Source organism: Pseudophryne corroboree, chromosome 1 (genome assembly GCF_028390025.1).
Source record: "Pseudophryne corroboree isolate aPseCor3 chromosome 1, aPseCor3.hap2, whole genome shotgun sequence".
NCBI classification, from domain to species: domain Eukaryota; kingdom Metazoa; phylum Chordata; class Amphibia; order Anura; family Myobatrachidae; genus Pseudophryne; species Pseudophryne corroboree.
Genome location: NC_086444.1, coordinates 1078532372 through 1078779499, shown reverse-complemented (window position 1 = coordinate 1078779499; position 247128 = coordinate 1078532372). Strand labels below are relative to the sequence as shown.

The window sequence follows — 247128 nt, the reverse complement described above, 5'->3', positions numbered from 1 at the left end:
GGAGTGGGGGCCATGCTGCATTCGGCAGCATGGCATCGCTAACGACAGCCCCAGATCTTCTTGCATGTTCAAAAGATATGGGGCTGTCGTTAGCAACCCGCGGGTGCACGTATCACCATTGTCATCGGGCGTACATATGGAACGATGTACACCATGTGTCATTCCAAATGATCGGGAACACCCATATTGTGGCTCTAAATGTTCTGTGTGTACCCACGGTCAGAATGTCAACATGGACATTAGGTTGACAAGCAAATTATCAACATTCACAAATGTTAACTTAATAATAAAAGTCAGCATGTTCATGTCGACAATTAACATGTTGACACCAGAATGTAGACATGCTAATTTTTGCATATTTTAACAAAAACCTAACACATAAAATAAACAAAATAAATGTACTGTTGACTTTTTGCTGTCAATATGTCAAATGTCGACATTTTGATACTGTTGATATTTTAACCATGTCAATAGTTTGCTTATCCGCCTTACATCCACGTCGACATTCACAATCTTGCAACATTCTGAATGTCAACATTCTGACTGGAGACTGTCTGCCACTCATTGGGACTGTTCATTGTTACTTTACAGTTCTCTCCACCTGACTTTGCTCCAATTGATACCAGATTAGGTACATACTACAGAATGAAAATCGGGGAATGATCGGGAGTAATGGTGGGTACACATGGTACGATGTATGCCCACCGATGCATCGAGCCGACATATCGGGCGGCCATATACACGGAGCGATCCTGTGCACAACTGCCCACTTGACGGTCCCGTCCCCCCCTCCCAGTGCGTTGCATGGGATCGGCAGCCGCTTCCCCTAATCTAGTTGAACATGTAGTAAGATCAGGGGAAGCGACTGACTGCCTCACGGGAGCGTGCCATGCACGATATTGCATACCTCCCAACATGACCCTCTCCAGGAGGGACACTATGCTCTGCTTCTGGAATACTCTGTTAATTTATGATTGCCGGAGCCTGTTTTGAACAGGTTAATGGATAAGAAAGGTGTTTCATCACAGGTGATGGCAATCACAAATTAAGAGGGAAGTCCAGGAGCAGAGCATTCTGTCCCTCCTGGAGAGGGTCATGTTGGGAGGTATAGCATTGTGATGTTAATCGCATATGTTAGTACATATGTGATCAACATCACTGCCGTAGGTGGCGAGGGGCGGCGATGTATTTTAATACACCCTGCCCATAGGGAGTTTCCACCCAATGTTATTCTTCAGTATTCTTGAGAATAAATTCTGGTGGCGTTTAGCGGTCTCACTGGCCCTCATTCCGAGTTGTTCGCTCGCTAGCTGCTTTTAGCAGCATTGCACATGCTAAGCCGCCACCCTCTGGGAGTGTATCGTAGCATAGCAGAATTGCGAACGAAAGATTCGCAAAATTGCGAATAGAAATTTCTTAGCAGTTTCTGAGTAGCTCGACACTTACTCTGCCACTGCGATCAGTTCAGTCAGTTTCGTTCCTGGTTTGACGTCACAAACACACCCAGCGTTCGCCCAGGCACTCCCCCGTTTCTCCAGCCACTCCCGCGTTTTTCCCAGAAACGGCAGCGTTTTTTCACACACACCCATAAAACGGCCAGTTTCTGCCCAGAAACACGCACTTCCTGTCAATCATACTCCGATCACCAGAACGAAGAAAAATCCTCGTAATGCCGTGAGCAAAATACCTAACTTTTGAGTAAAATAACTAAGCGCATGCGCTCTGCGAACATTACGCATGCGCAGTAAGCGACTAATCGCAATATAGCGAAATTCGGCAACGAGCGAACAACTCGGAATGAGGGCCTATCTCTCCCTATACTAGCTACCTTATGCTGGCACCCTGCACCGCTGAGAAGTCTCACTGTTATATGAAATGTTTTCATTATTTTTCATTTTGTACAGCACCACACACACTTTACTATACAGTGCAAATAGCTAAATAACCGGGTTGGGGCTGATATGCCGGTGGTCAGAATACCTACCGCGGTATCCTGATGGTTAGAAGTTCAACAGGGGGCGAATAAGTATGAAAACCCTCACTCCCTTCCCGTAGCCTAAACCCAACCCTTCCCCCAGCAGCCTAGCCCAGAGGTGCCTAAACCTAGCCTCCCCTTCCCGCAGCCTAACCCTAATCCTCCCTGGGAGTGCCTAAACCTAACCAATCCCTTCCTGAAGCATAAATCTAACCACACTCCCCACGGCCTAACCCTCACCCCACAGACTAAACCTAACCTGACCCTCTTCCCGTGCGGCTTACCTCTCCGGCAATGACTCGTTCGGTATCCTAGCTATCAGGGGCGCCAGGCTTGTGATCCTAGTCGGTATGCTGGTGCTGGCATTCCGAGCAGTGTCGGGATTCTGGCGGCAGTAGGGGTCATCGGCAGGATTCGGCGGACATTATGGCTGTAGTGCCTCACCAGCCACTGACCTCACCACACGCCACTGCTTTCTGGAGTGCAATATCAGCGGTCTGAGACTGCTACATCACTGCCAGGGGGCCAGGGCAGGGAATGTGCTTAATTGCAGAATTACAGCAGATGGCACAGTTGCATGGGATGCGTCCATCACAGTGATAGCCCAGTATGCAACCGTGCCAGGTAACAGGTTTAAAGAAAATACATGCATAACCATGTGAATTTAAAATAAATGATCAAAACATGTCCATATTATCTGAGCTACATTATATACTGGACAGCTAAACCCTGTATTATTGTGTTAGACAAATATACAAGAAGTAAATAATTGTCCAAAAAATATCAAAATGGTGAACTAGCTCTAGAACAGAGGTTCTCAAACTCGGTCCCCGGGGGCACACACAGTGCATGTTTTGCAGGTAACCCAGCAGGTGCACAGGTGTATTAATTACTCACTGACACATTTTCAAAGGTCCACAGGTGGAGCTAATTATTTCACTTGCGATTCTGTGAGGAGACCTGCAAAACATGCACTGTGTGTGCCCCCGAGGACCGAGTTTGAGAACCTCTGCTCTAGAACAAGAAACCTTCCAAATCCATGTAACTGTACCATTCGTCATATGTAAGTACACTAAAACTGCGAATGTCAAGAGGTACTTGTCACCCACTTTCCGGCGAGGTAAAAAAAGAAAAAGTAACCGCATGAAAAAATCACCGCTACTGATGTTGGAATGTGATGAGTGCAAATGTGAAAACTGACCTTAGCACAAGGGTGAGAAAACTCTCAGCAGTGAAAGGGTTAAATGCAACCTGTATTTAGGGAATTTAGAAAATGGTCAAGTTGTGGCCTAGATGTAACATGTTTACCGAAAGCTGCCCATAAATGCAGCAATGTAAGGAAAGTAATTTGTATGGGGCCAGTAATATAAATAAATATCATATTGTGACAACAAGGGCTGCATAAAAATAGAGACCGTTAATGACTGTGATCTGCCAATGTGCAATCATCAGCCAATCACACTCATCCTCATATATCATTGTGGTTCATACTGAGGGTTAAACAATTGTGTCCATTCAGTTTTACAACTACTGTATATGGCTAATGCAGAGTTGAAAGTTAAACCAGTGCAGTTTTTAGGGCAGGGCCAGCCATGCAACCACAGTACTTAATGCATCAGGACGCAGATCCAATGGCATCTGAACGAGGGCCAGTAAGCTTTTGAGGCTAACTGGATCTGACACTAGATCTGTTTCCAATGCTTGTGCCTAACTTGGGAACCCACACAGTGGGCGGCAACCAGCGTGTCGGGTGCAGCGAAGCTCAAACTCCCTTTGATGGGGTTCCTTCTAAAAACCACTGGCATGTTAGTACAGGGCTGCATCCGCATTATCTATCCAAGAGTTGTGACAGCTTTTTCCTTGGTTCCAGCAGTCATGTGACATGCAGTTCTGATGCAGATGCTTGAGGTGCAGCATTCCGCTAACTATTCTACCCATCCCCCCCACCCACACACACACAACCACCATGCAGCCTAACTCTAACCTCCCAAAGGGACTTAACCTTCTGTATTCTGAATATGTCGACATTTCACATGGCAACATTTCGATATTTTGAACATGTCGAAATTGTAGTGTTGACATTATAAATGTCTACATAGTCAAAGTCAACCATCTGACCAGATCAACCTAAAAAAAAGAGCCTTACTTTGAAAGAAGGAACTCCCCTCTTACATATGATGGTGCCCATAAGCTTATTGAAGCCAGGACAGGGAAGATTCAGGAGTCGGTAAACATGTATCTGAGTAACCCACCCTAGATGTCTCCTTGTCATGGCTTGCATCCACAGTACTCAGACATTAGTATACCAAGCGGGCTGTAATATCATACATTGTAATTTGTGACAGGAAATTGGGGCAGATGTATTAAGCCTGGAGACGGGATAAAGAAGTGATAGAGCAGCATACTTACCTACTTTGCTGCCCCCTCCTCCGGGAGGAGGCAGCGTTGTAGGTGCATGGGGGCGTGGCTGGCAGCAGGATGGTCGTTCTGGGGGCGTGGCCAATAGGGTAGCAGGCAGTCCGGAGGCGTGGCATCATGATCGCGTCATTGTGGCTCCACCCCTATTATGCAGTGCCGAGAAAAGAGGCGCTGTATAGCGGGGGGCGGAGCTACAATGACGCAATTCAGCGCGAATCGCGTCGTTGGACCCCCTTGGGCCGCCCACTTGTTCTCTGCTGCCGGCGGCCGAGGAGGGTCGTGGAGGGGCAGCACGGAAAGCGGGAGGCTTGCCCACCTTTCCGGGGGGCTGGGAGGGCCACCCGATTTTCGTGAGCCTCCCGGCCATTCTGGGAGTGTAGGCAAGTATGTAGAGCAGTGATAAATACAAGGTGATAAGCAGTGCCATAACTAGACATTTTAGAGCTGTGTGCAAGAAATGGCTTTTGGCGCCCCCCTTCCTTATGTAAAAATAGGATTTTGGTTACCTACCGGTAAATCCTTTTCTCGTAGTCCGTAGAGGATGCTGGGGTGCACATTAGTACCATGGGGGTATGGACGGGTTCACCAGGAGCCATTGGCACTTTAAGAGTTTTAGAGTGTGGGCTGGCTCCTCCCTCTATGCCCTTCCTACCAGACTCAGTCTAGAAACTATGCCCGAGGAGACGACATACATCGAGAGAAGGACTTAACATAGATAGTGGTGAGATTCATACCAGCTCACAAAGACAAGGCACGTCAAGACAACTAGCTTGAACTACTCAGCAACAGCTGAAACATTACTTAAAAAGTAACAATGCAGTACTCAACTAAAACGAAGTTATACTGAACCAAATAACATACTGAAGCACTGGGCGGGCGCCCAGCATCCTCTACGGACTACGAGAAAAGGATTTACCGGTAGGTAACCAAAATACTATTTTCTCTTACGTCCTAGAGGAGGCTGGGGTCCACATTAGTACCATGGTGATGTACCAAATCTCTCAGAATGGGAGGGAGAGTGCAGAGGCTCCTGCAGAACTGATTGACTGAACTTCAGATCATCAGAGGCCAAAGTATCGAACTTGTAAAACGTTGCAAACGTGTTCGACCAGACCAAGTAGCTGCTCGGTAAAGTTGCAACACCGAGACACCCCGGGCAGCCACTCAGGAAGACCCCACCTTACGAGTAGAGTGGGCCTTAACAGATTTTGGACACGGCAGTCCTGCCGTAGAATAAACGTGCTGGATAGTGAACCTGATCTAGCGAGAGATCGACTGCTTAGAAGTAGGACACCCAATTTTCTTGGGACCATATAGGACAAACAGAGAGTCCGACTTTCTGTGACGAGAAGTTCTCTCCACATATATCTTCAGAGCCCTTACGACATCCAAGGACTATTATGTGATTGAGGAGTCAGTAGCCACTGGCACCACAATAGGTTGGTTGATATGAAATGCAGAGACAACCTTCAGAAGAAACTGCTGACGAGTCCGGAGCTCAGCTCTATCTTCATTGAAGATCAAGTAAGGGCTTCTACATGATAAAGCCCCCAGCTCGGACACATGTCTAGCAGAAGCCAAGGCCAACAAAGTGATTGCCTTCCAAGTAAGAAACTTAAGCTCTACCTCCTGTAGGGGCTCAAACCAATCCGATTGAAGGAACTGCAACACCACGTTAAGGTCCCAAGGCGCCATAGGCGGTACAAAGGGAGGTTGGATATGCAGGACTCCCTTCAAAAAGGTCTGAATCTCAGGGAGGACAGACAATTGTCTTTGAAAGAAAATGGACAGGGCTGAGATCTGGACATTCACGGATCCCAACCGCAGACCCATATCCACTCTTGCTTGCAGAAAGAGGAGAAAACGTCCCAGTTGAAACTCCACCGCAGGAAACTTCTTGGACTCACACCCAAAAAAATATTTCTTCCAAATACGATGGTAATGCTTAGACGTTACCCCTTTCCTAGCCTGTATTAGGGTAGGAATGACTTTCTTCGGAATACCCTTCCGAGCAAGAATCAGGTGCTCAACTTCCATGCCGTCAAACGTAGCCGCGGTAAGTCTTGATAGGCGAACGGCCCCTGCTATAGCAGGTCCTCCTGAAGAGGAAGAGGTCTCGGCTCTTCTTGCAGTAGATTCAAGCCCTTCTTGGCCAGTCTGGGGCAATGAGGATCGCATGAACCCTTGTTCTCCTTATGAGTTTTAGGATGAGTAGGAATGGAGGAAACACGTACACTGACTGGAACACCCACGGAGACACCAGGGCGTCCACTGCCACTGCCTGTGTATCCCTCGACCTGGAACAATAACGCCGAAGCTTCTTGTTGAGATGAGAGGCTATCTATTTGGGGTAGGCCCCAAAGATCCGTTACCTCCCTGAACACCTCCGGATGGAGTCCCCACTCTCCTGGATGGAGATTGTGTCTGCTGAGGAAGTCTGCTTCCCAGTTATCTACTCCCAGAATGAAGATGGCTGACAGCGCCAACGCGTGCTTTTCTGTCCAGAGAAGTATTCTTGAAAAGAGAAATAATGTACACACAACTACAGCGCTCACCAAATACCATGACACCCCAAGTGCATGCCAAAAAACATGGTGGTATGAGATAAATACATTCACCCCAAATTGGATGATAGTCCTCAATATTTGAGAAAGCAGAATGGAAATATTGAGGACTATCATCCAATTTGGGGTGAATGTATTTATCTCATACCACCATGTTTTTTGGCATGCACATGTGGTGTCATGGTATTTGGTGAGCGCTGTAGTTGTGTGTACATTATTTCTCTTTTCACGTATAATCTTTGATGTGTGGGATACACCTCTGTTTGTACACATTATAGCTGAACACCAAGTTTTGTTGCGCATAGACACCAGGAACATCTGTCGTTGTTTTCAGAGAAGTATTCTTGACACCTCTGACATTGCCGCTCTGCTCTTTGTTCCGCCCTGTCGGTTTATGTAAGCCACTGTTGTTACGTTGTCCGACTGCACTTGAATGGCCCGGTTCTTAGAAAAGGGGCCGCCTGAAGAAGACCGTTGTAGTCGGCTCTTTGTTCCAGAATGTTGATGGGCAGGCCGGCTTCCAGGCTTGACCACCTTCCTTGGAAGGTCACCCCTTGAGTGACTGCTCCCCAGCCCCTGAGACTCGCATCCGTTGTTAGCAGGACCCAGTCCTGAATCCCGAACCTGCAGCCTTCCAGGAGGTTAGGCAATTGGAGCCACCAGAGGAGTGAAATCCTCGCACTTGGCGACAGACAAATTTTCTGATGCATGTGGAGGTGAGATCCCGACCACTTGTCCAGAAGATCCAGTTGGAAGGTCTGAGCATGGAACCTCCCATACTGGAGAGCCTCATAGGAGGCCACCATCTTTCCCAATAGGCGATTGCATTGATGAACCGACACCCGTGGTGGCTTCAAGACATCTCGGACCATGGTTTGGATCACCAATGCCTTGTCCAGTGGAAGAAACACCCGCTGCACTTCCGTATCCAGGATCATTCCCAGAAATGACAATCTTTGCGTTGGTTCCAAATCTGACTTTGGAAAATTCAGAATCCACCCGTGACTCTGGAGCAGTCGCGTTGTGAGAACAATGGACTGCAGCAGTTTCTCCTTGGACGACGCCTTTATCACTAGATCGTCCAGATATGGAATGATGTTCACACCCTGTTTGCAGAGCAGTATCATCATTTCCGTCATCACCTTGGTAAACGCACTTGGTGCATTGGAGAGGCCGAATGACAGGGCCTGGAACTGAAAATGACAGTCCAGCAATGCGAAGCGGAGATAAGCCTGATGCGGCAGCCAGATTGGAATGTGAAGGTACGCATCCTTGATATCCAGTGATACCAGGAATTCCCCCTCTTCCAGACCTGATATCACCGCCCTGAGAGACTCCATCTTGAACTTGAACTCCTTTAGAAAGGGGTTCAATGACTTTAGGTTCAGAATGGGCCTGACCGAACCATCCGGTTTCAGTACCACGAAAAGGTTCGATTAATAACCTTTGTTCAGCATGTGAGCAGGTACTGGCACAATGACCTGTGCCTCTACCAGCTTCTGGACAGCGTCTTGAAGCACTGCGCTGTCCTCCAACAGAGTTGGCAAGCCGACTTGAAGAAACGATGAGGAGGGAGACTTTGAAATTCCAGCCTGTATCCCTGAGACACAATATATACTACCCAGGGATCCAGGCCAGACAATACCCAGACATGACTGAAATGTCTGAGTCTCGCTCCCACAGGCCCCACCACAGGGGCGTCCAGTCCACCGTCATGCGGAGGACTTTGGCGTATCCGAAGCAGGCTTTTGTTCCTGGGAACCTGCAGTGGCAGGTTTCTTGGACTTAATCCGACCTCCCCTAAAGAAGGTATTGGATGTTCTGGCCTTTCTAGGCTTGTTAGGCCGACAGGACTGTGGTGCAGCTGAAGAGAATGATTTCTTCAGAGCAAGTGCTGCTGAGGGAAGAAACGGAGACTAACCCGCTGTAGCAGTGGATATCCACGCGTCTAGAGCTTCCCCAAAGACAGCCTGACCTGTATAGGGTAGGGACTCCACACTCAATCTGCATTCCGCGTCGGCCGACCACTGGCGCAGTCACAGACCCCGACGACCTGAAACAGACATGGAAGAAATTTCCGCAGCCATGGAACCCAGGTCTTTCATGGATTCTACCATAAAACCTGCAGAATCATGTATGTTGCGTAAATACAATGCAACGTCATCCCTATCCATCGTATCCAAATCCTCAAGTAAGGTTGCCAACCACTTCACTGTTGCTTTTGCAATCCATGCACTAGCAATAGTGGGACGTAATATGGCCCCAGAAGCAGTATCCATTGTTCTATCTGCCAGCTCCTGTAAGGCGGTAGATCCCGGAACAGGTAGAACCACCTTTTTTGAGAGTCTGGACACAGATGCGTCAACAATCGGAGGGTTTTCCCACCTTTGCCTATCCTCCTCAGGGAAAGGAAAAGCCACCAGAACCCTCTTAGGGATCTGAAACTTCTTTTCAGGGTTTACCCATGCCTTTTCAAAAATAGCATTCAACTGCTTTGACGCAGGGAAGGTTAGCGAGGCTTTTTTATTTTCAGTGAAAAAAGCCTCCTCAACCTGCTCAGGTCTGGTATCATCAACATTTAACACATCCCTGATAGCCTCTTTCACCAATTGCACCCCCCTTGCAAGAGATGCGGACCCCTGTAACACATCCCCATCACCATCTGTAGTGTCAGAATCGGTATCCGTGTCGTCTTGTGTGACATGCACAAGCGCACGTTTGTGGGGGTATATAGCGGGGTGTCCGGAGGTACCAGACATGGGCCATACAGCCATAGAGCTCTGTAATACTTGGGATGCAGATTCATTACTAGCAACCCTGTCAGAAATATGAGAAATCCAATTTTTTATAGAGAAAACCCACTCTGGTTCCCTTGCTGGTATCTGTGCTAAACCAGTGCTAATCTGATTACATGGAATGGGATCATCCTGGGAGGATAAATCCTCAGCAGCATATGACACAGTGTCCCTGGACATAGCTAAAGGAGACCACCAGACACTGCACACACACACAGGTGGGGCAGACAGAGTTTCCCCCCCAAGAAAGGCAAGAGAGACACAGAGATAGGAGCCAACCCACAACACAGCGCTTATAGTAAAAGGCAACCCCTTACCAGCGCAGACTGTGTCCCTTAAAATGAGACACAGTCGTTTTGCAGCCTCCCCTCCCTTCTACAACCCCCTGGTACCGTGTACAGTCAGTAGAGCTGCTGTGGAGGGACCTGATCTTCCATCCAGTGCTGTGCAGGCAGGAAAATGGCGCTGGAACGCTGCTGGGTCCGCTCTGAGGAGAAGACCCGCCCCTTAATGGCGCTGTCTTCCCGCTCTTCAGATGATTATACTGGCCTGAGGAAAGTTGCTGGCTGAGATCCTCGGACCCCGACAGGCTTGCTGACCAGTGTGGGGGGTAAGCGCTGGCCCAGGGCGCCCCTTACAGTGCCGCACTATGTGCCTCTGGCACCATCCCGGGAGTGCAGTTAATACCGCACTCCCGCCCCATTGCCGCCATCTTCACACCGGCCCCCCGCTTGCTAGGTGGGTCGGTGACTAACTCACCACTTTTTTCAGCTCTGTAAGGGGTTGGCGGCATTCTGCTGGGGCAAGCGGTTCCCCTGTGGCGGAGACCGATCTGACCCCTCTGGAGCTCAGTGTCCAGTCAGCGGAGTCAGTGGCTCAGACCCCGCAGGGCGGACACTGCTCCTCCCCTTAGTCCCACGCTGCAGGCAGGCTGTTGCCAACAGCCTCCTGTAAAAAAACAAACTCTAAAAAAAACTTTTACTAGAAAAGCTCAGGAGAGCTCCCCTAGCTGTGACCGGCTCCTCTGGGCACATACCGGCGTCAGGAGGCCGACCGCCGGCATACCGACAGCGTCCCCTTTTTACACATTACGGCAGACCGCATTCCCTTTTTTACACATTACGGCAGACAGAGTCTTTTCTCTTACGTCCTAGAGGATGCTGTGGACTCCGTAAGGACCATGGGGTATAGACGGGCTCCGCAGGAGACATGGGCAATACAAAGAACTTTAGAATGGGTGTGCCCTGGCTCCTCCCTCTATGCCCCTCCTCCAGACCTCAGTTAGATCCTGTGCCCAGAGGAGACTGGGTGCATTACAGGGGAGCTCTCCTGAGTTTCTCTGTAAAAAGAATTTTGTTAGGTTTTTTATTTTCAGGGAGCACTGCTGGCAACAGGCTCCCTGCATTGTGGGACTGAGGGGAGAGAGGCAGACCTACTTAAGTGATAGGCTCTGCTTCTTAGACTACTGGACACCATTAGCTCCAGAGGGTCGGAATGCAGGTCTCACCCTCGCCGTTCGTCCCAGAGCCGCGCCGCCGTCCTCCTCACAGAGCCGGAAGATAGAAGCCGGGTGAGTAGAAGAAGAAAGAAGACTTCAAAGGCGGCAGAAGACTTCAGTTCTTCAGTGAGGTAATGCGCAGCGGTAACGCTGCGCGCCATTGCTCCCACACACACACACAACAGCGGGCACTGTAAGGGTGCAGGGCGCAAGGGGGGGGGGGGGGGGTGCCCTGGGCAGCAATTAATAGCCTCAAGGGACACTGGCAGATGTAAATATACTGCGGAGGCAGTATATTATTAACCCCCGCCAGTTTTTTTATTATTTGAGCGGGACCGAAGCCCGCCACTGAGGGGGCGGGGCTTGATCCTCCAGCACTAACCAGCACCATTTTCTCCACAGCACACGCAGAGAAGCTGGCTCCCTGGACTCTCCCCTGCTGAACACGGTCACAGAGGGCAAAAAAGAGGGAGGGGCACTTTTTATTGGGTGTATATTTAAATATTTATATATAAGCGCTGTTTGTCTGGGAATTTGGTTTCCAGTGTCAGTTGGCGCTGGGTGTGTGCTGGCATACTCTCTCTCTGTCTCTCCAAAGGGCCTTATTGGGGAACTGTCTCCATATAGATATATCCCTGAGTTTGTGGGGGTGTCGGTACGCGTGTGTCGGCATGTCTGAAGCGGAAGGCTCATCTAAGGAGGAGAAGTAGCAGATGATTGTGGTGTCTCCGTCGGCAAATGTGGCTTTATTACATAAGAGATTGGACAAAGCAGAGTCCAGGGATAAAGCAGGGAGTCAATCCATGGCTTTGACTGTGTCACAGGGCCCTTCTGGGTCTCAGAAACGCCCACTGTCCCACGGATTCTGACTCCAGTGTCGACTACGATGATGCGAGGTTACACCCAAGGGTGGCCAAAAGTATTCATTATATGATTATTGCAATAAAAGATGTTTTACATATCACAGATGACCCCTCTGTCCCTGACATGAGGGTACACATGTTTAAGGAAAAGAAACCTGAGATAACTTTTCCCCATCTCATGAGCTGGATGAGTTATTTGAAAAAGCTTGGGAAACTCCAGACAAGAAACTGCAGATTCCCAAGAGAATTCTTATGGCGTATCCTTTCCCGGCAAAGGACAGGGTATGGTGGGAATCCTTGCCCAGGGTGGACAAGGCTTTAATGCGCTTGTCCAAAAAGGTGGCGCTGCCGTCTCCAGATACGGCAGCCCTCAGGGATCTGCGATCAGCAGGCAGGAAACTACCTTGAAGTCAATTTATACACTTACGGGTGCCTTGCTCAGACCGGCAATAGCGTCGGCTTGGGTTTGTAGCGCTGTGGCGGCTTGGACGGATACCTTGTCAGCTGACAGAGATACCCTGGATAGGGATACCATGTTATTGACCTTGGGTCACATTAAGGACGCAGTCCTATATATGAGAGATGCTCAGAGAGACGTTGGCCTGCTGGGTTCGAGAGCCAACGCCATGGCGATTTCTGTTAGGCGAGCCCTGTGGACCCGCCAATGGACGGGTGATGCCGAATCAAAGAGGCATATGGAGGTTTTGCCTTACAAAGGTGAGGACTTATTTGGGGAGGGTCTCACGGACCTGGTTTCCACAGCTACGGCAGGTAAATCTACTTTTTTGCCTTATGTTTCCTCACAGCAAAAGAAAACGCCACAATATTAGATGCAGTCCTTTCGGTCGCATAAGTCCAGAAGAGGTCGGGGATCTTCCTTCCTCGCCAGAGGTAAGGGTAGAGGGAAAAAACTGCCGGCTATGGCTAGTTCCCAGGAGCAGAAGTCCTCCCCGGCTTCTACTAAATACACCGCATGACGCTGGGGCTCCGCGGAGGGAGTCCGCTCCGGTGGGGGCACGTCTTCGACTCTTCAGCCACGTCTGGGCTCAATCAGAGGTGGATCCCTGGGCAATGGAAATTGTATCCCAGGGTTACAGGCTGGAATTCGAAGACGTGCCTCCTCGCCGGTTTTTCAAATCGGCTTTACCAGCTTCTTCCCCAGAAAGGAGTTTTAGCGGCAATTCAAAAACTGTGTCAACAGCAAGTGGTTGTCGAGGTTCCCCTAGTTCAACAGGGGAAGGGGTACTATTCAACCCTATTTGTGGTCCCGAAACCGGATGGCTCGGTCAGACCCATTCTAAATTTAAAATCCCTAAACCTGTACTTGAAAAAGTTCAAATTCAAGATGGAATCACTCAGGGTGGTTATCTCCAGCCTGGAAGGGGGGGATTTTATGGTCTCACTAGACATAAAGGATGCATACCTTCATGTCCCCATATATCCTCCTCGTCAGGCGTACCTGAGGTTCGCTGTACAGGACTGTCATTACCAGTTTCAGACGTTGCCGTTTGGGCTTTCCACGGCACCGAGGTTTTTCACCAAGGTAATGGCGGAAATGATGGTGCTCCTGCGCAGGCAGGGAGTCCCAATTATCCCGTACTTGGACGATCTCCTGATAAAAGCGAGATCGAGAGAACAGTTGCTACAAAGCGTGTCGCTCTCCCTAAGAGTGCTGCAGCAACACGGCTGGATTCTCAATCTACCAAAGTCACAGTTGGTTCCAACGACCCGGTTGACTTTCTTGGGCATGATTCTGGACACAGAACAAAGGAGGGATTTTCTCCCGATGGAAAAAGCCCAGGAACTCCAGAACATGGTCAGAGACCTGTTGAAACCGAAAAGTGTGTCGGTCCATCAATGCACTCAAGTACTGGGAAAAATGGTGGCGTCCTACGAGGCCATTCCCTTCGGCAGGTTTCATGCGAGGACTTTTCAGTGGGACCTTCTGGACAAGTGGTCCGGGTCCCATCTACACATTCATCAAAAAATCAGCCTGTCCCCCAGGGCCAGGGTGTCTCTCCTGTGGTGGCTGCAGAGTGCTCACCTTCTAGAGGGTCGCAGGTTCGGCATTCAGGACTGGGTTCTGGTGACCATGGACGCGAGCCTCCGAGGATGGGGAGCAGTCTCACAAGGAAGAAACTTCCAGGGACCATGGTCAAGCCAGGAGGCTTGTCTACACATCAACGTACTGGAATTGAGGGCCATATACAATGGCCTGCATCAAGCGGAGACTCTTCTTCGCGACCTACCGGTTCTGATTCAGTCAGACAAAGTCACAGCCGTGGCTCATGTAAACCGCCAAGACGGAACAAGGAGCAGAGTGGCGATGGCAGAAGCCACCAGGAATCTTCGCTGGGCGGAAAATCATGTAAGCGCTTTGACAGCAGTCTTCATTCCGGGAGTAGACAACTGGGAAGCAGACTTCCTCAGCAGACACGATCTCCATCCGGGGGAGTGGGGACTTCATCAAGAAGTTTTTGCAGAGATAACAAGTCATTGGGGACTTCCTCAAATAGACATGATGGCGTCACGCCTCAACAAGAAGCTTTGGAGGTATTGTGCTAGGTCAAGGGACCCTCAGGCAGTAGCAGTGGACGCCCTGGTGACACCGTGGGTGTTTCAGTTGGTCTATGTGTTCCCTCCTCTTCCACTCATCTCAAAAATATTGAGAATCATAAGACGAAAAAGAGTGCAAATAATACTCATTGTTCCAGATTGGCCTCGCAGGGCCTGGCATTCAGATCTTCAGGAAATGCTCACAGAAGATCCGTGGCCTCTTCCTCTCAGAGAGGACCTGTTGCAACAGGGGCCCTGTCTGTTCCAAGACTTACCGCGGTTGCGTTTGACAGCATGGCGATTGAACGCCGAATCCTAGCTGGTTAAAGGCATTCCGGAAGAAGTCATCCCTACTCTGATAAGGGCTAGGAAGGAGGTGACGGCAAAGCATTATCACCGTATCTGGAGAAAGTATGTATCTTGGTGTGAAGCCAAGAATGCTCCTGCGGAAGATTTCCATCTGGGCCGTTTTCTCCACTTTCTACAGACAGGAGTGGATATGGGCCTAAAATTAGGCTCCATTAAGGTACAGATTTCGGCCCTATCGATTTTCTTTCAGAAGGAATTGGCTTCTCTCCCAGAAGTCCAGACTTTTGTAAAGGGAGTGCTGCACATCCAGCCTCCTTTTGTGCCTCCAGTGGCACCATGGGACCTTAACGTGGTGTTACAGTTCCTGAAATCTCACTGGTTTGAGCCTCTTCAAATGGTGGAATTAAAATTTCTCACTTGGAAGGTGGTCATGTTGTTGGCCTTGGCATCTGCAAGGCGGGTGTCTGAATTGGCGGCTTTGTCTCACAAAAGCCCCTATCTGATTTTCCATGTGGATAGAGCAGAATTGCGGACTCGTCCTCAATTTTTGCCTAAGGTGGTTTCATCGTTTCATATGAACCAACCTATTGTGGTGCCTGTGGCTACAGGAGACTTGGAGGATTCCAAGTCCCTTGATGTAGTCAGGGCCTTAAAAATTTATGTAGCCAGGACGGCTCGGGTTAGGAAAACAGAGGCTCTGTTTGTCCTGTATGCAGCCAACAAGGTTGGCGCTCCTGCTTCTAAGCAGAATATTGCTCGCTGGATCTGTAACACGATTCAGCAGGCTCTTTCTACGGCGGGATTGCTGTTACCAAATTCGGTTAAGGCCCATTCCACTAGGAAGGTGGGCTCTTCTTGGGCGGCTGCCCGAGGCGTCTCGGCATTACAGCTTTGCCGAGCGGCGACTTGGTCGGGGTCAAATACTTTTGCAAAGTTCTACAAGTTTGATACCCTGGCTGATGAGGACCTACTGTTTGCTCAATCGGTGCTGCAGAGTCATCCGCACTCTCCCGCCCGGTCTGGAGCTTTGGTATAATCCCCATGGTCCTTACGGAGTCCCCAGCATCCTCTAGGACGTAAGAGAAAATAAGATTTTAAACCTACCGGTAAATCTTTTTCTCCTAGTCCGTAGAGGATGCTGGGCGCCCGTCCCTGTGCGGACAAATTTCTGCAAGACTTGTATATAGTTTTTGCTTACATAAGGGTTATGTTACAGTTTGGATCAGTCTCGGGCTGATGCTGTTTTGTTTCATGCTGTTCACAGGTTCGTATATTCCATGTTATACTGTGTGGATGGTGTGGGCTGGTATGAATCTTGCCCTTAGGTTAACAAAATCCTTTCCTCGTACTGTCCGTCTCCTCTGGGCACAGTTTCTCTAACTGAGGTCTGGAGGAGGGGCATAGAGGGAGGAGCCAGTGCACACCCATTCTAAAGTTCTTTGTAGTGCCCATGTCTCCTGCGGAGCCCGTCTATACCCCATGGTCCTTACGGAGTCCCCAGCATCCTCTACGGACTATGAGAAAAAGATTTACCGGTAGGTTTAAAATCTTATTTTTACACATTACGACAGATTCCTCTTTTTACACATTATGGCAGACAGGATAGATAGATAGATAGATAGATAGATAGATAGATAGATAGATAGATAGATAGATAGATAGATAGATAGATAGATAGATAGATAGATAGATTTTACTGCTGCAGGGTACACTGGGCTCCACAAGGATTGACATTGGGTGTAGAGCAGGATCTTGATCCGAGGCACCAACAGGCTCAAAGCTTTGACTGTTCCCAGAATGCACAGTGCCGCCTCCTCTATAACCCCACCTCCCTGCACAGGAGCTCAGTTTTGTAGTTGGTGCTGCAGTAAGCAGGCACATAACAGAGGGGCTGCTCCAGGCAGCCCTAAGAAGAGCTTTTTGTGGAGAAAAAAGTGAAGACTACAAGGGCAGCAGTGGTGGTAAATGTCAGAAGACATTCACTGCTGCAGCTCCAGCTCTCCCCAGCGGCGCTGTACACTCCCGAGCCCTGGTTGCCGGGTAACTACAGCAGGAGGCCCCTTTTTTCTTCACAGTCAGGCACACACGACGGGGGCTCTCCGGGATCGCGTGGCCATGCTTCGGGGGACCCGGTCTTTATCGCGATCCAGCGCGGTCAGTGGGAGGCGAGCCGCGCGCGCTGGCGGTGGACACTGTGGCAGTACAGGCGATCCCACTAGATCACCAGGGCATGGGTGCAGGTCAGGTTTTCTTTCTAAACCATTTTCAGTAGCCCACAGTACCCAGTGGTTTTGCCAGCAGGGGGATAAGGCTTAGACCTGAAGCCCCTTCCCCAACCCCAGGGCGCCATTTCCCGCAAATGTTCCCGCCCTGGAGCTGCATATCTGCCTCTCCCTCACTCCCTGTCAGTGTCTGGGCGCCATTATCTCTCAGCTTCACTGTTCCTGGGACTGCTTGGGCAAATCCTCCTGTGTAAAGCCGCCTGGTTGTCAGTGCTGTGACTTTAAATGACACTTAAGTATTCTACCTGCCTTTTTAGACAGTGCTAGTTAAGTGCATTTAGTCAGGGTTTTATAGTACAATTACCCTGTGATATACATCCAGTTCTTACTGTGCAGTGTTATATCTATTGACTACACAGCTATATATATAAGCTAGTCCAATGCAGTATTATTGTTAGTAATAATAACCTCTGCATTGTACAAACTGACTATCTGTGTGTGCATTAGCTAGCTGAGTGGTGTCCATTTCGTGTCTTTCACTCAACTTGCTATCCCTATATTCTATAACCTGAGGGGGCTTGGTGCGTCAGGTTTTATATTTTATAGGATTTTCACAAAGATACACTTTAATACGTATTTTTCTCTGTGATTTAGTCACCATATCTCTCCTTTATCTCTGCTAGTGCTGACTACACTGTGCAGGAGTTTGGGTAAGAGGTATTGTGCTGCTGATAATTGTACTGTGTTACCTGATACTGCAAGTTATATCATGTCTGCTTCTGAGGGTAACGGTTCTGGGGCTGAACGCACTACAGGTGTTGCTGAAGCCACAGACCCCTATGAGGAAAATATAGCAGCTGGGGGCTCTGGTTCTGGGGGCTCCTTGCCCCCCAGTGGGACTGTGGCAATGGGGGTACATAATGACTCACCATGCGCCGCTTTTCCACGCTTCTACATACGCTAGTTAATAAACTAACACCCCCTATGGGACCCCCTATGCTGTAACAGGCGTATGTGGTCCCTGCAGCTAACCCGCCGTGGGCGGACGATTTATCTGCCAATTGAGGAAGTTGAACCAGTCCCTGACTACTAAAAAGTCTGACCATCGCTCGCCTAAGCCCAAGGGGTCCTCTAAGCAAGCTCTTGTCTCCTCACGATCCACTGCTGTCACTGACACCTCGTCTGATGAAGATGGCACTTACACTGACCCCACAGGTTCTGACTCATATACGGCTGATGGGGAGGGTAGTTCACATGTGGATGTTCCTGATCTTTTGGAGGCTATTAAGTTGATTCTGCAGATTACGGATGATCCCGAGCCATCCGTCCCTCCTAAGAAACCAGATAGATTCAAGTGTCAGAAGGTGGTTAAACAAGTTTTACCTCACTCTGACCACCTAGTGGATATACGTCAGGAACCCTGAGAAAACCCGGGTACGAAGTTTGTGCCTCAAAAGAAGATGCTGGCTCGCTATCCCCTCGCACCAGAGCTGTCTAAGAATTGGGAAACGCCTCCTCCAGTAGACTCACATGTGGCTAGGATGGTGGTTTCCTCAGCTCTACCTGTCACTACCGCCACGTCTCTAAAAGAGCCTACGGATAAACGTGTGGAGGGTTGTCTGAAAGCGATTTACACCCTCACGGGTGCTGCACAAAGGCCCACTATTGCAGCAACATGGGCTGCAGAGGCTATTGAAGCATGGGCCTTGGAGTTAGAAGCTGAAATCTCTTCTGACCATGCTAGACAATGCTTGTCATATATTGTCACAGCTTCTCGCTATATTAAAGAGGCGGCTTCTGATGCCGGTATCCTAGCAGCCAAGGCCTCTACTACATCAGTCCTGGCTCGCCGGATATTGTGGCTGAGATCCTGGTCTGTGGATCTGGACTCTAGGAAGATATTCTGTTTGGGGAGGACTTAAATAAGATAGTGGCTGACTTGGCTACTGCCAAAACTGCCTGTCTGCCAAGTACCGCTCCTTCTGTGTCGAAGGCTAAAGGTACTTCCTTGCGCCCCTTTCGTCCTTCGGGTAAAGCAAAAGGTCAGGCGTACAACAAGCAGGCCCGTACTTCCAAACCTGGTAAGCCAAAGCCCAAAAGAGCTTGGGCAGCCTGTCAGCCAGCTTCCAAGGCCGATAAGCCTGCTGCGTGACGGGGTGGGCCTCCCCCTGGGGGATCCCAGGGTGGGGAGCCGGCTTCTAGGGTATACCCAGGAATGGTTGAAGACCACTTCAGATGCCTGGGTATGGGAAGTCGTCACTCGAGGTTACGCCATAGCCTTCAAAAACCGACCCCCTCATCGATTTTGCTGGACAGATGGACCGTTGGACCAGACAAAGGCAAACACTCTACATTCGGTGGTACAGACCCTCCTGGATACAGGAGTCGTAGTACAGGTGCCTCTTGCGCAGAGGGGCCGGGGGTACTATTCTCCGCTGTTTCTAGTCCCGAAACCGAATGAGTTCTCCCGGACCATTCTCAACCTCAAGGCATTGAACAGGTTTGTGAAGGTTTCTATGTTCCGTATGGAAACCCTTCGCTCTATAGCTCTGGCCTTGGAACCTGGGGACTACATGGTCTCCCTGGATATACAGTAGGGGTGGGCAACATGCGGCCCGCGGGTCGGATGCGGCCCGCGGACCGATCCTACCTGGCCCGCTGTGCCCCACCAGAGTGCAATGACAAGAGGCCCGACAGGCCGCTTGTCATTGCACTGCTCGCAGACGCGGCGCCGCTGAGGAAATCCCGGTCACGTCACATGGTCAGCTGACCGGGATTTCCTTTATCTCATGCGCTGGGCGTCACGGGGGGCGGCGCTGGGCGTCACGGGGGCGGCGCTGGGCGGGCACTGCAGAGTGGGACTCGGAGCAGAACGAAGCGGCCAGTCGGGAGCACAAGCGGAGGCCAGTGGGGAGAAGAAACGGCGGCCAGCGGGGAGAAGCAGCATCAGCATCAGCAGCGCGGATCATCACTGACAGTGGGGACCGTCACTGACAAATAGGTAAACCCCCTGGATAAAGCTAAAGCTGCCCTATAAGTTATGGGGAGGGGAGTTAAAAACGGTTGTATGGGTTTAGGGGAGTGGGGGGGGGGGGGGAGGGTAAGGACTGCTATATAGGTTTAGGGGAGGGTGGGGAAAGGGGGGTAGGGACTGCCATATAGGTTTAGGAGAGAGGGGAAGATAGACTGCTATATGGGTCCAGGGGGGGGGGGGGGGGGTAGAGGCTGCAGCATTACACAGGGTGCTGTTTGTTTTCAGCCCCGTTTTTTTTTTTTTTTTATTACTGGATTACTGTGTTTATTGGACATATGTATTGTGCCTGTAAAAAAAACGATGTATTCTACTATGTATGTATTGTATATTGTATTGTGGTGTGTGTTTTTTTTATAGTTATATGTACTATGTTTTTATAGTTATATACATAACTATGGGCCTTATTCAGACCTGATCGCTAGCAGGCGATTTTTGCACTGCTGCGATCAGGTAGTCGCCGCCTACAGGGGGAGGGGGTAATCGCTGTATCGGGGTTGCGATCGCATGTGCAAGAGAGCTGCACAAACAGAAATTTGTGCAGTCTCTGCGCAGCCCAGGACTTACTCAGCCGCTGCGATGATCGGGGCCGGAGCTGACGTCAGATAACCCTCCCTCGAAATGCCTAGTGCCTCCTGCGTTTTTCCGGACACTCCTCTAAAACGGTCAATTGCCATCCACAAACGTCCTCTTCCTGTCAATCGGCTTGCGATCACCTGTGCGATCGCTTTGTTCGCACCATCCCGGCGCTGCAGACTGACGTGCCTGCACATTGCAGTGTATGCACAGTTCAAAGCCGATCATCTGCTGTGCAAAAATGCACAGCAGTGATCGTGTCTGACTTGGGCCCTATAACGGGTCTTATTTTGAGTTGGTTGCATATGCATTTTGCTGCAACTGCTGATTAAAGGGCTGATGCAGACTTGATCACTGTGCTGCAAATTTTGCTGTCCTGCGTTCGGGTAGTTGCCGCCCCCAGGGGGAGTGTAAATTCGCCTATGCAAGTGTGCGATCGTATGTGTACGAAGAGCTGCAAAAATCTACTGTGTGCAGTCTCTGCGCAGCCCAGGACTTACTCCTACAAATATTTGTCATTCATATCAGTCCCCTCCTTTTTGACGCTTACAGTATGAATTCCGCAACACCTCCCAGTATATTTTTGTGGTGTGGGAGGAAAGCCATACAAACATCGGAGAACAAACATCGGAGAACATAAAAACATCATACAGATGTCAGTAATGCGCACCACTGTGTGAGTCTTGTTTATATTTATTGCCTAAATTTTGATTTTGATTTAAAATCAACAGACTAAGAAATGAGTTTCACAAAGAAAAGAAAGATAGACGGTGAATGCAGAAAATTCAACAAAGAATGGACTCCTAAATATTTCTTTTTCCTTGTTGGTGAAAAAGCAGTGTGCTTAGTTTGTAAGGAATCCGTGGCAGTATTCAAAGAATATAATTTAAATCGCCATTTCGAGACAAAGCATGCTTTGAAGTATAAAAATTTATCTGCTGAAGACAAATTGGAGAAAGCCAATGAGATGGTTGCTCGAATCCAAAAAGAGCAAACATTTTTCACAAAATTGTCATCTGCACAGGATGGAATTACAAAGGTGAGCTATTTAATAGCACACAAAATCGCCAAGAACAGTAAGCCGTTCACCGAAGGAGAATTTATAAAGGAATGTATGGTTGACTCTGCTGCAATATTGTGCCCAGACAAGAAAAAAATGTTTGAAAATATTAGCTTGTCACGGCGAACTGTTGTGAGGCGCATCGAGGACATATCCGAGAATATGGAACTGCAATTAAAAAAGAAAGTCAACAATATGTCATATTTTGCGTTAGCACTGGATGAAAGTTGTGATGTCAAAGACACAGCCCAGTTGATGATTTTCATTCGAGGTATCAATGAAAATTTTGATATTACAGAAGAACTGGCATCAATGCAGTCCATGAAAGATACAACAACTGGAAAGGATTTATTGGAGGCTGTAAATCAGTGTGTATCCAAACTTGGAGTGGAGTGGGAAAAATTGGCTGGTGTGACAACTGACGGAAGCCCCAATCTAACAGGAAAAAATATTGGATTGCTAAAAAGAATTCAAGACCAAGTCAGTGAAAAGAATCCAGAACTCAAAATTGTCTTTCTACATTGCATCATACATCAAGAGGTCCTTTGTAAAAGTGTTTTAAAATTAAGCAACGTTGTGGACACAGTTACAAAAGTGGTCAACTACATTCGCACAAGAGGATTAAATCACAGACAATTTGTAGCTCTGCTAGAGGAGACTGAAGCTGAGCACACAGATATCCTGTATCATACCAATGTGAGATGGCTTAGCTTGGGGAATGTTTTGAAAAGAGTGTGGGAGCTGAGAGAGCAGATTGGGGTGTTTCTAAACATGAAAGGAAAAGAACCCGATTTTCCCCAGCTGAAAAATAAGGATTGGCTATCTGATTTCGCATTTGCTGTTGATGTTATGGGCCACATGAATGAATTAAATCTAAGATTGCAAGGGAAGGGGCTTTTTGCTCATGATCTGCATTTCAGCGTGAAGTCATTTATGACCAAATTGCTGCTTTTCTCCCGTCATTTAAGGAACAAGCAGTTCACTCATTTCTGCACTTTGCATCAAGTTGCTGTTTCAGATGAAAATCTGGAAAAATATGCATCATCAGTACTCGATTTACATGGGGAGTTTTCACGGAGATTCAATGATTTCAAAACAATAGAAAAAGATTTATCTTTGGTCTCCTCACCTTTCACATTTGATGTCGACAATGCTCCTTGTGATCTTCAACTTGAGCTTATTGACCTGCAGTGTGATGCTTTGCTTAAAGAGCAATTCAAATCAGAACCTCTTCCACGGTTTTATGCCTCTCTCAATGGTCAAAACTTTCCAGAGATCAAGGCTCATGCGCGGAAGATGCTTGTGCTATTTGGTTCAACCTACATATGCGAGCAGGCATTTTCTGTGATGAAATTTAACAAGTCAAAACACAGATCTTCCATGAATGATGAGCACCTTGCAGCTGTGCTTCGGATTGCGACAACAGAGATGATGCCTGACTTCGCTTCTCTGGTTAATGCGCATCAGAGGTTTCAATCATCTCACTGACTCTTTTATGTAATTGTTAATTCCACCTTTGATTGTTAGTCTTTTTTTTTTTTAAACGGACACTCCATTTGATTGTACGAAGGCTTGAGTGTTTGTTATTTTTTCTCTCTCTTGTTTTCTGTCTTCTTTCTGTCTTCTCCTCTTCCTCCATTTCTGTTCCTTTTACTCCTACCTAGACATTTACTGTGTTCTATATTGTATCAGTGTTCACTTTCTTATTCTGTTTGCTTCGTATAATAAAATATTTTTTTATCAAAATCTAACAGCATTTTTGTGATAGATATTGTATATACAAGATATTTTGTATGTGGCCCTCGAATATTCGCTAGAAGTGTTAAGCGGCCCCCCAGCTGAAATAATTGCCCACCCCTGATATACAGGATGCTTTCCTGTATATTCCTATAACAGCGTCACATCAGCAATACCTGAGGTTTGCAATTGGCAACCTCCATTACCAGTTTCGGGCGTTACCTTTTGGTATAACAACGGCTCCGTGAGTCTTCACCAAGGTCATGGCAGTGATGACGGTGGTTCTCCGCCGTCAAGGGGTCAGGATACTGCCGTATCTGGATGACTTGTTAATCCTGGCAAATTCCCCAGAACTTCTCCTACGTCATCTGGATATGACGGTCCGGTTTCTACAAGCCCACGGGTGGCTCATCAACTGGAAGAAATCCTCCCTGGTCCCTGCTCAGAGCATAGTGCATCTGGGAGCGCTGTTGGACACTCACAACCAGAGGTTGTTCTTGTGTCAGGAGAAAGTCCTGAAGCTTCAGGACAGTATTCGTTGCTTCCTTTCTCGTCCGCAAGTGTCGATACATTCGGCGATGCAGGTGCTGGGCCTCATGGTGTCAGCATTCGACATGGTGGAGTATGCTCAATTCCATTCTCGCCCCCTCCAGAGGCTGATTCTAGCCAAGTGGGACGGCCTGCCTCACCGGATCAAGTCTCAAATGATCTCATTGACTCCGGAGGTCCGTCTGTCGCTGCTCTGGTGGCTCCAGGACCAACAATTGTGCAGGGGCCGTCCCTTCTGGATATCCAACTGGGTCCTGTTGATGACAGATGCCAGTCTAAGAGGTTGGGGCGCGGTGCTGGAGCAACACTTTCTTCAGGGTCGGTGGACCAAGGAGGAGTCCCTCCTCTCAATCAACATTCTGGAATTGCCGACGGTCTTCAATGCATTGAACCTAGCCCAGCATTTAATTCAGAACCATCCTGTTCAAGTGCAGTCAGACAACGCCACCACAGTGGCTTACATAAATCATCAAGGCGGCACTCGAAGCCGTCTGGCAATGAAGAAAGTCTCACGGATTCTACATTGGACGGAACGCCATCTACTGGCCATATCGGCAATCTTCATTCCGGGAGTCCTGAATTGGGAAGCAGACTTTCTCAGTCGTCAGGACGTACATGCCGGCGAGTGGGGCCTCCATCCAGAAGTGTTTCGACTCCTAGTGGAAAGGTGGGGCCTTCCAGACGTAGATCTGATGGCGTCTCGACACAATCACAAGGTTTCGGTCTTCGGAGCAAGGACAAGGGATCCTCAAGCAGCAGTCGTGGATGTGCTGGCGGTGCCGTGGAGGTTTCGGCTGCCGTACGTGTTCCCTCCCATGTCACTACTGCCCAGGGTAATTCGGAAGTTCAAGCAAAAAAGAGGGATTCTGCTCCTCATAGCTCCGGCGTGGCCCAGACGGCACTGGTTCTCAGACCTGCAGGGTCTATCGTCAGAGCATCCAATTCTACTTCCTCATCGCCCAGACCTTCTCGTTCAGGGCCCCTGTGTCTTCCAGGACCTAGCCCGGCTGTCTTTGACGGCTTAGCTCTTGAAGCTTCCGTCTTGAGGGCTAAGGGGTTTTCTGAGGCGGTCATTCAAACTATGTTGCGGGCCCGGAAACCGGCTTCTGCCCGGATTTACTATAGGGTCTGGCATTCTTACTTTGTTTGGTGCACATCCAACAATTATGACGCTTCCAAGTTTAGTACAGCCAAGTTGTTGGCTTTTCTTCAGCAGGGCCTGGACTTAGGCCTGCGTCTGGCCTCCCTCAAGGTTCATATTTCTGCCTTGTCGGTGTGGTTTCAGAGAAAAATTACGACCTTACCTGATGTGCATACCTTTACTCAGGGTGTGTTGCGTATTCAACCTCCCTATGTCCCGCCTGTGGCTCCTTGGGACTTGTCGGTGGTTTTGGAGGCGTTACAAGAGTCTCCGTTTGAACCTCTTGCTTCAGCTGATCTTAAGTGGCTTTCCCTTAAGGTGGTGTTTCTGCTGGCTATTGCTTCAGCTAGAAGAGTGTCGGATTTGGGTACCTTGTCCTGTAGTTCCCCATATCTGATATTTCACCGTGACCGGGCAGTTCTTAGGACTCGTCCCGGATATTTACCTAAGGTGGTTTCCTCATTCCACCTTAATCAGGAGATTGTGGTTCCGGCACTTGTTTCTCCTGATCTGTCTCCCAAAGAGAGGTCTTTGGATGTGGTATGGGCTCTCCGTATCTATGTGAAGAGAACTACTTCTATTAGGAAATCTGATTCTCTCTTTGTACTGTTTGGATTTCACAAACGTGGCTGGCCTGCTCACAAGCAAACTTTGGCCAGGTGGATTAGAATGGTGATTGCACATGCTTATGTGAAGGCTGGTCTGTCAGCTCCTGCTCACATTACGGCCCATTCTACTCGGTCTGTTGGACCTTCTTGGGCGGCCGCCATGGTGCGACCCTTGAACAATTGTGCAAGGCGGCTACGTGGTCCTCAGTGAACACGTTCATAAGGTTCTATGCCTTCGATACTGCCGCTTCCCAGGATGCTTCCTTTGGACGCCGGGTTCTTGTGCCCGCTACAGTGCATCCCCTCCCATAAGGAACTGCTTTAGGACATCCCCAATGTCTATCCTTGTGGAGCCCAGTGTACCCTGTAGCAGAAAACGAGATTTATGGTAAGAACTTACCTTTGTTAAATCTCTTTCTGCGAGGTACACTGGGCTCCACAAGGCGCCCACCCTGACGCACTTAGCTTCTTTGGGTTGGTATGGCATTAGCCGCTGACACTTCTCTTGTCGTGAGAGTGTGGTGTATGTGGCTACTAACCGTTGTCGTTTCTTTTCCTGCTACTGCATTGGGCTGGTTAACTAAAAATAAGAATTTACTCACCGGTAATTCTATTTCTCGTAGTCCGTAGTGGATGCTGGAACTCCGTAAGGACCATGGGGAATAGCGGCTCCGCAGGAGACTGGGCACAACTATAAAGAAAGCTTTAGGTCTAACTGGTGTGCACTGGCTCCTCCCACTATGACTAATTCCATTCTTGCCCCCTCCAGAGGCTGATTCTAGCCAAGTGGGACGGCCTGCCTCACCGGATCAAGTCTCAAATGATCTCATTGACTCCGGAGGTCCGTCTGTCGCTGCTCTGGTGGCTCCAGGACCAACAATTGTGCAGGGGCCGTCCCTTCTGGATATCCAACTGGGTCCTGTTGATGACAGATGCCAGTCTAAGAGGTTGGGGCGCGGTGCTGGAGCAACACTTTCTTCAGGGTCGGTGGACCAAGGAGGAGTCCCTCCTCTCAATCAACATTCTGGAATTGCCGACGGTCTTTAATGCATTGAACCTAGCCCAGCATTTAATTCAGAACCATCCTGTTCAAGTGCAGTCAGACAACGCCACCACAGTGGCTTACATAAATCATCAAGGGGGCACTCGAAGCCGTCTGGCAATGAAGAAAGTCTCACGGATTTTACATTGGACGGAACGCCATCTACTGGCCATATCGGCAATCTTCATTCCGGGAGTCCTGAATTGGGAAGCGGACTTTCTCAGTCGTCAGGACGTACATGCCGGCGAGTGGGGCCTCCATCCAGAAGTGTTTCGACTCCTAGTGGAAAGGTGGGGCCTTCCAGACGTAGATCTGATGGTGTCTCGACACAATCACAAGGTTTCGGTCTTCGGAGCAAGGACAAGGGATCCTCAAGCAGCAGTCGTGGATGTGCTGGCGGTGCCGTGGAGGTTTCGGCTGCCGTACGTGTTCCCTCCCATGTCACTACTGCCCAGGGTAATTCGGAAGTTCAAGCAAGAAAGAGGGATTCTGCTCCTCATAGCTCCGGCGTGGCCCAGACGGCACTGGTTCTCAGACCTGCAGGGTCTATCGTCAGAGCGTCCAATTCTACTTCCTCATCGCCCAGACCTTCTCGTTCAGGGCCCCTGTGTCTTCCAGGACCTAGCCCGGCTGTCTTTGACGGCTTAGCTCTTGAAGCTTCCGTCTTGAGGGCTAAGGGGTTTTCTGAGGCGGTCATTCAAACTATGTTGCGGGCCCGGAAACCGGCTTCTGCCCGGATTTACTATAGGGTCTGGCATTCTTACTTTGTTTGGTGCACATCCAACAATTATGACGCTTCCAAGTTTAGTACAGCCAAGTTGTTGGCTTTTCTTCAGCAGGGCCTGGACTTAGGCCTGCGTCTGGCCTCCCTCAAGGTTCATATTTCTGCCTTGTCGGTGTGGTTTCAGAGAAAAATTACGACCTTACCTGATGTGCATACCTTTACTCAGGGTGTGTTGCGTATTCAACCTCCCTATGTCCCGCCTGTGGCTCCTTGGGACTTGTCGGTGGTTTTGGAGGCGTTACAAGAGTCTCCGTTTGAACCTCTTGCTTCAGCTGATCTTAAGTGGCTTTCCCTTAAGGTGGTGTTTCTGCTGGCTATTGCTTCAGCTAGAAGAGTGTCGGATTTGGGTACCTTGTCCTGTAGTTCCCCATATCTGATATTTCACCGTGACCGGGCAGTTCTTAGGACTCGTCCCGGATATTTACCTAAGGTGGTTTCCTCATTCCACCTTAATCAGGAGATTGTGGTTCCGGCACTTGTTTCTCCTGATCTGTCTCCCAAAGAGAGGTCTTTGGATGTGGTACGGGCTCTCCATATCTATGTGAAGAGAACTACTTCTATTAGGAAATCTGATTCTCTCTTTGTACTGTTTGGATTTCACAAACGTGGCTGGCCTGCTCACAAGCAAACTTTGGCCAGGTGGATTAGAATGGTGATTGCACATGCTTATGTGAAGGCTGGTCTGTCAGCTCCTGCTCACATTACGGCCCATTCTACTCGGTCTGTTGGACCTTCTTGGGCGGCCGCCATGGTGCGACCCTTGAACAATTGTGCAAGGCGGCTACGTGGTCCTCAGTGAACACGTTCATAAGGTTCTATGCCTTCGATGCTTCCTTTGGACGCCGGGTTCTTGTGCCCGCTACAGTGCGTCCCCTCCCATAAGGAACTGCTTTAGGACATCCCCAATGTCTATCCTTGTGGAGCCCAGTGTACCCTGTAGCAGAAAACGAGATTTATGGTAAGAACTTACCTTTGTTAAATCTCTTTCTGCGAGGTACACTGGGCTCCACAAGGCGCCCATCCTGACGCACTTAGCTTCTTTGGGTTGGTATGGCATTAGCCGCTGACACTTCTCTTGTCGTGAGAGTGTGGTGTATGTGGCTACTAACCGTTGTCGTCTCTTTTCCTGCTACTGCATTGGGCTGGTTAACTAAAAATAAGAATTTACTCACCGGTAATTCTATTTCTCGTAGTCCGTAGTGGATGCTGGAACTCCGTAAGGACCATGGGGAATAGCGGCTCCGCAGGAGACTGGGCACAACTATAAAGAAAGCTTTAGGTCTAACTGGTGTGCACTGGCTCCTCCCACTATGACCCCTCCTCCAGACTTCAGTTAGGATACTGTGCCCGGAAGAGCTGACACAATAAGGAAGGATTTTAAATCCCGGGTAAGACTCATACCAGCCACACCAATCACACCGTATAACTCGTGATACAATACCCAGTTAACAGTATGATAACAACTGAGCCTCTCAACAGATGGCTCAACAATAACCCTTTAGTTAAGCAATAACTATATACAAGTATTGCAGACAATCCGCACTTGGGATGGGCGCCCAGCATCCACTACGGACTACGAGAAATAGAATTACCGGTGAGTAAATTCTTATTTTCTCTGACGTCCTAAGTGGATGCTGGGACTCCGTAAGGACCATGGGGATTATACCAAAGCTCCCAAACGGGCGGGAGAGTGCGGATGACTCTGCAGCACCGAATGGGCAAACTCTAGGTCCTCCTCAGCCAGGGTGTCAAACTTGTAGAATTTAGCAAACGTGTTTGACCCCGACCAAGTAGCTGCTCGGCAAAGTTGAAGAGCCGAGACCCCTCGGGCAGCCGCCCAAGAAGAGCCCACCTTCCTCGTGGAATGGGCTTTCACTGATTTAGGATGCGGCAGTCCAGCCGCAGAATGTGCAAGCTGAATCGTACTACAGATCCAGCGAGCAATAGTCTGCTTTGAAGCAGGTGCACCCAACTTGTTGGGCGCATACAGGATAAATAGCGAGTCAGTCTTTCTGACTCCAGGTGTCCTGGAAACATATATTTTCAGGGCCCTGACTACGTCCAACAACTTGGAAGCCTCCAAGTCTTTTGTAGCCGCAGGCACCACGATAGGTTGGTTCAGATGAAAAGCTGATACCACTTTAGGGAGAAACTGGGGACGAGTCTGCCCTATCCATATGGAAAATCAGATAAGGGCTTTTACATGACAAAGCCGCCAATTCTGATACACGCCTGGCCGAAGCCAAGGCCAACAACATGACCACTTTCCACGTGAGATATTTTAAATCCACGGTTTTCAGTGGCTCAAACAATGTGACTTTAGGAAATCCAACACCACGTTGAGATCCCAAGGTGCCACTGGAGGCACAAAAGGGGGCTGAATATGCAGCACTCCCTTAACAAAAGTCTGAACTTCAGGTAGTGAAGCCAGTTCTCTCTGGAAGAAAATCGATAGAGCCGAAATCTGGACCTTAATGGAACCCAATTTAAGGCCCATAGTCACCCCTGACTGTAGGAAGTGCAGGAAACGGCCCAGCTGAAATTCCTCCGTTGGGGCCTTCCTGGCCTCACACCACGCAACATATTTTCGCCATATGCGGTGATAATGGTTTGCGGTTACTTCTTTCCTAGCCTTAATCAGCGTAGGAATGACTTCCTCCGGAATGCCCTTTTCCTTCAGGATCCGGTGTTCAACCGCCATGCCGTCAAACGCAGCCGCGGTAAGTCTTGGAACAGACAGGGCCCCTGCAGCAGCAGGTCTTGTCTGAGCGGTAGAGGCCATGGGTCCTCTGAGATCATTTCTTGAAGTTACGGGTACCAAGCTCTTCTTGGCCAATCCGGAACAATGAGTATAGTTCTTACTCCTCTTCTCCGTATTATCCTCAGTACCTTTGGTATGAGAGGAAGAGGAGGGAACACATAAACCGACCGGTACACCCACGGTGTCACTAGAGCGTCCAGAGCTATCGCCTGCGGGTCTCTTGACCTGGCGCAATACTTTTCTAGCTTTTTGTTTAGGCGGGACGCCATCATGTCCACCTGTGGCCTTTCCCAACGGTTTACAATCATTTGGAAGACTTCTGGATGAAGTCCCCACTCTCCCGGGTGGAGGTCGTGCCTGCTGAGGAAGTCTGCTTCCCAGTTGTCCACTCCCGGAATGAACACTGCTGACAGTGCTAACACGTGATTTTCAGCCCATCGGAGAATCCTTGTGGCTTCTGCCATTGCCGTCCTGCTTCTCGTGCCGCCCTGTCGGTTTACATGGGCGACCGCCGTGATGTTGTCTGACTGGATCAGTACCGGCTGGTTTTGAAGCAGGGGTTTTGCCTGACTTAGGGCATTGTAAATGGCCCTCAGTTCCAGAATATTTATGTGCAGGGAAGTCTCCTGACTTGACCATAGTCCTTGGAAGTTTCTTCCCTGTGTGACTGCCCCCCAGCCTCGAAGGCTGGCATCCGTGGTCACCAGGACCCAGTCCTGTATGCCGAATCTGCGGCCCTCTTGAAGATGAGCACTCTGCAGCCACCACAGCAGAGACACCCTTGTCCTTGGAGACAGGGTTATCAGACAATGCATCTGAAGATGCGATCCGGACCACTTGTCCAACAGGTCCCACTGAAAGGTTCTTGCATGAAACCTACCGAATGGAATCGCTTCGTAGGAAGCTACCATTTTTCCCAGGATCCGCGTGCAGTGATGCATCGACACCTGTTTTGGTTTTAGGAGGCCTCTGACTAGAGATGACAGCTCCTTGGCCTTCTCCTCCGGGAGAAACACTTTTTTCTGTTCTGTGTCCAGAACCATCCCCAGGAACAGTAGACATGTCGTAGGGACCAGCTGTGACTTTGGAATGTTTAGAATCCAGCCGTGCTGTTGTAGCACTTCCCGAGATAGTGCTACCCCGACCAACAACTGCTCTCTGGACCTCGCCTTTATCAGGAGATCGTCCAAGTACGGGATAATTAAAACTCCCTTCTTTCGAAGGAGTATCATCATTTCGGCCATTACCTTGGTAAAGACCCTCGGAGCCGTGGATAGACCGAACGGCAACGTCTGGAATTGGTAATGACAATCCTGTACCACAAATCTGAGGTACTCCTGGTGAGGATGGTAAATGGGGACATGCAGGTAAGCATCCTTGATGTCCAGTGATACCATGTAATCCCCCTCGTCCAGGCTTGCAATAACCGCCCTGAACGATTCCATCTTGAACTTGAATTTTTTTATATATGTGTTCAAGGATTTCAAATTTAAAATGGGTCTCACCGAACCGTCCGGTTTCGGTACCACAAACATTGTGGAATAGTAACCCCTTCCTTGTTGAAGTAGGGGTACCTTTACTATCACCTGTTGTGAATACAGCTTGTGAATTGCCTGTAACACTGCCTCCCTGCCTGAGGGAGTGGTTGGCAAGGCAGATTTGAGGAAACGGCGGGGAGGAGACGTCTCGAATTCCAGCTTGTACCCCTGAGATACTATCTGAAAAATCCAGGGATCCACCCATGAGCGAGCCCACTGATTGCTGAAATATTTAAGACGGGCTCCCACCGTACCTGGCTCCGCCTGTGGAGCCCCAGCGTCATGCTGTGGACTTAGAGGAAGCGGGGGAGGACTTTTGCTCCTGGGACCTGGCTGTATGCTGCAGCTTCTTTCCCCTACCTCTGCCTCTGGGCAGAAAGGACGCGCCTTTAACCCGCTTACCCCTATTGGGCCGAAAGGACTGTACCTGATAATACGGTGCTTTCTTTGGTTGTGAGGGAACATGGGGTAAAAATGTAGACTTCCCAGCTGTTGCTGTGGAAACGAGGTCCGAGAGACCATCCCCGAACAACTCCTCACCCTTATAAGGCAGAACTTCCATGTGTCTTTTGGAATCTGCATCTCCTGTCCACTGCCGAGTCCATAACTCTCTCCTGGCAGAAATGGACATTGCACTAATTTTGGATGCCAGCCGGCAAATATCCCTCTGTGCATCCCTCATGTATAAAAGTGCGTCTTTTATATGCTCTACGGTTAGCAATATAGTGTCCCTGTCTAGGGTATCTATATTTTCTGACAGGGAATCTGACCACGCAGCAGCAGCACTGCACATCCAGGCTGAAGCAATAGCCGGTCTCAGTATAACACCTGTGTGTGTATATATAGATTTCAGGATAGCCTCCTGCTCTCTATCAGCAGATTCCTTCAGGGCGGCCGTATCCGGAGACGGTAGTGCCACCTTCTTTGACAAGCGTGTGAGCGCTTTATCCACCCTAGGGGATGTTTCCCAGCGTGACCTATCCTCTGGCGGGAAAGGGTACGCCATTAGTAACCTCTTAGAAATTACCAGCTTTTTATCAGGGGAAGCCCACGCTTCTTCACACACTTCATTTAACTCCTCAGATGGAGGAAAAGCTACTGGTAGTTTTTTCTCTCCAAACATAATACCCTCTTTTTGTGGTACCGGGGGTAACATCAGAAATGTGCAACACATTTTTCATTGCCTCAATCATGTAACGTGTGGCCCTACTGGAAGTTACATTAGTCTCATCGTCGTCGACACTGGAGTCAGTATCCGTGTCGACATCTGTGTCTGCCATCTGAGGTAGCGGGCGTTTTAGAGCCCCTGATTGCTTTTGAGACGCCTGGGCAGGCACAGGCTGAGAAGCCGGCTGTCCCACATTAGGTATGTAGTCAAACCTTTTATGTAAGGAGTCGACACTGTCGCGTAAGGGATCCCACTATAAATGAGTGTTTTCCCTTATAGCTGCTTTTTATATATCAATATATATATATCTATCCTGCGCCTAAATTTAGTGCCCCCCCCTCTCTTTTTTACCCTTCTGTAGTGTTCAGACTGCAGGGGAGAGCCAGGGAGCTTCCTTCCAGCGGAGCTGTGAGGGAAAAATGGTGCCAGTGTGCTGAGGGAGATGGCCCCGCCCCTTTTCCGGCGGACTTCTCCCGCTTTTTCTGGAATACTGGCAGGGGTATTTTTACATCTATATAGCCTCTAGGACTATATATGATGTAGATTTGCCAGCCAAGGTGTCATATATTGCCCTCAGGGCGCCCCCCCCCCCCCCAGCGCCCTGCACCCATCAGTGACCGGAGTGTGAGGTGTATATGAGGAGCAATGGCGCACAGCTGCAGTGCTGTGCGCTACCTTGGTGAAGACCGAAGTCTTCTGCCGCCGATTTTCCGGACCTCTTCATGCTTCTGGCTCTGTAAGGGGGACGGCGGCGCGGCTCCGGGAACGAACACCAAGGTCGGGTCCTGCGGTCGATCCCTCTGGAGCTAATGGTGTCCAGTAGCCTAAGAAGCCCAAACTACCACCTGTTAGGTAGGTTCGCTTCTTCTCCCCTTAGTCCCTCGCTGCAGTGAGTCTGTTGCCAGCAGATCTCACTGTAAAATAAAAAACCTAAATATATTTTCTTTCTAGGAGCTCAGGAGGTGTGCATCCAGCTCAGCCGGGCACAAGATTCTAACTGAAGTCTGGAGGAGGGTCATAGTGGGAGGAGCCAGTGCACACCAGTTAGACCTAAAGCTTTCTTTATAGTTGTGCCCAGTCTCCTGCGGAGCCGCTATTCCCCATGGTCCTTACGGAGTCCCAGCATCCACTTAGGACGTCAGAGAAAACTGAGCTCCTGTGCAGGGAGGCGGGGTTATAGAGGAGGTGGCGCTGTGCATTCTGGGAACAGTCAAAGCGTTGAGCCTATTGGTGCCTCGGATCAAGATCCTACTCTACACCCAATGTATATCCTTGTGGAGCCCAGTGAACCTCGCAGAATGAGATTTAACAAAGGTAAGTTCTTACCATAAATCTCATTTTACTCTCCCCGCTGGCTCAGGCAGTCAGGCTCCTTGGTGCAGCAGCTGCTAGCAGATCCCAGGCAGGGGAGGAGGAGGAGGGAGGGGGACTCGGGAACCGCAGCAGCGCACTGTAATTGGTGGTGGCGGCGCCACTGCAGCTGTCCCTCTCCTTCCACATTGGCTGTCCGCCGCCAGTGGTGCACCTAGGGGGGGGTATCCGAGCACCCAGAAACCCCCCTCCACCAAAAATCAATATATATATATTTTTTTTTTTTTTTTGCAGCATGAGTATTATTAATGGCTGTCTAGCATCCTCTGCAGCCTGCTGTCTTCCTGGTGGCACTTGTAAGTGCTTAATAAAAGTTAACTTTATTTTAATTATAGTACATATATATCCATGTGCATACATATATACACACACATGTATATACATACATGTAAACACACACACATATGATATATATACACATGCGTATATATATATATACTGTATGTATATATATATGTATGCATGTTTAATATGCTATGTGTATATGTATGTGTGTGTGTGTGTGTGTGTGTGTGTGTGTGTATATATGTGTATATACGGTATATATATATATTTGTGTGTGTAAATAATATGTGTATATACGGTATATATATATATTTGTGTGTGTAAATATATATATATATACACACACACACAGACACACTAGTTTTACGGACCCAGCATATACTGGGTCACCTCAGTCCCCACCCCCGTGCTTGGCTCCACCCAGTTTTGGAAACCCCCTCATGCAAATCCTGCGTTTGCCACTGGCCGCTGTGAATGCTGGTATGAGGGAAGCTCATCCCAGCATTCACAGCAGCGGCGGCCAGCCTATGGGGAAGGAAAGGGACACCTGCAGCAGCTCCGCCACCACCAATTACAATGCGTTGCTGCATCTCCCGAGTCTCCCTCCCTCTTCCTCCTTCTCCCCTGCCCCCGAAGCTGCTGCTCCTCTCCTTGCACACACAGGCGGCTTGTAATGAGCCAGTTTGACTCATTACAATGCTGCTGACTAAAGTCCCCTAGGAACAGGGATGCAACCAGTTGCGCCCTCAGGGCGACTGCGCTGTGTGCCAGGCACACCTGGCATACACGTAGTTACGGCCCTGGTGATAACGCACCAGCCAGTCAGCTCCTGTCATTTTTCAAATGCGTAATGACTGCCTGGTGCGTTATCACCTTGCACTTATCACTGGTTTATCACTTCTTTATCCCTTCTCCAGGTTAATACATCTGCCCCATCATTTTAAAGGCCTCACATGTTAATCACCACCAGGTTTGAAATATACACTCTACTGTGCTCCCTGCTTTGTGTGTTGGTAAGCTAGTACAACAATACTCTCTGGAGTATATAGAAGCTGTTGTTTTAGTGCTGAACAATTTTAATTTGTACCAAGGTGATATAATTGAAACCCAAAGGATCCTATTTGTTTACAGAGTGCTAGAAATCTCAGTACTCTTACACATAGTTCCCAAAAGACATAATTTAAATTTGTATTATCCAAATGACTACTGTTTACAATAGTGTATCAATTCAAATAAGCAATCTATGTATGCAATTGAAAATATTAATTGTCAATTGAACCAGAGGCGGATTGGCCATAGGGGTTACAGGGAAGATTCCCGGTGGGCCGACGCACCCGTGGGGCCTGTTTTGTTTGAGGACATGTGGTCCTTTTTATAGACATAATGAATAAGATGCAAAATAATCTGCATATATGAGAATTACTTTGCCACTTAGCCTGTGATTGCAGATGATCTAGTGTATGCTCTGTTTGCCTGCTTGGCTGACATATAAGATTGAGTGAATAGTGATTGGGATACGGTTGGTGTAGTAGTGATGAGCGGGTTTGGATCCTCGGGATCCGAACCCGCCCGAACTTCACCTTTTTTTGCACGGGTCCGAGCAACTCGGATCCTCCCGCCTTGCTCGGTTAACCCGAGCGCGCCCGAACGTCATCATCCCGCGGTCGGATTCTCGCGAGATTCATATTCTATATAAGGAGCCGGGCGTCGCCGCCATTTTTCACTCGTGCATTGGAGATGATCGTGAGAGGACGTGGCTGGCGTCCTCTCAGTTTCTATGTTCAGTGGGCTGCAAATATCTGTGCTCATTGTGCTGCAAATATCTGTGCTCAGTGTGCTGCAAGTTCAAATATCTACGTTCTCTGCCTGAAAAACGCTCCATATCTGTGCTCAGTGTGCTGAAAATATCTGTGCTCAGTGTGCTAATTGCTTTATTGTGGGGACTGGGGACCAGCAGTATTATATAGTAGGAGGACAGTTCAGAGTTTTGCTGACCAGTGACCACCAGTATTATACGTTCTCTGCCTGAAAAACGCTCCATATCTGTGCTGCATTGTAGTATATCGTAGGAGGACAGTGCAGAATTTTGCTGACCACCAGTGTCGTCAAGTATACTATCCATCCATACCTGTGGTGCATTTCAGTTTTGCACAGTTTCTGACCACCAGTATATAATATATAGCAGTACGGTACAGTAGGACACTGCTCTACCTACCTCTGTGTCGTCAAGTATACTATCCATCCATACCTGTGGTGCATTTCAGTTTTGCACAGTTTGCTGACCACCAGTATATATAATATATAGCAGTACGGTACAGTAGGCCACTGCTCTACCTACCTCTGTGTCGTCAAGTATACTATCCATCCATACCTGTGGTGCATTTCAGTTTTGCACAGTTTGCTGACCACCAGTATATAATATATAGCAGTACGGTACAGAAGGCCACTGCTCTACCTACCTCTGTGTCGTCAAGTATACTATCCATCCATACCTGTGGTGCATTTCAGTTTTGCACAGTTTGCTGACCACCAGTATATATAATATATAGCAGTACGGTACAGTAGGCCACTGCTCTACCTACCTCTGTGTCGTCAAGTATACTATCCATCCATACCTGTGGTGCATTTCAGTTTTGCACAGTTTGCTGACCACCAGTATATAATATATAGCAGTACGGTACAGAAGGCCACTGCTCTACCTACCTCTGTGTCGTCAAGTATACTATCCATCCATACCTGTGGTGCATTTCAGTTTTGCACAGTTTGCTGACCACCAGTATATATAATATATAGCAGTACGGTACAGAAGGCCACTGCTCTACCTACCTCTGTGTCGTAAAGTATACTATCCATCCATACCTGTGGTGCATTTCAGTTTTGCACAGTTTGCTGACCACCAGTATATAATATATAGCAGTACGGTACAGAAGGCCACTGCTCTACCTACCTCTGTGTCGTCAAGTATACTATCCATCCATACCTGTGGTGCATTTCAGTTTTGCACAGTTTGCTGACCACCAGTATATATAATATATAGCAGTACGGTACAGAAGGCCACTGCTCTACCTACCTCTGTGTCGTCAAGTATACTATCCATCCATACCTGTGGTGCATTTCAGTTTTGCACAGCTTGCTGACCACCAGTATATAATATATAGCAGTATGGTACAGTAGGCCACTGCTCTATCTACCTCTGTGTCGTCAAGTATACTATCCATCCATACCTGTGGTGCATTTCAGTTTTTGTGCGCAGTATATATAGTAGTAGGCCATTGCTATTGATAAATATATTACTGGCATATAATTCCATACATTAAAAAATGGAGAACAAAAATGTGGAGGGTAAAATAGGGAAAGATCAAGATCCACTTCCACCTCATGCTGAAGCTGCTGCCACTAGTCATGGCCGAGACGATGAAATGCCATCAACATCGTCTGCCAAGGCCGATGCCCAATGTCATAGTAGAGAGCATGTAAAATCCCAAAAAACAAAAGTTCAGTAAAATGACCCAAAAATTTAAATTAAAATCGTCTGAGGAGAAGAGTAAACTTGCCAATATGCCATTTACGACACGGAGTGGCAAGGAACGGCTGAGGCCCTCTCCTATGTTCCTCATGACTAGTGGGTCAGCTTCACATGAGGATGGAAGCACTCATCCTCCTACTAGAAAACTTATAAGACTTAAGATGGCAAAAGCACAGCAAAGAACTGTGCGTTCTTCTAAATCACAAATCCCCAAGGAGAGTCCAATTGTGTCGGTTGCGATGCCTGACCTTTCCAACACTGGACGGGAAGAGGTGGCGCCTTCCACCATTTGCATGTCCCCTGCAAGTGCTGGAAGGAGCACCCGCAGTCCAGTTCCTGATAGTCAAATTGAAGATGTCACTGTTGAAGTACACCAGGATGAGGATATGGGTGTTGCTGGCGCTGGGGAGTAAATTGACAAGGAGGATTCTGATGGTGAGGTGGTTTGTTTAAGTCAGGCACCCGGGGAGACACCTGTTGTCCGTGGGACGAATATGGCCATTGACATGCCTGGTCAAAATACAAAAAAATCACCTCTTCGGTGTGGAATTATTTCAACAGAAATGCGGACAACTGGTGTCAAGCCGTGTGTTGCCTTTGTCAAGCTGTAATAAGTAGGGGTAAGGACGTTAACCACCTAGGAACATCCTCCCTTATACGTCACCTGGAGCGCATTCATCAGAAGTCATTGACAAGTTCAAAAACTTTGGGTGACAGCGGAAGCAGTCCACTGCCAACTAAATCCCTTCCTCTTGTAACCAAGCTCCTGAAAACCACACCACCAACTCCCTCAGTGTCAATTTCCTCCTTAGACAGGAAAGCCAATAGTCCTGCAGGCCATGTCACTGTCAAGTCTGACGAGTCCTCTCCTGTCTGGGATTCCTCCGATGCATCCTTGAGTGTAACGCCTACTTGTTAGGGTCTCCTGCCCTGTGCTGCCACGTCGTCATGGCAACCGGGAGACAAGTGCTAGTGGTGTAACCTGAGCGCAGCTGATACTCCGGTTCGGGTCTTTTGCTGTGCAGTGGTTATAGGCTCTGTGCACGGCAGGGGATCCGGTGCTGGTTTTTGTGCTCACAGTCTGTGAGGTCTGAGTGGGGCGTGGACAGCACCTGCTTTATAAGGCCTCTTTTCAGGGTAAGCAGATACTGCTGAATCTTTGTTGGTTAGTCAGTTCATGAAAGTTAGCCAGTACTGTGTAGCTTTGTATTTGTTTGTTGCTTACTGCAAATAGGCCTGGGGATTTGGTATTACACTCTGCCAATCCAGACCTAGCAGTAAGACTGGAGTCAGTCTTTTAGCTTGCTGGGGTTCTGTTACTACTCTGTGAACTTAGCAAGTTTGCGGCTGTATTCTAAGACTTGCCTGTCTAATCCTGTCTCACTGTGCTAGGTGTCAGGGGTCAGTTTAGTGGCAGTAAGCTAAAACCTGTGCACTGCAAGTGAGAATTAGGATTGTGGAGATTCTCCTTGTGTCTATCATTCCATCTCTGACCAAGGAGTTTACTGCCACACCCGTTGGTAACCCTTTAGGGTTTTGCTGTTGCCCTTAGCAACAGCATTTCGGGTTCTCTACGTATTAAAACACAACATCTTGCTTTTCCATCTGAGCAGTTCTAATACAAGGGAGATACCCAGTTCCTTAGCCTCTGGGCTTCTCTGTTCACTTTGTGTGTAATTTGTTACCCTATCACCTTCTGTGTACATTATGTCATATCCCCCAGTTTGTCTGTGAGTCCATCTGTTTTGCATAACAGTTCAAACACCAGTACATTCCTGCAGACACTGGAGTGCATAACAGTTCTGACACCAGTACTTTCCTGCAGGCACTGGTGTGCATAACATATTCAGCAGCCTAATACTCCTGTTGAAATTTTGTGGGAATATGGAGCATACCCCTCAAAATACGTTGCAACAGGTGGTCGATCAGGTGCAGGTCCTGACTCGACAATTTAATGATTTGTCCATTAAAATGCACACCTCCCAGGCTGCTGGCGGAGCTCCCGCAGCAGCAGCACCTGCAGGGGTTAAGGAGCCGAAAGTAAATCTCCCAGATCGTTTTTCTGGAGATCGCTCGCAGTTCTTTTGTTTCAAGGAGAGCTGCAAGCTATACTTCCGGCTTAGGCCTCAGTCTTCTGGGTCGGAGATTCAGCGGGTGGGCATAGTGATTTCCTTGCTACAAGGAGACCCACAGGTCTGGGCATATGGGTTGCAGCCTGACTGTCCGTCGCTTAAAAGTGTTGATGCTTTTTTTACGGCACTGGGCATGTTGTATGATGACCCTGACAAGACGGCCTCAGCCGAGGCTCAGATTTCGATCCTTAAGCAAGGGCGAAGGCCAGTTGAGGTTTACTGTACGGAGTTTCGGAGGTTGGCCCATGATACCCAGTGGAATGACCCAGCCCTGAGACACCAGTACCGAAGAGGTCTTTCTAACCAGATAAAGGACCAACTGGTACAATATCCCTTGCCTGATAGCTTGGATCAGCTCATGCAGTTATCCATCCGGGTGGATAGACGGCTGAGAGAGCGTAGGCTTGAAAGGGAGACTGAGATTTCCTTCCTTCCCAAGGGAACCTCAGACTCTGAGGAATTTTCTGAGTAGCCTATGCAGATTGGGGCTACCCGCCTCTCCTCGCGTGAGAAGACGCGGAGGAGACAGCAGGGGTTGTGTTTGTACTGTGGGAATAAAGGTCATGTGGTAGTATCATGCCCAGAAAAGCCGGAAAACTTCAGGGCCTGAGGGTGATGGGAAATATCCTGTCAGGCCAGAAGTCAGAATTTCCCAAGAAGACTTTTATCATTCCGGTGACCTTGAAGATCCTCGGTCAAACTGTCAAGACTGAGGCCTTTGTGGACAGTGGGGCCGACGGGGTTTTTATGGACCGCCAATTCGCCCTGAAACACTCTGTTCCCTTAGTACCCTTGGCATCGGAAATTGAGATTTGTGGGTTAAACGGGGAACCATTATCCCAAGGTAAAATTACCTCTTGCACTAGCCAGATTTCTTTGTTTATTGGAGCCACACACTCTGAAAAATTGTCCTTTTATGTGACTGTCTGTACTTTTGCCCCATTGGTGTTGGGGTTACCCTGGTTAAGGGCCCACAATCCTCAATTTGACTGGGTCTCTGGGGAGATTCTTAATTGGGGTACTGATTGTTTCAGGAGTTGCTTGAGCCTTCCAGTCAGGCTCTCGCAGCTAAGTTTGCCAGGATTGCCAGGGTGTTATGTAGATTTTGCGGACGTGTTCTCCAAAAAAGTTGCAGAGGTACTACCTCCCCATCGCCCCTATGACTGTGCCATTGATTTGTTGCCAAATGCTAAGCTTCCCAAGAGCAGGTTGTACTCCCTGTCACGTCCTGAGACTCAGGCTATGGCAGAGTACATTCAGGAGAACTTGGCTAAGGGATTTATCAGACCTTCACAGTCTCCAGTTGGGTCGGGGTTCTTCTTCGTGGGTAAAAAGGACGGTTCGTTGCGACCCTGCATCGACTTCAGGGAATTGAACCGTATCACGATTAAAAACTCATACCCACTGCCTCTCATTTCGGTCTTGTTTGACCAGCTTCGTACTGCCACCATTTTTTCTAAGATTGACCTACGCGGTGCGTACAATCTAATCCGAATAAGAGAGGGGGATGAATGGAAGACTGCCTTTAATACCCACTCAGGGCATTATGAATATTTGGTGATGCCTTTTGGGCTCTGTAATGCCCCGGCAGTCTTCCAGGATTTCATGAATGATGTGCTCAGGGAATATTTGGATAGATTCTTAGTTGTATACTTAGATGACATCCTAATCTTCTCCCATTCCCTGGAGGAACATCGGAAGCATGTACGCTTAGTCCTCCAGAAACTCAGAGACCACCGGCTTGGGGAGAAACTGGAGAAGTGCGAATTTGAAGTTCAGCAAATCGCATTTCTAGGATATATTATCTCCCCAGAAGGTTTCCAAATGGAGGGTTCCAAGGTACAGGCAGTCCTGGATTGGGTGCAGCCCACTAGTTTGAAGGCGCTTCAGCGTTTCCTGGGCTTTGCGAATTTTTATAGACGATTTATCGCTGGATTTTCGTCTATAGTGGCGCCCTTGGTGGCACTCACTAAGAAAGGGGCGGATGTTGCTCACTGGTCTTGTGAGGCTAAAGCGGCTTTTGCCCGTCTCAAAAGGGCATTTGTTTCGGCCAAGGTGCTGCGACACCCAGATCCAGAGCGTCCTTTTGTGGTGGAGGTGGATGCCTCTGAGATGGGTATTGGGGCAGTGCTTTCTCAGATGGGAGTGTCTGATAATCGCCTTCATCCCTGTGCTTACTTTTCCCGTAAATTTTCGCCTGCCGAGATGAATTATGACGTGGGTAACCGGGAATTGTTGGCTATTAAGGATGCACTCGAGGAGTGGAGATACTGGCTTGAGGGGGCTAAGTTTGTGGTCTCAATTCTCACTGACCATAAGAATCTGGCATATTTAGAGTCAGCGAAGCGTCTCAATGCCAGGCAGGCACGATGGGCTTTGTTTTTTGCTCGCTTTAATTTTTTGATAACATATCGCCCTGGGTCAAAAAACATCAAGGCTGATGCGCTCTCGCAGAGTTTTGCTCCAATCCAGGAGACCACCGAGGAGCCGTTGCCCATTGTTTCCCCATCATGTATTAAAGTGGGCATTACCCAGGACCTCTTATCATTAGTCCTTAGAGCACAGGAGCAGGCTCCTCCAGACCTTCCGGTAGGTCTTTTGTTTGTGCCTCCTAGGTTAAGACAGCGAGTGTTCCTGAAATTCCATGCCAAGAAGTCGGCAGGTCACCCGGGTATTGCCAGAACTCGGGAGTTGCTATCTAGGGCGGTGTGGTGGCCCTCGGTGGCTAAGGATGTGGATCAGTGGGTTCGGGCATGTGACATCTGTGCCCGAAATAAGACTCCTAGAGGGGTTCCTGTTGGCCCATTACATCCACTCTCTATCCCATCTAAGCCATGGACCCACATTTCAATGGATTTTGTGGTGGACTTGCCCAAATCCTCGGGGATGACAGCCATCTGGGTTGTCGTTGACAGGTTTTCGAAGATGGCGCACTTCGTTCCACTGGTTGGGCTGCCATCAGCCAGACGCCTGTCTGAATTATTTATGCTGCATGTTGTGCGTCTCCACGGGTTGCCACTTGATGTGGTCTCTGACCGCGGATCCCAGTTTGTGGCCAAATTCTGGAGGGCATTTTGTTCCGATCTCCAGATTTCTGTCAGCTTGTCGTCAGGCTACCATCCGCAGTCTAATGGGCAGACTGAAAGGGTGAACCAGTCCTTGGAGCAGTTCCTCAGGTGTTATGTCTCCAAGTGTCAGACTGACTGGGTTGCTCATCTGTCCATGGCGGAGTTTGCCTATAACAACGCGGCTCACTCTGCTACAGGGATCTCTCCCTTCCTTTGTGTGTATGGGCATCATCCTAAGGCCAATTCTTTTGACCCCCTGGACTCCACGCCTGGTGGTTCCTCTGTGGTTTCGGTCCTTAGAGGTATTTGGCGGAAAGTGAAGAAAGCCCTTGTGTCTGTGTCATTAGTGACCAAAAGGGTTTTTGATAAGCGGAAAAGACCCTGCAGCTTCAAATTAGGAGACTTCGTCTGGTTGTCTACCAAGAATTTGAAGTTGAGACAGCCATCTCATAAGTTAGGGCCCCGGTTCATCGGCCCTTATAAGATCACCAGGGTTATCAATCCGGTGGCATTTCAGTTAGATCTGCCCCGTTCTTTGGGTATCAATAAAACATTTCATTGTTCCCTTTTAAAACGGGCGATTAGTAATCCTTCTTCCAGTGGAAGACCTTCCCCTCTTCTGATACGTGGCCAGAGGGAGTTTGTTGTTGAAAGGATTCTTGACTCCAAGGTGGTTCGGGGTCGGCTGTCATTTTTGGTGCACTGGAAGGGGTATGGCCCGGAGGAGCGGTCGTGGGTGCGCAGTTGTGATCTTCATGCCCCCAGACTGATACGCTCTTTCTTCTCGCAGTTCCCCGATAAACCCGGTGGTAGGGGTTCTTTGACCCCTCGTCAGAGGGGGGGTACTGTTAGGGTCTCCTGCCCTGTGCTGCCACGTCGTCATGGCAACCGGGAGACAAGTGCTAGTGGTGTAACCTGAGCGCAGCTGATACTCCGGTTCGGGTCTTTTGCTGTGCAGTGGTTATAGGCTCTGTGCACGGCAGGGGATCCGGTGCTGGTTTTTGTGCTCACAGTCTGTGAGGTCTGAGTGGGGCGTGGACAGCACCTGCTTTATAAGGCCTCTTTTCAGGGTAAGCAGATGCTGCTGAATCTTTGTTGGTTAGTCAGTTCATGAAAGTTAGCCAGTACTGTGTAGCTTTGTATTTGTTTGTTGCTTACTGCAAATAGGCCTGGGGATTTGGTATTACACTCTGCCAATCCAGACCTAGCAGTAAGACTGGAGTCAGTCTTTTAGCTTGCTGGGGTTCTGTTACTACTCTGTGAACTTAGCAAGTTTGCGGCTGTATTCTAAGACTTGCCTGTCTAATCCTGTCTCACTGTGCTAGGTGTCAGGGGTCAGTTTAGTGGCAGTAAGCTAAAACCTGTGCACTGCAAGTGAGAATTAGGATTGTGGAGATTCTCCTTGTGTCTATCATTCCATCTCTGACCAAGGAGTTTACTGCCACACCCGTTGGTAACCCTTTAGGGTTTTGCTGTTGCCCTTAGCAACAGCATTTCGGGTTCTCTACGTATTAAAACACAACATCTTGCTTTTCCATCTGAGCAGTTCTAATACAAGGGAGATACCCAGTTCCTTAGCCTCTGGGCTTCTCTGTTCACTTTGTGTGTATTTTGTTACCCTATCACCTTCTGTGTACATTATGTCATATCCCCCAGTTTGTCTGTGAGTCCATCTGTTTTGCATAACAGTTCAAACACCAGTACATTCCTGCAGACACTGGAGTGCATAACAGTTCTGACACCAGTACTTTCCTGCAGGCACTGGTGTGCATAACACTACTGCTGCTGGCGCTGCTGTTGTTGCTGCTGGGAGTCGATCGTCATCCCAGAGGGGAAGTCGGAAGACCACTTGTACTACTTCCAGTAAGCAATTGACAGTCCTACAGTCCTTTGCGAGGAAGATGAAATATCACAGCAGTCATCCTGCTGCAAAGCGGATAACTCAGGCCTTGGCAGCCTGGGTGGTGAGAAACGTGGGAACTAGAGAATTGATTGAGGTACTGTGTCCCCAGTACCAAATACCATCTAGGTTCCATTTCTCTAGGCAGGCGATACCGAAAATGTACACAGACGTCAGAAAAAGAGTCACCAGTATCCTAAAAAATGCAGTTGTACCCAATGTCCACTTAACCACGGACATGTGGACAAGTGGACCAGGGCAGACTCAGGACTATATGACTGTGACAGCCCACTGGGTAGATGTATTGCCTCCTGCAGCAAGAACAGCAGCGGCGGCACCAGTAGCAGCATCTCGCAAACGCCAACTCGTTCCTAGGCAGGCTACGCTTTGTATCACCGCTTTCCATAAAAGGCACATAGCTGACAACCTCTTACGGAAACTGAGGAACATCATCGCAGAATGGCTTACCCCAATTGGACTCTCCTGGGGATTTGTGACAACGGACAACGCCACCAATATTGTGCGTGCATTACATCTGGGCAAATTCCAGCATGTCCCATGTTTTGCACATACATTGAATTTGGTGGTGCAGAATTATTTAAAAAACGACAGGGGCGTGCAAGAGATGCTGTCGGTGGCCCGAAGAATTGCGGGCCACTTTCGGCATTCAGCCACCGCGTGCCGAAGACTGGAACACCAGCAAACACTCCTGAACCTGCCATGCCATCATCTTAAGCAAAAGGTGGTAATGAGGTGGAATTCAACCCTCTATATGCTTCAGAGGATGGAGGAGCAGCAAAAGGCCATTCAAGCCTATACAGCTACCTACGATATAGGCAAAGGAGGGGGAATGCACCTGACTCAAGTGCAGTGGAGAATGATTTCAACGTTGTGCAAGGTTCTGCAACCCTTTGAACTTGCCACACGTGAAGTCAGTTCAGACACTGCCAGCCTGAGTCAGGTCATTCCCCTCATCAGGCTTTTGCAGAAGAAGCTGGAGAGATTGACGGAGGAGCTAAAACAGAGCGATTCCGCTAGGCATGTGGGACTTGTGGATGGAGCCCTTAATTCGCTAAACCAGGATTCACGGGTGGTCAATCTGTTGAAATCAGAGCACTACATTTTGGCCACCGTGCTCGATCCTAGATTTAAAACCTACGTTGTATCTTTCTCTCCGGCAGACACAAGTCTGCAGAGGTTCAAAGACCTGCTGGTGAGAAAATTGTCAAGTCAAATGGAACGTGACCCGTCAACAGCTCCTCCTTCACATTCTACCGCAACTGGGGCTGCAAGGAAAAGGCTAAGAATTCCGAGCCCACCCGCTGGCGGTGATGCAGGGCAGTCTGGAGCGAGTGCTGACATCTGGTCCGGACTGAAGGACCTGCCAACGATTACTGACATGTCGTCTACTGTCACTGCATATGATTCTGTCACCATTGAAAGAATGGTGGAGGATTATATGAGTGACCGCATCCAAGTAGGCACGTCAGACAGTCCGTACGTATACTGGCGGGAAAAAGAGGCAATTTGGAGGCCCTTGCACAAACTGGCTTTATTTTACCTAAGTTGCCCCCCCTCCAGTGTGTACTCCGAAAGAGTGTTTAGTGCAGCCGCTCACCTTGTCAGCAATCGGCGTACGAGGTTACTTCCAGAAAATGTGGAGAAGATGATGTTCATCAAAATGAATTATAATCAATTCCTCCATGGAGACATTCACCAGCAATTGGGTGGGAGGGCCCAAGGACAATTCCATCTTGCACCTCTTTTTTCTTTCATTTTTCTTTGCATCATGTGCTGTTTGGGGACTATTTTTTTAAGTGCCATCCTATTTAACACTGCAGTGCCACTCCTAGATGGGCCAGGTGTTTGTGTCGGCCACTTGGGTCGCTTAGCTTAGTCACACAGCTACCTCATTGCGCCTCTTTTTTTCTTTGCATCATGTGCTGTTTGGGGACTATTTTTTTAATCTGCCATCCTGTCTGACACTGCAGTGCCACTCCTAGATGGGCCAGGCGTTTGTGGGTGGTATTCATGTGACCGCCGGTCAGCTGACCGACAGTCACATGACCTCCTCCGTGAGCCCGACGGCTCACTATCCCGATGGTCGGCATGCCGACCAACAGGGACTATTTCCACTCGTGGGTGTCCACGACACCCATAGAGTGGGAATAGAACCCGTGGCGACCGCAGGTCGCCACCGAGCCCGCAATGGGCTTGCTGCACTCGCCCCTCCCCGCCGGGATCCCGGCGTCGGTATGCTGCCGGGATCCCGGCGTCGGTAAGGTGACCGGCGGTCAGGAGACCGCCGGTCACCAGTACTACACCCGGCGTTTGTGTCGGCCACTTGGGTCGCTTAGCTTAGTCACACAGCTACCTCATTGCGCCTCTTTTTTTCTTTGCATCATGTGCTGTTTGGGGACTATTTTTTTAATCTGCCATCCTGTCTGACACTGCAGTGCCACTCCTAGATGGGCCAGGTGTTTGTGTCGGCCACTTGGGTCGCTTAGCTTAGTCACACAGCTACCTCATTGCGCCTCTATTTTTCTTTGCATCATGTGCTGTTTGGGGACTATTTTTTTGAAGTGCCATCCTGTCTGACACTGCAGTGCCACTCCTAGATGGGCCAGGTGTTTGTGTCGTCCACTTGGGTCACTTAGCTTAGTCACACAGCTACCTCATTGCGCCTATTTTTTTCTTTGCATCATGTGCTGTTTGGGGACAATTTTTTTAATCTGCCATCCTGTATGACACTGCAGTGCCACTCCTAGATGGGCCAGGTGTTTGTGTCGGCCACTTGGGTCGCTTAGCTTAGTCATCCAGTGGCCTCGTGCAAATTTTAGGACTAAAAATAATATTGTGAGGTGTTCAGAATAGACTGGAAATGAGTGGAAATTATGGTTATTGAGGTCAATAATACTATGGGATCAAAATGACCCCCAAATTCTATGATTTAAGCTGTTTTTGAGGGTTTTTTGTAAAAAAAACACCCGAATCCAAAACACACCCGAATCCGACAAAAAAATTTCAGGGAGGTTTTGCCAAAACGCGTCCGAATCCAAAACACGGCCGCGGAACTGAATCCAAAACCAAAACACAAAACCCGAAAAATTTCCGGTGCACATCACTAGTAATAAGCAATAAAATATACCTTTCTAAAGAATGATATAGTTTCCTAAATTCTGAAGGTGTATCATATAATGTGCTCATAATATTTAATTTTATTTCTTTTTAACTTCCCCCTTGATGCTGGACATGCCCACTATCTGGAAAGTGTTGGGGGGAGGGTGCTGCTGCCATGGCCCATGGCTAGACCTTACACCTCTGGTGCTGCCCATGTGGGACCACTAGTACAAATTTTTCCAGGGCCGCTTTTTGTTCCCAATCCGCCCCTGTATTCAATAGTTCCATGCTAAATGTTAGGTCAAAGTAATAAGCCTAGAATCATACTTGCCTACATTAGATTTCTCCTCTCCGGGAGAAGCCCGGAGAAGAGACGCTGCAGGAGTCTTCGGGGGGCGGACTGTGACATCATCAAGTCCCGCCCCCACATTGGAAAACACTGCGATTCGCGGGGCTGCGGGAAGTGCTTGTTGCTAAAATGACGCGATTTGCATAATTTTAACCCCTTCCCAACCCGACAGACCCGCGAATACAGGAGATCTTCTCTCCATCCTGCCCGCATCACTAGGGTGCGAGTGGGATGCGGGAGACCTGCCTACTCTTCGGGGGGTGCGGGGGGCTACCGCAAAAAAACGGGAGCCTCCCGCAGCTTCCGGGAGAGTAGGCAGTGTGCTAGAATGCACCATGGTTACACATAGGATTATTAGCACTGTCCCTTCTATTTCTGAGGTTCAGGGTTTGTTATCAGCAAATGATTGCTGCTACCGTAGATAAAGCCCCATACACACGGGGAGAGATGTGTACTGAGCGATGTCACAGACCGCACAGCACACATCTCTCCCCCCGCTCAGCACACAGCGCGATGTGTGCTGAGCGAGGGGGGGTGGGAAGGACAGACCGCTCATTTCACCCAGCGGTGAAATTAGTGACCTGCTAGATTGTGCCTCGCTATCGCTGTGGGGCATACACATGGAGAGATCTGTGCTTAACTTCTAAGCAGTCTAGTCAGATAGCTTAGAATTTATGCACGGATCTCTCCGTGTGTACCCCCCTTTAATTAGATTTCTCATACGTCCTAGAGGATGCTGGGGTCCACTTCAGTACCATGGGGTATAGACGGTTCCACAGGAGCCATGGGCACTTTAAGACTTTTTCAGAGTGTGAACTGGCTCCTCCCTCTAGGCCCCTCCTCCAGACCTCAGTTTAGAAAATGTGCCCAGGCAGACTGGAGCTCTACTTAGTTTCACTGAAAGACTTTATGTTAGGTTTTTATTTTCAGGGAGACTGCTGGCAACAGTCTCCCTGCTTCGTGGGACTTAGGGGGAAAAAGTAGGAACCAACTTCCTAAAGAGTTTCATGGCTCTGCTTCTTGCTGACAGGACACTATCAGCTCCTGAAGGGTACTGAACACTAGCTGCGGCTATGCGCTCACTCCCACAGCACGTCGTCACCCCCAGGGCCGGAGCAAGGTTTCTCAGCATCCTAGGCAAAATTTCAGCCTGCTGCCCGCCCCCCCCCCCCCCCCCCCCCAAAAAAAACCCCCCCCCCAAAAAAAACCACACACCGAGTCTTAATGCATACAGGATATGCAGTAAAACCCAGGAAACAGGTTTTATCTAGTACATCCCATCCAGCTGACTCTTAAGGTGCATACACACTGGGCATAGCAGGACACTATGGAAAGCCGCTCACCTCGCTGTTCATCTACTGGTAATACCAGCTATGAAGCGGGAGTGCGCATTAGCGCTCACCGCTCATCGCCGGGGCATATACACTGGGCGGTTTTGAACTGAAAGCAGCTCAACACACCAAAAGTGAGCTGCTTTCAGCTCAAAATCACCCAGTGTGTATGGGCCTTAAGTGGGAACTTCAGCACATGGTATGAGATTAAATTCACATTATAGCACGCGGTATGAGCCGAAATTCACATTATAGCACACGGTATGAGTCCGAAATTCACATTACAGCACACAGAATGAGCCGAAATTCACATTATAGCACACAGTATGAGATGAAATTCACATTATAGCACATGGTATGAGACGAAAATCACATTATAGCAGATGGTATGAGACGAAAGTCACATTATAGCACATGGTATGAGATGAAATTCACATTATAGCACGCGGTATGAGCCGAAATTCACATTACAGCACACGGTATGAGACGAAATTCACATTATAGCACACGAATGAGCCAAAATTCACATTATAGCACACGGTATGAGACGAAATTCACATTATAGCACATGGTTTGAGCCAAAATTAACACTATAGCACACAGAATGAGCCGAAATTCACATTATAGCACACGGTATGAGACGAAACATGGGGGACAGGGTGTCACACACGCAGGGGGTGTACAGAGCACCATAAGGGCACAGGTTGTCATCACACAGGGCAACAAGGGTAGGGGAGCACTGGGTGACACACACACACATAGGCAGCGGGGGGGCGGGGGCAGGGGGGCACAAGGTGTCATACACAGAGGCAAGGTCCACACACATGGGCTCTCCAGCAGTCACTCACCACCACCATGTCGTCAACCTTAGCTTGAGCTGCAGGGTGTCACTGTCAACAAAGGAGTCCTGCGGCGTGGACCCAGGCACAGCCCGAAGAGGAGGCCGGCAGCGGGAGGATCCGAGCGCCAGCGTCTATGTAGCCCCATGGTGACGCGGCCGCCCGGTTGAGTAATTGGAGAAATCGAGGCACTCTGCACGAGCGGCTGCTGGAGGAGGGAGGGGGAGTGTGTGTCCGCCGTAACTGCTGGGGAGTAGTGTGGCTCACAGCTCCGGCACCAACCGCCGTGACTGGGAGCAGCGGTGGAAAGAACATGAGCACGATCGGCCATAGAAGGAGTTGATTAAAAAAAAAAAAAAACTTCCTGGTCTGTGGAGAAGTGCCGGTATGCCATACCGCCGCACACCGGCCCACTTCGACCACTCTATATATATATATATATATATATATATATATATATACACACACCCACTATGTGATAAAATACCAATGCTGCTCCTCATCTGTGCAGGGGAAATAAAGTGTTTTGCGTGACTATATGGTGCACACAGCCACCGGTAACTATATATATATATATATATATATATATATAATTATTTTCCCCCTCCCAGCAACCTCTACCTTTTATATATTTAAATCCCCCCCCCCCCTTCACTATACTGTATAAATTTACTGCTCCCCCACCCTGATCCTTTATACATTTAGTGAAGTTCTTACAATTGCACGGGCTTCATGGCAGTCTGTTTTTGTGGTGCGGGGCGGGAGTATGACGGGCGTTACCACGGAGAGGAGCGGAAGACAGTTGCTATAGCAACTGTAACAATATCCGGCAGCGCTGCTTCTTACTCTATGTGCATAGAGCCGCTGCCGACAGGTTACACAGCCGCTCACACTGTCCTTGCTAAAGGGATGCCGCGGCGCGCAGTCGCCCAACTGTTATCAGCCGCCAGCACGGACAGTGTGAATGTACAGACCCCATCGGCAGCGGCTCTATGCATATAGAGTAAGCAGCGCCCTGCCGGATATTGTTACAGTTGCTATAGCAACTGTCTTCCGCTCCTCTCCGCAGTAATGCTCGTCATATTCCTCTTCAGAGGAGAAGCATTCATCGGCAGCGTGAGCTGCCGCCCGCAAGTGGCCGGCGCCCATAGGCAGCTGCCTTAAGCTGCCCAGTGGTGGCGCTGGCCCTGGTCACCCCTCTAACAGAGCCAGAAGTCTGAAGAGTGGTGAGTGTATTACCGGAGATCTGCAGAGAGGGATCTCCGGTCATCGTGACGGCTTAAGGTACCGCGCAGCGAGCGGGAACGCTGCGCGAACATGCTCTCCATAACACAGTGCACAGCAGGGTGCGGGGGGGGGGCACTCTGGGCAGCATGAAACCTACTCTCACTGGCAAAAGGTAGCATATGATGCTGTGGCACAGTCCTACACCCCCACCAGTATAAATATCTAGTTCAATAGCTGAGGAAAAACGCGCCATTGCAGGGGGCGGGGCTTCTTCCTCAGGCAGCCAGCACACTGCTCAGCGCCATTTTCTTCCAGCACACAGCAGGGGAAGAAACGCTGATCCTCCTCTCCACTTCTAAATCAACTATCAGGGTGCTAAAGGGGTGGGGGGGTGGGGAGTGTATATTGTGGTTCTATAACCTATTGTTGACAATGGCCCTCATTCCGAGTTCAGGGCCGTTTCTAGACAATTTGGCTCCCAGTGCGAGATTTCAAAATGTGCCCCCCCCCCCCCCCATTGCTATAAAAAAAAATTGCGTGCCCCCCCCCCCATATAGCCAGAAAAAAAGCATGCGCGCGCCTAAGGCGCGCGCGCTCCCGACAAGGCTGTGTGGCCTGATTAAAAATAAGAATTTACTTACCGATAATTCTATTTCTCATAGTCCGTAGTGGATGCTGGGGACTCCGTAAGGACCATGGGGAATAGCGGCTCCGCAGGAGACTGGGCACATCTAAAGAAAGCTTTAGGACTATCTGGTGTGCACTGGCTCCTCCCCCTATGACCCTCCTCCAAGCCTCAGTTAGGATACTGTGCCCGGACGAGCGTACACAATAAGGAAGGATTTTGAATCCCGGGTAAGACTCATACCAGCCACACCAATCACACCGTATAACCTGTGATCTGAACCCAGTTAACAGCATGATAACAGAGGAGCCTCTGAAAGATGGCTCACAACAATAATAACCCGATTTTTGTAACAATAACTATGTACAAGTATTGCAGACAATCCGCACTTGGGATGGGCGCCCAGCATCCACTACGGACTATGAGAAATAGAATTATCGGTAAGTAAATTCTTATTTTCTCTAACGTCCTAAGTGGATGCTGGGGACTCCGTAAGGACCATGGGGATTATACCAAAGCTCCCAAACGGGCGGGAGAGTGCGGATGACTCTGCAGCACCAATGAGAGAACTCCAGGTCCTCCTCAGCCAGGATATCAATTTTGTAGAATTTTACAAACGTATTTGCTCCTGACCAAGTAGCTGCTCGGCAAAGTTGTAAAGCCGAGACCCCTCGGGCAGCCGCCCAAGATGAGCCCACCTTCCTTGCGGAGTGGGCATTTACAGATTTTTGGCTGTGGCAGGCCTGCCACCGAATGTGCAAGCTGAATTGTACTACAAATCCAACAAGCAATAGTCTGCTTAGAAGCAGGAGCACCCAGCTTGTTGGGTGCATACAGGATAAACAGCGAGTCAGATTTCCTGACTCCAGCCGTCCTGGAAACATATATTTTCAGGGCACTGACAACGTCTAGCAACTTGGAGGCCTCCAAGTCCCTAGTAGCCGCAGGCACCACCAATAGGTTGGTTCAGGTGAAACGCTGAAACCACCTTGGGGAGAAACTGAGGACGAGTCCTCAATTCCGCCCTGTCCGAATGGAAAATCAGATAAGGGCTTTTTCATTGACAGGGCCGAAATTTGAATCTTAATGGACCCCAATTTCAGGCCCATAGACACTCCTGTTTGCAGGAAATGTAGGAATCGACCCAGTTGAATTTCCTCCGTCGGGCCTTACTGGCCTCGCACCACGCAACATATTTTCGCCAATTGCGGTGATAATGTTTTTTGCGGTTACATCGTTCCTGGCTTTGATCAGGATAGGGATGACTTCATCCGGAATGCCTTTTTTTTTTCCTTCAGGATCCGGCGTTCAACCGCCATGCCGTCAAACGCAGCCGCGGTAAGTCTTGGAACAGACAGGGTCCTTGCTGGAGCAGGTCCCTTCTTAGAGGTAGAGGCCACGGATCCTCCGTGAGCATCTCTTGAAGTTCCGGTTACCAAGTCCTTCTTGGCCAATCCGGAACCACGAATATAGTGCTTACTCCTCTCCATCTTATCAATCTCAGTACCTTGGGTATGAGAGGCAGAGGAGGGAACACATACCCTGACTGGTACACCCACGGTGATACCAGAGCGTCTACAGCTTATTGCCTGAGGGTCCCTGGACCTGGCGCAATACCTGTTGAGTTTTTAATCATGTGGAAGACTTCTGGGTGAAGTCCCCACTCTCCCGGGTGGAGGTCGTGCTGAGGAAGTCTGCTTCCCAGTTGTCCACTCCCGGAATGAATACTGCTGACAGTGCTATCACATGATTTTCCGCCCAGCGAAGAATCCTTGCAGCTTCTGCCATTGCCCTCCTGCTTCTTGTGCCACCCTGTCTGTTTACGTGGGTGACTGCCGTGATGTTGTCCGACTGGATCAACACCGGCTGACCTTGAAGCAGAGGTCTTGCTTAGCTTAGAGCATTGTAAATGTCCCTTAGCTTCAGGATATTTATGTGAAGTGATGTCTCCAGGCTTGACCATAAGCCCTGGATATTCCTTCCCTGTGTGACTGCTCCCCAGCCTCGCAGGCTGGCATCCGTGGTCACCAGGACCCAGTCCTGAATGCCTAATCTGCGGCCCTCTAGAAGATGAGCACTCTGCAACCACCACAGGAGGGACACCCTTGTCCTTGGTGACAGGGTTATCCGCTGATGCATCTGACGATGCGACCCGGACCAATTGTCCAGCAGGTCCCACTGGAAAGTTCTTGCGTGGAATCTGCCGAATGGGATTGCTTCGTAGGAAGCCACCATTTTACTCAGAACCCTTGTGCATTGATACACTGAGACTTGGCTCGGTTTTAGGAGGTTCCTGACTAGCTCGGATAACTCCCTGGCTTTCTCCTCCGGGAGAAACACCTTTTTCTGGACTGTGTCCAGGATCATCCCTAGGAACAGAAGACACGTCGTCGGAACCAGGTGCGATTTTGGAATATTGAGAATCCAATCGTGCTGCCGCAACACTACCTGAGATAGTGCTACACCGACCTCCAACTGTTCCCTGGATCTTACCCTTATCAGGGAATTGTCCAAGTAAGGAATAACTAAAATTCACTTCCTTCGAAGGAATATCATTATTTCGGCCATTACCTTGGTAAAGACCCGGGGTGCCGTGGACCATCCATACGGCAGCGTCTGAACTGATAGTGACAGTTCTGTACCATAAACCTGAGGTACCCTTGGTGAGAAGGGTAAATTATTGACATGAAGGTAAGCATCCTTGATGTCCCGAGACATCATGTAGTCCCCTTCTTCCAGGTTCGCAATCACTGCTCTGAGTGACTCAATCTTGAATTTGAACCTCTGTATGTAAGTGTTCAAAGATTTTAGATTTAGAATCGGTCTCACCGAGCCGTCTGGCTTCGGTACCACAACAGTGTGGAATAATACCCCGTTCACTGTTGCAGGAGGGGTATCTTGATTATCACCTGCTGGGAATACAGCTTGTGAATGGCTTCCAAAACTGTCTCCCTGTCAGAAGGAGACATCGGTAAAGCCGACTTTAGGAAACGGCGAGGGGGAGACGTCTCGAATTCTAATTTGTACCCCTGAGATATCACCTGAAGGATCCAGGGGTCTACTTGCGAGTGAGCCCACTGCGCGCTGAAATTCATTGAGACGGGCCCCCCACCGTGCCTGATTCTGCTTGTAAAGCCCCAGCGTATACTGAGGGCTTGGCAGAGGCGGGAGAGGGTTTCTGTTCCTGGGAACTGGCTGATTTCTGCAGCCTTTTTCCTCTCCCTCTGTCACGGGGCAGAAATGAGGAACCTTTTGCCCGCTTGTCCACGAAAAGACTGCGCCTGATAATACGGCGTCTTCTCATGTTGAGAGGCGACCTGGGGTACAAACGTGGAATTCCCAGCTGTTGCCGTGGCCACCAGGTCTGAAAGACCGACCCCAAATAACTCCTCTTAATAAAGCAATACTTCCAAATGCCGTTTGGAATACGCATCACCTGACCACTGACGTGTCCATAACCCTCTACTGGTAGAAATGGACAACGCGTTTAGACTTGATGCCAGTCGGCAATTATTCCGCTGTGCATCACGCATATATAGAAATGCATCTTTTAAATGCTCTATAGGCAAAAATATACTGTCCCTATCTAGGGTATCAATATTTTCAGTCAGGGAATCCGACCACGCCAACCCAGCACTGCACATCCAGGCTGAGGCGATTGCTGGTCGCAGTATAACACCAGTATGTGTGTAAATACCTTTTAGGATACCCTCCTGCTTTCTATCAGCAGGATCCTTAAGGGCGGCCATCTCAGGCGAAGGTAGAGCCCTTACAAGCGTGTGAGCGCTTTATCCACCCTAGGGGGTGTTTCCCAACGCACCCTAACCTCTGGCGGGAAAGGATATAATGCCAATAACATTTAGAAAATATCAGTTGTTATCGGGGGAAACCCACGCATCATCACACGCCTCATTTAATTTCTCAGATTCAGGAAAACTACAGGTAGTTTTTCCTCACCGAACATAATACCCCTTTTTTTGGTGGTACTCGTATTATCAGAAATGTGTAAAACATTTTTCATTGCCTCAATCATGTAACGTGTGGCCCTACTGGAAGTCACATTCGTCTCTTCACCGTCGACACTGGAGTCAGTATCCGTGTCGGCGTCTATCTGCCATCTGAGGTAACGGGCGCTTTAGAGCCCCTGACGGCCTATGAGACGTCTGGACAGGCACAAGCTGAGTAGCCGGCTGTCTCATGTCAACCACTGTCTTTTATACAGAGCTGACACTGTCACGTAATTCCTTCCAACAGTTCATCCACACAGGTGTCGACCCCCTAGGGGGTGACATCACTATTACAGGCAATCTGCTCCGTCTCCACATCATTTTTCTCCTCATACATGTCGACACAAAAGTACCGACATACAGCACACACACAGGGAATGCTCTGATAGAGGACAGGACCCCACTAGCCCTTTGGGGAGACAGAGGGAGAGTTTGCCAGCACACACCAGAGCGCTATATATATAGGGATAACCTTATATAAGTGTTTTTCCCCTTATAGCTGCTGTATAGTTAATACTGCGCCTAATTAGTGCCCCCCTCTCTTTTTTAACCCTTTCTGTAGTGTAGTGACTGCAGGGGAGAGCCAGGGAGCTTCCCTCCAACGGAGCTGTGAGGGAAAATGGCGCCAGTGTGCTGAGGAGATAGGCTCCGCCCCCTTATCGGCGGCCTTATCCCCCGTTTTTCTATGTATTCTGGCAGGGGTTAAATGCATCCATATAGCCCAGGAGCTATATGTGATGCATTTTTTTGCCATCCAAGGTGTTTTTATTGCGTCTCAGGGCGCCCCCACCCAGCGCCCTGCACCCTCAGTGACCGAAGTGTGAAGTGTGCTGAGAGAAATGGCGCACAGCTGCAGTGCTGTGCGCTACCTTGTTGAAGACAGGACGTCTTCTGCCGCCGATTTTCCGGACCTCTTCTGCCTTCTGGCTCTGTAAGGGGGCCGGCGGCGCGGCTCTGGGACCCATCCAAGCTGGGCCTGTGATCGTCCCTCTGGAGCTAATGTCCAGTAGCCTAAGAAGCCCAATCCACTCTGCACGCAGGTGAGTTCGCTTCTTCTCCCCTTAGTCCCTCGATGCAGTGAGCCTGTTGCCAGCAGGTCTCACTGAAAATAAAAAACCTAAACTAAAACTTTCACTAAGAAGCTCAGGAGAGCCACTAGTGTGCACCCTTCTCGTTCGGGCACAGAGATCTAACTGAGGCTTGGAGGAGGGTCATAGGGGGAGGAGCCAGTGCACACCAGATAGTCCTAAAGCTTTCTTTAGATGTGCCCAGTCTCCTGCGGAGCCGCTATTCCCCATGGTCCTTACGGAGTCCCCAGCATCCACTTAGGACGTTAGAGAAATGGGCGTGGCCTCATTACAGTGGGCGTGGCCTCGTCTGATATCACACCCACCACAGGGGGGAAAAATAAAATAGTCCCCTTTTTACACATTACACCAGGCAAGTGTCCCCATATTACACAGCGCGACAGGCAGGTGTCCCCATTTTACAAAGTGCGGCAGGCAGGTGTCCCCATTTTACACAGTACGGTAGGCAGGTGTCCCCATTTAACAAAGTGCGGCAGGCAGGTGTCCCCATTTTACACAGTACGCAGGCAGGTGTCCCATTTTACACAGTACGCAGGCAGGTGCCCCCATTTTACACAGTGCGGCAGGTGCCCCCATTTTACACAGTGCGGCAGGTATCCCCATTTTACACAGTGCGGCAGGTGTCCCCATTTTACACAGTGCGGCAGGTGCCCCCATTTTACACAGTGCGGCAGGTATCCCCATTTTACACAGTGCGGCAGGCAAGTGTCCCTATTTACAAAGTGCGGCAGGCAGGTGTCCCCATTTTACACAGTGCGGCAGGTGTCCCCATTTTACACAGTGCGGCAGGTGTCCCCATTTTACACAGTGCGGCAGGTATCCCCAGGTGTCAAGTGGGAGGAGGGAGGGAGAGAGAGAGAGAGAGAGAGAGAGAGAATACTTACAACTTGCCGCTCTTCGGGTCCCGCGCGCCGGCCGCCTCCTCCGTCGATGGTTATCTCCAGTCCTCTCCTCCCTCTCTCTTCCCCCCGAGCGCTCCTGCTCGGGGGGCGGAGCTTCGCGGAATGACGCAAACACGTCATTCCGCAAAGCCCCGCCCCCCAAGCAGGAGCGCTCGGGGGGAGAGAGAGGGAGGAGAGGAGTAGTCACAAAGTGCCGCGGCGGGCGCCCCGTGCGGTTGCACGGCTCGCCCGCCGCTAGAAACGGCACTGTCCGAGTTGTTCGCTCGCAAGCTGTTTTTAGCAGCATTGCACACGCTAAGCCGCCGCCTACTGGGAGTGAATCTTAGCATAGTAAAATTGCGAACGAAAGATTCGCAATATTGCGATTACACAAGTCTTAGCAGTTTCAGAGTAGCTCCAGACTTACTCGGCATCTGCGATCAGTTCAGTGCTTGTCGTTCCTGTTTTGACGTCACAAACACACCCAGCGTTCGCCCAGACACTCCTCCGTTTCTCCAGCCACTCCCGCGTTTTTCCCAGAAACGGTAGCGTTTTTTCACACACACCCATAAAACGGCCAGTTTCCGCCCAGAAACACCCACTTCCTGTCAATCACATTACGATCGCCTGAACGAAGAAAAAGCCGTGAGTAAAATTCCTAACTTCATAGCAAATTTACTTGGCGCAGTCGCAGTGCGAACATTGGGCATGCGCACTAAGCGGAAAATCGCTGCGATGCGAAGAAATTTACCGAGCGAACAACTCGGAATGACCCCCAATATATATAGCGCGGAAAGTCGCAGGGATTTTTTGTTTAGGCGCTGAGTTGTGGACTGGCAATTCCTTTCTGTGTCCCTCTGACAGATTTTACTGTGGGTCTGTCCCCTATAAGCCCCGGAGTCATAGCCAGATTAAGGGGGGAAAGCAGGGCATACTGTACCCTGGGCCCCCCTTTGTCAGAGGGCCCCCCGGCCAGAGTACACTGACATCAGTAGCGTTCCCTCTTAAGCAGCAGCAGAACCAGCAGCCAGAATGTGAGCAGGACAGTATGCAGTGCGGGCACAGACACAGGAATATTATGTTTCATGAGCTACCGGCAGAGCATTCTGACCAGAGGAGAGATAGAAAGGTGGAGAGAGCTGTAAGTGACACAGGGATCCCAGCTTCTCTTCCTCTCTACCTGGGTGTCTGAGTCCTGTGTAAACTGCTATGCAACTAAACCATTTGGGTCTAGGGATATAGACACACAAAGAGTCCTCCTGAGTCCTGTCCCAGTGTGTAAGTAGTACAGAGACTGCTGCTATTCTTGCATGTGACAAGATAAATTATTTTATTTTTCTCATATGTCCTAGAGGATGCTGGGGATGACATCAAGACCATGGGGTATAGAGGGGATCCTCAGGAGACATGGGCACTAGAAAGACTTTTCATTGGGTGTGAACTGGCTCCTCCCTCTATGCCATTCCTCCAGACCTCAGTTTAAGAAATGTGCCCAGGTCGACTGGATGCACTCTGAGGAGCTCTACTGAGTTTCTCTGAACAGACTTATGTTAGGTTTTTTATTTTCAGGGAGATCTGCTGGCATCAGACTCCCTGCATCGTGGGACTGAGGGGGCAGAAGCAGAACCAACTTCCTCAGAGTTTCATGGCTCTGTTTCTGGCTGACAGGACACCATTAGCTCCTGAAGGGAACTGAACGCTAGCCGTGTCTAGATGCTCACTCCCACAGCACGCTGTCACCCCCTCACAGAGCCAGAAGTCAGAAGACAGGTGAGTATGAGAAGAATGATCTTCAATCAAGTAAGTGACGGCTGAGGTGCGGCGCGGCTGGCAGGAGCACAGCGCGCCATTGCTGCCCACACACACAGGCACTGCAGGGTGCAATGCCGGGGGGGGGGGCCGCCCTGGGCAGCAAGAAAAATACCTCAAACTGGATAAAAGGGGGCATAAGATGCCGCTGGCACAGCCCTACCACCGCCAGTATAAATATTGTCATGGATACTGAGGGGCGGAGCTTCTTCCTCAGGCAGCCAGCACACTACTTAGCACCATTTTCTCTCTCTCCTCAGGCTGCAGAGAACACGCTGGTCCTCTCCTCCACTTCTGACAAGTACAGGGTACTATAAAGGGGGGGCACAAAGCAATTGTGGTGAATTTAATAGTGTATATTACTATTTAAAAGCGCTTTTGGGCTGCGGACATACTGTGTTCACAGGCAATACTGGCGCTGGGTTTGTGAACTGGCTGCTCCTATCCTGTGTCCCTCTGACAGATTTTACTGTTGGTCTGTCCCCAAAATAAGTCACAGTGTGTCTGTAAGTGTGGTGTACACGTGTGAGGCATGTCTGAGGCAGGGAGTTCCTCCCCGAAGGAAGCCATTTTAGGGACACAGAGTTGTAATGTGGTGGCGCTACCGGCACACCAAGAGCCTGCATGGGTGAAAGAGCTACGTGACAGTATGCATCTGATTAACCGTAGATTAGAGAAGTCTGAATCTAAGGCTGCATGCTGGAGAAAATCTGTGGAAGATGTGATTTTTCAGGATGCTGTTATTCCTTATGCGGGCAGCCCCTCTGGGTCACATAAGAGACCATTTGCAAATGTTGTAAACACTGATACCGACACGGATTCTGATTCTTGTGTCAACAATAGTGAATCCAGAGAGATAGATCATAAATTGGCAAAAAGTATACAATATATGATTGTGGCTATAAAGGACGTGTTAGAGGTTACAGAATGCACTCCTGTACCCAGAGCCGTAACTAGACTTTTTGGTGCCCTGTGCCAGAGAGAGGATTGGTGCCCCTTCCTCCCCTCCAATTTTCCAATAGGGACATAAGGCACATGCCTCATCGGGAACGGTCATGACTAGATTGATCCCAGAGAAAGCCCATGCCATGAATGCCCCTTCATATATATATATATATATATATATATATATACACACACACACATTCATAGACCACTACAAATCCTCTTTACGCCACATTCATGCACTTAACTTGAGAGCTCGTTATTATTTAGTTACAACAATACCCTTTATTAAATAACACATTTCAATATACTGCCATACCCAGGATTCAAACCTATAACCTATTGAATTCTAATCACACACCCTACTCAGAAGAAATCTCAAGTTGTGTTCATGAATGTTGTATAGGTATTAGCGACAGAAGGGGTCAGGGTAGGAGACAGCTGCGGTCAGGATATGCTGGGCTTCAAAAAGGGGGGAAGCTGCAAGTGAAAGTAATTAAAACAGATCATTGACAAGTGCTGCCAACAGCGCCCCCTACCCTGCAGCGCTATGTGCGGTGCCCCTTCCGCACACACCTAGTTACGGCCCTGCCTGTACCTCAGGAGAAAGCTTATTTATGTAAGGAAAAGAAAACCAAAGTCACGTTCCCTCCTTCACACGAACTAAATGCTCTGTTTGAAGGGATGTGGGTGAATCCTGATAAAAAAAATTGTATTCCCAAAAGGATTCACATAGCTTATCCTTTTCCGGTTGAAAACAGGAAAAAATGGGAGTCACCCCACTTTCCAGGTTGACAAAGAAGGTAATTCTACCTGCTCCTGGCACGGCTTCTCTTAAAGAGCCGGCAGACCGCAAAATGGAAACGACATTGAAATCCATTTATGTTACCAATGGTACACTGCTCAGGCCCACTATTGCCTGCGCATGGGTGAGTCGCGCTATTGAAAAATGGTCAGAAAGCGTGTCATCAGAAATTGACACAATTGATAAAGATGAGATACTCCTTAAGTTAGGGAATATCAAGGACGCTGCCGCCTACATGCTGGAAGCAATGAAGGATATTGGACTCTTGAGTTCACAAGCCGCTACCATGGCAGTATCGGCTAGGCGGGCGTTATGGATTCGCCAGTGGAACGCGGATGCAGATTACAAAAGAAACATGGAGGCTCTCCCATATCATATAACGGTGAGGCCTTATTTGGCGATGGCCTGGATGCGTTAGTCACGGTGGCTACCGCAGGTAAGTCAACATTTTTGCCCTCTGCGCCTGCACTGGCAAAAAAGACCTATCACCTGCAAATGCAGTCCTTTCGGCCCAATAAATACAAAAAGGCGAGAGGTTCCCCCTTCTTTGCAGGTAGGGGAAGGGGAAAGAAGCCCACACCGGCTCCAGGTTCCCAAGAGCAGAAGTCTACTCCTAATTCTGCCAAATCCCCAGCATGACGCTGGAACTCCCCTGCAGGAGGCAACTCGGGTGGGGGCACATCTCAAACTCTTCAGCCAGGATTGGATTCTGTCTGGCCTGGATCCCTGGGTGTTGCAAATAGTATCCCAGGGATACAAACTAGAGTTTCAAGACGTTCCCCCATGCCGATTTTTGAAATCGACCTTGCCAGCTTCTCCGCCAGAGAGAGAAGCAGTAACAGCAGCAATCCAAAAATGATGTCAAGACCAGGTAATAGTCCTGGTACCGTTGTCACAACAAGGGCCGGGTTTTTATTCAAGCCTATTGGTTGTTCCGAAGCCGGACGGCTCGGTCAGACCGATCCTAAATCTAAAAGATCTGAATTTCTTCCTGAAAAGATTCAAGTTCAAGATGGAATCACTTTGGGCGGTGATTGCCAGTCTGGAAGGGTGTGGTATGGTATGCCGGCGGTCGGGCCCTCGGCGACCAGCATAGCGGCGCCAGGAGCCCGACCGCTGGCTTACCGACAGTGTGGCGAGCGCATATGAGCCCCTTGCGGGCTCGCTGCGGGCACGGTGGTGCGCTACGCGCGCCACGCTATTTTATTCTCCCTCCAGGGGGGTCGTGGACCCCCACGAGGGAGAATAAGTGTCGGTATGCCGGCTGTCGGGATTCCGGCGCCGGTATACTGTGCGCCGGGATCCTGACAGCCGGCATACTGAAGACCACCCGTCTGGAGGAGGGGGACTACTTAGTGTTGGTGGACATAAAGGAAGCTTACCTGCATGTTCCCATTTATCCTCCTCACCAGGATTATCTGAGATTTGCGGTTCAGGATTGCCATTACCAATTCCAGACATTACCTTTCGGTCTCTCCACGGTGCCGAGGGTATTCACCAAGGTGATGGCGGAAATGATGGTCCTCCTTCGTCAGAAAGGAGTAAATATAATCCCTTATCTGGACGACCTCCTGATAAAGGCGCAGTGGAGCAGGGAGCAGTTATTACAAAACATATCCCTCTCCCTGTCAATACTCCAACAACACGGGTGGATCATAAATTACCCAAAGTCACAGTTGGAACCGACGACAAGGTTGTCTTTCCTCGGGATGATTCTGGACACAGAAGTTCAGAGAGTATTTCTTCCGCTGGAAAAGGCTCTGGAAATCCAGAAAATGGTAAAACAGATATTGAAACCATCAAGTGTGTCGATCCATCAGTGCATTCGGTTGTTGGGGAAGATGGTGGCGGCCTACGAGGCCATACAGTTTGGTAGGTTCCATGCAAGGGTATTCCAGTGGGACCTGTTGGACAAGTGGTCGGGGTCACACCTGCACATGCACAGAAAGATAATCCTGTCGTCAAAAAACAGGATTTCGCTCCTGTGGTGGTTGCACAGCTCTTACCTGCTAGAGGGACGCAGGTTCAGGATTCAGGACTGGGTCCTAGTAACCACGGATGCAAGTCTCTGAGGCTGGGGAGCAGTCTCTCAGGTAGAAAACTTCCAGGGACGTTGGTCACAACAGGAAGCCTGCCTTCACATAAACTTTCTGGAGCTAAGAGCCATGTACAACGGCCTTCAACAAGCGGTACATATTCTTCAAGACCGTTCCATGCAGATCCAGACAGACAATGTAACAGCAGTCGCATACATAAACAGGCAGGGCAGAACGAAAAGCAGAGCGGCAATGGCAGAGGCGACAAAAATCCTCTGCTGGGCAGAAAAACATCTACAAGCTCTGTCGGCAATATTCATTCCGGGAGTAGACAACTGGGAAGCAGACTTTCTCAGCAGACACAAAAGGAAAATTGAAGCGCTGATTGGTCATATATGAGAGAAGAAGCAGACACGATCTCCATCCAGGAGAGTGGGGCCTCCACCAAGAAGTCTTCGCAGAGGTGACAAGTCTTTGGGGAGTTCCTCAAATAGACATGATGGCGTCTCGTCTCAACAAGAAGCTTCAGAGATACTGTTCCAGGTCGAGAGACCCTCAAGCAGTAGCAGTGGATGCACTGGTGACCCAGTGGGTGTTTCCGTCAGTGTATGTTTTCCCTCCACTTCCGCTGATCCCAAAAGTTCTCATGATCATAAGAAAGACAAGGGTTCGAGCAATCTTCATTGCCCCAGACTGGCCAAGAAGTTCTTGGTACCCAGATCTTCAGCAGTTACTCATAGGAGATCCTCGGCCTCTTCCTCCTCGGGAGGACCTGCTGCAGCAGGGGCCATGTGTGTACCAAGACTTACCGCGGCTACGTTTGACGGCATGGCTGTTGAGCGCCGTATCCTAGCCAGGAAGGGTATTCCTAAGGAGGTCATCCCCACCCTTATTCAGGCCAGAAAGGGAGTAACGTCAAAACATTACCACCATATTTGGAGAAAATATGTGTATTGGTGTAAATCCAAGAAAGCTCCTATGGAAGAGTTTCACTTAGGACGTTTACTCCATTTTTTGCAGGATGGGGTGGAGACGGGCCTACGATTGGGATCAATCAAGGTCCAGATTTCGGCCTTGTCAGTGTTCTTCCAAAAACAATTAGCCTCTCTTCCAGAGGTTCAGACCTTCGTGAAAGGGGTTTTGCACATCCAGCCTCCATTCGTGCCTCCAGTGGCACCATGGGACCTTAACGTGGTATTGCAGTTCCTTCAATCGGATTTGTTTGAGCCTCTACAAAAGATAGAGTTGAAGTTTCTCACTTGGAAAGTGGTGATGCTTTTGGCATTGACATCCGCAAGGCGGGTGTCGGAATTGGGGGCCTTGTCTCACAAGAGCCCTTACCTGATTTTCCATGAAGATAGGGCAGAGTTGCGAACTCGCCAACATTTTCTTCCAAAGGTGGTTTCTGCTTTTCACATAAACCAACCTATTGTGGTGCCAGTAGTTACTGACACATTCACTGATTCAAAGTCTCTAGATGTGGTTAGAGCTTTGAAAAGCTATGTTGCTAGAACAGCTCGTATATGGAAAACAGAGGCTCTGTTTGTCCTGTATGATCACAACAAGATTGGCTGTCCTGCTTCCAAGCAGACTATTGCACGTTGGATTAGAAATACGATTCAGCAAGCTCATACTATGGCTGGATTGCCGTTACCGATGTCGGTAAAGGCCCACTCCACTGGGAAGGTGGGCTCATCCTGGGTGGCTGCCCGGGGGGTCTCGGCATTACAACTTTGCCGAGCAGCTACTTGGTCAGGGTCAAACACATTTGCTAAGTTCTACAAGTTTGACACCTTGGCCGATGAGGACTTAAAGTTTGTTCAATTGGTGCTGCAGGGTCATCCGCACTCTCCCGCCCGTACTAGAGCTTTGGTATAGACCCCATGGTCTTGATGTCATCCCCAGCATCCTCTAGGACATATGAGAAAATAGGATTTTGATAACCTACCGGTAAATCCTTTTCTCCTAGTCCGTAGAGGATGCTGGGCGCCCGTCCCAGTGTGTACTTTACCTGCAGTTTAGTTACTACAGTTACACAAGTTGTGTTATCTTGGTTTCAGCATGTTGCTGCAATTAGTTCATGCCTGTTGGCGTGTGTTATGTTGAATGCCATGTGTGCGGCATGGTTGAGGGTGTGAGTATGTAGATATCTCACCACTAGTTAAGTAATTACTTTCCTCAAAATGTCAGTTTCCCTGGGCACAGTTCCTACAACTGGGGTTTGGAGGAGGGGCATAGAGGGAGGAGCCAGTTCACACCCAATGAAAAGTCTTTGGAGTGCCCATGTCTCCTGTGGATCCCCTCTATACCCCATGGTCTTGATGTCATCCCCAGCATCCTCTGCGGACTAGGAGAAAAGGATTTACCGGTAGGTTATCAAAATCCTATTTTCTATGTGTATTTTAAGGTTAAGTTGTCTTTGTTCCACTACAAGAAAAGTTTATAAAATAGTTGTCTTTCAATTAGGTGGAGTTATAAACACTACTCAGGCATTATTAAACTATTAGTTAAAACTAATATACACCATTGGTTTAAAATTCGTATACACAATCTATACATCCCACCATGACCCATTTCAGGCGGGACAAAATGCTCTCTACCCGAACTTCCTTCTTAATTTATGATTGCAATCACCTGTGTTGAAGTACCTTTCTTATCAATTAAATAGTTCAACACATGTGACGCCAATCATATATTAAGTGGGAAGTCCAGGTAGAGAGCATTTGTCCCTCCTGGAATGGGACATGTTGGGAGGTATGTACAATTTAATATACATCCCCCACCTTCCATCGTGGCCCCCCTGTCTTATATGCCCAGGGCACCCCCAAGGCTTAATCCGGCCATGCTCGGAGTGTCTGAGGTGTGATTGTGCACGTGTGAGACATGTCTGAGGCAGGGAGCTCTTCCCCTGAGGGAGCCATTTTAGGGACACAGAGGTGTAATGTGGTGGCGCTGCCGACACACCAAGAGCCTGAATGGGTGAAAGAATTACGTGATAGTGTGAATCATATCAGTAAGAGATTAGATAAGTCTGAGTCTCATGCAGAGAGCTGGAGAAAATCAGTGGAAGATTTGATTTTTAATAGTGCTGCATTTTCATCCACAGGGGATCCCTCTGGTACACATAAAAGGTCATTTTCACAAATAGTACAAACTGATACCGACACGGACTCTGATTCCTGTGTCGAGACTAGTGATTCCAGGGGAATAGATCCAAAGTTAGCAAAGAACATTCAATACATGATTGTTGCTATAAAGGAGGTGTTAGAAGTTACGGAGGCCCCTCCTTTACCACAGGAAAAGGCTTATTTCTGTAAGGAAAAGAAAGTTAATGTAACTTTTCTTCCATCTCATGAGCTGAACAGTGTCTTTGAGGGAGTTTGGTCAAATCCTGAAAAGAAATTCCAGATTCCCAAAAGAATTCAGGCAGCTTATCCCTTTCCTGCAGAGGATAGGAAGAAGTGGGAGTCACCCCCTGTTTTAGACAGTGCTCTGTCGAGGTTAACAAAAAAGGTGATTCTCCCTGCGCCTGGGACAGCTTCACTTAAGAAGCCGGCAGACTGCAAGTTGGAGACTACGTTGAAATCTATTTATGTGGCCTATGGGACATTACTCAGACCTACCATTGCCTGTGCGTGGGTGAGTAATGCTATTGAAAAGTGGTCAGAAAACTTGTCATCAGACATTGACACAATAGATAGAGATGAGATACTCCTAACGTTAGGTCATACTAAAGACGCTGCTGCGTATATGCTAGAAGCCATGAAAGATATTGGTCTCTTGGGATCAAGAGCCGCTACCATGGCAATCTCAGCATGGAGGACGTTGTGGATTCGCCAATGGAATGCAGACGCAGATTCCAAAAGGAACATGGAGGGTCTCCCATACAAAGGTGAGGCCTTGTTTGGAGATAGGCTGGATGCTTTAGTTTCTACGGCTACCGCGGGTAAGTCGACATTCTTGCCTGCACCGGCGAAAAATACACATCACTCTTAGATGCAGTCGTTTCGGCCCAATAGATACAAAAAGGGTAAAGGTTCCCCTTTCTTTGCTGGTAGAGTAAAGGGGAAAGGAAAAAAGCCCACAGTGTCTCCGGGATCACAGGAGCAGAAATCAACCTCTGCTTCTGCCAAATCTTCAGCATGGTGGCACGTCTGCAATGCTTCAGTCACTTCTGGGTTCAATCGGGCCTGGACCCGTGGGTCATACAACTAGTGTCCCAAGGGTACAAACTGGAGTTTCAAGACGTTCCCCCATGCCGATTTTTCAAATCGACCTTACCAGCTTCTGTCCTGGACGGGGAAGTGGTAGCGGCAGCAATACAAAAATTGTGTCAGGATCAAGTCATTGTCCTGGTTCCCTTGTTACAACAAGGAGAAGGGTTTTATTCAAGCCTATTTGTAGTTCCGAAGCCGGACGGCTCCGTCAGACCGATTCTAAACCTGAAGAATCTGAATCTCCACCTGCAAAGGTTCAAGTTCAAGATGGAATCTCTGAAGGCAGTGATTTCCAGTCTGGAGGAGGGGGAATTCATGGTGTCAGTGGACATAAAAGATGCCTACTTACATGTTCCCATTTATCCTCCGCATCAAGCTTATCTGAGATTCGCAGTGCAGGATTGTCATTACCAATTTCAGACGTTGCCATTCGGACTCTCCACGGCACCGAGGGTGTTCACCAAGGTGATGGCAGAGATGATGGTCCTCCTTCGACAACAAGGAGTCAATATAATTCCTTACCTGGACGATCTCCTGATAAAAGCGAGCTCCAAGGAAAGGTTGGTGCAGAACATTGCACTCTCCCTGACAGTACTTCAACATCATGGTTGGATGATAAATTTTCCAAAGTCACAATTGGAACCGATGACAAGATTGTCCCCTCTGGGGATGATACTGGACACAGAAGTACAGAGGGTATTTATTCCAGTAGAAAAGGTTCTGGAAATATAGAGAATGGTCAGACAAATTCTGAAACCAACAAGAGTGTCGATTCATCAATGCATTCGGTTGTTGGGAAAGATGGTAGCGGTCTACGAGGCCATACAGTTTGGTCGATTCCATGCCAGAGTATTCCAATGGGACTTATTGGAAAAGTGGTCCGAATCCCATCTACACATGCATCAGAGGATAATCCTGTCATCCAAAGCTAGAATTTCGCTCCTGTGGTGGCTACACAGTTCTCACCTCCTAGAAGGACGCAGGTTCGGGATTCAAGACTGGATCCTGGTGACCACGGATGCAAGTCTCCAAGGCTGGGGAGCAGTCACACAGGGGGAGAGCTTCCAAGGAAGATGGCCAAGTCAAGAAACTCGTCTTCACATAAACGTTCTGAAGTTGAGAGCCATTTACAACGGCCTTCTACAAGCGGTGCATCTTCTTCAAGATCAACCCGTACAGATCCAGTCAGACAATGTAACAGCAGTCGCGTACATAAACCGTTAGGGTGGAATGAAAAGCAGAGCGGCAATGGCAGAGGTGTCAAAGATCCTCCTCTGGGCAGAAAGACATGCAAGAGCTCTGTCGGCAATTTTTATTCCGGGAGTGGACATCTGCGAAGCAGACTTCCTCAGCAGAGACGATCTCCATCCAGGAGAATGGGGCCTCCACCAAGAAGTCTTCGCAGAGGTGACAGGTCTTTGGGGAGTTCCTCAAGTAGACATGATGGCATCTCGTGTCAACAAGAAGCTTCAGAGATATTGTTCCAGGTCGAGAGACCCTCAAGCAATAGCAGTGGATGCACTAGTGACCCAGTGGGTGTTTCGGTTGGTATATGTCTTCCCTCCACTTCCACTCATTCCGAAAGTTCTCAAGCTCATAAGAAGACCAGGCATTCGAGTGATCCTCATTGTCACAGACTGGCCAAGGAGGGCTTGGTATCCAGATCTTCAGGAGTTGCTCATAGAAGATCCTCGTCCTCTTCCTCTTCGTGAGGACCTGCTGCAGCAGGGACCATGCGTGTATCAAGACTTACCGTGGCTATGTTTGACGGCATGGCTGTTGAGCGCCAGATCCTAGCCCGAAAGGGTATTCCCAAAGAAGTCATTCCCACTCTTATTCAGGCCAGGAAAGGAGTAACGTCTAAACATTACTACCGAATTTGGAGAAAACATGTGTCTTGGTGTGAAACCAAGAAGGCTCCAACGGAAGAGTTTCAGTTAGGACATTTTCTCCATTTTCTCCAGGCGGGTGTGGATGCGGGCCTACGATTGGGTTCAAACAAGGTCCAGATTTCGGCCTTGTCCGTTTTCTTTCAGAAACAATTGGCTTCCCTCCAGAAGTTCAGACATTCGTGAAAGGGGTTCTGCACATCCAATCTCCGTTTGTGCCTCCTGTGGCACCATGGGATCTTAACGTGGTGTTGCAGTTCCTTAAATCGGATTGGTTTGAACCTCTCCAGGAGATAGAGTTGAAGTTTCTCACTTGGAAAGTGGTCATGCTGTTGGCCTTGGCATCCGCAAGAAGGGTGCCTGAGTTAGGGGCCTTGTCTCACAAGAGCCCTTACTTGGTTTTCCATGAAGATAAGGCTGAGTTAAGAACTCGTCAGCAATTTCTTCCAAAGGTGGTTTCTTCTTTCCATATAAACCAACCTATTGTGGTGCCAGTGGCTACTGACACCATCACTACTTCAAAGTCCCTAGATGTGGTCAGGGCTTTGAGAATCTACGTCACAAGAACGGCTCGGATAAGAAAAACAGAGGCTCTGTTTGTCCTGTACGCTCTCAACAAGATTGGGTGTCCTGCTTCTAAGCAGACTATTGCGCGCTGGATCAGAGGTACGATTCAGCACGCTCATTCTACGGCAGGATTGCCGATACCGAATTCAGTGACTGCCCATTCTACTAGGAAGGTGGGCTCATCCTGGGCGGCTGCCCGGGGGGGTCTCAGAATTACAACTTTGCGGAGCAGCTACTTGGTCAGGGGCAAACACGTTTGCTAAATTTTACAAGTTTGACACCTTGGCCGATGAGGACCTACAGTTTGGTCAATCGGTGCTGCAGGGTCATCCGCACTCTCCCACCCATACTGGAGCTTTGGTATAACCCCATGGTACTGAAGTGGACCCCAGCATCCTCTAGGACATATGAGAAAACAGGATTTTAATACCTACCGGTAAATCCTTTTCTCCTAGTCCGTAGAGGATGCTGGGCACCCAACCCAGTGCGTACTTTACCTGCAGTTGTTAATTTGATAAAAATGTTTTCAGCACGGTTGCTGTACTGTTCATGCCCGTTGGCATGTGTTTTGTTGAATGCCATGTGTGCGGCATGGTTGAAGTGAAGTAAATCCTTTTCTCGAAATGTCCGTCTCCCTGGGCACATTTCCTATACTGAGGTCTGGAGGAGGGGCATAGAGGGAGGAGCCAGTTCACACTTTGAAAAAGTCTTAAAGTGCCCATGGCTCCTGCGGAACCGTCTATACCCCATGGTACTGAAGTGGACCCCAGCATCCTCTACGGACTAGGAGAAAAGGATTTACCGGTAGGTATTAAAATCCTGTTTTTATAGATGGATATCTATGAGCAACTCAGCATTTCACCTAAAGGAATGATACCCAGTAGGTAAGCATACTTAATTCTCTCACAGAACCACCACAAAAGCCATATGTATGTATGAATATACAGTGCCTTGCTAAAGTATTCACCCCCTTGGCTCTTTATTTTATTTTGTTACATTGCAACCTGTAATTTACATTTATTTTTTTAATCTGAATTTTATGTGATGGAACTGCACAAAATAGTCTTAAATTGGTGAAGTGAAATTAGAACAATTTATATAAAAAAAGATTTTTTATAAATAAAAATTTGAAAATTGGCATGTGCATATGTATTCACCCCCTTTGCTATGAAGCTCCTCAAAAGTTCTGGTGCAACTAATCACCTTCAGAAGTCACATTACATAATTAGTGAAATGAAGTCCACCTGTATGTAATCTAAGTGTCACATGATCTGTCAGTATAAACACACCTTTTCTGAAAGGCCCCAGAGGCTGCAACACCACTATGCAAGAGGCATCACACCATGAAGACCAAGGAGCTCTCCAAACAAGTTAGGGACAAAGTTGATGAGAAGTACAAGCACAGGCGTGCGCAGAGACTGACTGGCGGGTGCCGCTCCGGACTTCCCCCCCTCCATGGCATTATAGTGTTCTCTCACCTCCCCTGTCCTGGATATAGACTGCTCACCTGGGCCGCCCAGGTGAGCATTCTATATCCAGGACAGGGGAGGTGAGAGAACACTATAATGCCGTGGAGGGGGGGAAGTCCGGAGCGGCGCCCGCCAGTCAGTCTCTGCGCACGCCTGTGAGTACAAGTCAGGGTTGGGTTATAAAAAAATATCCAAATCTTTGATGATCCCCCGGAGCACCATCAAATCCATCATCTTCAAACGGAAAGAACATGGTACCACAACAAACCTGCCAAGAGTGGCCGGCCACCAAAACTCATAGACCGAGTAAGGAGGGCATTAATCAGAGAGGCAGCACAGAGACCAAAGGTAACCCTGAAGGAGCTGAAGAGTTCCATAGCAGAGACTGGTGTATCTGTGCATGTGATCACAATAAGCCGTACACTCCATAGATCTGGGCTTATGGAAGAGTGGCCAGAAAAAAATAAGAATTTACTTACCGATAATTCTATTTCTCGTAGTCCGTAGTGGATGCTGGGAACTCCGTAAGGACCATGGGGAATAGCGGCTCCGCAGGAGACTGGGCACAAAAGTAAAACTTTAGGACTACCTGGTGTGCACTGGCTCCTCCCCCTATGACCCTCCTCCAAGCCTCAGTTAGGATACTGTGCCCGGACGAGCGTACACAATAAGGAAGGATTTATGAATCCCGGGTAAGACTCATACCAGCCACACCAATCACACCGTACAACTTGTGATCTGAACCCAGTTAACAGCATGATAACAGAGGAGCCTCTGGATAGATGGCTCACAACAATAACCCGATTTAGTTAACAATAACTATGTACAAGTATTGCAGACAATCCGCACTTGGGATGGGCGCCCAGCATCCACTACGGACTACGAGAAATAGAATTATCGGTAAGTAAATTCTTATTTTCTCTGACGTCCTAGTGGATGCTGGGAACTCCGTAAGGACCATGGGGATTATACCAAAGCTCCCAAACGGGCGGGAGAGTGCGGATGACTCTGCAGCACCGAATGAGAGAACTCCAGGTCCTCCTCAGCCAGGGTATCAAATTTGTAGAATTTAGCAAACGTGTTTTCCCCTGACCAAGTAGCTGCTCGGCAAAGTTGTAAAGCCGAGACCCCTCGGGCAGCCGCCCAAGATGAGCCCACCTTCCTTGTGGAATGGGCTTTTACAGATTTTGGCTGTGGCAGGCCTGCCACAGAATGTGCAAGCTGAATTGTATTACAAATCCAACGAGCAATAGTCTGCTTAGAAGCAGGAGCACCCAGCTTGTTGGGTGCATACAGGATAAACAGCGAGTCAGATTTTCTGACTCCAGCCGTCCTGGAAACATATATTTTCAAGGCCCTGACTACGTCCAACAACTTGGAGTCCTCCAAGTCACTAGTAGCCGCAGGTACCACAATAGGTTGGTTCAGATGAAACACTGAAAACACCTTAGGGAGAAAATGAGGACGAGTCCTCAATTCCGCCCTGTCTGAATGGAAGATCAGATAAGGGCTTTTACAGGATAAAGCCCGCCAATTCTGACACGCGCCTGGCCGAGGCCAGGGCCAACAACATGACCACTTTCCATGTGAGATATTTTAACTCCACAGATTCAAGTGGTTCAAACCAATGTGACTTTAGGAACCCCAAAACTACATTGAGATCCCAAGGTGCCACTGGAGGCACAAAAGGAGGCTGTATATGCAGTACCCCTTTTACAAACGTCTGAACTTCAGGAACTGAAGCTAGTTCTTTCTGGAAGAAAATTGACAGGGCCGAAATTTGAACCTTAATGGACCCCAATTTTAGGCCCATAGACACTCCTGTTTACAGGAAATGCAGGAATCGACCTAGTTGAAATTCCTCCATCGGGGCCTTACTGGCCTCGCACCACGCAACATATTTTTGCCAAATGCGGTGATAATGCTTTGCGGTTACATCCTTCCTGGCTTGATCAGGGTAGGGATGACTTCATCCGGAATGCCTTTTTCCTTCAGGATCCGGCGTTCAACCGCCCTGCCGTCAAACGCAGCCGCGGTAAGTCTTGGAATAGACAAAGTCCTTGCTGGAGCAGGTCCCTTCTTAGAGGTAGAGGCCACGGGTCCTCCGTGAGCATCTCTTGAAGTTCCGGGTACCAAGTCCTTCTTGGCCAATCCGGAGCCACGAGTATAGTTCTTACTCCCCTCCGTCTTATAATTCTCAGTACTTTTGGTATGAGAGGAAGAGGAGGGAACACATACACTGACTGGTACACCCACGGTGTTACCAGAGCGTCCACAGCTATTGCCTGAGGGTCCCTTGACCTGGCGCAATACCTGTCCAATTTTTTGTTTAGGCGGGACGCCATCATGTCCACCTTTGGTTTTTCCCAACGGTTTACAATCATGTGGAAGACTTCTGGGTGAAGTCCCCACTCTCCCGGGTGGAGGTCGTGCCTGCTGAGGAAGTCTGCTTCCCAGTTGTCCACTCCCGGAATGAACACTGCTGACAATGCTACCACATGATTTTCCGCCCAGCGAAAAATCCTTGCAGCTTCTGCCATTGCCCTCCTGCTTCTTGTGCCGCCCTGTCTGTTTACGTGGGCGACTGCCGTGATGTTGTCCGACTGGATCAGCACCGGCTGACCTTGAAGCAGAGGTCTTGCTTGGCTTAGGGCATTGTAAATGGCCCTTAGCTCCAAAATATTTATGTGAAGTGATGTCTCCAGGCTTGACCACAAGCCCTGGAAATTTCTTCCCTGTGTGACTGCTCCCCAGCCTCGCAGGCTGGCATCCGTGGTCACCAAGACCCAGTCCTGAATGCCGAATCTGCGGCCCTCTAGAAGATGAGCACTCTGCAACCACCACAGGAGAGACACCCTTGTCTTTGGTGACAGGGTTATCCGCTGATGCATCTGAAGATGCGATCTGGACCATTTGTCCAGCAGGTCCCACTGGAAAGTTCTTGCGTGGAATCTGCCGAATGGAATTGCTTCGTAGGAAGCCACCATTTTTCCCAGGACCCTTGTGCACTGATGCACTGACACTTGGCCTGGTTTTAGGAGGTTTCTGACTAGTTCGGATAACTCCCTCGCTTTCTCCTCCGGGAGAAACACCTTTTTCTGGACTGTGTCCAGGATCATCCCTAGGAATAGAAGACGTGTCGTCGGGATCAGCTGCGATTTTGGAATATTGAGAATCCAACCGTGCTGCCGCAACACTACTTGAGATAGTGCTATCCCGACTACCAACTGTTCCCGGATCTTGCCCTTATCAGGAGATCGTCCAAGTAAGGGATAACTAAAACTCCCTTCCTTCGAAGGAGTATCATCATTTCGGCCATTACTTTGGTAAAGACCCGGGGTGCCGTGGACAAACCAAACGGCAGCGTCTGAAACTGTACCACAAACCTGAGGTACCCTTGGTGAGAAGGGTAAATTGGGACATGGAGATAAGCATCCTTGATGTCCAGAGACACCATATAATCCCCTTCTTCCAGGTTCGCAATCACCGCTCTGAGTGACTCCATCTTGAATTTGAACCTTTGTATGTAAGTGTTCAAGGATTTCAGATTTAAAATAAGTCTCACCGAGCCGTCCGGCTTCGGTACCACAAACAGCGTGGAATAATACCCCTTTCCCTGTTGTAGGAGGGGTACCTTGATTATCACCTGCTGGGAATACAGCTTGTGAATGGCTTCTGTGCAGCCTTTTTCCTCTCCCTCTGCCACGGGGCAGAAATGAGGAGTCTTTTGCCCGCTTGCCCTTATGGGGCCTAAAGGACTGCGCCTGATAATACGGCGTCTTCTTATGTTGAGAGGCTACCTGGGGTAAAAATGTGGATTTCCCAGCCGTTGCCGTTGCCACCAGGTCTGTTAGACCTACCCCAAATAACTCCTCCCTTTTATAAGGCGATACTTCCATATGCCTTTTGGAATCAGCATCACCTGACCACTGTCTTGTCCATAACCCTCTTCTGGCAGAAATGGACAGCGCACTTACTCTTGATGCCAGTCGGCAAATATCCCTCTGTGCATCACGCATATATATATATAGAAATGCATCTTTTAAATGCTCTATAGTCAGTAATGTACTGTCCCTATCTAGGGTATCAATATTGTCAGTCAGGGAATCCGACCAAGCCACCCCAGCACTGCACATCCAGGCTGAGGCGATTGCTGGTCGCAGTATCACACCCGTGTGAGTGTATATACATTTTTAGGATATTTTCCTGCTTTCTGTCAGCAGGTTCCTTAAGGGCGGCCGTATCCGGGGACGGTAGTGCCACCTGTTTAGACAAGCGTGTGAGCGCTTTATCCACCCTAGGGGGTGTTTCCCAACGTGCCCTATCCTCTGGCGGGAAGGGGTATGATGCTAATAACTTTTTAGAAATTAACAGTTTCTATCGGGGGAAACCCACGCATCATCACACACTTCATTTAATTCCTCAGATGCAGGAAAAACTACAGGCAGTTTTTTCTCACCCAACATAATACCCTTTTTAGTGGTACTGGTATTATCAGAAATATGTAAAACATTTTCCATAGCCTCAATCATGTAACGTGTGGCCCTACTGGAAGTCACATTCGTCTCTTAATCGTCGACACTGGAGTCAGTATCCGTGTCGGCGTCTGTATCTGCCATCTGAGGTAACGGGCGTTTTAGAGCCCCTGATGGCTTTTGAGACACCTGGGCAGGCACAGGCTGAGTAGCCGGCTGTCTCATGTCATCAATCTTTTGTAAAGAGCTGACACTGTCACGTAATTCCTTCCATAAGCTCAGCCACTCAGGTGTCGACTCCCTAGGGGGTGACATCTCCATTACAGGCAATTGCTCCGCCTCCACACCATTTTCCTCCTCATACATGTCGACACAATCGTACCGACACACAGCACACACACAGGGAATGCTCTGATAGAGGACAGGACCCCACTAGCCCTTTAGGGAGACAGAGGGAGAGTATGCCAGCACACACCAGAGCGCTATATATATACAGGGATAACCTTATAGAAGTGTTTTTCCCCTTATAGCTGCTGTTTTATTAATACTGCGCCTAATTAGTGCCCCCCTCTCTTTTTTAACCCCTTTCTGTAGTGTAGTAACTGCAAGGGAGAGCCAGGGAGCTTCCCTCCAACGGAGCTGTGAGAGAAAATGGCGCCAGTGTGCTGAGGAGATAGGCTCCGCCCCTTTTTCGCGGACTTTTCTCCTGCATTTTTATGGATTCTGGCAGGGGTAAAAATACATCCATATAGCCCTGGGGGTTATATGTGATGTATGTTTGCCAGCCAAGGTGTTTTTATTGCTGCTCAGGGCGCCCCCCCCCCAGCGCCCTGCACCCTCAGTGACTGCAGTGTGAGGTGTGTATGAGGAACAATGGCGCACAGCTGCAGTGCTGTGCGCTACCTTGGTGAAGACTGATGTCTTCTGCCGCCGATTTTCCGGACCTCTTCTTGCTTCTGGCTCTGTAAGGGGGCCGGCGGCGCGGCTCTGGGACCGGACTCCGAGGCTGGGCCTGTGTTCGGTCCCTCTGGAGCTAATGGTGTCCAGTAGCCAAGAAGCCCAAGCTGGCTGCAAGCAGGCAGGTTCGCTTCTTCTCCCCTTAGTCCCTCGATGCAGTGAGCCTGTTGCCAGCAGGTCTCACTGAAAATAAAAAACCTAAAACTAAACTTTCACTAAGAAGCTCAGGAGAGCCCCTAGTGTGCACCCTTCTCGGCCGGGCACAAAAATCTAACTGAGGCTTGGAGGAGGGTCATAGGGGGAGGAGCCAGTGCACACCAGGTAGTCCTAAAGCTTTACTTTTGTGCCCAGTCTCCTGCGGAGCCGCTATTCCCCATGGTCCTTACGGAGTTCCCAGCATCCACTAAGACGTCAGAGAAAAAAGGATTTTAATACCTACCGGTAAATCCTTTTCTCTTAGTCCGTAGAGGATGCTGGGGTCCACTTCAGTACCATGGGGTATAGACGGTTCCGCAGGAGCCATGGGCACTTTAAGACTTTTTCAGAATGTGAACTGACTCCTCCCTCTATGCCCCTCCTCCAGACCTCAGTATAGGAATTGTGCCCAGGGAGACGGACATTTCGAGGAAAGGATTTACTTTTAAGTTAATGGTGAGATTCCTACCAGCTCACACTTCCACCATGCAGCACAACATGGTATTCAACAAAACACATGCCAATGGCATGAACATTACAGCAAACGAGCTGAAAACATTTTCAACAAATTAACAACTGCAGCTAAAGTACGCACTGGGTTGGGTGCCCAGCATCCTCTATGGACTAGGAGAAAAGGATTTACCGGTAGGTATTAAAATCCTGTTTTCTCATACGTCCTAGAGGATGCTGGGGTCCACTTGAGTACCATGGGGTTAAACCATAGCTCCAGTACGGGCGGGAGAGTGAGGATGACCCTGCAGCACCGATTGACCAACAGTAGGTCCTCATCGGCCAAGGTGTCAAACTTGTAAAACTTAGCAAACGTGTTTGCCCCTGACCAAGTAGCTGCTCCGCAAAGTTGTAATTCTGAGACCCCCCCGGGCAGCCGCCCAGGATGAGCCCACCTTCCTAGTAGAATGGGCAGTCACTGAATTCGGTATCGGCAATCCTGCCGTAGAATGAGCGTGCTGAATCGTACCTCTGATCCAGCGCGCAATAGTCTACTTAGAAGCAGGACACCCAATCTTGTTGAGAGCGTACAGGACAAACAGAGCCTCTGTTTTCCTTATCCGAGCTGTTCTTGTGACGTAGATTCTCAAAGCCCTGACCACATCTAGGGACTTTGAAGTAGTGATGGTGTCAGTAGCCACTGGCACCACAATAGGTTGGTTTATATGGAAAGAAGAAACCACCTTTGGAAGAAATTGCTGACGAGTTCTAAACTCAGCCCTATCTTCATGGAAAACCAAGTAAGAACTCTTGTGAGACAAGGCCACTAACTCAGACACCCTTCTTGCGGATGCCAAGGCCAACAGCATGACCACTTTCCAAGTGAGAAATTTCAACTCAATCTCCTGGAGAGGTTCAAACCAATCCGATTGAAGGAATCACAACACCACATTAAGATCCCATGGTGCCACAGGAGGCACAAACGGAGGTTGGATGTGTAGCACCCCTTTCATGAATGTCTGAACGTCTGGAAGGGAAGCCAATTGTTTCTGAAAGAAAACGGACAATGCTGAAATCTGGACCTTGGTTGAACCCAATCGTAGGCCCGTATCCACACCCGCCTGGAGAAATTGGAGAAAACGTCCTAACTGAAACTCTTCCGTTGAAGTCTTCTTGGTTTCACACCAAGACACATATTTTCTCCAAATACGGTGGTAATGTTTAGACGTTACTCCTTTCCTGGCCTGAATAAGAGTGGGAATGACTTCTTTGGGAATACCCTTTCGGGCTAGGATTCGGCGCTCAACAGCCATGCCGTCAAACGTAGACGCGGTAAGTCTTGATACATGCACGGCCCCTGCTGCAGCAGGTCCTCGCGGAGAGGAAGAGGCCGAGGATCTTCTATGAGCAACTCCTGAAGATCTGGATACCAAGCCCTCGTTGGCCAGTCTGGGACAATGAGGATCGCTCGAACTCCTGTTCTTTTTATGATTTTGAGAACTTTTGGTATCAGTGGAAGTGGAGGGAAGACATATACTGACCGAAACACCCTCTGGCTCACCAGTGCATCCACTGCTACTGCTTGAGGGTCTCTCGACCTGGAAAAATATCTCTGAAGCTACTTGTTGCGACGAGATGCCATCATGTCTATTTAAGGAATTCCCCAAAGACCTGTCACCTCTGCGAAGACTTCTTGGTGGAGGCCCCATTCTCCTGGATGGAGATTGTGTCTGCTGAGGAAGTCTGTTTCATAGTTGTCTACTCCCGAAATGAAAATTGCCAACAGAGCTCTTGCATGTCTTTCTGCCCAGCAGAGGATCTTTGACACCTCTGCCATTGCCGCTCTGCTTTTCGTTCCGCCCTGACAGTTTATGTACGCGACTGCTGTTACATTTTCCGACTGGATCTGTATGGGTTGATCTTGAAGAAGATGCACCACTTGTAGAAGGCCGTTGTAAATGGCTCTCAACTCCAGAACGTTTATGTGAAGGCAAGTTTCTTGACTTGACCATCTTCCTTGGAAGCTCTCCCCCTGTGTGACTGCTCCCAGCCTCGGAGACTTGCAACCGTGGTTACTAGGACCCAGTCCTGAATCCCGAACCTGCGTCCCTCTAGGAGGTGAGAACTGTGTAGCCACCACAGGAGCGAAATTCTGGCTTTGGATGACAGGATTATCCTCTGATGCATGTGCAGATGGGATCCAGACCACCTGTCCAATAAGTCCCACTGGAATACTCTGGCATGGAATCGGCCAAACTGTATGGCCTCGTAGGCCGCTACCATCTTTCCCAGCAACCGAATGCATTGATGAATCGATACTGTTGTTGGTTTCAGAACTTGTTTGACCATTGTCTGGATTTCCAGAGCCTTTTCTACTGGAAGAAATACCCTCTGTACTTCTGTGTCCAGTATCATTCCCAGAAAAGACAATCTTGTCGTCGGTTCCAATTGTGACTTTGGAAAATTTATGATCCAACCGTGATGTTGAAGTATTGTCAGGGAGAGTGCAATATTCTGCACCAACTTTTCCCTGGACCTCGCTTTTATCAGGAGATCGTCCAGGTAAGGAATTATATTGACTCCTTGCTGTCGAAGGAGGACCATCATCTCCGCCATTACCTTGGTGAACACCCTCAGTGCTGTGGAGAGTCCGAACAGCAACGTCTGAAATTGGTATTGACAATCCTGCACTGCGAATCTCAGATAAGCTTGATGCGGGGCATAAATGGGAACATGTAAGTAGGCATCTTTTATGTCCACTGACACCATGAATTCCCCCTCCTCCAGACTGGAAATCACTGCCCTCAGAAATTCCATCTTGAACTTGAACCTTTTCAGGTAGAGATTCAGATTTTTCAGGTTTAGAAGTGGTCTGACCGAGCCGTCCAGCATCGGAACTACAAATAGGCTTGAATAAAACCCTTCTCCTTGTTGTAACAAGGGAACCAGGACAATGACTTGATCCTGACATAATTTTTGTATTGCAGCTGCTACCACTTCCCTGTCTGGGATAGAAGCTGGTAAGGTCGATTTGAAAATACGGCCTGGGGAAATTTCTTGAAACTCCAGTTTATACCTGTGGGACTCTATTGTATGACCCATGGGTCTAGGCCAGATTGAACCCAGAACTGACTGAAGAGTTTCAGACGTGCCCCCACCTGAGCCGACTCCTGCAAGGGAGCCCCAGCGTCATGCTGAAGATTTGGCAGAAGCAGAGGTTGATTTCTGCTCTTGTGATCCTGGAGACACTGTGGGCTTTATTTCCTTTTCCCCTTCCTTTATCCACAAAGAAAGGGGAACCTTTACCCTTTTTGTATTTATTGGGCCGAAAGGACTGCATCTGAGAGTGATGTGTCTTTTTCGCCGGCGCAGGAGCATTAGGCAAGAATGCCAACTTACCTGCGGTAGCCGCATAAACTAAAGCATCCAGCCCATCTCCAAATAAGGCCTCACCTTTATACGGGAGAGCCTCCATATTCCTTTTGGAATCTACGTTAGCATTCCATTGGCGAATCCACAATGCCCTCCATGCTGAGATTGCCATGGTAGCGGCTCTTGATCCCAAGAGACCAATATCTTTTATGGTTTCTAGCATGTACGCAGCAGCGTCTTTGATATGACCTAACGTTAGGAGTATCTCATCTCTATCTATTGTGTCAATGTCTGATGACAAGTTTTCTGACCACTTTTCAATAGCACTACTCACCCACGCACAGGCAATGGTAGGCCTTAGTGTCCCATTGGGCACATCAATAGATTACAACGTAGTCTCCAACTTGCGGGCTGCTGGCTCCTTAAGTGAAGCCGTCCCAGGCGCAGGGAGAAACACCTTTTTTCTTTAACCGTGACAGGGCACTGTCCAAAACGGGGGGTGACTCCCACCTTTTCTGGAAAAAATGTAAGCTGCCTGAATTCTTTTTGGAATCTGAAATTTCTTTTCGGATTAAACCAGACTCCCTCCAAGAGACTGTTCCGCTCATGAGGTGGAGGGAAAGTTACATTACTTCTTTACTAAATTAAGCCTTCTCCTGTGATAAAGGAGGGGCTCTGTAACTTCTAACACCTCTTTTATAGCAACCAACATGTTTTGAATGGTTTTCGCTAATTTAGGACGTATTCCCCTGGAATCACTAGTGTCGACACAGGAATCAGAGTCCGTGTCGGTATCAGTTTGTACTACTTGAGCAAATGTTTATGTGACCCAGAGGGGTCCCCTGTGGATGAAAGGCAGATCTATTAAAAATCACATCTTCAACAGATTATTTTCAGTTTTCTGCATGAGACTCAGACTTATCCAATCTCTTACTAATATGATTCACACTATCACGTAAATCTTTCACCCAGTCAGGCTCTTGGTGTCACATTACAACTCTGTGTCCCTAACATGGCTCCCACAGAGGAAGAGCTCCCTGCCTCAGACATGTCACACACGTGCACAATCACACCACAGACACTCCGGGGCTTATAGGGGACAGACCCACAGTAAAATCTGTCAGAGGGACACAGAAATGAATTGCCAGTCCACAACTCAGCGCTTAAATAAAAAATCCCTTTGTCATGTAATTTGTACACAGAGACTTTCCGCTCTATATATATTGTCAATAATAGGTTACAATACCACAATATACACTCCCCCCCCCCCCCCCCCCCCCTTTTTGTACTCTGATACTAAAATTGGAAGTTGAGAGGAGGATCAGCGTTTCTTCCCCTGCTTTTTGCTGGAAGAAAATGGCACTGAGCAGTGTGCTGGCTGCCTGAGGAAGAAGCCCCGCCCCCTGTAATGGCGCGTTTCTCCTCAGAAATTTTCACAATTTTTTTTATACTGGCGGGGGCGTAGGACTGTGCCTCGGCTTCATATGCTACATTTAGCCAGTTAGAGTAGGTTTCATGCTGCCCAGGGCGCCCCCCCTCCCCCGCGCCCTGCACCTTGCTGTGCCTGTTATGGATAGCATGCTCGCGCAGCTTTCCCGCCTGCTGCGCGGTACCTTTTGCCGTCACGAAGACCGGAGATCCTCTCTTCTGCAGACCTCCGGTAATATACTCACCACTCTTCTGACTTCTGGCTCTGTTAGGGGGGTGACGGCGTGCTGTGGTAGTGAGCGCATAGCAGTAGCTAGTGTTCAGTACCCTTCAGGAGCTAACAGTGTCCTGTCAGCAAGAAGCAGAGCCATGAAACTATTCAGGAAGTTGGTTCTTACTTCTTCCCCCTAAGTCCCACGAAGCAGGGAGACTGTTGCCAGCAGTCTCCCTGAAAATAAAAAACCTAACATAAAGTCTTTTTCAGTGAAACTCAGTAGAGCTCCACTAGAGTGCAACCAGTCTGCCTGGGCACATTTTCTAAACTGAGGTCTGGAGGAGGGGCATAGAGGGAGGAGCCAGTTCACACTCTGCAAAGTCTTAAAGTGCCCATGGTTCCTGTGGAACCGTCTATACCCCATGGTACTGAAGTGGACCCCAGCATCCTCTAGGACGTATGAGAAAAGCCATTACTTAGTGTTAAAAATAAGAAGGCATGTTTTGAGTTTGCAAAAGGCATGTGGACAACTCCACAAATGTATGGAGGAAGGTGCTCTGGTCAGATGAGACTAAAATTGAAGTTTTCAGACACCAAAGAAAACACTATGTCTGACGCAAACCCAACACATCCCATCACCCCAAGAACACCATCCCCACAGTGAAACATGGTGGTGGCAGCATCATGCTGTGGGGATGTTTTTCAGCAGCAGGGACTGGTAAACTGTTTTGAGTCGAGGAAAAGACGGATGGTGCTAATTACAGGGATATTATTGATTAAAACTTGTTTCAGTCTGCCTGTGATTTGAGACTGGGACGGAGGTTCACCTTCCAGCAGGACAATGACCCGAAGCATACTGCTAAAGCAACACTCGAGTGGTTTAAGGGGAAACATTTAAATGTGTTGGAATGGCCTAGTCAAAGCCCTTATCTCAATCCAACTGAGAATCTGTGGTCAAACTTGAAGATTGCTGTTCACAAGCGGAAAACATCCAACATGAAGGAGCTGGAGCAATTTTGCCTTGAGGAATGGGCAAAAATTCCAGCGGCAAGATGTGGCAAGCTTGGGTATGGGTCATTAGGTCAACAAGAGTTAGGATGACAGTCATTAGGTCGACCACTATTGGTCGACATTCACTAAGTCGACAGGGTGACATGGTCGACATGGTCATTAGGTCGACATGAAGAAGGTTGACATGGAAAAAGGCTTTTTTGGGTGTTGTTTTCTTTGTAAAGTGATGGGGAACCCCAATTAGTGCACCGTGTCCCCTCGCATGGCTCGCTTTGCACCGTTCCCAATTGTACTCCACCTGGATTGTAAAATATGAAAAAGTTCAAAAAATGAAAAAAAGGTGACACTCATGTCGACCTTTTTCCATGTCGAGCTTGTTCATGTTGACCTAATGCCCATGTCGACTTAGTGCATGTCGCCTAATAGTGGTCATTAATTCTTGTTGACCTAATCACCGTAAGACGGCAAGCTCATAGAGATTTATCAAAAAGCAACTTGCAGCTGTAATTGCCGCAAAGGGTGGCTCTATGAAGTACTGACTTTAGGGGGGTGAATAGTTATGCACGCTGAAGTTTTCTGTTATTCTGTCCTATTTGTTGTTTGCTTCACAATAAAAAAAACCAAACATCTTCAAAGTTGTAGGCATGGTCTGTGAATTAAATGATGCAAACCTTCAAACAATCCATTTTATTCCAGGTTGTGAGGCAACAAAACATGAAAAATGCAAAGGGGTGAATACTTTAGCAAGGCACTCTATCTATCTATCTATCTATCTATCTATCTATCTATCTATCTATCTATCTATCTATCTATCTATCATGTACCAAACCCCAGAAGTGAATTTTAGGCTACAAAAGCCCAGTGAGAGGGAGCTTATGATGCTGCTTCCGTTCCCTCTGAGAGCGGCAGCTGCAGGAGGTTTTTCTTCCCCGCAGCTGCACGCACTGTGTATCTAACTGGTTGCTTCCTGTGCGACCAGAACAGCTCAAACACTTGCTGGTGTGGTCATATCTGATGAGACCATGTGGTTATGGCTTTTTGATATATATGAAGAAGACTCTGTTGGAAATTTAGCAACATTGTTGTCATTATTACATATTTTTCTACACTGTGTGAGTTGTTGCTCAAATCAGGACTTCGCAACAAATTAAAATGAAGTAGGGTGATTTTCACAGTGGCATTCCTGCATGCAGAATTTTTATTTTACTCTTCTTTCTTTACTTCCACAAAAATATGTTATTATTTTGTAGTTTTTAAATACCATCATTTTAAATAAGTGAAATTAAAAGTTACATTTAATTGTATCTTCTTTCTGTGGCACGATATAAATCTTTGTCTTGTTTTTCTTGAATTAAATCTTTGTCTTGTTTTTCTTGAATTCATTTTTTGTTTAGTGGTAACACCCCCGAGCCTTTTCTAGTATATACAAGAATCTTCCAATATGGCAATAGGGGTTGTGTAATCTTTATGATACAATCTATTTCTTGTGTGATTAATCTTTTCTCTAAAACCCCTTTCTCTGACGTCCTAAGTGGATGCTGGGGACTCCGTCAGGACCATGGGGATTAGCGGCTCCGCAGGAGACAGGGCACAAAACTAAAGCTTTAGGATCAGGTGGTGTGTACTGGCTCCTCCCCCTATGACCCTCCTCCAAGCCTCAGTTAGGTTTTTGTGCCCGTCCGAGCAGGGTGCAATCTAGGTGGCTCTCTTAAGGAGCTGCTTAGAAAAAGTTTTTAGGTTTCTTATTTTCAGTGAGTCCTGCTGGCAACAGGCTCACTGCATCGAGGGACTTAGGGGAGAGAAGTTCAACTCACCTGCGTGCAGGATGGATTGGCTTCTTAGGCTACTGGACACCATTAGCTCCAGAGGGAGTCGGAACACAGGTCTCACCCTGGGGTTCGTCCCGGAGCCGCGCCGCCGACCCCCCTTGCAGATGCTGAAGATTGAAGGTCCAGAAACCGGCGGCAGAAGGCTTTTCAGTCTTCATGAAGGTAGCGCACAGCACTGCAGCTGTGCGCCATTGTTGTCACACACTTCACACCAACGGTCACGGAGGGTGCAGGGCGTTGCTGGGGGCGCCCTGGGCAGCAATGTATAATACCTTATTCTGGCTAAAAATACATCACATATAGCCCCTGGAGGCTATATGGATGTATTTAACCCCTGCCAGGTCTCAGAAAAACGGGAGAAGAAGCCCGCCGAAAAGGGGGCGGGGCCTATTCTCCTCAGCACACAGCGCCATTTTCCCTCACAGAAATGCTGGTGGGAAGGCTCCCAGGCTCTCCCCTGCACTGCACTACAGAAACAGGGTTAAAACAGAGAGGGGGGGCACTTATTTGGCGATATGTATATATATATTAAAATGCTATAAGGGAAAAACACTTCTATAAAGGTTGTCCCTGTATAATATAGCGTTTTTGGTGTGTGCTGGCAAACTCTCCCTCTGTCTCCCCAAAGGGCTAGTGGGGTCCTGTCCTCTATCAGAGCATTCCCTGTGTGTGTGCTGTGTGTCGGTACTTGTATGTCGACATGTATGAGGACGATGTTGGTGAGGAGGCGGAGCAATTGCCGGTAATGGTGATGTCACTCTCTAGGGAGTCGACACCGGAATGGATGGCTTATTTAAGGAATTACGTGATAATGTCAACACGCTGCAAGGTCGGTTGACGACATGAGACGGCCGGCAAACCAATTAGTACCTGTCCAGGCGTCTAAAACACCGTCAGGGGCGTTAAAACGTCCTTTTACCTCAGTCGGTCGACACAGACACAGACACGGACACTGACTCCAGTGTCGACGGTGAAGAAACAAACGTATTTTCCTTTAGGGCCACACGTTACTTGTTAAGGGCAATGAAGGAGATGTTACATATTTCTGATACTACAAGTACCACAAAAAAGGGTATTATGTGGAGTGTGAAAAAACTACATGTGGTTTTTCCTGAATCAGATAAATTAAATGAAGTGTGTGATGATGCGTGGGTTTCCCCCGATAGAAAATTATTGGCGGTATACCCTTTCCCGCCAGAAGTTATGGCGCGTTGGGAAACACACCTTAGGGTGGATAAGGCGCTCACACGCTTATAAAAACAAGTGGCGTTACCGTCTCCAGATACGGACGCCCTCAAGGAGCCAACTGATAGGAGGTTGGAAAATATCCTAAAAAGTATATACACACATACTGGTGTTATACTGCGACCAGCGATCGCCTCAGCCTGGATGGGCAGCGCTGGGGTGGCTTGGTCGGATTCCCTGACTGGAAATATTGATACCCTTGACAGGGACAGTATTTTATTGACTATAGAGCATTTAAAAGATGCATTTCTATATATGCGAAACTCTGGCATCAAGAGTAAGTGCGATGTCCATATCTGCCAGACGATGTTTATGGACACGACAGTGGTCAGGTGATGCAGATTCCAAACGGCACATGGAAGTATTGCCGTATAAAGGGGAGGAGTTATTTGGGGTCGGTCCATCGGACCTGGTGGCCACGGCAACAGCTAGAAAATCCACCTTTTTTACCCCAAGTCACATCTCAGCAGAAAAAGACATAGTCTTTTCAGCCTCAGTCCTTTCGTCCCCATAATATCTGCCCAGGGATAGAGGTAAGGGAAGAAGACTGCAGCAGGTAGCCCATTCCCAGGAACAGAAGCCTTCCACCGCTTCTGCCAAGTCCTCAGCATGACGCTGGGGCCGTACAAACAGGTGCGGTGGGGGGTCGTCTCAAGAGTTTCAGCACGCAGTGGGCTCACTCGCAAGTGGACCCCTGGATCCTACAAGTAGTATCCCAGGGATACAGATTGGAAATTCGAGACGTCTCCCCCTCGCAGGTTCCTGAAGTTTGCTTTACCAACGTCTACCTCCGACAGGGAGGCAGTATTGGAAACAATTCACAAGCTGTATTCCCAGCAGGTGATAATCAAAGTACCCCTCCTACAACAAGTAAAGGGGTATTATTCCACACTATATTGTGGTACTGAAGCCAGACGGCTCGGTGAGACCTATTCTAAATGGAGTCACTCAGAGCAGTGATAGCGAACCAGGAAGAAGGGGACTATATGGTGTCCCTGGACATCAAGGATGCTTACCTCCATGTCCCAATTTGCCCTTCTCACCAAGGGTACCTCAGGTTCGTGGTACAAAACTGTCACTATCAGTTTCAGACGCTGCCGTTTGGATTGTCCACGGCACCCCGGGTCTTTACCAAGGTAATGGCCAAAATGATGATTCCTCTTCAAAGAAAAGGCGTCTTAATTATCCCTTACTTGGACGATCTCCTGATAAGGGCAAGGTCCAGAGAACAGTTGGAGGTCGGAGTAGCACTATCTCAAGTAGTTCTACGACAGCACGGGTGGATTCTAAATATTCCAAAATCGCAGCTGTCTCCGACGACACGTCTGCTGTCCCTAGGGATGATTCTGGACACCGTCCAGAAAAAGGTGTTTCTCCTGGAGGAGAAAGCCAGGGAGTTATCCGAGCTAGTCAGGAACCTCCAAAAAACCAGGAAAAGTGTCAGTGCATCATTGCACAAGGGTCCTGGGAAAAATGGTGGCTTCTTACGAAGCGATTCCATTCGGCAGATTTCACGCAAGAACTTTTCAGTGGGATCTGCTGGACAAATGGTCCGGATCGCATCTTCAGATGCATCAGCGGATAACCCTGTCTCCAAGGACAAGGGTGTCTCTTCTGTGGTGGCTGCAGAGTGCTCATCTACTAAAGTGCCACAGTTATGCATTCAGGACTGGGTCCTGGTGACCACGGATTCCAGCTTGAAAGGCTGGGGAGCAGTCACACAGGAAAAAAAAAAAAAAAAAATTTCCAGGGAGTGTGATCAAGTCTGGGGACTTCTCTCCGCATAAATATACTGGAGCTAAGAGCAATTTACAATGCTCTAAGCTTAGCAAGACCTCTGCTTCAAGGTCAGCCGGTATTGATCCAGTGGGACAACATCACGGCAGTCGCCCACGTAAACAGACAGGGCGGCACAAGAAGCAGGAGGACAATGGCAGAAACTGCAAGGATTCTTCGCTGGGCGGAAAATCATGTGATAGCACTGTCAGCAGTTTTCATTCCGGGAGTGGACAACTGGGAAGCAGACTTCCTCAGCACGACCTCCACCGGGAGAGTGGGGACTTCATCGAAAAGTTTTTTCCACATGATTGTGCACCGTTGGGAAAGACCAAAGGTGGACATGATGGCGTCCCGCCTGAACAAAAAAACTGGACAGGTATTGCGCCAGGTCAAGAGACCCTCAGGCAATAGCTGTGGACGTTCTGGTAACACCATGGGTGTACCAGTCGGTATATGTGTTCCCTCCTCTGCTTCTCATACCAAAGGTACTGAGAATTATAAGACGTAGAGGAGTAAGAACTATACTCGTGGCTCCGGATGGGCCAAGAAGGACTTGGTACCCGGAACTTCAAGATGCTCACAGAGGACTCAGGGCCTCTGCCGATAAGAAGGGACTTGCTTCAGCAAGTACCATGTCTGTTCCAAGACTTACCGCGGCTACGTTTGACGGCATGGCGGTTGAACGCCGGATCCTAAGGGAAAAATAAGAATTTACTTACCGATAATTCTATTTCTCGGAGTCCGTAGTGGATGCTGGGGTTCCTGAAAGGACCATGGGGAATAGCGGCTCCGCAGGAGACAGGGCACAAAAAGTAAAGCTTTAGGATCAGGTGGTGTGCACTGGCTCCTCCCCCTATGACCCTCCTCCAAGCCTCAGTTAGGATACTGTGCCCGGACGAGCGTACACAATAAGGAAGGATTTTGAATCCCGGGTAAGACTCATACCAGCCACACCAATCACACTGTACAACCTGTGATCTGAACCCAGTTAACAGTATGATAACAGCGGAGCCTCTGAAAAGATGGCTCACAACAATAATAACCCGATTTTTGTAACTATGTACAAGTAATGCAGATAATCCGCACTTGGGATGGGCGCCCAGCATCCACTACGGACTCCGAGAAATAGAATTATCGGTAAGTAAATTCTTATTTTCTCTATCGTCCTAGTGGATGCTGGGGTTCCTGAAAGGACCATGGGGATTATACCAAAGCTCCCAAACGGGCGGGAGAGTGCGGATGACTCTGCAGCACCGAATGAGAGAACTCCAGGTCCTCCTTAGCCAGGGTATCAAATTTGTAGGATTTTACAAACGTGTTTGCCCCTGACTAAATAGCCGCTCGGCAAAGTTGTAAAGCCGAGACCCCTCGGGCAGCCGCCCAAGATGAGCCCACCTTCCTTGTGGAATGGGCATTTACATATTTTGGCTGTGGCAGGCCTGCCACAGAATGTGCAAGCTGAATTGTATTACACATCCAACTAGCAATAGTCTGCTTAGAAGCAAGAGCACCCAGTTTGTTGGGTACATACAGGATAACAGCAAGTCAGTTTTCCTGACTCCAGCCGTCCTGGAACCTATACTTTCAGGGCCCTGACAACATCCAGCAACTTGGAGTCCTCCAAGTCCCTAGTAGGCGCAAGGCACCACAATAAGCTGGTTCAGGTGAAACACTGACACCACCTTAGGGAGAGAACTGGGGACGAGTCCGCAGCTCTGCCCTGTCCGAATGGACAAACAGATATGGGCTTTTTTGAGAAAAAACCCACCAATTTGACACTCGCCTGGCCCAGGCCAGGGCCAAGAGCATGGTCACTTTTCATGTGAGATGCTTCAAATCCACAGATTTGACTGGTTTTAAACCAATGTGATTTGAGGAATCCCAGAACTACGTTGAGATCCCACAGTGCCACTGGAGGCACAAAAGGGGGTTGTATATGCAATACTCCCTTGACAAACTTCTGGACTTCAGGAACTGAAGCCAATTCTTTCTGGAAGAAAATCGACAGGGCCGAAATTTGAACCTTAATGGGCCCCAATTTGAGGCCCATAGACACTCCTGTTTGCAGGAAATGCAGGAATCGACCGAGTTGAAATTTCTTCGTGGGGCCTTCCTGGCCTCACACCACGCAACATATTTTCGCCACATGTGGTGATAATGTTGTGCGGTCACCTCCTTCCTGGCTTTGACCAGGGTAGGAATGACCTCTTCCGGAATGCCTTTTTCCCTTAGGATCCGGCGTTCCACCGCCATGCCGTCAAACGCAGCTGCGGTAAGTCTTGGAACAGACATGGTACTTGCTGAAGCAAGTCCCTTCTTAGCGGCAGAGGCCATAAGTCCTCTGAGCATCTCTTGAAGTTCCGGGTACCAAGTCCTTCTTGGCCAATCCGGAGCCATGAGTATAGTTCTTACTCCTCTACGTCTTATAATTCTCAGTACCTTAGGTATGAGAAGCAGAGGAGGGAACACATACACCGACTGGTACACCCACGGTGTTACCAGAACGTCCACAGCTATTGCCTGAGGGTCTCTTGACCTGGCGCAATACCTGTCCCGTTTTTTGTTCAGACGGGACGCCATCATGTCCACCTTTGGTATTTCCCAACGGTTCACAATCATGTGGAAAAACTTCCCGATGAAGTTTCCACTCTCCCGGGTGGAGGTCGTGCCTGCTGAGGAAGTCTGCTTCCCAGTTTCCACTCCCGGAATGAAACACTGCTGACAGTGCTATCACATGATTTTCCGCCCAGCGAAAAGTCCTTGCAGTTTTTGCCATTGCCCTCCTGCTTCTTGTGCCGCCCTGTCTGTTTACGTGGGCGACTGCCGTGATGTTTTTCCCACTGGATCAATACCGGCTGACCTTGAAGCAGAGGTCTTGCTAAGCTTAGAGCATTATAAATTTACCCTTAGCTCCAGTATATTTATGTGGAGAAAAGTCTCCAGACTTGATCACACTCCCTGGAAATTTTTTCCTTGTGTGACTGCTCCCCAGCCTCTCGGGCTGGCCTCCGTGGTCACCAGCATCCAATCCTGAATGCCGAATCTGCGGCCCTCTAGAAGATGAGCACTCTGTAACCACCACAGGAGAGACACCCTTGTCCTTGGATATAGGGTTATCCGCTGATGCATCTGAAGATGCGATCCGGACCATTTGTCCAGCAGATCCCACTGAAAAGTTCTTGCGTGAAATCTGCCGAATGGAATTGCTTCGTAGGAAGCCACCATTTTTACCAGGACCCTTGTGCAGTGATGCACTGACACTTTTCCTGGTTTTAGGAGGTTCTTGACTAGCTCGGATAACTCCCTGGCTTTCTCTTCCGGGAGAAACACCTTTTTCTGGACTGTGTCCAGAATCATCCCTAGGCACAGCAGACGTGTCGTCAGGATCAGCTGCGATTTTGGAATATTTAGAATCCATCCGTGCTGTTGTAGCAGTATCCGAGATAGTGCTACTCCGACCTCCAACTGTTCCCTGGACTTTGCCCTTATCAGGAGATCGTCCAAGTAAGGGGTAATTAAGACGCCTTTTCTTCGAAGAAGAATCATCATTTTCGGCCATTACCTTGGTAAAGACCCGGGGTGCCGTGGACAATCCAAACGGCAGCGTCTGAAACTGACAGTGACAGTTCTATACCACGAACCTGAGGTACCCTTAGTGAGAAGGGCAAATTTGGGACATGGAGGTAAGCATCCCTGATGTCCCGGGACACTATATAGTCCCCTTCTTCCTGGTTCGTTATCACTGCTCTGAGTGACTCCATCTTGATTTGAACCTTTGAAAGTGTTCAAATTTTTTTAGATTTAGAATAGGTCTCACCTAGCCTTCTGGCTTCAGTACCACAATATAGTGTGGAATAATACCCCTTTCCTTGTTGTAGGAGGGGTAATTTGATTATCACCTGCTGGGAATACAGCTTGTGAATTTTTTTCCCATACTGCCTCCTTGTCGGAGGGATACCTTGGTAAAGCAGACTTCAGGAGCCTGCGAGGGGGAAACGTTTCGACATTCCAATCTGTACCCCTGGGATACTACTTGTAGGATCCAGGGGTCCTGTACGGTCCCAGCGTCATGCTGAGAGCTTGGCAGAAGCGGTGGAAGGCTTCTGTTCCTGGGAATGGGCTGCCTGCTGCAGTCTTCTTCCCTTTCCTCTATCCCTGGGCAAATATGACTCTTATAGGGACGAAAGGACTGAGGCTGAAAAGACGGTGTCTTTTTCTGCAGAGATGTGACTTAGGGTAAAAACTGTGGATTTTCCAGCAGTTGCCGTGGCCACCAGGTCCGATGGACCGACCCCAAATAACTCCTCTTCCTTTATACGGCAATACACCTTTGTGCCGTTTGGAATCTGCATCACCTGACCACTGTCGTGTCCATAAACATCTTCTGGCAGATATGGACATCGCACTTACTCTTGATGCCAGAGTGCAAATATCCCTCTGTGCATCTCGCATATATAGAAATGCATCCTTTAAATGCTCTATAGTCAATAAAATACTGTCCCTGTCAAGGGTATCAATATTTTTAGTCAGGGAATCCGACCAAGCCACCCCAGTTCTGCACATCCAGGCTGAGGCGATCGCTGGTCGCAGTATAACACCAGTATGTGTGTATATACTTTTATATGATATTTTCCAGCCTCCTGTCAGCTGGCTCCTTGAGGACGGCCCTATCTATAGACGGTACCGCCACTTGTTTTGATAAGCGTGTGAGCGCCTTATCCACCCTAAGGGGTGTTTCCCAACGCGCCCTAACTTCTGGCGGGAAAGGGTATACCGCCAATAATTTTCTATCGGGGGGAACCCACGCATCATCACACACTTCATTTAATTTATCTGATTCAGGAAAAACTACAGGTAGTTTTTTCACATCCCACATAATACCCTCTTTTGTGGTACTTGTAGTATCAGAAATATGTAACACCTCCTTCATTGCCCTTAACGTGTGGCCCTAATAAGGAATACGTTTGTTTATTCACCGTCGACACTGGATTCAGTGTCCGTGTCTGTGTCGACCGACTAAGGTAAACGGGCGTTTTAAAACCCCTGACGGTGTTTTTGAGACGTCTGGACCGGTACTAATTGTTTGTCGGCCGTCTCATGTCGTCAACCGACCTTGCAGCGTGTTGACATTATCACGTAATTCCCTAAATAAGCCATCCATTCCGGTGTCGACTCCCTAGAGAGTGACATCACCATTACAGGCAATTGCTCCGCCTCCTCACCAACATCGTCCTCATACATGTCGACACACACGTACCGACATATAGCACACACACACAGGGAATGCTCTGATAGAGGACAGGACCCACTAGCCCTTTGGAGAGACAGAGGGAGAGTTTTGCCAGCACACACCAAAAAACGCTATAATTATATAGGGACAACCTTATATAAGTGTTTTCCCTTATAGCATCTTTTTATATATTTCTAACGCCAAATTAGTGCCCCCCCTCTCTGTTTTAACCCTGTTTCTGTAGTGCAGTGCAGGGGAGAGCCTGGGAGCCTTCCCTCCAGCCTTTCTGTGAGGGAAAATGGCGCTGTGTGCTGAGGAGATAGGCCCCGCCCCTTTTTCGGCGGGCTCGTCTCCCGCTCTTCAACGGATTCTGGCAGGGGTTAAATATCTCCATATAGCCCCCGGAGGCTATATGTGAGGTATTTTTTGCCAAAAAATAGGTTTACATTGCCTCCCAGGGCGCCCCCCTCCAAGCGCCCTGCACCCTCAGTGACTGCCGTGTGAAGTGTGCTGAGAGCAATGGCGCACAGCTGCAGTGCTGTGCGCTACCTTAAGAAGACTGAGGAGTCTTCTGCCGCCGATTCTGGACCTTCTTCTCTTTTCAGCATCTGCAAGGGGGCCGGCGGCGAGGCTCCGGTGACCATCCAGGCTGTACCTGTGATCGTCCCTCTGGAGCTAATGTCCAGTAGCCAAAGAAGCCAATCCATCCTGCACGCAGGTGAGTTCACTTCTTCTCCCCTAAGTCCCTCGTTGCAGTGATCCTGTTGCCAGCAGGACTCACTGTAAAATAAAAAACCTAAGCTAAACTTTTCTAAGCAGCTCTTTAGGAGAGCCACCTAGATTGCACCCTTCTCGGCCGGGCACAAAAATCTAACTGAGGCTTGGAGGAGGGTCATAGGGGGAGGAGCCAGTGCACACCACCTGATCCTAAAGCTTTACTTTTTGTGTCCTGTCTCCTGCGGAGCCGCTATTCCCCATGGTCCTTTCAGGAACCCCAGCATCCACTAGGACGATAGAGAAAAGGCATTCCGGAAGAGGTCATTCCTACCCTGGTCAAAGCCAGGAAGGAGGTGACCGCACAACATTATCACCACATGTGGCGAAAATATGTTGCGTGGTGTGAGGCCAGGAAGGCCCCACGAAGAAATTTCAACTCGGTCGATTCCTGCATTTCCTGCAAACAGGAGTGTCTATGGGCCTCAAATTGGGGTCCATTAAGGTTCAAATTTCGGCCCTGTCGATTTTCTTCCAGAAAGAATTGGCTTCAGTTCCTGAAGTCCAGAAATTTGACAAGGGAGTACTGCATATACAACCCCCTTTTGTGCCTCCAGTGGCACTGTGGGATCTCAACGTAGTCCTGGGATTCCTCAAATCACGTTGGTTTAAACCGCTCAAATCTGTGGATTTGAAATATCTCACATGGAAAGTGACCATGATGTTGGCCCTGGCCTCAGCCAGGCGAGTGTCAGAATTGGCGGCTTTGTCTCACAAAAGCCCATATCTGATTGTCCATTCGGACAGGGCAGAGCTGCGGACTCGTCCCCAGTTTCTCCCTAAGGTGGTGTCAGCGTTTCATCTGAACCAGCTTATTGTGGTACCTGCGGCTACTAGAGACTTGGAGGACTCCAAGTTGCTAGATGTTGTCAGGGCCCTGAAAATATAGATTTCCAGGACGGCTGGAGTCAGGAAAACTGACTTGCTGTTATCCTGTATGCACCCAAAAAATAAGAATTTACTTACCGATAATTCTATTTCTCGGAGTCCGTAGTGGATGCTGGGGTTCCTGAAAGGACCATGGGGATAGCGGCTCCGCAGGAGACAGGGCACAAAAAAGTAAAGCTTTTACCAGATCAGGTGGTGTGCACTGGCTCCTCCCCCTATGACCCTCCTCCAGACTCCAGTTAGGTACTGTGCCCGGACGAGCGTACACAATAAGGGAGGCAATTTGAATCCCGGGTAAGACTCATACCAGCCACACCAATCACACCGTACAACTTGTGATCTAAACCCAGTTAACAGTATGATAACAGAAAGAGCCTCTTAAAGATGGCTCCTTAACAATATAACCCGAATTTGTTAACAATAACTATGTACAGTATTGCAGATAATCCGCACTTGGGATGGGCGCCCAGCATCCACTACGGACTCCGAGAAATAGAATTATCGGTAAGTAAATTCTTATTTTCTCTATCGTCCTAAGTGGATGCTGGGGTTCCTGAAAGGACCATGGGGATTATACCAAAGCTCCCAAACGGGCGGGAGAGTGCGGATGACTCTGCAGCACCGAATGAGAGAATTCCAAGTCCTCTTTTGCCAGGGTATCAAATTTGTAGAATTTTACAAACGTGTTTTCCCCCGACCACGTAGCTGCTCGGCAGAATTGTAATGCCGAGACCCCTCGGGCAGCCGCCCAAGATGAGCCCACCTTCCTTGTGGAATGGGCCTTAACAGATTTAGGCTGTGGCAGGCCTGCCACAGAATGAGCAAGTTGAATTGTGTTACAAATCCAACGAGCAATCGTCTGCTTAGAAGCAGGGGCACCCAACTTGTTGGGTGCATATAGTATCAACAGCGAGTCAGATTTTCTGACTTCAGCCGTCCTTGAAATGTATATTTTTAAGGCTCTGACAACGTCCAACAACTTGGAGTCCTCCAAGTCGCCAGTGGCCGCAGGCACCACAATAGGTTGGTTCAGGTGAAACGCTGATACCACCTTAGGGAGAAAATGCGGACGAGTCCTCAGTTCTGCCCTATCCGAATGGAAGATTAGATAAGGGCTTTTATAAGATAAAGCCGCCAATTCAGATACTCTCCTGGCGGAAGCCAGGGCCAGTAACATAGTCACTTTCCATGTGAGATATTTAAAATCCACCTTTTTCAATGGTTCAAACCAATGGGATTTGAGGAAATCTAAAACTACATTTAGATCCCACGGTGCCACCGGAGGCACCACAGGAGGCTGTATATGCAGTACTCCTTTAACAAAAGTCTGTACCTCAGGAACTGAGGCCAATTCTTTTTGGAAGAATATTGACAGGGCCGAAATTTGAACCTTAATAGATCTCAATTTGAGACCCCTAGACAATCCTGATTGTAGGAAATGTAGGAAACGACCCAGTTGAAATTCCTCCGTCGGAACACTCCGATCCTCGCACCACGCGACATATTTTCGCCAAATGCGGTGATAATGTTTCGCGGTGACTTCCTTCCTTGCCTTAATCAAGGTAGGAATGACTTCTTCTGGAATGCCTTTCCCTTTTAGGATCTGGCGTTCAACCGCCATGCCGTCAAACGCAGCCGCGGTAAGTCTTGAAAGAGACAGGGACCCTGTTGTAGCAGGTCCCTTCTCAGAAGTAGAGGGCACGGGTCGTCCGTGACCAACTCTTGAAGTTCCGGGTACCAAGTCCTTCTTGGCCAATCCGGAGCCACTAGTATTTCTTACTCCTCCTCACCGTATAATCTTCAATACCTTTGGTATGAGAGGCAGAGGAGGAAACACATATACTGATTTGTACACCCAAGGTGTTACCAGTGCGTCCACAGCTATTGCCTGTGGATCTCTTGACCTGGCGCAATACTTGTCCAGTTTCTTGTTGAGGCGAGACGCCATCATGTCTACCATTGGTCTTTCCCAACAGTTTATTAGCATGTGGAAGACTTCTGGATGAAGACCCCCCTCTCCCGGGTGTATATCGTGTCTGCTGAGGAAGTCTGCTTCCCAGTTGTCCACGCCCGGGAAGAACACTGCTGACAGTGCTATTACGTGATTCTCCGCCCAGCGAAGAATCTTGGCAGCTTCTGCCATTGCACTCCTGCTTCTTGTGCCGCCCTGTCTGTTTACATGGGCGACCGCCGTGATGTTGTCCGACTGAATCAACACCGGTTTTCCTTGCAGGAGTGGTTCCGCCTGGCTTAGAGCATTTTAGATTGCTCTTAGTACCAGAATGTTTATGTGAATAGACTTTTCCAGGTTCGTCCATACCCCCTGGAAGTTTCTTCCTTGTGTGACTGCTCCCCAACCTCTCAGGCTGGCGTCCGTGGTCACCAGGATCAAATCCTGTATGCCGAATCTGCGGCCCTCCAATAGATGAGCCTTTTGCAACCACCACAGAAGATATACCCTTGTCCTTGGCGACAGGGTTATTCGCAGGTGCATCTGAGGATGCGACCCTGACCATTTGTCCAACAGATCCCTTTGGAAAATTCTTGCATGGAATCTGCCGAATGGAATTGCTTCGTAAAAAGCCACCATTTTTCCCAGGACTCTTGTGCATTGATGTACAGACACCTTTCCTGGTTTTAGGAGGTTCCTGACAGGTCGGATAACTCCTTGGCTTTTTCCTCGGGAAGAAAAACCTTTTTCTGAACCGTGTCCAGAATCATACCTAGGAACAGCAGACGTATCGTCGGAAAACAGCTGCGATTCTTGGAATATTTAGAATCCAGTCGTGCCGTCGAAGAACTACTTTAGATAGTGCTCTTCCGACCTCCAACTGTTCTCTGGAACTTGCCCTTTTTAGGTCGTGCAAGTAAGGGATAATTTAGATGCCTTTTTTCTTTGAAGAAACATCTTTTCGGCCATTACCTTGGTAAAAAGGCCCGGGGTGCCGTGGATAATTCAAACGGCATCGTCTGAAACTGATATTGACAGTTCTGTACCACGAACCAGAGGTACCCTTGATGAGAAGGACAAATTTTGGACATGGAGGTAATCCTTGATGTCCAGGGACACCATATAGTCCCCTTTTTTCCGGTTCGCTATCACTGCTCTGAGTGACTTTATCTCGATTTGAACCTTTTATGTAAGTGTTCAAAACATTTTAGATTTAGACTATGTGTCACCAAGCCGTCTGGCTTCAGTACCACAATATAGTGTGGAAAAATAATACCCTTTTCCTTGTCGTAGGAGGGGTACTTTGATTATCACCTGCTGGATATACAGCTTGTGAATTGTTTCCAATGCTGCCTCCATGTCGGAGGGAGCCGTTGGTAAAGCAGACTTCAGGAAGCTGCGAGGAGAAGATGTCTCGACTCTCCAATCTTTACCCCTGGGATAATACTCGTACGATCTAGGGGTCAACTTGCGAGTGATCCCACTGCGCCCTGAGACTCTTGAGACTACCCCCCCACCTTGAGTCCGCTTGCACGGCCCCAGCGTCATGCTGAGGACTTGGCAGACGCGGTGGAGGGCTTCTTTTCCTGGGAAAGGGCTGCCTGCTGCAGTCTACTTCCCTTACCTCTATGTCTGGGCAGATATGACTGGCCTTTTGCCTGCATGCCCTCATGGGAAAGGAAAGATTGAGGCTGAAAAGACGGTGTCTTTTTTAGCTGAGATGTAACTTGGGGTAAAAAAAGGTTGGATTTCCCAGCTGTTGCTGTGGTCCCCAGGTCCGATGGACCGACCCCCAAATAACTCCTTCCCTTTATACAGCAATACTTCCATCTGCCGTATGGGATCTGTATCACCTGACCACTGTCGTGTCCCTGACATCTTCTGGGAGATATGGACAACGCACTTATCTTGATGCCAGAGAGCAAATATCCCTCTGTGCATCTCACATACATATATATAGAATGCATCCTATTAAATGCTCTACATGAATAAAATATTTTCAGTCAGGGAATCCGACCAAGCCAACCCAGCACTGCATCTCCAGGCTGATGGCGATCGCTGGTCGCAGTATAACCACCGTATGTGTGTATATACTTTTTAGGATATTTTTCCAGCTTCCTATCAGCTGGCTCCTTGAGGGCGGCCGTATCTGGAGACGGTAACGCCACTTGATAAGCGTGTGAGCGCCTTATCACCCTAAGGGGTGTTTCCCAACGTACCCTAATTTCTGGCGGGAAAGGGTATAACGCCAATATTTGCTATCGGGGTAACCCTACGCATCATCACACACTTCATTTTATTTTATCTGATTCAGGAAAAACTACAGGTAGTTTTTTCACTCCCACATAATACCCTTTCTTGTGGTACTTGTAGTATCAGAAACACGTAACACCTCCTTCATTGCCCTTAACGTGTGGCCCTAATGAGAAATACGTTTGTTTATTCACCGTCGACACTGTATTCAGTGTCCGTGTCTGTGTCTGTGTCGACCGACTGAGGTAAATGGGCGTTTTTAAAACCCCTGACGGTGTTTCTGAGACGCCTGGACCGGTCCTAATAGATTGTCGGCCGTCTCATGTCGTCAACCGACCTTGCAGCGTGTTGACATTCTCACGTAATTCTCTAAATAAGCCATCCATTCCGGTGTCGACTCCCTAGAGAGTGACATCACCATTACAGGCAATTTCTCCGCCTCCTCACCAACATCGTCCTCATACATGTCGACACACACGTACCGACACACAGCACACACACCGGGAATGCTCTGACAGAGGACAGGACCCACTAGCCCTTTGGGGAGACAGAGGGAGAGTCTGCCAGCACACACCAAAAACGCTATAATTATATAGGGACAACCTTATATAAGTGTTTCTCCCTTATAGCATCTTTTATATATATACAATATCGCCAAAATCAGTGCCCCCCCTCTCTGTTTTAACCCTGTTTCTGTAGTGCAGTGCAGGGGAGAGCCTGGGAGCCTTCTCTCCAGCTTTTCTGTGAGAGAAAATGGCGCTGTGTGCTGAGGAGATAGGCCCCGCCCCTTTTTCGGCGGCCTCGTCTCCCGCTATTTTTGAAGTTAGGCAGGGGTTAAATATCTCCATATAGCCTCTGTGGGCTATATGTGAGGTATTTTTTGCCTCTAATAAGGTTTTTATTTGCCTCTCAGAGCGCCCCCCCCAGCGCTCTGCACCCTCAGTGACTGTTGTGTGAAGTGTGCTGAGAGGAAAATGGCGCACAGCTGCAGTGCTGTGCGCTACCTTTATGAAGACTCAGGAGTCTTCAGCCGCCGATTTTGGACCTCTTCTCTCTTCAGCGTCTGCAAGGGGGCCGGCGGCGCGGCTCCGGTGACCATCCAGGCTGTACCTGTGATCGTCCCTCTGGAGCTAGTGTCCAGTAGCCAAGCAGCAAATCCACTCTGCACGCAGGTGAGTTCACTACTTCTCCCCTAAGTCCCTCGTTGCAGTGATCCTGTTGCCAGCAGGACTCACTGTAAAGTAAAAAAACCTAAGCTAAACTTTCTCTAAGCAGCTCTTTAGGAGAGCCACCTAGATTGCACCCTTCTCGTTCGGGCACAAAATCTAACTGGAGTCTGGAGGAGGGTCATAGGGGGAGGAGCCAGTGCACACCACCTGATCTGGTAAAAGCTTTACTTTTTTGTGCCCTGTCTCCTGCGGAGCCGCTATCCCCATGGTCCTTTCAGGAACCCCAGCATCCACTTAGGACGATAGAGAAAACTGGGTGCTCTTGCTTCTAAGCAGACGATTGCTAGTTGAATGTGTAGTACAATTCAGCTTGCACATTCTGTGGCAGGACTGCCACAGCCAAAATATATAAATGCCCATTCCACAAGGAAGGTGGGCTCATCTTGGGCGACTGCCCGAGGGGTCTCGGCTTTACAACTTTGCCGAGCTGCTACTTGGTCAGGGGCACACCCTGGCTGAGGAGGACCTGGAGTTCTCTCACTCGGTGCTGCAGAGTCATCCGCACTCTCCCGCCCGTTTGGGAGCTTTGGTATAATCCCCATGGTCCTGACGGAGTCCCCAGCATCCACTTAGGACGTCAGAGAAAATAAGATTTTACTTACCGATAAATCTATTTCTCGTAGTCCGTAGTGGATGCTGGGCGCCCATCCCAAGTGCGGATTGTCTGCAATACTTGTACATAGTTATTGTTACAAAAAAATCGGGTTGTTATTGTTGTGAGCCGTCTGTTCAGAGGCTCCTACGTTTGTCATACTGTTAACTGGGTTTAGATCACAAGTTATACGGTGTGATTGGTGTGGCTGGTATGAGTCTTACCCGGGATTCAATATCCTTCCTTATTGTGTACGCTCGTCCGGGCACAGTATCCTAACTGAGGCTTGGAGGAGGGTCATAGGGGGAGGAGCCAGTACACACCACCTGATCCTAAAGCTTTAGTTTTGTGCCCTGTCTCCTGCGGAGCCGCTAATCCCCATGGTCCTGACGGAGTCCCCAGCATCCACTACGGACTACGAGAAATAGATTTATCGGTAAGTAAAATCTTATTTTTACACCTAAAACGCGGTGTCAGCCCCCTTTCCTTCTGCAGTCACCAACCCCAGCATATTGCCGGGTTGGTGACGTTGCCGGTGACGCGGCTGGGGCAGCGCAGGGAGATCACATGATCTCCCAGCGCTGCCCTTCCATACACATCGACCCGGCTTCCGTTTACACAGCACAGCTTGCCGGGTTGAACCCATGTTCAACCCTGCAAGCTACCCCAGTTGGAATACCAGGTCACTCGACCTGGATTATTCCAACTCGGCCCTTTTACACCAACCAGCAACACAGGTTATGCACGTTCATGTGCAATAACCCGTGTTATATGCTGGTTGGTGTAAAAAGGGTATTAGACTGTAAGCTCCACTGGGGCAGGGACTGATGTGAATGGCCAAATCTTCTCTGTAAAGAGCTGCGGAATATGGGCTTTATTCAGAGATGGATGCAGATTGCTACATACGCAGCCAGATCTGCGTCCATCTCCTCTCATGCTGGGGGTTGACCAGCATGTATGAGGCCGCCTCTCAAATAATTGCGGACGCATCAAAACTAAGGTTGACTCCTTGCAGCTCAGCCCTGACGCCGTATTTTAATCGGACCGGCTGAGTGTGACATCATGCAGCCACCGCAAAAACGGTTCCGGCCCACACGTTCAGCCTGCCTCGCCCCCCCCCCCCCCCCCCCCCCCCGCGAAGACCCACCACTGTCAATCACAATGCGATTGCATTCATCAGGGATGCGACCACAGTGTGTGTGCCCACACAGCCTCCATCAGCAAACTGCGCTGTGGGCCGCCGGCCTGGTCTGAATGACCCCCTATGTGTGCGCTATAAAAATAACTGATAGTAATAAGAAGTGAAGGTAATCATAAATTAAGAGCAGCAGCAAATTATTTGGCAACTCATGTATATAAAACGGGTGTGATATGGAGGGTCGACAGTAACTAGGTCGATAGTGTCTAGGTCGACCACTATTGGTCGACAGTAACTAGGTCGACATGGTTTCTAGGGCGACATGGTCTAGCGCTCGGCACAGGTCCGCGTGGACCGTTAAGTTTGAAAAAGTGGGGAGAAAAAAAAGTGAAAAACTCATGTCGACCTTTGACTTGTCGACCTAGAACATGTCGACCTAGAAACCCTGTTGACCTAGAGACCGGATACCATATAAAACATAGCAGCCTTACACAGGTGCGCAGCCATTACTGTCCACCTGAGCGCTCACAGTAACCAAGCAGCATGTTTACTGCAACAGAAAAAATGGCGTTATTGCACTCGGACCAGACTGCGACCACCACGGCCTTCGCTTTATCATGCCATCACAGCAACACAGCAGCACTGACTGGTCCACAGCATTTGGCAGAACATTCCAGAAAGCCCGCCCCACTCGCTGCTGCCATTGCGCCCCCTTACTGTCAGTCACCGCAGCTCTGCCGCGCCCCTCTCCGCGCTCTACCTGCAGGTATTGGCTGAGCTGCCGGTGACGTCAGTGTCGCTGCCGGTCGCAGTCACTACCGGAGACGCAGCGGAGTCAGGTGCCGGGATATAGGTGAGGAATGGCCGGTGCTCCCGGGCGGGGCGCTGTGTCTGTGGGGTTTGTGAGCGACACGGCATGCTCGTCAACCGGGGTTGCACTCCTGCGGTGGTCGGCCTGGACACCGGTAGAATGAATGGGGATGGCAGCCATAGTGCTGGAGGCCGGGAAGTGATTCCTAGTGATACGGTTGGCATGGCGGCCTGCGTGTCCCTGTGTGGCGCAGCCTGGGGCTCTGACGTTACATGCTGTGCGCATTACCTCTGCCTGTGTGATAGCGTTGTGTCACCGCCGTCTGCCCGTGATATCCCCTCGGTGACTGCCGCACCATTGCTGCTTACTCATCTCATCATTTCCCAAGTACACACATACCCCTAGGGACTAGCCTAGGTGCTTCCTCATTGAGACAGAGTAATTGGCTTTTGCCCGTATGTTTGTAATATAATAGGTTGAATTATCTGGATCTCCTCAGCAATAATAAAGCTGAGTGTATTTTATTTGGGATATTCTTTAATAATAATAATAATAATAATAAAAAATTGCTAGAACCCTTGAAAATGTACACATCGTTCATCAGGTATGCTGTCATGATACCAACACTCGCTATGGGGGCCGGGGAAGGATCCAATTAGGTGCGAGGATTGCTGCAAAAATCCTTGCGCCCAGTTTTGGATTACTGCGGGTAAGCATGCTCCTGATACCTGCGGGGAGAGAGGGGGAAGAAAAAAACAGCCGGTGACGCATCTGTTTTGTATGTGTGTTTATAATACCCCTTTCAGACCGCCAGCTATGAACACGGGTTATGGGCACATGAACGCTCATAGCCCGTGTTCATGTGCGGTCTGAAGGGTGCCAGGGTTGAAATACCGTATCGAGCGACCCGGTATTCCAACTCGGGTAACGAGCAGGGTTGAACACATATGTTCAACCCGGCTCGCTGTGCGGTGTAAACGGGAGCTGGGTCGATGCGACTCGTTTCCCGTTACCTGTGTGTGGACAGGTGGCACTTGGAGATCATTTGATCTCCAAGCGCCTACCCGTCGTGTCACCGCTGACGTCACCAACCTGGCAATATGCCTAGGTTGCTAACAGCGGCAGTGGGTCGCACCCTGGGAGCTCCTGGGTGCGACCCACCTTAGGCGATGTGAAATGGGGTATAACATAACATTCTTTCTCTGATGTCCTAGTGGATGCTGGGGACTCCGTAAGGACCATGGGGAATAGCGGCTCCGCAGGAGACTGGGCACAACTAAGAAAGATTTAGGACTACCTGGTGTGCACTGGCTCCTCCCTCTATGCCCCTCCTCCAGACCTCAGTTAGAATTTTGTGCCCGGCCGAGCTGGTTGCACACTAGGGGCTCTCCTGAGCTCTTAGAAAAGAAAGTATATTTAGGTTTTTTATTTTCAGTGAGATCTGCTGGCAACAGACTCACTGCTTCGAGGGACTGAGGGCAGAAGAAGCGAACCTACCTGCTTGCAGCTAGCTTGGGCTTCTTAGGCTACTGGACACCATTAGCTCCAGAGGGATCGAACACAGGCCCAGCCTCGGTCGTCCGGTCCCGAAGCTGGGCCGCCGCCCCCCTTGCAGAGCCAGAAGCAAGAAGCAAGAAGAACGTCCAGAAAATCGGCGGCTGAAGACTCCGGTCTTCATTAAGGTAGCGCACAGCACTGCAGCTTGGGGGGGGGGGGGGGGGGGGGGGGGGCGGCGCGCCCTGGGCTGCAATATATATACCTTAGCTTGGCAAAAAAACACATAATATAGTCAGTAAGACTATATATGTGTAAAATCCCCTGCCAAAAATTTCCTGACAAAAGCGGGAGAAGTCTGCCGTGAAGGGGGCGGGGCTATCTCCCTCAGCACACTGGCGCCATTTCCTCTCACAGCTCCGCTGGAAGGACGCTCCCCAGGCTCTCCCCTGCAGTTTCCAGGCTCAATAGGGTAAAAAAGTGAGGGGGGGCACTAAATTTAGGCGCAAATTGTGTATTATAGCAGCTATAGGGGAAAAATCACTGTGTGTAGTGTGTATCCCTGTATTATATAGTGCTCTGGTGTGTGCTGGCATACTCTCTCTCTGTCTCCCCAAAGGACTTTGTGGGGTCCTGTCCTCAGTCAGAGCATTCCCTGTGTGTGTGCGGTGTGTCGGTACGGCTGTGTCGACATGTTTGATAAGGAGGCTTATGTGGAGGCGGAGCAGGTGCCGATAAATGTGATGTCACCCCCTGCGGGGTCGACACCTGAATGGATGGACATGTGGAAAGAATTACGCGACAGTGTCAACTCCTTACATAAAAGGTTTGACGACATAGCAGATGTGGGACAGCCGGCTGCTCAGCCCGTGCCTGCCCAGGCGTCTCAAAAGCCATCAGGGGCTCTAAAACGCCCACTACCTCAGATGGCAGACACCGATGTCGACACGGATACTGACTCCAGTGTCGACGACGATGAGACTAGTGTACATTCCAATAGAGCCATTCTTTATATGATTACGGCAATGAAAAATGTGTTGCACATTTCTGATATTACCCCAGGTACCACAAAAAAGGGTATTATGTTTGGGGAGAAAAAGCTACCAGTGGTGTTTCCCCCATCTGATGAATTAAATGAAGTGTGTGAAGAAGCGTGGGCTTCCCCCGATAAGAAACTGGTAATTTCAAAAAAGTTACTAATGGCGTACCCTTTCCCGCCAGAGGACAGGTCACGTTGGGAGACATCCCCTAGGGTGGATAAAGCGCTCACACGTCTGTCAAAAAAGGTGGCACTACCGTCTCCGGACACGGCCGCCCTAAAGGAACCTGCGGATAGAAAGCAGGAGGCTATCCTGAAGTCTGTATATACACACACTCAGGAATTATACTGAGACCGGCTATTGCTTCAGCATGGATGTGCAGTGCTGCAGCTGCGTGGTCAGATTCCCTGTCGGAAAACATTGATACCCTAGATAGGGACACTATATTGCTAACCGTAGAGCATATTAAAGACGCTGTCTTATACATGAGAGATGCACAGAGGGATATTTGCCGGCTGGCATCTAAAATAAACGCAATGTCTATTTCTGCCAGGAGAGGATTGTGGACTCGGCAGTGGACAGGAGATGCAGATTCTAAAAGGCACATGGAAGTTTTGCCTTACAAGGGTGAGGAGTTGTTTGGGGATGGTCTCTCGGACCTCGTTTCCACAGCGACAGCTGGGAAGTCAGCATTTTTACCCCATGTTCCCTCACAGCCAAGGAAAGCACCGTATTATCAGGTACAGTCCTTTCGGCCCCAGAAAGGCAAGCGGGTTAGAGGCGCGTCCTTTCTGCCCAGAGGCAGAGGTAGAGGGAAAAAGCTGCAACATACAGCCAGTTCCCAGGAACAAAAGTCCTCTCCCGCTTCCTCTAAGTCCACCGCATGACGCTGGGGCTCCACAGGCGGAGCCAGGTACGGTGGGGGGCCGTCTCAAGAACTTCAGCGACCAGTGGGCTCGCTCACGGGTGGATCCCTGGATTCTACAAGTAGTATCTCAGGGGTACAAGCTGGAATTCGAGACGTCTCCCCCTCGCCGTTTCCTCAAATCTGCCTTGCCGACAGCTCCCCCGGACAGGGAGGCAGTGCTGGAGGCGATTCACAAGCTGTTTTCTCAGCAGGTGATAATCAAGGTACCCCTCCTTCAACAAGGACGGGGTTACTATTCCACAATGTTTGTGGTACCGAAACCGGACGGTTCGGTGAGACCCATTTTAAATTTAAAATCCTTGAACACTTATATAAGAAGGTTCAAGTTCAAGATGGAATCACTCAGGGCGGTGATTGCAAGCCTGGACGAGGGGGATTACATGGTATCACTGGACATCAAGGATGCTTACCTGCATGTCCCCATTTACCCTCCTCACCAGGAGTACCTCAGATTTGTGGTACAGGACTGTCATTACCAATTCCAGACGTTGCCGTTTGGTCTGTCCACGGCACCGAGGGTCTTTACCAAGGTAATGGCCGAAATGATGATACTCCTTCGAATAAAGGGAGTGTTAATTATCCCGTACTTGGACGATCTCCTTATAAAGGCGAGGTCCAGGGAACAGTTGTTGATCGGAGTGGCACTTGCTCGGGAAGTGCTACAACAGCACGGCTGGATCCTGAATTTTCCAAAGTCGCAGCTGGTTCCTACAACGCGTCTACTGTTCCTGGGGATGGTTCTGGATACGGAACAGAAAAAAGTGTTTCTCCCGGAGGAGAAGGCCAAGGAGTTGTCATCTCTAGTCAGAGACCTCCTAAAACCAAAACAGGTGTCGGTGCACCATTGCACGCGAGTCCTGGGAAAGATGGTGGCTTCTTACGAAGCAATTCCTTTCGGAAGGTTCCATGCAAGGATCTTTCAGTGGGATCTGTTGGACAAATGGTCCGGATCGCATCTTCAGATGCATCGGCTGATAACCCTGTCTCCAAGGACCAGGGTGTCGCTATTGTGGTGGCTGCAGAGTGCTCATCTTCTTGAGGGCCGCAGATTCGGCATACAGGACTGGGTCCTGGTGACCACGGATGCCAGCCTTCGAGGATGGGGGGCAGTCACACAGGGAAGAAACTTCCAAGGACTATGGACGGGTCAGGAGACTTCCCTACACATAAATATTCTGGAACTAAGGGCCATTTACAGTGCCCTAAGTCAGGCAAGACCCCTGCTTCAACACCAGCCGGTGCTGATCCAGTCAGACAACATCACGGCGGTCGCCCATGTAAACCGACAGGGCGGCACAAGAAGCAGGATGGCGATGGCAGAAGCCACAAGGATTCTCCGATTGGCGGAAAATCACGTGATAGCACTGTCAGCTGTGTTCATTCCGGGAGTGAACAACTGGGAAGCAGACTTCCTCAGCAGGCACGACCTCCACCCGGGAGAGTGGGGACTTCATCCAGAAGTCGTCAAGCTGATTGTAAATCGCTGGGAACGGCCACAGGTGGACATGATGGCGTCCCGCCTCAACAAAAAGCTAAAAAGATATTGCGCCAGGTCAAGGGACCCTCAGGCGATAGCTGTGGACGCTCTAGTGACACCGTGGGTGTACCAGTCGGTTTATGTGTTCCCTCCTCTGCCTCTCATACCCAAGGTACTGAGAATAATAAGGAGAGAGGAGTAAGAACTATACTTGTGGTTCCGGATTGGCCAAGAAGAGCTTGGTACCCAGAACTTCAAGAAATGATCTCAGAGAACCCATGGCCTCTGCCGCTCAGACAGGACCTGCTGCAGCAGGGACCCTGTCTGTTCCAAGACTTACCGCGGCTGCGTTTGACGGCATGGCGGTTGAACGCCGGTTCCTGAAGGAAAAGGGCATTCCGGAGGAAGTCATCCCTACGCTGATTAAAGCTAGGAAGGAGGTGACCGCAAACCATTATCACCGCATATGGCGAAAATATGTTGCGTGGTGTGAGGGCAAAAGGGCCCCAACGGAGGAATTTCAGCTGGGTCGATTTCTGCACTTCCTACAGTCAGGGGTGACTATGGGCCTCAAATTGGGTTCCATTAAGGTCCAGATTTCGGCTCTGTCGATTTTCTTCCAAAAAGAACTGGCTTCACTGCCTGAAGTTCAGACGTTTGTTAAAGGAGTGCTGCATATTCAGCCCCCTTTTGTGCCTCCAGTGGCACCTTGGGATCTCAACGTGGTGTTGAATTTCCTTAAGTCACATTGGTTTGAGCCACTTAAAACCGTGGAACTAAAATATCTCACGTGGAAAGTGGTCATGCTGTTGGCCTTGGCTTCGGCCAGGCGTGTGTCAGAATTGGCGGCTTTGTCATGTAAAAGCCCTTATCTGATTTTCCATATGGATAGGGCGGAATTGAGGACTCGTCCCCAATTTCTTCCTAAGGTGGTATCAGCTTTTCATTTGAACCAACCTATTGTGGTGCCTGCGGCTACTAAGGACTTGGAGGATTCCAAGTTGCTGGACGTAGTCAGGGCCCTGAAAATCTATGTTTCCAGGACGGCTGGAGTCAGGAAAACTGACTCGCTATTTATCCTGTATGCGCCCAACAAGCTGGGTGCTCCTGCTTCAAAGCAGTCTATTGCTCGCTGGATCTGTAGTACGATTCAACTTGCACATTCTGCGGCTGGACTGCCGCATCCTAAATCTGTAAAAGCCCATTCCACGAGGAAAGTGGGCTCTTCTTGGGCGGCTGCCCGAGGGGTTTCGGCTTTACAACTTTGCCGAGCTGCTACTTGGTCGGGTTCAAACACATTTGCTAAATTTTACAAGTTTGATACCCTGGCTGAGGAGGACCTTGAGTTTGCTCATTCGGTGCTGCAGAGTCATCCGCACTCTCCCGCCCGTTTGGGAGCTTTTGTATAATCCCCATGGTCCTTACGGAGTCCCCAGCATCCACTAGGACGTCAGAGAAAATAAGAATTTACTCACCGGTAATTCTATTTCTCGTAGTCCGTAGTGGATGCTGGGCGCCCATCCCAAGTGCGGATTGTCTGCAATACTTGTATATAGTTATTGCCTAACTAAAGGGTTATTGTTTGGAGCCATCTGTTTGAGAGGCTCAGTTGTTATTCATACTGTTCACTGGGTATAGTATCACGAGTTGTACGGTGTGATTGGTGTGGCTGGTATGAGTCTTACCTGGGATTCCAAAATCCTTTCCTTATTGTGTCAGCTCTTCCGGGCACAGTTTCCTAACTGAGGTCTGGAGGAGGGGCATAGAGGGAGGAGCCAGTGCACACCAGGTAGTCCTAAATCTTTCTTAGTTGTGCCCAGTCTCCTGCGGAGCCGCTGTTCCCCATGGTCCTTACGGAGTCCCCAGCATCCACTACGGACTACGAGAAATAGAATTACCGGTGAGTAAATTCTTATTTTTAATTTATTTAGCACTGGTAGTGTGCACTTTAGAATACAATATTGGGAATAGCACCATCACATTTTAATTGTATTATTATGTGTAAATAGAAAAAACAATAAAATGAATGTGAATACACCCAAAATTGCAGCATAAATGCTCCTCGCTTTTGCCATACTGCATCTGCCTTCACTGGGAAGCCCATGGTATTACAGACGGGTGGTATTCATGTGACCGCCGGTCAGCTGACCGGCAGTCACATGACCTCCTCCACCAGCCCGACGGGTCACTGTCCCGATGGTCGGCATGCCGACCAACAGGGACTATTTCCACTCGTGGGTGTCCACGACACCCATAGAGTGGGAATAGAACCCGTGGCGACCGCAGGTCGCCACCGAGCTCGCAGCGTGGCGAGCGCAGCGAGCCCGCAAGGGGCTTGCTGCACTCGCCCCTCCCCGCCGGGATCCCGGCGTCGGTATGCTGCCGGGATCCCGGCGTCGGTAAGCTGACCGGCGGTCAGGAGACCGCCGGTCAGCCGTACTACACCCTTACAGACAAGATGCCATTAAACGCAGGCATGCAGAAGTGTGCACTCTCTGCTTGGAGAAGTGTGACGCAATCCTTGCTGAGTACATTCTAGAAATATTATTGTATCTGCTTTTGAACCAACTTTTAAAAGCAAGTTTTCTTTTAGGGCAAGATATAAATTCGATAAAAGGAAGAGGGTATATTTGTAAGGGCATTATCTGCTGTGCTCAAGGGTACATACAATGGTGCTATGAAGTTTGTGACCCCCTTAAGAATCTTCATCTAAATCATAAAAATTGATAATCCAGTAAATCAAATAACACAGAAAATTATAAACTAGCGTTCATTTAACCTAAAGAGGACAATTGGCGAATTTTCCCACAGCAACCAAAATACTTCCAGCTATCTTTTGTTAACTACTTTCTATAAAATGATAGGTTATAAGATGATTGGTTGCTATGGGCAACTTCTCTGCTTCCGTACATCTCCCTCTACGTGCCTGATAGTGGATTGGTAAAGGACAAAGTGGGGTATTCAGACCCATCCGCAATAGTAGCACACAGTGCAGCTTGCCGGTGGCGGCACACTGTGCATGCACAGTTGCTGCGGGGCCATACACATTGCGGTTGCATCCCCGATGGATGCCACCGCAATATGATTGAGTGGCGAGGCTGTTGCGCGGATGGGAATTCGGCATTGCGGGCAGTGCTCTGAAAACGGGGGGTGACTCAGGACAGTTTTCGGGGCGGCTGCATGATGTCACATATAGCCGCTTCAAAAACAAATGGCCACTGACAGCATGGCAGCGCAGCCAGGGTTCAACCTTAGATCCCATGCGTTCGCAATTAGATTGTGGAAGCGTCGGGAGGCGGGCCCACGCATACTGGGTGGCCTTGCCTTGTGCTGGGCTGCCCTCACCATGTTCAGAGATGAACGCAGATCTGGCTGCATATGCAGCAATCTGCATTCATCTCTGAATAGCCCCCAAAGTCTTTAGAAATGGTTTTGTAACATTCTCCAGCCAGAAGAACAGCGACAGCTCTTTATCTGAAGTCCTCAGAAATCTCCATTGATGGGGAGGCATGACGTAGACCTGTGTGGTGAAGAATCTGAAAGGGCAGGGCCACCCAAACACACTCCGGACTGTCATCACAGTCATTTAGATTCCTGACTAATTATGCCCCTAACTGAACTGACTAGCCTAGAGGTGCACCAACATTTTCAGATAAAGTAATGTAAAACTGAATCCTTTTGATAAATAAGTAAGAAAGTATATTCTTTTGTGTTATTTCTCTAACGTCCTAGTGGATGCTTGGGACTCCGTAAGGACCATGGGGAATAGACGGGCTCCGCAGGAGACATGGGCACTTTAAGAAAGAATTTATATTCTGGTGTGCTCTGGCTCCTCCCTCTATGTCCCTCCTCCAGACCTCAGTTTGAATCTGTAACCGGACGAGCTGGGTGCTGTTCAGTGAGCTCTCCTGAGCTTGCTGTAAGAAAGTATTTTGTTAGGTTTTTTATTTTCAGGGAGCTCTGCTGGCAACAGACTCCCTGCATAATGGGACAGAGGGGAGAGAAGCAGCCCTACTCTCTGAAGATAGGTCCTGCTTCTTAGGCTACTGGACACCATTAGCTCCAGAGGGATCGTACACAGGATCTCACCCTCGTCGTCCGATCCCAGAGCCGCGCCGCCGTCCCCCTCGCAGAGCCGGAAGACAGAAGCCGGGTGAGCATAAGAAGCAAGAAGACTTCGAAATCGGCGGCAGAAGACTCCAGTCTTCACTGAGGTAGCGCACAGCACTGCAGCTGTGCGCCATTGCTCCCACACACACCTCACATACTCCGGTCACTGTAAGGGTGCAGGGCGCAGGGGGGGGAGCCCTGGGCAGCAATTGGGACCTCTTTGGCAAAAAGTACACATATATACAGTTGGGCACTGTATATATGTATGAGCCCCCTGCCAAAAAATTGTACATTGAAGCGGGACAGAAGCCCGCCGCTGAGGGGGCGGGGCTTCTTCCTCAGCACTCACCAGCGCCATTTTTTCTCCACAGCTCCGCTGAGAGGAAGCTACCCAGACTCTCCCCTACAGATACACGGTAGAAGAGGGTAAAAAGAGAGGGGGGGGCACATAATTAGGCGCAAAAATCATTATAAACAGTGGCTACTGGGCTAACATTAAGTTACTGTGTTTTCTCTATCGTCCTAAGTGGATGCTGGGGTTCCTGAAAGGACCATGGGGAACAGCGGCTCCGCAGGAGACAGGGCACAAAAAAGTAAAGCTTTACTAGGTCAGGTGGTGTGCACTGGCTCCTCCCCCCACGACCCCCCCCCAGACTCCAGTTAGATTTTGTGCCCGAACGAGAAGGGTGCAATCTAGGTGGCTCTCCTAAAGAGCTGCTTAGAGAAAGTTTAGTTTAGGTTTTTTTCTTTACAGTGAGTCCTGCTGGCAACAGGATCACTGCAACGTGGGACTTAGGGGGAAAGTAGTAAACTCACCTGCATGCAGAGTGGATTTGCTGCTTGGCTACTGGACACCATTAGCTCCAGAGGGATCGAACACAGGCCCAGCCGTGGAGTCCGGTCCCGGAGCCGCGCCGCCGACCCCCTTGCAGATGCTGAAGCGTGAAGAGGTCCGGAAACCGGCGGCTGAAGACTCCTCAGTCTTCATAAGGTAGCGCACAGCACTGCAGCTGTGCGCCATTTTCCTCTCAGCACACTTCACTGGGCAGTCACTGAGGGTGCAGAGCGCTGGGGGGGGGCGCTCTGAGAGGCAAATATAAACCTTATACAAGGCTAAAAATACCTCACATATAGCCCATAGGGGCTATATGGAGATATTTAACCCCTGCCTGACTGGAAAAATAGCGGGAGAAGAACCCGCCGAAAAAGGGGCGGGGCCTATCTCCTCAGCACACGGCGCCATTTTCTGTCACAGCTCCGCTGGTCAGAACGGCTCCCAGGTCTCTCCCCTGCACTGCACTACAGAAACAGGGTAAAACAGAGAGGGGGGGCACATTAATGGCTATATATATATATATATATTAAAGCAGCTATAAGGGAGCACTTAATATAAGGATATCCCTTGTATATATAGCGCTTTGTGGTGTGTGCTGGCAGACTCTCCCTCTGTCTCCCCAAAAGGGCTAGTGGGTCCTGTCTTCATTAGAGCATTCCCTGTGAGTTTGCGGTGTGTGTCGGTACGTGGTGTCGACATGTATGAGGACGATATTGGTGTGGAGGCGGAGCAATTGCCAAATATGCAGATGTCACCCCCCAGGGGGTCGACACCAGAATGGATGCCTTTATTTGTGGAATTACGTGATGGTTTATCTTCCCTTAAACAGTCAGTTGAGGACATGAGGCGGCCGGACAATCAATTAATGCCTGTCCAGGCGCCTCAAACACCGTCAGGGGCTGTAAAACGCCCTTTGCCTCAGTCGGTCGACACAGACCCAGACACGGGCACTGATTCCAGTGACGACGGTAGAAATTCAAACGTATTTTCCAGTAGGGCCACACGTTATATGATTTTGGCAATGAAGGAGACGTTACATTTAGCTGATACTACAGATACCGTAAAACAGGGTATTATGTATGGTGTGAAAAAACTACAAACAGTTTTTCCTGAATCAGAAGAATTAAATGACGTGTGTGATGAAGCGTGGGTTGCTCCTGATAAAAAGTTGATAATTTCAAAAAAGTTATTGGCATTATACCCTTTCCCGCCAGAGGTTAGGGCGCGCTGGGAAACACCCCCTAAGGTGGACAAGGCGCTCACACGCTTATCCAAACAAGTGGCGTTACCCTCTCCTGAGACGGCCGCACTTAAGGATCCATCAGATAGAAAGATGGAAGTTATTCAAAAGAATATATACACACATGCAGGTGTTATACTACGACCAGCTATAGCAACTGCCTGGATGTGCAGTGCTGGAGTAGTTTGGTCAGAATCCCTGATTGAAAATATTGATACCCTAGATAGGGACAATGTTTTACTGTCGTTAGAACAAATAAAGGATGCATTTATCTATATGCGTGATGCACAGAGGGATATTTGCACACTGGCATCTCGGGTGAGTGCTATGTCCATTTCAGCCAGAAGAGCCTTATGGACACGACAGTGGACAGGCGATGCGGATTCAAAACGTCACATGGAGGTTTTGCCGTATAAAGGGGAGGAGTTATTTGGAGTTGGTCTATCAGACTTGGTGGCCACGGCTACTGCCGGGAAATCCACTTTTTTACCTCAAGTCACTCCCCAACAGAGAAAGGCACCGACCTTTCAACCGCAGCCTTTTCGCTCCTACAAAAATAAGAGAGCAAAGGGCTTGTCGTACCTGCCACGAGGCAGAGGAAGAGGGAAGAGACACCAACAGGCAGCTCCTTCCCAGGAACAGAAGCCCTCCCCGGCTCCTGCAAAAACCTCAGCATGACGCTGGGGCCTCTCAAGCGGACTCGGGGACAGTGGGGGGCCGTCTCAAAAATTACAGCGCGCAGTGGGCTCACTCGCAGGTAGACCCCTGGATCCTGCAGATAATATCTCAGGGGTACAGGTTGGAATTAGAGACGGATCCTCCTCATCGTTTCCTGAAGTCTGCCTTACCAACCGTCTCTTCCGAAAGGGAGAGGGTGTTGGAAGCCATTCACAAGCTGTACGCTCAGCAGGTGATAGTCAAAGTACCCCTATTACAACAAGGAAAGGGGTATTATTCCACTCTATTTGTGGTACCGAAGCCGGATGGCTCGGTAAGGCCTATTCTAAATCTGAAGTCCTTGAACCTCTACATAAAAAAGTTCAAGTTCAAGATGGAGTCACTCAGAGCAGTGATAGCGAACCTGGAAGAAGGGGACTTTATGGTATCCTTGGACATCAAGGATGCGTATCTACACGTTCCGATTTACCCCGCACACCAGGGGTACCTCAGGTTCATTGTTCAAAACTGTCACTATCAGTTTCAGACGCTGCCGTTCGGATTGTCCACGGCGCCTCGGGTCTTTACCAAGGTAATGGCCGAGATGATGATTCTTCTTCGAAGAAAAGGCGTATTAGTTATCCCATACTTGGACGATCTCCTAATAAGGGCAAGGTCCAGAGAACAGCTGGAGACAGCTTTAGCACTATCTCAAGAGGTGCTAAGACAACACGGGTGGATTCTGAATATTCCAAAATCCCATTTAATCCCGACAACTCGTCTGCTGTTCCTAGGAATGATTCTGGACACGGTTCAGAAAAAGGTTTTCCTTCCAGAGGAAAAAGCCAAGGAGTTATCCGATCTGGTCAGGAACCTCCTAAAACCAGGAAAAGTGTCAGTACATCAATGCACAAGAGTCCTGGGAAAAATGGTGGCTTCTTACGAAGCAATTCCATTCGGCAGATTCCATGCAAGAATATTCCAAAGGGATCTGTTGGACAAATGGTCAGGGTCGCATCTGCAGATGCACCTGCGAATAACCCTGTCACCAAAGACAAGGGTGTCACTTCTGTGGTGGTTGCAGAAGGCTCACCTATTAGAAGGCCGCAGATTCGGCATTCAGGATTGGATCCTGGTGACCACGGACGCCAGCCTGAGAGGCTGGGGAGCAGTCACACAAGGAAGAAACTTCCAGGGAGTATGGACGAGTCTGGAAAAGTCTCTTCACATAAACATTCTGGAACTAAGAGCAATCTACAATGCTCTAAGCCAGGCGGAACTTCTCCTGCAAGGAAAGCCGGTGTTGATTCAGTCGGACAACATCACGGCGGTCGCCCATGTAAACAGGCAGGGCGGCACAAGAAGCAGGAGTGCAATGGCAGAAGCTGCCAAGATTCTTCGCTGGGCGGAGAATCACGTGATAGCACTGTCAGCAGTGTTCATCCCGGGCGTGGACAACTGGGAAGCAGACTTCCTCAGCAGACACGATCTTCATCCGGGAGAGTGGGGTCTACATCCAGAAGTCTTCAACATGTTAATAGACCGTTGGGAAAGACCAATTGTAGACATGATGGCGTCTCGCCTCAACAAGAAACTGGACAAATATTGCGCCAGGTCAAGAGATCCACAGGCAATAGCTGTGGACGCACTGGTAACTCCTTGGGTGTACCAGTCAGTGTATGTGTTTCCTCCTCTGCCGCTCATACCAAAGGTATTGAAGATCATACGGCAAAGAAGAGTAAGAACAATACTAGTGGTTCCGGATTGGCCGAGAAGGACTTGGTATCCGGAACTTCAAGAGATGCTCACGGACGAACCGTGGCCTCTACCTCTGAGAAGGGACCTGCTACAGCAGGGTCCCTGTCTTTTTCAAGACTTACCGCGGCTGCGTTTGACGGCATGGCGGTTGAACGCCAGATCCTAAAAGGGAAAGGCATTCCAGAAGAAGTCATTCCTACCTTGATTAAGGCACGGAAGGAAGTCACCGTGAAACATTATCACCGCATTTGGCGAAAATATGTAGCGTGGTGCGAGGACTATGGGTCTCAAATTGGGATCCATTAAGGTTCAAATTTCGGCCCTGTCAATATTCTTCCAAAAAGAATTGGCCTCTGTCCCTGAGGTCCAGACCTTTGTCAAGGGAGTACTGCATATACAGCCTCCTGTGGTGCCTCCGGTGGCACCGTGGGATCTAAATGTAGTTTTAGATTTCCTCAAATCCCATTGGTTTGAACCATTGAAAAAGGTGGATTTGAAATATCTCACATTGAAAGTGACTATGTTACTAGCCCTGGCCTCTGCCAGGAGAGTATCTGAATTGGCGGCTTTATCTTATAAAAGTCCTTATCTAATCTTCCATTCGGATAGGGCAGAACTGCGGACTCGTCCGCATTTTCTCCCTAAAGTGGTATCAGCATTTCATCTGAACCAACCTATTGTGGTGCCTGCGGCCACTAGCGACTTGGAGGACTCCAAGTTGTTGGACGTTGTCAGAGCCTTAAAAATATACATTGCAAGGACGGCTGGAGTCAGAAAATCTGACTCGCTGTTTATATTGTATGCACCCAACAAGTTGGGCGCACCTGCTTCTAAGCAGTCGATTGCTCGTTGGATTTGTAACACAATTCAACTTGCACATTCTGTGGCAGGCCTGCCACAGCCTAAAACTGTAAAAGCCCACTCCACAAGGAAGGTGGGCTCATCTTGGGCGGCTGCCCGAGGGGTCTCGGCATTACAACTCTGCCGAGCAGCTACGTGGTCGGGGGAGAACACGTTTGTAAAATTTTACAAATTTGATACCCTGGCAAAGGAGGACCTGGAGTTCTCTCATTCGGTGCTGCAGAGTCATCCGCACTCTCCCGCCCGTTTGGGAGCTTTGGTATAATCCCCATGGTCCTTTCAGGAACCCCAGCATCCACTTAGGACGATAGAGAAAATAAGAATTTACTTACCGATAATTCTATTTCTCGGAGTCCGTAGTGGATGCTGGGCGCCCATCCCAAGTGCGGATTATCTGCAATACTTGTACATAGTTATTGTTAACTAATTCGGGTTATTGTTAAGGAGCCATCTTTAAGAGGCCCTTTCTGTTGTCATACTGTTAACTGGGTTTAGATCACAAGTTGTACGGTGTGATTGGTGTGGCTGGTATGAGTCTTACCCGGGATTCAAAATGCCTCCCTTATTGTGTATGCTCGTCCGGGCACGGTGCCTGACTGGAGTCTGGGGGGGGGGTCGTGGGGGGAGGAGCCAGTGCACACCACCTGACCTAGTAAAGCTTTACTTTTTTGTGCCCTGTCTCCTGCGGAGCCGCTGTTCCCCATGGTCCTTTCAGGAACCCCAGCATCCACTACGGACTCCGAGAAATAGAATTATCGGTAAGTAAATTCTTATTATTCCTGGGTTATATAGCGCTGGGTTGTGTGCTGGCATACTCTCTCTCTGTCTCTCCAAAGGGCCTTGTGGGGGAACTGTCTTCAAAAAGAGCATTCCCTGTGTGTGTGGTGTGTCGGTACGCTTGTGTCGACATGTTTGACGAGGAAGGCTATGTGGAAACAGAGCGGGAGCAAATGAATGTGGTGTCTCCGACGACGGCGCCGACACCTGATTGGATGGATATGTGGAAGGTTTTAAATTATAATGTTAATTCCTTGCATAAAAGGTTGGATAAAGCTGAAGCCTTAGGACAGTCAGGGTCTCAGCCCGTGCCTGATCCTATGTCGCAGAGGCCGTCAGGGTCTCAGAAGCGCCCACTATCCCAAATTGTTGACACAGATACCGACATGGATTCTGACTCCAGTGTCGATTACGATGATGCAAAGTTACAGCCTAAATTGGCTAAATCCATCCGTTATATGATTATAGCAATTAAGGATGTGTTGCACATCACAGAGGAAACCCCAGTCCCTGACAAGAGGGTTCATATGTATGGGGAAAAAAGGCAGGTGGTGACCTTTCCCCCTTCACACGAGCTAAATGAGTTATGTGAAAAGGCTTGGGAATCTCCAGATAAAAAACTGCAGATTTCCAAACTGATGCTTATGGCGTATCCTTTCCCGCCAACGGACAGGCTACGCTGGGAATCCTCCCCTAGGGTGGACAAAGCTTTAACACGCTTATCCAAGAGGGTAGCCCTGCCGTCACAGGATACGGCCACCATCAAAGATGCTGCGGATAGAAAGCAAGAGGGTACCCTCAAGTCGATTTATACACATTCAGGTACCTTACTGAGGCCATCGATCGCGTCGGCCTGGGTGTGTAGTGCTGTAGCAGCATGGACAGACACCCTGTCTGCTCAAAGAGACATTAGTCTACTGGGTTCTAGAATTAATGTTATGTCGATTTCTGCCAGAAGGGTCCTGTGGACTCGGCAATGGACAGGTGATGCCGACTCAAAAAGGCACATGGAGGTTTTACCTTACAAGGGTGAGGAATTGTTTGGGGAGGGTCTCTCGGACCTGGTCTCCACAGCTACTGCTGGAAAGTCAAATTTTTTGCCATATGTTTCCTCACAACCTAAGAAAGCACCGTATTACCAAATGCAGTCCTTTCGATCACAAAGAGGCAAGAAAGTCCGAGGTGCGTCCTTTCTTGCCAGGGGCAGAGGAAGGAAGCTGCACAACGCAGCTAGTTCCCAGGAACAGAAGTCCTCCCCGGCTTCCACTAAATCCACCGCATGACGCTGGGGCTCCACAGGCGGAGCTAGGCCCGGTGGGGGCACGTCTCCGAAATTTCAGCCACAAGTGGGTTCACTCCCAGTTGGATCCCTGGGCAATAGATATTGTATCTCAGGGATACAAGCTGGAATTCGAAGAGATGCCCCCTCACCGATACCTCAAATCGGCCCTGCCAGCTTCTCCCCTCGAGAGGGAAATAGTGTTAACTGCAATTCACAAATTGTACCTTCAACAGGTGGTGGTCAAGGTTCCCCTCCTTCAACAAGGAAGGGGTTATTATTCGACCATGTTTGTAGTACCGAAACCGGACGGTTCGGTCAGACCCATATTGAATTTAAAATCCCTGAACAAATACCTGAAAAGGTTCAAGTTCAAGATGGAATCGCTTAGAGCGGTCATCGCAAGCCTGGAAGGGGGGGATTTTATGGTGTCTCTGGACATAAAGGATGCATACCTTCATGTCCCCATTTCTCTATCGTCCTAGTGGATGCTGGGGTTCCTGAAAGGACCATGGGGAATAGCGGCTCCGCAGGAGACAGGGCACAAAAAGTAAAGCTTTTCCAGATCAGGTGGTGTGCACTGGCTCCTCCCCCTATGACCCTCCTCCAGACTCCAGTTAGATTTTTGTGCCCGGCTGAGAAGGGTGCAATCTAGGTGGCTCTCCTAAAGAGCTGCTTAGAAAAAGTTTAGCTTAGGTTTTTTATTTTACAGTGAGTCCTGCTGGCAACAGGATCACTGCAACGAGGGACTGAGGGGAGAAGAAGTGAACTCACCTGCGTGCAGGATGGATTGGCTTCTTGGCTACTGGACATCAGCTCCAGAGGGACGATCACAGGTACAGCCTGGATGGTCACCGGAGCCGCGCCGCCGGCCCCCTTGCAGATGCTGAAGTCAGAAGAGGTCCAGAATCGGCGGCTGAAGACTCCTGCAGTCTTCTAAAGGTAGCGCACAGCACTGCAGCTGTGCGCCATTTTCCTCTCAGCACACTTCACACGCAGTCACTGAGGGTGCAGGGCGCTGGGGGGGGGCGCCCTGGGAGGCAAATGTAACCTATATAAAGGCTAAAAATACCTCACATATAGCCCCCAGAGGCTATATGGAGATATTTAACCCCTGCCTGGATTCACTAAATAGCGGGAGACGAGCCCGCCGGAAAAGGGGCGGGGCCTATCTCCTCAGCACACGGCACCATTTCCTCTCACAGCTCCGCTGGTCAGGACGGCTCCCAGGTCTCTCCCCTGCACTGCACTGCACTGCAGAAACAGGGTAAAACAGAGAGGGGGGGCAAATGTATGGCGATATTTTGATATATATAAAGCAGCTATAAGGGAGCACTTATTATAAGGCTATCCCTGTTATATATAGCGCTTTTGGTGTGTGCTGGCAAACTCTCCCTCTGTCTCCCCAAAGGGCTAGTGGGTCCTGTCTTCGTTAGGAGCATTCCCTGTGTGTCTGCTGTGTGTCGGTACGTGTGTGTCGACATGTATGAGGACGATATTGGTGTGGAGGCGGAGCAATTGCCAAATATGAGGATGTCACCCCCTAGGGAGTCGACACCAGAATGGATGCCTTTATTTATGGAACTACGGGATAGTGTCAACACGCTAAAGCAGTCGTTTGACGACATGAGACGGCCGGACAATCAATTAGTGCCTGTCCAGGCGACTCAAACACCGTCAGGGGCTGTGAAACGCCCTTTGCCTCAGTCGGTCGACACAGACCCAGACACAAGCACTGACTCCAGTGGTGACGGTGACGAATCAACCGTATTTTCCAGTAGGGCCACACGTTATATGATTTTGGCAATGAAGGAGGCGTTCCATTTAGCTGATACTACAGGTACCACTAAACAGGGTATTATGTGGGGTGTGAAAAAACTACCTATAGTTTTTCCTGAATCAGAAGAATTAAATGACGTGTGTAATGAAGCGTGGGTTGCCCCTGATAAAAAGCTGATAATTTCAAAGAAATTATTGGCATTATACCCTTTCCCGCCAGAGGTTAGGGAGCGCTGGGAAACACCTCCTAGGGTGGACAAGGCGCTAACACGCTTATCTAAACAAGTGGCGTTACCCTCTCCTGAGACGGCCGCACTTAAAGATCCATCAGATAGGAGGATGGAAAATATCCAAAAAAGTATATACACACATGCAGGTGTTATACTACGACCAGCTATAGCGACTGCCTGGATGTGCAGTGCTGGGGTAGTTTGGTCAGAGTCCCTGATTGAAAATATTGATACCCTGGACAGGGACAATATTTTACTGTCGTTAGAACAAATAAAGGATGCATTTCTTTATATGCGTGATGCACAGAGGGATATCTGCACACTGGCATCACGGGTAAGTGCTATGTCCATTTCGGCCAGAAGAGCTTTATGGACGCGACAGTGGACAGGCGATGCGGATTCAAAACGACATATGGAAGTTTTGCCGTATAAAGGGGAGGAGTTATTTGGAGTCGGTCTATCAGATTTGGTGGCCACGGCTACAGCCGGGAAATCCACCTTTCTACCTCAAGTCACTCCCCAACAGAAAAAGGCACCGACTTTTCAACCGCAGCCCTTTCGTTCCTTTAAAAATAAGAGAGCAAAGGGCTATTCATATCTGCCACGAGGCAGAGGTCGAGGGAAGAGACAGCAACAGGCAGCTCCTTCCCAGGAACAGAAGCCTTCCCCGGCTTCTACAAAAGCCTCAGCATGACGCTGGGGCTTCTCAAGCGGACTCGGGGACGGTGGGTGGTCGTCTCAAAAATTACAACGCGCAGTGGGCTCACTCGCAGGTAGATCCCTGGATCCTGCAGATAATATCTCAGGGGTACAGGTTGGAATTAGAGACAGATCCACCTCGCCGTTTCCTGAAGTCTGCTTTACCAACGTCCCCCTCCGAAAGGGAGACGGTTTTGGAAGCCATTCACAAGCTGTACTCTCAGCAGGTGATAGTCAAGGTACCTCTTCTACAACAAGGGAAGGGGTATTATTCCACTCTTTTTGTGGTACCGAAGCCGGATGGCTCGGTAAGGCCTATTCTAAATCTGAAGTCCTTGAACCTGTACATAAAGAATTTCAAGTTCAAGATGGAGTCACTCAGAGCAGTGATAGCGAACCTGGAAGAGGGGGACTTTATGGTATCCTTGGACATCAAGGATGCGTATCTCCACGTTCCAATTTACCCCTCACACCAGGGGTACCTCAGGTTCGTTGTACAAAACTGTCACTATCAGTTTCAGACGCTGCCGTTCGGATTGTCCACGGCACCTCGGGTCTTTACAAAGGTAATGGCCGAGATGATGATTCTTCTTCGAAGAAAAGGCATATTAATTATCCCATACTTGGACGATCTCCTAATAAGGGCAAGGTCCAGAGAACAGCTAGAGATGGGATTAGCACTGTCGCAAGAAGTGCTAAAACAGCACGGGTGGATTCTGAATATTCCAAAATCCCAGTTAATGCCGACAACTCGTCTGCTGTTCCTAGGGATGATTCTGGACACGGTTCAGAAAAAGGTTTTTCTCCCGGAGGAAAAAGCCAAGGAGTTATCCGAGCTTGTCAGGAACCTCCTAAAACCAGGAAAGGTGTCTGTACATCAATGCACAAGAGTCCTGGGAAAAATGGTGGCTTCTTACGAAGCAATTCCATTCGGCAGATTCCACGCAAGAATTTTCCAAAGGGATCTGTTGGACAAATGGTCAGGGTCGCATCTTCAGATGCACCTGCGGATAACCCTGTCTCCAAGGACAAGGGTGTCTCTTCTGTGGTGGTTGCAGAGTGCTCATCTATTGGAGGGCCGCAGATTCGGCATACAGGATTGGATCCTGGTGACCACGGACGCCAGCCTGAGAGGCTGGGGAGCAGTCACACAAGGAAGAAACTTCCAGGGAGTATGGACGAGCCTGGAAACGTCTCTTCACATAAACATTCTGGAACTAAGAGCAATATACAATGCTCTAAGCCAGGCAGAACCTCTGCTTCAGGGAAAACCGGTGTTGATCCAGTCGGACAACATCACGGCAGTCGCCCATGTGAACAGACAGGGCGGCACAAGAAGCAGGAGTGCAATGGCAGAAGCTGCAAGGATTCTTCGCTGGGCAGAGAATCATGTGATAGCACTGTCAGCAGTGTTCATCCCGGGAGTGGACAACTGGGAAGCAGACTTCCTCAGCAGACACGATCTTCACCCGGGAGAGTGGGGACTTCATCCAGAAGTCTTCCACTTGCTGGTAACCCGTTGGGAAAGACCAATGGTGGACATGATGGCGTCTCGCCTCAACAAAAAACTGGACAGGTATTGCGCCAGGTCAAGAGATCCGCAGGCAATAGCTGTGGACGCGCTGGTAACGCCTTGGGTGTACCAGTCGGTGTATGTGTTTCCTCCTCTGCCTCTCATACCAAAAGTATTGAGAATTATACGGCAAAGAGGCGTAAGGACGATACTAGTGGTTCCGGATTGGCCAAGAAGGACTTGGTACCCGGAACTTCAAGAGATGATCACGGAAGATCCGTGGCCTCTACCTCTAAGGAGGGACTTGCTTCAGCAGGGTCCCTGTCTGTTTCAAGACTTACCGCGGCTGCGTTTGACGGCATGGCGGTTGAACGCCGGATCCTAAAGGAAAAAGGCATGCCGGAAGAAGTCATTCCTACTTTGATTAAAGCAAGGAAGGAAGTAACCGTGCAACATTATCACCGAATTTGGCGAAAATATGTTGCGTGGTGCGAAGATCGGAGTGCTCCGACGGAGGAATTTCAACTGGGTCGATTCCTACATTTCCTGCAATCAGGATTGTCTATGGGTCTCAAATTGGGATCTATTAAGGTTCAAATTTCGGCCCTGTCGATTTTCTTTCAAAAAGAATTGGCTTCAGTCCCTGAAGTCCAGACCTTTGTTAAGGGAGTGCTACATATACAGCCTCCTGTGGTGCCTCCAGTGGCACCGTGGGATCTCAATGTGGTTTTGGACTTTCTAAAATCTCATTGGTTTGAACCACTAAAGAAGGTGGATTTGAAATATCTCACATGGAAAGTGACCATGCTTCTAGCCCTGGCTTCGGCCAGGAGAGTGTCAGAACTGGCAGCTTTATCTTACAAAAGCCCATATCTGATTTTCCATTCGGACAGGGCAGAACTGCGGACTCGTCCGCATTTTCTCCCTAAGGTGGTGTCAGCATTTCATCTGAACCAGCCTATTGTAGTGCCTGCGGCTACAAGTGACTTGGAGGACTCCAAGTTACTGGACGTTGTCAGAGCATTAAAAATATATTTCTCTATCGTCCTAGTGGATGCTGGGGTTCCTGAAAGGACCATGGGGAACAGCGGCTCCGCAGGAGACAGGGAACAGCGGCTCCGCAGGAGACAGGGCACAAAAAGTAAAGCTTTTCCAGATCAGGTGGTGTGCACTGGCTCCTCCCCCTATGACCCTCCTCCAGACTCCAGTTAGATTTTTGTGCCCGGCCGAGAAGGGTGCAATCTAGGTGGCTCTCCTAAAGAGCTGCTTAGAAAAAGTTTAGCTAGGTTTTTTATTTTACAGTGATTCCTGCTGGCAACAGGATCACTGCAGCGAGGGACTGAGGGGAGAAGGAGTCAACTCACCTGCGTGCAGGATGGATTGGCTTCTTGGCTACTGGACATCAAGCTCCAGAGGGACGATCACAGGTACAGCCTGGATGGTCACCGGAGCCGCGCCGCCGGCCCCCTTGCAGATGCTGAAGTCAGAAGAGGTCCAGAATCGGCGGCTGAAGACTCCTGCAGTCTTCTAAAGGTAGCGCACAGCACTGCAGCTGTGCGCCATTTTCCTCTCAGCACACTTCACACGCGGTCACTGAGGGTGCAGGGCGCTGGGGGGGGGCGCCCTGGGAGGCAAATGTAACCTATATAAAGGCTAAAAATACCTCACATATAGCCCCTAGAGGCTATATGGAGATATTTAACCCCTGCCTGATTTCTCTAAATAGCGGGAGACGAGCCCGCCAGAAAAGGGGCGGGGCCTATCTCCTCAGCACACGGCGCCATTTCCTCTCACAGCTCCGCTGGTCAGGACGGCTCCCAAGTCTCTCCCCTGCACTGCACTACAGAAACAGGGTAAAACAGAGAGGGGGGGGCAAATTTATGCCGATATTTTGATATAACAAAGCAGCTATAAGGGAGCACTTATTATAAGGCTATCCCTGATATATATATATAGCGCTTTTGGTGTGTGCTGGCAAACTCTCCCTCTGTCTCCCCAAAGGGCTAGTGGGTCCTGTCTTCGTTAGGAGCATTCCCTGTGTGTCTGCTGTGTGTCGGTACGTGTGTGTCGACATGTATGAGGACGATATTGGTGTGGAGGCGGAGCAATTGCCAAATATGAGGATGTCACCCCCTAGGGAGTCGACACCAGAATGGATGCCTTTATTTATGGAACTACGGGATAGTGTCAACACGCTAAAGCAGTCGTTTGACGACATGAGGCGGCCGGACAATCAATTAGTGCCTGTCCAGGCGACTCAAACACCGTCAGGGGCTGTGAAACGCCCTTTGCCTCAGTCGGTCGACACAGACCCAGACGCAGGCACTGACTCCAGTGGTGACGGTGACGAATCAACCGTATTTTCCAGTAGGGCCACACGTTATATGATTTTGGCAATGAAGGAGGCGTTACATTTAGCTGATACTACAGGTACCACTAAACAGGGTATTATGTGGGGTGTGAAAAAACTACCTATAGTTTTTCCTGAATCAGAAGAATTAAATGACGTGTGTAATGAAGCGTGGGTTGCCCCTGATAAAAAGCTGATAATTTCAAAGAAATTATTGGCATTATACCCTTTCCCGCCAGAGGTTAGGGAGCGCTGGGAAACACCTCCTAGGGTGGACAAGGCGCTAACACGCTTATCTAAACAAGTGGCGTTACCCTCTCCTGAGACGGCCGCACTTAAAGATCCATCAGATAGGAGGATGGAAAATATCCAAAAAAGTATATACACACATGCAGGTGTTATACTACGACCAGCTGTAGCGACTGCCTGGATGGGCAGTGCTGGGGTAGTTTGGTCAGAGTCCCTGATTGAAAATATTGATACCCTGGACAGGGACAATATTTTACTGTCGTTAGAACAAATAAAGGATGCATTTCTTTATATGCGTCATGCACAGAGGGATATCTGCACACTGGCATCACGGGTAAGTGCTATGTCCATTTCGGCCAGAAGAGCTTTATGGACGCGACAGTGGACAGGCGATGCGGATTCAAAACGGCATATGGAAGTTTTGCCGTATAAAGGGGAGGAGTTATTTGGAGTCGGTCTATCAGATTTGGTGGCCACGGCTACAGCCGGGAAATCCACCTTTCTACCTCAAGTCACTCCCCAACAGAAAAAGGCACCGACTTTTCAACCGCAGCCCTTTCGTTCCTTTAAAAATAAGAGAGCAAAGGGCTATTCATATCTGCCACGAGGCAGAGGTCGAGGGAAGAGACAGCAACACGCAGCTCCTTCCCAGGAACAGAAGCCCTCCCCGGCTTCTACAAAAGCCTCAGCATGACGCTGGGGCTTCTCAAGCGGACTCGGGGACGGTGGGCGGTCGTCTCAAAAATTACAGCGCACAGTGGGCTCACTCGCAGGTAGATCCCTGGATCCTGCAGATAATATCTCAAGGGTACAGGTTGGAATTAGAGACAGATCCACCTCGCCGTTTCCTGAAGTCTGCTTTACCAACGTACCCCTCCGAAAGGGAGACGGTTTTGGAAGCCATTCACAAGCTGTACTCTCAGCAGGTGATAGTCAAGGTACCTCTTCTACAACAAGGGAAGGGGTATTATTCCACTCTTTTTGTGGTACCGAAGCCGGATGGCTCGGTAAGGCCTATTCTAAATCTGAAGTCCTTGAACCTGTACATAAAGAAGTTCAAGTTCAAGATGGAGTCACTCAGAGCAGTGATAGCGAACCTGGAAGAGGGGGACTTTATGGTATCCTTGGACATCAAGGATGCGTATCTCCACGTTCCAATTTACCCCTCACACCAGGGGTACCTCAGGTTCGTTGTACAAAACTGTCACCAGTGATCGCGCTGAGCCCCCCAAAAAGTGGGTCCCAGGGACCCCTCACTTTTAAAAATTGGGGTCCAACCGGTCCTTTTCTGGGTCCCATTGGGTTAAAGGTTCTTATTGATCTTAATCTTATTTGGACACCACAAAATAGAGTTGCAAGGGGGAAGGGGGGTGTGGGGGTTTGGGGTGACAATGCTGCTGGGTTGTGTAGCATGCAGGACACCTTGCACCAGAGCTGTAACTAGACATTTTGGTGTCCTCTGGCAGAAAGTGAAATGCTGCCCCACCTCCAAGACACCAGTCTACAGGCAGTGCGCGCCGCAGGCGCGCCACAAAAATTTAGGGGCGTGGCTTCATGGGGAAGGGACGCGGCCACACAATAGTGCCGCTTATACACATTGCACCAGGTAGAACCTCTTATACACACTGCGCCAGTTAGAGCACATTATACACATTGCTCCAGATAGAACACATCATACACAATGCGACAGGTAGAGCACATTACACACATTGCACCAGATAGAGCACATTATACACAATGCGATAGGTAGAGCACGTTACACACAATGCGCCAGATAGAGCACGTTACACACAATGCGCCAGATAGAGCACGTTATACACAATGCGCCAAGTAGAGCACGTTATACACAATGCGCCAGGTAGAGCACGTTATACACATTGCACCAGGTAGAGCACGTTATACACAATGCGCCAGGTACAGCACGTTATACACATTGCACCAGGTAGAGCACGTTATACACAATGCGCCAGGTACAGCACGTTATACACATTGCGCCAGGTACAGCACGTTATACACATTGCGCCAGGTACAGCACGTTATACACATTGCGCCAGGTAGAGCACGTTATACACAATGCGCCAAGTAGAGCACGTTATACACATTGCAGCAGGTAGAGCACGTTATACACATTGCAGCAGGTAGAGCACGTTAGACACATTGCAGCAGGTAGAGCACGTTATACACATTGCAGCAGGTAGAGCACGTTAGACACAGTGCGCCAGGTAGAGCACGTTACACACAATGCGCCAGGTACAGCACGTTATACACATTGCGCCAGGTAGAGCACGTTATACAGATTGCACCAGGTAGAGGATCACTTACACACTGCAGACACCACCTCAGACCCCCACTACTGGATGTGTAGGCTAGAGATGGTGTAATATCACCAGGGAGAGAGAGAGGGGACAGGATACAACCTGCTGTTGCTAGTGGCTACTATTACATGTCTCCCTGCAGCTCAGCCTCTTGGGCTCCACGAGCTGAACGTTCAGAGCAGCCTCACCCCTGGCTTGTGCCTAGCCCTGTCCTATGCTGGGAGCTGGCTGCACATAGTAATAACTGTATGGACACTGCAGCCCTCCCCACCACCTCCGAGCTCCGCTCACAGCACAGCCTAATAAATCAAGCAGAGGGCGGCTGCCGCTGATCTCCATAAATCCCGGGTGGTAAGGGAATGTGTACAGTGAGAGCTACGTGATGGATTACATAGAGAGGATCAAGGACGGACTTTGCTAGGGGATGTGAACACTAGCAATGACGTGCGGTAGTGCACTGTAGCCGCCCTTTCCCTCCTTCACTGCCAGATCCTCCTGTGCGGTGTGCGCCTGGAACATACTCCCCAACCCCATCCCCGCTGCGCTTACTGAAGCATGCAGGATTTCAGAGGTGCGTGGCCCCCCTCCCCCATGTGATTCGTATCTAAAACAGCGCATCAGCCGATCAGAACTGCAGCAGCGCCAGCACTGAACATGCTGGTAGCTGCTGGGTTATGAATACACAGACGGTCACTCACTGTCGCGGCCAGCCAGAGCGCCCGGGAAGCAGGGAAGAGTCAAATACACTTTTTCTGAAGGGGTGTGTCCCTGGGGACGCGCTCCACTCAGATTGGCTAGAGGTGTAATGATTGATGTCTCCCTTGACCAAGAGGCTCCTTCTCCACATATTTAGTTCTCTCTGCAGCCGGACAAGGTAGAAATCAATCATTAAACCTCCAGCCAATCCCAGTGGAGCGCGTCCCCGGGGACCCACCCATTTAGAAAAAGTGAGTCCCTGGACCTTAATATTGGGTAAAATACGCGCTATGCCGCGTTTTTGCGATCACTGTGTCACTATCAGTTTCAGACGCTGCCGTTCGGATTGTCCACGGCACCTCGGATCTTTACAAAGGTAATGGCCGAGATGATGATTCTTCTTCGAAGAAAAGGCATATTAATTATCCCATACTTGGACGATCTCCTAATAAGGGCAAGGTCCAGAGAACAGCTAGAGATGGGATTAGCACTGTCTCAAGAAGTGCTAAAACAGCACGGGTGGATTCTGAATATTCCAAAATCCCAGTTAATGCCGACAACTCGTCTGCTGTTCCTAGGGATGATTCTGGACACGGTTCAGAAAAAGGTTTTTCTCCCGGAGGAAAAAGCCAAGGAGTTATCCGAGCTTGTCAGGAACCTCCTAAAACCAGGAAAGGTGTCTGTACATCAATGCACAAGAGTCCTGGGAAAAATGGTGGCTTCTTACGAAGCAATTCCATTCGGCAGATTCCACGCAAGAATTTTCCAAAGGGATCTGTTGGACAAATGGTCAGGGTCGCATCTTCAGATGCACCTACGGATAACCCTGTCTCCAAGGACAAGGGTGTCTCTTCTGTGGTGGTTGCAGAGTCCTCATCTATTGGAGGGCCGCAGATTCGGCATACAGGATTGGATCCTGGTGACCACGGACGCCAGCCTGAGAGGCTGGGGAGCAGTCACACAAGGAAGAAACTTCCAGGGAGTATGGACGAGTCTGGAAACGTCTCTTCACATAAACATTCTGGAACTAAGAGCAATATACAATGCTCTAAGCCAGGCAGAACCTCTGCTTCAGGGAAAACCGGTGTTGATCCAGTCGGACAACATCACGGCAGTCGCCCATGTGAACAGACAGGGCGGCACAAGAAGCAGGAGTGCAATGGCAGAAGCTGCAAGGATTCTTCGCTGGGCAGAGAATCATGTGATAGCACTGTCAGCAGTGTTCATCCCGGGAGTGGACAACTGGGAAGCAGACTTCCTCAGCAGACACGATCTTCACCCGGGAGAGTGGGGACTTCATCCAGAAGTCTTCCACATGCTGGTAACCCGTTGGGAAAGACCAATGGTGGACATGATGGCGTCTCGCCTCAACAAAAAACTGGACAGGTATTGCGCCAGGTCAAGAGATCCGCAGGCAAGAGCTGTGGACGCGCTGGTAACGCCTTGGGTGTACCAGTCGGTGTATGTGTTTCCTCCTCTGCCTCTCATACCAAAAGTATTGAGAATTATACGGCAAAGAGGCGTAAGAACGATACTAGTGGTTCCGGATTGGCCAAGAAGGACTTGGTACCCGGAACTTCAAGAGATGATCACGGAAGATCCGTGGCCTCTACCTCTAAGGAGGGACTTGCTTCAGCAGGGTCCCTGTCTGTTTCAAGACTTACCGCGGCTGCGTTTGACGGCATGGCGGTTGAACGCCGGATCCTAAAGGAAAAAGGCATGCCGGAAGAAGTCATTCCTACTTTGATTAAAGCAAGGAAGGAAGTAACCGTGCAACATTATCACCGAATTTGGCGAAAATATGTTGCGTGGTGCGAAGATCGGAGTGCTCCGACGGAGGAATTTCAACTGGGTCGATTCCTACATTTCCTGCAATCAGGATTGTCTATGGGTCTCAAATTGGGATCTATTAAGGTTCAAATTTCGGCCCTGTCGATTTTCTTTCAAAAAGAATTGGCTTCAGTCCCTGAAGTCCAGACCTTTGTTAAGGGAGTGCTGCATATACAGCCTCCTGTGGTGCCTCCAGTGGCACCGTGGGATCTCAATGTGGTTTTGGACTTTCTAAAATCTCCTTGGTTTGAACCACTAAATAAGGTGGATTTGAAATATCTCACTTGGAAAGTGACCATGCTTCTAGCCCTGGCTTCTGCCAGGAGAGTGTCAGAACTGGCAGCTTTATCTTACAAAAGCCCATATCTGATTTTCCATTCGGACAGGGCAGAACTGCGGACTCGTCCGCATTTTCTCCCTAAGGTGGTGTCAGCATTTCATCTGAACCAGCCTATTGTAGTGCCTGCGGCTACAAGTGACTTGGAGGACTCCAAGTTACTGGACGTTGTCAGAGCATTAAAAATATATATTGCAAGGACAGCTGGAGTCAGAAAATCTGACTCGTTGTTTATATTGTATGCACCCAACAAGATGGGTGCTCCTGCGTCTAAGCAGACGATTGCTCGTTGGATCTGTAGCACAATCCAACTTGCACATTCTGTGGCAGGCCTGCCACAGCCTAAATCTGTAAAGGCCCACTCCACAAGGAAGGTGGGCTCATCTTGGGCGGCTGCCCGAGGGGTCTCGGCATTACAACTTTGCCGAGCAGCTACGTGGTCAGGGGAGAACACGTTTGTAAAATTTTACAAATTTGATACTCTGGCTAAGGAGGACCTGGAGTTCTCTCATTCGGTGCTGCAGAGTCATCCGCACTCTCCCGCCCGTTTGGGAGCTTTGGTATAATCCCCATGGTCCTTTCAGGAACCCCAGCATCCACTAGGACGATAGAGAAAATAAGATTTTACTTACCGATAAATCTATTTCTCGGAGTCCGTAGTGGATGCTGGGCGCCCATCCCAAGTGCGGATTATCTGCATAAATTGTACATAGTTATTGTTAACTAATTCGGGTTATTGTTGAAGGAAGCCATCTTTCAGAGGCTCCGCTGTTATCATACTGTTAACTGGGTTTAGATCACAGGTTGTACGGTGTGATTGGTGTGGCTGGTATGAGTCTTACCCGGGATTCAAAATCCTCCCTTATTGTGTACGCTCGTCCGGGCACAGTACCTAACTGGAGTCTGGAGGAGGGTCATAGGGGGAGGAGCCAGTGCACACCACCTGATCTGGAAAAGCTTTACTTTTTGTGCCCTGTCTCCTGCGGAGCCGCTGTTCCCTGTCTCCTGCGGAGCCGCTGTTCCCCATGGTCCTTTCAGGAACCCCAGCATCCACTACGGACTCCGAGAAATAGATTTATCGGTAAGTAAAATCTTATTATTGCAAGGACAGCTGGAGTCAGAAAATCTGACTCGTTGTTTATATTGTATGCACCCAACAAGATGGGTGCTCCTGCGTCTAAGCAGACGATTGCTCGTTGGATCTGTAGCACAATCCAACTTGCACATTCTGTGGCAGGCCTGCCACAGCCTAAATCTGTAAAGGCCCACTCCACAAGGAAGGTGGGCTCATCTTGGGCGGCTGCCCGAGGGGTCTCGGCATTACAACTTTGCCGAGCAGCTACGTGGTCAGGGGAGAACACGTTTGTAAAATTTTACAAATTTGATACTCTGGCTAAGGAGGACCTGGAGTTCTCTCATTCGGTGCTGCAGAGTCATCCGCACTCTCCCGCCCGTTTGGGAGCTTTGGTATAATCCCCATGGTCCTTTCAGGAACCCCAGCATCCACTAGGACGATAGAGAAAATAAGATTTTACTTACCGATAAATCTATTTCTCGGAGTCCGTAGTGGATGCTGGGCGCCCATCCCAAGTGCGGATTATCTGCAATAATTGTACATAGTTATTGTTAACTAATTCGGGTTATTGTTGAAGGAAGCCATCTTTCAGAGGCTCCGCTGTTATCATACTGTTAACTGGGTTTAGATCACAAGTTGTACGGTGTGATTGGTGTGGCTGGTATGAGTCTTACCCGGGATTCAAAATCCTCCCTTATTGTGTACGCTCGTCCGGGCACAGTACCTAACTGGAGTCTGGAGGAGGGTCATAGGGGGAGGAGCCAGTGCACACCACCTGATCTGGAAAAGCTTTACTTTTTGTGCCCTGTCTCCTGCGGAGCCGCTATTCCCCATGGTCCTTTCAGGAACCCCAGCATCCACTACGGACTCCGAGAAATAGATTTATCGGTAAGTAAAATCTTATTTTTTCCACCTCATCAGGCGTACCTCAGATTTGTGGTACAGGATTGTCATTACCAATTTCAGACGTTGCCGTTTGATCTCTCCACGGCACCGAGAATATTTACCAAGGTAATGGCGGAAATGATGGTACTCCTGCGGAAGCAAGGGGTCCCATACTTGGACGATCTCCTCATAAAAGCGAGATCAAAAGAGCAGTTGCTGATCAGCGTAGCACGCTCTCTGGAAGTGTTACGACAACACAGCTGGATTCTAAATATTCCAAAGTCGCAGTTGATTCCTACGACTCGTCTGCCTTTCCTCGGCATGATTCTGGACACAGACCAGAAAAGGGTTTATCTCCCAATGGAGAAGACTCAGGAACTCATGACACTGGTCAGAAACCTATTAAAACCAAAACAGGTGTCGGTGCATCACTGCACGCGAGTCCTGGGAAAGATGGTGGCATCATACGAGGCCATTCCCTTCGGCAGGTTCCATGCGAGGACCTTTCAATGGGATTTACTGGACAAATGGTCCGGATCACATCTTCAAATGCATTGGTTAATCGCCCTATCTCCCAGGGCCAGGGTGTCTCTCCTGTGGTGGCTGCAGAGTGCTCACCTTCTCGAGGGCCGCAGATTCGGCATTCAGGACTGGGTCCTGGTGACCACGGATGCAAGCCTCCGAGGGTGGGGGGGCAGGCACACAGGGAAAAAATTTCCAAGGTCTGTGGTCAAGTCAGGAGACTTGCCTTCACATCAACATCCTGGAACTAAGGGCCCTATACAACGCCCTACGTCAAGCGGAGACCCTGCTTCGTGACCAACCGGTTCTGATTCAGTCAGACAACATCACCGCAGTGGCTCATGTAAACCGCCAAGGCGGCACAAGGAGCAGGGTGGCGATGGTGGAAGCCACCAGAATTCTTCGCTGGGCGGAGAATCATGTAAGCGCACTGTCAGCAGTGTTCATTCCAGGAGTGGACAACTGGGAAGCAGACTTCCTCAGCAGGCACGACCTCCACCCGGGAGAGTGGGGACTTCATCAAGAAGTCTTCACGCAGATTGCAAGTCGGTGGGAACTGCCACAGGTGGACATGATGCCATCCCGCCTCAACAAAAAGCTACAGAGCTATTGCGCCAGGTCAAGAGACCCTCAGGCGATAGCTGTGGACGCACTGGTGACACCGTGGGTGTTCCAGTCGGTCTATGTATTTCCTCCTCTTCCTCTCATACCCAAGGTGCTGAGAATCGTAAGAAAAAGAGGAGTGAGAACAATACTCATTGTTCCGGATTGGCCAAGAAGGACTTGGTATCCAGATCTGCAAGAAATGCTCACAGAGGACCCGTGGCCTCTGCCTCTAAGACAGGACTTGTTGCAACAGGGGCCCTGTCTGTTCCAAGACTTACCGCGGCTGCGTTTGACGGCATGGCGGTTGAACGCCGGATCCTAGCAGAAAAAGGCATTCCGGATGAGGTTATTCCTACGCTGATAAAGGCTAGGAAGGACGTGACGGCTCAACATTATCACCGTATATGGCGAAAATATGTTGCTTGGTGTGAGGTCAGGAATGCCCCTACGGAGGAATTCCAGCTGGGCCGTTTCCTTCACTTCCTACAGTCGGGAGTGACTTTGGGACTAAAATTGGGTTCCATTAAGGTCCAGATTTCGGCCCTGTCCATTTTCTTTCAAAAAGAACTGGCTTCTCTGCCTGAAGTTCAGACGTTTGTAAAGGGAGTGCTGCATATTCAGCCCCCTTTTGTGCCTCCAGTAGCACCTTGGGATCTTAACGTGGTGTTGAGTTTCCTGAAATCACACTGGTTTGAACCACTTAAAACGGTGGAGTTAAAATATCTCACGTGGAAGGTGGTCATGCTATTAGCCTTGGCTTCGGCTAGGCGTGTGTCAGAATTAGCGGCTTTGTCACATAAAAGCCCCTATCTGGTTTTCCATATGGATAGAGCAGAATTGCGGACCCGTCCACAATTTCTGCCAAAAGTGGTGTCATCTTTTCATATGAACCAACCTATTGTGGTGCCTGTGGCTACTCGTGATTTGGAGGATTCTGAGTTACTGGATGTGGTCAGGGCTTTGAAGGTTTATGTAGCCAGAACGGCTAGGGTCAGGAAAACTGAGTCGCTGTTTATCCTGTATGCATCCAACAAGCTGGGTGCTCCTGCTTCAGAGCAAACTATTGCTCGCTGGATCTGTAACACGATTCAGCAGGCTCATTCTGCGGCTGGATTGCCGCTGCCAAAATCAGTTAAAGCCCATTCCACAAGGAAGGTGGGCTCTTCTTGGGCGGCTGCCCGAGGGGTCTCGGCATTACAGCTTTGCCGAGCAGCTACTTGGTCAGGTTCAAACACCTTTGCAAAGTTCTACAAGTTTGATACCCTGGCTGAGGAGGACCTTGTGTTTGCTCAATCGGTGCTGCAGAGTCATCCGCACTCTCCCGCCCGTTTGGGAGCTTTGGTATAATCCCCATGGTACTTACGGAGTCCCCAGTATCCACTAGGACGTTAGAGAAAATAAGATTTTACTTTTCGGTAAATCAATTTCTCGTAGTCCGTAGTGGATGCTGGGCGCCCGTCCCAAGTGCGGACTTCTTCTGCAATGCTTGTATATAGTTATTGCTTGAATAAGGGTTATGTTATAGTTGCATCAGGGTTGAACTGATGCTCTGTTGTTGTTCATACTGTTAACTGGGTAAGGTTATCACAAGTTATACGGTGTGGCTGTTATGAGTCTTGCCCTGGATGATCAAAATCCTTTCCTTGTACTGTCAGCTCTTCCGGGCACAGTTTCTCTAACTGAGGTCTGGAGGAGGGACATAGAGGGAGGAGCCAGAGCACACCAGAATATAAATTATTTCTTAAAGTGCCCATGTCTCCTGCGGAGCCCGTCTATTCCCCATGGTCCTTATGGAGTCCCCAGCATCCACTACGGACTACGAGAAATAGATTTACCGGTAAGTAAAATCTTATTTCTCTAACGTCCTAGTGGATGCTGGGAACTCCGAAAGGACCATGGGGAATAGCGGGCTCCGAAGGAGGCTGGGCACTCTAGAAAGATTTAGGACTACCTGGTGTGCACTGGCTCCTCCCACTATGACCCTCCTCCAAGCCTCAGTTAGATTTGTGCCCGGCCAAGGTTGGATGCACACTAGGTGCTCTCCTGAGCTCTTAGAAGAAAGATAGTCTTAGGTTTATTATTTTCAGTGAGACCTGCTGGCAACAGGCTCACTGCAGCGAGGGACTAAGGGGAGAAGAAGCGAACTCGCCTGCTTGCAGCCGGATTGGGCTTCTTAGGCTACTGGACACCATTAGCTCCAGAGGGATCAACCGCAGGCCCAGCCTTGATGTTCGGTCCCGGAGCCGCGCCGCCGTCCCCCTTACAGAGCCAGAAGCAAGAAGATGGTCCGGAAAATCGGCGGCATGAAGACATCAGTCTTCACCAAGGTAGCGCACAGCACTGCAGCTGTGCGCCATTGCTCCTCTCACACTTCACACTCCGGTCACTGAGGGTGCAGGGCGCTGGGGGGGGGCGCCCTGAGGCAGCAATAAAAACACCTTGGCTGGCAAAAATACCTCAATATATAGCTCCAGGGGCTATATATGAGGTAAATACCCTTGCCAGATTCCATAAAAAAGCGGGAGAATAGGCCGCGGAAAAGGGGCGGAGCTATCTCCCTCAGCACACTGGGCGCCATTTTCCCTCACAGTTCCGCTGGAAGGAAGCTCCCTGGCTCTCCCCTGCAGACTACTCTACAGAAAAGGGTAAAAAAGAGAGAGGGGGGGCATTTAATTTGGCGCAGTATATAGTTATATTAAAAAGCAGCTATAAGGGACATAACTCGGTTAGTCCCTGCCTTATATAGCGCTCTGGTGTGTGCTGGCATACTCTCACTCTGTCCCCCCAAAGGGCTTTTGTGGGTCCTGTCCTCTATATAGAGCATTCCCTGTGTGTGTGGAGTGTGTCGGTACGGCTGTGTCGACATGTTTGATGAGGATAATGAGGTGGAGGCGGAGCAGATGCCTTTAGAAGGGATGTCACCCCCTGGGGGGCAGACACCTGAGTGGATGTGCTTATGGAAAGAAATGAGTGCACGTATAGACTCATTACATAAGAAATTTGACGACATGCCGACTGCGGGACAGCCGAGTTCTCAGCTCGTGCCTGTCCAGGTGTCTCAAAAGTCATCAGGGGCTCTGAAACGCCCGCTATCTCAGATGGCACAAGTAGATGTCGACACGGATACTGACACCAGTGTCGACGACGAGGAGTCAAATTTAATGCCCATTAAGGCCATTCACTGCATGATTGAGGCAATGAAAGAGGTGTTAAATATCTCTGATTTACATCCAGGTACCACAAAAAAGGGTATTATGTTTGGGGAGAAAAAACTACCTGTAGTTTTTCCCCCGTCAGATGAATGAAATGAAGTGTGTGAAGAAGCGTGGGCTTCCCCTGATAAGAAATTGGTAATTCCTAAGAAGGTACTAATGGCGTTCCCTTTCCCGCCAGAGGATAGGTTACGTTGGGAAACACCTCCTAGGGTGGATAAAGCGCTCACACGTTTGTCTAAAAAGGTGGCACTACCGTCTCAGGATACGGCCGCCCTTAAGGAACCTGCTGATAGAAAGCAGGAGGCGATCCTGAAGTCTGTATATACACACTCAGGCATTATACTTAGACCAGCTATTGCGTCAGCATGGATGTGCAGTGCTGCCGCTGCGTGGTCGGATAAACTGTCAGAAAATATTGACACACTAGACAGAGACACGATTCTGCTAACAATTGACCGTATCAAAGACTCAGTCTTATATATGAGAGATGCACAGAGGGAAGTCTGCCGGCTGGCATCTAAAATAAGTGCATTGTCCATCTCTGCTAGGAGATGCTTATGGACTCGCCAGTGGACTGGAGATGCAGATTCCAAAAGGCACATGGAAGTTTTGCCTTATAAGGGGGAGGAATTATTTGGGGATGGTCTCTCCGACCTAGTTTCCACAGCAACGTCTGGGAAGTCAGCATTTTTACCCCATGTCCCCTCACAGCCTAAGAAGGCGCCATTTTATCAGGTTCAGTCCTTTCGGACCCAGAAAAACAAGCGGGGAAAAGGAGGGTCTTTTCTCTCTAGAGGCAGAGGTAGGGGAAAAAGGCTGCAACAAACAGCAGGTTCCCAGGAGCAAAAGTCCTCCCCCGCTTCCTCTTCCAAGTCCGCCGCATGACGGTGGGGCTCCACAGGCGGAGCCAGGTACGGTGGGGGCCCGCCTCATGAATTTCAGCGATCAGTGGGCTCGCTCACAGGTGGATCCCTGGATCCTTCAAATAGTATCTCAGGGGTACAAGCTGGAATTCGAGGCGGCTCCACCCCACCGGTTCCTAAAATCTGCCTTGCCGATTGCTCCCTCAGGCAGGGAGGCGGTGCTAGCTGCGATTCACAAGCTGTATTCCCAGCAGGTGATAATCAAGGTACCCCTACTTCAACAAGGCCGGGGTTACTATTCCACACTATTTGTGGTGCCGAAACCGGACGGTTCGGTGAGACCCATTTTAAATTTGAAATCCTTGAACACATACATAAAAAAAATTCAAGTTCAAGATGGAATCGCTCAGGGTGGTTATTTCAAGCCTGGAGGAGGGGGATTACATGGTATCCCTGGACATCAAGGATGCTTACCTGCATGTCCCCATTTACCATCCTCACCAGGAGTACCTCAGATTTGTGGTACAGGATTGCCATTACCAATTCCAGATGCTGCCGTTTGGACTCTCCACGGCACCGAGGGTATTTACCAAGGTTATGGCGGAAATGATGATACTCCTTCGAAAAAAGGGGAGTTTTAATTAATCAGAGACCTCCTAAAACCAAAACAGGTATCGGTGCATCACTGCACGCGGGTCCTGGGAAAGATGGTAGCTTCTTACGAAGCAATTCCATTCGGCAGATTCCATGCCAGGATTTTTCAGTGGGACCTGTTGGACAAGTGGTCCGGATCGCATCTTCAGATGCATCGCTTGATAACCCTGTCCCCAAGAACCAGGGTGTCTCTTCTGTGGTGGCTGCAGAGTGCTCATCTTTTGGAGGGCCGCAGATTCGGCATACAGGACTGGGTCCTGGTGACCACGGATGCCAGCCTACGAGGCTGGGGGGGGGCAGTCACAAAGGGAAGAAACTTCCAAGGCCTATGGTCAAGTCAGGAGACTTCCCTTCACATAAATATTCTGGAACTAAGGGCCATTTACAATGCCTTAAGTCAAGCAAAATCCCTGCTCCAACACCAGCCGGTGCTGATCCAGTCAGATAACATCACGGCAGTCGCCCATGTGAATCGACAGGGCGGCACAAGAAGCAGGATGGCAATGGCAGAAGCCACAAGGATTCTCCGATGGGCGGAAAATCATGTACTAGCACTGTCAGCAGTGTTCATCCCGGGAGTGGACAACTGGGAAGCAGACTTTCTCAGCAGGCACGACCTCCACCCGGGAGAGTGGGGACTTCATCCAGAAGTCTTCCAAATGATTGTAAATCAGTGGGGTCGTCCACAGGTGGACATGATGGCGTCCCGCCTAAACAAAAAACTAGAGAGGTATTGCGCCAGGTCAAGAGACCCTCAGGCGATAGCTGTGGACGCTCTAGTGACACCGTGGGTGTACCAGTCAGTTTATGTGTTCCCTCCTCTACCTCTCATACCAAAGGTATTGAGAATAATAAGAAAGCGAGGTGTAAACACAATTCTCGTGGTTCCGGATTGGCCAAGAAGAGCGTGGTACCCGGAACTTCAAGAGATGATCTCAGAGGACCCGTGGTCTCTGCCGCTCGGACAAGACCTGCTACAGCAGGGGACCTGTCTGTTCCAAGACTTACCGCGGCTGCGTTTGACGGCATGGCGGTTGAACGCCGGATCCTGAAGGAAAAGGGCATTCCGGAGGAAGGCATTCCTACGCTTATTAAAGCTAGGAAAGAGGTTACAGCAAATCATTATCACCGCATATGGCGGAAGTATGTTGCATGGTGTGAGGCCGAAAAGGCCCCAACAGAGGAATTTCAACTAGGTCGTTTTCTGCATTTCCTGCAAGCAGGAGTTAATATGGGCCTAAAACTAGGCTCCATTAAAGTACAGATCTCGGCTCTGTCGATTTTCTTTCAAAAAGAACTAGCTTCAGTACCTGAAGTTCAGACATTTGTGAAAGGAGTGCTGCATATTCAGCCCCCATTTGTGCCTCCTGTGGCACCTTGGGATCTCAACGTGATGTTGAGTTTCTTAAAATCACATTGGTTTGAGCCACTAAAAACCGTGGATCTGAAATATCTCACGTGGAAAGTGGTCATGTTATTGGCTTTGGCTTCAGCCAGGCGTGTGTCAGAATTGGCGGCTTTATCATGTAAAAGCCCTTATCTGATTTTCCATATGGATAGGGCAGAATTGAGGACTCGTCCCCAATTTCTCCCAAAGGTGGTGTCAGCGTTTCACCTGAACCAGCCTATTGTGGTGCCTGCGGCTACTAGGGACTTGGAGGACTCCAAGTTGCTAGACGTTGTCAGGGCCCTGAAAATATATTTCTCTAACGTCCTAGTGGATGCTGGGGACTCCGTCAGGACCATGGGGAATAGCGGCTCCGCAGGAGACAGGGCACAAAAAGTAAGCTTTTAGGATCACATGGTGTGTACTGGCTCCTCCCCCTATGACCCTCCTCCAAGCCTCAGTTAGGTTTTTGTGCCCGTCCGAGCAGGGTGCAATCTAGGTGGCTCTCATAAAGAGCTGCTTAGAAAAAGTTTTTTAGGTTTCTTATTTTCAGTGAGTCCTGCTGGCAACAGGCTCACTGCTACGAGGGACTTAGGGGAGAGAAGTGAACTCACCTGCGTGCAGGATGGATTTGCTTCTTAGGCTACTGGACACCATTAGCTCCAGAGGGATCGAACACAGGCCCAGCCATGGAGTCCGGTCCCGGAGCCGTGCCGCCGACCCCCCTTGCAGATGCCGAAGTTGAAGAGGTCCAGAGGTCCGGAAACAGGCGGCAGAAGACTTTCAGTCTTCATAAGGTAGCGCACAGCACTGCAGCTGTGCGCCATTGTTGTCGGCACACTTCACACCAGCGGTCACTGAGGGTGCAGGGCGCTGGGGGGGGCGCCCTGGGCAGCAATGTATAATACCTTTTTCTATGGCTAAAATACATCACATATAGCCCTTGAGGCTATATGGATGTATTTAACCCCTGCCATATATCGCAAACTCCGGGAGAAGAGCCCGCCGTTTTAGGGGGCGGGGCCTATTCTCCTCAGCACACAGCGCCATTTTCCTGCTCAGCTCCGCTGTGAGGAAGGCTCCCAGGACTCTCCCCTGCACTGCACTACAGAAACAGGGTAAAACAGAGAAGGGGGGCATATTTTGGCGATATTTTTATATATATTAAGCGCATATAACAGAAACAACACCTTTTAGGGTTGTTTATATACATTTTTATAGCGCTTTGGTGTGTGCTGGCAAACTCTCCCTCTGTCTCCCCAAAGGGCTAGTGGGGTCCTGTCTTCGATAAGAGCATTCCCTGTGTGTCTGCTGTGTGTCGGTACGTGTGTGTCGACATGTATGAGGACGATGTTAGTGTGGAGGCGGAGCAATTGCCGGTAATGGTGATGTCACCCCCTAGGGAGTCGACACCGGAATGGATTGCTTTAATTATGGAATTACGTGATAATGTTAGCACGCTGCAAAAGTCAGTTGACGACATGAGACGGCCGGAAAACCAGTTAGTACCTGTCCAGGCGTCTCAGGCACCGTCAGGGGCTGTAAAACGTCCCTTACCTCAGTCAGTCGACACAGGTACCGACACAGATGAATCTAGTGTCGACGGTGAAGAAAGAAACGTATTTTCCAATAGGGCCACACGTTATATGATCACGGCAATGAAGGAGGCTTTGCATATCTCTGATACTGCAGGTACCTCAAAGGGGGGTATTATGTGGGGTGTGAAAAAACTACCTGTAGCTTTTCCAGAATCAGAGGAATTGAATCACGTGTGTGATGAAGCGTGGGTTAGCCCCGATAGAAAACTGCTAATTTCAAAGAAGTTATTGGCATTATACCCTTTCCCACCAGAGGTTAGGGCGCGCTGGGAAACACCCCCTAGGGTGGATAAGGCGCTCACACGCTTATCAAAACAAGTGGCGTTACCGTCTCCTGATACGGCCGCCCTCAAGGATCCAGCTGATAGGAGGCTGGAAACTACCATGAAGAGTATATACACACATACTGGTGTTATACTGCGACCAGCAATAGCCTCAGCCTGGATGTGCAGTGCTGGGGTGGTGTGGTCGGATTCCCTGACTGAAAATATTGATACCCTGGATAGGGACAGTATTTTATTGACTATAGAGCAATTAAAGGATGCTTTTCTTTATATGCGAGATGCTCAGAGGGATATTTGCACTCTGGCATCGAGAGTAAGTGCGATGTCCATATCTGCCAGAAGAAGTTTATGGACGCGACAGTGGTCAGGTGATGCGGATTCCAAACGGCATATGGAAGTATTGCCGTATAAAGGAGAGGAATTATTTGGGGTCGGTCTATCGGATCTGGTGGCCACGGCAACAGCCGGAAAATCCACTTTTTTTACCTCAGGTCACCTCCCAACAGAAAAAGACACCGTCTTTTCAGCCGCAGTCCTTTCGTTCCTATAAGAACAAGCGGGCAAAAGGACAGTCATATTTGCCCAGAGGCAAAGGAAGGGGTAAGAGGGTGCAGCAAGCAACTACTTCCCACGAACAGAAGCCCTCCCCGGCTTCTACAAAGCCCTCAGCATGACGCTGGGGCTGTGCAAGCGGACTCAGGGGCGGTGGGGGGTCGACTAAAGATTTTCAGCACACAGTGGGCGCGCTCACAGGTGGACCCTTGGATCCTGCAGGTAGTATCTCAGGGTTACAAGTTGGAATTCGAAAAGTCTCCCCCTCGCCGGTTCCTAAAGTCTGCTTTACCAACGTCTCCCTCAGAAAGGGCGACGGTATTGGAAGCCATTCACAAGCTGTATTCTCAGCAGGTGATAGTCAAGGTACCCCTCCTACAACAGGGAAAGGGGTATTATTCCACACTATTTGTGGTACCGAAGCCGGACGGTTCGGTAAGACCTATTCTAAATCTGAAATCCTTGAACCTGTACATACAGAAATTCAAGTTCAAGATGGAGTCACTCAGAGCAGTGATAGCGAATCTGGAAGAAGGGGACTTCATGGTGTCCCTGGACATAAAAGATGCTTATCTGCATGTCCCAATTTACCCTTCACACCAAGGGTATCTCAGGTTCGTGATACAAAACTGTCATTATCAGTTTCAAACGCTGCCGTTTGGTTTGTCCACGGCACCTCGGGTCTTTACCAAGGTAATGGCCGAAATGATGGTTCTTCTACGAAGAAAAGGCGTATTAATTATCCCTTACTTGGACGATCTCCTGATAAGGGCAAGGTCCAGAGAACAGCTGGAAGTCGGAGTAGCACTAACCCAAGTAGTGCTTCAACAACACGGGTGGATTCTGAATCTTCCAAAATCTCAATTGACCCAGACGACACGTCTGCTGTTCCTGGGAATGATTCTGGACACTGTTCAGAAAAAGGTGTTTCTCCCGGAGGAGAAAGCAAGGGAGTTATCCGAACTTGTCAGGAACCTCCTAAAACCAGGAAATGTGTCAGTACATCAATGCACAAGAGTCCTGGGAAAGATGGTGGCTTCTTACGAAGCAATTCCATTCGGCAGATTCCACGCACGAATATTTCAGTGGGATCTGCTGGACAAATGGTCCGGATCGCATCTGCACATGCATCAGCGGATAACACTGTCACCAAGAACAAGGGTGTCTCTTCTGTGGTGGTTGCAGAGTGCCCATCTGTTAGAGGGCCGCAGATTCGGCATACAGGACTGGGTCCTGGTGACTACGGATGCCAGCCTACGAGGCTGGGGAGCAGTCACACAGGGAAGAAACTTCCAGGGCGTGTGGTCAAACCTGGAGACGTCTCTTCACATAAATATACTGGAGCTAAGAGCGATTTACAATGCTCTAAGCCTGGCAAAACCGCTGCTTCAGGGTCAGCCGGTGTTGATCCAGTCGGACAACATCACGGCAGTCGCCCACGTAAACAGACAGGGCGGCACGAGAAGCAGAAGAGCAATGACAGAAGCTGCAAAGATTCTTCGCTGGGCGGAAAATCATGTCATAGCACTGTCAGCAGTGTTCATTCCGGGAGTGGACAACTGGGAAGCAGACTTCCTCAGCAGACACGACCTCCACCCGGGAGAGTGGGGACTTCATCCAGAAGTCTTCCACATGATTGTGAACCGTTGGGAAAAACCAAAGGTGGACATGATGGCGTCCCGCCTCAACAAGAAACTGGACAGATATTGCGCCAGGTCAAGAGACCCTCAGGCAATAGCTGTGGACGCTCTGGTAACACCGTGGGTGTACCAGTCCGTGTATGTGTTTCCTCCTCTGCCTCTCATACCAAAGGTACTGAGAATTATACGGCTACGGGGAGTAAGAACAATACTCGTGGCTCCGGATTGGCCGAGAAGGACTTGGTACCCGGAACTTCAAGAGATGCTCACGGAAGAGCCGTGGCCTCTACCGTTAAGAAGGGATCTGCTTCAGCAGGGACCTTGTATGTTCCAAGACTTACCGCGACTGCGTTTGACGGCATGGCGGTTGAACGCCGGATTCTAAAAGAAAAGGGCATTCCAGAGGAAGTTATTCCTACCTTGATTAAAGCCAGGAAGGAAGTGACCGCACAACATTATCACCGCATTTGGAGAAAATATGTTGCGTGGTGTGAGGCCAAGAAGGCCCCAACGGAGGAATTTCAATTGGGTCGATTCCTACATTTCCTGCAGGCAGGATTGTCTATGGGCCTCAAATTGGGGTCTATTAAGGTTCAAATTTCGGCCTTATCGATTTTCTTCCAGAAAGAATTGGCTTCAGTGCCTGAAGTACAAACCTTTGTCAAAGGTGTACTACATATACAGCCCCCGATTGTGCCTCCAGTGGCACCGTGGGATCTCAACGTAGTTTTGGATTTTCTCAAATCCCATTGGTTTGAGCCGCTCAAATCGGTAGATTTGAAGTATCTTACATGGAAAGTAACCATGCTACTGGCCCTGGCTTCAGCCAGGAGAGTATCAGAGTTGGCGGTTTTATCGTACAAAAGCCCATATCTGATTTTCCATTCGGACAGGGCAGAACTGCGGACGCGTCCTCAGTTTCTGCCTAAGGTGGTTTCGGCTTTTCACTTGAACCAGCCTATTGTGGTGCCTGCGGCTACTAGCGACTTGGAGGACTCCAAGTTGCTGGACGTTGTCAGAGCATTGAAAATATATATTTCAAGGACGGCTGGAGTCAGAAAATCTGACTCGCTGTTTATCCTGTATGCACCCAACAAGATGGGTGCTCCTGCGTCTAAGCAGACGATTGCTCGTTGGATCTGTAGCACAATCCAACTTGCACATTCTGTGGCAGGCCTGCCACAGCCTAAATCTGTAAATGCCCACTCCACAAGGAAGGTGGGCTCATCTTGGGCGGCTGCCCGAGGGGTCTCGGCATTAGAACTTTGCCGAGCAGCTACGTGGTCAGGGGAGAACACGTTTGTAAAATTTTACAAATTTGATACTCTGGCTGAGGAGGACCTGGAGTTCTCTCATTCGGTGCTGCAGAGTCATCCGCACTCTCCCGCCCGTTTGGGAGCGTTGGTATAATCCCCATGGTCCTGACGGAGTCCCCAGCATCCACTAGGACGTTAGAGAAAATAAGAATTTACTTACCGATAATTCTATTTCTCATAGTCCGTAGTGGATGCTGGGCGCCCATCCCAAGTGCGGATTGTCTGCAATACTTGTACATAGTTATTGTTACAAAAATCGGGTTATTATTGTTGTGAGCCATCTTTTCAGAGGCTTCTTCGTTGTTATCATACTGTTAACTGGGTTCAAATCACAAGTTGTACGGTGTGATTGGTGTGGCTGGTATGAGTCTTACCCGGGATTCAAGATCCTTATTGTGTACGCTCGTCCGGGCACAGTACCTAACTGAGGCTTGGAGGAGGGTCATAGGGGGAGGAGCCAGTACACACCATGTGATCCTAAAAGCTTACTTTTTGTGCCCTGTCTCCTGCGGAGCCGCTATTCCCCATGGTCCTGACGGAGTCCCCAGCATCCACTACGGACTATGAGAAATAGAATTATCGGTAAGTAAATTCTTATTGTTTCCAGGACGGCTGGAGTCAGAAAATCGGACTCGCTGTTTATCCTGTATGCACCCAACAAGCTGGGTGCTCCTGCTTCTAAGCAGACTATTGCTCGCTGGATTTGTAGTACAATTCAGCTTGCTCATTCTGTGGCAGGCCTGCCACAGCCAAAATCTGTAAATGCCCATTCCACTAGGAAGGTGGGCTCATCTTGGGCGGCTGCCCGAGGGGTCTCGGCTTTACAACTTTGCCGAGCAGCTACTTGGTCAGGGGCAAACACGTTTGCAAAATTCTACAAATTTGATACCCTGGCTGAGGAGGACCTGGAGTTCTCTCATTCGGTGCTGCAGAGTCATCCGCACTCTCCCGCCCGTTTGGGAGCTTTGGTATAATCCCCATGGTCCTTTCGGAGTTCCCAGCATCCACTAGGACGTTAGAGAAAATAAGAATTTACTCACCGGTAATTCTATTTCTCGTAGTCCGTAGTGGATGCTGGGCGCCCATCCCAAGTGCGGTTTATCTGCAATACTTGTACATAGTTATTGTTAACTAAATCGGGTTATTGTTGAGCCATCTGTTGAGAGGCTCAGTTGTTTCATACTGTTAACTGGGATTCATATCACGAGTTGTACGGTGTGATTGGTGTGGCTGGTATGAGTCTTACCCGGGATTCAAAATCCTTCCTTATTGTGTACGCTCGTCCGGGCACAGTGTCCTAACTGAGGCTTGGAGGAGGGTCATAGTGGGAGGAGCCAGTGCACACCAGGTAGTCCTAAATCTTTCTAGAGTGCCCAGCCTCCTTCGGAGCCCGCTATTCCCCATGGTCCTTTCGGAGTTCCCAGCATCCACTACGGACTACGAGAAATAGAATTACCGGTGAGTAAATTCTTATTTTTTTCTTTATTGGGTTTTATACTCCTCTTTCGGTTCTTCAGCCTCTGTATGCTTGGTTCATTACCCATCTCATTAGGTCATTTACACCAGCCATATTTGATACAAATAGTACACATTCCTCCAACTCTGCCTAGCCTGCAGTTCCACACTCACTGAACCTTGCCTGCATGAGAACACTCGTCACATCCCAGTTGTGCCTCAGTTGCAAGTGAAGGTGTGGTCTTCAGGTTGCCGACTGTCAGGATCCCAGCGCACAGTATACCGGCGCCGGAATCCCGACAGCCGGCATACCGTCAGTTTTTCTCCCTCTTGGGGGTCCACGACCCCCCTGGAGGGAGAATAAATAGCATGGCGCGCGTAGCGAGCCCGCAAGGGGCTCATTTGCGCTCGCCACGCTGTCGATATGCCGGCGGTCGGGCTTCCGGCGCCGGTATGCTGGTCGCCGGGAGCCCAGCCGCCGGCATACCATACCACACCCAAGTGAAGATGTGAATGAAATGTATCCAGCTTTGCATCGCCTGCACTTGGGTATGCTCCGTTCTTGAGCATGTGCACTGCAGAAACATGCAAGATATGCTTTGCATACAGTCATGCAGTCTCCTCAGATCCTTTGTTTTTCACATTAAGTAAGATGTTAACACATTATAGGGGTTCTTTATGCAGAAATACAGAAACTTAATTTTGTTTTTCATCATAAGAATCCCTGAAATCTCAGTTGCTTCTAAGGGTGTGTACATACTAGGATGACATCGCAAATGATGTGATATTGTCCGCGTTGGGATCCGACATCAGCAAGTGCATACGCACTTTCCGATGTCAGGAGCGACGATGCAGTGGGGGCGGCCATGCTGCATTCGACAACATGGCCCATGTCTGCGCTATCAATGGGTGACGTCACAGACAGCCCCAGGGAGTGCGCATCACGTGATATATCGTCTGTACACATGACCTGATCCTACACGATATCGCATATTGTGTGCGCACCCTTAGTTCCCGAAGACCATAGATCACCCTGTACGTCTAATGGTCTGCATTTTGCACCATTCAGATGTACTTCTGCTGAAACCATATTTCTGCCTGCACTTCAACCATAATTAACCACTTAACTGGCTAATATTTAGGTAAATGTATTATAGCGGCACTCATTGTGCCGCTGTAACTCTTTATGCTTTGCCTCATTACCGAGGCAAATCAGGAAGGGACATCGACACCATGTATTAACCTCTTGTCTACCGAAGCCCCTCCGGCGATGTCCCTCGAGCACACAGCGCATGAGCTTAGTACTGACGCGATGTGTGTCACTGGCCGGCCGGCTCCTCTGCGCATGTGTGAGATCTTGCTACCCACGTGAGAAATCCCCAGCACAGTGCGGAGCCGGCACCCGCCACAGGCAGGGACAACTCTGTCCCTGCTGTAGCCTATGGGTATCATTAACCCATACATTGCCCAAGCATATCGGCCTGCTGTCTTTTAGATAGCAACGCCGATATGGACAGACACATAGCGCCCCTGTCACTGTGCTCGCACCGCAGCCATCATACATGGGGGAGAAGCGGTATAGCATACATAACGTGCGCTGATACTGCTTCTCCTCCATATCGCCAGTTCCTACAATTACCCCGTTGTTTCCAAAATATCCCCATGATGTGCATATAGAAGTTATCTAAACCCAATTCAGTATAACTTTATTAACGAATATGCAGATTTGTGAATAGAATTCTACAAAATTAGGGTTACATAACTCTTATGTACATAATTTGATCACTTAAAAGATCAAGTTATTGCTACCTTAAGTTTGTTTTTCTGCATAACAAAAAAGCATTTATTACTAAGTAAACATTGTCAGGTCATTCAACTTCCTTCCTAGGGTGACATGATAAGATAATATTGGGAAGTCACAGGATGAAGAGGTTGTTAAATTGAGTTTTCTGTAATTATAAAACATAAGTCTCGATGTCTGTGTAGCAGTGTTTCCAGATGCGTAGAACTGAATTCCCCCCCAGTCGCACCCCAGTGGGGAGAGAATGACTTGCAGGGTTTCAATGTAGAGTATTTAACCAGCACTAATTAAACCAACTAAGATGGGGGATATCCAATTACCCGCGATTCATTACCACGGGTAATGATATCGCCCGGGGCTATCCTATTAGCCCCGATGCGCTGGCACGAGCTGCGACTTATCAGGGTTTTTCTGCTGCTGCATCGAGTGCCGTCTCCTGACAGCTCCTGGTGCAGCGCAGCACCTCTGACTTCCCCCGGTCACATGAATGCTCCCCTTCATGTGACCGGGGGCGGGGAAAGAGGGGGGATGCGGGTCACTGCACTGCCCTGGTTTCCCCCGCCGGGAATAACAGCGCTGAGTGCTGGCTCCCAGGCTGCCGCGCTCTCACTGCGGCTTATTGGGGATTTTGTTCATCTGCCTCGGGCAGGCGAAACCAAATCTCCGGAAACAGCCCCGTTTTCAAGCGAAAACGGGGCTGTTTCCAGAAGGAAAGCTGTTGATTTATGGGCGATCCTAATTGGATAGCCTCAGTAAATAAACAAAATATCAGTAAAACATCGGAAAAAAGTGCAATGTTTTATCTCCTGTAATAGGATATCGCCCTAAGTGGTTTTTACTAAAGGTGGGTACACACTAGGCTATGAGCGACGTCGCCTCGTGTGTTCCCTTCCCTGCCGGGGTGGTCGGCGGCAGTGCGTATACACGGAGCGATATGCAAATTATATCACTTACTGACATGATGCTTGCGGCCGGGCTGTGCATGCAGCTTTTGGATGACAGTCCCAATTGAGCTGCATGCACGGCCGACAGCGAGGGTTGTTAACGACCCGCGGGGCTGCGGATCGCTCATCGGCGGTGGCATACACACTGGCCAATATAGTAAACAACGTCGCTCAGGATGGGCAAAATGAGAGATGTTGTTTACTATTATCAACTAGTGTGTATGCACCTTTAGGCTTTTGCCTGGGAACATAGGGCCTAATTCTGAGTTGATCGCAGCAGCAATTTTGTTAGCAGTTGGGCAAAACCATGTGCACTGCAGGGGGGGGGGGGGGGGGGGGCAGATATAACATGTGCAGTGACAGTTAGATTTGGGTGGGGTGTGTTCAAACTGAAATCTAAATTGCAGTGTAAAAATAAAGCAGCCAGTATTTACCCTGCACAGAAACAAAATAAACCACCCAAATCTAACTCTCTCTGCACATGTTATATCTGCCTCCCCTGCAGTGCACATGGTTTTGCCCAACTGCTAACAAACATGCTGCTGCGATCAACTCCGAATTACCCCCATAGTCAGAGGCAGAACACGGCATCACTGGGACTTGTATCAAAGTTTTAGAAGGGTCTGACAATATGACTAAAGGGGGGTACTGACGGGAGAGATGTGAGCTGAGCGATCTTAACACAGACCGCTCAGTACACATCTCTCTCCCCCCCCCCCCCCCCCCCCCCCTGCTCAGCACAGTGCGATGTGCTGAGCGAGGGGGGTCGACAACGGGGGTCCGCTCACTTCACATAGCGCTGAAGTGAGCGACCCGGTAGATTGAGCACCGGCGACAGTCCCGCGCATCGCTATCGCAGGGGCTCATACACACGGCAGATCCGTGCTTAAAATCTAAGCAATCTAGTTGGATTTCTCAGTGTACCCCCCTTAACTCTTCCTGCCAGACCCTCCCATAGTTTGAAGAAGTTCCTGCTATGTTATGCTGGGGAGTAGTGAAGAGTATAGTTGAGGCCTCTTCCAAGCATGTGGGGCAACTGGGGCTTCACTGTGCATGTTCACAGTAGCTGCCACGGGAAGGTGAACAAACCTAGCAGACATTCCTCACTTCCAGGCGCCATAGTGACTGCCTTTCTTGCAGTGACAATATGGCAATAGTTCCCTATAATACAGGGTGATTCAAAAGTTGCAGTACACCCTTGTGTTTCAAAAACTGTGCAGGAAATGGGAAAACTGAATACTCCAGTAAGGTATAGGTGAGGTGGGCTATCTTTTAGGGTATGTACCGAACACGGGCGCCATCTTGAATCTAAGTATTTTTTCAAATGGAAAGGGGGTCATGTAACATGTCAAACAACATCAGAATTTGCGGAAAGGTTTATTGCTGCAAACAGATTTGAAATAGCAGTTATGATTCAAAAGTTACAGCACTTTTTACACAGTTTTTGAAACAAGGGTGCACTGCAACTTTTGAATCACTCTGTAGTTCTTGACAATTTCTTCAGCATTTGGATGCAATGGTGACATTGATTTTAGGAAAACAGATGTATGTATGTATATGTATATATATATATATATATATATATATATATATATTTCTCTGACGTCCTAAGTGGATGCTGGGGACTCCGTAAGGACCATGGGGAATAGCGGCTCCGCAGGAGACAGGGCACAAAAGTAAAAGCTTTAGGATCAGGTGGTGTGCACTGGCTCCTCCCCCTATGACCCTCCTCCAAGCCTCAGTTAGGTTTTTGTGCCCGGCCGAGAAGGGTGCAATCTAGGTGGCTCTCCTAAAGAGCTGCTTAGAGTAAAAGTTTTGTTAGGTTTTTTATTTTCAGTGAGTCCTGCTGGCAACAGGCTCACTGCAACGAGGGACTTAGGGGAGAAGAAGTGAACTCACCTGCGTGCAGGATGGATTGGCTTTTTAGGCTACTGGACACTAGCTCCAGAGGGACGATCACAGGTACAGCCTGGATGGGTCACCGGAGCCGCGCCGCCGACCCCCTTGCAGATGCCGAAGAGAGAAGAGGTCCAGAAACCGGCGGCTGAAGACTTCTCAGTCTTCATGAGGTAGCGCACAGCACTGCAGCTGTGCGCCATTGCTCTCAGCACACTTCACACCAACGGTCACTGAGGGTGCAGGGCGCTGGGGGGGGCGCCCTGGGCAGCAATGAAAGTACCTATGCTGGCTAAAAATACATCACATATAGCCTCTGGGGCTATATGGATGTATTTAACCCCTGCCAGGTTGTCAGAAAAACGGGAGAAGAAGCCCGCCGAAAAGGGGGCGGGGCCTATTCTCCTCAGCACACAGCGCCATTTTCCTACACAGCTCCGCTGCTAGGAAGGCTCCCAGGCTCTCCCCTGCACTGCACTACAGAAACAGGGTTAAAACAGAGAGGGGGGGCATTTTATGTGGCGATATTATTATATATTAAGATGCTATAAGGGAAAACACTTATATAAGGTTGTCCCTGTATAATTATAGCGTTTTGGTGTGTGCTGGCAAACTCTCCCTCTGTCTCCCCAAAGGGCTAGTGGGGTCCTGTCCTCTATCAGAGCATTCCCTGTGTGTGTGCTGTGTGTCGGTACGTGTGTGTCGACATGTATGAGGACGATGTTGGTGAGGAGGCGGAGCAATTGCCTGTAATGGTGATGTCACTCTCTAGGGAGTCGACACCGGAATGGATGGCTTATTTAGGGAATTACGTGATAATGTCAACACGCTGCAAGGTCGGTTGACGACATGAGACGGCCGGCAAACCAATTAGTACCTGTCCAGGCGTCTCAAACACCGTCAGGGGCTTTAAAACGCTCATTACCTCAGTCGGTCGACACAGACACGGACACTGACTCCAGTGTCGACGGTGAAGAAACATAGAAACATAGAATTTGACGGCAGATAAGAACCACTTGGCCCATCTAGTCTGCCCCTTTTTTATTTTATCCTTTAGGCAATCTCAACCCTTTTTTAACCTTGATTCTTTGTAAGGATATTCATATGCCTGTCCCAAGCATGTTTAAATTGCCCTACAGTCTTAGCCTCTACCACCTCTGATGGGAGGCTATTCCACTTATCCACTACCCTTTCTGTGAAGTAATTTTTCCTTAAATTTCCCCTGAACCTCCCCCCCTCCAGTCTCAATGTATGCCCTCGAGTTCTAATACTTCTTTTCCTTTGAAGAATGTTTCCCTCCTGAACTTTGTTAAGACCCTTTATATATTTGAAAGTTTCTATCATGTCTCCCCTTTCCCTTCTCTCCTCCAAACTATACATGTTAAGATCTTTTAGCCTTTCCGGGTAAGTTTTGTGATGTAGGCCATGCACCATTTTAGTTGCCCTTCTTTGTACACTCTCTAATGTATTTATATCCTTCTGGAGATAGGGTCTCCAGAACTGGACACAGTATTCCAGATGGGGCCTTACCAATGACCTATACAGTGGCATTATCACTTCTTTTTTCCTGCTACTGATTCCTCTCCCAATGCAACCAAGCATCTGACTTGCCTTTCTCATTGCTTTGTTGCATTGCTTTCCTGCCTTCAAGTCACTTGAAATAGTGACTCCTAAATCTCTTTCCTCCTCAGTAGTTTCCATTATAGTACCCTTGATACTATACTTAGCCTTTGGGTTTTTGAGACCCAAGTGCATGATTTTGCATTTTTTAGCATTAAACTGTAGTTGCCACGTTCTTGACCATTTCTCAAGCCTACCTAGGTCATCAATCATTTGTTTGACCCCTCCCGGTGTGTCTACCCTGTTGCATATCTTTGTATCATCTGCAAAAAGGCATATCTTCCCTTCAATACCATCTGCAATGTCACCAACAAAGATATTAAAGAGAACTGGACCTAGTACAGATCCCTGGGGTACTCCACTGGTAACATTTCCCTCCATAGATTGCACTCCATTAACTACAACTGTCTGTTTCCTATCCTGCAACCAGGTTCTTATCCATTTCACTAATTTATAATCCACCCCCAGGCTTTCAAGTTTATTTAGCAGTCTGTGATGTGGGACAGTGTCAAATGCCTTACTAAAGTCTAGATATGCTACATCTACAGCTCCCCCTTGATCTATTATTTTCATCACAGAGTCAAAAAAGTCAATAAGATTTGTTTGGCATGATCTCCCACCAGTAAATCCATGCTGTTTTGGATCCTGTAAGTTGTTTGATTTAAGACATTCCACTACTCTTTCTTTTAATAGTTTTTCCATTACTTTCCCTACTACTGATGTAAGGCTTACTGGTCTGTAGTTACTTGCTTCTTCCTTGCTTCCACTTTTGTGCAGTGGAACTACATTTGCTCTTTTCCAGTCCTCTGGAATATCACCTGTATTTAGTGACTGGTTAAATAATTCTGTTAAAGGTGTAACCAGGACATCTTTTAGCTCTTTGAGTATCCTTGGGTGTATTCCATCTGGTCCCATTGATTTATCCACTTTTAGTTTTGAAAGTTCTGTTAGGACCTTCTCCTCTGTAAATGTATTTTCATCTACCTTATTTTTATGAATGTCCTTGCAATTTAACTGTGGCCCCATCCCTTCTTCTGTAGTAAATACTGAGCAAAAATAATTATTTAGGTGATCTGCTATTGCCTTGTCTCCCTCCACCAAATGCCCACTCTCTGTCTTAAGTCTTATTATTCCTCCATTTGATTTTCTCCTTTCACTTATATACTTAAAAAAAGTTTTGCCCCCTTTATCTACTGACTGGGCCATTTTCTCCTCAGCTTCTGCCTTTGCACGTCTGATCACTTTCTTAGCATCCTTCCGTCTGTCCAGATACTCCTCTTTGTCGTTATTATTTTGAGTCTGTTTGTATTTCCTAAAAGCCATCTTTTTTGCTTTCACACTAGTTGATACTACTTTTGTGAACCACACTGGCTTCCTTTTCCTGGTGCTTTTCCTAACCATTTTGATACAAAGGTCTGTTACACTTAGTAATGCACTTTTAATTTTTTTCCACCTCTCCTGCACCCCTTCCAAGTTCCTCCAGTCTGCCAATGAATCACTTAAACATCTCCCCATTTTTGCAAAGTCTGCATTTCTAAAATCCAACACCTTTGTTTTTGTGTGAGAGGAGTTGGATCCTGTCTTTATACTAAACCATACTGCTTGATGATCACTGGATCCCAGGTGCTCACCCACATATATATCAGATATTCTATCACCATTTGTAAGAATTAGATCTAATATTGAGTCTTTGCGAAGAAACAAACGTATTTTCCATTAGGGCCACACGTTACATGTTAAGGGCAATGAAGGAGGTGTTACATATTTCTGATACTACAAGTACCACAAAAAAGGGTATTATGTGGGGTGTGAAAAAACTACCTGTAGTTTTTCCTGAATCAGATAAATTAAATGAAGTGTGTGATGATGCGTGGGTTTCCCCCGATAGAAAATTATTGGCGTTATACCCTTTCCCGTCAGAAGTTAGGGCGCGTTGGGAAACACCCCCTAGGGTGGATAAGGCGCTCACACGCTTATCAAAACAAGTGGCGTTACCGTCTCCAGATACGGCCGCCCTCAAGGAGCCAGCTGATAGGAGGCTGGAAAATATCCTAAAAAGTATATACACACATACTGGTGTTATACTGCGACCAGCGATCGCCTCAGCCTGGATGTGCAGCGCTGGGGTGGCTTGGTCGGATTCCCTGACTGAAAATATTGATACCCTTGACAGGGACAGTATTTTATTGACTATAGAGCATTTAAAGGATGCATTTCTATATATGCGAGATGCACAGAGGGATATTTGCACTCTGGCATCAAGAGTAAGTGCGATGTCCATGTCTGCCAGAAGATGTTTATGGACACGACAGTGGTCAGGTGATGCAGATTCCAAACGGCACATGGAAGTATTGCCGTATAAAGGGGAGGAGTTATTTGGGGTCGGTCCATCGGACCTGGTGGCCACGGCAACAGCTGGAAAATCCACCTTTTTTACCCCAAGTCACATCTCAGCAGAAAAAGACACCGTCTTTTCAGCCTCAGTCCTTTCGTCCCCATAAGGGCAAGCGGGCAAAGGCCAGTCATATCTGCCCAGGGGTAGAGGAAAGGGAAGAAGACTGCAGCAGGCAGCCCCTTCCCAGGAACAGAAGCCCTCCACCGCTTCTGCCAAGTCCTCAGCATGACGCTGGGGCCCTACAAGCGGACTCAGGTGCGGTGGGGGGTCGTCTCAAGAGTTTCAGCACGCAGTGGGCTCACTCGCAAGTGGACCCCTGGATCCTACAAGTAGTATCCCAGGGGTACAGATTGGAAATTCGAGACGTCTCCCCCTCGCAGGTTCCTGAAGTCTGCTTTACCAACGTCTCCCTTTGACAGGGAGGCAGTATTGGAAACAATTCACAAGCTGTATTCCCAGCAGGTGATAATCAAAGTACCCCTCCTACAACAAGGAAAGGGGTATTATTCCACACTATTTGTGGTACTGAAGCCAGACGGCTCGGTGAGACCTATTCTAAATCTGAAATCTTTGAACACTTACATACAAAGGTTCAAATCAAGATGGAGTCACTCAGAGCAGTGATAGCGAACCAGGAAGAAGGGGACTATATGGTGTCCCTGGACATCAAGGATGCTTACCTCCATGTCCCAATTTGCCCTTCTCACCAAGGGTACCTCAGGTTCGTGGTACAGAACTGTCACTATCAGTTTCAGACGCTGCCGTTTGGATTGTCCACGGCACCCCGGGTCTTTACCAAGGTAATGGCCGAAATGATGATTCTTCTTCAAAGAAAAGGCGTCTTAATTATCCCTTACTTGGACGATCTCCTGATAAGGGCAAGGTCCAGAGAACAGTTGGAGGTCGGAGTAGCACTATCTCAAGTAGTTCTACGACAGCACGGGTGGATTCTAAATATTCCAAAATCGCAGCTGATTCCGACGACACGTCTGCTGTTCCTAGGGATGATTCTGGACACAGTCCAGAAAAAGGTATTTCTCCCGGAGGAGAAAGCCAGGGAGTTATCCGAGCTAGTCAGAAACCTCCTAAAACCAGGCCAAGTGTCAGTGCATCAATGCACAAGGGTCCTGGGAAAAATGGTGGCTTCTTACGAAGCGATTCCATTCGGCAGATTTCACGCAAGAATTTTTCAGTGGGATCTGTTGGACGAATGGTCCGGATCGCATCTTCAGATGCATCAGCGGATAATCCTGTCTCCAAGGACAAGGGTGTCTCTTCTGTGGTGGCTGCAGAGTGCTCATCTACTAGAGGGCAGCAGATTCGGCATTCAGGACTGGGTCCTGGTGACCACGGATGCCAGCCTGAAAGGCTGGGGAGCAGTCACACAGGGAAGAAATTTCCAAGGAGTGTGGTCAAGTCTGGAGACTTCTCTCCACATAAATATACTGGAGCTAAGGGCAATTTACAATGCTCTGAGCCTAGGAAGACCTCTGCTTCAAAGTCAACCGGTGCTGATCCAGTCGGACAACATCACGGCAGTCGCCCACGTAAACAGACAGGGCGGCACAAGAAGCAGGAGGGAAATGGCAGCAGGGATTCTTCGCGGGGCGAAAAATCATGTGATAACACTGTCAGCGGTGTTCATTCCGGGAGTGGACAACTGGGAAGCAGACTTCCTCAGCAGGCACGACCTCCACCCGGGAGAGTGGGGACTTCATCTGGAAGTCTTCCACATGATTGTGAACCGTTGGGAAAGACCAAAGGTGGACATGATGGCGTCCCGTCTGAACAAAAAACTGGACAGGTATTGCGCCAGGTCAAGAGAACCTCAGGCAATAGCTGGGACGCTCTGGTAACACCGTGGGTGTACCAGTCGGTGTATGTGTTCCCTCCTCTGCCTCTCATACCCAAGGTACTGAGAATTATAAGACGGAGAGGAGTAAGAACTATACTCGTGGCTCCGGATTGGCCAAGAAGGACGTGGTACCCGGAACTTCAAGAGATACTAAGAAGGGACTTGCTTCAGCAAGGATCATGTCTGTTCCAAGACTTACCGCGGCTGCGTTTGACGGCATGGCGGTTGAACGCCGGATCCTGAGGGAAAAAGGCATTCCGGAAGAGGTCATCCCTACCCTGGTCAGAGCCAGGAAGGAGGTGACCGCACAACATTATCTGTGGATTTGAAATATCTCACATGGAAAGTGACCATGCTGTTGGCCCTGGCCTCGGCCAGGCGAGTGTCAAAATTGGCGGCTTTGTCTCACAAAAGCCCATATCTGATTGTCCATTCGGACAGGGCAGAGCTGCGGACTCGTCCCCAGTTTCTCCCTAAGGTGGTGTCAGCGTTTCAACTGAACCAGCTTATTGTGGTACCTGCGGCTACTAGGGACTTGGAGGACTCCAAGTTGCTAGATGTTGTCAGGGCCCTGAAAATATAGGTTTCCAGGACGGCTGGAGTCGGGAAAACTGACTTGCTGTTATCCTGTATGCACCCAACAAACTGGGTGCTCTTGCTTCTAAGCAGACGATTGCTAGTTGGATGTGTAGTACAATTCAGCTTGCACATTCTGTGGCAGGCCTGCCACAGCCAAAATATGTAAATGCCCATTCCACAAGGAAGGTGGGCTCATCTTGGGCGGCTGCCCGAGGGGTCTCGGCTTTACAACTTTGCCGAGCTGCTACTTGGTCAGGGGCAAACACGTTTGCAAAATTCTACAAATTTGATACCCTGGCTGAGGAGGACCTGGAGTTCTCTCATTCGGTGCTGCAGAGTCATCCGCACTCTCCCGGCCGTTTGGGAGCTTTGGTATAATCCCCATGGTCCTTACGGAGTCCCCAGCATCCACTTAGGACGTCAGAAAAAATAAGAATTTACTTACCGATAATTCTATTTCTCGTAGTCCGTAGTGGATGCTGGGCGCCCATCCCAAGTGCGGATTGTCTGCAATACTTGTACATAGTTATTGTTACAAAAATCGGGTTATTATTGTTGTGAGCCATCTTTTCAGAGGCTTCTTCGCTGTTATCATACTGTTAACTGGGTTCAGATCACAGGTTGTACAGTGTGATTGGTGTGGCTGGTATGAGTCTTACCCGGGATTCAAAATCCTTCCTTATTGTGTACGCTCGTCCGGGCACAGTATCCTAACTGAGGCTTGGAGGAGGGTCATAGGGGGAGGAGCCAGTGCACACCACCTGATCCTAAAGCTTTTACTTTTGTGCCCTGTCTCCTGCGGAGCCGCTATTCCCCATGGTCCTTACGGAGTCCCCAGCATCCACTATGGACTACGAGAAATAGAATTATCGGTAAGTAAATTCTTATATTATATATATATATATATATATATATATATAGAGAGAGAGATTTGAAATGGATTTGGTTAAATAACAATGTAACATTTTCCCTTTGTGTTTGCAGACATGGCGGACTCAGTTCCTAACAGTCCTCCTCAGGGAGGGGCAGTGGTGAGTAGACTTACAGCATATTGCATTCCGTAGCCTTCTGTCCAGACACTGGTGTGATTTATATGCTTCATAGCACATCAGTATATTTAGAAAGCATTACATTATGTTGAAAGATTCTGATAAGCTGATGATGTGCCTTTGTATATTGAAATATACAAAATACACTGAATAGCTGCAACATGCATCTCTGTTTATCTTGAGTCATATTGAGGTCAGTATGTTTTGCAAAAAGGTTAAGGGAATAAGTCACATCTTAAATCTGACTGATATGTATTTAATATTCTGCAGTTTTGGGGGGAACATTAGCCAGAAGTTTTCTTTTTGTGGCTTTTGCTATGTTTATCATGTAGACTTTGATAACCAATACTTCATTAAATATTAACACTTTTACATTCCAGGGATGTTTTATGACTAAACCAATGTCCTTCCCTCAAGTAGAAGGAGTGCTTAGTATTTATATGGCTTGTTCCTGTTTTTACTTTACTACCTGAAATTAAGATTGCATGGACTGAATTTTCTGCATTTTTATGCTTTATGTCTTACAGAAAATGAAATAGTTTATTACCTAACGCCCATTATGGGACCCTGACAAAGTGGGGTATAGAGGTGCCTGTATATCTCCCAGTCACAAATCCTTCAGTTATTTTTCCAAATTCCCCAGGAGCAGGCACTTTGGAATAGTGCGTCCTTTTGCAGCTCTGCTTATACTTTTATGCTTTTGTATGTACTGTATTTCTTGTCTTGCACTTTACCAATGGCAGCATTGCTGGTGGCTGATGAGCCGCATTGGTTTTTTTGAAGTGGGTTTGAGGTACCCACGGGTACCACTGCCGCAGATCTTGCCTACGGACTCGTTTGGCTGCTGCTGGGAGCATTTTTCTAACTAATAGTCATACTAGCACTGGGGCTCAGCAGTTCTTCAAGTGCCAGTATTAGGGTCTAGTCAGAGGCTGTTAGTTTATTCAGTGGGCTCACACATTGCCATGGTTGAGATAATAATGGTAATAATAAAAATAATATTAGATTTTCTCTTACGTCCTAGAGGATACTGGGGTTCCATTTAGTACCATGGGGTATAGACTGGTTCACTAGGAGCCATGGGCACTTTAAGAATTTGATAGTGTGGGCTGGCTCCTCCTTCTATGCCCCTCCTACCAGACTCAGTTTTGAAAATTTGCCCGGAGGAGCCAGTCACGCTTATGGAAGCACCTGAAGAGTTTTCTGCATTTATTTTTCAGCCTGCCTGCTTCGTGGGACTTGGAAGGGGGGGGGGGATGGCCCAACCCCTTGAAGGGTTAATGGTCCCGTTCCCCACTGACAGGACTCTAGCTCCTGAGGGAGCTATTCGCAAGCCCCACCACGGCGAGCGTACATTCCCGCAGCACGCCGCCACCCCTAACAGAGCCAGAAGAAAGAAGAGTAGTGAGCACTAAGCCGGTGTCCCGGTTAGCTGGTCACCGGCCAATATGGCGGCATGAGGGTACGGAGACGCACGGCATCTAAACGGGGCGGATTGCGTCTCCAGACTCAGTACACAACTGTGTCTCGGTAAACTGTACACAGTACCCACACTGGCAAACAAATGCTTTAAAACTGTTCTGTCTCCATTTTAAGCACAAATTACCTCAGCCAGTATAAAAAAAGCGGGAAGACCGTGCACCATTGAAGGGGCGGGGCTTCACTATGAGCGGATCCAGCAGCTCGCCAGTCCCATTTTCCCTCTGTAGTTGACGCGCAGCTCATCCGGTGTGACTCCAGATTACCTCAGCGGTACCAGGGGGTCATAGCAGGGGGGGAGCAATTATTAGTGTACTAAATCCCCAATCTGGGTACTTAGTCTGCGACCCGGCTAAGCTTGGCATTAGCAATAAGGGTGTGTTGTGCTGGCTCCAAATACCTATGTTTCTCCCTGGAAGGGCTCTTTGTGGGTTAATTGTGCTTTTAACCTTTCCTGTGTGTGTGTGTGTGTGTGCGTGCGCGCGCGTGCGTTTGCTTTCACATTTACAATATGTCAGGCAAAGAGTGTGTTTCATGTACGGCAGAGTGTTCCTCTTCCCCAGGGAGCTCACTACTATGTACTCAGGGGGTCATTCCAAGTTGCTCGCTAGCTATTTTTTGCAGTGCTGTGAACAGATAGTCGCCGCCTACAGGGGAGTGTATGTTTGCTTTGTAAGTGTGCGATTGCATGTGCAGCCGAGCAGTACAAAAAAGTTTTGTGCAGTTTCTGAGTAGCTCAGAACTTAGCCGCTGCGATCACTTCAGCCTGTCCGAGCCCGGAATTGACGTCAGACACCCGCCCCGCAAACGCTTGGACACGCCTGCGTTTTTCCAACCACTCCCAGAAAACGGTCAGTTGACACCCACAGACGTCTTCTTCCTGTGAATCTCCTTGCGATCGGCTGTGCGAATGGATTCTTCGTAAAATCCATCGCTCAGCAACGATCGCGTCTCAGTTCCTTGCCATTTGTCCACAAAAGCGAACTCTGGCCCATATCCTGCAGTCTGACGCTGAGGGGTCAGACATGGAGGAGAGGGAGGTGGATTCAGAAGGGGGGGACGCTGCTCTGTCACAGGGAATAGAGGCTCTTATAGAAGCTATCAGAGACGTACTGCAAATCCCTGATAAAGTGGCAGATGAGTGTGATGAATCTTATTTTAATGTAAAAAAAGAAATCCTCAGTCACTTTTACTGTGTCAAAGGAATTGAATACCATGTTTGACGAACCGTGGATTAATCCTGACAAGAAATTTCAGATCCCTAAAAGGTTAATCTCATCTTTTCCTTTCTGCTGCGGGGTACACTGGGCTCCACAAGGATGGACAATGGGGTGTAGAGTAGGATCTTGATCCGAGGCACCCACAGGCTCAAATCTTTGACTGTTCCCAGAATGCACAGCGCCGCCTCCTCTATAACCCCGCCTCCCTGCACAGGAGCTCAGTTTTGTAGTTGGTGCTGCAGTAAGCAGGCACTTAACAGAGGGGCTGCTCCAGGCAGCCCTAAGAAGAGCTTTTTTATGAAGAAAAAGTGAAGATTCAAGGGCAGCAGCGGTGGTAAATGTCAGAAGACATTCAATGCTGCAGCTCCAGCTCTCCCCAGCGGCGCTGTACACTCCCGAGTCCTGGTTGCCAGGTAACTACAGCAGGAGGCTCCGGTTTTCTTCACGTCAGGCACACACGACGGGGGCTCTCCGGGATCGCGTGGCCGCGCTTCGGGAGGTGGTGAGTGGGTCCAGCTTGCGGGACCCGGTCTTTATCGCGATCCGGCGCGGTCAGTGGGAGGCGGGCCACGCACAGTGGCGGTGGACACTGTGGCAGTGCAGGCGATCCCACTAGATCACCAGGGCATGGGCGCAGGTCAGGTTTTCTCTCTAAACCAGTTTAAGAAGAGCCCAGAGTACCCGGTGGTTTTGCTAGCAGGGGGATAGGAAGCCCCTCCCCCAGCCCCAGGGCGCCATTTCCTGCAAATGTTCCCGCCCTGGAGCTGCATATCTATCTCTCCCTCACTCCCTGTCAGTGTCTAGGCGCCATTATCCCTCAGCTTCACTGTTTTTGGGACTGCTTGGGCAAATCCTCCTGTGTAAAGCCGCCTGGTTGTCAGTGCTGTGACTTTACATGACACTTAAGTATTCTACCTGCCTTTTCAGTCAGTGCTAGTTAAGAAAGAGTGCATTTAGTCAGGGTTTTCTAGTACAATTACCCTGTGATATACATCCAGTTCTTACTGTGTAGTGTGATATCTATTGCCTATATAGCTATATATATAAGCTAGTCCAGTGCAGTATTATTGTTAGTCACAGTTTCTACAATGCAGAGGTTATTACAATCTGTGTGTGCATTTGATAGCTGAGTGGTGTCCATTTTGTGTCTTTCACTCAACCTGCTATCCCTATATTCTATATCCTGAGGGGGCTTGGTGCGTCAGGTTTTATATTGATATAGGATTTTCACAAAGATATACTCTAATACGTATTTTTCTCTGTGATTTAGTCACCATATCTCTCCTTTAGCTCTGCTAGTGCTGACTACACTGCGCAGGGGTTTGGGTAGGAGGTATTGTGCTGCTGCCAATTGTACTGTGTTACCTGATACTGCAAGTTATATCATGTCTGCTTCTGAGGGTAACGGTTCTGGGGCTGAACACACTGCCGGTGTTGCTGAAGTCGCAGATCCCTATGAGGGGAATATAGCAGCTATGGGCTCTGGTTCTGGGGGCTCCTTGCCCCCCAGTGGGACTGTGGCAACGGAGGCACATAATGACCCACCGTGGGCCGCTTTTTCCACGCTTCTGCATGCGCTAGTTCATAAACTAACACCCCCTATGGGACCCCCAATGCCGGTACAACCGTTTGTGGTCCCTGCAGCTAACCCGCCGTGGGCGGACGATTTATCTGCTCAAGTAAAGAAGTTGAACCAGTCCCTGACTACTAAAAAGTCTGACCATCGCTCTCCTAAGTCCAAGGGGTCCTCTAAGCGAGCGCTTGTCTCCTCACAATCCACTGCTGTCACTGACACCTCGTCGGATGAAGACGGCACTTACACTGACCCCACAGGTTCTGACTCCGATACGGCTGATGGGGAGGGTAGTTCACATGTGGATGTTCCTGATCTTTTGGAGGCTATTAAGTTAATTCTACAGATTACGGATGATCCCGAGCCGTCCGTCCCTCCTAAGAAACCTGATAGGTTCAAGCATCAGAAGGTGGTTAAACAAGTTTTACCTCACTCTGATCACCTAGTGGATATACGTCAGGAACCCTGGGAAAACCCGGGTACAAAGTTTGTGCCTCAAAAGAAGATGGTGGCTCGCTATCCCCTCGCGCCAGAGCTGTCTAAGAATTGGGAAACGCCTCCTCCAGTGGACTCACATGTGGCTAGGATGGTGGTTTCCTCAGCTCTACCTGTCACTACCGTCACGTCTCTAAAAGAGCCTACGGATAAACGTGTGGTGGGTTGTCTTAAAGCGATTTACACCCTCACGGGTGCTGCACAAAGGCTTACTATTGCAGCTACATGGGCTGCAGAGGCTGTTGAAGTCCTGGCTCGCCTGGCTGAGATCCTGGTCTGTGGATCTGGACTCTAGAAAAACCCCTTTCAAGGGAGATATTCTGTTTGGGGAGGACTTAAATAAGATAGTGGCTGACTTGGCTACTGCCAAAACTGCCTGTCTGCCAAGTACCACTCCTTCTGTGTCGAAGGCTAAAGGTACTTCCTTTCGCCCTTCAGGTAAAGCAAAAGGTCAGGCGTACAATAAGCAGACCCGCACTTCCAAACCTGGTAAGCCAAAGCCCTAAAGAGCCTGGGCGGCCCGTCAGCCAGCTTCCAAGACTGATAAGCCTGCCGCATGACGGGGCGGGCCTCCCCCTGGGGGATCCCAGGGTGGGGGGCCGGCTTCTAGGGTATACCCAGGAATGGTTGAAGACCACTTCAGATGCCTGGGTACGGGAAGTTGTCACTCGAGGTTACGCCATAGCCTTCAAAAACCGACCCCCTCATCGATTTTGCCGGACAGACAAAGGACCAGACAAATGCAAACACTCTACATTCGGTGGTACAGACCCTCCTGGATACAGGAGTCGTAGTACAGGTGCCTCTTGCACAGAGAGGCCGGGGGTACTATTCTCCGCTGTTTCTAGTCCCGAAACCGAATGGGTCCTTCCGGACCATTCTCACCCTCAAGGCGTTGAACAGGTTTGTGAAAACTTCCAAGTTCCGTATGGAAACCCTTCGCTCTATAGTTCTGGCCTTGGAACTTGGGGACTACATGGTCTCCCTGGATATACAGGATGCTTACCTGCATATTCCTATAGCAGCGTCACATCAGCAATACCTGAGGTTTGCGAATGGCAACCTCCAGGAGAAAGTCCTGAAGCTTCAGGACAGGATTCGTTGCTTCCTTTCTCGTCCGCAAGTGTCGATACATTCGGAAATGCAGGTGCTGGGCCTCATGGTCTCAGCATTCGACATGGTGGAGTATGCTCAATTCCATTCTCGCCCCCTCCAGAGGCTAATTCTAGCCAAGTGGGACGGCCTGCCTCACCGGATAAGGTCTCACATGATCTCATTGACTCCGGAGGTCCGTCTGTCGCTGCACTGGTGGCTCCAGGACCAACGATTGTGCAGGGGCCGTCCCTTCTGGATATCCGACTGGGTCCTGTTGACGACAGATGCCAGTTTCAGAGGTTGGGGAGCGGTGCTGGAGCAACACTCCCTTCAGGGTCGGTGGACCAAGGAGGAGTCCCTCCTCTCAATCAACATTCTGGAGTTGCGGGTGGTCTTCAATGCATTGAACCTGGCCCAGCATTTAATTCAGAACCGTCCTGTTCAAGTACAGTCGGGACAACGCCACCACAGTGGCTTACATAAATCATCAATGCGGCACTCGAAGCCGTTTGGCAATGAAGGAAGTCTCACGGATTCTACATTGGGCAGAACGCCATCCACCGGCCATATCGGCAATATTCATTCCGGGAGTCCTGAATTGGGAAGCAGACTTTCTCAGTCGTCGGGACGTACATGCCGGCGAGTGGGGCCTCCATCCAGAAGTGTTTCAACTCCTAGTGGAAAAGTGGGGCCTTCCAGACGTAGATCTGATGGCGTCTCGACACAATCACAAGGTTCCGGTCTTCGGAGCAAGGACAAGGGATCCTCAAGCAGCATTCGTGGATGCGCTGGCGGTACCGTGGAGGTTTCGGCTGCCGTATGTGTTCCCTCCGGTGTCACTCCTGCCCAGGGTAATTCGGAAGTTCAAGCAAGAAAAAGGGAATCTGCTTCTCATAGCTCCAGCGTGGCCCAGACGGCACTGGTTCTCAGACCTGGAGGGCCTATCGTCAGGGCGTCCAATTCTACTTCCACAACGCCCAGACCTCCTCGTTCAGGGCCCCTGTGTCTACCAGGACCTAGCCCGGCTGTCTTTTGACGGCATGGCTCTTGAAGCTTCCATCTTGAGGGCTAAGAGTTTTTCTGAAGAGGTCACTAAAACTGTGTTGCGGGCCTGGAAACCAGCTTCTGCCCGGATTTACCATAGGGTCTGGCATTCCTACTTTGTTTGGTGCGCTTCTAACAATTATGACGCTTCCAAGTTTAGTACAACCAAACTTTTGGCTTTTCTGCAACAGGGCCTGGATTTAGGCCTGCGTTTGGCCTCCCTCAAGGTTCATATTTCTGCCTTGAAGGTGTGGTTTCAGAGAAAAATTGCGACTTTACCTGATGTACATACTTTCACTCAGGGTGTGTTGCGTATCCAACCTCCCTAGGTGGTGTTCTTGCTGGCTATTGCCTCTGCTAGAAGAGTGTCGGATTTGGGGGCCCTTTCCTGTAGTTCCCCGTATCTGATTTTTCACCGTGACCGGGCGGTACTTCGGACTCGTCCCGGTTATTTACCAAAGGTGGTGTCCTCGTTCCACCTTAATCAGGAGATTGTGGTTCCGGCCTTTGTCTCTCCTGATTTGTCTCCCAAAGAGCGGTCTTTGGATGTAGTACGGGCTCTCCGTATCTATGTGAAGAGAACTGCTTCTATTCTGAAAATCTGATTCTCTCTTTGTTTTGTTTGGATTTCACAAACGTGGCTGGCCTGCTCACAAGCAGACCCTGGCCAGGTGGATTAGAATGGTGATTGCACATGCTTATGTGAAGGCTGGTCTGTCAGCTCCTGCTCACATTACGGCCCATTCTACTCGGTCTGTTGGACCTTCTTGGGCGGCCCAACGTGGTGCGACCCTTGACCAATTGTACAAGGCGGCTACGTGGTCCTCCGGGAGCACGTTCATTAGGTTCTATGCCTTCGATACTGCCGCTTCCCAGGATGCTTCCTTTGGACGCCGGGTTCTTGTGCCCGCTACAGTGCGTCCTCTCCCATAAGGAACTGCTTTAGGACATCCCCATTGTCCATCCTTGTGGAGCCCAGTGTACCCCGCAGCAGAAAACAAGTTTTATGGTAAGAACTTACCGTTGTTAAAACTCTTTCTGCGAGGTACACTGGGCTCCACAAGGCGCCCACCCTGACGCACTTAGCTTCTTTGGGTTGGTATGGCATTAGCCGCTGACACTTCTCCTGTCATGAGAGTGTGGTGTATGTGGCTACTAACCGTTGTCGTCTCTTTTCCTGCTACTGCATTGGGCTGGTTAACTAAAAACTGAGCTCCTGTGCAGGGAGGCGGGGTTATAGAGGAGGCGGCGCTGTGCATTCTGGGAACAGTCAAAGCTTTGAGCCTGTTGGTGCCTCGGATCAAGATGCTACTCTACATCCCATTGTCCATCCTTGTGGAGCCCAGTGTACCTCACAGAAAGAGTTTTAACAACGGTAAGTTCTTACCATAAAACTCATTTTTTTCCTGCGGAGGATAGGAAAAAATGGGAAAATCCACCGATAGTGGATGCATCAGTATCCAGGCTGTAACGGAAAATTGTGTTGCCTGTCCTTGGTGCAGCCTCCCTGAAAGACACGGCTTATCGCAAGATTGAGACTACACTCAAATCCTTGTACACGGCTGCTGGGGTGGCCCAGAGACCCTCTATAGCATATGCGTGGATTACTAAAGCCATTGCTAGATGGTCAGGTAACCTAACTGAGGGGTTGGATTCCTTATCTAGGGGGGAGATTGTTTTACTCCTGCAACATATACAGGACTCTGCAAACTTTATAGTGGAAGCCATAAAAGAAGTGGGTTTGCTTAACACACCACCGCTATGGCAGTGTCGGCATGCATGGGTTTATGGGCCCTCATTCCGAGTTGATCGGTCGCAAGGCGAATTTAGCAGAGTTACACACGCTAAGCCGCCGCCTACTGGGAGTGAATCTTAGCTTCTTAAAATTGCGACCGACGTACGCGCAATATTGCGATTACAAACGAGTTAGCAGTTTCTGAGTAGCTTCAGACTTACTCTGCCTGTGCGATCAGTTCAGTGCTTTTCGTTCCTGGCTGACGTCATAAACACACCCAGCGTTCGCCCAGGCACTCCCACCGTTTCTCCGGCCACTCCTGCGTTTTTCCCGGAAACGGTAGCGTTTTCAGCCACACGCCCCTGAAACGCCGTGCATCCGCCCAGTAACACCCATTTCCTGTCAATCACAATGCGAACGTCGGAGCGAAGAAAATGCCGTGAGTAAACTTACTTTCTTCATAGTAAAGTTACTTGGCGCAGTCGCAGTGCGAACATTGCGCATGCGCACTAAGAGAATTCTCACTGCGATGCGATGAAAATCTCCGAGCGAACAACTCGGAATGAGGGCCATGGTTAGGCCAGTGGACTGCGGACTCCAGGAAAGGCGTGGAAGGCATACCCTTCATAAGAGAGGCCTTATTTGGAGACGAACTAGACAAATGGATCTCCAAAGCTACTGCGGGTAAGTCTACATATCTTTCTCCTGCAGCTCCCCCAACTAGGAAGACCTACTCAGGACCTACTCTACAGTCCTTTCGGACTGCCAAGTTTAAGGGCAAAGCCAGAGGATCCTCTACAGCCAACAGAGGCACTAGAGGTAAACCACGCAAACCAGCAACTGCCGGTTCTCAGGAACAGAGCTCCAGCTCTGCTTCCGCAAAGCCTTCAGCATGACGGTGGACCGCGATGCCTAGAAGACTGGCAGGTGGGAGCCCGACTAAAAAATTTCAGTCACATCTGGACAACATCATGCCAGGATCCCTGGGTCATAGATCTTATTTCCCAGGGTTACAGACTGGAGTTTCAGGAACTCCCACCTCACAGATTCTTCACATCAGGCATACCAGTTTCACAGGAGGCAAATATAACCTTACAGGATGGCATTCAAAAACTGGTACAAACGCAGGTCATTGTTCCAGTTCCACCTCCTCTCCAAAACAAGGGGTATGGGCCCTCATTCCGAGTTGTTCGCTCGCTAGCTGCTTTTAGCAGCATTGCAAACGCTACGCCGCCGCCCTCTGGGAGTGTATTTTAGCTTAGCAGAATAGTGAACGAAAGATTAGCAGAACTGCTACTAAATATTTTCAAGCAGTTTCTGAGTAGCTCCAGACCTACTCCTAGATTCCGATCAGCTCGGTCCGTTTAATTCCTGGTTTGACGTCACAAACACGCCCTGCGTTCGGCCAGCCACTCCCCCGTTTCTCCAGACACTCCCGCGTTTTTCCCTGACACGCCTGCGTTTTTTTAGCACAGTCCCGGAAAATGCTCAGTTACCACACAGAAACGCCCCTTTCCTGTCAATCACTCGCCGATCAGCAGTGCGACTGAAAAGCGCCGCACGAACAGCATATCTACTAAGTTTTGTGTAAAATAACTTAGTGCATGCGCTCTGCGTACCATGCGCATGCGCATTTAGCAACAAATCGCAGCATAGCGAAAATCGGCAACGAGCGAACAACTCGGAATGACCACCATTATTCAAACTTGTTTGTAGCACCGAAACCGGACGGTTCGGTAAGGCCGATTCTAAATCTAAAATCATTGAGCCCGTACTTACGAGTGTTCAAGTTCAAGGTGGAGTCTCTGAGAGCGCTGATCTCATGTCTTTAGGAAGGGGAATTCCTATTGTCTCTGAATATCAAGGATGCGTACCTTCACATTCTGATCTGGCCGCCTCACCAGGCTTATCTACAGTTTGCACTGCAGGACTGTCACTACCATTTCCAGGCCCTGCCTTTTGCTCTCCACGGCACCGAGGGTGTTCACCAAGGTGATGGCAAAAATTATGTTTCTCCTTTGCAAGGGGGAGTGAACATAATTCCATACCTGGACGATCTTCTGATAAAGGCTCCATCCAGGGAGAGGTTGTTGAACAGCATTGGCCTTACAACCCAACTACTCCTGGATCATGGCTGGTTTCTGAATCGTAAGAAATCTCACTTAGAGCCAACTCGGAGGCTCCCATTTATGGGAATGATACTGGACACACAGTCGCAGAAGGTGTTCCTTCCGTTGGAAAATGCATTGGTAATCCAGTAGACTGGGATGTCCTGAAGCCAACCCTGATATCTGTGCACCTATGCATTCGCCTTCTGGGAAAAATGGTGGCCTCTTATAGGCTCTTCAGTATGGAAGGTTTCATGCACGAGCCTTCCAGCTCGATCTGTTGGACAAATGGTCCGGATCACATCTTCACATGCACCAGAGGATCCGTCTGTCGCCAAAGGCCAGGATCTCTCTTCTGTGGTGGCTACAGACTTCTCAACTGATCGAGGGCCGACTATTCAGGATTCAAAATTGGATTCTGCTAACCACGGACGCAAACCTCAGAGGTTGTGGAGCAGTCACCCAGGGGGTGCAGTTTCAAGGAAGATGGTCAAGTCAGGAAGTTGTCCTTCCAGTCAACATTCTGGAATTTAGGGATATATACATCGCCCTTCTGCAGGCCTCCTATCTTCAAGATCGGGCCATTCAAGTCCAGTCGGATAATGTGACGACAGTGATGTACATAAACCAACAGAGCGGAATGAAAAGCAGAGCAGCAATGTCAGAGGTGTCAAGAACTCTCCTCTGGGCAGAAAAACATGCTGCGGCGTTGTCGGCGGTCTTCAATCCGGGAGTAGACAACTGGGAAGTAGACTTCCTACGCAGACACGACCTGCACTCGGGGGAGTGGTGCCTTCACCCAGAGGTATTCAGGTGCTTGATAAGTCGATGGGGATATCCACAGATCGACATGATGGCCTCTCGTCTCAACAAGAAGCTCAAGTGATATTGTTCCAGTTCGAGAGACCCACAGGCAGTGGCAGTGGATGCTCTGACGACTCCATGGGTATATCAGATGGTGTACGTGTTTCCTCCACTTCCTCTGATCCCGAGAATTCTGAAAAGAATAAAAAGGGAAAGTTCAAGCGATTTTCATTGCTCTGGACTGGCTAAGAACTTAGGGCCTGGTACGCGGACCTCCTGGAGATGTTCCTCGAAGATCCGTGGCCTCTACCTCTTCGCGAGGATCTTCTGCAACAGGGCAGGTTCGTCTATCAAGACTTACCACGGCTACGTTTGACAGCATGGAAGTTGAAATGCTGATTCTTGCCAGGAGAGGCATCCCTGACAAAGTAATTCCGACTGAGTCAAGCCAGGAAGGGGGTAATGTCTAAACATTACCACTGTATTTGGAAGAAATACTTCTCTTGGTGTGAGAGCAGAAAATATTCTGCGGTGGAATTTAATCTGGGACGTCTCCTGCTTTTTCTGCAGTCGGATGTGAATGTGGGCCTACGTCTGGGCTCCATAAACGTCCAGATTTCGGCCTTGTCCATTTTCTTTCAGAAACAATTGGCTTCTCTTCCTGAGGTCCAGACGTTCTTGAAAGGTGTTCTGCACATCCAACCTCCCTTTGTGCCTCCTACGGCACCTTGGGATCTCAATTTGGTGCTGCAGTTCCTTCAATCGGACTGGTTTGAACCGTTACAGGAGGTAGATGTTAAGTATCTTACATGGAAGACAGTCACACTGTTTGCCTTGGCTTCAGCGAGACGTGTGTCGGAGCTAGGGGCGTTGTCTCACAAGAGCCCCTACTTAATTTTCCATGAGGACAGAGCTGAACTCAGAACTCGGCAGCAATTCTTTCCCAAGGTGGTGTCCGCGTTTCACATCAACCAACCTTTTGTGGTTCCGGCAGTTACGGACACCTCTGCTACTCCAAAGTCTTTGGATGTTGTGAGGGCTTTGAAGGTGTATGTAAAGAGAACAGCTCGTCACAGGAAATCTGACTCGCTGTTTGTTCTCTATGATCCCAATAAGATTGGGTGTCCTGCTTCAAAGCAGTCCATTGCTCGCTGGATCAGGCTCACTATCCAGCATGCTTATTCCACGGCAGGCCTGCCGGTTCCGAAATCTGTTCAGGCCCACTCGACTAGGTCGGTGGGTTTTTCTTGGGTGGCTGGCCGGGGTGTCTCTGCTTTACACCTCTGCCGAGTGGCTACTTGGTCAGATTCGAACACGTTTGCTAAGTTTTTCAAGTTCGATACTTTGGCCTCTGACGACCTTCAGTTTGGTCAATCAGTTCTGCAGGAACCTCAGCACTCTCACACCTGGTTTGGGAGCTATGGTACTAAATGGAACCCCAGTATCCTCTAGGACGTAAGAGAAAATAGGATTTTAATTACCTACCGGTAAATCCTTTTCTCGTAGTCCGTAGAGGATACTGGGTGCCCGCCCGGTGCTTCGTTCTTCCTGCAATGTTACTTGGTTAAGTATTGTTGTTTGGTTCAGCTGTTCAGCAGGTTGCTGAATGACCCATGCCATTCACACGTGGGCTTCTCAAATTCAGGAGGGCCTCTCCGGGGATATGCCTCTGGTCACTACGGTGACTCTCCTGAAGCACATTCAGGACACTGCACGCATCCTGTGTGACTCGCTCAAGGAGATGGGCAATATTAATGCTAGGACTTCTGCCATGGCAGTGTCGGCGTGCAGGTCCTTGTGGTTTCGTCAGTGGATAGTGGACGCAGAATCCAAGCGCAGTGTGGAATCTCTCCTCTTTTCTGGGGAATGGCTCTTTGGGGTTGAGTTGGATACGTGGATTTCCAAAGTCACTGCAGAGAAATCCACGTTTCTCCCCCCGGGGCCCCGCCGGCTAGGCGTCCCTACCCGTGCCGTCTGCTCAGTCCTTTCGGTCTAACAGATTTCGATCTAGGGCCAGAGGTGCCTCCAATGCGGCTACAGGCACCAGAGGTAAGTCAAGAAGACCTGCAAACACCAGTTCTCAGGAACAGAGCACCAGTTCTGCTTCCACTAAGGCCTCAGCATGACGGTGCCCACCCACCTCGAAGGGGTCTTGAAGTGGGAGCTTGACTGCGTCACTTCAGCCGCGTCTTGGAGATTTCCTGCCAGGATACCTGGGTCAGGGACCTCATTTCTTAGGGCTACAAGCTGGAGTTAGACAGTGCTCCTCCCCAACGATTTTTCAAATCAAGCTTACCAGCTTTGGAGGATACGTAAGTTACGTTGCAACAGGCCATCCAAAAGTTGGTCCAGTCCCACGTCATTGTTCTAGAACCAATAACACAACGAGGAAAGGGTTATTACTCCAACCTGTTTGTGGTACCGAAGCCTGACTGTTCGGTAAGACCCATTTTGAATCTAAAGTCCTTGAACCCTTACCTAAAGGTTTGCAAGTTCAAAATGGAATCCTTGAGAGCAGTGATTGCGGGCCTGGAAGAACAGGAATTCATGGTTTCCTTGGATATCAAGGAAGCCTACCTTCATATTCCAATTTGGCCACCTCATCAGGCTTATCTGAGGTTTGCCCTACTGGACGATCACTACCAGTTCCAGACACTGCCCTTCTGCCTGTCGACAGCTCCGAGGGTATTCACAAAGATAATGGTGGAGATGATGTTCCAGCTCCGGGTCCAGGGGTCGATGTTGTCCCTTACCTGGACGATCTCCTGATAAAAGCAAGATCCTGGGAGCATTTATTGCTCCATATCGACCGCACTATCCAACTTCTGTCACACTATGGGTGGATTCTCAATTTACAGAAGTCCCACCTGGCGCCAACTCAGTGGCTCCTGTTCCTGGGGATGTTACTGGATACTGTGGCCCAGAAGGTGTTCCTCCCGGAGGACAAAGCGAGAGCACTTCATAAGATGGTCCGCATGGTGCTCCGACCTGCTCGAGTATCCATCCATCTTTGCATAAGATTGTTGGGGAAGATGGTTGCCTCACACGAGGTGATCCAATGTGGGAGGTTCCATGCCAGAACATTACAATTGGATCTCCTGAGCAAGTGGTCCGGATCACATCTACAGATGCACCGGATGATACGGCTGTCACCTCAGGCCAAGATTTCCCTGCTGTGCTGGCTGCAGTTAACTCCAATTTACTGGAAGGCCGGAGTTTTTGGGATTCAGGATTGGACTGAGAGGATGGGGAGCTGTCACCCAAGGGGCTCGGTTCCAGGGCAGGTGGTCAACCCACGAAGCCCTCCTTCTGATCAACATTCTGGAACTTCGGGCGATCTACAATGCTCTGCTTTAGGTATCTCCTCTGCTCAAGGATCACGCGATCCAAGTACAGTCGGACAACGCCACAGCAGTGGCGTACATCAGTTGGCAAGGAGGGACAAAAAGCGGAGCCTGCATGCGAGAGGTGTCAAAGATACTCCTCTGGGCGGAAAGAAATGCAAGAGCAATTTCAGCAATCTTCATTCCGGGAGTGGACAACTGGGAAGTGGACTTCCTGAGTCATCACGATCTCCACCCGGGGGAGTGGGGACTCCACCATCAGGTGTTTCAATAGATCATCAACCGGTGGGGCTGCCCACAAATAGACATGATGGCTTCTCGACTCAACAAGAAGCTTCACTGGTATTGCTCACGAACCAGGGACCCTCAGGCGAGGGCAGTAGATGCACTGTTGTCGCCTTGGCCTTACCGGCTGGTCTACCTGTTTCCTCCGATTCTGTTGTTCCCAAGGGTGCTCAAGTGAATTAGAAATCAGGGAGTCCAGGCAATTCTGATTGCCCCGGAATGGCCTCGTAGGACGTGGTACGCAGATCTTCTAGACATGTCCGTCGAACACCCAAGGCCTCTACCACTAAGAAGAGAGCTTCTTCAACAAGGGCCATTCGTCTACCTGGACTTACGGCAACTTCGTTTGACGGCATGGAGGTTGAGCGGAACTTCCTAGCTCACAAGGGCCTTTCCAAGAAGGTTATTGCTACCATGGTTCAAGCCCGGAAACCTGTGACGTCAAAACACTATCATCATATCTGGAGAAAATATGTCTCTTGGTGCGAGAAATGCACGTATACGTCGGCAGAGTTCCACTTGGGACGTTTCTTACGTTTCCTGCAGGCTGCTGTGGATAAGTGCTTCTGTCTGGGTTCCGTTAAGGTCCAGATTTCAGCTCTCTCAATTTTCTTTCAGAAGAAATTGGCAGTGTTACCAGAAGTTCAGACCTTCTTGCAAGGGGTGCTCCACATGCAACCTTCTTTTGTGCCGCCTACGGCACCCTGGGATTTGAATGTGGTGTTGTAATTTCTACAGTCCTCCTGGTTTGAACCTCTGATGACTGTAGAAGACAAGTACCTCACGTGGAAGACGGTGATGTTACTGACCCTGGTTTCTGCTAGACGTGTCTCAGAATTGGGAGCCTTATCGTGTAAAAGTCCATACTTCGTCTTTTACGAGGACAGAATGGAGCTCAGGACTAGGCAGCAGTTCCTGCCGAAGGTTGTCTCTCCGTTCCACTTGAATCAGCCTATTGTGATTCCGTCCAGTTCTGGCACTTCTGCTCCTCCGGAGGCATTGGATGCTGTGCGAGCCTTGAAGATCTATGTCAAGCGAGCTGCTCGGATCAAAGACGGATTCCTTGTTCGTGCTCTATGATGCGCAGGAAAAGGGTTGCCTTGCTTCAAAGCAGTCCATTGCTCATTGGATTAGACTTACCACCCAACAGGCCTATGTGTCGGCAGCCTTACCTGTTCCTAAGTCTCTGAAGGCCCACTCTACATGATCGGTGGGCTCTTCCTGGGCAGCTGCCCGTGGAGTCTCGACCTTGCAACTATGCTGAGCTGCTACCTGGTCGGGGAAGAACACTTTTGTGAAGTTCTACAAGTTTAATACCCTGGCCAAAGAGGATACCTAGTTTGGGCAAGAGGTGCTGCAGCAGTCTCCGCCCGTTTTGTAAGCTGTGGGACGTCCCCATCGTCCCCAAGTCTCCCCAATATTCCTTATGGATGCTAAAAAAAATAGGATTTGAATTGCCTACCGGTAAATCCTTTTCTCGTAGTCCATAAGGGATATTGGGCGCCCGCTTCAGTGCGTTGACTTTTCTGCAGGTTCTCTTTTATACGGTTACCTGTTCAGCTGTTGCTGCTGTTCTTACCAGCCGTTGCTGGTTGTTGTATGTTAGTGGTGTGCCTTCTCTCATATATGTCCTTTCTCCTTCGGACACTGTTTTACCTATAACTGCCTGTGGGAGGGGGCATAGAGGGGAGGAGCCAGCACACCCAGTGAAGAAATTTAAAGTGCATCGGCTCCTTTGGACTCCGTCTAAACCCCATCGTACTAAGTCTCCCCAATATCCCTTATGGACTACGAGAAAAGGATTTACCGGTAGGTACTTAAAATCCTACTTTCAGTTTGTCACTCGCATAATTGTTCTCTACATGTGTGTCCTGATATTGTTTAGTGTATACATTGTATTTTATTTTTATTTTTTTCTTAGCAATTCATGCTGGCAAATAAACTTGATACTGCAATGTGGCTGTCGCGGTGGTTCACAGTATACTGTTCAGCATTATTTATTCTTCCTATTTTAGGGTAAGTAACTCTGTCAGTCCTTGAAATTCAATTGCCTATATCGGGGGTAATAATGCATATTTAATTATATATATATATATATATATATATATATATATATATATATATATATATATAGTAATATTTATTACATTTCAAACCACATTTACTAGGAAGTGGTAGAAGGGTAGCTTTAAACAATTTTTGCTGGCAAGACCGATACATTAATGACCAAGCTTATGGGTAAGTAGGTTGGTTTAGGCTTGCTGGTTTTCTTTGCTATCTGTAACAGAATGAATAAACAAATGGTAAAATATTTTGGCCTAACTTTGAAGTATGGGATGTTTGCTTTAGCTGGTAAATCTTCAGAACCTTCAGCATGCCGCATGAAACGGTTGCTGACCCCCCTTTGCTCTTCCTGCATCATGCAATGATCAGTTTGCTCTTCCTGCATCGTACACTGATTACTTGTCCACCTCTCTCATTATATACAGTAGCTAGAGAAATGGTTTTTAAAAACTCTTTCCAGATTCGCTCTAATTGTCCTGTTTGCATTAAAGTGGTAATTTGCTGTGGTTTTTTTTTTATCCCCATCTACAGCCTACATGAAGCTGCCAGCTTCTATCAGCGTGCCTTGCTGGCCAATGCTCTTACCAGTGCCCTTCGGTTGCATCAGAGGTTACCTCACTTCCAGCTGAGCCGGGCATTTTTGAGCCAGGCTTTGTTAGAGGACAGCTGCCATTACCTACTGTATTCACTCATCTTTGTCAACTCATACCCTGTCACAAGTATCCTTTGCAAGCACTGCCTGTAATCAGTTACAACTGGGGGCATGGAATCAATGCATGGTAAAACGTGAGAATTGTAATTTAACCAGTAAGTATATGCATATTAAATTGCACTTGTAATGGCTACTAGCTACCTAGAAGTTGGTCATACACTGCTTTAGAACATCTGAAATTTGGCTTTACAGAGTTTGCTTCCAAAATGACCCTGATGCCAAATTACTGTCCTATTGAATTTGAGAGTATCATTATCAGGCCTGATATAAATGGAGGTTTGAAGATGATCTGTATTGTATGATCCGGAGGTTGGCTTATTGTGAGCTAAATTGATTTTCCTATACAAGTGTAAATGTGGCTAGACATAGTAGATTCACTAAAGCTTCTAGAAATGAAAAGTGGTGGAGTTGCCCATAGCAACCATTCACATTCTATCATTTTCTAGGATGCAATATAGAGAAACGATAGCTAGAATCTGATTGGTTGCTATGGGCAACATACCTCTTAATTTTCAAAGCTTTAGTAATTCTACCCCATGTCTCATTCTGCTGCTTAATCAGAGAGCAGTCTGATCTTTTCTGATTTTGGCTAAATCGACCACTGATCTAGTATCTGAACTCTTGGGTTGAACAATTCACAGTTAAAATATCCAACCATTGTGATAGTATTACATTTTCCAGCCAGAGTGAAAATGGCTACCCTAATATATACTGTAAATTGTTATATATTAGTAAACATTTATTTGTTATATTGCCATATTTAATTTCGATCATTTAAGACCTATTGGAGATTGTGAGAGTTGTTTCATAATTTAGCTTTCTTCTCCTTGTAATTCAATTTGCCTAAATAAGTGGTAAAATCATACGTAAAACATGCTCTCTATTGTTGTAATTTTTTTGTAATATATCAATATAAAAATAGAACGGTGTGATTTTTACATTACGTACAGTACATTTGTCCTGTGCAGTCTGGGGTGAAGTCAGTTCTACTTTCAGATGTGCCTCCTAAAGGTGCATGCAAAAACTTTGAGATTACTGTAAGTGGCAGATATGTGCATAGCCAGGCATCGCCTGCAATTCCCCCCAGCACAGAGCGTTCAGGTGATTCCTCTGTTAAACCTTTTGCTTTGTTAGTCTTATCTGCTCAAGAGATTTCCCTCCTGGCAGTCTTGAACATTCTGATGTGCAATCATCTGTAAAGGCCAGTACTCGCTGCCCGATGTGGGGAGAGATGTGTGCACACATCTCTCCTCCCGCTCAGCACAGTGCGATGTGTGCCGGGGGGGGCGCGCGCGCGCGCTCATTTCACCCAGTGTGCACACATCTCTCCCCACATCGTGCAGCGAGTACTGGCCTTTACAGATGATTGCACATCAGAATGTTCAAGACTGCTATATATATATATATATAAATACTGGCAATAAGGACGGCACTTGAAGACTTTCAAAAGTAGAAAAACAACGTATGCTGTTTATTACATGGTTTATTAAAACAAGCAGTAGATGATGGTGTTATTGATATGGCAGTTTGTAAAGCACTAACAGTGGATTTCCCAGTTGTTCCTATCTTTTATGTAATTCCAAAGATCCATAAGGATCCGGTAAATCCCCCAGGCAGACCCATAATATCGGCCAGAGGGTCCCTGTGTGAAGCCTTATCGATTTACTGTGATAGTTTCCTCCAACCATGCATACAAAACACGCCCACACATCTGAAGGACACATCATCTCTTTTACGACTCTTCGAGGTGATGGGTGAAGTGCCCCGTGATGTTGTCTTGGCGTCGATTGACGTGACAAGCCTATATACGAGTATCCCCCATGGGGCGGGGATCGTAGCAATAGAACAGCTTATCACTAACAATCAGAAGTATTTAGGCCCAGACATTAAGTTTTTCTTGACACTGGTAGAGTACACATTGACACACAATTATTTCCTTTATGACAATAAGTTTTACATTCAGCGCACAGGTTGCGCTATGGGATCTGCTGTAGCTCCGGCATTCGCCAACACATTTATGTGGGAGGTGGAAAGGGAATTATTCTTTCAAAACTCAACAATAGCGTCACAATTGTGCCTATATCAGCGTTATATTGATGACGTGCTGATCTTTTGGAGAGGCAATAAATTGCAACTGTTGTCCATTATTGCACAGCATAATTCCACACAGAGTCCCATTAAATTTACTATAGAGGTCAATGAGGAACAAATTAATTTTCTAGATGTATGTATCTCGATCAAGGAGGGGGTCATTAACACAAAATTATACACCAAGGCCACAGATAGGAACAATTTATTGAAGTTTGACAGTTTTCACCCGCAGTCCACTATATGGGGTTTGCCGTATTCTCAATTGTTGCGAGTCTGCCGCATTAACAACATTGAGGCAGACAGAGATAGACAACTAGACGTGATGGTTGCCAAATTTAGAGATAGGGGATACCCGCTGGATCTCCTGGAACAAGCTAGGAGTAAAGCACTAAAAACCACACGACAACAGTTACTTAAACAAAATGAACAGAAACAACTAAAGGGGAGGGTGCCCTGGGTGACAAGATATAGTACCAGCAGCAAAAATTTAGCTAAACGGACTAGACAGCTGTGTCCCATAGTAGCGTCAGACAGAGAATTAGGAGACATTTATCAGTCCAAATTATTATCGAGCTATTCTAGAAGCCGTAACATACGGGACTATGTGGTTAAAACCGATATATCCAAAGTAGGTAGAGGCCAATCTAATTCAAATTTTCTTAAACGTAAAAATGGGTGCCACAAATGTAGTGGCTGTACTACATGCAGCTACCTGGTTGCTGGGGACACGTTTCAACACCCACATACAGGGAAGAAATATCATATAAGATACCCGCTGTCTTGTGACTCTAAGTTTGTCATATATTTGCTTACGTGCCCATGTGGATTGGCATACGTAGGCAAAACGGAGTGTGCCTTTAAAACAAGAATGGCACAGCATCGTTATGCCATTCGAGAAGCCATCAAATCTGGCAATAGTGACCAACCGGTGGCGCGTCACTTTTTGCTAGCAAAACATGGGATGGCGACACTACGCTATAAAATAATTGACCAAGTGCCTTTCTCCATACGTGGGGGTGATAGATCTAAAAAGCTTCTACAGGTGGAAGCAAAGTGGATCTTTACGTTAAATACACAATTTCCTAAGGGTCTTAACGAAGCCCTCAGTTTAAAATGTTTTCTGTAGTGATTTAAATGTCTAGCTGGATTCTGACAGGAATGTGATTGTAGGAAGAAACCGAGGGAATACCACTAATATGCGGTTGTATTGAGAGATAAGGGTTTTCCCATTATTAAGGTCCTTAAGTATGCCTACATCAAGGTTTTGTATTGTAGCACCTATCTGCAAAAATCAGCTGGTGCAGTGGAGTAGTTGGGATTGATTGTGTATTCGACATATTTGTTTTTAGTTTAAATGGATCATAAGGGAAAAGTATCACGGATTATCTGATGTCATGCACATGTCACTTTATTATTGTTTACAATAGACTGTGGCCGGATTGGCCGGTCACAGCAATGTTTGTTGGTTTCCCTAGTTACCACTGTCCTCGTTGCATCACGCCGACCGGACGGGCCTGGGCTGCGTCATTTCCGGGGGGGCGGAGTGACGTCAGTTCCGGGACCCGGGCGGCGGGCAGCGTGGACGGAGATGGCGTGGTGAACCTCTTCTCTGCACAGGTATTTAAACACTGTTTTTATCACTGTTATGTATCCTGACGAAGGGGCTGCGACCCCGAAACGTTAGTAATAAACAGCATACGTTGTTTCTCTATCGTCCTAAGTGGATGCTGGGGTTCCTGAAAGGACCATGGGGAATAGCGGCTCCGCAGGAGACAGGGCACAAAAAGTAAAGCTTTTACAGGTCAGGTGGTGTGCACTGGCTCCTCCCCCTATGACCCTCCTCCAGACTCCAGTTAGATTTTTGTGCCCGGCCGAGAAGGGTGCAATTCTAGGTGGCTCTCATAAAGAGCTGCTTAGAGAAGTTTAGCTTAGGTTTTTTATTTTACAGTGATTCCTGCTGGCAACAGGATCACTGCAACGAGGGACAGAGGGGAGAAGAAGTGAACTCACCTGCGTGCAGGATGGATTGGCTTCTTGGCTACTGGACATGAAGCTCCAGAGGGACGATCACAGGTACAGCCTGGATGGTCACCGGAGCCTCGCCGCCGGCCCCCTCGCAGATGCTGAAGCAAGAAGAGGTCCAGAATCGGCGGCTGAAGACTCCTGCAGTCTTCTAAAGGTAGCGCACAGCACTGCAGCTGTGCGCCATTTTCCTCTCAGCACACTTCACACGGCAGTCACTGAGGGTGCAGGGCGCTGGGGGGGGGCGCCCTGGGAGGCAAATGTAAACCTATATAAGGCTAAAAATACCTCACATATAGCCCCCAGAGGCTATATGGAGATATTTAACCCCTGCCTAAATACAATAAATAGCGGGAGACGAGCCCGCCGAAAAAGGGGCGGGGCCTATCTCCTCAGCACACAGCGCCATTTTCTCTCACAGAAAGGCTGGAGAGAAGGCTCCCAGGCTCTCCCCTGCACTGCACTACAGAAACAGGGTTTAAACAGAGAGGGGGGGCACTAAATTGGCGACATAAATATATTAAAGATGCTATAAGGGAGAAACACTTATATAAGGTTGTCCCTATGTAATTATAGCGTTTTTTGGTGTGTGCTGGCAAACTCTCCCTCTGTCTCTCCAAAGGGCTAGTGGGGTCCTGTCCTCTGTCAGAGCATTCCCGGTGTGTGTGCTGTGTGTCGGTACGTGTGTGTCGACATGTATGAGGACGATGTTGGAGGAGGCGGAGCAATTGCCTATGATGGTGATGTCACTCTCTAGGGAGTCGACACCGGTATGGATGGCTTATTTAGGGAATTACGTGAGAATGTCAACACGCTGCAAGGTCGGTTGACGACATGAGACGGCCGACAAACAATTAGTACCGGTCCAGGCGTCTCAGAAACACCGTCAGGGGTTTTTAATAACGCCCATTTACCTCAGTCGGTCGACACAGACACAGACACCGACACTGAATCCAGTGTCGACGGTGAATAAACAAACGTATTCCTTATTAGGGCCACACGTTAAGGGCAATGAAGGAGGTGTTACATATTTCTGATACTACAAGTACCACAAAAAAGGGTATTATGTGGGAGTGAAAAAACTACCTGTAGTTTTTCCTGAATCAGATAAAATAAAATAAAGTGTGTGATGATGCGTGGGTTTACCCCGATAGCAAATATTGGCGTTATACCCTTTCCCGCCAGAAGTTAGGGCGCGTTGGGAATGAATAAGGCGCTCACACGCTTATCAAGTGGCGTTACCGTCGCCAGATACGGCCGCCCTCAAGGAGCCAGCTGATAGGCAGCTGGAAAAATATCCTAAAAAGTATATACACACATAAGGTGGTTATACTGCGACCAGCGATCGCCATCAGCCTGGAGATGCAGTGCTGGGTTGGCTTGGTCGGTTTCCCTGACTGAAAATATTTGATTGATATAGAGCATTTAATAGGATGCATTATATATTTATGTATGCGAGATGCACAGAGGGATATGTGCACTCTGGCATCAAAATAAGTGCGTGATCCATATCTCCCAGAAGATGTCATGGACACGACAGTGGTCAGGTGATACATATCCCATACGACACATGGAAGTATGGCCGTATAAAGGGAAAGAGTTATTTGGGGTCGGTCCAACGGACCTGGGGGTCTCGGCAACAGCTGGAAATCCAACCTTTTTACCCCAAGTTACATCTCAGCAGAAACAGACACCGTCTTTTCAGCCTCAATCCTTCCGTTCCCATGAGGGCAAGCGGGCAAAAGGCCAGTCATATCTGCCCAGACATAGAGGAAAGGGAAGTAGACTGCAGCAGACAGCTCCTTCCCAGGAAAGGAAGCCTTCCACCGCGTCTGCCAAGTCCCCAGCATGACGCTGGGGCCGTGTAAGCGGACTCAGGTTAGGTGGGGGTGTAGTCTCAAGAGTCTCAACGCGCAGTGGGATCACTCGCAAGTTGACCCCTGGATCGTACTAGTATTATCCCAGGGGTACAGATTGGAGAGTCGAGACATCTTTTCCTCGCAGGTTCCTGAAGTCTGCGTTACCAACGGCTCCCTCCAACAGGGAGGCAGTATTGGGAAAAATTCACAAGCTGTATTTCCAGCAGGTGATAATCAAAGTACCCCTCCTACAACAAGGAAAAGGGTATTAGTCTTCCACACTATATGGTGGTACTGAAGCCAGACGGCTTGGTGAGACATAGTCTAAATCTGAAATCTTTGAACACTTACATAAAGGTTCAAATCAAGATGGAGTCACTCAGAGCAGTGATAGCGAACCGGAAAGAAGGGGACTATATGGTGTCCCTGGACATCAAGGATTACCTCCATGTCCAAATTTGCCCTTCTCAACAAGGGTACATCGGGTTCGTGATACAGAACTGTCAATATCAGTTTCAAAAGTTGCCGTTGAATTATCCACGGCACCCCGGGCCTTTACCAAGGTAATGGCCGAAAAGATGACTCTCTTCAAAGAAAAGGGCATCTTAATTATCCCTTACTTGGACGATATCCTGAAAGGGGCAAGTTCCAGAGAACAGTTGGAGGTCGGAAAAGAACTATCTAAAGTAGTTCTACGATAGCACGAGTGGATTCTAAATATTCCAAAAATCGCAGCTGTGTTTTCCGATGATACGTCTGCTGTTCCCAGGAATGATTCTGGGCATAGTCCAGAAAAAGGTATTTCTCCTGGAGGGGAAAGCCAGGGAGTTATCCGACCTAGTCAGAAACCTCCTAAAACCAGGCCAAGTATCAGTGCATTAATGCACAGGAGGCCTGGGAAAAATGGTGGCTTCTTACGAAGCGATTCCATTCGGCAGATCTCACGCAAAACATTTTCAGGGAGATTTGCTGGACGAATGGTCCGGATCGCATCTTCAGATGCATCAGCGGATAACCCTGTCTCCAAGGACAAGGGTATCTCTTCTGTGGTGGTTGCAGGAGGCTCATCTACTGGAGGGCCGCAGATTCGGCATACAGGATTGGATCCTGGTGACCACGGACGCCAGCCTGAGAGGCTGGGGAGCAGTCACACAGGGAAGAAACTTCCAGGGAGTGTGGACGAGCCTGGAAAAGTCTCTTCACATAAACATTCTGGAACTAAGAGCAATCTACAATGCTCTAAACCAGGCGGAACCTCTGCTTCAAGGAAGACCGGTGTTGATCCAGTCGGACAACATCACGGCAGTCGCCCATGTAAACAGACAGGGCGGCACAAGAAGCAGGAGTGCAATGGCAGAAGCTGCCAGGATCCTTCGCTGGGCGGAGAATCACGTGATAGCATTGTCAGCAGTATTCATCCCGGACGTGGACAACTGGGAAGCAGACTTCCTCAGCAGACACGATCTTCACCCGGGAGAGTGGGGACTTCATTCAGAAGTTTTCCTCATGATAATAAACCGTTGGGAAAAACCAATGGTGGACATGATGGCGTCTCGCCTCAACAAAAAACTGGACAGGTATTGCGCCAGGTCAAGAGATCCGCAGGCAATAGCTGTGGATGCGCTGGTAACACCTTGGGTGTACCAGTCGGTATATGTGTTTCCTCCTCTGCCTCTCATACCAAAGGTATTGAGGATTATACGGCAAAGAGGAGTAAGAACGATACTAGTGGCTCCGGATTGGCCAAGAAGGACTTGGTACCCGGAACTTCAAGAGATGGTCACGGACGATCCGTGGCCTCTACCTCTGAGAAGGGACCTGCCTCAGCAGGGTCCTTGTCTTTTTCAAGACTTACCGCGGCTGCGTTTGACGGCATGGCGGTTGAACGCCAGATTCTAAAAGAAAAAGGCATTCCTGAAGAAGTCATTCCTACCTTGATTAAGGCAAGGAAAGAAGTCACCGCAAAGCATTATCACCGCATTTGGCGGAAATATGTGGCATGGTGCGAGGGTCGGAATGCTCCGACGAAGGAATTTCAACTGGGTCGTTTCCTACATTTCCTGCAATCAGGATTGTCTATGGGTCTCAAATTGGGATCTATTAAGGTTCAAATTTCGGCCCTGTCTATATTCTTCCAAAAAGAATTGGCCTCAGTTCCTGAGGTCCAGACTTTTGTCAAAGGAGTACTGCATATACAGCCTCCTGTGGTGCCTCCGGTGGCACCGTGGGATCTAAATGTAGTTTTAGATTTCCTCAAATCCCATTGGTTTGAACCACTTAAGAAGGTGGATTTGAAATATCTCACATGGAAAGTGACTATGTTACTGGCCCTGGCTTCGGCCAGGAGAGTATCAGAACTGGCGGCTTTATCTTATAAAAGTCCTTATTTAAGTTTCCATTCAGATAGGGCAGAGCTGCGGACGCGTCCGCATTTTCTCCCGAAGGTGGTGTCAGCGTTTCACCTGAACCAGCCTATTGTAGTGCCTGCGGCTACAAACGACTTGGAAGACTCCAAGTTGTTGGACGTTGTCAGAGCTTTAAAGATATACATTTCAAGGACGGCTGGAGTCAGAAAATCTGACTCGCTGTTTATACTGTATGCACCCAACAAGTTGGGTGCACCTGCTTCTAAGCAGTCGATTGCTCGTTGGATTTGTAACACGATTCAACTTGCACATTCTGTGGCAGGCCTACCACAGCCTAATTCTGTTAAGGCCCATTCCACAAGGAAGGTGGGCTCATCCTGGGCGGCTGCCCGAGGGGTCTCGGCATTACAACTCTGCCGAGCAGCTACGTGGTCAGGGGAGAACACGTTTGTAAAATTTTACAAATTTGATACCCTGGCAAAAGAGGACCTGGAGTTCTCTCATTCGGTGCTGCAGAGTCATCCGCACTCTCCCGCCCGTTTGGGAGCTTTGGTATAATCCCCATGGTCCTTTCAGGAACCCCAGCATCCACTTAGGACGATAGAGAAAATAAGAATTTACTTACCGATAATTCTATTTCTCGGAGTCCGTAGTGGATGCTGGGCGCCCATCCCAAGTGCGGATTATCTGCAAGACTTGTACATAGTTATTGTTAACTATTTCGGGTTATTTTGTTTAGGGAGCCATCTTTCAGAGGCTCCTCTGTTATCATACTGTTAACTGGGTTTAGATCACAAGTTGTACGGTGTGATTGGTGTGGCTGGTATGAGTCTTACCCGGGATTCAAAATCCTCCCTTATTGTGTACGCTCGTCCGGGCACAGTACCTAACTGGAGTCTGGAGGAGGGTCATAGGGGGAGGAGCCAGTGCACACCACCTGACCTGTAAAAGCTTTACTTTTTGTGCCCTGTCTCCTGCGGAGCCGCTATTCCCCATGGTCCTTTCAGGAACCCCAGCATCCACTACGGACTCCGAGAAATAGAATTATCGGTAAGTAAATTCTTATTTTTTCTACTTTTGAAAGTCTTCAAGTGCCGTCCTTATTGCCAGTATTTGTACATTGGACGCAGTTCCAGGAGGAAAGGCACGGGAGCAGTTTATGCTAAACGCTGGGGAGCGTGAGGAGTGCCGGGTCATTTGGAACTTATATATATATATATATATATATATATATATATATATATATATATATATATATATATATATATATATATATATAATATAACCCTTATAGAGCGTGTATACAACACTTCCCCACTGTGTTTATATTTGAGAAACCATGTGTAGGTAGCGAGAGCTTTTCATATGCCTATTCAGGAATTGACTGGTATAAATAGACTTTTTGTGCTAGTCCGCTCACACTGGATGGACGCGAGTGTGATGCAGCAGTTGGGTCCTATGATGATGTGCCCAGCTTCCACAAAATGGGACGTTAGGGAAATGGTTAGACAAAGGACAAGGTATTGTACTTGCAAAATATTTAGCAAACATATCTGTGGGAAACAAATAGATGAATTATAACTGGTAACAGTAACTTCCCACATCAAGCAAAATGGTAACATTTAAAGCACAAATGTATCATGTTTTATTTTTCCTTAATGTGTTTCTTAGTGAGCATATTCCCTGTCTTGCTGTTTTCATTGCTTCATGCGTCAACGTACACAAAGAAGATCTTGGATGTAAGTGTTGTTGCCTTTACAAGCTAACACAAAATAGTGTATATCGACAAATGTTCCGAACACAAGCACATCTTTCACAGATTTTCTTCATTTAATTGATAAAACAAATAAAGCTGAACTCGCCGCTATCCCCATCCTCAAATAGAGCAAAACGGAGGAGCTGTCTATATTTAGCACCAAGCTGATATGATAAATGTGTGTATAAGGTACATCATTTATGTCTGTCAGTAGTTGGCTTATCGGATTGTGATGGGGCAGCTCCCAAACCTCCCTATTTATACATAAGACACGTCAGCATTGTTTATCCACGCTAATCAAGTACCTAACCTTAGAAAGCATTCAACATTTTGGTGTCGACATTCTCAACGTCGAGATGAAGAACATATACCCTTTAAACAGGGCTAATAAACCATTGTATTGGACAGTTCTATAATACCCTTTCTCTAACGTCCTAGTGGATGCTGGGGACTCCGAAAGGACCTTGGGGAATAGCGGCTCCGCAGGAGACTGGGCACAAAAGTAAAAAGCTTTAGGACTACCTGGTGTGCACTGGCTCCTCCCCCTATGACCCTCCTCCAAGCCTCAGTTAGATTTTTGTGCCCGAACGAGACGGGTGCAGGCTAAGGGGCTCTCCTGAGCTGCTTAGTGTAAAAGTTTAAAGTAGGTTTTTTATTTTCAGTGAGACCTGCTGGCAACAGGCTCACTGCACCGAGGGACTAAGGGGAGAAGAAGCGAACTCACCTGCGTGCAGAGTGGATTGGGCTTCTTAGGCTACTGGACATTAGCTCCAGAGGGACGATCACAGGCCCAGCCATGGATGGGTCCCAGAGCCGCGCCGCCGTCCCCCTTACAGAGCCAGAAGACGGAAGAGGTCCGGAAAATCGGCGGCAGAAGACGTCCTGTCTTCTATAAGGTAGCGCACAGCACTGCAGCTGTGCGCCATTGCTCTCAGCACACTTCACACTCCGGTCACTGAGGGTGCAGGGCTGGGGGGGGGGCGCCCTGAGACGCAATAAAAACACCTTTTTTGGCAAAAAAATACATCACATATAGCTCCTGGGCTATATGGATGTATTTAACCCCTGCCAATTTTTACATAAAAAAGCGGGAGAAAGGCCGCCGAAAAAGGGGCGGAGCCTATCTCCATTTTTTCCTCTCTCCATTTTTTCCTCACAGCTCCGTTGGAGGAAGGCTCCTTGACTCTCCCCTGCAGTCCTGCACTACAGAAACAGGGTAAAACAAGAGAGGGGGGGGCACTAATTTGGCATATAAATATATACAGCAGCTATATTAGGGAAAAACACTTATATAAGGTTATCCCTGTATATATATAGCGCTCTGGTGTGTGCTGGCAAACTCTCCCTCTGTCTCCCCAAAGGGCTAGTGGGGTCCTGTCCTCTATCAGAGCATTCCCTGTGTGTGTGTGCTGTGTGTCGGTACGTTGTGTCGACATGTATGAGGAGGAAAATTATGTGGAGGCGGAGCAATTGCCTGTGTTAGTGATGTCACCCCCTAGGGAGTCGACACCTGACTGGATGGTCTTATGGAAAGAATTACGTGATAGTGTCAGCACTTTACAAAAGACTGTTGACGACATGAGACAGCCGGCAAATCAGTTAATACCTGTACAGGCGTCTCAAACACCGTCAGGGGCTCTAAAGCGCCCGTTACCTCAGGTGGTCGACACAGACCCAGACACCGACACTGACTCCAGTGTCGACGGTGAGGAAACAAACGTATTTTCCAGTAGGGCCACACGTTACATGATCACGGCAATGAAGGAGGTTTTGAACATTTCTGATACTACAAGTACCACAAAAAAGGGTATTATGTGGGGTGTGAAAAAACTACCCGTAGTTTTTCCCGAATCAGATGAATTAAATGAGGTGTGTGATGAAGCGTGGGTTTCCCCCGATAAAAAACTGCTAATTTCTAAAAAGTTATTGGCATTATACCCTTTCCCGCCAGAGGTTAGGGCGCGTTGGGAAACACCCCCTAGCGTAGATAAGGCGCTCACACGCTTATCAAAACAAGTGGCGTTACCGTCCCCAGATACGGCCGCCCTCAAGGAACCAGCTGATAGAAAGCTGGAAAATATCCTTAAAAGTATATACACACATACTGGTATTATACTGCGACCAGCAATCGCCTCAGCCTGGATGTGCAGTGCTGGGGTGGCTTGGTCGGATTCCCTGACTGAAAATATTGATACCCTAGACAGGGACAGTATATTATTGACTATAGAGCATTTAAAGGATGCATTTCTATATATGCGAGATGCACAGAGGGATATTTGCACTCTGGCATCAAGAGTAAGTGCGATGTCCATTTCTGCCAGAAGAGGATTATGGACACGACAGTGGTCAGCTGATGCGGATTCCAAACGGCATATAGAAGTATTGCCGTATAAAGGGGAGGAGTTATTTGGGGTCGGTCTATCGGACCTGGTGGCCACGGCAACGGCTGGAAAATCCACCTTTTTACCCCAAGTCACCTCGCAGCAGAAAAAGATACCGTCTTTTCAGGCTCAGTCCTTTCGTCCCCATAAGGGCAAGCGGGCAAAAGGCCACTCATATCTGCCCCGGGGCAGAGGAAGGGGAAAAAGACTGCAGCAGACAGCCTCTTCCCACGAACAGAAGCCCTCCCCCGCTTCTGCCAAGTCCTCAGCATGACGCTGGGGCCTTACAAGCGGACTCAGGCACGGTGGGGGCCCGTCTCAAGAATTTCAGCGCGCAGTGGGCTCACTCGCAAGTGGACCCCTGGATCCTGCAGGTAGTATCTCAGGGGTACAAATTGGAATTCGAGACGTCTCCCCCTCGCCGGTTCCTGAAGTCTGCTTTACCAACGTCTCCCCCCGACAGGTAGGCGGTATTGGAAGCCATTCACAAGCTGTATTCCCAGCAGGTGATAATCAAGGTACCCCTCCTACAACAGGGAAAGGGGTATTATTCCACGCTGTTTGTGGTACCGAAGCCGGACGGCTCGGTGAGACCCATTTTAAATCTGAAATCCTTGAACACTTACATAAAAAGGTTCAAGTTCAAGATGGAGTCACTCAGAGCAGTGATAGCGAACCTGGAAGAAGGGGACTATATGGTGTCTCTGGACATCAAGGATGCTTACCTCCATGTCCCAATTTGCCCTTCTCACCAAGGGTACCTCAGGTTTGTGGGACAGAACTGTCACTATCAGTTTCAGACGCTGCCATTTGGATTGTCCACGGCACCCCGGGTCTTTACCAACGTAATGGCCGAAATGATGATTCTTCTTCGAAGAAAAGGCGTCTTAATTATCCCTTACTTGGACGATCTCCTGATAAGGGCAAGGTCCAGAGAACAGTTAGAGGTCGGAGTAGCACTATCTCAAGTAGTACTACGACAGCACGGATGGATTCTAAATATTCCAAAATCGCAGCTGATTCCGACGACACGTCTGCTGTTCCTAGGGACGATTCTGGACACAGTACAGAAAAAGGTGTTTCTCCCGGAGGAGAAAGCCAAGGAGTTATCCGACCTAGTCAGGAACCTCCTAAGACCAGGCCAAGTGTCAGTACACCAATGCACAAGGGTCCTGGGAAAGATGGTGGCTTCTTACGAAGCGATTCCATTCGGCAGATTCCACGCAAGAACTTTTCAGTGGGATCTGCTGGACAAATGGTCCGGATCGCATCTTCAAATGCATCAGCGGATAACCCTGTCTCCAAGGACAAGGGTTTCTCTCCTGTGGTGGTTACAGAGTGCTCATCTCCTAGAGGGCCGCAGATTCGGCATTCAGGATTGGGTCCTGGTGACCACGGATGCCAGCCTGAGAGGCTGGGGAGCAGTCACACAGGGAAGAAATTTCCAGGGCTTGTGGTCAAGCATGGAAACGTCACTTCACATAAATATCCTGGAACTAAGGGCCATTTACAATGCCCTAAGTCAGGCAAGACCTCTGCTTCAGGGTCAGCCGGTGTCGATCCAGTCGGACAACATCACGGCAGTCGCCCACGTAAACAGACAGGGCGGCACAAGAAGCAGGAGGGCAATGATGGAAGTGGCAAGGATTCTTCGCTGGGCGGAGAATCATGTGATAGCACTGTCAGCAGTGTTCATTCCGGGAGTGGACAACTGGGAAGCAGACTTCCTCAGCAGACACGATCTTCACCCGGGTGAGTGGGGACTTCACCCAGAAGTCTTCCACATGATTGTGAACCGTTGGGAAAAACCAAAGGTGGACATGATGGCGTCCCGCCTCAACAAAAAACTGGACAGATATTGCGCCAGGTCAAGGGACCCTCAGGCAATAGCTGTGGACGCTCTGGTAACACCGTGGGTGTACCAGTCAGTGTATGTGTTCCCTCCTCTTCCTCTCATACCAAAAGTACTGAGAATCATAAGAAGGAGAGGAGTAAAGACTATACTCGTGGCTCCGGATTGGCCAAGAAGGACTTGGTACCCGGAAATTCAAGAGATGCTCACGGAAGACCCGTGGCCTCTACCTCTAAGAAAGGACCTGCTCCAGCAGGGACCATGTCTGTTCCAAGACTTACCGCGGCTGCGTTTGACGGCATGGCGGTTGAACGCCGGATCCTGAAGGAAAAAGGCATTCCGGATGAAGTCATCCCTACCCTGATCAAAGCCAGGAAGGATGTAACCGTACAACATTATCACCGTATTTGGCGTAAATATGTTGCGTGGTGCGAGGCCAGGAAGGCCCCTACAGAGGAATTTCAACTGGGTCGTTTCCTGCATTTCCTGCAAACAGGACTGTCTATGGGCCTCAAATTAGGGTCCATTAAGGTTCAAATTTCGGCCCTGTCAATATTCTTCCAAAAAGAACTGGCTTCTGTTCCTGAAGTTCAGACGTTTGTCAAGGGAGTACTGCATATACAGCCTCCTTTTGTGCCTCCAGTGGCACCTTGGGATCTCAATGTAGTTTTGGGATTCCTAAAATCACATTGGTTTGAACCACTCACCACTGTGGACTTAAAATATCTCACATGGAAAGTGGTAATGCTGTTAGCCCTGGCTTCAGCCAGGCGTGTCTCAGAATTGGCGGCTTTATCCTATAAAAGCCCTTACCTAATTTTTCATACGGACAGGGCAGAATTGAGGACTCGTCCTCAATTTCTCCCTAAGGTGGTTTCAGCTTTTCACTTGAACCAGCCTATTGTGGTGCCTGCGGCTACTAGGGACTTGGAGGATTCCAAGTTGCTGGACGTAGTCAGGGCCCTGAAAATGTATGTTTCCAGGACGGCTGGAGTCAGAAAATCTGATTCGCTGTTTATCCTGTATGCACCCAATAAGCTGGGTGCTCCTGCTTCTAAGCAGACGATTGCTCGTTGGATTTGTAGTACAATTCAGCGTGCACATTCTGTGGCAGGCCTGCCACAGCCAAAATCTGTTAAAGCCCATTCCACACGGAAAGTGGGCTCATCTTGGGCGGCTGCCCGAGGGGTCTCGGCTTTACAACTTTGCCGAGCAGCTACTTGGTCAGGGGCAAACACGTTTGCTAAATTCTACAAATTTGATACCCTGGCTGAGGAGGACCTGGAGTTCTCTCATTCGGTGCTGCAGAGTCATCCGCACTCTCCCGCCCGTTTGGGAGCTTTGGTATAATCCCCATGATCCTTTCGGAGTCCCCAGCATCCACTAGGACGTTAGAGAAAATAAGAATTTACTTACCGATAATTCTATTTCTCATAGTCCGTAGTGGATGCTGGGCGCCCATCCCAAGTGCGGATTGTCTGCATTACTTGTACATAGTTATTGTTACAAAATCGGGTTATTGTTGTTGTGAGCCATCTTTTCAGAGGCTCCTTCTGTTATCATGCTGTTAACTGGGTTCAGATCACAAGTTGTACGGTGTGATTGGTGTGGCTGGTATGAGTCTTACCCGGGATTCAAAATCCTTCCTTATTGTGTACGCTCGTCCGGGCACAGTATCCTAACTGAGGCTTGAAGGAGGGTCATAGCGGGAGGAGCCAGTGCACACCAGGTAGTCCTAAAGCTTTTTACTTTTGTGCCCAGTCTCCTGCGGAGCCGCTATTCCCCAAGGTCCTTTCGGAGTCCCCAGCATCCACTACGGACTATGAGAAATAGAATTATCGGTAAGTAAATTCTTATTTTTTATGGACCTAAACCGAGCAGTAGGTTTGTGTGGGCTAAAGCATACCTGCCAGGTTACGGTATTAGGAATGTTCGATCCTTGTCAGTGTTCTAGAGTGGGGCAGGTACTAGGGAGCCCAGTCCTGGCCCATTTTTGTAATTCTGGGATTCAGGATTGAAAAATTCTCAATTCCGGGATACAGAGATTGAATTGTACTTACAGTACAAGTAATAGGGAGCAGTGACAGTGGGTGTGGGGAGCAGAGAGGAAGGGTATAAGCAGCAGTAATGATTGGTGTAGGGAGCAGTATGGATCGGTGCAGGGAGCAGTAAGGAAGGGTGTAGAGAGCAATGAGGGAGCATCAGCGCCGTGTACACTGCCGTCACCCGGGCCGCACAGCTAGGCAGCGTCTGAGCCAAGTGCTACTAGTGCTCAGCGCTGCCCAGCGAAACTGCGCATGTACAGCCTAAAACCGCAAATCCCAGGATTGGGGATCCAAATCCTGGCATTTCTCATACGTCCTAGAGGATGCTGGGGATGCTTCAAGAACCATGGGGTATAGACGGGATCCGCAGGAGACATGGACACACTTTAAGACTTTGAATGGGTGTGAACTGGCTCCTCCCTCTATGCCCTTCCTCCAGACTCCAGTTTAGATTCTGTGTCCAGTGAGACTGGTCACACACAGGGGAGCTCTACTGAGTTTCTCTGAAAAGACTTTGTTAGGTTTATTATTTTCAGGGAGACCTGCTGGCAACAGGCTCCCTGCATCATGGGACTGAGGGGAAAGAAGCAGACCTACTTCTGTGAGTTTCAAGGCTCTGCTTCTTAGGCTACTGGACACCATTAGCTCCAGGGGGTCTGATCACTAGGTACGCCTAGATGCTCGTTCCCGGAGCCGCGCCGTCACCCCCCTTGCAGAGCCAGTAGTCAGAAGCCAGGTGAGAGAAAGAAAATCAGAAGACTTCAGTGACGGCTTTGAGGTACCGCGCAGCGGCCGCGCTGCACGCCATGCTCCCACATACAAAGCGGCACTGCAGGGCGCAGGGGGGGGGTGCCCTGGACAGCATAAAACCTCATAAGCAACTGGCATAAAGAGTATACAGTGCCTGTGCACTAAATACAGACCCCCACCAGTATAAATATATAAAAATAAGCGGTACTGAAGCGCGCCATTAAGGGGGCGTGGCTTAGCCCTCACAGCTCTAACCAGCGCCGTTTTCTCCTCACAGAGACGCTGGTCCTTCCAAAACACTGCTGTACAGATCAGAGTGAAAAACGAGGGGGGGCACAGTTGTTTGGTGCAATAGAAGTTAAATATAAAAGCACACTATATCATGAGCGCTGTGGAAATGAGCTGGTAAACTCGTCTGTGTTTCCCTGACAGAATATACTGGGGTCTATCCCTTATAGCCAGTTAATGTCGGTGGGTGTTTGGTACACGTGTGTCGGCATATCTGAGGCTGAGTGCTCTGCCACGAAGGGAATGACTGTCTGTGCTGTCGACTCCTAATAGTACTTGGTACATGTAAATTAATGTCAACATGTCAGTAGAGGTATATTTTTCCCAAGAGAAAACTATATGGGAGACACAGATGTGGTGTGTGACCCTGTCGGCACCAACAATATCTGACTGGGTGGATATTGACATGATAATGGGATGCATATCAGAAAGAGCTATACCTATATGTATATGTATGTATGGTAAAGTTACATGGGTCTGTGGCACGATCACAGACGCAATAATATTTATGGAGGGAGTCCTATTCATAGAATTGATTTCTCTCACACCTCGGGATCGCAAAAAAATTATTTTGCCCAGTTACTACTCCCTGAGATCGACTCGAATAATGTTTCTTATGTCGACCATAATGTTTCCTGATCAGATCCACAAAATCGGCATTCTGTACCTGTTCATACACGTTGGAACATATTAACGTCACTAGGGACCCTGCTGTTCCTGACAAAAGGATATATGTATACATATTAGAGAGATATATATTATATATGTATGTACAGGTGCATTTGAAGGTATATTTATGTGTATGTATGTGTGTATATATATATATATATATATATATATAATATTTTTTTTATAATGAATGCTGAGGTAAAGTTATTCCTTCTCATGGATAGAATAAAGTGAGAGTCACCCCTGTTCTGCACAGGGCTCTGTCACAAAGGATCGTATGCAGGAAGATATGTAATTCTCTAATTATGTGTCCACATGTACGTTGATTATACTAGAATTGCATGCGCATGGTGGAGTAGTTGTATGCAGGGTACTCCTGAAGTTGAATCATGTCTATATCATTGCAGCATACTGCCATGCGATTACAAGGGATATAGGACTCTTGGGTTCGCGGGCCACTTCCATGGCGGTCTCGACTAGGAGGACGTTGTGGATTCACCAATGGAATACTGAGGCTGACTCCGAGAAGTACTGGAGTATCTTCCCTATGAAGGTGAAACCTGGTTTGTGGATGGCTTTGTTAAGTTGATCTCGGCAGATACCACTGGTAAGTCTACCTTCTTGACCTATGTTCCCTCACAACGGTTGGGGGCCATTTTTGTAGGATGCAGTCATTTTGACCGAATGAATACGGTTTTCCCTTTCTTTGCAGGTAGAGGAAGGTGAAAAGGTAAGAGGTCAGCAGCCTTTTCAAGTTCGCAGAAGCAGAAATCATCCTTTGTTTCTACCACATCCACCACATGTCGCTGGGTCTATCCTGCGGGAGCCCACACCGGTGGGACCACGTCTAATACTCTTCAGTCAGTCCTGGAATGGACATAGACCAGTGAGTTTAAGAATAGAGTCCCAAGGGGGACATACTGGAGTTTCCAGACGATTCCCCTCACTGGATTTTCAAATAGACCTGACCGATTCTCCTCTGGACAGGGAGGTAGTATGCGACGCCATACAGGAGCATGGTCAGGCTCAGGTCATTGTCTTGCTGTCCCGGTCACAAAAAAAAAAGGAAAAAGCTGTTATTCAAGCTTTTTCGTGCTTCTGAGGCCGGACGTCTCGGTCAGAACAACCCCAAAAATTTCTACTTAAGAAGTTGAACTACAAGATTGAGTCTCTCAGGGCAGGGATCTCCAATCTGTAAAAGGAGAAAGAGGGTCTAAGTACGGTTTCTTCCGCATTAGGCTTACCTGGGTTTGCTATTCAGGATTGTCATTGCCTATTCACCGGAGTGATGGCGGTATGATGATTTTCCTTCAATAGTAAGAGTCATTATTTTTCTGTACTGGGACGCTCTCCTGAGTACCGTGAGGTAAAGAAACAAGTGGTGCAAAATGTTGTTTTCTCCCTGACAGTTCTTCGACAAAGTTGTTGGCTCCTGACCTTGCCAGAATCACTGTTGATCCCAATGACGCGGTTGTCAGTTGGGAATAATTTTAGATACAGAACTGTTGAGAGTTTGTTTCTTCCAGTGGAAAGAGCTCTGAGGATCCAGAGTCGGATCGGATCTGCAACAGTGTCAATCCATCAATACGTTCCGTTGATGAAGAAGATGGTTGCGGCCTACGAGGCCATTCAGTGAGCAGGTTAAATGCCAGAGTGGTTTTAGTGGGACCAGATGGACATGTGGTCCGGGTCTCACCTGCACGTGCACCGGAAAATAATCCTATCTTCCAGGACCAGAATCTCTCTCCTGTGGTGGCTGCACAGTTCTCACCTCCTAGAGGGACGAAGGTTCGGGATCCAGGATTGGATCCTGGTGTCCATGGATGCAAGTCTCCGAGGCTGGGGAGCAGTCTTTCAGGGGGAAGAATTTCCACGGAAAATGGTCAAGCCAGGAAGCTTATCTGCAATAAACATTCTGGAATTGAGGGCTATTTACAACGGCCTTCTGCAAGCAGAACATCTTCTTTGCGATCTGCCCGTCTTAATTCAGCCGGACTACTTAACAGCAGTGGCGTACGTAAACCGCCAGGGCGGAACGAAGAGCAGAGCGGCACTGGCAGAAGCCACAAAAGTTTTCCGCTGGGTGGAAAGATATGCAAGCGCTCTGTCAGCGGTCTTCATTCCGGGTGTAGACAACTGGGAAGCAGACTTCCTCAGCAGACACGATCTCTATCCAGGAGAGTGGGGTCTTCATCAAGAGGTCTTTGCAGAAGTGACAAGTCGTTGGGGAATTCCTCAAATAGACATGCTGGCGTCTCGCCTCAACAAGAAACTTCAGAGATATTGTTCCAGTTCGAGGGACCCTCAAGTAATAGCGGTGGACGCCCTGGTGACACCGTGGGTGTTTCAGTCGGTCTGTGTGTTCCCTCCACTTCCACTCATTCCGAAGGTGATAAAGATCATAAGAAGAACAAAGGTTCAGGCGATCCTCATTGTTCTGGACTGGCCAAGGAGGGCTTGGTATCCAAATCTTCAAGAATTACTCATAGAAGATCCCTGGCCTTTTCCTCTACGAGAGGACCTGTTACAGCAAGGACCGTGCGTGTATCAAGACTTACCGCGGCTGCGTTTGACGGCATGGCGGTTGAACGCCAAATCCTAGCCCGAAAGGGTATTCCCAGTGAAGTCATTCCCACACTGCTTCAGGCTGGAAAAGAAGTAACGGCGAAGCTTTACCACCGTTTTTGGAGAAAATATGTGTCTTGGTGTGAATCCAAGAAGGCTCCTACGGAAGAATTTCACCTGGGGCGTTTGCTCCATTTTTTTGCAAGCAGGGTGGATGCGGGCCTAGGGTTAGGCTCCATTAAAGTACAAATTTCGGCCTTGTCTATTTTCTTTCAGAAAGAATTGGCCTTCCTTTCAGAAGTTCAGACCTTTGGGAAGGGCATGCTGCACATCCAACCTTCCTTTGTGCCCCCAGTGGCACCATGGGATCTTAATGTGGTGTTGCAGTTCCTGCATTCTCATTGGTTTGAACCTTTGCGTAAGGTTGAGTTGAAATTCCTTACTTGGAAAGTGGTCATGCTGTTGGCCTTGGCATCCGCAAGGCGGGTGTCTGAATTGGCGGCTTTGTCTCCATGCAGATAGAGCGGAGTTGAGAACTCATCAGCAATTTCTGCCAAAAGTGGTTTCATCGTTTCACGTAAACCAGCCTATTGTGGTGCCAGTGGCTACTGACGCCTTGGCGGAATCAAAGTCTCTCGATGTGGTCAGAGCTTTCAAAATCTATGTCGCCAGAACGGCTCAGATTAGGAAAACAGAGGCTCTGTTTGTCCGGTGGGCTCCCAACAAAATTGGGGCTCCTGCTTCCAAGCAGACTATTGCACGCTGGATCTGTAATACGATTCAGCAGGCTCATTCTATGGCAGGATTGCCATTACCGAAATCGGTGAAAGTGCATTCTACCAGAAAGGTGGGCTCATCCTGGGCGGCTGCCCGAGGGGTCTCGGCGTTACAGCTTTGCCGAGCTGCTACTTGGTCGGGATCAAACACCTTTGCGAAGTTTTACAAGTTTGATACCCTGGCTGATGAGGACCTCTTGTTTGGTCAATCGGTGCTGCAGAGTCATCCGCACTCTCCCGCCCGTTCTAGAGCTTTGGTATAAACCCCATGGTTCTTGAAGCATCCCCAGCATCCTCTAGGACGTATGAGAAAATAGGATTTTAATACCTACCGGTAAATCCTTTTCTCTTAGTCTGCAGAGGATGCTGGGCGCCCGTCCCAGTGCGTACTGTATCTGCAGTTATTGGGTATGTTTACACACATGGTGTGTTGCGTTTAAGTCAGCCTGTTGCTGACTATATTCATGCCATGGCATGCGTTATGCTGTTATTGGTTGTGTTTACACACACAGGTTGTGTTACGCTTTATGTCAGCGTATTGCTGCATATTCTTCATGCCGTCGGCTGGTTTTCTATTGAATGCCACGTTCTGCGGCATACTGGAGTTGTGAGCTGGTAAAATGCTCACCGTGGTTTATCAATAAATTCTTTCCTTGAAATGTCCGTCTCCCTGGGCACAGTTACTTAAACTGGAGTCTGGAGGAGGGTCATAGAGAGAGGAGCCAGTTCACACCCATTCAAAGTCTTAAAGTGTGCCCATGTCTCCTGCGGATCCAGTCTATACCCCATGGTTCTTGAAGCATCCCCAGCATCTTCTACGGACTAAGAGAAAAGGATTTACCGGTAGGTATTAAAATTCTATTTTTTGGGCCAAAATCCTTGTATCCCGCTGATCCTGATCCCGGGATTGGCCTCCCTAGCAGGTACAATAGCTTGTCTTATTGAGAAGTAATTGCAGAGATGCATTGTGAGACATGAGTAGTAACATTCTTGTATTGATGGCTGTGTTATATAGGGGGTAATTCTGAGTTGATCGCAGCAGGAATTTTGTTAGCAGTTGGGCAAAACCATGTGCACTGCAGGGGAGGCAGATATAACATGTGCAGAGAGAGTTAGATTTGGGTGGGGTGTGTTCAATTTGCAATCCAAATTACAGTGTAAAAATAAAGCAGCCAGTATTTACCCTGCACAGAAACAAAATAATCCACCCAAATCTAACTCTCTCTGCACATGTTATATCTGCCTCCTCTGCAGTGCACATGGTTTTGCCCAACTGCTAACAAAGTTCCTGCTGCGATCAACTCAGAATTACCCCCCCATCATTAGTAACGTTTTCAAGCTAAATCTTGTGATTATTTGTTTCTTGCTTCAGGCAAAGGGAGCAAACAGCATGCCATTTGTTCGGTCACTTCTGGACAAACTGAACGCAAATCAGCAAAATATTCTGAAGTTTGTCGCTTGCAATGAAATCTTTCTAATGCCGGCAACGGTCTTCATGCTGCTGAGGTAAGACTTTAGGTTTCTATTATGCTCTGTTGTCAATGACATTGCACAGTCAGGTTCATCTTGAATTATGTACCTGCAACTTTTTCTTTTGCATATTAAGATTGGTGTTTACCATCACTTTAAACCAGAGGTTGCCAAACTCTGTCTTCAAGGCAATCTAACGGTCCAGGCTTTAAGGATAACCATGCTTGGGCGCAGGCAACTTTAATTAATACTGTGCCCAGCCTTGGATAACTTTAAAACTTGAACTGTTAGGGGGGTATCCTATTAGCCACGATATTGCAGTTTCGCAATAAATTATTGCAAATGTGATAATGCGGTATCCTATTAGCGGAGAGAAGTTATTGCTGATAAGTCTCCGTAGGGTTTATCATGGATTTCTCTTCATCATCTCAGAGCTGCTGATATGGGATACGGTCAAGATCCGGACACCGGAATCCCGACCGGCACAATCCCGACATATTCTCCCTCCGTGGGTGTCCACGACACCCATAGTGGGAGAATAAATTAGTGTGCCGAGCGCAGCGAGCCTGCAAGGGGCTGCGTTCTGCTCGCCACCTCTGTCGGGATTGTGCTGGTCGGGATTCCGGTGTCGGTATTTCGACCTCCGGGATCCCGTCCAGCGGGATTTCGTACTGATCCCGCTGATACGTCATGCAAAATCACTATTTCTCTAACGTCCTAAGTGGATGCTGGGGACTCCGTAAGGACCATGGGGATTAGCGGCTCCGCTGGAGACTGGGCACAACTATAAAGAAAGCTTTTAGACTACTGGTGTGCACTGGCTCCTCCCACTAAGACCCTCCTCCAGACTCCAGTTAGATTCTTGTGCCCGGCTGAGCTGGATGCACACTAGGGGCTCTCCTGAGCACCTAGAAAGAAAGTATATTTAGGTTTTCTCTGACGTCCTAAGTGGATGCTGGGGACTCCGTCAGGACCATGGGGATTAGCGGCTCCGCAGGAGACAGGGCACAAAAGTAAAAGCTTTAGGATCAGGTGGTGTGCACTGGCTCCTCCCCCTATGACCCTCCTCCAAGCCTCAGTTAGATTTTTGTGCCCGGCCGAGAAGGGTGCAATCTAGGTGGCTCTCCTGAAGAGCTGCTTAGAGTAAAAGTTTTGTTAGGTTTTTATTTTCAGTGAGTCCTGCTGGCAACAGGCTCACTGCTACGAGGGACTTAGGGGAGAAGAAGTGAACTCACCTGCGTGCAGGATGGATTGGCTTCTTAGGCTACTGGACACCATTAGCTCCAGAGGGATCGAACACAGGCCCAGCCATGGAGTCCGGTCCCAGAGCCGCGCCGCCGACCCCCTTGCAGATGCCGAAGAGTGAAGAGGTCCAGAAACCGGCGGCAGAAGACTTTTCAGTCTTCATGAGGTAGCGCACAGCACTGCAGCTGTGCGCCATTGTTGTCAGCACACTTCACACCAGCGGTCACTGAGGGTGCAGGGCGCTGGGGGGGGCGCCCTGGGCAGCAATGAAATACCTATACTGGCTAAAAGATACATCACATATAGCCCCTGGGGCTATATGGATGTATTTAACCCCTGCCAGGTCTCAGAAAAACGGGAGAAGAAGCCCGCCGAAAGGGGGCGGAGCCTATTCTCCTCAGCACACAGCGCCATTTTCCCTCACAGAAATGCTGGTGGGAAGGCTCCCAGGCTCTCCCCTGCACTGCACTACAGAAACAGGGTTAAAACAGAGAGGGGGGGCACTTATTTGGCGATATGATTATATATATTAAGATGCTATAAGGGAAAAACACTTATATAAAGGTTGTCCCTGTATAATTATAGCGTTTTGGTGTGTGCTGGCAAACTCTCCCTCTGTCTCCCCAAAGGGCTAGTGGGGTCCTGTCCTCTATCAGAGCATTCCCTGTGTGTGTGCTGTGTGTCGGTACGTGTGTGTCGACATGTATGAGGACGATGTTGGTGAGGAGGCGGAGCAATTGCCTGTAATGGTGATGTCACTCTCTAGGGAGTCGACACCGAAATGGATGGCTTATTTAGGGAATTACGTGATAATGTCATCACGCTGCAAGGTCGGTTGACGACATGAGACGGCCGGCAAACCAATTAGTACCTGTCCAGGCGTCTCAAACACCGTCAGGGGCTTTAAAACGCCCATTTACCTCAGTCGGTCGACACAGACACTGACTCCAGTGTCGACGGTGAAGAAACAAACGTATTTTCCATTTGGGCCACGTTACATGTTAAGGGCAATGAAGGAGGTGTTACATATTTCTGATACTACAAGTACCACAAAAGAGGGTATTATGTGGGGTGTGAAAAAACTACCTGTAGTTTTTCCTGAATCAGATAAATTAAATGAAGTGTGTGATGATGCGTGGGTTTTCCCCGATAGAAAATTATTGGCGTTATACCCTTTCCCGCCAGAAGTTAGGGCGCGTTGGGAAACACCCCTTAGGGTGGATAAGGCGCTCACACGCTTATCAAAACAAGTGGCGTTACCGTCTCCAGATACGGCCGCCCTCAAGGAGCCAGCTGATAGGAGGCTGGAAAATATCCTAAAAAGTATATACACACATACTGGTGTTATACTGCGACCAGCGATCGCCTCAGCCTGGATGTGCAGCGCTGGGGTGGCTTGGTCGGATTCCCTGACTGAAAATATTGATACCCTTGACAGGGACAGTATTTTATTGACTATAGAGCATTTAAAAGATGCATTTCTATATATGCGAGATGCACAGAGGGATATTTGCACTCTGGCATCAAGAGTAAGTGCAATGTCCATATCTGCCAGAAGATGTTTATGGACACGACAGTGGTCAGGTGATGCAGATTCCAAACGGCACATGGAAGTATTGCCGTATAAAGGGGAGGAGTTATTTGAGGTCGGTCCATCGGACCTGGTGGCCACGGCAACAGCTGGAAAATCCACCTTTTTTACCCCAAGTCACATCTCAGCAGAAAAAGACACCGTCTTTTCAGCCTCAGTCCTTTCGTCCCCATAAGGGCAAGCAGGCAAAAAGGCCAGTCATATCTGCCCAGGGATAGAGGAAAGGGAAGAAGACTGCAGCAGGCAGCCCATTCCCAGGAACAGAAGCCCTCCACCGCTTTGGCCAAGTCCTCAGCGTGACGCTGGGGCCGTACAAGCGGACTCAGCTGCGGTGGGGGGTCGTCTCAAGAGTTTCAGCGCGCAGTGGGCTCACTCGCAAGTGGACCCCTGGATCCTACAAGTAGTATCCCAGGGGTACAGATTGGAGATTCGAGACGTCTCCCCCTCGCAGGTTCCTGAAGTCTGCTTTACCAACGTCTCCCTCCGACAGGGAGGCAGTATTGGAAACAATTCACAAGCTGTATTCCCAGCAGGTGATAATCAAAGTACCCCTCCTACAATAAGGAAAGGGGTATTATTCCACACTATATTGTGGTACTGAAGCCAGACGGCTCGGTGAGACCTATTCTAAATCTGAAATATTTGAACACTTACATACAAAGGTTCAAATCAAGATGGAGTCACTCAGAGCAGTGATAGCGAACCAGGAAGAAGGGGACTATATGGTGTCCCTGGACATCAAGGATGCTTACCTCCATGTCCCAATTTGCCCTTCTCACCAAGGGTACCTCAGGTTCGTGGTACAAAACTGTCACTATCAGTTTCAGACGCTGCCATTTGGATTGTCCACGGCACCCCGGGTCTTTACCAAGGTAATGGCCGAAATGATGATTCTTCTTCAAAGAAAAGGCGTCTTAATTATCCCTTACTTGGACGATCTCCTGATAAGGGCAAGGTCCAGAGAACAGTTGGAGGTCGGAGTAGCACTATCTCAAGTAGTTCTACGACAGCACGGGTGGATTCTAAATATTCCAAAATCGCAGCTGTCTCCGACGACACGTCTGCTGTTCCTAGGGATGATTCTGGACACACTCCAGAAAAAGGTGTTTCTCCCGGAGGAGAAAGCCAGGGAGTTATCCGAGCTAGTCAGGAACCTCCTAAAACCAGGAAAAGTGTCAGTGCATCATTGCACAAGGGTCCTGGGAAAAATGGTGGCTTCTTACGAAGCGATTCCATTCGGCAGATTTCACGCAAGAACTTTTCAGTGGGATCTGCTGGAAAAATGGTCCGGATCGCATCTTCAGATGCATCAGCGGATAACCCTGTCTCCAAGGACAAGGGTGTCTCTTCTGTGGTGGCTGCAGAGTGCTCATCTACTAAAGGGCCACAGATTCGGCATTCAGGACTGGGTCCTGGTGACCACGGATGCCAGCCTGAAAGGCTGGGGAGCAGTCACACAAGGAAAAAATTTCCAGGGAGTGTGATCAAGTCTGGAGACTTCTCTCCACATAAATACAATGCTCTAAGCTTAGCAAGACCTCTGCTTCAAGGTCAGCCGGTATTGATCCAGTGGGACAACATCACGGCAGTCGCCCACGTAAACAGACTGGGCGGCACAAGAAGCAGGAGCACTGTCAGCAGTGTTCATTCCGGGAGTGGGCAACTGGGAAGCAGACTTCCTCAGCACGACCTCCACCCGGGAGAGTGGGGACTTCATCGGGAAGTCTTCCACATGATTGTGAACCGTTGGGAAAGACCAAAGGTGGACATGATGGCGTCCCGCCTGAACAAAAAACTGGACAGGTATTGCGCCAGGTCAAGAGACCCTCAGGCTGTGGACGTTCTGGTAACACCGTGGGTGTACCAGTCGGTGTATGTGTTCCCTCCTCTGCTTCTCATACCTAAGGTACTGAGAATTATAAGACGTAGAGGAGTAAGAACTATACTCGTGGCTCCGGATTGGCCAAGAAGGACTTGGTACCCGGAACTTCAAGAGATGCTCACAGAGGACTCATGGCCTCTGCCGCTAAGAAGGGACTTTCTTCAGCAAGTACCATGTCTGTTCCAAGACTTACCGCGGCTGCGTTTGACGGCATGGCGGTTGAACGCCGGATCCTAAGGGAAAAAGGCATTCCGGAAGAGTTCATTCCTACCCTGGTCAAAGCCAGGAAGGAGGTGACCGCACAACATTATCACCACATGTGGTGAAAATATGTTGCGTGGTGTGAGGCCAGGAAGGCCCCACGAAGAAATTTCAACTCTGTCGATTCCTGCATTTCCTGCAAACAGGAGTGTCTATGGGCCTCAAATTGGGGTCCATTAAGGTTCAAATTTCGGCCCTGTCGATTTTCTTCCAGAAAGAATTGGCTTCAGTTCCTGAAGTCCAGAAGTTTGTCAAGGGAGTACTGCATATACAACCCCCTTTTGTGCCTCCAGTGGCACTGTGGGATCTCAACGTAGTTCTGGGATTCCTCAAATCACATTGGTTTAAACCGCTCAAATCTGTGGATTTGAAATATTTCACATGGAAAGTGACCATGATGTTGGCCCTGGCCTCGGCCAGGCGAGTGTCAGAATTGGCGGCTTTGTCTCACAAAAGCCCATATCTGATTGTCCATTCGGACAGGGCAGAGCTGCGGACTCGTCCCCAGTTTCTCCCTAAGGTGGTGTCAGCGTTTCACCTGAACCAGCTTATTGTGGTACCTGCGGCTACTAGGGACTTGGAGGACTCCAAGTTGCTAGATGTTGTCAGGGCCCTGAAAATATAGGTTTCCAGGACGGCTGGAGTCAGGAAAACTGACTTGCTGTTATCCTGTATGCACCCAACAAACTGGGTGCTCTTGCTTCTAAGCAGACGATTGCTAGATGGATGTGTAGTACAATTCAGCTTGCACATTCTGTGGCAGGTCTGCCACAGCCAAAATCTGTAAATGCCCATTCCACAAGGAAGGTGGGCTCATCTTGGGCGGCTGCCCGAGGGGTCTCGGCTTTACAACTTTGCCGAGCTGCTACTTGGTCAGGGGCACACCCTGGCTGAGGAGGACCTGGAGTTCTCTCACTCGGTGCTGCAGAGTCATCCGCACTCTCCCGCCCGTTTGGGAGCTTTGGTATAATCCCCATGGTCCTGACGGAGTCCCCAGCATCCACTTAGGACGTCAGAGAAAATAAGAATTTACTTACCGATAATTCTTTCTCTATCGTCCTAGTGGATGCTGGGGTTCCTGAAAGGACCATGGGGAATAGCGGCTCCGCAGGAGACAGGGCACAAAAAGTAAAGCTTTAGGATCAGGTGGTGTGCACTGGCTCCTCCCCCTATGACCCTCCTCCAAGCCTCAGTTAGATTTTTGTGCCCGGCCGAGAAGGGTGCAATCTAGGTGGCTCTCCTAAAGAGCTGCTTAGAAAAGTTTAGCTTAGGTTTTTTATTTTACAGTGAGTCCTGCTGGCAACAGGATCACTGCAACGAGGGACTTAGGGGAGAAGAAGTGAACTCACCTGCGTGCAGGATGGATTGGCTTCTTTGGCTACTGGACATTAGCTCCAGAGGGACGATCACAGGTACAGCCTGGATGGTCACCGGAGCCTCGCCGCCGGCCCCCTTGCAGATGCTGAAACGAGAAGAGGTCCAGAATCGGCGGCAGAAGACTCCTCAGTCTTCTTAAGGTAGCGCACAGCACTGCAGTTGTGCGCCATTTCCTCTCAGCACACTTCACACGGCAGTCACTGAGGGTGCAGGGCGCTGGGAGGGGGGCGCCCTGGGAGGCAAATGAAAACCTTTTTTGGCTAAAAATACCTCACATATAGCCTCCGGGGGCTATATGGAGATATTTAACCCCTGCCAGAATCCATTAAAGAGCGGGAGACGAGCCCGCCGAAAAAGGGGCGGGGCCTATCTCCTCAGCACACAGCGCCATTTTCCCTCACAGAAAGGCTGGAGGGAAGGCTCCCAGGCTCTCCCCTGCACTGCACTACAGAAACAGGGTTAAAACAGAGAGGGGGGGCACTAATTTGGCGTTAGAAATATATAAAAGATGCTATAAGGGAAAACACTTATATAAGGTTGTCCCTATATAATTATAGCGTTTTTGGTGTGTGCTGGCAAACTCTCCCTCTGTCTCTCCAAAGGGCTAGTGGGTCCTGTCCTCTATCAGAGCATTCCCTGTGTGTGTGCTGTGTGTCGGTACGTGTGTGTCGACATGTATGAGGACGATGTTGGTGAGGAGGCGGAGCAATTGCCTGTAATGGTGATGTCACTCTCTAGGGAGTCGACACCAGAATGGATGGCTTATTTAGGGAATTACGTGATAAATGTCAACACGCTGCAAGGTCGGTTGACGACATGAGACGGCCGACAAACAATTAGTACCGGTCCAGACGTCTCAGAAACACCGTCAGGGGTTTTAAAACGCCCGTTTACTTTAGTCGGTCGACACAGACACGGACACTGAATCCAGTGTCGACGGTGAATAAACAAACGTATTCCTTATTAGGGCCACACGTTAAGGGCAATGAAGGAGGTGTTACATATTTCTGATACTACAAGTACCACAAAAGAGGGTATTATGTGGGATGTGAAAAAACTACCGTAGTTTTTCCTGAATCAGATAAATTAAATGAAGTGTGTGATGATGCGTGGGTTCCCCCCGATAGAAAATTATGGGCGGTATACCCTTTCCCGCCAGAAGATAGGGCGCGTTGGGAAACACCCCTTAGGGTGGATAAGGCGCTCACACGCTTATCAAAACAAGTGGCGGTACCGTCTATAGATAGGGCCGTCCTCAAGGAACCAGCTGACAGGAGGCTGGAAAATATCATAAAAAGTATATACACACATACTGGTGTTATACTGCGACCAGCGATCGCCTCAGCCTGGATGTGCAGAGCTGGGGTTGCTTGGTCGGATTCCCTGACTAAAAATATTGATACCCTTTGCAGGGACAGTATTTTATTGACTATAGAGCATTTAAAGGATGCATTTTCTATATATGCGAGATGCACAGAGGGATATTTGCACTCTGGCATCAAGAGTAAGTGCGATGTCCATATCTGCCAGAAGATGTTTATGGACACGACAGTGGTCAGGTGATGCAGATTCCAAACGGCACAAAGGTGTATTGCCGTATAAAGGAAGAGGAGTTATTTGGGGTCGGTCCATCGGACCTGGTGGCCACGGCAACTGCTGGAAAATCCACCGTTTTTACCCTAAGTCACATCTCTGCAGAAAAAGACACCGTCTTTTCAGCCTCAGTCCTTTCGTCCCTATAAGAGTCATATCTGCCCAGGGATAGAGGAAAGGGAAGAAGACTGCAGCAGGCAGCCCATTCCCAGGAACAGAAGCGTTCCACCGCTTCTGCCAAGCTCTCAGCATGACGCTGGGACCGTACAGGACCCCTGGATCCTACATGTAGTATCCCAGGGGTACAGATTGGAATGTCGAGACGTTTCCCCTTCGCAGGCTCCTGAAGTCTGGTTTACCAAGGTCTCCCTCCGACAAGGAGGCAGTATGGGAAACAATTCACAAGCTGTATTCCCAGCAGGTGATAATCAAATTACCCCTCCTACAACAAGAAAAGGGGTATTATTCCACATTATATTGTGGTACTGAAGCCAGAAGGCTAGGTGAGACCTATTCTAAATCTAAAAAAATTTGAACACTTACAAAGGTTCAAATCAAGATGGAGTCACTCAGAGCAGTGATAACGAACCAGGAAGAAGGGGACTATATAGTGTCCCGAGACATCAGGGATGCTTACCTCCATGTCCAAAATTTGCCCTTCTCACTAAGGGTACCTCAGGTTCGTGGTACAGAACTGTCACTATCAGTTTCAGACGCTGCCGTTTGGATTGTCCACGGCACCCCGGGTCTTTACCAAGGTAATGGCCGAAATGATGATTCTTCTTCGAAGAAAAGGCGTCTTAATTATCCCTTACTTGGACGATCTCCTGATAAGGGCAAAGTCCAGGGAACAGTTGGAGGTCGGAGTAGCACTATCTCGGATACTGCTACAACAGCACGGGTGGATTCTAAATATTCCAAAATCGCAGCTGATCCCGACGACAAGTCTGCTGTGCCTAGGGATGATTCTGGACACAGTCCAGAAAAAGGTGTTTCTCCCGGAAGAGAAAGCCAGGGAGTTATCCGAGCTAGTCAGGAACCTCCTAAAATCAGTGCATCATTGCACAAGGGTCCTGGTAAAGATGGTGACTTCCTACGAAGCAATTCCATTCGGCAGATTTCACGCAAGAATTTTTCAGTGGGATCTGCTGGACAAATGGTCCGGATCGCATCTTCAGATGCATCAGCGGATAACCCTATATCCAAGGACAAGGGTGTCTCTCCTGTGGTGGTTACAGAGTGCTCATCTTCTAGAGGGCCGCAGATTCGGCATTCAGGATTGGATGCTGGTGACCACGGAGGCCAGCCCGAGAGGCTGGGGAGCAGTCACACAAGGAAAAAATTTCCAGGGAGTGTGATCAAGTCTGGAGACTTTTCTCCACATAAATATACTGGAGCTAAGGGTAAATTTATAATACTCTAAGCTTAGCAAGACCTCTGCTTCAAGGTCAGCCGGTATTGATCCAGTGGGAAAAACATCACGGCAGTCGCCCACGTAAATAGACAGGGCGGCACAAGAAGCAGGAGGGCAATGGCAAAAACTGCAAGGACTTTTCGCTGGGCGGAAAATCATGTGATAGCACTGTCAGCAGTGTTTCATTCCGGGAATGGAAACTGGGAAGCAGACTTCCTCAGCAGGCACGACCTCCACCCGGCAGAGTGGAAACTTCATCGGGAAGTTTTCCACATGATTGTAAACCGTTGGGAAATACCAAAGGTGGACATGATGGCGTCCCGTCTGAACAAAAAACGGGACAGGTATTGCGCCAGGTTAAGAGACCCTCAGGCAATAGCTGTGGACGTTCTGGTAACACCATGGATGTACCAGTCGGTGTATGTGTTCCATCCTCTGCTTCTCATACCTAAGGTACTGAGACTTATAAGACGTAGAGGAGTAAGAACTATACTCATGGCTCCGGATTGGCCAAGAAGGACTTGGTATCCGGAACTTCAAGAGATGCTCACAGAGGACTTATGGCCTCTGCCGCTAAGAAGGGACTTGTTTCAGCAAGTACCATGTCTGTTCCAAGACTTACCGCAGCTGCGTTTGACGGCATGGCGGTGGAACGCCGGATCCTAAGGGAAAAAGGCATTCCGGAAGAGGTCATTCCTACCCTGGTCAAAGCCAGGAAGGAGGTGACCGCACAACATTATCACCACATGTGGCAAAAATATGTTGCGTGGTGTGAGGCCAGAAAGGCCCCACGAAGAAATTTCAACTCTGTCGATTCCTGCATTTCCTGCAAACAGGAGTGTCTATGGGCCTCAAATTGGGGTCCATTAAGGTTCAAATTTCGGCCCTGTCGATTTTCTTCCAGAAAGAAGTGGCTTCAGTTCCTGAAGTCCAGAAGTTTGTCAAGGGAGTATTGCATATACAACCCCCTTTTGTGCCTCCAGTGGCACTGTGGGATCTCAACGTAGTTCTGGGATTCCTCAAATCACATTGGTTTAAAACCAGTCAAATCTGTGGATTTGAAGCATCTCACATGAAAAGTGACCATGCTCTTGGCCCTGGCCTGGACCAGGCGAGTGTCAAATTGGTGGTTTTTTTCTCAAAAAAGCCCATATCTGGTTGTCCATTTGGACAGGGCAGAGCTGCGGACTCGTCCCCAGTTCTCTCCCTAAGGTGGTGTCAGTGTTTCACCTGAACCAGCTTATTTTGGTGCCTTGCGCCTACTAGGGACTTGGAGGACTCCAGGTTGCTAGATGTTGTCAGGGCCCTGTAAATATAGGTTCCAGGACGGCTGGAGTGAGGAAAACTGACTTGCTGTTATCCTGTATGCACCCAACAAACTGGGTGCTCTTGCTTCTAAGCAGACTATTGCTAGTTGGATGTGTAATACAATTCAGCTTGCACATTCTGTGGCAGGCCTGCCACAGCCAAAATATGTAAATGCCCATTCCACAAGGAAGGTGGGCTTATCTTGGGCGGCTGCCCGAGGGGTCTCGGCTTTACAACTTTGCCGAGCGGCTATTTAGTCAGGGGCAAACACGTTGGTAAAATCCTACAAATTTGATACCCTGGCTAAGGAGGACCTGGAGTTCTCTCATTCGGTGCTGCAGAGTCATCCGCACTCTCCCGCCCGTTTGGGAGCTTTGGTATTATCCCCATGGTCCTTTCAGGAACCCCAGCATCCACTAGGACGATAGAGAAAATAAGAATTTACTTACCGATAATTCTATTTCTCGGAGTCCGTAGTGGATGCTGGGCGCCCATCCCAAGTGCGGATTATCTGCAATACTTGTACATAGTTACAAAAATCGGGTTATTATTGTTGTGAGCCATCTTTTCAGAGGCTCCGCTGTTATCATACTGTTAACTGGGTTCAGATCACAGGTTGTACAGTGTGATTGGTGTGGCTGGTATGAGTCTTACCCGGGATTCAAAATCCTTCCTTATTGTGTACGCTCGTCCGGGCACAGTATCCTAACTGAGGCTTGGAGGAGGGTCATAGGGGGAGGAGCCAGTGCACACCACCTGATCCTAAAGCTTTACTTTTTGTGCCCTGTCTCCTGCGGAGCCGCTATTCCCCATGGTCCTTTCAGGAACCCCAGCATCCACTACGGACTCCGAGAAATAGAATTATCGGTAAGTAAATTCTTATTATTTCTCGTAGTCCGTAGTGGATGCTGGGCGCCCATCCCAAGTGCGGATTGTCTGCAATACTTGTACATAATTATTGTTACAAAAATCGGGTTATTGTTGTTGTGAGCCATCTTTTCAGAGGCTCCGCTGTTATCATACTGTTAACTGGGTTCAGATCACAGGTTGTACAGTGTGATTGGTGTGGCTGGTATGAGTCTTACCCGGGATTCAAAATCCTTCCTTATTGTGTACGCTCGTCCGGGCACAGTATCCTAACTGAGGCTTGGAGGAGGGTCATAGGGGGAGGAGCCAGTGCACACCACCTGATCCTAAAGCTTTTACTTTTGTGCCCTGTCTCCTGCGGAGCCGCTAATCCCCATGGTCCTGACTGAGTCCCCAGCATCCACTACGGACTACGAGAAATAGAATTATCGGTAAGTAAATTCTTATTTTTTATTTTACAGTGAGATCTGCTGGCAACAGACTCACTGCAGCGAGGGACTAAGGGGAGAAGAAGCGAACCTACCTAACAGGTGGTAGTTTGGGCTTCTTAGGCTACTGGACACCATTAGCTCCAGAGGGATCGACCGCAGGACCCGACCTTGGTGTTCGTTCCCGGAGCCGCGCCGCCGTCCCCCTTACAGAGCCAGAAGCAACGAAGAGGTCCGGAAAATCGGCGGCAGAAGACTTCGGTCTTCACCAAGGTAGCGCACAGCACTGCAGCTGTGCGCCATTGCTCCTCATGTACACCTCGCACTCCGGTCACTGATGGGTGCAGGGCGCTGGGGGGGGGGGGGGGGCGCCCTAAGGGCAATATATGACACCTTGGCTGGCAAATATACATCATATATAGTCCTAGAGGCTATATAGATGTAAAATTACCCCTGCCAGTATTCCAGAAAAAGCGGGAGAAAGTCAGCCGAAAAGGGGGCGGGGCTTCTCCCTCAGCACACTGGCGCCATTTTTCCCTCACAGTTCCGCTGGAAGGAAGCTCCCTGGCTCTCCCCTGCAGTCTGAACACTACAGAAGGGTAAAAAAGAGAGGGGGGGGGGCACTAAATTTAGGCGCAGTATAGATAATATATATATATGATATATAAAAAAGCAGCTATAAGGGAAAACACTCATTGATAGTGGGATCCCTGTGTTATATAGCGCTCTGGTGTGTGCTGGCATACTCTCTGTCTCCCCAAAGGGCTTTGTGGGGTCCTGTCCTCTGTCAGAGCATTCCCTGTGTTTGCGGTGTGTCGGTACGGCTGTGTCGACATGTTTGATGAGGAGGCTTATGTGGAGGCGGAGCGAATGCTTGTAAACGTGATGTCACCCCCTGCGGGGTCGACACCTGAGTGGATGGTGCTGTGGAAGGACTTACGCGACAGTGTCGACTCCTTGCATAAAAGGTTTGACGACATACCTATTGTTGGACAGCCGGCTTCTCAGCCTGTGCCTGCCCAGGCGTCTCAAAAGCCATCAGGGGCTCTAAAACGCCCGCTACCTCAGATGGCTGACACAGATGTCGACACGGATACTGACTCCAGTGTCGACGACGATGAGACTAATGGAACTTCCAGTAGGGCCACACTTTACATGATTGAGGCAATGAAAAATGTGTTGCACATTTCTGATGTTTCCCAGCGTGACCCGGTAGGTCACGCTGGGAAACATCCCCTAGGGTGGATAAAGCGCTCACACGCTTGTCAAAGAAGGTGGCACTACCGTCTCCGGATACGGCCGCCCTGAAGGAATCTGCTGATAGAAAGCAGGAGGCTATCCTGAAATCTATATATACACACACAGGTGTTATACTGAGACCGGCTATTGCTTCAGCCTGGATGTGCAGTGCTGCTGCTGCGTGGTCAGATTCCCTGTCAGAAAATATAGATACCCTAGACAGGGACACTATATTGCTAAACGTAGAGCATATAAAAGACGCACTTTTATACATGAGGGATGCACAGAGGGATATTTGCCGGCTGGCATCCAAAATTAGTGCAATGTCCATTTCTGCCAGGAGAGGGTTATGGACTCGGCAGTGGACAGGAGATGCAGATTCCAAACGACACATGGAAGTTCTGCCTTATAAGGGTGATGAGTTGTTCGGGGATGGTCTCTCGGACATCGTTTCCACAGCAACAGCTGGGAAGTCTACATTTTTACCCCATGTTCCCTCACAACTGAAGAAAGCACCGTATTATCAGGTACAGTCCTTTCGGCCCAATAGGGGCAAGCGGGTTAAAGGCGCGTCCTTTCTGCCCAGAGGCAGAGGTAGGGGAAAGAAGCTGCAGCATACAGCCAGTTCCCAGGAGCAAAAGTCCTCCCCCGCTTCCTCTAAGTCCACAGCATGACGCTGGGGCTTCACAGGCGGAGCCAGGTACGGTGGGGGCCCGTCTCAAAAACTTCAGCAATCAGTGGGCTCGCTCACGGGTGGATCCCTGGATCCTTCAAGTAGTATCTCAGGGGTACAAGCTGGAATTCGAGACGTCTCCCCCCCGCCGTTTCCTCAAATCTGCCTTGCCAACCACTCCCTCAGACAGGGAGGCAGTGTTACAGGCAATTCACAAGCTGTATTCACAACAAGTGATAGTAAAGGTGCCCCTACTTCAACAAGGAAGGGGTTACTATTCCAAATGTTTGTGGTACCGAAACCGGACGGTTCGGTGAGACCCATTTTAAATTTGAAATCCTTGAACGCATATATAAAAAAATTCAAGTTCAAGATGGAATCGCTCAGGGCGGTTATTGCAAGCCTGGACGAGGGGGATTACATGGTATTACTGGACATCAAGGATGCTTACCTACATGTCCCCATTTACCACCCTCACCAGGAGTACCTCAGATTTGTGGTACAAGATTGTCATTACCAATTCCAGACGTTGCCGTTCGGTCTATCCACGGCTCCGAGGGTCTTTACCAAGGTAATGGCCGAAATGATGATACTACTTCGAAAGAAGGGAGTTTTAATTATCCCGTACTTGGACGATCTCCTGATAAAGGCGAGGTCCAGAGAGCAGTTGTTGGTCGGGGTAGCACTATCTCGGGAAGTGCTACAACAGCACGGCTGGATTCTAAACATTCCAAAGTCACAGCTGGTCCCTACGACACATCTGCTGTTCCTAGGGATGGTTCTGGACACAGAACAGAGAAAAGTGTTTCTCCCGGAGGAGAAGGCCAAGGAGCTGTCATCTCTAGTCAGAGGCCTCCTAAAGCCAAAACAGGTGTCGGTGCATCACTGCACGCGGATCCTGGGAAAAATGGTAGCTTCCTACGAAGCGATTCCATTCGGCAGGTTTCATGCAAGAACCTTTCAGTGAGACCTGTTGGACAAGTGGTCCGGATCGCATCTTCAGATGCATCGTCTGATAACCCTGTCTCAGAGGACAAGGGTGTCTCTACTGTGGTGGCTGCAGAGTGCTCACCTTCAAGAGGGCCGCAGATTCGGCATACAGGACTGGGTCCTGGTGACCACGGATGCCAGCCTTCGAGGCTGGGGAGCAGTCACACAGGGAAGAAACTTCCAAGGACTATGGTCAAGTCAGGAGACTTCCCTGCACATAAATATTCTGGAACTGAGGGCTATTTACAATGCCCTAAGTCAGGCAAAACCCCTGCTTCAAAACCAGCCGGTACTGATCCAGTCAGACAACATCACGGTGGTCGCCCATGTAAATCGACAGGGCGGCACGAGAAGCAGGACGGCAATGGCAGAAGCCACAAGGATTCTCCGATGGGCGGAAAATCACGTGTTAGCACTGTCAGCAGTGTTCATTCCGGGAGTGGACAACTGGGAAGCAGACTTCCTCAGCAGGCACGACCTCCACCCGGGAGAGTGGGGACTTCATCCAGAAGTCTTTCAAATGATTGTAAACCGGTGGAAAAAGCCACAGGTGGACATGATGGCGTCCCGACTAAACAAAAAGCTAAAAAAATATTGCGCCAGGTCGAGAGACCCGCAGGCGATAGCTGTGGACGCTCTAGTAACACCGTGGGTGTACCGATCGGTTTATGTGTTCCCTCCTCTTCCTCTCATACCAAAGGTACTGAGGATAATAAGGAGAAGAGGAGTAAGAACTATACTCATTGTTCCGGATTGGCCAAGAAGAGCTTGGTACCCGGAACTTCAAGAAATGATGTCAGAGGACCCATGGCCTCTACCGCTCAGACAAGACCTGCTGCAGCAGGGGCCCTGTCTGTTCCAAGACTTACCGCGGCTGCGTGTGACGGCATGGCGGTTGAACACCGGATCCTGAAGGAAAAGGGCATTCCGGAGGAAGTCATTCCTACGCTGATTAAAGCTATGAAAGAAGTAACCGCAAACCATTATCACCGCATATGGCGAAAATATGTTGCGTGGTGTGAGGCCAGGAAGGCCCCAACGGAGGAATTTCAGCTGGGCCGTTTCCTGCACTTCCTACAGTCAGGGGTGACTATGGGCCTTAAATTGGGTTCCATTAAGGTCCAGATTTCGGCTCTATCGATTTTCTTCCAGAGAGAACTGGCTTCACTACCTGAAGTTCAGACTTTTGTTAAGGGAGTGCTGCATATTCATCCCCCTTTTGTGCCTCCAGTGGCACCTTGGGATCTCAACGTGGTGTTGGATTTCCTAAAGTCACATTGGTTTGAGCCACTGAAAACCGTGGATTTGAAATATCTCACGTGGAAAGTGGTCATGTTGTTGGCCTTGGCTTCGGCCAGGCGTGTATCAGAATTGGCGGCTTTGTCATGTAAAAGCCCTTATCTCGTTTTCCATATGGATAGGGCAGAATTGAGGACTCGTCCCCAGTTTCTCCCCAAAGTGGTATCAGCTTTTCATCTGAACCAACCTATCGTGGTGCCTGCGGCTACAAATGACTTGGAGGCTTCCAAGTTGTTGGATGTAGTGAGGGCCCTAAAAGTCTATTTTTCCAGGACAGCTGGAGTCAGAAAGACTGACTCGCTCTTTATCCTGTATGCGCCCAACAAGTTGGGTGCACCTGCTTCAAAGCAGACTATTGCTCGCTGGATCTGTAGTACGATTCAGCTTGCACATTCTGCGGCTGGACTGCCGCATCCTAAATCAGTAAAAGCCCATTCCACGAGGAAGGTGGGCTCTTCATGGGCGGCTGCCCGAGGGGTCTCGGCTCTTCAACTTTGCCGAGCAGCTACTTGGTCGGGGTCAAACACGTTTGCTAAATTCTACAAGTTTGACACCCTGGCTGAGGAGGACCTTGAGTTTGCTCATTCGGTGCTGCAGAGTCATCCGCACTCTCCCGCCCGTTTGGGAGCTTTGGTATAATCCCCATGGTCCTTACGGAGTCCCCAGCATCCACTTAGGACGTTAGAGAAAATAAGAATTTACTCACCGGTAATTCTATTTCTCATAGTCCGTAGTGGATGCTGGGCGCCCATCCCAAGTGCGGATTGTCTGCAATACTTGTATATAGTTATTGCTTAACTAAAGGGTTATTGTTGAGCCATCTGTTGAGAGGCTCAGTTGTTATCATACTGTTAACTGGGTATTGTATCACGAGTTATACGGTGTGATTGGTGTGGCTGGTATGAGTCTTACCCGGGATTCAAAATCCTTCCTTATTGTGTCAGCTCTTCCGGGCACAGTATCCTAACTGAAGTCTGGAGGAGGGTCTTAGTGGGAGGAGCCAGTGCACACCAGTAGTCTAAAAGCTTTCTTTATAGTTGTGCCCTGTCTCCTGCGGAGCCGCTAATCCCCATGGTCCTTACGGAGTCCCCAGCATCCACTACGGACTATGAGAAATAGAATTACTGGTGAGTAAATTCTTATTTTTAAGCCAAAAGTGTTGTGATTTGGCTCAGAACCCCTGGGACAACCCCCTGATGGCTAATTAGGCTTAAAAAACTTAAAAGTTTTTAATAATTTTAAATTAGTCAAAAATTACATGTCATTTTTGGGGTCAAAAAATGCAAAGTGATGGAAATTGCATTATGAGTGGGACAAGTGTTTTTAGACTTGCAAGTGGGAGTAATCGGTCCTAAAATGACCCAATATATAATTTTACCCATTATTATGTACCCCAAATTTAATGAGAGCACTTATTTTGCTGGAAAAAAATAACTTTCTATCATTTTTCTGAATTTTAATAAAATGCATATAACAGCATTTTGATCCAATTTAATGACAGCAGTTAGTTATATTATGCACACTAATAGACTTCTACAGTATAATGTTTTCCAATATAAGTTTGGCATTTTTGGGGGGTATAGGCACATTTCCCCACTTTTTCCTATGCTTTTGCCGGCTAGAATTATTGCGCAATGCATTATTGCCGATTAGCAATATGTTAGGTGTAATAAACGGGAGCACGCAGGCTGCGATAACGCTCTATTTTTTGGGAAATAGGCGCAATAACATTAGCCCGGAATGCGTTATATATCGGCTAATAGGATACCCACCTTTGGTTGCCTTGAGTACCGAGTTTGGGAACCGCTGCTTTAAACTAAAAATTGTGAATTCTTCTGCCTTTTGTGTTTTCCACTTAAAAAGTTGTAGACCCAGCTTTATATAACAAACCTGTCTCCTACACCAAGGGTGTAATTTTTTAAAATCACAATAGGGACAGGAAAACAGGTAATATTGTCGTTGTTGTTGTTTTGGGTTTTTTTTAGCCAGTGAAAAGTATGATACATGTACTCTCATAGCACTCCTCATCCATATCCATTTTCCACTGTATCCTGCTTTAAGCCGCCCAATGTCGGTGTGGCATCACTTGGGGATGCCCACTGTCAGTGTGGCATCACTTGGGTATTCCCAGTGTCAGTGTGGCATCACTTGGGTATTCCCAGTGTCAGTGTGGCATCACTTGCGTATCCCCAGTGTCAGTGTGGCATCACTTGCGTATCCCCAGTGTCAGTGTGGCATCACTTGGGTATTCCCAGTGTCAGTGTGGCATCACTTGGGTATTCCCAGTGTCAGTGTGGCATCACTTGGGTATTCCCAGTGTCAGTGTGGCATCACTTGGGTATTCCCAGTGTCAGTGTGGCATCACTTGGGTATTCCCAGTGTCAGTGTGGCATCACTTGCGTATCCCCAGTGTCAGTGTGGCATTGTTTCGGGGGTGCCCAGTGTCAGTGTAGCATTGCTTGGGTTTGCCCGGTGGCTGATGTGCAATGCATTTTAATCTTGGACTCCGCAGTCCCTACCTGCAGCTTACACACCTCTGGCATACACATATTGGAGGCAACCATTACGTGGCGTGAACCTTCTAAGGACGAGTGTCACCATTCTCTGCTCCCTAAATCAGTGAGTTCACAAAACGGCTGCTCCACCAACTATAGCTGATGGGTACAGTTCAAAGAGAATATGATAAACTAATTCTCCTTAAACCCAATTCAGTTTTGCACTGAAGCTTTCTCTAACGTCCTAGTGGATGCTGGGGACTCCGTCAGGACCATGGGGAATAGCGGCTCCGCAGGAGACAGGGCACAAAAAGTAAGCTTTTAGGATCACATGGTGTGTACTGGCTCCTCCCCCTATGACCCTCCTCCAAGCCTCAGTTAGGTTTTTGTGCCCGTCCGAGCAGGGTGCAATCTAGGTGGCTCTCATAAAGAGCTGCTTAGAAAAAGTTTTTTAGGTTTCTTATTTTCAGTGAGTCCTGCTGGCAACAGGCTCACTGCTACGAGGGACTTAGGGGAGAGAAGTGAACTCACCTGCGTGCAGGATGGATTTGCTTCTTAGGCTACTGGACACCATTAGCTCCAGAGGGATCGAACACAGGCCCAGCCATGGAGTCCGGTCCCGGAGCCGTGCCGCCGACCCCCCTTGCAGATGCCGAAGTTGAAGAGGTCCAGAGGTCCGGAAACAGACGGCAGAAGACTTTCAGTCTTCATAAGGTAGCGCACAGCACTGCAGCTGTGCGCCATTGTTGTCGGCACACTTCACACCAGCGGTCACTGAGGGTGCAGGGCGCTGGGGGGGGCGCCCTGGGCAGCAATGTATAATACCTTTTTCTATGGCTAAAATACATCACATATAGCCCTTGAGGCTATATGGATGTATTTAACCCCTGCCATATATCGCAAACTCCGGGAGAAGAGCCCGCCGTTTTAGGGGGCGGGGCCTATTCTCCTCAGCACACAGCGCCATTTTCCTGCTCAGCTCCGCTGTGAGGAAGGCTCCCAGGACTCTCCCCTGCACTGCACTACAGAAACAGGGTAAAACAGAGAAGGGGGGCATATTTTGGCGATATTTTTATATATTAAGCGCATATAACAGAAACAACACCTTTTAGGGTTGTTTATATACATTTTTATAGCGCTTTGGTGTGTGCTGGCAAACTCTCCCTCTGTCTCCCCAAAGGGCTAGTGGGGTCCTGTCTTCGATAAGAGCATTCCCTGTGTGTCTGCTGTGTGTCGGTACGTGTGTGTCGACATGTATGAGGACGATGTTGGTGTGGAGGCGGAGCAATTGCCGGTAATGGTGATGTCACCCCCTAGGGAGTCGACACCGGAATGGATGGCTTTAATTATGGAATTACGTGATAATGTTAGCACGCTGCAAAAGTCAGTTGACGACATGAGACGGCCGGAAAACCAGTTAGTACCTGTCCAGGCGTCTCAGGCACCGTCAGGGGCTGTAAAACGTCCCTTACCTCAGTCAGTCGACACAGGTACCGACACAGATGAATCTAGTGTCGACGGTGAAGAAAGAAACGTATTTTCCAATAGGGCCACACGTTATATGATCACGGCAACGAAGGAGGCTTTGCATATCTCTGATACTGCAGGTACCTCAAAGGGGGGTATTATGTGGGGTGTGAAAAAACTACCTGTAGCTTTTCCAGAATCAGAGGAATTGAATGACGTGTGTGATGAAGCGTGGGTTAACCCCGATAGAAAACTGCTAATTTCAAAGAAGTTATTGGCATTATACCCTTTCCCACCAGAGGTTAGGGCGCGCTGGGAAACACCCCCTAGGGTGGATAAGGCGCTCACACGCTTATCAAAACAAGTGGCGTTACCGTCTCCTGATACGGCCGCCCTCAAGGATCCAGCTGATAGGAGGCTGGAAACTACCCTGAAGAGTATATACACACATACTGGTGTTATACTGCGACCAGCAATAGCCTCAGCCTGGATGTGCAGTGCTGGGGTGGTGTGGTCGGATTCCCTGACTGAAAATATTGATACCCTGGATAGGGACAGTATTTTATTGACTATAGAGCAATTAAAGGATGCTTTTCTTTATATGCGAGATGCTCAGAGGGATATTTGCACTCTGGCATCGAGAGTAAGTGCGATGTCCATATCTGCCAGAAGAAGTTTATGGACGCGACAGTGGTCAGGTGATGCGGATTCCAAACGGCATATGGAAGTATTGCCGTATAAAGGAGAGGAATTATTTGGGGTCGGTCTATCGGATCTGGTGGCCACGGCAACAGCCGGAAAATCCACTTTTTTTACCTCAGGTCACCTCCCAACAGAAAAAGACACCGTCTTTTCAGCCGCAGTCCTTTCGTTCCTATAAGAACAAGCGGGCAAAAGGACAGTCATATTTGCCCAGAGGCAAAGGAAGGGGTAAGAGGGTGCAGCAAGCAACTACTTCCCACGAACAGAAGCCCTCCCCGGCTTCTACAAAGCCCTCAGCATGACGCTGGGGCTGTGCAAGCGGACTCAGGGGCGGTGGGGGGTCGACTAAAGATTTTCAGCACACAGTGGGCGCGCTCACAGGTGGACCCTTGGATCCTGCAGGTAGTATCTCAGGGTTACAAGTTGGAATTCGAAAAGTCTCCCCCTCGCCGGTTCCTAAAGTCTGCTTTACCAACGTCTCCCTCAGAAAGGGCGACGGTATTGGAAGCCATTCACAAGCTGTATTCTCAGCAGGTGATAGTCAAGGTACCCCTCCTACAACAGGGAAAGGGGTATTATTCCACACTATTTGTGGTACCGAAGCCGGACGGTTCGGTAAGACCTATTCTAAATCTGAAATCCTTGAACCTGTACATACAGAAATTCAAGTTCAAGATGGAGTCACTCAGAGCAGTGATAGCGAATCTGGAAGAAGGGGACTTCATGGTGTCCCTGGACATAAAAGATGCTTATCTGCATGTCCCAATTTACCCTTCACACCAAGGGTATCTCAGGTTCGTGATACAAAACTGTCATTATCAGTTTCAAACGCTGCCGTTTGGTTTGTCCACGGCACCTCGGGTCTTTACCAAGGTAATGGCCGAAATGATGGTTCTTCTACGAAGAAAAGGCGTATTAATTATCCCTTACTTGGACGATCTCCTGATAAGGGCAAGGTCCAGAGAACAGCTGGAAGTCGGAGTAGCACTAACCCAAGTAGTGCTTCAACAACACGGGTGGATTCTGAATCTTCCAAAATCTCAATTGACCCCGACGACACGTCTGCTGTTCCTGGGAATGATTCTGGACACTGTTCAGAAAAAGGTGTTTCTCCCGGAGGAGAAAGCAAGGGAGTTATCCGAACTTGTCAGGAACCTCCTAAAACCAGGAAATGTGTCAGTACATCAATGCACAAGAGTCCTGGGAAAGATGGTGGCTTCTTACGAAGCAATTCCATTCGGCAGATTCCACGCACGAATATTTCAGTGGGATCTGCTGGACAAATGGTCCGGATCGCATCTGCACATGCATCAGCGGATAACACTGTCACCAAGAACAAGGGTGTCTCTTCTGTGGTGGTTGCAGAGTGCCCATCTGTTAGAGGGCCGCAGATTCGGCATACAGGACTGGGTCCTGGTGACTACGGATGCCAGCCTACGAGGCTGGGGAGCAGTCACACAGGGAAGAAACTTCCAGGGCGTGTGGTCAAACCTGGAGACGTCTCTTCACATAAATATACTGGAGCTAAGAGCGATTTACAATGCTCTAAGCCTGGCAAAACCGCTGCTTCAGGGTCAGCCGGTGTTGATCCAGTCGGACAACATCACGGCAGTCGCCCACGTAAACAGACTGGGCGGCACGAGAAGCAGAAGAGCAATGACAGAAGCTGCAAGGATTCTTCGCTGGGCGGAAAATCATGTCATAGCACTGTCAGCAGTGTTCATTCCGGGAGTGGACAACTGGGAAGCAGACTTCCTCAGCAGACACGACCTCCACCCGGGAGAGTGGGGACTTCATCCAGAAGTCTTCCACATGATTGTGAACCGTTGGGAAAAACCAAAGGTGGACATGATGGCGTCCCGCCTCAACAAGAAACTGGACAGATATTGCGCCAGGTCAAGAGACCCTCAGGCAATAGCTGTGGACGCTCTGGTAACACCGTGGGTGTACCAGTCCGTGTATGTGTTTCCTCCTCTGCCTCTCATACCAAAGGTACTGAGAATTATACGGCTACGGGGAGTAAGAACAATACTCGTGGCTCCGGATTGGCCGAGAAGGACTTGGTACCCGGAACTTCAAGAGATGCTCACAGAGGACTCGTGGCCTCTACCGTTAAGAAGGGATCTGCTTCAGCAGGGACCTTGTATGTTCCAAGACTTACCGCGACTGCGTTTGACGGCATGGCGGTTGAACGCCGGATTCTAAAAGAAAAGGGCATTCCAGAGGAAGTTATTCCTACCTTGATTAAAGCCAGGAAGGAAGTGACCGCACAACATTATCACCGCATTTGGAGAAAATATGTTGCGTGGTGTGAGGCCAAGAAGGCCCCAACGGAGGAATTTCAATTGGGTCGATTCCTACATTTCCTGCAGGCAGGATTGTCTATGGGCCTCAAATTGGGGTCTATTAAGGTTCAAATTTCGGCCTTATCGATTTTCTTCCAGAAAGAATTGGCTTCAGTGCCTGAAGTACAAACCTTTGTCAAAGGTGTACTACATATACAGCCCCCGATTGTGCCTCCAGTGGCACCGTGGGATCTCAACGTAGTTTTGGATTTTCTCAAATCCCATTGGTTTGAGCCGCTCAAATCGGTAGATTTGAAGTATCTTACATGGAAAGTAACCATGCTACTGGCCCTGGCTTCAGCCAGGAGAGTATCAGAGTTGGCGGCTTTATCGTACAAAAGCCCATATCTGATTTTCCATTCGGACAGGGCAGAACTGCGGACACGTCCTCAGTTTCTGCCTAAGGTGGTTTCGGCTTTTCACTTGAACCAGCCTATTGTGGTGCCTGCGGCTACTAGCGACTTGGAGGACTCCAAGTTGCTGGACGTTGTCAGAGCATTGAAAATATATATTTCAAGGACGGCTGGAGTCAGAAAATCTGACTCGCTGTTTATCCTGTATGCACCCAACAAGATGGGTGCTCCTGCGTCTAAGCAGACGATTGCTCGTTGGATCTGTAGCACAATCCAACTTGCACATTCTGTGGCAGGCCTGCCACAGCCTAAATCTGTAAATGCCCACTCCACAAGGAAGGTGGGCTCATCTTGGGCGGCTGCCCGAGGGGTCTCGGCATTACAACTTTGCCGAGCAGCTACGTGGTCAGGGGAGAACACGTTTGTAAAATTTTACTAATTTGATACTCTGGCTAAGGAGGACCTTGAGTTCTCTCATTCGGTGCTGCAGAGTCATCCGCACTCTCCCGCCCGTTTGGGAGCTTTGGTATAATCCCCATGGTCCTGACGGAGTCCCCAGCATCCACTAGGACGTTAGAGAAAATAAGAATTTACTTACCGATAATTCTATTTCTCATAGTCCGTAGTGGATGCTGGGCGCCCATCCCAAGTGCGGATTGTCTGCAATACTTGTACATAGTTATTGTTACAAAAATCGGGTTATTGTTGTGAGCCATCTTTTCAGAGGCTTCTTCGTTGTTATCATACTGTTAACTGGGTTCAAATCACAAGTTGTACGGTGTGATTGGTGTGGCTGGTATGAGTCTTACCCGGGATTCAAGATCCTTCCTTATTGTGTACGCTCGTCCGGGCACAGTACCTAACTGAGGCTTGGAGGAGGGTCATAGGGGGAGGAGCCAGTACACACCATGTGATCCTAAAAGCTTACTTTTTGTGCCCTGTCTCCTGCGGAGCCGCTATTCCCCATGGTCCTGACGGAGTCCCCAGCATCCACTACGGACTATGAGAAATAGAATTATCGGTAAGTAAATTCTTATTTTTACTAATGTGACCATATTTGTAGTTATTGAGTGTTATCATTATTAGTATGTCATCGAACTGGTACTGACTTTATCTGAATGAGGCATGAGCTATTCTTGAACAAGAACTGTTTTAGACTATTTCTATTTCATCTGTAACATTTTTATATTGCTAGTAAATTGCTGCGATGACAGTTACTAGTACTCCCTAATTTACAGGCTCAGCCCCATGGTTTGAGGGTCTGTTCCCGGAAGTGTTTGCACACTGAAAATGTCTGTTTATTCAACCGCACGTGTTTGTTTTCCATTTTCAGTGGCCAGGGGAGTTTATTACAGCCATTCATATACTACAGATTCCTGACACTGCGTTATTCTTCCAGAAGGAATCCATACTGCCGGTAAGTACTGTGATGTCATACTCTGCACCTTTCCCACTATTAACCATGTCCTGTCATTATGTTTCAAGTTAAAATGTACCTGTAGCATAAATATTTCTACATAATAAGGACCAACAATGTAAGAACAATGTATTTTTAATGAGTAGTATTTATCGTATATAATTAAGAATATTTTATAACTGTCACTGATGACATGACATTAAAATTATCTGGTATGTTACGACCACATCTCCTAATATGTTTCTTATCTGTAAGTGTACTTTAATCATAGATACATATACTGGTGTCAAACACTCCCAAATAAGCATTTGTCTGCTTGATTGTGTATTAAATCCTGCAATATTTTAAGACCACATGGCTCACAAAAACTATGGGAAATTGTTAGTCTGTGGGGGAATTCACTTTAGCACAGAGTAGATGATTTGCCGCTTTGTAACAGCAAATCACATCCATACATATTGCAAGTTTTACCTCTCACTCCATAGAGGTGCGTAGGAGAACTTGTAGTGACGGGTCATTTATCTAGCGCCTAGACATTCCGCAGCATTTGGCAAATAATATTTGCCCATTCAAATCGGTCCTTGCCGGGGCCGGACTGCCCATCTGGCACTTCTTGCATATCCCAGAAGAACCAATGGTGTGGTGGGCCAGTCTGGTCACACAGAGACGCAAATCCATGTCCCCCTGACTCGCGGCACGGCCCCGTGAACGGTGACTGCACCCCCTTTCACGTGTGTGGCGTACACATAAGTACCGGGGCCAAAAAGCGGCCCAGGTACGTCCCTGGTTCCTGCCCCAAGGGACTTACTAACTGTATTCCCTACCACATGTACCCACACATACACACTAGGGTTAATCTTTGTCCGTAGCCAATTAACCTACCAATGTATTTTGGGATTGTGGGTGGAAACCAGACTACCCAGAGCAAACCCTTGCATGGAGAGAATATTCACGGAGGGAATATACAAACTTCACACAGTTGGGGCTTATTTAATTAATTGAACCCAACTCTTAAGCAAACCCAGCAGGTAATATTTTGTGGATTTCTGGGATATTTACTGACCCAGCAAAACCACCTGTGCATGATTTATGAAATCAAGCAGCATGACCTGTTGCTGGTACTTGAGTACTGGAGTTGAGAACCACTGGTGTGATGCTTAAAGGTTTCTGCTTTACAGATTGAATGAACAATTACAGCAAAAAGTCTTTATGTTCAGCTAATACAAAGTATATTTAATCTTTTTTTTACAGGACTTTGTTCACTGAGCTGAGGATTATCTTGGAGCACCTTGTAATGAAACCAGCATGTCCAGACTTTGTCAGAAGATTGTGTCTAAACAGCATTGCTTTTATAAGCAGACTAGCGCCAACTGTTGCATGAGTTACTGTTAATTACACTATACAATATGTATGTAAATGAGCATTAGCAGCTGGTATTTCTGCACTCTGTATGATATCCAAATGTTTTACAATTATCGCAACCTGATGACATCTAAACAGGTCCATCCAAGCAATGCTGAATCCTCATCTGCCTTTTTTATACATCACTTGTTACAATTTCTTAGGACAATTATCGTGACCTGTTCCCAGTAAGTGAATGTAGAATTAATTGCTATTCCCACCGAAAAAGAAAATGAAGACTTGTTCAGATAATGTCAGGGATCAAATTTGCAGCGATCGCCTTAGGAAGTTGCATCCAGGGTATTTTAATACATAAGCTGCAACAATGGACAAAGATCGTCTCATTGGGAACAGACAGTTTAGTGACCGAAAAATATAATGAGGTATAAATGTTTCTAGTTTTAATTTTTGAGGAGCAAAGTAGGTTAAATATTGTATAAATTAAAGAATTGTTACTTTACAGTTATAAAATAAATATTTCTAGGTATATTTAGATTGCTTGTATCGAAATACAAACACATTTATCAAGGTACACTCCTTTGTATGAAGATTGTAATTGAATTGTACATATAATAAAATAATTCACACTGATTATAGAACATTTTTTTGAGGAATTTAGCTTTCAAAAACGTCCGAACAAGTGTATTTTTTCACCTTTTGTTTTTCAAGTATAAAATTTCAAACGATGCAATAAAATCTATATATGCACAGATACAGTCGCTTGCCTGTGGTGTTTTTGGTAAACCGGTTTAGTTAATGATAGGATTAACCTGTATGTTTAATAGTAAACACTTGTGACAGGTGCTCAGGAACTTTCAAATTTAGCTCCAAAAGTTCAAGCTTTTCCCCCTTCCATTCCACGGAAGCCTTCAGTATTTTCAAAGTACCCTCTGGAGTTTATGGCTGGATACGGCTGCTACTTTATTTCTTGACATTTTTTAGCACTTTAGTTTGGGACGTCGATGGGTGGAAAGAGACCCAGCCATTGTTGCTGCAGGATCCCAGTGACTCCAGCACCATCAGACAGGGGCCAGTACAGAACCACGCAACAAGCTTAGGGTTCCTGATGCCAGTAAGTGGCCATAGCAACCCTGCACCAGACACAGGAAGGCTAAATTCTTTGATAGGCACTAGTGGCCCTAAAGGGAAGGTAACATTCCATAAGCACCTCCTTCCTGTGAAGATGCTTACCAGGATGGATACAGTCATAACTTTTGGAGCAGCAACCCTTTCATTTGCAGTAGAGTATTGGGGTGCTTGGTTTTTCCTGTGTGCACTTTTTTCTCTGGCTTGTTTATTTTGAAGCTTCACATCCACCTGGATAGTGCAACTCTCTTCTACTTTTCTCATTTCTTTCTATGTCTGGAAAGGGGAGGAGAGCCAGGGCCAATCCTGGAGGAAGGACCGTGACAAAAGTTTTTGCCAGCTCCAAATGTCACACACAATTGCCTGTGCGCCATGTGTGTTAGAGAACCAATGTTGAAATGACAGTCCTACTGAATGAAATCTTGGGCCAAGCAATTGCAGAGCTAATTGCAGGTCACTGCAAATTCTAGAGAGCTGAGCAGATACTGTTCCTCCTACAGGAGGAGCTATTTTCCTTTCCCGAGATGTCCGATCAGGGCCTTTGGGTACTCCATCTTAACTGCACCCTCTGAACTGGCTTTGCAGAAACAGGATTTCTCTGACGTCCTAAGTGGATGCTGGGGACTCCGTCAGGACCATGGGGAATAGCGGCTCCGCAGAAGACAGGGCACAAAAGTAAAAGCTTTAGGATCAGGTGGTGTGCACTGGCTCCTCCCCCTATGACCCTCCTCCAAGCCTCAGTTAGGTTTTTGTGCCCGGCCGAGAAGGGTGCAATCTAGGTGGCTCTCCTAAAGAGCTGCTTAGAGTAAAAGTTTTATTAGGTTTTTTATTTTCAGTGAGTCCTGCTGGCAACAGGCTCACTGCAACGAGGGACTTAGGGGAGAAGAAGTGAACTCACCTGCGTGCAGGATGGATTGGCTTCTTAGGCTACTGGACACTAGCTCCAGAGGGACGATCACAGGTACAGCCTGGATGGGTCACCGGAGCCGCGCCGCCGACCCCCTTGCAGATGCTGAAGAGAGAAGAGGTCCAGAAATCGGCGGCTGAAGACTTCTCAGTCTTCATGAGGTAGCGCACAGCACTGCAGCTGTGCGCCATTGCTCTCAGCACACTTCACACCAACGGTCACTGAGGGTGCAGGGCGCTGGGGGGGGCGCCCTGGGCAGCAATGAAAGTACCTATACTGGCTAAAAATACATCACACATAGCCTCTGGGGCTATATGGATGTATTTAACCCCTGCCAGGTTGTCAGAAAAACGGGAGAAGAAGCCCGCCGAAAAGGGGGCGGGGCCTATTCTCCTCAGCACACAGCGCCATTTTCCCTCACAGAACTGCTGGTGGGAAGGCTCCCAGGCTCTCCCCTGCACTGCACTACAGAAACAGGGTTAAAACAGAGAGGGGGGGCACTTATTTGGCGATATGATTATATATTAAGATGCTATAAGGGAAAACACTTATATAAAGGTTGTCCCTGTATAATTATAGCGTTTTGGTGTGTGCTGGCAAACTCTCCCTCTGTCTCCCCAAAGGGCTAGTGGGGTCCTGTCCTCTATCAGAGCATTCCCTGTGTGTGTGCTGTGTGTCGGTACGTGTGTGTCGACATGTATGAGGACGATGTTGGTGAGGAGACGGAGCAATTGCCTGTAATGGTGATGTCACTCTCTAGGGAGTCGACACCGGAATGGATGGCTTATTTAGGGAATTACGTGATAATGTCAACACGCTGCAAGGTCGGTTGACGACATGAGACGGCCGGCAAACAAATTAGTACCTGTCCAGGCGTCTCAAACACCGTCAGGGGCTTTAAAACGCCCATTTACCTCAGTCGGTCGACACGGACACTGACTCCAGTGTCGACGGTGAAGAAACAAACGTATTTTCCTTTAGGGCCACACGTTACATGTTAAGGGCAATGAAGGAGGTGTTACATATTTCTGATACTACAAGTACCACAAAAAAGGGTATTATGTGGGGTGTGAAAAAACTACCTGTAGTTTTTCCTGAATCAGATAAATTAAACACCCCTTAGGGTGGATAAGGCGCTCACACGCTTATCACAAGTGGCGTTACTGTCTCCAGATACGGCCGCCCTCAAGGAGCCAGCTGATAGGAGGCTAAAAAAATATCCTAAAAAGTATATACACACATACTGGTGTTATACTGCGACCAGCGATCGCCTCAGCCTGGATGTGCAGCGCTGAGGTGGCTTTTTCGGATTCCCTGACTGAAAATATTGATACCCTTGACAGGGACAGTATTTTATTGACTATAGAGCATTTAAAGGATGCATTTCTATATATGCGAGATGCACAGAGGGATATTTGCACTCTGGCATCAAGAGTAAGTGCGATGTCCATATCTGCCAGAAGATGTTTATGGACACGACAGTGGTCAGGTGATGCAGATTCCAAATGGCACATGGAAGTATTGCCGTATAAAGGGGAGGAGTTATTTGGGGTCGGTCCATCGGACCTGGTGGCCACGGCAACAGCTGGAAAATCCACCTTTTTTTACCCCAAGTCACATCTCAGCAGAAAAAGACACCGTCTTTTCAGCCTCAGTCCTTTCGTCCCCATAAGGGCAAGCGGGCAAAAGGCCAGTCATATCTGCCCAGGGATAGAGGAAAGGGAAGAAGACTGCAGCAGGCAGCCCATTCCCAGGAACAGAAGCCCTCCACCGCTTCTACCAAGTCCTCCGCATGACGCTGGGGCCGTACAAGCGGACTCAGGTGCGGTGGGGGGTCGTCTCAATAGTTTCAGCACGCAGTGGGCTCACTCGCAAGTGGACCCCTGGAGCCTACAAGTAGTATCCCAGGGGTACAGATTGGAAATTCGAGACGTCTCCCCCTCGCAGGTTCCTGAAGTCTGCTTTACCAACGTCTCCCTCCGACAGGGAGGTAGTATTGGAAACAATTCACAAGCTGTATTCCCAGCAGGTGATAATCAAAGTACCCCTCCTACAACAAGGAAAGGGGTATTATTCCACACTATATTGTGGTACTGAAGCCAGACGGCTCGGTGAGACCTATTCTAAATCTGAAATATTTGAACACTTACATACAAAGGTTCAAATCAAGATGGAGTCACTCAGAGCAGTGATAGCGAACCAGGAAGAAGGGGACTATATGGTGTCCCTGGACATCAGGGATGCTTACCTCCATGTCCCAATTTGCCCTTCTCACCAAGGGTACCTCAGGTTCGTGGTACAGAACTGTCACTATCAGTTTCAGACGCTGCCGTTTGGATTGTCCACGGCACCCCGGGTCTTTACCAAGGTAATGGCCGAAATGATGATTCTTCTTCAAAGAAAATGGACGATCTCCTGATAAGGGCAAGGTCCAGAGAACAGTTGGAGGTCGGAGTAGCACTATCTCAAGTAGTTCTACGACAGCACGGGTGGATTCTAAATATTCTAAAATCGCAGCTGTTTCCGACGACACGTCTGCTGTTCCTAGGGATGATTCTGGACACAGTCCAGAAAAGGGTGTTTCTCCCGGAGAAGAAAGCCAGGGAGTTATCCGAGCTAGTCAGGAACCTCCTAAAACCAGGAAAAGTGTCAGTGCATCATTGCACAAGGGTCCTGGGAAAAATGGTGGCTTCTTACGAAGCGATTCCATTCGGCAGATTTCACGCAAGAACTTTTCAGTGGGATCTGCTGGAAAAATGGTCCGGATCGCATCTTCAGATGCATCAGCGGATAACCCTGTCTCCAAGGACAAGGGTGTTTCTTCTGCGGTGGCTGCAGAGTGCTCATCTATTAAAGGGCCGCAGATTCGGCATTCAGGACTGGGTCCTGGTGACCACGGATGCCAGCCTGAGAGGCTGGGGAGCAGTCACACAGGGAAAAAATTTCCAGGGAGTGTGATATAGTCTGGAGACTTCTCTCCACATAAATATACTGGAGCTAAAGGCAATTTACAATGCTCTAAGCTTAGCAAGACCTCTGCTTCAAGGTCAGCCGGTATTGATCCAGTGGGACAACATCACGGCAGTCGCCCACGTAAACAGACAGGGCGGCACAAGAAGCAGGAGGGCAATGGCAGAAACTGCAAGGATTCTTCGCTGGGCGGAAAATCATGTGATAACACTGGCAGCAGTGTTCATTCCGGGAGTGGACAACTGGGAAGCAGACTTCCTCAGCAGGCACGACCTCCACCCGGGAGAGTGGGGACTTCATCGGGAAGTCTTCCACATGATTGTGAACCGTTGGGAAAGACCAAAGGTGGACATGATGGCGTCCCGCCTGAACAAAAAACTGGACAGGTATTGCGCCAGGTCAAGAGACCCTCAGGCAATAGCTGTGGACGTTCTGGTAACACCGTGGGTGTACCAGTCGGTGTATGTGTTCCCTCCTCTGCTTCTCATACCCAAGGTACTGAGAATTATAAGACGTAGAGGAGTAAGAACTATACTCGTGGCTCCGGATTGGCCAAGAAGGACTTGGTACCCGGAACTTCAAGAAATGCTCACAGAGGACTCATGGCTTCTGCCGCTAAGAAGGGACTTGCTTCAGCAAGTACCATGTCTGTTCCAAGACTTACCGCGGCTGCGTTTGACGGCATGGCGGTGGAACGCCGGATCCTAAGGGAAAAAGGCATTCCGGAAGAGGTCATTCCTACCCTGGTCAAAGCCAGGAAGGAGGTGACCGCACAACATTATCACCACATGTGGCGAAAATATGTTGCGTGGTGTGAGGCCAGGAAGGCCCCACGAAGAAATTTCAACTCGGTCGATTCCTGCATTTCCTGCAAACAGGAGTGTCTATGGGTCTCAAATTGGGGTCCATTAAGGTTCAAATTTCGGCCCTGTCAATTTTCTTCCAGAAAAAATTGGCTTTAGTTCCTGAAGTCCAGAAGTTTGTCAAGGGAGTATTGCATATACAACCCCCTTTTGTGCCTCCAGTGGCACTGTGGGATCTCAACGTAGTTCTGGGATTCCTCAAATCACATTGGTTTAAACCGCTCAAATCTGTGGATTTGAAATATCTCACATGGAAAGTGACCATGCTGTTGGCCCTGGCCTCGGCCAGGCGAGTGTCAGAATTGGCGGCTTTGTCTCACAAAGCCCATATCTGATTGTCCATTCGGACAGGGCAGAGCTGCGGACTCGTCCCCAGTTTCTCCCTAAGGTGGTGTCAGCGTTTCACCTGCACCAGCTTATTGTGGTACCTGCGGCTACTAGGGACTTGGAGGACTCCAAGTTGCTAGATGTTGTCAGGGCCCTGAAAATATAGGTTTCCAGGACGGCTGGAGTCAGGAAAACTGACTTGCTGTTATCCTGTAGGCACCCAAAAAAACTGGGTGCTCTTGCTTCTAAGCAGACGATTGCTAGTTGGATGTGTAGTACAATTCAGCTTGCACATTCTGTGACAGGCCTGCCACAGCCAAAATATGTAAATGCCCATTCCACAAGGAAGGTGGGCTCATCTTGGGCGGCTGCCCGAGGGGTCTCGGCTTTACAACTTTGCCGAGCTGCTCCTTGCTCAGGGGCACACCCTGGCTGAGGAGGACCTGGAGTTCTCTCATTCGGTGCTGCAGAGTCATCCGCACTCTCCCGCCCGTTTGGGAGCTTTGGTATAATCCCCATGGTCCTGACGGAGTCCCCAGCATCCACTTAGGACGTCAGAGAAAATAAGAATTTACTTACCGATAATTCTATTTCTCGTAGTCCGTAGTGGATGCTGGGCGCCCATCCCAAGTGCGGATTGTCTGCAATACTTGTACATAGTTATTGTTACAAAAATCGGGTTATTATTGTTGTGAGCCATCTTTTCAGAGGCTCCGCTGTTATCATGCTGTTAACTGGGTTCAGATCACAGGTTGTACAGTGTGATTGGTGTGGCTGGTATGAGTCTTACCCGGGATTCAAAATCCTTCCTTATTGTGTACGCTCGTCCGGGCACAGTATCCTAACTGAGGCTTGGAGGAGGGTCATAGGGGGAGGAGCCAGTGCACACCACCTGATCCTAAAGCTTTTACTTTTGTGCCCTGTCTCCTGCGGAGCCGCTATTCCCCATGGTCCTGACGGAGTCCCCAGCATCCACTACGGACTACGAGAAATAGAATTATCGGTAAGTAAATTCTTTTCTCTAACGTCCTAGTGGATGCTGGGGACTCCGTCAGGACCATGGGGAATAGCGGCTCCGCAGGAGACAGGGCACAAAAAGTAAGCTTTTAGGATCACATGGTGTGTACTGGCTCCTCCCCCTATGACCCTCCTCCAAGCCTCAGTTAGGTTTTCGTGCCCGTCCGAGCAGGGTGCAATCTAGGTGGCTCTCTTAAAGAGTTGCTTAGAAAAAGTTTTTAGGTTCTTTATTTTCAGTGAGTCCTGCTGGCAACAGGCTCACTGCATCGAGGGACTTAGGGGAGAGAAGTGAACTCACCTGCGTGCAGGATGGATTGGCTTCTTAGGCTACTGGACACCATTAGCTCCAGAGGGAGTCGGAACACAGGTCTCGCCCTGGGGTTCGTCCCGGAGCCGCGCCGCCGACCCCCCTTGCAGATGCTGAAGATTGAAGAGGTCCGGAACCAGGCGGCAGAAGACTTTCAGTCTTCATCAGGTAGCGCACAGCACTGCAGCTGTGCGCCATTGTTGTCAGCACACTTCACACAGCGGTCACGGAGGGTGCAGGGCGCGGGGGGGGGGGCGCCCTGGGCAGCAATGTATAATACCTGTATGGCGAAAAATACATCACATATAGCCCTTGAGGCTATATGGATGTATTTAACCCCTGCCAGATATCACAGACTCCGGAGAAGAAGCCCGCCGAAAAGGGGGCGTGGCCTATTCTCCTCAGCACACAGCGCCATTTTCCCTCACAGAAATGCTGGGGGGAAGGCTCCCATGCTCTCCCCTGCACTGCACTACAGAAACAGGGTTAAAACAGAGAGGGGGTGCACTGATTTGGCGATATGAATATATATTAAAATGCTATAAGGGAGGAACACTTATATAAAGGTTGTCCCTGTATAATTATAGCGTTTTGGTGTGTGCTGGCAAACTCTCCCTCTGTCTCCCCAAAGGGCTAGTGGGTCCTGTCCTCTATCAGAGCATTCCCTATGTGTGTGCTGTATGTCGGTACGTGTGTGTCGACATGTATGAGGAAAATGTTGGTGAGGAGGCGGAGCAAATTGCCTGTAATGGTGATGTCACTCTCTAGGGAGTAGACACTGGAATGGATGGCTTATTTATGGAATTACTTGATAATGTCAACACGCTGCAAGCCGGTTGACGACATGAGACGGCCGGCGAACAAATTAGTACCTGTCCAGGCGTCTCAAACACCGTCAGGGGCTGTAAAACGCCCATTTACCTCAGTCGGTCGACACAGACCCAGACACGGACACTGATTTCAGTGTCGACGGTGAAGAAACAAACGTATTTTCCTTTAGGGCCACACGTTAAGGGCAATGAAGGAGGTGTTACATATTTCTGATACTACAAGTACCACAAAAAAGGGTATTATGTGGGATGTGAAAAAACTACCTGTAGTTTTTCCTGAATCAGATAAATTAAATGAAGTGTGTGATGATGCGTGGGTTTCCCCCGATAGAAAATTATTGGCGGTATACCCTTTCCCGCCAGAAGTTAGGGCGTGTTGGGAAACACCCCTTAGGGTGGATAAGGCGCTCACATGCTTATCAGAACAAGTGGCGGTACCATCTACAGATAGGGCCGTACTTAAGGAGCCAGCTGATAGGAGGCTGGAAAATATCCTAAAAAGTATACACACACATGCTGGTGTTATACTGCGACCAGCGATCGCCTCAGCCTGGATGTGCAGAGCTGAGGTGGCTTGGTCGGATTCCCTGACTAAAAATATTGATACCCTTGACAGGGACAGTATTTTATTGACTATAGAGCATTTAAAGGATGCATTTCTATATATGCGAGATGCGCAGAGGGATATTTGCACTCTGGCATCAAGAGTAAATGCGATGTCCATATCTGCAAGAAGATGTTTATGGACACGACAGTGGTCAGGTGATGCAGATTCCAAACGGCACAAAGATGTATTGCCGTATAAAGGGGAGGAATTATTTGGGGTCGGTCCATGGGACCTGGTGGCCACGGCAACTGCTGGAAAATCCACCGTTTTTTACCCTAAGTCACATCTCTGCAGAAAAAGACACCGTCTTTTCAGCCTCAGTCCTTTCGTCCCTATAAGAGTCATATCTGCCCAGGGATAGAGGAAAGGGAAGAAGACTGCAGCAGGCAGCCCATTCCCAGGAACAGAAGCCCTCCACCGCTTCTACCAAGTTCTCAGCATGACGCTGGGACCGTACAGGACCCCTGGATCCTACAAGTAGTATCCAAGGGGTACAGATTGGAATGTCGAGACGTTTCCCCCTCGCAGGTTCCTGTAGTCTGCTGTACCAATGTCTCCCTCCGACAGGGAGGCAGTATTGAAAACAATTCACAAGCTGTATTCCCAGCAGGTGATAATAAAATTACCCCTCCTACAACAAGGAAAGGGGTATTATTCCACACTATATGGTGGTACTGAAGCCAGAAGGCTAGGTGAGACCTATTCTAAATCTGAAATATTTGAACACTTACAAAGGTTCAAATCCAGATGCAGTCACTCAGAGCAGTGATAGCGAACCGGGAAGAAGGGGACTATATGGTGTCCCGGGACATCAGGGATGCTTACCTCCATGTCCCAAAATTTGCCTTTCTCACCAAGGGTACCTCAGGTTCGTGGTACAGAACTGTCACTATCAGTTTCAGACGATGCCGTTGGATTGTCCAAGGCACCCCGGGTCCTTACCAAGGTAATGACCGAAATGAGGATTCGTCTTCAAAGAAAATGGACGACCTCCTGATAAGAACAAGGTCCAGAGAACAGTTGGAGGTCGGAGTAGCACTATCTCAAGTAGTTCTACGACAGCACGGGTGGATTCTAAATATTCCAAAACCGCAGTTGTTCCGACGACACGTCTGCTGGTCCTAGGGATGATTCTGGACACAGTCCAGAAAAAGGTGTTTCTCCCAGAGGAGAAAGCCAGGGAGTTATCCGAGCTAATCGGGATCCTCCTAAAACCAGGAAAAGTGTCAGTGCATCATTGCACAAGAGTCCTGGTAAAAATGGTGGCTTATTACGAAGCGATTCCATTCGGCAGATTTCACGCAAGAACTCTTCAGTGGGATCTGCTGGACAAATGGTCCGGATCGCATCTTCAGATGCATCAGCGGATAACCCTATATCCAAGGACAAGGGTGTCTCTCCTGTGGTGATTACAGAGTGCTCATCTTCTAGAGGGCCGCAGATTCGGCATTCAGGATTGGATGCTGGTGACCACGGAGGCCAGCCTGAGAGGCTGGGGAGCAGTCACACAGGGAAAAAATTTCCAGGGAGTGTGATCAAGTCTGGAGAATTCTCTCCACATAAATATACTGGAGCTAAGAGCAAAGTTCTAATGCTCTAAGCTTAGCAAGACCTCTGCTTCAAGGTCAGCCGGTATTGATCCAGTGGGATAACATCACGGCAGTCGCCCACGTAAACAGAAAGGGCGGCACAAGAAGCAGGAGGGCAGTGGCAAAACTGCAAGGATTTTTCGCTATGCGGAAAATCATGTGATAGCACTGTCAGCAGTGTTCATTCCGGGAGTGGACGACTGGGAAGCAGACTTCCTCAGCAGGCACGACCTCCACCCGGGAGAGTGGGAACTTCATCGGGAAGTTTTACGCATGATTGTGAACCGTTGGGAAAGACCAAAGGTGGACATGATGGCGTCCCGCCCGAACAAAAAAACGGGACAGGTATTGCGCCAGGTCACGAGACCTTCAGGCGATAGCTGTGGACGTCCTGGTAACACCGTGGGTGTAACAGTCGGTGTATGTGTTCCCTCCTCTGCTTCTCATAACCAAGGTATTGAGAATTATAAGACGTAGAGGAGTAAGAACTATACTCGTGGCTCCGGATTGGCCAAGAGGGACTTGGTACCCGGAACTTCAAGAGATGCTCACAGAGGACTAATGGCCTTGGGAGCTAAGAAGGGACTTGCTTCAGCAAGTACCATGTCTGTTCCAAGACTTACCGCGGCTGCGTTTGACGGCATGGCGGTTGAACGCCGGATCCTAAGGGAAAAGGCATTTCGGAAGAGGTCATACCTACCCTGGTCAAAGCCAGGAAGGAGGTGACCGCACAACGTTATCACCACATGTGGTGAAAATATGTTGCGTGGGTGAGGCCAGGAAGGCCCCACGAAGAAATTTCAACTAGGTCGATTTCTGCACTTCCTGCAAACAGGAGTGTCTATGAGCCTCAAATTGGGGTCCATTAAGGTTCAAGTTTCGGCCCTGTAGATTTTCTTCCAGAAAGAATGGCTTCGGTTCCTGAAGTCCAGACGTTGTCAAGGGAGTATTGCATATACAGCCCCTTTTGTGCCTCCAGTGGCACCGGGGGATCTCAAAGTAGTGTTGGGATTCCTCAAATCATATTGGTTTGAACCGCTCAAATCTGTGGATTTGAAATATCTCACATGGAAAGTGACCATGCTGTTTGCCCTGGCCTCGGCCAGGCGATTGTCAGAATTGGCGGCTTTGTCTTACAAAAGCCCATATTTAATTTTCCATTCGGACAGGGCAGAACTGCGGACTTGTCCCCAGTTTCTTCCTAAGGTGGTGTCAGCGTTTCACCTGAAACAACCTATGGTGGTGCCTGCGGCTACTAGGGACTTGGAGGACTCCAAGTTGCTAGACGTTGTCAGGGCCCTGAAAATATATATATATATATATATATATATATATATAATTCCAGGACGGCTGGAGTCAGAAAGTCTGACTTGCTGTTTATATTGTATGCACCCAAAAAGCTGGGTGCTCCTGCTTCTAAGCAGACTATTGCTCGTTGGATTTGTAGTACAATTCAGCTTGCACATTCTGTGGCAGGCCTGCCACAGCCAAAATCTGTAAATGCCCATTCCACAAGGAAGGTGGGCTCATCTTGGGCGGCTGCCCGAGGGGTCTCGGCTTTACAACTTTGCCGAGCAGCTACGTGGTCAGGGGGGAACACGTTTGTAAAATTCTACAAATTTGATACCCTGGCTGAGGAGGACCTGGAGTTTCTCTCATTCGGTGCTGCAGAGTCATCCGCACTCTCCCGCCCGTTTGGGAGCTTTGGTATAATCCCCATGGTCCTGACGGAGTCCCCAGCATCCACTAGGACGTTAGAGAAAATAAGATTTTACTTACCGATAAATCTATTTCTCGTAGTCCGTAGTGGATGCTGGGCGCCCATCCCAAGTGCGGATTGTCTGCATTACTTGTACATAATTATTGTTACAAAAATCGGGTTGTTATTGTTGTGGGCCATCTTTTCAGAGGCTCCTTCGTTGTTATCATACTGTTAACTGGGTTCAAATCACAGGTTGTACGGTGTGATTGGTGTGGCTGGTATGAGTCTTACCCGGGATTCAAGATCCTTCCTTATTGTGTACGCTCGTCCGGGCACAGTACCTAACTGAGGCTTGGAGGAGGGTCATAGGGGGAGGAGCCAGTACACACCATGTGATCCTAAAAGCTTACTTTTTGTGCCCTGTCTCCTGCGGAGCCGCTATTCCCCATGGTCCTGACGGAGTCCCCAGCATCCACTACGGACTACGAGAAATAGATTTATCGGTAAGTAAAATCTTATTATTTTAATTCTTCCTCCCTTGAAAGAAGTTAGGTAAGGTGGCTGAAGGCTCTGACCTTGAGAATTCTTTGTGCCTTAATGAAGAGGAACAAAGGTGGTGAGGATGCAATGTGAGCCAACAATACATATCCCAGAGCACTGAAAATCTGGAGGTCGCAGGAGTCGTCTCATTAGACTCCGCTTAGCTTTTGATTTGGGTCTGTAAATAAGAGATAGTTGAAGCTAACGTAGAGGGCGCGGAATCCGACAGAACAAAATTGGATTTGCTAACTAGTGGAGCAGATTTGTGAGGACTGCTGCCTGACTGATGTTTGGACTGTTTGGTGTATTGGGGCTAGGATTTCAACATTAGCAATCTTAGCACGTTTCCCTCTGTCTTATGAAGGTGGATGTAGGGGTGGTCTTCAGTTTGCTGGCGGCTAGGCTCCCGATAACCAGCATACCGGCGCCGGCATACCGACCGCTTTTCTCCCTCTTGGGGGTCCATGACCCCCCTGGATAAGAGAATAGATAGCGTGGCGCGCCACCGTTCCAGCAGCGTGGCGAGCGCAGCGGGCCCGCAAGGGGCTTATTTGTGCTCGCCCAGCTGTCGTTTTGCCGGTGGTTGGGATTCCGGCATCGGTATGCTGCCTGCCGGGAGCCCGACCGCCGGCATAACAAACTACACCCGGATGTAGAGTCCAAGAGGATTCTGGAGTCCCTATTGTATTTGGTCTTGAACTGGTTAAGATTATTTCACTGGCTACAGATGAAAACTGTTCCTTTTTCCATAGTTAATACCCCCAGACTAGAGTTTTTTTTCCTTTTGTCCGTATGGGGATTTGAAGAGTCAGTCTCCCATGGGAAAGTTGTCCACTCAGTTGGGCCGATTCAAATATCAGAGCTACTATTCAATTGTTGCTCCTATCAGACACCTATTAACCTTTTACGTGGCTAATAGCTCCAGGTCTAACCGCTTAGTCCTGCTTTGGTAGTTTGGACCCCAAGTTCCAGGTTTGCACACATTTTCTCGCTCCTCAGGAGGCTGCTGGACACTGGAATTCAAAGTTGTGGGACATCACCAGTTAGTGTCTTGGACTCACAATTAATAGTCCAACAGTAGTTCGAGATTGGTAGTTCTCATGAGGAAAGATCATAAAGATCAATGAGACAATTGCACAGTGCTGACTTTCCTAAATCATCAGGATGCCATTGACAGATTATGAGATAGGCAGAGCAAAACATTCTAGGTATTGCAACTTTTTCATCCTGGGTGTAGTAAACTAGGAAGTAGGGTGCCTCAGGAAATAAACCTTTCATGCCAGTGAATGGTTCCTTTACCCAGAAGTCTTCCAGCAGATTGTGGACAGGTGGGATCAATATTAATATGATGGCATCTCGGGTTAATTGGCAGATGGAGCTCTTCTCCAGGACAAGGGATCTCAAGGTGTTTTTTGTTTCCTGTAGTGATGCTTCTAAAGAGTGCTCAGCAAGGTAAAATAGCATTTCTCTTACGTCCTAGAGGATGCTGGGGACTCCGTAAGGACCATGGGGTATAGACGGGCTCCGCAGGAGACATGGGCACTATAAAGAACTTTAGAATGGGTGTGCACTGGCTCCTCCCTCTATGCCCCTCCTCCAGACCTCAGTTAGATCCTGTGCCCAGAGGAGATTGGGTGCATTACAGGGGAGCTCTCCTGAGTTTCTCTGATTAAAAGAATTTTGTTAGGTTTTTTTATTTTCAGGGAGCCCTGCTGGCAACAGGCTCCCTGCATCGTGGGACTGAGGAGAGAGAAGCAGACCTACTTAAGGGATAGGCTCTGCTTCTTAGGCTACACCATTAGCTCCAGAGGGTTCGGAACGCAGGTCTCACCCTAGCCGTTCGTCCCAGAGCCGCGCCGCCGTCCTTCTTGCAGAGCCGGAAGATAGAAGCCGGGTGAGTATTAGAAGAAAGAAGACATCACAGGCGGCAGAAGACTTCTGATCTTCACTGAGGTAACGCTGCTCGCCATTGCTCCCACACACAACACACACTGAGGCACGGATGGGCGCAGGGGGGGCGCCCTGGGCAGCAATATAAAACCTCTAGGCTGGCATTTTAGTATATATGGGCTGCGGAGGCTATATATATATACAAATCCCCCGCCAGTATCGTATTTTTGAGCGGGACCGAAGCCCGCCGCTGAGGGGGCGGAGCTTGATTCCACAGCACTGTCCAGCGCCATTTTCTCCACAGCACACTGCAGAGCTGGCTCCCTGGACTCTCCCCTGCTGAACACGGTGACAGAGGGCTTAAAAAGAGGGGGGGGGGGCACTTAATTTGGCAGTGAATGTATATTGAATAATATTAAAGCGCTGTGTGTCTGGGAAATTGTTTTCCAGGGTCATTGGCGCTGGGTGTGTGCTGGCATACTCTCTCTCTGTCTCTCCAAAGGGCCTTATTGGGGGACTGTCTCTAGATTGGATATTTCCCTGAGTGTGTGGGAGTGTCGGTACGCGTATGTCGGGATGTCTGAAGCGGAAGGCTCTTCTAGGGAGTAGGTGGAGTAAATGACTGTGGTGTCTCCGTCGGCAACGCCGACACCTGATTGGTTGGATATGTGGAATGTTTTAAATGCAAATGTGAATTTATTACATAAAAGGTTGGAGTGCAGGGAAAATGCAGGGAGTTCATCCTTGCCTTTTACTATGTCACAGGGCCCTTCTGGGTCTCAGAAGTGCCCACTATCCCAAATAGCAGACACTGATACCGTCACGGATTCTGACTCCAGTGTCGACTACGATGATGCGAGGTTGCAGCCAAAGTTGACAAAAAGTATTCATTATATGATTATTGCATTAAAAGATGTGTTGCATATTACTGATGACCCCTCTGTACCTGACACGAGGGTCCACATGTTTAAAGAAAAGAAACCGGAGGTTACTTTCCCCCCTTCCCATATGTTAAATGAGTTGTTTGAAAGGGCTTGGGAAACTCCAGACAAGAAACTGCAGATTCCCAAAAGGATTCTTATGGCGTATCCTTTCCCGGCTAAGGACAGGATACGGTGGGAATCCTCCCCCAGGGTGGACAAGGCGTTAACGCGCTTATCCAAAAAGGTGGCGCTGCCGTCGCAAGATACCGGAGCCCTCAAGGATCCTGCTGATCGCAGGCAGGAGACTACCTTGAAGTCAATTTATACACATACTGGTACCTTGCTCAGACCGGCGATAGCGTCAGCTTGGGTTTGTAGTGCAGTAGCAGCGTGGATAGATACCTTGTCTGCTGACATTGATACCCTGGATAAGGATACCATTTTACTGACCTTGGGTCATATAAAGGATGCTGTCCTAAATATGAGAGATGCTCAGAGAGACGTTGGCCTACTGGGTTCCAGAGCCAACGCAATGGCGTTTTCTGCTAGGCGAGCCCTGTGGCCCCGCCAATGGACGGGTGATGCCGACTCAAAGAGGCATATGGAGGTTTTGCCTTACAAGGGTGAGGACTTATTTGGGGAAGGTCTCACGGACCTGGTTTCCACAGCTACCGCAGGTAAATCCGCTTTTCTCTTACGTCCTAGAGGATGCTGGGGACTCTGTAAGGACCATGGGGTATAGACGGGCTCCGCAGGAGACATGGACACCTAAAAGAACTTTCTAGTATGGTGTGCACTGGCTCCTCCCTCTATGCCCCTCCTCCAGACCTCAGTTAGATCTTGTGCCCAGAGGAGATAGGGTGCATTACAGGGAGCTTTCCTGAGGTTTCTGTGAAAAGAATTTTGTTAGGTTTTTTATTTTCAGGGAGCTCTGCTGGCAACAGACTCCCTGCATCGTGGGACTGAGGGGAGAGAAGCAGACCCACTTCTTAAGAGTTTAAGGGCTCTGCTTCTTAGGCTACTGGACACCATTAGCTCCAGAGGGAGTCGGAACACAGGTCTCACCCTGGGGTTCGTCCCGGAGCCGCGCCGCCATCCTCCTCACAGATGCCGGAAAAAAGAAGCCGGGTGAGTATTAGAAAAGAAAGAAGACGTCAGATCGCCATTGCTCCCACATAACACACACACATGGCACTGATGGGTGCAGGGTGCAGAAGGGGCGCCCTGGGCAGCAATAAACCTCGTTTTGGCACAAAAGGATGTTATTAGGCTGCTGAGGCAGTAAATAAATGATTCCCCGCCATTATTTTCAGATACAGAACGGGACTGAAGCCTGCCGCTGGAGGGGGCGGAGCTTGATCCCTCAGCACTAACCAGCGCCATTTTCTCCACAGAAGCTGCAGAGAACGCTGGCTCCCCGGACTCTCCCCTGCTGAAGAGCTCAGAGGGCTGAAAAAAGAGAGGAGGGCACATAATTGGCGCAGTGAGTGGGGGAAATCAATTTATATATATATAAAAGCGCTGTCTGGGTTTTCCTGGGTCAGTTTGGCGCTGGTGTGTGCTGGCATACTCTCTCTCTGTCTCTCCAAAGGGCCTTCTTTAGGGAATTGTCCCCTTATAGTTATATCCCAGTGTGTGTGGGGTGTCGGCACGTGTGTCGGCATGTCTGAAGCGGAAGGCTTATCCAAAGAGGAGGTGGAACAGATGAGTGGTGTGTCACAGTCGGCAGTGCCGACTCAGGATTGGATGGATATGTGGCATATGTTAAATGCAAGTGTAGCTTCACTACATAAAAGGCTGGACAAAGCAGAGTCCAGGGTGTCGACAGGTGTTCAATCTACGGATGGCACCGACTCACAGGACCCGTCGGGGTCTCAGAAAAGTCCCTTCTCACAAATAGGGGACACAGATACCGACACGGACTCTGATTCCAGTGTCGACTATGATGAAGCAAGATTGCACCCCAGGGTGACAAAAAGTATTCAGTGCATGATTATTGCAATAAAAGATGTTTTACATATCACTGATGAGCCCTCGGTGCCCGACACGAGGATACACATGTTTAAGGGAAGGAAACAGGTTATGAATTTTCCTCCTTCCCATGAACTAAATGAGTTATGTGAAAAAGCATGGGAAACTCCAGATAAGAAGCTGCAGATTCCCAAAAGGGTTCTTATAGCGTACCCTTTCCCTACACAGGACAGGGTACGTTGGGAATCCTCTCCCACAGTGGACAAAGCCTTAACACGCCTTTCCAAGAAGGTGGCGCTACCGTCCCCTGACACAGCGGCCCTCAAGGATCCTGCGGACCGCAGGCAGGAGACTACATTAAAGTCTATTTACACATATACTGGTACTTTGCTTAGACCGGCAATTGCGTCGGCATGGGTATGTAGTGCAGTAGTAGCGTGGACAGATACCCTGTCAGCTGACCTTGATACCCTTGATAGGGATACAATTATGTTAACATTAGCTCATATTAAGGACGCAGTCTTATATATGAGGGACGCTCAAAGAGACATTGGATTACTGGGTTCGAGAGCCAATGCTATGGCTATTTCGGCAAGAAGAGCCTTATGGATCCGCCAATGGACGGGGGATGCAGAATCAAAAAAGCATATGGAGGTTTTACCTTACAAAGGTGATGTATTGTTTGGGGACGGCCTCGCGGACCTGGTTTCTACAGCTACCGCGGGTAAGTCTACCTTTTTACTTTTTGTTCCCCAACAGCAAAAGAAACCCCCACAATATCAGATGCAGTCCTTTCTCTTTCATCCACTAGGGGACACTGGAGTCCTATACAGTAGGGGTGTGAAGCTTACAACCGGAGGTGTGGCACAATCTAAAATTAGCATTGTGTGCACAGCCGGTTCCTCCCCCTTCACATCCCTCCTCCCTCAGTTTAGAAAATTGTGCTAGGAGGTACAAGCACAAGAAGGGAGCTCCTGCTCCTTGCAGTTTTCTTTATTTAATTAAAAATTATTATTTATTTATTTTTTTTAGTCATTCATGACTGGCCCAATCCCTCCTAATTAAAAGGAGGGTGCAGGTTTTAAAAGACAAATCTTTAAGAAGAGCCCAATCCCACCTAGCAAAGGAGGGAGCAGGCAGAAACTAAGTGGACATAGCCCAATCCTTCCTTACAAAAGGAAGGTGCAGGCGTTACTGAAAGGAGACTAAGATCCCAATAAAGGGATCTGCTTCTCCCTTCCTAAAACAACAATCCGG

General features: G+C 48.8%; 1 protein-coding gene across 2 annotated transcripts; it reads left to right on the top strand.

Annotated features, from left to right (window-relative positions):
- Window positions 1-104416: 104416 nt before the first annotated feature.
- TMEM33 (transmembrane protein 33) lies at window positions 104417-229054 on the top strand. Of its 2 annotated transcripts, none has more exons than XM_063921010.1 (8): window positions 104417-104544; window positions 161083-161129; window positions 178251-178345; window positions 178925-179112; window positions 189115-189182; window positions 201898-202031; window positions 226858-226941; window positions 228193-229054. In XM_063921010.1, the coding sequence occupies exons 2-8, from the start codon at window positions 161085-161087 to the stop codon at window positions 228320-228322; spliced, it is 744 nt and encodes a 247-aa protein (XP_063777080.1). In that variant the 5' UTR covers window positions 104417-104544; window positions 161083-161084; the 3' UTR covers window positions 228323-229054. The 2 variants fall into 2 exon arrangements, with proteins under 2 accessions (XP_063777080.1, XP_063777079.1); XM_063921009.1 differs by lacking the exon at window positions 104417-104544 and adding an exon at window positions 104593-104656.
- Window positions 229055-247128: the final 18074 nt, after the last annotated feature.

What these genes read in the sequence shown, in the direction of transcription:
- TMEM33 (XM_063921009.1), top strand. Translation starts at nt 104,608, where the DNA reads ATGCTCGTCAACCGGGGTTGCACTCCTGCGGTGGTCGGCCTGGACACC. An exon ending in GGTGGTCGGCCTGGACACCG is followed by an intron (nt 104,657 to 161,082) that starts GTAGAATGAATG and finishes TTGTGTTTGCAG; the next exon opens with ACATGGCGGACTCAGTTCCT. An exon ending in CAACTCATACCCTGTCACAA is followed by an intron (nt 179,113 to 189,114) that starts GTATCCTTTGCA and finishes TGTGTTTCTTAG; the next exon opens with TGAGCATATTCCCTGTCTTG.